Source organism: Diadema antillarum, unplaced genomic scaffold, assembly GCF_040938485.1.
Source record: "Diadema antillarum isolate AM-2024a unplaced genomic scaffold, OU_Dant_1.0 seq00000462_RagTag, whole genome shotgun sequence".
NCBI classification, from domain to species: domain Eukaryota; kingdom Metazoa; phylum Echinodermata; class Echinoidea; order Diadematoida; family Diadematidae; genus Diadema; species Diadema antillarum.
In genome coordinates this window covers 1,713,275-2,001,632 of record NW_027271433.1, presented here as the reverse complement: position 1 = coordinate 2,001,632, position 288,358 = coordinate 1,713,275, and the positions used below count along the sequence as shown (strand labels likewise).

Genomic DNA, 288,358 nt, shown 5'->3' with positions numbered 1-288,358 from the left:
CGGGCTGACCCAGCCTGGTATTTGCTAAGAGAACAAACCGACCCATGGAGAAGAAACTGTATATAACGTTCATGTTTTTTCTCCGATCTCCTTTTCCGTTAATCTTCGACTACACTGTTTGAGGAGTAACGGAACACCCTACCGGGCCTAAAACATCCGAGATGGTCTGCTTGTATTTTATTCCTTGTGATGCCTTGCATCTCAGCGAGAGTCAAGTCTGTGTGGTATTGGCTTTGGTTCGAATTTCTGACATCCCTGTGATTACGTACAGATAACGGAAATTACTTCGGGAGAAATAACCCGCATATCAATCTCCGCCCTCATCAACAGACTGAGGACAGCTCGGCCACCCCTGTCCCGTTCTATCCCCACGATGAAAGACGGAAGCTGACCAAAAAATGTCCCAAAGGTATTGCCATAGGGGTAAAGTAATGATGCCTTTCATATACAAATCTACATCGTGAACTTCTCCGCGGAATAGAGTAGACCTCGCCTGGATGGTAAATACTCAAAATAATCATCTTTTCTATTAGGGTGTCGGGAGGATTGTGTGTTATCTAATGCAGTGAAATTTGACATTACCATTACTCATGAACATAACCATATCTATACGCTGATGTGTGCTTATACCATTCGATTGATATTTTGTCCCTTTTTTTTTATTCATGTCACGAGTAGGGAACCAGGGGACTGGAAATCTCGGAATATTGGAAGCGAAAGCCAGCGAGTGATGTGCCCACCCAGTGATTATCTTGGAAGTCTGTTCAAACTATTCCGAGATGGACAAACAATGATTGACTTGTCAAAACTTCATCGATTAAGCGGGCCATTCGTGTTGTACATAATGATATGTCACCGAGGGGAGAGGGAGAAAAAAAAAAGAAATCGTTCCTGCCTTCTCTTTATTGTTTCTACCTCGCTCTTATGATTGTCGGACAGGCATCTGTCCAAACATGCTGTAACGCTGGTCTGTCTCCGAGCTCGAGACGCGTCTCATTAAAGGCAGACCGCGATATCTCGATAGAAAAAAACGAACCAAACCTGCTGATTCCTTTTGATGTTTTTCAGTCGTGCCATGTCGTTTTGTGCAATATATCCCTTTATTTCTTCCTCATAGACGCCTTGATACAATGTATTTTCCCTTTTAATACATTTCCATGTTAAATAGCGTGTATTACAATGCACGATAACAAGGAAATGTATAAACATATTTTAACATAGAAATGCATTAAAAGGGGAAATCCACCCTGAATGTTACTTTATGTGAATAGAAGTAGAAAAATTCGAGTGACGACAGCCGAAAACAGACAGAGTTTGAGCAAATTCTGACGGAAACTAATGAATTATTAGTTCTTGTATCCGTCATGTCCGTGAGCGATCTAACACAAATTTTCAATTCCGTAATGTAACATGCGAGTTCACCACCTATTTGTTCTGTACTATAGAATAAGAGATTTTCATCTTCCCATTAAAATCTAATCGTTCATACCTCCTTAATACCATGATTGCAAATATGTTTCTATACAATCCCTGCATGCCAAAGATATATATTCTGTCATCAATAATGGAAAAATTAGGCATTTTATGGAGTTTTATGCATTGGATAAATTTCTTATTTTATAGTTCAAATAAACAATGGGTGAGCTCGCGTGTGACATCACGAAGTAACCAATTTGTGCTTGATTGATCACAACTTTATAACTTTCTTCGTTTTTGTCAGAATTTTCTCTTACTTTCACTGTCTTGTTCTTCTCATTTTATTGCTTCAGAGTAGACCTTTCCTTCAAGGGATAGACACACATGGTAACAGAGTCGGCATTGAAGCTATATAGTTCCCCTCCGTGTTCTCCTCGTTAGCTATGGTCCGCAGATGTGAAGAACACGCATAATCTGCATGCGTACAATTCTCCCCCTTGATGAATACCTTAACCCACTGTCTCCTTTATACGGGATATAGTCTTGATAGGTTTGATACATTGGCACGTCTTCCTTTAAGAGAATAACAGGTTAAGTATAAGTATAAAATGATCTTTCTGTATCAACGTTGTCCCCAAAGAGCTCTTAGAGCAGTGGATATAGACGGCGACTTGAAGTCACGTGTTAACGTGCTTCTCCATACCAATTTCATGGAATCTCTCTGAGTGATTCCGAAACTCTTCTTATTTGCTGACCTTTCAAAGTCCCTCAGGTGACATCGGATCCTGCAATGTTGCAAATAAAAAACAACATTAATGTCGCTCTGGCAGACGGTACTTTTACCACTATCACATGATCTGCTCCGTGAAAATATAATAAGAGAATGTTCTTCTGATATATTCTCACAATTTCTTTTGACAGACATACAGCGAGTATAAAAGCAAATTGCATATTATTCAGCTTGTTTAAGACGAGGTTGAAGCGTTAAACTGAGCTTCGATATCCAATGACGCATCGTTTGTATCTTAAGACGCGTCTCACACCTTCAACAAAGCAAACGATAATAAGAAAATGTGAACTTCCCTGTGCAGTAATTATGGTTTAGAACTACATTCGACTCTCCGTCAACACGGATATAGTGTCGACATAATCCTGAACTTACATGGATATTTAGTCCCTGAACGAGAAAACAACGATTCGAGCGAGGGAGATAATTATATCGTTTCCTCTATACATATGCAATGGTCTGAACGGGAGTATACTTCAACTTGTGCATGTGTGTTCATGCGCGCGCATGCGTGCACGTGAATGCCTCTTATATAATATACAGGCAGGTAGAACGAATTGTATAAAATGGGCATTAGAATCCCCGCAGTCTCATTGGTCAATTATTATCATGCATTGATTTTTACTGATCCATGATTGAGCCATGGGTCCGGTAAAATCCGAGCGCATGGCTCAAGTCTTGTAGGTGTACTGGACGCATGATGAGAAAAAAAAAGTTAAATTTCATGAATCTACAGACCTATTTTATAAAACGAATGATGGACAGTCCATTCCGTGGATCAGTGAGAATTGGATGCTCTCGTTTAACTTTGGACGGTGTTGGAACAGTCTAAAACCCACTCGATAAACTCGCCCATCCAATTCTGAGCGATCCACTCTGCCCTTTGCAGTATTTGTGTACATGATTATGTGTTTGTGTTGGTGTGCGTATCATGTAAAAAGTACATGATCTTGAATGCACATACTAAACCATATGCACGACAAATGTATAATTAGCTTTAAGTGCAGTTTTGAAATGGAATTGCACGGGGGTTGATTACGTGTATATTGGCTAGAATTACACAGTGCGTGGAAAAGTATAATTACCAATTATATTAGAAAATATAGTTTATTCGTAGCATTGATTTATCAAGGGTAGATGAAGATTCCCCGTGCAAGAATCATAAAGTGTAGGTGACGATCGTGAACTATAACGAAGTCAATGAATGTCACGTGGTACTTATTCTACCAGTGACAAGTCTTGGTATAATGCAAATACACTATACAGACTGTCTTATGTACGGGTATATAAATCACGCAAACATTTACACATGCACACGTAGATTCTTTCGGAAAGGGCACCCGAGAATGTTATATTGAATTCGACATCTGTTATCGGATTGAACTTTAGGCTTATGACAGCGATATGAGCCAAGGCTTCAAGCCATGTAAGATCGCGACTGCTTTCATGTGCCGAATGGGAATGGGACAATGCCCGAGATTATTTTTACGGCGGTATCAAGACTGAATCGGATTACGCCGACACTCAACGCGCTGATTTGCAGTGCCGGCCGCATACTGAGTATGTGGCAAGCACGCTAGACAAAATTAAATCATAGAGATACCTTATAAATATAGAGCGTAGGTGGTCATAAAACTTTGATCTAAAACTTCAGTCTGATTTCACTTTTCCCGCAGGCTGTATGAATTAAAGAAGGATTACAAACGTCACGTCAGTAATAATAGATTGTTGGATTACGTTTATTTGGTATTCAAGGGGTATCAGAGACGTATCGCAAACACATAGAATAGATGTTTATGTCACAACTGAATTGGCTGAAACAACAGACACTGATGTGGTTTATACAAGGCGCAAAAAAAAAAATCATGTTAGTTTTCTCGAAGTGTAATGATGAATTGCATTACTGAATTGTCCCGATTCCTATTGCTCCAACAAAGGTTTCAGCCTCGTGACATTTTGGCATGATCATAAGCTCTGCCCTAGATTCAATATAATTGATTATCATATCTGAAAATTTCAATTTTAATTTCATCTACTTTTCATTTTTTTTTTATTTGTTGCATGATGGAAATTTTCCATGTAGACATAACAAGCCCGCAAAAATGGGGGGGGGGGGGTAACACTTAGTGGATCTACGGGATCGATATTAACTGTAAAAATAGCAAGGGAAATTAAAGACTTTACAGCAACTTCAAATCCTTAGAGAAAAGAATAAATGTAATGCAAGATGCATACGGTATAATGAACAGGCGTGCGAGGAACTCAACATGTGCTGCTGTATTACACAAAGACCTTATTGGACGAAATAACCATATTAGCTTTAAAACACACGCACACACACACACGTACGCACAAACAGACAAAGAAAGAAACAAATCATAGGAGGTAGCCTCATGGCACTCATTAACACTAATGACGAAGAAAAAAAGCATGGATTGCTTTTAGAGTACCACGTGATTGTCACATTGAATATTGCAATGGAATCACGCTCTGGTGTATACATTTGACGACTTCTTGTATACCATACATCCCACATTAATGTCAGAGCTAATTATGGCGATCGTTGATCCACTTCTTGCGAATGTAAAACGAGTCTCAGTCCTGTCATCGGAGTTGGGATGGGACGGAGGATATCGTCTGTCTGGAGTAGATGCTTCCATGGTTACTGTCTATTAACTAGGGTACAGTCTTCGTCCCTTCGTAGATTCACAGGCACGCTCTATGCATGGCTGCGCCACGCGGTGCTGGCCCCTACACGTGAGCGAGTGGCTGCCCGGTTGCGTCATGCATGATCTCCGCCGGTAGCGGCGCCCTTCCCCGCACGTCTGCGAGCAGTAAGACCAATGGGTCCAGCGGCCCCACGTGGGTTCTGCAATGGGGGAAAGATAACGGAAACGGATGATTGAGTGTAGGGGTGGTGTGATAGAATATGTATGGGCCCCAGGGGTGCAGCGAACAGGATCCTCATTACACTAACAAACACTATACGTAACAATATGGTTGTAATGAAAAACTTTCTCTCTCTCTCTCTCTCTTTAACTTGATGTAAGGCTCTCCTATAAGCACTAAAATTTTCAACGCTTCGTCCGACGATGGTGTATAAATGCGAAGCTCTATAAGCGTAAAACATGACTTCAATAAACTTAGAAACGAGAAAATTTCTGAACTGAAACGATTGAAGTGGCTGATATAGGCGTTTGTCGTTTTACATTGAGAAACTTACACAAAGAGCATTATTTTAATGGTGTGGCATGCGCTATATATTGACCACAAAAACGAACGTCTGTTCGTTAAAAAAACAAAAACAGTGTCCTATAAGTAGGGCCAACTTTAGAGATTATCATTTTGCACGATGTTACAACTTGATGAAAACATTCGTATCTCATGTCGACAATTTGAGTGGTGTGAGAATTCAATGTCCGCCATAAGGATTATTGGCAGGTTTATGGGGTTTTTTGTGTATATATGATATTGTTATTTTTTCCTGCATAGAGAGGTCTTTTAAACTATAGTCACGTAATACCTTTTGACAGCATTGCCTAAATTAGTGATCATCAAGCAGTATACCGGTGCTCAGATGTGTTTAGGCTCCGTGACAGGTTCATCGTAACAGGAACACTGCATATATTTGTGTTATACATTTCATTCTATTTTAACGGTATGAATTTAAAATCAGATTTACCCGATCACCTTTCGCGGAAATGCAAAAATCGCATATGCATTTGCACTTTTTCCTCCCCCTTCCTGTTTATCTCTAGACAAATAATCGTGGATCATACACAGTGATAAGTCTGATGAACTACGTATTCCTTTTTGAGTTGTTTTTTTTTATGGCAGTGAAAGTCTGAAGCGGTCATAGTACTTTCAGACTTATGGCCTCTTCAGAAATGTTGCACTATCCCTTTAATCTGTGATATCACTAGTTTGACAGATGAGCAGACGAAAATGTAGTTATCACAATGGTTTTGGATAATGAGGAATGATATGCCGTGGGAAAATTCATATTTTTATATACATAAGAAGAGATAAACCTCTTCCCTCTCCCTCTTGCGAGTTTCCAAGATAAATCTTGAATTCTATTATTGCCCAGCCAACTACTAGTAAGCTGACTTGAATACGAAATGATAAATGCGTGCAAACCAACAGTCCCGCGTGCAGACTGTGTCTCGCCAAAGGTTACGACTCACGTGTTGATCACAATCACGCAAACCCTATCTAAAATTCCATCTCGGCTAATCCGGCTGCTCGCCGAAATGTAATTCCTACGAACCGCATTTGGGATTATTAGTTCTATAAAGGTAATCCACAGCTAGTGCGGGCTGGGTGGGGCATTAAGTGTGTGGTGTGAGAATCGTGCCGTGTCATCTACAAAAGATATGAAAGTATTATACGCATTCTGATGCCGATTCCATCACATGCGCGCAGCTCATATCCAGACATCCGGGACCATCTCACCATAAGCTCTGCTGGACATCGTATATACAGTATACTCTCTTTAACTCTATTCAACTTGTGCATAATGAAGCAATTATAAACGAGTTATTGTTGATGTTGGATGGTGTTTTTGTTTTTGTTTTTGTTTTTTTGTGTGTGTTTTTTTTATAACTGGGGGAATGGATGGTATTGCATGCCATTATTTCGTGCGTGAAAAGTTGAACTATCACTGACCTTCCTGTGCATTACAGTTACCTTCTCCATAGTGCCATGAAAAAAGAAATTTAGGTTAAGGTATGCAATCCCGTTTTCAAAGAATTTCCCTTATCATGTATTTCATGAATATCATTCATATTTGCTATACAACCTGTTACATCGTGATTATACTATATATTGACACAATTATCTAGAATATGTATAATATAAAATTGTTGATTATTCGAATGATTTTTTTTTTACATTACCTTTTTGGGGGAGGGTGAAAGTGAAAATGAACAAATGAAATTTAATGTGTTCCTTATGCTTGTGTGTGTATAGGGTGCATGTTGAAAAGTATTAGACAATAGTTAGATGTCATAACAAATATTAAAATTGTAGCAATTGGCAAGTATATCAAAGACAGCAGGTGACAACGAAAGAGGTTACAAAGATTACGCAACAATTGATATTTTCGACTACTCAACTGCAGCGTGCCCCCTGAATTCATGACAAACTTCCCTTTCATCGCTAGTTTGTCATCTTTATATGCTCTCAGTAGATCTATTTTAATTTCGGGGTTCTCCTCATGAATTCTATGCCCTGAATTTTCACGCAAACTGAAATAGCTTTACTATAAGACTTGTTATTTTGTGGATCATGTATTTTTGTATTTTTGATCATGTGCGATAAACTTCGTGACTTATTCTTTTTATTTTAAGTGAGACATTTTCGTAATATGATACGCATATACTGTGGATATTAGCAAGAGTGGATGGGGTAGCAAAAGGCAACTGCACCCCCCCCCCCCCCCATCAAGAATGGCGCTGTGATTAAAGAAAAGAAAATAACAACAAGAAAAGAATGGTACTTTTTCACTCGTTCTTCACTCGTCTCTAGAACCTCAGGAGCATGATGTATTGTCTGGGGAGTTTTGCTTTTCGCGAAGAAAATCTCATTTATAACAAATTGCAAGCAAAATAATAAAAAAATACAATCACTCCGACGTAGGCGATATAAAGCACTAAACATATAGTCTCCTTTGACTTTTTTCTTTAAAGTTGTTTACATGTTGATGCTATCTCTTTCCATTGGGCAAACTAAAAGAAATCAATTGCATCAACAGCAACAAAAACAGTCCTCCAACACGCTGTCCAAGATGTTCTTCATCAAATGTAGATTGTAAATCATGGATGTTTTTTACACTGCACGCGTATTGGACATTGTTAATCGCTTTAACCTGATCCCATAAGAGAATGTGTCACCCAGTAAAGAAAAAAAAAACACATAAAAAACAACATACCCCGCGTGTATTTTTTGCGTGTTTGTTCCACTTCCAGGGAGATACCCGCCATCCTGGGGGATGTCTGTAACATATATCATATCTTCGAAATGCGCCGATGTCACACATATTTTGTGAAACGATAATATAAAGATAGTGTTCAATTCACGTTCATAGCCACACTGAAGGGAATGTGTTACCAAGGCAAACTCATTCCAATTATTCTCGCGCGCTCCGATTAATCAGCACTGAGTGCTGGTTATACAAAAGAGCGGATCGCACGAATAGCACATGTAAGGTCATTCGAACACGGGTTGTGTCGAGGGAATATATACCGCGGAGCTCTAATCGTGCTGTAGGCTGTTAAATTACCATAGATACCAAACAGCATTCACAAAGGTTGACAGTATTGACTTTAAAAAAAATGGAGATTTGTTGGGTTTATATTTTTTCCCAGGCAGTTTCTCAAAAACACGGCAATCACATGATGTCAAACGCCATTAAAAAAGTGTTACTGGTGTCTCTTTTGGTTTTCTGTTTGTTGTTGTTATTTTTTTTTTTGCAGATTTCGTCTATTTCTTTTTTTTTAATTCCGGGCAAATTGCGCAGCATGACTCCCGAAATCGAACGCATTTCGATCACGTTACGTTCGTCATGACTTTCACCGGCGACATCCTAACACAATTATACACTGAAGTGCTTGCTGTGGTTTTTAGGGTGAGGCAGAATATCCACGTCCTATGCAAGAAACATATTTCATAGAAGCTTCACGATGTACAAAATGCTGTGCCACATTGGCATCATAATGCATAATCATATTAAGCATCTTTTGTTATATAGTGAAAAGATGTGTGTATTTTGTATCTTGATACAATTCTTTGATAAGTTTAATGATTTGCTATGTTGATGTTATTCTCACAATGAAAATAAAAAACGTCATCAACTTTGACTTCATGATTCAACTTGACTTTTGATAACAAGCTATTTCCATGCTTTTCCCTTCCTCCGTCCTTTACCCACTTCAGTTGGTTTTATTGCTTTCTCTCTTACAATGAGATCAGGCAGACAATAGACTTGTCATCTCGTGAAGGATTAAAAAAGAAGAAGAAGAAATTAATATCTTTGATAGATAAGACCGTAACACCGTGGGCTATTCTGTGTTTGCATATTTACACGCTTAAATGAATGATTTTAGGCGTTGACAATGACTTACTGCTAACTCAGAATGAGAAACTTTCTGTTGTTACCATGTAACATGAACGTTCCGCGGGAGAGGAAGGATAATCATACGTAAATGCTCGCGACAGAAATGTTATTACACGCCCTCACATTGAAACCCAAATGTAACGAATGACATGAAACCACTACGACATTGTCTTGAACACTTTAGCTCAGTGAGTTCGGCATGGGAAAAGAGAGAGAGAGAGGGGGGGGGGGGGGGATATTAACAGTAGAAAATACAAACACGTCTACTTGGCAGTATAAAAGAGGGCAAAACACTGGCTACGGCATGACGGCAAAAATCATAACGTTGGGGGCGCTCTTCAGCTCGTAGACTCAAAGCGGCAATGCTTTGTGACTATTCGACTGTGAAATGACAGGACTCACTTCCGATGGACAATCATTACCACCATAGCTTTAATCGTCCTTGGCGAATTAATGAGTTAAAAAAAATCCACAATTATTCTTTAATGAAGTATTCGACTTTCGTTGCCCTTATTCGTCACTCCAGGAGCGCGCTAGTTAACCCTACTAGTCAACCCTCGTTCACTCGTGTCTTTGTGAACCGTTACTATGGAAATTAACCAGTATATTACACTGCTAACTTCAGAGTAAGTTTCAATGTCAACTTACAATTCGTTCCCACACAAACATGACAAACGCTGTATGCGTACATAGGTAAATTGCAGCACGGTATGTCACAACTAAGATAGGCAAAACTCCGAGGTTATAAACCTTGATGTTCCATACGATGGTGAGCTACTGTGGCAATGCAAAGTCAATCAATCTGCTGTGAAAGCATTATCTAGGTAATGATATCATGTAGGATTTATAACAATGGCTACATACATGATAACATTAGATATGTGAGTGTGCGCGTGCGTACGTGTGTGCGTGCATGCGTGTGTGTTTGTGTGTTTGTGTGTGTGTGTGTGTTTGTGTGTGTGTGAAATAAAAGAAGAGTTTGTTTGCAAAAACCGATAAGTCCATATTTGCCAAATGGAGATATTTGCGATTAAAGGTCAAGAAAAATAGAAAGAATATTAAGAAAGATTTTGCTTCTTTTGACCATAACTTCAAAAATATACCTTTATGTAGTGACCAATATATCATTTAAAAGGTATCATTTTGTACTTTATGAAAGAGGCCGTACTTAAAAATCTTCAAAAATGGGCGTATCGATTTTTGCAAACAAACTCTTAGTATTGGTAAAGCTAATTACTATTTCATATTGTCTTGTGCACAAATTCTCTCTTGCCATGGATTAGCCGCCAATACCTAAAATATTGCGACAGACGTTTGTCTGCAGTTTCCTGTAACGTGCATACGACACTTCTGTGACAGCGGCCTGTAGTACCATCACGCACCAAATGGTTACGAAAGAAACGTCTCACAATGTAAGAGAAACCTAGAATACACACTCTTGGCAAAAATGTTGGCATTGTTAAGCAAATCAGGAAAAAGTCAGTATTTATGTATAGTAAAAGAAGGACGTGGATTTAATCGATCAAGTTCTTTGGGATTTTTGTTCTTAAACTATTATCGTCTTTAATCGTCATTAATTTGGCACCTCGAATTTCAATGCCTAAACGCATGTGTTCCATGTGACAAAAAAGATTATAGAACTGATAAAATTACTTAAATCTATACAAAGTCCGAAAGAAATATACCTAAAAAACAAATGCGCCAATTTGAGAGTGAAAAACATTTCTCAGAAAATTTAGAAATTTAGAAATATGCTGGATTGAAACAAATTTGGAACCAAAATGAATGATCATAATTATACTCTGAAGAACAAAGGTCTCAAGTGAAAGGAATCTTTCAAGACCTTATCTCATTAACAATTACGATGAAAGTAAATGTATACTGTATACTGGGCTTCCTTGAAAAGCAGGTCTGCTGAATATCGCACAGCAGAACTAAACGGAATGTGCCTGTTAAAAAATGTTGTGTGAATTAATAAACAAATGAATGACAGAAATTATAATGACGAGATGTGACATTAAACGATAGAAATGAGGTTTCTGGGCCTCGCTATAGTTTAAATGATAATGATCAAAGATGACTGCATTCAAATGTCGATTAAACCGGGGCGAATCTTTAACCATTTTATTCCTTGGTGTCAAATGTGATTATTTTCACGCTGCTCCCTTCAAAAAAGGTCAGTTTGTTTGCGAGAAGTTTGAATATGACTTCGGCATTACATTATATATATATTTTGTTTTGTTTTACTAGAACCTTGAGCAAAATGTTTCCAAACGGTGTTCTTTATTTCCATATACAAAATTGTGTTTTGCCACCTATGTAATGTGTGAGAGTGTGTTTTCATATCCGTCGTCCGACGCCATACATAATATATCTATTTTCTCCGTCTCAATCCCTAACACCGTCTTATTTCTTTTCTTCCCTTGCTCACTCCCCCCGAACTTGAGTTCAAAGAAAAGAGACGAAGAAAGGCAACATCGTAGCAGCAACTATAGTGCAGAGTGCACATAGTGTGTGATTTCTTATTTATTGAATATGACTATTAATATCATGATATTTCTTTATGTAAGTAATACCACTTTGCCGCTTTTAAGACTGGTGTTTTTTAGCTGACTTGCTAATTCAGCCTTTACATTGGCGTGTAACATTAGCTCTCGATGAAAGGGTGTCGTAATGGAATACGTTTAGAACCTGGCGTATCGATTCCCTCGGGAAAAAAAAAAAAGGTGCTGCAAAAACTGAATTTCTGGATGGAGAGAATGTTTATATATAGGTGAATATATGAGAAAACTATAGAACATTTAAGCGAGTATTGCAAAACCGCGTGCTCTGTTTGTACTCTGAGCGTAACATGTCGATCGCATTGCCTATACGCCAACCCACTTGGCTCGTTTGCGTTCCATAATTCGCTCTGATATCATTTACAACTACCCGTCTAGGTTTATTTAAAAGTCAGTCATTTTCGTATGCAGCTGCTTCCTTAGTGCCAAGGTTGATTTGCCGTCGAGCCCAGCGTTCATTTGAAGTGTGCCAAGTTGTATGAAACGTCAACTCTTCACTTGACACTTGGTACACACGCTCCGATGCGGTGACCGAGTTTCTTGCGGGGAGTTTTCGGCGAGAGACGATGTCATATAATCCCACTCTTCAGAAAAACAGAGATTATAAGATCAAACATTAATAAATTGAAGTTAAATGGTAGCAGCATCCTGGCTTCCCCGATGATGCATAAAAAATTCTCTGTTTTTGTTTCGATCATTTGTGATTTTGTCTGGAGTTTGTGCAATAGTCTCGCTAATTTATGGGACCACCTGGATGCACATTAAGTATGTACGCAGATATAAGTCTATTCTTTGATAGAAACATGCATTTCTTTGTCAAGAAATGGTTCCAAAGAGCAGGAATAGCATTCACTTAATCAGAATAACGCATAATTTGTTTCATTGGCATTCTAGTGTAAATAAATGTATATCTAATTGATAAGATTCTATCTCTGGCCTAAATGTGGGACTGTTAGCGAAATTCAGTAACAGCGAAGTTCTTTAGGCACGGCAGGATATAATGTAGAAAAAATATCCGTTACATCTTTGTTTTTCATTGTTTTTTATTCTTGTTCCATATTCCAAATTTCGTACAAGTTTCATGTTCCATTTGATTTAAAAAGAAAATGTGTTTAATACAACAGTCAATTTGAGATAAAAATTGCACAAATTTTATAAGGATATAATATAAATGATGTGATATTTGAGGAACCTACTAAAAAGCAAAGCTTGGAGGATGCAGGTTCAAAAGTTATATAAGCGTTTGAATGTGAATGCGTGTAATGTCCATGAATTTATACTTTGAGGGGAAAAACTCCCAAAGTCCATTACTACACCTCATTAGGCCCTACTGACCAATTCAGCGGACCGATCACTCGCTACTGGCACATTGAAACAAGATATAAGTTGCATGTGTGAACATGACGCCGTCAATTATGCTGAGTTCTTGATCACTATACTCTCTTTCTCTCAGCAATGCTCAGTATAAACATACGAGATAATATCGCTCAGCTAAGCGACTAATAATGTAGCTCACGGCAACATGGTCGAGAAAATAATGTGTCGTCATCGGTTATTTTTCGTTACGCGTGTTTGATCGCCACGGGGCACTTGTCTTATACTCTAAGTAGCGCTTCAATATGGCATGTTGTTTATATTTAGGAACACGCCAAGTACTCAAGCACATAAAAGACGATGTAGCCGTTTTCTAGGAAATCCCGCTTTTCCCATTCTCGCAAACACACTAGGTACGGTTGACCGAGTGGTTCACCCCCGCTGTGCGTCTCACGAAGAAACCCGATATGGGACGTATTTTGGTCCTCACGCACTTGGACGAGCACACATTCAACCGTTAACATGGTTAGCCGGCTGCACTGTGACGTCAACACTTCGTCAGAGGGGCGTATATTAAAGGAAAATGCGACTGTATTACGCAAAATCACTTGGGTATTTAACACACGTGAATCTCCTGAAATTCGGATCGCGATCTTTAATACGAGTCCGATTACTCGTACCTAGGCTGAGAAGAACGCAAGACACATGAGGGGGGGGGGGGGGTTAAGTCACGATCCTTTAAGGTTTAAAGGGGAGTATTCTGGACAGACTAAAAGTTGTCTGAACAGAAGGAGCAAAATGATATATACACCACAGTGAAAGTTTGATCAAAATGGATAAAAGGTTAGGAAGTTTGAAAGTTAACAATAAAACATTCGTTAATTTTTGCTCAGCAACTCTCGAGCAGTTCATAAGGAATATGCAATGAGTGAGCTGATGATGTCATCGCTTCTCCATATTCCATAAACCGTGTACAAAAACATAACAAAAATTAATTTCCTTGCGATAGAAGTGTAGAAAATGATTTATTCCTTGATGAATAAGTGCGAAAGAATGATCAATCACATTATAGTGATCTGAGATTAGGGTTAAATTCCGTTTGAATTAAAAAAAAAATCGTCAACTCAATATCTGCATAATCATTAATTTTCAAAATTGACTTCGACGAGCTGTTGCTTGAAAATTAATGAAACTTCACAATTTTACAACTTTCTTAAATTTTGCCAGAGTTTGATCAAAAATTTCGCTTTTGTGTTTGCACAATTATCACTCTTTCTTGTCAAACTAACTTTTAATTGGCTAGTAACTGATCAGTGGGAATGTAGGGTGTGGCAACGCAGAAGCGGCAAATCCTTGGACATATTAGAGAGCGTAAAACAGCCAAAATAACTTCGATTTATATACTGGGAAGCTTGGGAGTTGAAGGCGACGAGGAAGGCAGATAACACTAATGAGTTTCATTACGTAACAAACATTAAGGATGATAGAGATACTGTCCTACGTCTCATTAAAGGTAAAACGTAATACCAATATGACTGCATAAACGGACGATTTTTGCCCTAAAATGGAGATGCATAAATATGAAAGAAAAAACATATTTGTCGTTTGTGAAACAACGCTGCGATGACACGAGTTCAGTTGGGTAACGGCAAAAATACGAAATATTACCCAGAAAAGGTACGCCGGAAGTATTGCAGTCTCAGAGCATGCCCGATCGTGGTTGCTAGGTGATGCTGCATACATCGATCACATCGATTACATTTCTTGGGCATAGCAGTATCCATCGCGCAAGTATGACTCGCATACAGTAACTTGTTAGCTGCATGCGATTCAATATTACTGCTAGGCACGATACGATCATGATGTACTACGTAGTATCGTTCTACCTATCCATTACTGAATGGGGAGGGGGGGGGGGGCGTTGTAGGAATAAACTAGAAATGTCGCTATGGCGACTGGTATGCCTCCACCATAATGCACGATTCTTGTAATAGGTTTATAGTACATGTGGACAATGTGTGATTACATTTTCACAAAATTGGCAAAATATTGAAATGACAGGTTTGTCACAAATTGTGTTGAATGTTCACCTTCCTTGACCTACAAGATGTTTAATTGGATGAATAGGAGAGCATGTATTTGGGGATTTAAGACCCTTTCATAAGTTTATTCATTGAGTAATTTTCAAGGTATGGAGAAAAAATGCAATTTCTGTATTGCACAGTAAATTGTTATCATTTTCATCTGGCCTTTGACCCTAAGATTTATTAGAGAATCACTGTCAGGCAGAACATACATAAATACGTACTAAGTTTCAAGATAACTTGAGCCACTTCCGAGATATCAAGAAAGAAGTAAGTTCAACACTTTCACTTGATCTTTGACCTTTTGACCTTTGACCTTCTTGGCCTCCCAGAGAATCTCTATTGGGTTATACATGCATACACCAAGTTTTAAAATAATGATCCTGCTGGCATAGCATACATAAGGGAAATAGTAAAATTTTGAAGTATTGCCTTTGACCTCTGACCCTGACCTTTGACCCCCCATGAACCCCAAATTCCCTAGATAACCACTGCCCGTCAGTACATGCTTATATACTATGTTCCATGAAGATAACTCGAACAATTTCCACGATACGGAGAAAAAAGTGAAATTTCAACATTTTTACTTGACCTTTTGACCTTTAACCTTTGACCTCATGACCCAAACTTTCACCAGAGACTCTTAATTGGGTAATACAGTATACCCTAAGTTTAAAGAAAATATCTTCAGGCATTGCATAGATATGGGGGAAATAGTGAAATTTTAAGCATTTGACCTTGACTTTTGACCTTTGACCTTGAGCATGTGCACCCAAAAGTTGATAGGCACAACTTCACCCCCTAATACACATACATGCCAAGTTAGGATACCTCAAAAGGTTTTTTAGTTACGCTGTCCACAAAATTCATTACGGACGGACGGAAGGACGGACGGACGGACGGACGGACAACCCGAAAACATAATGCCTCCAGCACCACTTCGTGGCGGAGGCATAAAAATGATGTACTCGTAGAATAAATACTCCGAAACAACTCATAACCCTGGTAAATCGCGTCAGCCAGACAAATTTCTTGGTAGAGCTATACTTTCGATATAATTATTGTAAGCACATACCGAATGCTAGAAGACGAATTTTGAGCCCTTCTGTGAACTATGTTTTACCTTTAACCATCGCACTGATAGGGGTATAGTTGGCGCACTGCTGTTAAACTGAACTGAACTGTACTAAACCGAACTGGAGCCACAACATTTCTAACGAATATAATCTATTGCACGATCTGGGCTAATGTCTGATTAGGAATGCTTTTTCTATAATTGCCCTCCTTTCATTCCATTTGTAATGAATTGATATTATGATAAAATGTGTCGTTTTAGGAGCACTTGTACAGCATTACTGTACCTCATCACTGACTAATGAGTTTATAATGCGCATTATCTGTATTTTTGTGCGTGAAAAAAAAAGAAGCTCCACTTTGTTCCACAAAAACGTCTTTGTTTTCTTTTGAAATCCTGGTTTTTACATTTAGTAAAAAGCTCAACGCAGTCTTGGCAAGTGTGCGCATTATATTCGACGCGATTGTTTGCTATATAGGTTATTGTAATCGTAACAGGAAAAATTACATCTGATTTAAATCATGGCGAGAGAGAAAAAAAAAACTTCAGGAGTGAATTGTACATTGCAAAAAGTCCGGTGTTAAATAGTGAACACCGAGCTGGTGTTAAATTTTCGGTGCTCATTTATGGTGTTAAATTAACACCTCCGGGTGTCATTTCCAAATTTTAAACTGTCTTTTGAAGAGTTTCTTAGTATACTGCACTTCTTGTTGATTTTTAATTTAAACAAGACGATCAAAAATTTTACATTAAAATACTAGATTTTTGAAAAAATGGGAAAATAAATTTACACCAAAGTAACACCAGCTGGTGTGGTCTCTTATTGAAGCTGGACGGGTGTTAAACCATTGACATTAACACCAACAAATATCAAATCAACACCATGTGGTGTCGTTTTTTAATTAACACCAGTACAGTGTAAAATTAACACCACGAAGTGTCAGGTGAACACTTTTCAACACCATCACAGTGCATTTTTAACACCTGTGGGTGTGGTCCTTTATTGAAGTTTGATCGGTGTTAGATTTAACACCCGTGGTGTTAAATCTAACACCGATGTTTTTACAGTGTACAGAGTTGTTTTCCTCCCACGTTCAGTGCTATTTCCGCGGAAACTATATACCCGAAATCACAGAAGATCAGGCCTCAACTTTTTTTTTGTCTTGAAGCATTAAATAAGTCCAAAGAAGATAATGACATGAATTTACGTCCACCTGATATGACTTGAAACATGGACATCTTGAAGAGGACAATGTGGTCAACAAGATAGAACACAAGCAGACTTCACTACTGCTGTTCATTTCATTACGTCATCACGACCGAAATACTTGAACCTCTTGTCACACGTCAGCCCACTTAGGATACTTTTTTTCCCCTCCAGAATGCAAATAGTATGTTTGATGTGCAAATAGGAAAGAAGGAAAGGGGTCGTCAAATATGAAGGGGATGTGCAATGTTTTAACTGGACACTTTAAATGCCAAGTGTAAAACTGTCGAAAGTTTATTTCACCCCGCTCTAAAGCGTTTCGGAGCGGACTGTGTCGAAGTCGCTATCAAAGGTGTAGATATAGATACAGTATACAGCGTATGTCATTCTTTTTTCCCATTTGGTTTAATATTGAAACAGCGACAAGTAGCTCTCTGAAATGGTGAACTGATTTTTTTTTCTCTGTATCTGTCTACTTTTGTTGTTTTTGTTTTGATAGAAAAGTTGATTCCATTTGTCTATTAAGTGACATCTTTTGATGGTGTCGAAGGCCTTGGAGAAGTCCAAGAAAATACTAACTAAATGAGAATGATGAATAACAATCATAATCTAAGAAGATGTCGTCAGTGTGTGGCAATCATCATGAACATCGTATGTGTAGCCATAATCTTACAGAGCCAACTTAGCAGTGCGTCTTACCTCGATTACACATTTCGGGGTTGCGCACGAGGAAACACGCGCGGCTCTGCTTCTCCTCCCCTTCACACAGACCCTCGGCGGCGCCTAGCCTCAGCGGCTCACACCGTCTCCATCGGGTTTGGGTTCCGTTACAGGCGAGCGAGCACTCCGACCACTCCTCCCACGCGGCCCACACACCTGGCCCTAGAGAAAACACAGGCGACGAGGAAAAACACCATTATTAAAAAGAGCGCGGTCCCTATCTTTCTCTTTGGATGATACAAGAAAGTTTTAGAGGGTATGACAAGACCATCATGGACAGATATTCTTCAGGATACCATTCTTTACTTCTCCTTCATCTACACTATAACAACAACAACTACTACTACTACGACTGCTACTCCTACTACTACTACTACTACTATTATTGTTTATTAATGATAATAATTACTATCAATTATTATTCTCATTATTATTTTATTATTATTATCATTATTATTATTATTATTTTCATTATTGTCATCACCATTGTCGTCGTCATTCTTTATCATTATTATTATCATTACTATTATCTTTATCATCACTACTACTACTACTACTACTACCACAACCACTACTACTACTACTACTACTACTACTTCTTACTCTTTTTCGTCAATGATTCTGTTGAATAGCATTTCTGTCTATACATATTGATATCCCTAGAGTCCCTTATCGCTCCTTTTTGACGAAACGTAGTTATTGCATGCTTTAACGCCCAGACCGAATGGGAGATGGTTCTTCGGGAGCAAAGACGCATATTGAAATCCTCTCAGCATAATCATACTGTACACAAGTTACATATCATTTCATTATTCTCCGGTATCGCATTTTTTTTTCGAAGATGCTTTTTCTTTTAATCGTGGTGGATCATCCAAGTGGGGATATAGCTTTGCAAATGAAAAGGTTTAATTGATTAAATTCCGTCCTTACGTTGATAAAGACAAGAAAAGTTAAGTATTAACATAAGCAAAGGATAACATTGCAATGGCTTATATTCGACATACTCGTGCAGACTTTATTATTGTGCTGTTGAATATCAGCTCCAGAAGGTAGCTACAGCGCTAGATTCCTTATGTACGTTCATGCACTGAAACTCAATATATCTATCCGTCTAAGTACAATTATGTTCAGTAGTGTATCTACAACACGTTTGATTGGTTGAACATTCTTCATGTTCATGATTACTGGATGTCATTGCTATATATTAGAGCAAAGTCCCGCACTATAACTGAACACACCTAACTTATAATTAGTTGACTACCCTAGCCAGCAAAGATACGATTAACTTTTTGCATAATTAAAATATCACCTTGACCTTTAACCCCTGTAAACATAACTGCACCGAGGTTAATTATTATGCAGTTACCGTGTACACTAAAATAGTATTGTGTATGCGAGAACATGCACTAGCAATAATATATGTGTAACCTTCATGTGTATTGTTATAATTTCATGAAATAAAGACACTGGGACACGCAACCTGGACATGTCAGATCTCCGCACACATCCACGATGTACGTGTCCCCCTCGCAGAATCGTCCCCCGAAAGTGGGCGTGGGGTGATCGCACACTCGAACTCGCTCTCGACGTCCGTCGCATGTTGACGTGCAAGGAGTCCATGGCGACCAGGCTGACCACCCACCGTCAACTGTGTGGGAAATGGGGCAAGGGCTGTAGAGAGTCAGTTTATAGTTCAGACTTTCGGTCTTGCTCATATCATTATTTGTGAAGGCATAATTGGCGGGAGCGATGTATCATGTAAACTGGCTTTTACATCAGTAGCAAGCCATCGTCCATTGAATCTGATCTAAATGACATGGAGAGACGGTCACTACATCCATTATAGTTTATAAGAATCATTGTTTACAGTTAACAATTACAGTCACGTGATAACCGTCACTGATCTTTTTTTTTTTCTTTTTGCCTGTCAACTGTCAATTATTCAGCTTTCAAAATTTAAGGGATAGACAAGGGGGTTATGAAGAGAATAATTTTTTTTTTTTTTGTTAGCTGGATAATGGAATCTATCCCTTTCAACATGTTCACAAACATTGATATCATACTCAATACAAATATAAAAACCATAGGGTTTATTTCTAGCGTACGTATTACTTGGTGTACGGCAAAGCAACCATTCACGAGATTTGGTGCTATCTGGTTAAACAAGAATACGATGATATCTTACATTGGAAATGTGCATTTGTTCTATTGAAAACTTGCATGAATTGTTTTGGTTCACTCAGCCAAATATAGCTGTAATGTTAGAGAGAAACTCCTGCGGTGTTTTGCGAAAAAGATTGATAGGATTATTGCGGTTCGCTCCTTTGCTCTAAATCTATACCACACACGAGGTCAGTCAATACGGACGCCATATATATGCATATACCGGCATGGTGAATATGGTTTTGGATTGACTCTAGATTTTGGCTGTCCCTTTTCAGGTACGATCAACTCTAAATGGACTCCGTGATTTATGGTTTCCGTCCGGCAGGCTTAGTCAATGCGAGGCCAAAAAGTGCAAAGCTGCCGTTTACGGTGCAAGAGCGTTTTCCTCGCAGTGCGCAAGCGTATTAACGCTTTCTGCAGACCTCTCATCGTCTAGCATTTCAACGTTTTCAGAAAATAAGACTGATAAATGAATTAAGACGATATGCGTCATAGTGTGTTCTGTCGCGATAGATTTTATCTTAAAGGTATAAAAGATAGTTCCCATATGCCTGTAGAAACCATCGATTTTCGCTCTTAAATGGAGACCAAAGCAAAAGAAATGTGTAAAATATAGCTGTGATAATGCGATTTCAGTTCGCAAACGATGACAATGCGAAATATTACCCCCCCCCCCCCCCAAAAAAAAAAAGGAAAGGTACGCCAGAAGTATTGCAATCTCGGGGGTTTTCCGATCGTGGTTGGTACGTGATGTTCTATAATCGATTAAATCGATTACAATATATCGGGCTATGATTGCGGACAGCAGCATCCATCGCGCGAGAGTGAATCGCTTTCGCAGCCTGTTAGCTGACATGCGATTCAGTGAGACATTTTAACTTCGAATTCATTCTTTAAATTGTGGGGTCACCAGCTAGGAAGCATCAACAATATCCCCCCTCCCCCCCCCCCCCCAAACAAAAGGAAGAGAGGAAAAGTTGTGTATCAAAGGGATCAAGCATTCATCAAGAATAGCTAATTTGCGTTGTCGATCTTATATCTCTTTTAAATCGTGTCACTTATTTCTAAGAACTGAGATATCTTGAAGAGGAATTGAATTTACTTTTCAGGGTAACTCGAGTTCACATCAAAATGTTTGGAAAACTGATGAATTACTGAATGGAAATTAAAACTTTCTTACTTCAGAGTTACTTTCGCACTAGCTACGTGTTCGTGGAAGGATAGAGACTAGTAGACAAGGAATTCAAAGATGGAGACACGTTCCCTAATGTCTACATCGAGCAGCCTGAAAGTGACCCTTAAACCCCCTAAATATAAAAGGAAAAACAAACAAATAAAATCCACTAGTTGCAAGGTTTGTTTGGAATCTACATAACAAAGACTGATTAGTTATAGAGTAGGCTCACTCGCATCAGCTATAATTCGTAATTTCATCTTTCCAGACACTTCGATAAGGAGTGGACATGACTCTCCACACACCAAAGACCAGCTGGAATTTCAATGATATTTGAGGGCGTAAAGACAGAAGTTTGCTGAAAAGAGTTGGCTATTATATTAAGCACGTCAGATCATTTATCGGGAGCTAGTGAGAGAGCATTTGGATACTTGAGAAGCAGATAAAAACCGGAGCTAGGTTCGTCGTTGGCAAAAATAGTGACCATGATATTCCGTAATGAGTTGATTGTTCATTATCGCGCACATAATCCGATTCTGCCGAGACCTTAACAACTCCCTTTGTTTCATTTAACCAGACGACATTACCAGTCGGCGGGAGAAAGGCTGATGATTGTGGGAGCCTATCATCGGAGGAGGGCCATTATATGGGGAGTGTGTGCGCATGATCTGCCATGAGCAATAGAGAAGGAGGGAAGGAAAGGAAGCGATCGAGAGATGGAGGAGAGATTGAAGGGGAGAGATGGAAAGAGGAGAGAAGGGAAGAAGAAGAAAAAGAAGGAGGAGACGAAGGAGGAGGAGGAGGAGTAGAAATAAGCAAAGAGATGAGGGAGGGAGGGAGGGAGGGAGGGAGGGAGAGAGAGAAAGATGGAGAGGGAAAGGGAGCTCAACATTGCAATGCGTACATCCATGTCCTGTCCGTCTGTTGTGTAAGTTGCTACACATGGGTTTTTTTTTTCTTTTTCTTTTTCTTTTCGAGTCTCCGCTCTCTCCGACCATTCCTGGGTGGTGCCCAATGTTGCAGTATACGGATGCCTCACTCTCCCCTCTGTCAATAACAGAACGTCTTCTGGGATTCTTCGCGGAATAAACAGACACCAAGCCGCCTTCCTAAATTCACTCCTACTATTTCTTTTTTTTTCCCCGAAATGCGGCTATCGGGTCAATTCTGACCCTAAATTGATCATGATTAATCTAACTTTCGAAACGGAGCAATATTTAGTGGGCCATTTCAATTCCATTAGACGTCCGTGGGTCACAAAAATCCATAGTGTACTTCTTTTCTTTGCTCTGTGGCTTCACCTTACTCTGCAAATTTCGTTTTGCTTTTTTTTTAACCCTTCCATATTGTTACATGCTCTCCTTGTTTTCTGTGTTGTTGTTTTTTTTTTCCTTTTGGCTTTCCCTCTAGCGTATTCTTCTGTGCCGCCATAACTTACAAGTTTGGCAGAAAAAAATGCGGAGCTTAGTTTGCAAAACAGTGTTTGCTTCAAGCCCTTTCTCAATATTGCTCTATAAACAAAATTGTATGTATGTCACTCTTTTTTTCTCTCTCTCTTTCTTGACTTATTTACCCAGTCTATTTTAAAGTTTATCTATCAAGTTTAGAGCATTCGTGTCCCCCGTTTACTCAATCTCTCTTCTTTCTTTTTTCAGTCTGCAATTTTAGGGGGCTCTATTGCAACTTAGTCAAGCAATGACCAAGTAAAGAAATGAGAAGGAATCGAGGGGAAAATAAAGTCCAAATGATCAAATTTGCATTTTCTATTAATTCATTATCCCTCTACCAACCTAAGTATCATTCGATGTTTGAAATAACTTTAGTGACTTTAATGTCTCGTTTTGTTCATAACAAACGTATGTGACGATGAATGACAACTCATATTTTTGTCACCATGTTTGTAAGCAGAGCGCTCAGCAGTATTTTTTCGTGAACACAGAAAGCAAGATGATAAAAGTACTGAAACTTCTATCTCAAATATACATATCCCTGATGCATTTTTTTTTTATCACAATGGTTGTACTTGAAGTGGAACAAGATACATAAGCTAACGATTCTCGAAAACAGGAAGAGAGTTTGTACATGTTATATGTAAAGGAGAGTAAGAAAAAGAACGCATAGCGATATTCATCATTCCATAGATACTGCGATATGACATTTACGAATACTTGTTTTACATGTTGCGAATAAAACGATATTCTGAACATTGTTCGTCGAAACCTTGAAAGGCGATGGCTACTGGATAATAATAATTCCTAAAAACTCTACAAGACGTTCCAAAAACCTTTAATTTTTCTCTCTTTACTTTTCGTTTACTCTTGCTCGCAGAAATGAACTTAACTCATGGTGTTTGAATCGTGTGATGTAGACCAAAAGGTTGATTAAACGGTGCAATGTTGTGTTCTGAATCAATTTGCACGTGCTACATATCAAACAAGTGTCACTCTTCTTTAGCTTTGGGAGTCAATTATGCTTTTCAGTTAGTATTGTCATAGATTGATTGAATCGATGATCAATTCGATTCGGCAGCAATTTGAAAATCTCCTTTTACATCACGCAGCTTTGATCTATCGCGACATTCGTAAAAAGATAGATTGATACATTGATGGAGCATTCGTCTCTCATTTATTCTTACACCACTTGATTTAAAGTTCGCGTGTCTCTTTCGCAACCCTACATATTGGATTCCTTTCATACACGGGTATGTTCTAGAGTAAGGCAATCTTAGACCTTTTCTCAGAATAATAAAGCTGGAAACATCTTTATAATAGAGGGGGAAACAATACTATATATTTCCAGTAAATTTATACGGACCCTGCAAAATATCCAACCTTCATTCTCGGTACAAAAAGGGGAGTTCATTCTCGGGTGACATGTGGTGTGTTTTTCATTTCTTTTGGAAAAACTCTGCGATGTATTACCATAAGTTTTCATACACGATGATGGGAGACATGTTTCTTCACACGTGCAAAGTTTGGTGACGTTTGCAAAACGGATATATAGCCTTTAAGCTGCTAAGAACATGACGGCATGATCGCATGTCCTCAGGAAATCGCAGTATGTGACGTTGATGGATACGTGGGATGACTGGAAGTGAGAGATGCGGCACCTACTCGATTAGACTTCGGGCAATGAACTTTAAATCGTTTGGCCAGATGTGAATGATTTGGTGAACATTACGTCACGAGTCATGGTTCCACAGACTCTCGCAGAGTATACGAGCATAAAGTGTTGATAGTCGTGAAAAAAAAAGGCTGCATGCCAGTAATCATCATTATTGGCATGGCCCGTGACGTCATAATGGGGCAACTATATAAGAGCAAACTATCGCCTTACCCGCCGCAAAATCATTTTTGGTTGCTGACAGACTATGAGAGCAAAGGATGTTGTTTTGAAGACGTTTCATGATAGTTCTCACAGCTGTGATTGGACATCATACTCAGTAAAGGCATATATGGACGTACGGAGAGGAACAGGGTATATCCCCCTTCCCCCTCCACCCCCCCCCCCCCCCCCACCCCCATCGTCATGATCATGATGGCGCGTTTAATTTCTGTCTATATGGGTATGGTCCTTCACTTGGCACGGTAACACTGGGGAAAGGGTCCAGCTTATTCTGGCAAGACGATCGATTGAGCCTATTATCAGGGTGTCAATTACAAGATGTTAGAGCATTTGCAATCAGAAACCGCTTTAAGTAACCTAAAAATAATCTTGATAATATTTCAACATCACTGCTGCAATCTGCTACGGATGATAAAACAAGATCAAAACTGGGACGCACAAGATACTAAGAACGTGAACTTTCATTCCAAAGAAATTTGCTACGAAAAGCACCTGTGACAGCGCTCCTATGGCGAGATTATTACAAGAGGAATTTGAACGTGAATTGTTCGCGATATCTATCATCGTGAAAGGATATGACAGAGTGATGTATGTGCCTTATAGTTGATCTTCATGTGTGTTCTCGATATAAACGAACAGAACTTAATATATTCCTAAATGCAACTTCAAAGCGATTTCCCTCAGAGTAATATAATGCATTCACAATATTCGAAACATCGTCATACGGGGCTATTCCCGCTACTCGTTGTCCCACTCCCCTTTAACTCTTTCTCCTTCCAACTAGTTTGATATCTGCATCACTCTTACTTACTCCCACAAGTTCACTCACTCTTTCGCGACCAATTTATACAAAGATTTGTTTTTGCCATAGATATATAATATTCTACATCTGCTTTCGAAAATGAAGGACAAGCGACCACAAGACGAATGGTCTCTTCAACATCTCTGCGGAGACTACGTCACGGATCCGGCGGCTAGATCCCTGCCATGTCTGCTCGCCTGGACATCGGAAACAAGTTATGACAACCAGGCCACTTTGTCCGGAGAGCGGAAGAAAAAGAAAAGTCAGAAATCCAGAAAGTAAACAAATCTGTCCGTAGATGAAGTTGGCCGTTGGAAGGCCTAAAAGGGAAAGTTGTGTGGGGTGCATTCGACTTGAGATGGTTGTGCTTCAGGGCGCCACTGCTAAGTCATTTTCTCTGTTCAAAGACAATGATGACGCAGTACTCATCACCTCGTCTCAAGATAAATGACTGTGTATGGCTGGCAGGCGGAATGTATGACAAGCATTCACTTTATGCCACCATGCCTTATCTGGCAGTGCTACGGAATATGACAGCAGTCAGCACATATTTTAAGGCAGATTTTCAGCACTTTTAAATTGCGATATTCTGGCAATTGACCTTCGTCAATCTCGGGTGTTTTTGTTGTTGTTGTTGTTGTTGTTGTTGTTGTTGTTTGTTTGTTCGTTTTTTGCTTGCCTTCTACAATTTCGTTTTTTCATTTTCAAATGTGGCAACGAACACTTTCAGTTACAGTGTTTGTTTTGCCTTCATGTGGTTCATTTTACCTAAATTCACCGGTCCATCATGGCACCATGATGATTATGGCGAAGAATTTTCAGATAAGCAGAAAGCATTGATACCACGGACCTGTAAATACTCTCACATTGTGACCTTGTTGGCTAGAATCACCATGGAGCTATACGTAGTTCAATGGTGTCACCTTTTTTTAGTGGGACCCTCCATTTCCATTACCATTCGTGTAATATGCATATGTATATACCTTATAAATGCAATTGTATGTCGTTACTCATCATCACATGTATCTTGTTGATGTACGTTTATCGAAATTACTACAAATTTGTTTTGTTTATGCATTGAATATAATTTCTCCTGTTTATTTAATGGAAATGAAAATAAAGTTGAACTTGAACTTGAACTTGAACCTTTGCGTAGACAGACACTGCAAGTACGCGGGAGCACATTTTTATTCCGATCAGAACACTCTCCTTGCAGACGGTATACCATCCTATTTTGTATATACAAACACGCCCACACCTACGATCTCAAAGACATTTGTTGTGGGGTTTTTTTTGGCTGTCTTTTATAGATGTCACTAATGCTCCAATAATTATCGCTTGAGCCGTGCCCAAAATCGCACTGAATCCAATTAGCACGTGCAGGAGAGCAGACTGGCTGAGAAAGCCAATTTTCGCACGTGACAAAGACTGATAATGCTCCCGTTGTATATATTGGCTCATGCATGCGCCAAGGAGGTGCATACTTTTTGGAAGAAAGTCTTTCAAATATGATATACTCTGTCTCGGTGGATTTCAGGAGTGAATAGGGAGAGGTGGATAAACCTTAAAAAAAATGTGAATATGGATCCCAGCTGAAGTGTGATCAATAGGTGCCACCATGCAGCACAGCGGCGGCGATAAACGCGAGAGGGGAGATGGCAGGGAGATCGCTTGATTGCAGAAATGTCTTGGAAAATATGAGTCGGAATCTGACAAATCGCGCTAGCATTTTTTCCCTTTAGATGCCAACATCTACGACAGGCAGTGACTAAAGTGAAGTTTACGAAAGAAATGTGACAACGCATGCTGGAAAGATTTGCTTTTACTCTGAAAGCTTTGGCGAGATTGCATGACCACTCTGTCTAAAGTATAATCTGAATGTTTAATTAATGTGCTGCAGCATTTTCAACCCCCCCACACACACTTTTTTTTTACCCCTTCTCGCTTTAAGTTGGACTAGTTCATCGAAAGAATTAAAAGAGAAGAGTTACCGCGTTACCATGTTGAATTGGCTTCTCAGTCATCGATGGATTTTCTATACTCAGATGTTTTGTAATGTTTTGTTTTTCTTCCTTTAAAAGCATCACTCACAATCCTGCCATCCCTTCCTCTTCTTTTTTTGATATCAATGTAAATCATCGCCGCCCACCCTAAGCTTTCAGTCTCCTTAAACACTGTTAACGGAGAGAATACTTTCGAAGGGAGAGATAGTTTGGTGAAGTATCTCTGTTTATTGATGAAAAAATATAAACATAACAAAGAAGGGAACAAAAACAATATGTAAGCTTAGGTCCGTTTGAGCACTGCAAAAGATGACTTCGGTCTAATCTTATACGAGATCATGATTGAAAATAATCACGGAAGACTTAAATGTTTGTTAGTGTTCTTCAAACAAACAAAAAGTGCCGAAATTAAGTCAAAGATTATCATGTGAAGAACAATGTAATAAATTATGACTTTATGAATGAGATTTCGGAAAACAAACAAAACGACGAGTGTGCTACCATAACGGCTTTTTCGAGAAACCTCCGGACACAGCGCTATATGATTGGACGACGATGAAATAATGATGACGTCGTCAACTATACTTTTCATATATTGCTTTGTAATGATCTTGGTTCCTCAAAAATCAGTCACTTGGTGTGCCAATGAGTTCCACCAGCCTCAAAATTATTGGCATTCCCTGAGTCATACAATTATGAAAATTGCTCCTTCTATAATAAAATCATATTCATTTTAAAGGAAATTGAGGTTTTCTCTTTTAAACTCTAATGATTCCACAGAATCGAACTATAGCCTGTAGGTGTATTTTGTATAACTCACTCGCAGAATCTGCATTGCCATCTCCTACATTATCGCCACTATTGCCCGAATACAGTTAGGAAACGGATTAGAGTCTCTTCAAATTATTTCCGCAACTTCAAAATGTTCTTTTCCTTTTCACGCGTCAAATTATCATTTTTCGACGTACTTCCGGGGGTCGCTGTCCCTTTTATCTTGTTGTCTTGTTGTCTAAATAGTCTTGTCTAATTTGTTTTGTCATGGCAGTATTGTCTCAAGTGATCTTGTTTGTTTTTTAAGTCTCGTTTCATTTTTTTTTAATGTCCAAACTTTCCTCCCCAGAGGGACCCATGCATACTACAAGCATCGTTTGAGTTTATTCTTATAACAACAACATATGTACAGGAAAGTTTGAATGCATGTTTATACATCAATATTAATCCATAGCACATGTAACTGTCTAAACGATCTAAACAAAAATATATTGAATATAATCTATAATATATAATTGATAAATGACTATGTAATCTAAAACAATTAATCTAAAAAAGAGCTACAATATGGCAATGTTGTACACAATGAGGTTGCTAAAAGAACCAAGAGGTAGCACAGGTGCTAGTAGGTGTTCTTGCAGTGGGTCGTCCTTCCAGTTTTTCGCACATTACATATTGTTCACTTTACTTTGATTACTTCAGTATAATTATGCTGTTTACTCTGTTCATTTTACATTGTCTTGTTTACATTATTCTCTGCAACAACCAAAAAAAAAAAGAAAATAAATTCGAATTAGGTTTACTATTACTGAATTGAATTGAATTGCTCTTCCTCTAGAAATATCTCTGTTTTGTGAGTTGATCTCCTTCAATTCTACTTTACTAATTAAGGACACCCCCAGCAAAACAACGACGACAACATCAAAGAAAAACATATATCAGGTTACTAACCTCGATTTCTTCTTCTTTTTTTAAAGCAGTCCGTCACTTGTTTCAATCAAACTTTTCATACTAGTTTGTCCTTGCTCAGCCGCCATGCGTTATAAGAACTCCATCTGCAATGCACTTTTGATAATGTTTATTTGGTGACTATCTGCAGACGCCTACTAGACCAAGTCGGCAATCACTTTGTTATTGTTTGTTCAGTATCCGTCATTGCAATTCTAATAATGAATCTAAAGAGCAGAAACATCCTCGAAAAAAAAAATCGAACTTCCTGAGCTCGGAATTATTTCTCTCAATTTGTTCACAAAAGAACCTTGGTTTTTGTCGCACGCTAAGCTTTTCGGGACAAAATGAACACCTAAATAGAAGGATACTTTCTCATTTTGCTAATTACAAGTTCTCTATTCACCATGGTGTGCTTTTTGAAGGCACTCAAATCAAATCTCATTAATCAAAGTAGTATGTGGTCTGTTCTGTTTTATTTGTTTTTTATCACATTTACAACGACAGCAATACAAAGAGAAAGATACATGGGTAAATCAATGTCAACCTATAGATTCAAAACCTAAATCGATTCAGATTGGAGCTTCATGAATGCGTGAGTACAGCGATTGACAGGGGATCCTATAGGATTTCTACACGTACGTGTAACACAATCGTGAGGCCACTAATACACTTTAGTGTAAATAATTAATATTCATTGATATTCATACGCTGTCCATAAAAGTGACAACCAAGGAAAACTATTAAAGTTTTTGCCAAATGGTAGAAACTAAAAGAAATCCACGTCCTTGGACAAAAGAGAAAAGAGCAAAACTTCCTCTTACTTTTATGACGTGAAAAAAACACTTGTGCGTTGTGTGTATGCAGGCGCGCGCGTGTGTGTGTGTGTGTGTGTGTGTGTGTGTGTTCTAAATTGCCAGTCAATCAAAGTGACGGAAATCAATCCTTTCCCGCCCACTTTGGCTAGCATGCCCAAATTATGTCACGTGGACGATTTGATATGTTGCTTTGTTCAACGCACCTTAAAGAAAAAATCAACTTCGTTCCCTACTTGTGAAGAGAATTGAAGGCCGTGATTACATTTCGCTTGACTGTTTGGAGGAATCAGAGTCTCTGTTTTGGAGTATAACGGAAGAATTCACTGCTCGTGATAGATTTTGATCAGTGAAATAGATACTACCCCATTTTGCGTAAATTCCTAGTGTTTATCAACGTTTCCTCAGTTTTGTTTTTTAAAGCCAATCGAAATTTCTCTGCACGGGAATTCATGGTCATGTAACCAAGATGGGCTTGTTAAATGTCCACGCAGCGCAAAGTTTAGATAACAGTCCGTTACTCGTTGTTTTACCGTTCACTGCTGCATGCCGAAATAAAAAAAGTAAACTTTCTCTGACTCAAAGTCTGTTGCCACACGGCATGCATTGTAGTTTTCAGTCATCTATGCTGAGCCCAGGAAAAAAGAAAGACAATGCAAAACATGACGACCCGGTCCCCCATCCCCCACTTCCCCTCCCCCGTCCCCCGTCCCCAAAAAGGGGCACCTCGAACGCCAGTCCATGTTTAGGAAAAGATTTGAGTAGTGCATATAGTTGTAATATTCCTAGTGATAGTTGGACGCTATCACCTGACGTATTGGTCACGTGAGAGGAAAACTGACAGAAAGAATGGAAGAGAAAAATACTGTGAAGCCAGAAATTTTTCAGAATTTTAACGGAGAGCCAAGATTCACGGAATAAAAATGCACGAGAAAGTTCCCGTCTACACTATGCATGCATTGACTGCCAGTGTCAATGACATTAAAATTCCATGCCGCGAAAAAGGCCGTCGGCTCCGATTTGTGAAAATTTCATGCCGCGAACATTTTCTAGTTTTACAGCAGAAAGGGAGAGAAAGAACGCGCACGTGCGCGCGCCCGCGCCCGTGTGTGTGTGTGTGTGTGTGTGTGTGTGTGTGTATGTGTGTGCACTTGTGCACCCATTACAACCGATGACATGCATATAGATACACACCTTCAAACTGGTGACACACAGACAACTGGTGACGTCATCGGTTGTAACTGAGCATAAATTTACGAAGAGGAACCCCCTATGGAGTCAATTTTCAAATTATACTGTTTTCTGAGCATAGTCATCAATTGGATAGGAACAAGCAAATACCCTGACAGAGGAGAAAAATTGAACAGCGCCATCTCTCACTTACACCCGGGGAATCCCCATAAATTTTCTGTCGGAGATGTCACCAGTTATGTGGAGCTCTACCTACGCGTACGCGTACGCCGCGTGACGTCATCTCGCAAATATCGCTGGGCGACCCGGCGATCGCTGCGTAGCTAACATGACGAAGAAAATTGACTGCTGGGGAGGTGTGAAGCTAGCTAGACGTAGACGTCTCTCTCAACTCGCACGAGACATTGTTCATCTGCTGTGTCTTCGGAAGGAAAAGGTAAGTTAGTGATGACTACTGGATAGGCCTAAATTTTATTTTTTTAAAGGTAAGATATACTCGTGAAATAGGCAACACCACTGCGTGTCCGTATTGTAGCAACGACGGCAAATCTTCAGTCCCATACATAACAAATTGTAGTAGGCCTCTGTGACCACTCCTCAATGGCCCACCTGGCCTCTTCTTGCACGCCGCCTCTCAGCTCACCGCACCAAAAATGTGCGAATCACCAGACACCAGATCACGTAGAAATCCTGCCGTATACTGGTTCTACAGAAGAAAGTGCCTAGCGTAGAGTAGGCTAGAATTCTGACGCATTTTGCAGTGATATGAACGAAGTGTTCTGTTCTGCTATCATGCACAAATTTTTATGAATGAAATAATAACAATAATGATAATACCGTAGTCAGCCATTAACCATTTTCTTCCCCTTCTTCGTGCTATCCTTTTCTAGTTCTAGTTCCATCATCTGTTTCACCATTAATTCTCCTTTGTTCCCTTCCTCCTCTAACAGTTACATCATTGTCATGCTTTTCATGTTCTGTTACCTTAGTCTTCAATTTCTCCCCTGTTCATTCCGACCATCTGTCTTTTCATCAGCTTTCTTTGCACTCGGGTGCTACAGCTACTAAGCCTCCTTCCTGTTCTGGTTTGTTATGGGTATAGTGTACTATTCATTCTCCTTTTTATCCTTCTCCTTATCTTCTTCCACTAACAAAGTACCACACTCCACAGCTGTTTATAAGTACATGTAGGCATAATGGCTTTGAAATGTAAGAGTGCACAAGTGGTTACAATGACAAGAAGATTGCAAAAAGCAAGTGTGTGTGTATTTATACTTGTGATCTGTTAAATAATAATAATAATAATAATAATAATACATAACATTTATAAAGCACTTAATATCATATTTCTAAGCGTTGGGCCGGGAAAAAAACAATGATAGAGAACGAGTGATGCCATTCTAATACATAGAAACTTCATGTACATGTTTGTATGTCTATTAAAGCATATTAAATATGCATACATGTAACTTTGAATTGTAAGAGTGGTGACATTGCATAATTATGCACAACATGTGATTTAATACAGTATGTACCAGTAGGAAGTGGAGAAACTGAGTACTAATACATGTACTATCTAGCCTAACCAGACCGCTGTGCTTCGCACAGCAGTCTGACATATAGTGTTTATTAATGTTGTAAACGATCGTCGCTTTTGACGGCAAAATCACATAAAATGTCTTTTATTTTGTTTGATTTTAACAGTAAGATAATTTTTACCACTCACCTACATCATATTTTGCTGATGATTGAGTTGAATTTGGTGTTTTGTTGGTATCCAGACCTTATTGTTGAATTTTTCGGAGTAGATTGTGCGATGATTCACAAAATGAACGAACTAGCTACCACGAACTCTCAACCAGAAGCACCGTGGTAACATTTTACGTACGCCCTTGCGTTTTGTGTGTTACGTAAAGCTTGTTGTCTGCTACGTACATGTATTTCAGATGTAGATCACCTAATTTGTCAGTGTTGACAAATTCCGGTTCTAGTTTGTTTTGTTGTTGTTGTTTTGCGTAGGCTTAAGCATTGCACATTATGCTAGCTCTCAAAACCAATGATGACCTGTCGAAACTTATAATTTATTCAATTGTCGTACAGCCCATGGATACTGTCACAGAAGAGAGGGACAGGCATCTTCACACATAGACATTGATGACGAGGCACCTGATTAGACGAAAGACACAGTAAGCAATCAGTATTCCTTGTAGATAAGTCAAATTGTATTAGTTTTGTGATTTCTGTAGGAAGTGGAGAAAGTGAGTACAAATACATATGTTCTATACCCTATGTAATAACATACTGTTTACGTAATATGAAATCTTTCTGTACTCAAAGAAGTAAGTTCCCCCCTAGCCTTTATTCATTATCTCTAAAAATATTTCAGTGATTTTTATCTAGCAAAATGTAATAGATGCGCAATTTTCTTATGCACACTCTCAATGGTTATTTCTGCTCGGTTATTTCACTCAACAATTTTTCATTAAAAAGGTATGTCATTTTGATTGGGGGTTACTTTTTTGTGTTTAAAATATAAAGAAGCGACTTCTTTTGCTCTTTGCACAGGAAAATATATTTTTATGTGATGAAAGTGTGATGTTATGGCAACAATTTTACCATTCGCATTGTGCGTAAAAAATGCACATACCTTTGTGCTAGAACAAAATTGTTTGAATGTATATTCTGATCAAAGAAACTTCATCTATATACGTGTATGTATTTGTGCATTTCAGTTTTCTACAATGAATAAAGATATTCATAAAGGAAACGTACACCCACCGCTGAAAATGACAACATCTACAAGAGGGTAGACGTGCGGTTGCGTGTAGTTAGTACTATACCCTATGTAATAATATACTTACTGTTCAAGTAAATGTCAAATCTCTTTGTATTGTGTATACACTCCTCAAAGAAGTAAGTTCTCTCCCCCCAGCCTTTATTTATGATATATCTCTACAAATATCAAATGGTGATTTTTAGCTAGCAATAGCAAAAGGTATACATGCTCAATTTTCTTGTCGGTCCAGTGGGTACTGACATTGTTTGTTTTGTTGTTGTTGTTTTGCGTAGGCTTAAGCATTGCACATTATGCTAGCTCTCAAAACCAATGATGACCTGTCGAAACTTTGTCATATGATTTATCCAATTGTCGTACAGCCCATGGATACTGTCACAGAAGGGAGGGACAGGCATCTTCACACATAGACATTGATGACGAGGCACCTGATTAGACGAAAGACACAGTAAGCAATCAGTATTCCTTCTAGATAAGTCAAATTGTATTAGTTTTGTGATTTCATACAATATGTAGGAAGTGGAGAAAGTGAGTACAAATACATATGTTCTATACCCTATGTAATAACATACTGTTTACGTAATATGAAATCTTTCTGTACTCTCCTCAAAGAAGTAAGTTCCCCCCTAGCCTTTATTCATTATCTCTAAAAATATTTCAGTGATTTTTATCTAGCAAAATGTAATAGATGCGCAATTTTCTTATGCACACTCTCAATGGTAAATGGTTGCCATGGAATACACCCTTGTAACTTTTTCGTCAAGTGCGCAAAACAAAAAACAAAGAATGGTTGCACTTATAAATGGAAGCTACAAGCTGCATAATGTACATTGAAGATGAGCCGGCTCACAAATCTGCCATTATTGTCTCAGGTCTCACAGGATTCCCATTGTTTGTACCATCTGAACAGAATTGTGTGCTCTTTAAAGAAGATGCAATATCAACACAACAAAAAAAAATAATAATAACTCCCGTCAACCCTGAGGAAAATGGCATCAGGTTTTAATGAAACATTGTTGTAAAAAAAAAAATAAATAAACTTGGCAGGATTGTTTCTATACCTACTAGTATTTACTAACTTCTGTGTGAAATTGAGTGTTACATGAATGAGCACACAACTTACACTTGTGCCCTTAAAAACAAAACAAAAAATACTCTTTCGATTTCTGAAATGTGACATTTTTGCATTTAATGTGTTCTAACTCATGCATGACTAAACAGAACAATCTCATTTTAATTAAAAAACTAGTCAAGTATGGAAACACTTCTGCTCGGTTATTTCACTCAACAATTTTTCATTAAAAAGGTATGTCATTTTGATTGGGGGTTACTTTTTTGTGTTTAAAATATAAAGAAGCGACTTCTTTTGCTCTTTGCACAGGAAAATATATTTTTATGTGATGAAAGTGTGATGTTATGGCTACAATTTTACCATTCGCATTGTGCGTAAAAAATGCACATACCTTTTTGCTAGAACAAAATTGTTTGAATGTATATTCTGATGAAAGAAACTTCATCTATATACGTGTATGTATTTGTGCATACATTTTTATGCATGGTTTTGAAATGTGAGAGTGGTGACATTGTACAAGAAGATTGCATCTAATGATGTGTGTATATATTTGTAACTGTGAAAGGGGTGACATTTTTATAGCAAACTGTGAGTGTTTATGTACATTGTTTGCATGGTTTTGAAATGTAAGAGTGGTGACATTGTACAAGAAGATTACATATAAATGGTGTGTGTATATACATGTAAAGTGTTGAAGCGATGACATTCTGATAGAAACTTAATGTTTTTGTGTTTAAGCATATGCATGGTTTTGAAATGTAAGAGTGGTGATGTGCAGATTGGAAATAATGGTGAGTGTTTGTGGTAGTGAATATGTATACTTGCTAACTCGAAATAAGATGATTTTCTTATAAATACAAAGAAGCTCTATAAATGCTTGTTTTGTATGCATGGTTTTGAACAGAAAGAGTGGTGACTTGAAGATTGCAAATAATGGTGTGCATTTGAATATCATATCTTTCTAACTCTTAAAGTGATAACAATACATTCACATTTTACAAATGTTGGTGTTTTTGTATGCATGGTTTTGAAATGTAAGAGTGGTGATATTGTACAAGAAGATATATTGTGTGGGTGAGTGCATATTATATACTTTTAAACTGTGCAAGTGATGACATTCTCAAACAGAGACTATAGATGTTTGTGTGTTTATGTATGCATGGTTTTGGCATACAAGAGTGGTGACATTGTACAAGAAGATAACTTATGGTGTGTGTACGTGTGTGTGTGTGTGTCTATAATATAAAGAATTAAACTGTTAAAGTGGTGAGATTTTATTTCTAAATGCATTAATCTTTATGTTTATGTGTTGATGTATGCATGGTTTTGAAATGTAAGAGTATTTTTAAACTATTTAAGTGGTGACATCTTAATACATAAAAACTTTGTGTGTTTATGATGCATGGTTTTGAAATGGAAGAGTGGTGACAATGTACAAGAAGATTGCATATAATGGTGTGTGTTTGTTAAAGTGTTGAAGTGATGACACTCTGATAGAAACTTCATGTTTTTGTGTTTAAGCATGTGCATGGTGTGTGTGTGTATGTATATATGTTGTTAAGTGGTGACATTGTAATACATTAATCTATATTATAACATTAATCTTTATGTTTATGTGTTCATGTATGCATGGTTTTGACATATAATGAGTGGTGACATTGTACAAGACGATTGCAACTTATGGTGTGTGTTTGTGTGTGTTTGTGTATATATAGAATTAAACTGATAAAATGGGGACATAAGTACATTTATCTTTATACAAATAATCTTTATGTTTATGTGTTTATGTATGCATGGTTTTGAAATGTAAGAGTGGTGACATTGTACAAGGAGATTCCTAACAATGGTGTGTGTATCTGTATATACTTTTAAACTGTTAAAGTGGTGACATCTTAATACATAAAAACTTTGTGTGTTTATGATGCATGGTTTTGAAATGTAAGAGTGGTGACATTGTACAAGAAGATTGCATATAATGGTGTGTGTTTGTTATACATGTAAAGTGTTGAAGTGATGACATTCTGATAGAAACTTCATGTTTTTGTGTTTAAGCATATGCATGGTGTGTGTGTGAATGTATAGAATTAAACTGTTGAAGTGGTGACATTGTAATACTTTAACCTATATTATACATTAATCTTATGTTTATGTGTTCATGTATGCATGGTTTTGACATATGAAGAGTGGTGACATTGTACAAGAAGATTGCAACTTATGGTGTGTGTTTGTGTGTGTGTGTGTGAGTGTATAAATAGAATTAAACTGATGAAGTGGTGACATTGTAATACATTTACAGTGTATCTTTATACATTAATTAATCTTTATGTTTATGTGTTTATGTATGCATGGTTTTGAAATGTAAGAATGGTGATATTGTACAAGGATATTCCTAATAATGGTGTGTGTTTGTGTATATACTTTTAAACTGTTAAAGTGGTGACATTTGATGCATAAAAATTGTATATGTTTAAATGTATGCATGGTCTTGAAATAAGAGTGGTGACATTGTAAAAGGAGATTACAAATAATGGTGTGGATATATATGTGTATTATTATTAATACAATCTAAAACAGAGACTATAGATGTTTGTGTGTTTATGTATGCATGGTTTGGGCATACAAGAGTGGTGACATTGTACAAGAAGATTGCAACTTATGGTGTGTGTGTGTGTGTGTGTGTGTGTCTATTAAACTGTTAAGGAGGTGACATTTAAACATTAATCTAAATGTGTAAAAGCATGCATGGTTTTGAAATGTAAGAGTGGTGACATTGTACGAGAAGATTCCTAGTAATGGTGTGTGTATACTTTTAAACTGTTAAAGTGGTGACATCTTAATACATAAAAACTTTGTGTGTTTATGTATGCATGGTTTTGAAATGGAAGAGTGGTGACATTGTACAAGAAGATCGCACATAATGGTGTGTGTTTGTTATACATGTAAAGTGTTGAAGTGATGACATTCTGATAGAAACTTCATGTTTTTGTGTTTTTTTAAAAGCATATGCACGGTCTGTGTGTATCATGTATAGAATTAAACTGTTCAAGTGGTGACATTGTTACATTAATCTATATCATACATAAAGTGGTGACATTGTAATACATTAATCTATATTATACATTAATCTTTATGTTTATGTGCTTATGTATGCATGGTCTTGAAATATTAAAGAGTGGTGACATTGTAAAAGGAGATTGCAAATAATGGTGTGTGGATGTGCATTATTAATATAATCTAAAACAGAGACTATAGATATTTGTGTGTTTATGTATGCATGGATTTGGCATACAAGAGTGGTGACATTGTACAAGAAGATTCCAACTTATGGTGTGTGTGTGTGTGTGTTTGTGTGTGAGTGTGTCTATAATATAAAGAATTAAACTGTTAAAGTGGTGACATATTCATCTAAATGTGTTTATGCATGCATGGTTTTGAAATGTAAGAGTGGTGACATTGTACAAGGAGATTCCTGATAATGGTGCGTGTAGTGTAAAGTCACCCCTCTTTCCATTCAAAACCATGCATACAAAACAAGAATTTATAAATATAAAGCTTCTATGTATAAGAAAATCATCACATATTTAGAGTTAGCAAGAATACATAAGTATAAATACCACAAACACTCACCATCATTTCCAATCCCCACATTACCACTCTTACATTTCAAAACCATGCATTTGCTTAAAACACAAGTTCACCTTCATAGACATGTGGGTTGAGTGCATGGAGCAATATTAGTAGAACACATCAGTGAGAGTTTGAGGAGAAATGGACAACCCGTTCAAAAGTTATGAATTTTTGAAGTTTCTCCTCACTCAAGACTGGATGAGAAGACTACTTAGTATACAATGTAGCTTGTGATGTCGCATGAGTACAACGATATCAAGAAAGAATAAAGAAAATTCAACATATTTTCACTTTTCTCGCATAACAAAAGAACACTTGACTTCTCTTTTTCAGAAGGCAGGGGGAATAATACTACCCTTAACATATGTCAGTAACATGTCGAAGAAATGTGCACTTTATTCAAAAAGTGAAGTTTTGTGAATTTCTCTTTTTATTTTCTTTATATCGTTGTACACATATGACATCATACACTGTAGTAGTCTTCTCATCCAGCAGTGACTGTGCAGATACTGTAAAAATTCATAACTTTTGAACAGATTGTCCGATTTTCCCCAAACTTTCTCTTATGTGTTCTATTAATATTGTGGCATTCACTCAATCCACATACATATGAAGGTGAACTTGTCCTTTAAACACAAAAACATATGAAGTTTCTATCAGAATGTCATCACTTTGACAATTTACATGTACGTACAAGATGTACACACACACACCATTTATACGCAATCTTCTTGTACAATGTCACCACTCTTACATTTCAAAACCATGCACACGTAAACACACAAAGTTTTTCTGTATTAGAATGTCACCACTTTAACAGTTTAAAGGTAGTTATACACACACCCAAACCATTATTTACATTTTCTTGAACAATGTCACCACTCTTTGTACATGTCAAAACATATAATGCATACATAAATGCACGTGTTAGACATAAATTTATAAAGTTACTTTGTAGTGTCATCACTTTAAGAGATGGAAGGCACATACCACAAACACACACAATTATTTCCAATCTGCATATCACCGCTCTGATAACATATTTCAAAACCATGTGTTAAAGCTGGTATGAGGTTTTTGTGTACCTGGTATTAGAATGTCATAACTTTCACACTTTACAAGTATGTATACACACACAAACAATTATTTGAAATCTTCTTGTACAATGTCACCACTCTTCCATTTCAAAATCATGCATACATCTTTAACACACAAAGATTTTATGTATTAAGATGTCACCATTTTAACATAAATTGTACTCAAAATTTAAATGTGACACATGCGAATGAAAGCGTTTCTCACGATTCCGTTCCTTTTGTCTATAACTTGCATTTAATGCGATGATTGACTAACTAGCAGTGTTTCATACTCAATTTGTGTGCAAATTCTAAGTCTCTGTCACTGCTTTTTGTGCAAAAGTCATGCATTTACAGAAATGTACATTGTAGCTACAGGGCATTTGAAAGAAAAGCAATTATAGATTTGTCATAGAATTTACAATCAAAGCAAAGCTTGGTATTTTCTCGACAATTTGGCTCAGTTTGTATACACTTTAACAGAGATATATAAAGGTTTTATAGATTTGGAAAATAGATTGTTTTCTCAACATATGACCACATTGGTGTCTCAGAACAATGTGGCACACAGGGGGTTTCCACTGTGGCACATAAAGAGTTTATATTTAGATACACACATACACACACACACACCATTAATTGCAATCTCCTTTTACAATGTCACCACTCTTACAATTCCAAACCACGCATACATAAACACACAAAGTTTTTATGTACCAAAATGTCACCACTTTAACCGTTTAAAAGTATATATACACACAAACTCGCCATTATGAGTAATCTCTTTTGTACAATGTCACCACTTTTCAATTGTCAAAACCATGCATACATGTACATGAACACACAAACATAAAGATTAATGTATAATATAGATTAATGTATTACAATGTCACCACTTCAACAGTTTAATTCTATACGTACACGCACACACCATGCATATGCTTAAACACAAAAACATGAAGTTTCTATCAGAATGTCATCACGTCTACACTTTACATACAACAAACACACACCATTATATGCAATCTTCTTGCACATTGTCACCACTCTTCCATTTCAAAACCATGCATACATAAACACACAAAGTTTTTCTGTATTAAGATTTCACCACTTCAACAATTTAAAAGTATATGGTCAGTTTTACGGTAAAGGGTGTAACTTTCAATTTTTAGTCTTTTCGCCCACCCTGAACACATAGATTTATAGATCTCAAAGATTTTTTCCCATGTGAGTCACCTCATGAGTAGCCACGTTGGGTAGCATAGTCAGGTCCAGGTATTGATGCGTTTTGTTTTGACAGTCACATCGTAATGTACCCTAAAAATGACCATTTTGTTGCATTGAAATTTATGTGAAATTTTTGAAATGTTAATAATTTTCTACAGCAACTGCGGAGATCTAATTTTTTTATGTTAAAAGCATAGTTGTATGGTCAATTGAAAAGACCAAATTAGTTTGGTTGGTAGCTGGCCCCATATTTTAGAATACTATGTCTTCAAATTTGAGGTTTCGGAGGTTTCATTTTCCGTTAACAATTGTGAGCAAACTTTGACGGACAGTAATGATCAGTGGATGTGTTTTGGTTACTTTCTTTTATGCTGAAAATATTAAGGTACAGCTAAACTTTAGACTTACATCAAAGTTTACTTGGTTCTAGGGCTATTTGAAATTTTGTGATGATTTTACTTCATCGAGAGAAATTTCCGTTAGCAGTTTTGAAGCCTCCGAAACAAAGTGTTTAATCAAATAATATGAATACAGATGAGAGAAGAGACCCAATCTATATATGTCAAATGTAGGACATGGGGCCCTAACCTAATAAACCAAAAATAGTTAAGATCTGCCAAACTCTCTGAAAATAGGAGACAGTACACATTTTCCGTTAACATGTGAAGCCTCCGAAACACATTGAAGCCTCCGAAACAGCAGAAACATCTAATTTAACATTTCTGATAAATTCTTTGAGTGTCTGCCTCAAATTATGCCATGAAATCATCAACAGCCATGGGCAGACAACAAAAATAATTAAAACATTGTGATACTGCAATAATATTTTGAGCCAATACACTTTATAGAGAAAAAGTGGTTTCGGAGGCTTCAGAAGGATGTTAACACTGCATTTTCGTGATTTTCTCTGGACAAAATTAAATTACATTCATTGTTCACCCACCCAATGATCATTTATGACATATCTAAAAGATATTTTATCACATTCAGTTTTCTGGCTCCTTTGTTTACTCACCAATATAGATTTACTATCAATTTACCTATTTTTCTTTAACAGCGCAGACGTGTCATACATCAACTCACCTTTTCATTCAGTAATGAAATATTGGCAGATGAGGATGTTGCCCCACAAATATGTTTAAACAGTGTATATCAACCAAAAAAGACACAATTTACCCATCACTTTCTACATAACATGATGATTTTCATAAAAACATAAGGCATACCAAATGAATTTTCCAGACGTTTTGGAGGCTTCATTTCATGTTAACAGCATGTTAATGGAATGTTTTGATCCATTCTGAGTCTATTAAATAACTGTTTGGACTGAATGAGAATTGTTGGTTCATCAAACAAGGTTTACACAGTTGTTTAAATGTGTGAAAAGCATTTATTTTGTAGGTTTCCTTTTGAAACAACGGAATAGGCTAGATATTGTGAGAAATGAAAATGACTTCCAGCTAGTGTGCATGCCTACATCATGCAACAGTAGTGCAACAAAGCAAATAGTTGTGGACACATCAATGTTCTTATTAAGTTGGATATCTCATTTTTACTCTTGAGAGAAGATGAAGTTTTGTGTACCATTTTTTATCACTCTTTCGACTGGTCAGGCTTAAAAAATGAAGACCAAATAATTACTTGATTATTTAGTATTAAATATACTTTTTTTCCTTCTTTTTTTTTTAACTGAACATTCTTCCTGGCCTGAAGATTCAAGGATTTTAATAGAGGGTTATTCAAAAGGGAAGCATACACAAAACTAAGAAATATATTACTTTTGAATAGGTTGTACCATTTATGCATGATCAAAAGCAAACTTTCGACTCACTACCATCTGAGTGTAATAGTTTCAAAACACAATCTTCTACATGTCCATTTTAACATATTGACAAATCCATTCCATTGTTACTCACATGGCATTTGTTTTTGCCATACTAAAATCTGACCTTTTTCAGCTTTCCATTTCCTAACAAGTTCTTTGGCTTTCATCTCCAATACTTATTTGGAGGAAAGTAACCAATAAATTTGTGATTGGATAGAAAATAGCTAATATCCTGCAGATTATCATTTCTGTGGTGTGACGTGCATCACAGGGTATTGTTTTGGAATTTTGACATTTGATTACTTCATTCAGACAGGTTTTCATATCAATCTGTACAATTATGTATTGTCAGATCTGATGTATGGTAGGTGCAACACAATCTTGATACTATACTCTATTTTCCATATTTTGTCATGCTGGCAGTAACCACTTGAGTATTTTTGAGTAAACAAAATATAACTTGTGTTACGAAACATCTCTTATCATACATGTGTGACAGCAGTGTGACACTCTATGACATGTTTGCGGATGTAGTTCTCGGTGCAGTATATGGACAGTAATGGTTGGGATAGGATTGTTTAAAATGACATAATATACCTCTACTTATAGACTGTTGCCATGGGGTACATGTAGTTTACATGGGTGGGTGACTGGAGAAGTTATGTTCATGAAGAACAATATTGAAATGATTGAAATCTTCATAGTCTGTTTAGTCCTGGCTTTTCTGGAAAAAAGTTACAACCCCCTAAGTGTATTTTGAAATTCAAAGGGTTAAAACTGTAGTCTGTGGGCTTATATTCTAAAACAAACTCAGATATTTAATCACATTTGCTCCTTTTTAATCTGCTTTTGCTAAAAGGTTGTCATTTTAGAAACAGTAAAAGTTCTGTTTGCAAGTTCTCAATGTTTTACTAGTGTTACCTTAAAAAACAGACCTCCTACCTGTCACAGGAGTCACACAAACTGGAATTTTATACAATAACTATAAAAAAGAAGCCTTTGAAGCGTAAAAAATAAGAGAAAATGATATGAAACAGAGGTGACTTGTATACCACAGAAAAAGAAAGCAAAATTCTACCTATCATAATAGAGGGAACTATACATTTGGTCAACATTTTTTAAATTCAAAATTCATACACAGTCATGGGTATACGATAGGGTATGTATCTTTTCAACAGGTAATTCAAAAAGATGAATGGGATCTTGACCATTTCAACTTTTATCTCCATGATAATATCACCCATATGATTATTTCAACTCCATTTTTTTCAGTTTGATGATAACCTTTACATGGAATGGCTAATCAGCATTTTAGATTGCTGTTCTATGACCATGATCATTGCAATTGATAGCTATACATATGAGGATATTAGGCATGGTCCATATGCAAAAGAATGTTTAAAAGCCTTTACCCATTTTTATATTTTACAAGACTATGTTGTATTCTAACTGTCATGCCATCACATAGTCTATTTTCTATACATCCCATTCTCATCAACAGCTGAAATCGATTTCACATGTGATATACAATTATGATGGGTGGTTGTACATCCCACAAACTGTCCTTATAAAATGCAAATAAAGCAAGCAAACATAATCTTTGCATTAAGTCTAGCTGCAGTTCAAACTCATTGAAAGTAACTCTTTTTGTATTATGGTGAAAAGTTTGACAAATGCATACAGCTGTACATGTGCGTAGCCTACTCATGTTCTGCACTGCCACAGTCATATACATGTACACATGCAAATATACAACTGAGCTTAAAGATTTAAAATGATACTTTTCTTTGTCTCTTAACAAATGATGGAAAGTCTTTTTTCTGCATACATATTATACTATTTCACATGTTACAACATTGTTAGTTATTTGGAAACAATCAGCTGCATTAATGTACTTCATATCACATTAAAATGGACCATTTTTTGCATGTTAACAGTTATGATGAAGCCTCCGAAACATGTGTTGCTGCTAACTTCAAGCCGCCAAAAAAAGATGTTCCTAATCAGTGTTACCTTTATTGCCACTGTTGCAGTTTCCTTTAGAATCATATTGCCACATGTACACGTAATGTCATAAATTCGAACTGAGAATCGCTCAAAGTGTACACAGATTGTTATTCACTTTTGGTGATAAGCACAATCAGGTTATGCAATCATGACTTTCTCACTTTAAAAAATTGTAACTTCTAAAAGAATGCACCAACTGACTTAAAAATTCACATGCAGCATGCTAAGACATCAGTAATCACATGTGGTAAGACAATAGCTAATTTCTTCTCATTTACTGTTAATTATCAAAGATTAATTACCAAAAAGTCCCCCAAATCCACGTATTGCGTCAAAAAAAAAAGCGTTTTACAACTTACGTAAAATCAAGATTTGAGGTCCATATTTTAGGTCTACCCCTATGTGTTTGGTATCAAATTAATGGATTTTTTCCTGGCATTGCTTGCATGCAATAAAAAACAGTGGTTCTTTCAGCTGGAGAAAGTTATAAGGTCTGGAGTCCCATCCTGGTAGGAGTGTAATGTTGGCTTATTTTTGTGACATTGTGACCTTTTAACCCATGCTGTACAGCTATACATGGAGAAACAGCTTATTTTTCTGCCTTTCCTGAAAGTACTGAAGACACACTACAATATGGTGCGCTGTTTGCCAATAAATGTTCGGCCAGTTTTGAGTTTTGAGCCATTTTCAAATGCTGAGTAAAATAAGTGCAGCCGTTTTTCAGTATTTTCAGTGAGGTATATCCTAATTTGACTACTTTAAACAATTTTTTCCCCTTATTGAATATCCTTGTTTTTTTAACCATGAATTGTACATATGTAGAAATCTATTGTGTGAAAATTTGAGCAAATTTGAGCAATAGGAACTTATTTTTCTATATTTTTACAAATTGCTAAGCATAAAAAAGTGCGATACACGCCCATGTTATACTGCATGAAGGTCATATAATAAGTGTTCAGTGTTCATATTTCAATGCTTGTTCAATTTCTAAAGGTATCATAAGCAAAAACATAGTATTTTGGCTTAATATGTCATTGTTTGAGTGTCACAGCTTGGATATCAACTCAAGTCATCATAAATCTCACATTCATTCTTCTATCTCTGTTTACAAATATGAGAATTGATCCAAATACTGTGCGCACATTCAAGGTCAAACTGTACAGATAATTTTTTGATGAAAAATATGATATCTTCCAAAGTACCAGCCCTAATTTCATAAAAATTTGTAATAATGGCCACTATATGTCTGTTACCTATTCCTGAAGTTTCGCCTCTTCACTCTTTGGCAAAAGGGAAATATGATAAAATATGTAAAAGTGGTTTTATTTGAATTCAAAATAATGCCTACAAAATTGATCATCCATTTTGAGAAGTGAAAATATGAAATTCATTCATATTTTGTGATATGTCATAGCTATGTGCTGGTGGTGAATGAAAGGGATATTTATCAGGAATATCTAACAGCAATATCAGATGAAAAAAACATTCTCCTTTTTTTTAAAATGAATTTTTCCAATATATTAGTCATTTCAATGTAATTCGACACCCCTAATTTAAATGCTAATTTATGCGCAGTTTAATGCAAAATGTTGACTCTTTCTTTACATGAAATGAAAATTTGAACACTCAGCTACAACAAACAACAAAAAAAAAAAAACATTTTCACCAAGTTTTTTTCATTTTTGCAATGTTACACAATTGCATAATCCTGATTGTGCTATTGACCTTTTGTGGAAGCCAATTTCCTGATAATAATAAGTATGAAGAGTTGACATTATGTACTGCCATAAAATGTACATCTGTATACTGTTATTCACATTTTATTGATGCCCTGTTGTTATTCTAGCACTGGTGTTGTGATAGTTGCTTACTGTAGTTTTATTATTTTAAGTGAATACAGGACTAGAACTTTGTGTTAACAGTTTTGAAGCCTCCGAAACGCACTACTTTGTTAACCGAAGCCTCCGAAACACAGAAATCTGAAAATTTCAACTTTGTTAAAAATAATTGAATTTCTTTGGGATTTGGATTGATAAATGTTTGTTACCAAGAGATAATTTGGGGCTATGTTTAGAGTGGCTCTTGCTTCTATAACATTCTTTTAACTTAAAAATAGTTTGTCAGGTACCATTTTTACCTTGGAATTTGAAGTTCACATCCAAATAATTGCAAGAGTGAATATCTGTTGGGGGAAAAGTGTTTTGATATTTCAAATATATGTTCACAGCAAATGAAAAGTTGCATTACATCCACCATTTATTTTCATTTGGTTGCTATGGGTGACCAAAACATTCATGTTGTTTTTACCTAAATTTATCTCAAATTCCATAATAGTCACTTCATTTTTCGTATTTAGCCTAAGAATTAAGCTCTGGAATGACAAAATATTGAAAATATAGACATTCCTTTATAAAATAAAGGCAAAGATAAGAATGGAAACACAACTTTAATTTTTGACCCTTGCCACATTAAAGTTACACCCTTTACTGTAAAACTGACCATGAAATATGCTTAAACAAAAAACAAAAAGAAACATATATGAAGTTTCTACGTATCAGAATGTCATCACTTTAACACTTTCCATGTCAACACACAGTATTGTATACCTGTATGTATAGTATGTGTACGTATACATAGGCTTATTGTCTCTTGGTTTAGTGTCTTATTATTTTCTGTGATACTGTTGCAACGTGACACAATTTGTACTCTATTCTATAGCGCCTTGAGTATCTTTTTTAGGTAGATATGAGCACTTTATAAGAGTCTCACTATTATCATTATTATACACACACACACTCTATGCAATCTTCTTGTACAATGTTACCACTAAAACCATGCACACATTAACACACAAAATGTATTAAGATGTCACCACTTTAACAGTTTAAAAGTATCACACACACACCATTATCTGCAATCTTCTTGTACAATGTCATTACTCTTACATTTCAAAACCATATACATAAACACACTTAAACAAAAAGTTTCTATGTACAGTTCGACCTCAATTATCCGGCCATGTCGGGACCGGGGCTCATCCGGATAAGCGAATTGGCTGGATATGGGAGACACAGTGTTAATGTAGCTGCCATCCAAGCTGCTGTCCCAGTGCACTGGCAGCTAGGCAGGTAGGCAGGTAGTGTACCCCACAACGTTGGTGTAATCTATGCTAGCCAGCACAAAATTGTATCGTTAACGTCTTCATAAAAATAAAGTATGTTATATCTTTATGTGAAAATCACACATGTTTTACCTCAGTCATTAGATATTGAGAAACCTATCATTCTTATCTTATGCAATTAGTGAAATAGATCCATGAAAAGATGTTAAAGTCACTGTTTTTTCTCAATTTTTGGATGAAAAAAAAAAGTCCTTCACTGCCTGAATGCGTCCGGATAATAAGAGTTTTCCGAATATAAGGAGGCCGGATAATCAAGGTCGAACTGTATTAGAATGTCATCACTTTAATAGCATAAAATATACCAACATCCACACCATGATTTGCAATCTTCTTGTATAAAGTCACCACTCTTACATTTCAAAACCATGCATACATCAATGCACAAAAAAATTATAAAGTTTCTATGAATTAGAATGCCATTACTTTAGGTGTTAGCATATTTCACCACAAACACACTAGATTATTTCCAATCTACCTATCACCACTCTAATATTTCAAAACCATGCATATGCTTCAACACACAAACATATCACATTTCTATGAATTAGAATACGTCATCACTTTAACACTGTATGTATACACACAGGTATACACACCATTATTTCCAATCTTCTTGTACAATGTCTCCTCTCTTTAGTACATTTCAAAACCATGCATACAAAAATGCACAAATATTTATAAACTTTCTTTGTATTGTCATCACTTTAAGGGATAGAAAGTATCCATATACCACAAACACAGACCATTATTTGAAATCTTCTTGTACAATGTCATCACTCTTCCATTTCAAAACCATGCATACATAAACACACAAAGTTTTTATGTATCAAGATGTCACCACTTTAACAGTTTAAAAGTATTTACCCCGCATACACACACACACCATTATCTGCAATCTATTTGTACAATGTCACCACTCTTACATTTCAAAACCATGCATACATAAACACACAAAGTTTTTACGTATCAAAATGTCACCATTTTAACCGTTTAAAAGTACATACCGGTACACATTTATACACACACCATTATTAGTAGAGGTGGGCTATAGAGGGTGACATTTTCAGAACATGCTCATCACACCTTAGTTTGATGACTTTTTGCCTACTGACACCATTTTTGAAAAAAAGAACGAAAAAAATGCAAAATCCGGGGTGCCCCGGCCGAAATCGTAAAAAATCCAAGATGGCCGCCGTTTCGGCTTTAAAAAGACATTTTTAGCCATAACTCGGCTATTTTTTGGTCTATTGTGATGATTTTGGTGTCTTACCCCATGTTTTAGGGGTCAAGGAAATGGATTATCATGATAATTTTAGTGTAAAACCTAAACTTCTACATGAAACTAACCTTTTCCCCATATTTAGGGTTAAATTTCCTTCTCCTTTACCCCTACCCCAACCGCTATTTTTTGCACTTTTTTCCGTATTTTTTTCAAGTCATATTAACTACCATCATTTTGATAACAAGTTCTAGCTATCAATGTGGTGTTTTCTTGCAACAATACAGCAAGAAATATACAAATAACTTACATTATACATGGTTTACATATGTGTCATGCACTACAGGTCTGAATACCAAATGTTTATCAGCACTACAAAGCAGATACAGTATAAGCACTGGCTTCTGTTACAATGTACCATACATCCTGAATGCACAAGCCACACTATACCGATATGTGCATGACACATGTGTAAACCATGTATAATGTAAGTTATTTGTTATTATTTATTATTATGTTTATTTATTTATATTGTTAAAGGTCTTAGGACCAAAATGTTAATGGACACTATCAAGCAGATACAGTACAATACTGGTTCCACAGTTACCGTGCATTCTGAATGCACCAGCCACATACCAGTTTTGGCATGACACATACATGTATACCGTAAGCTATTTGTATATTATTTGTTGCTGTATTGTCGGTAGAAAACAAAAGACCAGATTGCTAGAACTTGTTATCAAAAGTATGGTAGTTAACATGACTTGAAAAAAATGCGGAAAAAAAGGCAAAAAAATGGCGGTTGGGGTAGGGGTAAAGGAGAAGGAAATTCAACCCTAAATATGGGGAAAAGGTTAGTTTCATGGAGAAGCTTAGGTTTTCCACTAAAATTATTATGATAATCCATTTCCTTGACCCCTAAAACATGGGGTTAGACACCAAAACCATCACAATAGACCAAAAAATAGCCGAGTTATGGCCAAAAATGTCTTTTTAAAGCCGAAACGGCGGCCATCTTGGATTTTTTACGATTTCGGCCGGGGCACCCCGGATTTTGCATTTTTTTCGTTCTTTTTTTCAAAAATGGTGTCAGTAGGCAAAAAGTCATCAAACCAAGGTGTGATGAGTATGTTCTGTAAATATGACCTAAAATTGACCCTCTATAGCCCACCTCTATTATTAGGGTACAATGTACAGGTAAAGGTACAATTATAAGGGTACAATGTACAATGTCACTACTCGTGATATTTCAAAACCATGCTACATAAACACTAATGTATCAAGATAAATGTATTAAAATGTCACCACTTTAACAGTTTAATTCTATATACATACATACAGGTACACCGTTAGTTGCAATCTTCTCGTAAAATGTCACCACTCTTACATGCCAAACCCATGCATACATAAACACACAAATATTTATAGTCTCTGTTTTAGAATCACTTGCAAAGTTTAATGGTATAAGCACACATACAGAGTAAAATATACAAATACACACATGACACACACACATACACACACACACCATTAATTGCAATCTCCTTTTACAATGTCACCACTCTTACATTTCCAAACCATGCATACATAAACACACACAGTTTTTATGAATTAAAATGTTACCACTTAAAGGGATTGCACAGTTTTGATTGAGACATAATTTTTAGGTTTCTAAATTTTTTTGGTGAGATAATGAGAAACCTCTTATGAAATATGAAAGAGCATGTAATTCTATGAGGAATTCAACGTTTATTTGATGAAAATTGGTTTTGAAATGGCTGAGATATTTTTTAAAAAAGTGATTCTGATAAAACCTGTGACCCACACTTTATTACGATCGCGTTGTTTTACTTTGTTTTTGGATGTTTCATTCATTCCAAACCCGATTTTCATCAAATAAACTTTGAATTCAAGGGTATGCTCTGTACTATATCCTGTAAGTGTTTTCTTGGTATCTCGTATTATTAAAGTTAAAAGCCCAAATCTCATCTCCACCAATACTGTACAATTCCTTTAACAGTTTAAAAGTATATATACACACAAACTCACCATTATTAGTAATCTCCTTGTGCAATGTCACCACTCTTACATATCAAAACCATGCATACATGAACACATAAACATACAGATTAATGTAAAGATTAATGTATTACAATGTCACCACTTAAACAGTTTAATTCTATACATACACACACATACACACCATGCATATGCTTAAACACAAAACATGAAGTTTCTATGAGAATGTCATCACTTCAACACTTGTATGGACAAACACAGACCATTATATGCAATCTTCTTGTACAATGTCACTACTCTTCCATTTCAAAACCATGCATACATAAACACACAAAGTTATTGTGTATCAAGCTGTCACCACTTTAACAGATTGTATTATCAATACTGCACATACAATACACACCGTTATTTGCAATCTCCTTTCACAATGTTACCACTCTTACATTTCAAAACCATGCATACATAAACACACAGTTTTTATGTATAAAAATGTCACCCCTTTAACAGTTTAAAAGTATACAAACTGTACATGTACACATACACACACCATTATTAGGAATCTCCTTGTACAATGTCAATACTCTGATATGGTCAGTTTCACAAGGGTGCAACTTTGATGTGGCAAGGGTCAAAAAAATAAAGTTATGTTTCCATATTTATCTTTGCCTTTATTTTATATAGGAATGTCTACATTTTCAAAATTGTTTAATTCCAGAGCTTAATTCTTAGGCTAAATGTGAAACATTAAGTGACTAATATGGAATTTTAGATAAATTTAGGTAAAAACAACATGAATGTTTTGGTCACCCACAGCAACCAAATGAAGATTAATGGTAGGTGACTCCTAAAGTAATGGCATTCTAATACATAGAAACTTTATAAATTTTTGTGCATTGATGTTTGCATGGTTTTGAAATGTAAGAGTGGTGACATTATACATGAAGATTGCAAATCATGGTGTGGATTTGTGTATATTTTACGCTATTAAAGTGATGACATTCTAATACAGTTCGACCTGGATTATCCGGCTTCCTTTTATTGGGAAAACTCTATTATTGGGACGCCTTCAGCCAATTCGCTTATCCGGATGAGCGCTGGTCCCGACATGGCTGGATAATCGAGGTCGAACTGTAAATAGAAACTTTTTGTTTGTGTGTTTATGTATATGGTTTTGAAATGTAAGAGTCATGACCTTGTACAAGAAGATTGCAGATAATGGTGAGTGTGTGTATATTCAATATACTTTTAAACTGTTAAAGTGGTGACATCTTAACATATAAAAAAAACTTTGTGTGTTTATGTGTGCATGGTTTTAGTGGTAACATTGTACATGTACAAGAAGATTGCATATAATAATGATGTGTGTGTGTATATAAATGTAAAATGTTAAAGTGATGACATTCTGATACGTAGAAACTTCATATGTGTGGTTTTTTTTTTTGTCTTAGCATATAATTATGCATAAGAGTGGTGACATACAGATTGGAAATGCAGTAATGATGTGTGTTTGGGGTTTGCTAACTCTAAAAGTGATGATATTCTAATACATACATTACAAAAAGTGTGGTGACATCCTCCATAGGAAACGAGCATTTTTGAATGCAACTTTGTGTGTTTATGATGGTTTCGAAATATAAGAGTGGTGACATTGTACAAGAAGATTACAAACTAGAAAGCACTCTGAGAGTGCAGACCTCCACCAAGCAGCTACTAGTTATTATACTCCCATGGTAGATTATTAAAATGATTTTCTTTCTATGTTAAGGAAATATCTTTACAAGACCTACTGATTCCTTGGTTTTGATTTGAGTATTTTCTGCTTCATTTATGTTGTAGAGTAGTTGCATGTAGATGTCTGACTCCTCGAGTAGGGCTGCTTGCAATGTATTTTAACAAAATTTTCTGTGAAATACTTTCTCTTGCTGAATTTTGGGGGTTTTCCATCAATTTTTTTCAGGTTTGTCTGCTTGCCTACATTATGCTTGTTCATCTGTTTGTCCATTCAAAACTAGTGAATGTCCTAACTTCTGCACCATTTTAAGGAATCAACTTTAAACTGCTGAACTTTAAAGTATTGAATTGAAAAAATTGGATTGAATTTAACTAGCAGCGTTGCGGGGGGGGGGGGGGGCTGTGACACCACCACCCCCATTCAAATATTTTGTCGGCAAATTTTCAATTTTAATAAGCAATCAGCAAAGCTCAAAAAGTTGATGATTTTTTTTTTTTTTTTTTGGGGGGGGGGGTTGTCAGAAAATTGTTATGTTTCTTCATTTGATGTCTTGAAATTTGGTCTAATAACACCCCCCCCCCCCCCCTTCAAAATGGTCTAGTGATGCCCCCGGCATGCATGAATGTAGGACGATGAACTTACTCTGAGTTGGAAAGGACTGTGACTCCTTTTCTTTTTCTACATGTATTTTAGCATTTTTGCCAAAAAAGGAGTAGTAATTACTATCATGTTGGTCTTACTAAATATTAAAAGTGCAGCTTTGTAGTGACGAAGCAACAATAAAAATGTGGAATTTTCTTAACGCTTGTCATCACAATAAGTCTGAAGAGGCCAATTACTTTGAACTAAACAATAGAAGTTCAGCAGTTGATCATGAATTGAACAGATGCTTAATGGCTGCACTAATTATCTTTGGGATGGTATTCTGTACTAGTTCTACTTAGCTACAGTAACAGAAAAGAGTAAGTAATCAGCATTTTAAAAGGGGCGAGGAGTGACAGCGTTTTAAAGATGTTGTGTTCTCTCCTTTTCTTGCTGTATCTAGCACATCTAACTGTTGGATTCAGCTAGATAAAAGGGTGAATGCAACCTGTAAAAATGCTGTCACTCCTCGCCACTTTTGATGTTGATTTACTCTTTTCTTTTTAAGAGTGTATCATGTGGGTAGGCATATACCAATCCTTGACATCAGACTTAATCATAAAATGGCTGTTTTAAATTAATGATTTCTGAATGCTATAAAAGCATCAATATCCTTTAAAGGGACTGTACAGTACTGGTTGAAGTAAGGATTCATGTTTTGAACATTCCTAAGTGAGATAATGAAAAGCCTCTTATGAAATATGAAAGAGCATGTAATTTTAAGAAGGATTCAACGTTTATTTGATGAAAATTGGTTTTCAAATGGCTGAGATATCCAAGAAAGTGCTAATAATAAAAGGCGACATACCCCAACTTTATTAGTATCTCTTTGTTTCACCTTGTTTTTGGATATCTCAGCCATTTCAAAACCGATTTTCATCGAATAAACTTTTGATACCCCTTAGAACTGCATGCTCTTTCACATGTCATAGAGTGGTTTCTGAATATCTCACAAAACGTTAAAAGCTAAATCTTCACCTCGACCAGAACTGTACATACCCTTTAAACATTGAACTGAATCCCAAAATCCTTACTGTTAATGACAACATATATCCTAGCATAATCCATTTCATCTTCCACTATCGACACCCCACGGCTAAAGAAAATGAAGCGGATCAAGTGGTTAGATAGTCATCCTTCTATTCCTCCTCAACCCACTCCTGCTATCTTCCTTTCTTCTTTGCTGTCGGTGTCTTTGCTGTCCTCATCATCCTCATCCTTTTCTGCCCTTAACACTTCACTTCCTCCTTCTTCTCCTTGTTCTCCTTCTGCTTCTGCTTTCTCATACTCTTACTTCTTCTCCTGCCCCTCATATGCCAAATCCTTCTTCTGCTTCTCCTCTTCCTACCTACTCTTCAATAAGGGATTTTCATTTCACTGTCCCTAACTGTAATCCCCTTTGTTCCTACTTGACACTTGTTTCTGTTGTGGTTTTGCCTGTGTTTCTGATTTGTCTTCTTATTATTGTTGTCACATCATATTAGCAAGTTGTTTCACTTTTTCATTTTGACATTCTCCGTGTCTGGATGCAGAGTCTTCGGTGGCTCCAGTGAGAAGTACAAAGAGAAAACACCCACCTAAGACAAGGAATCGGAATATCAGGAAATGGCAGCAGTGGTGTCCAGGTGAAAAAGCAGCAGTACAACGTCACTTCCGTCAACTTATTTTGACCAACACTCTTCCTGGTCAATCACAAATTGAGCAGTGCCTAAAAGAGGAGCCCATCTTGCATGACAGAACCTGGCATAATATCAAAGATTACATTCTCAACAGTTTCAAGCAAAACATAGCCTGCAGGTAAAAAAAAAAACCTGTAGACTTCTCTTTAAACATCTACAATGAAAGACTTGCACACAACATTGTTTATATCATCAAGCAGTATGCATTAAGTGCTTGTTTTTTTTTAATATTCTTTGAGTGTTTATTAGTTAAGTGATAGAAAAATCTTTTTTTAATAGTATTTTCTATACACATTTGGAATTTAACACAAAAATTTCCTGTTCAGCAATGATCTTATGGTATGCAATAGACAGAGAGAGGGACAAATCAAGAACCAAAGTGTAATAAAGAATTGTTTCATAATCTTTGTTTAGAGCTTAGTGTCAATCATGTTTTTGATTCAGGCTAGGATGGGTGTCAGATTTGTCAGAAAGTGTAGGACACTTATTTTCGTAAAATCAAAGACCAAAACAATAAAAGCTAACTTTCTCATACTCTTTGTTTAAAGTGCATAATTGTGCTGGCGAACCCAATGCAGTTGTTGCAGATGTTAATGTTTTCATACCATAGTAGGATGGTTATTGGATATCATTCTGTTCTGTAAAAATGTTAATAGTTCAATAGTTTCCAATCAGGCATTTCATTGTTGCTTATGAAATTTTGGCAAACAAAATGTGCCCCCCCCCCCCCCCATCATGGTGTTGGTGTAAAGAGTTACCCACCTTCTGATTGGTGCTTTCCTATTTGTATTCATGAAAATTAACAAAGAGTGTAGTGTTACTGGATCTTTAAATTGACTTTCTATATAACAGCAACAAATGATTGAAAATAAGGCTGAATATTTTAGCATTATATCAAATCGAATAAGTTGTAGTCGGCATCTAAGTAACACAAACTTTAAATGACAGAGATATGGTAAGTTCAACCCATAGGATCGAATTATCAAAGGAGGTTTAAACCTGGACCTGGTTTAAACCAGGGAGGTGTTAGAAAAGGAGAGACAACTCTTCGTAATTCATGCAAACACATGTTTTGGTTCAAAGCGTTAAATGGGATGTCTGGCATTCCACTATACGCTTTGAAGTTATGCGCTGCACTGCTCTAGTTGCATGGCAAAGTTCGGAGACAAAGAACGCATTTCACCTTTTGTTGAATTACAAGCTTTATTTCCCCGTAAAATTTTAAATGAAATAACTCGAATTGATTAAGAGTAGTTTAGGAAAGAATTCAATATTATAAACATGTATTTCTAGTTTCTTCCTAATGCGCAAATTGAAAAAATCTTAAAAACCTCATATTTTTGATGCGCACATTTCCGCATGTTAGCTTTCTATCCTTATATCTGGGATATTTTGATTTTTCAAATAAAGTACTCCGCTAAAGCGTGCACCAGCGTGCTTTTAAACTATTTGCTGTTAAATTGTCAGTTTTACGCTGCATTTTGATTCGCTGCTCCAATTCAAGGTACACAAGTTCATTGTTGCCATCACATTGAAAGAGAGAGAGCAAAATGCAGTAAGGGCAAGTATTTCTAGAAGTGAGAGCGCTAGTCCCAATTTTTGATGCTCTCTTTTGTCAAAGCACCTGATTTCCACCTGTAGTTAAGCGCGTAACTTCTCAGCGGTGCCGCGCATGGCTTCAAAGGAGAGCAGGAGTTGTCTCTCCTTTTCTAACAACCCTCATACATTTTTTAAGTGTACACGCACACTGAATGTGATATATACTTATGTATTTCTTTAAGCGTGCACATGCCAAAGCAAAAGAAAGGTTGCAGGTAAAAAGATTGTTAAAGACTCTTAAACATTAAGATGATCAAGTTTACCTGGTAAATAATTCTGTTTACCAGTGAAGATTGAATTTCCAAATGATTACCATTGTGTAGTGTGTTGTGTAACAGTAAAATTTCTTTCCACTTTGCCTTTTGTTTGCTCATGCATTAATACCTATTAATACATGATACTATTCTTTTTTGACAAATTTACTTCTTTATTTGAAAGTTTGCAATGGAACTCATTTTTGATAAGTGCCCATCTATGTAATGGTCCTTTAATTTGACAACACAGTGTAAGTAGATAATCTACAATGAAAGACTTGCACTCTGCATTGGTAGGGCCTATATGTCATAAAGCAGTATGCATTAAGTGCTTGTTTTTTTAATATTCATTGAGTGTTTATTAGTTTGCTGATAGAAAAGTGTTTTTGTGATAATGTTTTCTATACATGTTTTGAATTTCAGCACAAAAATCCCAGTTCAGCAAGTATCTTATGTTATGCAATAGAGAGAGAGAGAGAGCGAGAGAGAGACAAATCAAGAACCAAATTAGAACAAGGAAACGTTCAAACCTGTAGGCCCGAATTATCAAAGGAGGTTTAAATCCCCACCTGGTTTAAACACCCTCTTAAGGTTTTTCGAGTGTACGCGCACACTGAATGTGATCCAATTATGTATTTCTTATAAAGCGTGCACATGGGCAATATGCAGTTATTTATTCAGAGTTTAATATGCTTAGAAACCCCAGGAGATTGTTTAAACCTCATTTGTGAATTCCGGCTGTAGTGTTACTCTTGACACGTTCAGGAGAGCATCATAAAATGAAATGAGGCAATTGCAAAGCCATTTCATTGATGCCCTGATTCTGATTTTGTTCACAGATATTAGATTAGGTCCATAAAAGATTATGGCAATTTATCCTCACCTCATATCAATGGTAATTGCATATTAAGGGAGTGAAAAGTATAATGGATGCATTTTACATTGTATTTGCAGTCATTCAGTTTACAGTCATTGATAGATTGAACACAGTTTGAGTCGATAAGAAGGAAAATGTGTAATTGTATCAGTATCAAAATTTCCCTTTAATATGGAAGTTCAAATTTGCAAATACAATTACAGATGACGAAACACTGGTCTCTTTCCTATGCCATGTCAAAATCAGAGTTACCCAAGTTTTGGGTTTGGTGATTATCAGAAGCTTCTGAATGTTCAATTTATTTGGACTCTATGAAGCACCCATTTCTTTTGATCTTGTAAAACATTGCTAATTTGCATTCAAAAGTTTTGTTTTTATTTTAGAACCTCAATATGTTAACTCAACTCCTTTGGCTTTGCCGAGTTATCTGTAAATAAACCTTAATCAACGTGCCAAGTTAAAAAAATATTAAAGGGCTACAAGATCATACTACTGGAGTTGGCCTTTATTGTATGATCTGTAAAGGAACATGGTGTCAAACATGGGTTTTCTTTTCTTTTTACTGACACTGTATAGCATGCTATAGACATCAATACAAGTATAGCTTAATTATTGCATAGAAATGATGAATACAATTTAAATACATTAAACAACTGGGGACTCTATGCAGTTGAGGTTTAAATCATGAACATATTTTTAATTGAAAATGGTACAACATCCACATACTGGACATGATACTGCAATCACAAATTGACTGCAGTTTACGTGTTGACAGCTGATAGGACAGCTGATCTGTTGTACAGTTGATCAATTTGATTGCAGATCTATTCTGCTTCTACGTGTAAGAGGTCAAAACTCGTTTGGTAATTCTTATGGTATGGATTATATAATTGTAAGCATTTCCCTTTGGTACAGTTGCAGTTAATTTATGAGAAAGCTTTACAGTTTGCCACCTTCCAGTTTTTTGTGTGACTAAATGAAAGTTTTATGTTTTCTTTAGATATCCACTGTGAAGGATATATTCTGTTGTGGGAATCACATGCACATGAGACATTTTATTATTCTGATGGACTCAACAAATATGAGACATCCATTACTGTGTGGCTGAATGAGCACAATTTCGAGTCATTTATCAGCATTAACTCTATGTGTACAGAACTGTTATATGTGACCCAGCACCACAAAACAAACAAGAAGTCGCCAGACATGGATTTTTAGTTAAGAGTGGATTCTGAAAGAGCAGACTCTAAGCTTTAAAATGTATAACTCAATTCAAATGGACTCTCCTAACCTATCTAAATATTGGAAAGAAAGGACACACTCTGGAAAGAGTGAACTGAGAAAACAGGCTCTGAAGTACATGGTGTATTCAAGCGTTTAATCTTTACCAAGCTGTGCTAGGTGTGGGATGAAATGAACAAAATACAGGATGTTGACCACTGGAGCAACAACAATGAAGGGATTATCAGATTAAGGTGAAATTGAGCATGCTACATTAGTACATTCTGTACATGATTAATGTTAACTTTCAATGCAGTAGCAGCATTCTCTTCAAAGTTATTGGAGTTGAAAGTGAAGTGTATGGACAGGGTTTTTGAGAAATGGGAAGAGGGTTCTATGAAAAACAACTAATTACACTATTCCATCAAAAAGTGTTCGAGAAACACTGCTGAAAACACAAGTTCCCCGTTTGTTTTATGATCCCAAACTTTGATATTAATATAGAAAAAGACTTGCTCTTTCAGAAAATATGAACAACTCAAGTATTGCTGAAGCATTCAACAATTTTTTCATATCTAATGCAACTAAAATTACAAAAGATCTGCAGAGGAATACTTCTCAAATGATATTAGATGAGGGCAAAGGCTTTGTTCCATCTCATTCTCAATTTAACTTAAATATGATAACGAGAGATTTGTATTGAGACAGATAGAGCTTCTTGGCATAGATAAAGCAACCGGAGAAGATCACATCGGCTGCAAACTTTTAAAGATGACAAAGAATGTTATTGCAGAATCTCTTTGCGATATTATCAACAAATCCCTGTCTACGGGAATTGTTCCACGTGAATGGAAAAAGGCTCGGGTAGTACCAATATTTAAAGCAGGAGATATTTCTTCGTTGAATAACTACCGCCCCATTTCAATCTTACCAACAGTGAGTAAAATTATCGAAAGGACCGTACATCAACAACTGAGCGAATTCATGAATGCGAATGATTTACTACACCCTAATCAATCTGTTTTTTAGACCATTTCATTCCACATCAACTGCTCTTGCAAAACTTTTGAATCAGTGGTCTTTGAATATAGATAATAATCAAATTTCTGGAGTTGCCTTCGTAGATCTTCGGAAGGCATTTGACACTGTAGATCATGACCTACTTTTTATAAAATTAAAGTGTATAGGGTGTAACAAGACGACTGTATACAGATTGGTTCATATCCTATTTAAGTGACAGACAGCAAGTGACGCAATTCAAAGGAGCCAAGTCCCACCCTTCAACTATTAAATTGGGTGTACCTCAAGGGTCAATTCTTGGTCCCCTTTTATTTTCAATTTATGTCAACAGTCTACCCGAGTGTACTTCAGAAGGTGTTATAGATATGTATGATGACGATACGACCCTCACTGTCAGTGCTAATGACGCAACAGTTTTAGAAGAAAAGATAACTGTTGCACTAAATAAAGTAATGGGGTGAATTAAGAAAAATCGGCTCGTCCTTAACACTGACAAAACTTCTGTCATGATTATCGGCTCCCATGCTAATCTCGGGAAAATCGAAAATTTCAGTATTTCATTAGATGGTAGTCGGATTAAAAGAGTTCAGTTCACTAAATGTTTAGGTGTTTTAATAGATGAAGAACTGAATGGTCTAAACAAATCGAAAATGTATGTAAATGTACCCAAAGAAGTGTCTGCATGATAAAGAGAGCAAAGGCCTTTTTGCCCCAACAATCCCTAAAATTACTTTATAATAGTCTAATGTTACCACAATTTGATTACTGTTCTGTTGTTTGGTCAAACAGATTTCAATCCCATACAACTAAACTAGAGAAAATTCAAAAGAGGGCAGCAAGAATAATTTTGGACAAACCATATGACACACCGTCGGCTGATTTATTCAAAAGTCTTAAATGGATGACACTAGACAAACGTTTTGATTTCAGCCGCGTTATGATGATGTATAAATGCGTCCATAACTTAGCACCTTCGTACCTTCAGGTGCACGTAGTTAAGCCTAGTGATGTACATGAACATCATACAAGGCTGATAGACAGTGGAAATCTACGTGTTCCAAGATTTCGCTCTGATTGTCACAAGTGCATTCCAATTGTATCTTCTTTACTTGAATGGAACAGGCTAGATTATTCAATTAGATCAGCTTCTTCCATATATTCATTTAAGAGATTGTTTAAGCAAAGTTGCTATTTGTAAGTAACACACGAAATTCATTCTGGGCTTTATCATTCCTGTATAATAGCGTTTTAGTTGTTATTTTGGCATTCTGGTGAACTCTTGCTGTGGCATGTATTTTTTTATGTTACTTTGCAATGTACAGTATGCTGGTAAGTATCTACACTGTATATGTCATCTTCTGTATATACGTTTTGCTATGTAATGTACATATGTTCATCAATATTATTCAGGGCTCCATGGAAGACCACTATTTATTAGTGAATGGACTACCCTGACAAAAGATTAGACATAAATAAATAAATAAATAAATAAATAAATAAATAAATAAATAAATAAATAAGATTGGTTAGGTTGACCCATTTCAGCTATTTTCAGGCCTCACACAAAATCACTATGTGCGACTTTTTGTTCGTTTTGTGGTGCACGATCACATATGAAGAACCTTTATTTTCTTTTTCAATTCATCCTCTGTCAGCCTAAGACAAGGATTTGTACATAATTTAATGAAGATTGCTAATAATGATGCATGGGTGTGGTTGTGTGTGTGTGTGTATATACTTTAAACTATTAAAGTGATGACTTTGTAATGTGTGTGTGTATACTTTTAAACTATTAAAGTGATGACTTTGTAATGTGTGTATGTGTGTATATATATATACTTTTAAATTATTAAAGGGACTGTACAGTACTGGTTGAGGTAGGGATTCATGTTTTGAACATTCCTAAGTGAGATAATGAAAAGCCTCTTATGAAATATGAAAGAGCATGTAATTTTAAGAAGGATTCAACGTTTATTTGATGAAAATTGTAGTCAAATGGCTGAGATATCCCCAAAAGTGCTAATAATAAAAGGCGTCATGCCCCAACTTTATTAGTATCTCTTTGTTTCACCTTGTTTTTTGGATATCTCAGCCATTTCAAAACCGATTTTCATCGAATAAACTTTTGATACCCCTTAGAACTGCATGTTCTTTGACATCTGATAGAGTGCTTTCTGAATATCTCACAAAACGTTAAAAGCTAAATCTTCACCTCGACCAGAACTGTACACACCCTTTAAAGTGATGACTTTGTAATGTGTGTGTGTGTGTATACTTTTAAACCATTAAAGTGATGACTTTGTAATGTGGGTGTGTATACTTTTAAACTATTAAAGTGATGACATTGTAATGTGTGTGTGTGTATACTTTTAAACCATTAAAGTGATGACTTTGTAATGTGTGTGTGTATACTTTTAAACTATTAAGGTGATGACTTTGTAATGTGTGTGTATACTTTCAAACTATTAAAGTGATGACTTTGTAATGTGTGTGTGTGTGTGTGTATACTTTTAAACTATTAAAGTGATGACTTTGTAATGTGTGTGTATACTTTTAATCTATTAAAGTGATGACTTTGTAATGTGTGTGTGTGTATGTGTATACTTTTAAACCATTAAAGTGATGACTTGGTAATGTGTGTGTGTATACTTTCAAACTATTAAAGTGATGACTTTGTAATGTGTGTATATGTGTATACTTTTAAATTATTAAAGTGATGACTTTGTAATGTGTGTGTATACTTTTAATCTATTAAAGTGATGACTTTGTAATGTGTGTGTGTGTGTATACTTTTAAATTATTGAAGTGATGACTTTGTAATGTGTGTGTGTATACTTTTAAACTATTAAGGTGATGACTTTGTAATGTGTGTGTGTATACTTTCAAACTATTAAAGTGATGACTTTGTAATGTGTGTGTGTGTGTATACTTTTAAACTATTAAAGTGATGACTTTGTAATGTGTGTGTATACTTTTAATCTATTAAAGTGATGACTTTGTAATGTGTGTGTGTATGTGTATACTTTTAAACCATTAAAGTGATGACTTGGTAATGTGTGTGTGTATACTTTCAAACTATTAAAGTGATGACTTTGTAATGTGTGTATATGTGTATACTTTTAAATTATTAAAGTGATGACTGTAATGTGTGTGTATACTTTTAATCTATTAAAGTGATGACTTTGTAATGTGTGTGTGTGTGTATACTTTTAAATTATTGAAGTGATGACTTTGTAATGTGTGTGTGTTTTTGTGTACTTTTAAACCATTAAAGTGATGACTTTGTAATGTGTGTGTGTATACTTTTAAATTATTGAAGTGATGACTTTGTAATGTGTGTGTGTTTTTGTGTACTTTTAAACCATTAAAGTGATGACTTTGTAATGTGTGTGTATACTTTTAAACAATTAAAGTGATGACTTTGTAATGTGTGTGTGTATATACTTTTAAACTATTAAAGTGATGACTTTGTAATGTGTGTGTATACTTTTAAACTATTAAAGTGATGACTTTGTAATGTGTGTGTGTATACTTTCAAACTATTAAAGTGATGACTTTGTAATGTGTGTGTGTATACTTTTAAACTATTAAAGTGATGACTTTGTAATATGTGTGTATACTTTTAATCTATTAAAGTGATGACTTTGTAATGTGTGTGTGTGTATGTGTATACTTTTAAACCATTAAAGTGATGACTTTGTAATGTGTGTGTGTATACTTTTAAACTATTAAAGTGATGACTTTGTAATGTGTGTGTGTATACTTTTAAACTATTAAAGTGATGACTTTGTAATGTGTGTGTATACTTTTAAACTATTAAAGTTATGACTTTGTAATGTGTGTGTGTATATATATATATATACTTTTAAACCATTAAAGTGATGACTTTGTAATGTGTATGTATGTATACTTTTAAACTATTAAAGTGATGACTTTGGAATACATATAAACTTTTTGTTTGTATGTTTATGTACGTGTATGCATGGTTTTGGAATGTAAGAGTGGTGATTTTGTACAAGAAGATTGCAAATGATGGTGTGTGTGAGTGTGTGAGTATATATACATATATGATTGCACATGTTTACAGTCATAATCATGTGCAATTCACCCTTTGATCAATCAAGCAAAGTTTATGTATGACAATGTCACATAAAGGCTTTATGTTTGTGTGTTTATGTATGCATGGTTTTGAAATGTAAGAGTGGTGATATTGTACAAGAAGATTGCAAATAATGGAATGTATGTGTGTGTATACTTTTAAACTGTTAATGTGTTGACATTCTAATACATAGAAACTTTTAAAGGGATTGTATAGTTTTGGTCGTTCTAATACATAGAAACTTTCAAAGGGATTGTATAGTTTTGGTCGAGACCTTATTTCAGGTTTCTAATTTTTCTTTTTTTGTTCTTTGTGAGATAATGAGAAACCTCTTAAAATATTAACATATATTAAAATATGAAAAAGCATGTAATTCCATGAGGAATTCAACGTTTTTTTGATGAAAATTGGTTTTGAAATGGCCGAGATATTTAATACAAAACACTTCTAATAAAGTGTGTGACACACGTTTTTACAATCACTTTGTTTTACTTTGTTTTTTTAATCAAATGAATTGTAAATTCCTCTCAGAATTTTATGTTCCGTACTATTTCATAAGTGGTTTCTTGGTATCTCGCAAAAAGTTTTAAAAAGTCACCATATTTGGTTAGAATTGGGTTAAGGGTGTGGGAGTGGCAATTGAAAATGTGGTAGGGGATAAAATGTGCCCCTCTCCCCTCCCGGGCTTTATAGAGTTCAGCAAATGAAGACATAAACGGGTCCAACGAGTGTGTAATCATTTGTGACATAGCGCGATTGGCACATTCCAACTGAGGACACACAAACCTTACGCGATTGACACATTCCAACTGAGGACACACAAACCTTACGCGATTGGCTCATTCCAACTGAGGACACACAAACCTTACGCGATTGACACATTCCAACTGAGGACACACAAACCTTACGCGATTGACACATTCCAACTGAGGACACACAAACCTTACGCGATTGACACATTCCAACTGAGGACACACAAACCTTACGCGATTGGCTCATTCCAACTGAGGACACACAAACTTTACGCGATTGACACATTCCAACTGAGGACACACAAACCTTACGCGATTGACACATTCCAACTGAGGACACATTCCAACTGAGGACACACAAACCTTACGCGATTGGCTCATTCCAACTGAGGACACACAAACCTTACGCGATTGACACATTCCAACTGAGGACACACAAACCTTACGCGATTGACACATTCCAACTGAGGACACACAAACCTTACGCGATTGACACATTCCAACTGAGGACACACAAACCTTACGCGATTGACACATTCCAACTGAGGACACACAAACCTTACGCGATTGACACATTCCAACTGAGGACACACAAACCTTACGCGATTGGCTCATTCCAACTGAGGACACACAAACTTTACGCGATTGACACATTCCAACTGAGGACACACAAACCTTACGCGATTGACACATTCCAACTGAGCACACACAAACCTTACGCGATTGACACATTCCAACTGAGCACACACATGCCTTACGCACCTTACGCACCAAAATAACGGTCAGTCACCGTTTGTATAGTATATGGGCAGGTTCAATGAAATAAGGAAAATCAAGCCTTTTTTAATTAAAACTTATCTCTTTTTTTAATTGATTGTCAAAAATATCTCATTTCGGATATGTTTTATGGATAAAAACATAATCTGATTCAGTCACCACTTGAATAGTTTTTATGCATTGTCACCACTTGTAATGCGTGCACACGTATGTGTGTTTGCGTGAGTGCGTGTGCGTGTGTGCGTGTGTGTGCGTGTATATGTGAGTGTGTGTGAGTGTGTGTGTGTGTGTGCGTGTGTGTGAGATTAAGAAAGAGTGATAGAAAGGAGAGAAAGCGGGGTGGGGTGGGGAATTGGGGGAAATCTGCGCTAAAAGCACAAACAATTGACGAGCCTGAAAGACAAGATAGGGACTGATCCAAGCGTGAGTCCCTCGTCCGATTGAAAGTGACATCATTTCTGCGGATGTCGGGAAAGCAGAGCGAAACGGTAAATCTTCTCGGAGAAAAAAAAGAAAATGTCTTTTTATTTCTGTCTTCGTCTGCATCTATACCCACAGGTAAAATGATGAAACATACAAAACGTGAATATTTGTAGTAGATCATATTGCCTAAAATTCGATGCTGTTACAGAGGTCCTTGAGAAAATATTGCGAAGGACAAAGTACCAACAAAAGAGGAAATGATGATGATATTTCATTAATGATATGCAAGAAATACAAATTAGTGAATATCAAAGGAGGTCATATTACCTAAAATTCGATGCTGTTATAGAGGTCCTGAAGCAAATATTGTTAAGGACAAATTACCAACAAAAGAGGAAATGATAATGATATTTCGTTAATGATAATCAAATAAGTAAAAGAAGCCGCGTGATGCCACAATGTCTGTTCGATCATAATGATGAAACGGGAGCCAGAGAGTCTAACACAAGGGACAAGTTAGTGTACGACTTCCTCACCTTTGAGTACATAGAGAAAATAACTCACTTCTTCCTCGTTGTCGTTTGTTTTTAAACTTGAACTCGTACAAACGAGCACATGTATAGTAAGTACGTTTGTTTTTCAATACCGTTCTCTTCTTACTGAACATCGATTCTCTTCCTGTGATTTATGATATTGACATACTTGACATTAAACAGCAAGGTCTTCTTTATTATACACCAGTAGGTCCTACCGATGCCAAGATATCTTCTACCTTCTCCTATTAAATGCCATGAGAAAAGATAATCTCTCATTCAGATTGTCTCAACCATTAAATTCTTATTTTGATTTTTAATTGTGCTTATTTTAGCAGTTGTGTTAGAAAAGGGACGTTGTGAACAAGACCAGATCAGGCAACGCATATTAGTACCTTCTGGAGATGGCTATAGTTTGCACAATTCTCCATTGCATAAAATGTCCATTCGTGGACCCTAGACTGCATGAACGATGGTCATCTAGGTGCGACGCATCCCTAGCCTTTCATCGGCTTTCTTCCGGGTGACGTAGCGATCGATTGCTTGGTCGTGGACGGCTCCGGTATTGTCTCAATGTCTGCGTTTTGACGCCTGCATCTGTCATTTCATTCAATCGATAATCTAATTTTTAATGCTCCCTCTCTCTCTCTTCACTGTCACTCTCATCCTACCAGCTTCCCTCCGTCTTTTTTTTTCTCCCGCACTCTCTGAGATGTCTCCAAGTTTGGAGAAAGACACTTCACAAACGCTAATTGATCATGAACTTGAGAAATACTATAACAGTAGTGGGCCAGGGGTTGTCAATATGTCAGGGTCATATCGACCAATAAAGTCAACTCCGTGAGTGAGTGTGCATGCAGAGTGTAATCAGAAGTCGTTGAAATTATGGTCATAAAGCTGTTTGATTGTCCCTCCCCCCCCCCCCCCTCCCTTCAGCCTGGATTTTGCGCGCTTTAGCCGGAAATACGTCATAATGGTCCAGGGTAGACGTGCGTGCTTGCATAAGAAGAGACTGTATTGATTTGCAGGTGTTGCACGTAGCACTTGGATTAAAAAAGGATAAGAAAGAAAGGGGAAGAAAGAGAGAGAGTGTGTGTGTGTATCTCATATTCTGTGGACCGTTTCAACGACCTCTAATCCTAAAACCCTTGTACATTGTATACGTTTAGTGACGTGCACGTAAGTCAAAGTCATACCCTTATGACAACATCAAAACTATTGATTTGATTAATGAGAATCCATCTAAGTTTTTGTTTGAAAACATTATATAGATGATGACTGGCGGGGTAAGGAACATACCGACTGTTCCACCCGAAGGGTTTGAAATGCTATTGAGGGAGGTTAAGTCCCGAGACGAAGTCGAGGGACTTATAGCCTCCCGAAATAGCATTTCAAACCCTGAGGGTGGAACGTTTGGTACATGTTCCCAACAACAAAAGTCATTATCTGTTATATTATATCATGGGTTAGTCAAATACGTCAAATACGTCAACGTCAAGTAAGAACCAGCAGGCTGGGCCAGTGCAGCACAACGCACTCGATCGCTCGCTCGCGCAGAGCCAAATTTACTGTGCGCGCGCGGTCTAGGCTTAATTTCTGTCATTATTTGTTACGTGAAAATGTTTTCCCATGGGAGAACACTACAAGAATGTTCGCCCATGGGCGAACATAACGAATGTACCTCCATCACGTGATTGTGTTTAGCCAATCACTAACCGGTATTTGACTAACCCATTTAATATTGATGTTTAATGCCCCCCCCCAAAAAAAAAACAAAACAAAAACAAAACAAAACAAAACAAAACAAAACAAAAAAACACCAAACATAGTGTTTCACGCTGCTCATGAGCAGTAATTTGGCTCAGTTGGTAGCGCGTCTGCCTCAAGATCCGAAGGACCCGAGTTCGATTCCCGAATCTAAATGAGCGATGTTGTGTGTAATCAGTCCGTCCCCTAGCTCTAGTACACTCAAAACACACTGTTCCCCGGATAGGACATAAAATGGAGGTCCCATGTGTCAGAAAGCCACAACTCATGCACGTAAAAGATCCCGCTTCATTCATTCATTGCACTGAGCAGGGTGCACAACGCGGTGAAGTGGTCCCGCCTCACATCCAACAGGACCCAGCATGGAACACCAGCTAGCGCAGAATTATGGTCTATCTAGCCATCTTCTCAGATGGAGAATGAAACAGACAAACAGACACACAAACCTATCGAGGACACCTAAAGAGGGAACCGAATGCATCAGACAAATGTTGCAAGACATTATGGTGAAAAAAAAAATATTTATGTACGTAAAGAGCAAAGATTTTGTTGAATGAATCAGAAGTCCGTTCTACTCATCCCTAGGCACCAAAGATATTATCATGTTTTTCATTCTGTCAAAACTCTGCAGTCTAGATTGTGCAAAGTCTTTTCCAATTTCAACATATTTAGCATCGTTCAATCTTACAGACATAAATAAAAACTCAATCTATAGTTTCGTGACTTGATATCCGCGCTCTACTTTCCGAGATCTTTTGTGCCTGTCGAGTCATGGAACGCATGGAAATTTTCCCGCTCGAATATCGAGAGCTGTTCGTGATGCGAGGTCTAAGATCTCAATTACACGGAAGGGTGTTCATCAGAGACGAGAAAGGGTTTGGGTTCCCGTTTGTCACGCAACCATGGGTAGAGAGCGAGAGAGTCATATTATCAGGAGCATAAATGATAAAGGAATGAGAAAACGAGAGAACAGACAATATCTATATACTATTATGGATTTGGGGGTCTAGAATATCTTCATTCTAATCAACTGACCTTTCCGAACAAGATAACGGCCATGATATCATTCTACAAATAAATATGTTTTGCTTTTGTCATCCCATTCTACTAAAAAGGGAAGGGGGAGGGGTAAATAGGGTGAGTTGGGAAGGGGATTGACGAGAGAGAAGGGGGTTGAAAGATATCTGGAAGAAGAAGAAGAGGAGGAAAAGGAGTGATAAATCCATATGTTAATACTCATGATAGCTATCATATTTATTCCTTTTGAAAAAAAAAATAGGTTTACTAGCTGGGACCCATCACTCTACTCATACCTAGCGACGCATTGCAGTGTTTTCTTTCGCGTTCATCCTCAGTGGTACCGAGAGCTTGATAGATGAATACTTAGTGAGAACATGAAGAAGTGTCTATAAACACATTATCGTGAGATTGATGCGTGGCTGACAGACAGGTTGCCTGTAAAGAAGGATGACTGAATGTGCCGTATTGTGATGATCAGTCTCGATTTTTCATGCGGAAAGGACGGGCTCAAAGAAAAAATAAAGTCTGGTGTTCTGTTTGTTTTTTGCTTTTTCGTTATTTCTTTAAAAAGATGAGCAGGATTATGAAAAGACATATCGATTGCTACATGTAAACATAAGGTCGTAGATCACGTGATGGTGGCAAACATTATGCTTGCCGGTAGTATGAAAAACTGCTCCATCATAAAATTACTGAGGAATATCAATAAGGAGGAGAGGGGGTTCAGTAAAGCATGGTCGACATTGATCAGGATATTGGTAAAGTTTGCTCATTGCGTAGACCCTCCGTATAAGTGACGACATTATTCGAATCATTACTGTGAGATTGATTCAAATGTGGCGGGAGGAATGACAGAGCGCGATCAGATTAACATCTGTCATTTCTAATGCTACGTCAGAAGTGACGTTCTGTCAACAAACACATCAAATATTATGCATTTCCTGCTACGTAATCAGCTCCTCTATACCTTTCTCAGAACTCACTTCCGAATTCGTAACGTTTTCTCAACTTTGAGAGCTAGACAAAAGCCAGCGCTAGGTGCTATCACTTTGCACGTCCACTGTAAAGGGTCTGTGAGCCAGACTTTCACCAACATCACAGACTTTCCAAAGACCGAATCGAATACAACTCCTAAACCAATTATAGCCCTTGACGTCACCTTCAAGACAATAGCCTTTCATTCATGTCATATTCTACGGTGGACGAGGAGTAGGGTGAGGGCGTTCCAATTATGGGATTTAATCTTATATCATAGCTTAGAATGTCGGATCTGTATGGTTGGTCTGACAGAAAATGTAAAAGTCTATATAGTATCTCTCCTCCCTATTGCAAGTTGTAGACGTCTTAAGCAGCACAAGTAAATACACAAGGAAATAAGGTACGTGTATAATGATAAAAGCAAAATTCTCTTTTCCATCACTTTTAGTTTTTCTTTTATTAATGAAAAATACACCTTCTCTCGACTTGTATACTGACAATGGCAATGCCATTCACCCTGCTTTCTGAAAGATGTATAGTCAAGAGCTCATTCATTATACATGTTATATCAGAAAAATTAAAACATGTTGATTTATCTTTAAAATATCTTTTATACATATCTTTGTCCTGCCATGTGTGTAGTGAGTTCTAGACTATATCTTTTTCGTATCCAGCGATGGCGGCACCGAAACTTGAAAAAAAAAAAATCACAACTTTTCAAGGGATTGTCCGATTTTGCTCAAACTTCACTGATGTGTTCTACTGATATTGCTGCATTCACTCAATCCGCATATTGAGTGTCATTCCTCTTAAAGCAATTAACTGTCAAGTCCTTGAACCGTAATGGGGTAAGATACGCCTCCATTTGCACCAAGTGATATCATACTATTACAAGTACAAATCAGTTTACAGTCTGCCGGGACTTTTCCCCCAAACAAGATTGATTTTGTTAATTTGCGGAGAGGTTTTTCTGACAACTGCCAAGGGCGGGGCAGAATTCGCTGAGAGTTGTACTATCATCTGTCCCTTTATTCTCTCCTGAAAACGGAGCAGGTCTCTTGCCATGAGTCCCACAGATCACTTTCCAGACAGCCTTTTGGTTTAGTTGTGTCCATCGCTCGGAGACAGGTTGTTGGTGGCTTGTATACCCGCTAGAGTGTCTCGTCGACACGCCTTCCCTCAACCTCCATCAGTCCGGAGCAGCTTAGTGCTTGTATAGTTATAAAGGATTGCATGTTTATACGATTACCGAGATTTCGGCAAGGTCGTGACGTGACTCCGATGGCGACAGTTGCCCGTGATGATGACATGAGCTGTCATGCTCACTTTCGTCATGCCTCAAATACCGTATCTACTTCCGATATCACCTGGAGGCGTTTCACGAAGAATCTCAGTCGATCTTAAAAATGAAGATTAACTTAGAATTACGGTACGCTGATGTGTGTGTCTTCAATCATGTGCTAACGTTAACTCCTACATGTTCTACATGAAAATGAACAGTTGGAGACTTTTACCCGCACTTGCTGATATACAACATAAAATAGGTCACGAAAAAATTTATGTTAACTTTGATAACAATTTGATATGGATTCTGATGAAAGTCGGATGAAACTGCACAGGGAAGCAAGTGGCATACCATTAAAGTCGATCTTAACTTATAAGATTGACATAGAACCTTCGTGAAACATTTCCTAAGAACTTGCCCACCAATGCAACTCTAGTTGGAAGATCTGAGAAAATCTGCAAGCCAAAACTTTACACACATTATTTGTTCCCTCCAACACGTCCAATTCCAAAGTTTCTTCTTCGGTTCGATTCCACTCGAAATATTCCGCATTACAGCGTTGTATTCTCGCTTTTAATTTCAGATTGTACTTAAAGGTCACCTGAAGACTGCCCTTCAAAGCAGCAGCTGATGAAGGCAAAAAGGTATATCACCTATCTATGAAGATGGACGTTAAAAGAAAGACAAACCGAGCAGTATAAGTAGGCCTACCTCCTTAAGGAGAAAAATAGCAATAAAGGCAACTAAAACAAACCTTTGATTTAAGATAAAAAGTCGACAAGCTATTAGTGAGCTGGTGTAATGATAGACGATCCATAGATGTGATTGTATCATCGGACCAGCCTATAGCAGAGATTTTTTTTTCCACAGAGCTATAACACTATCCAGCCTTGAAGACAAAACAGTACCTCAACCTGTGAAGGTGACGATTTTCGACTTGCTCCAGAAATTACCGCCCTAGATATCTTCACACTCGAGTCATGATCGTTCTTTTACAGCTCATTAAAGAAACGCCGGCGTTCTAATTTGCACGCAGAGGTTTTAACAGACGCCCGATTCCGCACCCTAATTCGTGTCTCGGAGGGCCCGTAGGCGCACGTTGCACCTGGCGTAAATACCTTGTTCTCGTTCTTGCATTCTTAACTCTGAGGCAACCTTTCCGCTCCCTCCCTTTCTCCTCTATCTCTTTATCCGTCTCTCCCTCTCTAACCCCTCCCCTTGCTTTTCGCATCTCTCTATCCCGTCCCTCACTCCCTCCCTCCCTTTTGCAGCCACCGGTGTTTGTTTGGCTTACCTGGGCAGGGCGGGTTCCCCCGGCAGCTTTCCGCCTGGGAGGACGGCCCGTAGCAAATCATGCCGCTCTCGGGGTGAGTGAGGGGTGAGAGGAAGGGTGAGAAGTGTCTCTATCATAAACTTCGCAGGGCACACAAGAAAACGATTTCGTGTATCGATATTTCGGGTAGGTTGTTGGGGATTTGGGGGTTTTCCCGCTTTGAAATGGGCATGAACTTAACCATATTCCCAAGAGAACTTATAAGAGCTTATCTGCCTCTTGTAAAACAGAGCCTGAACCGCATTCGAATAACTTAATAAATAATGATAGCCCCAAGTAATGTCAGTTTTTCCGCCATTTATGAATATCATTTCATCATGGTTATCATTATACGTGTTCTCAGTGGGTGTCACATCTATATCTCTCGAATCTTTCTCCCGCAATACATGGGCGACAAGGCTGCACACCCCCGCTTTAAGTGACATGAATATTATGACGTCATAGTATGGACATCGCAGAGTGAGAAATGGCTTATTACGCATATGGAAAACAGAAGTATGCACAGTCAGCTAGCAACCGACTCACTTTCAACTCGTTATTATTGCATTCAACTTTTATAACTCATTATTAGTAATAACACCCACTTCTCGGCAAACACTTTAAAATGGTCCGGAATAGTCAATGTATAATCTCAAATGAACAGATGAAAATCCACAGACAAAGACAAAGGCAAAAGCAAGTTTAAACCTGGCATCTGACATTACCATGAATGTAGTTCACTATATCTATATCAGTATTTCATTGACATTTCCATGTATCTGCAGAAAAGCCTTATATGAATATTTCTAGGGGTTTGGATATAAGAAGAATATGCCAATAAATGCGCTTTATCCCTTCAATGCGGTATGCCAAGTTTGAGAGACGAGAGGAATATTTTCGACAGAAAATTAACTTGGCTATTCTTGGAATCAATCCCTATACATGTATACCTCAACACGAAGATACGAAATTATGGGTGCAAAAGTTTCTGTTCAGTAACTATTCATGACTGCAAGACAGGAAACGCTATGAATCAAATGGGTGTACATCACAGTATAAAATCAAATAAGATTTGCATGCGCCATCATGTGTCCCGACAAATTCTCCACTGTAATCACTGGTAATGACAAGATCGCAAGGACTTGAGGGAAAGTTAGAGACGCAGTTGGCGCCAAAAAGATGTCATTTTACGCGGAGGATTAACCTGCCAAAGTCAGCTTTTCCCCTTTTTTCCTGTTTTTTCTTTCTTTTCTCAGTCCAAACTTCGGTCTTTTCAGGATCCTATTTCTAACCGACACAGTTCGTCCAATTGGGAATCATGTTGGCGCTCAATTTCTTGATTACATTACGAAAGCCATTGTCAATTCGTTTGGAGAAACTGCAAAAGGGGAAAAAAACTAAAGATCTCACACGTGGGAGATCAAAATCGAAAGAAGGAAAACAACTGTCATGTGTCAAGTTAGGAAGAAAAAAAAATGCGTAGAATAGAGCAAAATGCTACGAGTATCCCAGGTGGGATTTTATGTAAAATTATCGCAGAAAGGCGTGAAAGACGTTAGGGAGAAAGTGGTGCAGACTCGACGAAAGGGGGTAAGTATGCCATGCTGATTCTTTGGATGATATACATTTTGTTTCTTTTTGCCTCGATACAGTGAATTCTACCCTAAGTGCCACTGCAGTTGCCATGCGTGACGTCAAGCAGAGTTTGAAAAGGTGTGAAATGTTCATTGCAGTCACGCTGAATAAGAGCATTCATTTGCATCGTACTTGCTATTTTGATTTATCCCCTCTACTTGAGAAATATGAAATGAACTCAAATGTACAGACAAACAGTAAGACCAACAGATGAACGGAAGAAATTACGGATGAGTGATTACAAAGATGCATCGACCTAGAGAATGGAGTCAAAAGGGGCCTGAGCTTTCGATCCTAAACATAGCAGAGTCTTTGTCAGAAGCAAAATGACAAACATGCAGGGTAAGAAGACACGTATGGGCTAAACTCTACATGCACTGGCTGGGAGGGGGCAGGGACGCAGAACAAAGAAAAGAAAAAGGGTACGTAAGGTGTCAAAGGCAGGGAGTGGTATCTAAGAGAAAACCCATAGATAGGTAGATATGAAGACATACATTGAGGAAGGAAAACATACAAAAAGAAAGGGAGATAGATGGAAAGTTTAAAGGGATGGTATAGTTTTGGTTAAGATTGGGCTTCAGGATTCAAATTTTCTTTATAAGATAATGAGAAACTTCTTATGAAATATCAAAAGCATGTGATTCTAAGAGGGGTCCAAAGTTTGTTTGATAAAAATTGGTCATGAAATGGCTGTTATATATCCCAAACAAAAGGATCCAAATAAAAGGTGGGACACACCTTTTATTAGGATTGCATTGTTTCACTTTGTTTTTGGATGTCTCGGCCATTTCAAAACCGATTTTCATGAAACAAACTTGGAATTCCTCTTAGAATTGTATGCTCTGTAACATTTCATAAGTGATTTCTTAGTATCTCGCAAAAAGTTAGAAGCTCAATCCTCATCTCAACAGATACTATACCATTCCTTTATGGGACAGATCCGTATGTCTTGATCAAACTGGGCAAACAGATGAAAAGATTGACATTTGTGTAGGCAGACAGAAAGAGAGAGAGAGAGAGAGAGAGAGAGAAGGGGAGATGAATTGATGTATCGATATGGGAATGGCTATATAGGTCTCAGACAGATAGTCACTCTCTGATATGCTTTTGACTTTCTGTTTGATGAAGCTTTTGTTTGCAAATCGTCAAAGGGGGTCCTTGAAAAGAACTCCATCTTACTGTCCTCTAAATCCCTGCAGGTGTGTGTAGGCCGCCTTGAATGGCCGAGCAAACGGATATTAGAAATTGGATGAGAATTCCTTCTTCTTTATTCGTTAAGTTCTAAGATGAGGTCATTTTTTATACAAAATTGCAGCGGTCCTTTGCGATTATGCCCTTTCATGAATATCAAATGAAATAGGAAGACATTGGAAACCCGAACGTTAAACATGTTAATGCGGTGCCCGCAAAAGTTCTTGTAAATTCATATCAAATTTGGAATAGTGTTTTGAAGATGCGCAAACATGAGAACGCCTACTGAAAAATTTTACCGTAGGTCCAATAAAATGTCTGGAGTGTCAAATTATTACAGAAGGGAGTTTATCGATCCCCATCTCTCGATGTATCGATCATATTTCCCGTTTCAATCACAGGTATGAGAGTCCAAATTAGCCGCTAGTTGCATGGGAGACCAACTCACCTGTACAATGGAACCCGTCGCCGATGTACCCGTCTGCGCATGAGCAAGAGAAGGAACCGTGAGAGTTTATACAGAGCCCTGATGGATGACACGGGTTCTCCACGGTGCACTCGTCAACATCTGAAAGATAATCCGAAAACTCTTTACCGGACACCAGTCCAAATACCTGTGCGTGTGTGCACGTCCTTAAAACTGTGGCGGTATCCATAGAAACGGGAGAAATGAGTAAATAGTAATAACCAGCCAAAATGGTAACGCTAATGTGGGGGAGGGTGACAACGAAGATGTTTACGACATGACTTGACATGACATGATAATCTGAGATGCTGTAGATATCAAGCAGGAGAACTCAAAGAGGGGTAGAGGAAAAAATGATCGATGTAAGAGTAAAGATACAAAATGGTGATGACGAGGATGGCAGTGACAATGGTTAGAATAGTGAGAACAAGATGGGTGCGTACTATGTGAACAAACTTGTAAAATCATGACTTTGGCTAACAGAGAGTAGGAAAAGGAGGAGCACTAGGAAAAAATACAAACATAAACGAGACGTAGAAATATGAATGACCACGAAGATACGGCAAAATCTGAACTTTTCTTCAGTGCTGTACGTATAACTGCCTGTCACGAAACGATACTACTAAGTGCTTCAAAGTTGGACGGAAAAAAAATCAAACCTTTGGGAGGTAAGGTCAATAACTTTTCTGGAAAATCAGATCAGCCTTAAAAAAAAAGAAAAAAAAAAGGTTGATCAACCTGTCACTGCCATTTGGACATGCAGAAATCTCCTTGGAGTATTAAAGCAGATCTAGGAAGGCAAAAAACTACGGTAGATATGAAATCACTGTAGAGTTCAACGGCCTCAAGATCCCCCAACGCCTCTTTTCAGCTTTTATCCCATAAACCCTTGCTTGAGTAAACAGAGGATTCGTTCCCCCCTCCCTTCTGAGCACTAAATCCCCTATCCTCCGTCAGCAGACATGTCTTCTTCATCATCACCTTCTTATTCCTCTCTTCCCTCCTTTTTTTTCCTTGTACTTGTTCCACTTTATCCTCTTTATCATATTTCTGTTGTCGTTGTTGTTGTCGGTCTTTGCATTGCACACGGTACTTTATGTGTGTTGTTGATGGCAGTGTGGCATGACGTGTGATCAATCTGGGCTGCTATAAACCCATTTTAGCTTTAGCTCCCTGTGATAGCAGAGACAGTGAATCATGAACGAGAACCCTTGTCTGCTTCTGTTGGGGTTTTTTATATACTTTCTATTGTGTTTAGAGACGAGTCAAACCCATGGCGTCAACGCTATGACGCTTAGCCTACATAATATAAAACATACACCTCGCCGATTTTTGCAACATAATATAGTTCTCGCCTCCTTCACCCATGCTGCCTGAGCCGCATCATCCGATGACAGACAAATGTGATAGGACACATTGACAGGGCAAGGCCTGGATATTTTTAATTTTTTTTTTTCCATTCTTGTCTTCACTTCTTTCCCTCAAGGCACGAGTGCGTACACATATCAAGCGATTCCCTCGAGTGCAGATCCAGTTCCGTTTCCTTTTTTCATTGAGAAGAAAAGCCTTGTGAATTTGCATATCGATATAATATCATGACGGTAAAGATAGAGCTCAATTGTATCTCGCCCCATTATTCTTAATAGGCTGTCATTCTGTCACTTGAAATTCGTCTTCCCAAAGTTTTCGATAGCTCAGCCAAATTAGAACTCCTTCGTCTGATCTCTGACATACTAGTGATATGATGTTGTGGTTGTTTTGATATCTAGCCTCAGAAATTGATTCCAATATACCCATATATTCCATTTCTATCTTCTTCTTCTCCTTCTTCTTCTTCTTCTTCCTCTTCTTTTTTTTCTGCGTTTCTTCGGGCGAAGAGGCGTTCGAATCGTTTGAAAGTTCACCAAAGTATCAATCACTGCTGCATAATCATATTCCTCTTCCCCCCCCCCTCTCTCTCTCTCTCTCTCTCTTTGTGTGTTTGTGCGTCTGTCTGTCTGTCTGTCTTACTTTCTTTCTTTCTTTTCTCTTTCTTGTGTGATGTATTGTATTTAAATCTTTATGCACATTGTCTGTTGCAATCCTATCATTGTATTTAAGTCATTGCAATACAACTACATATTTTAAGCGATGTAGAACCTATATTACGTAGCAGCCAGTTCTGCAATAATGCGTAGAAATGATGAGAATAAAGCCCGTTTTAGATTATTGGCAATTATCCAATCTCTTCCACTACGCATAAAAAAACAACAACACACACATACGGGTTTCGTGGATGCGAATAGGACAAAATCGACTCTTGATACACTTCCCGAAAAGACGCTCAGAACTCAATGTAAAATAATTATTAGTTTGTATGTTTGTTTGTGTGTTTGTGTATTCATTTTGATACATCGACTCCGTTGTGATATAAACAGATTTGATGAGACACATCTCTCTTTTAAGTGTCTTTGAGTGAAATCCCGGTACACGAGACACAGTATCTTATAGGGGAAAAAAATGTAATTTACATGCGATGGTTTGGGTTGTTGTTCTGCTCTCTTACCACTCATAGATGAAGGTAGACACGATTTTATTTGTAATGATAAATCGGTGAGGTTAAAACTGTACACTCTGATTTCAAGGTTATTTCACGAACGTGACCACAAAGTTGAATTAGTACCCGATCTGACATGTGGGGGCGGGAGAACCCCCTTAATTGATCGTGCCCATTGTCCACTTTCCCTTATCAACATCTTCGGGTGGATTGGGGGGGGGGGTGGGAGGGATGGTTAAAAAGGAATACAAGGAGAAGGTGGAGGAGGCGGAGAAGATTGTGAAGAGAACAAGGAAATATGTCTTGACGCCAGGGTATCAATTCTTAGTTTGGGACGTCAAATATTTGTACATCCGCTATACATACATATAAAATGACGTGCCTTTGGTGATTACTTGCAACGCTGTAATCCCGGGAAAGGGGAGGGGGATGCAAGCGGATGCGGTCTGTGATAAATGAGTCATTTTAGATGTTTCTCATAACTCGCTCTCACCCGCACAGGCGGTGATGCCGTCTCCGGCGAAGCCCCGCGAACACTCGCAGCGGAAGGAACCCTCCGTGTTGACGCACACCGCCTCGGGTGCACACATAGTGCTGGCCGACAGACACTCGTTGATGTCTGCACAAATGGAGAAGTTAATAGTCAGAAATGATTATCTGTGCTGATGATTATTTGTTGTTGTGCACAACAGCTGAAAGCAATGATAGCTACAGACAATAATAACCTCGAGAAGTATGTAAAAAAGTCCAACAATAAGCAACGGCTCGCCTGCTGCGATCCGCATTACGACAACCTGAACATGCCAAAAGGCTTTCCATAACAAAATACATCCAAAGGGACACTTCATTACCTACGCCAGAGTACTTCTGCCTGTGTATATCGTAGGGTCTTCAGTCATAATGCGATCAAAGTAACAAGACAGTGTTGTTATTTTTCAGGTGCTTTTTTAAATACTTCATCAAGTGTTATTAAGTATCACTTCCATAATTTCTTCAGCTGATGTTGATGTTTCAATAATAGTCCAGAATGCGTTCATACAAGCAGACACAAGAGAAATGCATTGACCGTAGCTGCGCGTGGCTGCTCAAACTGACAAGCTTTCACAGTTACGCAGCAATTTCCAATAGCAGAAATAAAATAATCTGCCATAAGCAAGCTATACTGCTATTATGACTATATTAAAAAGCTATGTACACCTTACATGTAGTAATCACAAAAATATGAAACCCATCTTCAAATTATAGATTTCATTCTCGAATATAAAATCAGAAATTACATTCTTACGCTATACAGTATAAATGGTATGTATACAACTGATAAAATGAAAGCTCAAGAAATACCTAATGAATAAAGCGTATCACATTTCCTAGTTATCATCATACAGTAGTTAACATGTCTATGATGTTGGCATACTGTATGGCAAGATGGTTTATTGTTGCTCACGTTGAAATACCTTGATGTTTGCTCTAAAGCATTTGCTTTCACTGAGTTTGCAATGCAATAAGTTCGTCTTTCCACGTAATAATTTGCCATGCCACATTAGCTAAATATCATGTCGTCATGTACAGCTCTTAGTGAATACAAATCATGGAGTCTGGTTTGGTTTATTATTTCTTGGTTTCTTCCACAAAGTTCGGTAACATGTACATACAGAGTGTGTCAAAACAGATACACACACACATACACACACACACGCACACACACACACATACACACACACACAAAAGAAGTGCTCACACATTTTAAAGCTTAAAACACTTTGCTATAGGGCACATAATATCCGAAAAGGCAGTTAACTGGCGATGATGATTTCTTGTTCATGTGTGTGAGCAGATAATGAAATTGTTTGGGTGTAGGCTTGTGAATTACAGTATAACCTGACATATAGTTATATAGAATTGCCGTCATGATATTGACTATCAACAGCGCCCGCGTTGTTTGGAGATTCATAATTTTGGCGTCTGTCAGCGTCGTCAAAATCTCTTCTATTTTGATTCATCGCATAGCTACATTACTGACAACTTTTATTTGGGACTCTAGATCTATAACAGAGTAGGAATTTGATGAACTCCATGATCAATCACATTAACCGCAGTCACAATGCATATATATATACCAAACCGCCTACTGGTCTTGCATTAAAGTCATTTAGGCATGGGTCGATTTTGATTAACTCTGATACTAATTATTTGACTTCTCGATTGTACCTTCCGGGTAAGTTACATCCAGTAAGCTATGTTAGTCCCTTGTTTCCGTTACCCCATTTTCCCTTTCATGTGTTTCATAGTAATCATCTTTAGTGCTTGTCAATGCCACTGCTATTGCAGCTTCTTTAGCCCCCTCCCTACCCCACCCCATCAAGGTCATTCGACGCTGTGCCATTGTGCTGTATACCAAGTTCTATCATTATTTTGTTGCCGCCAAGTGGCAAGGATTTGCTGGTAAATGCAGAATCGCATAAAATGTTCATGTATTCCAGTATAAATCAACGTGGTACTTTGGGGTGAGATGATTTGATGTCCTAATCATTTCAAAAAATATATACACATAATAGGTCAAGGTAACACCGATGATTTTTTTTCCTTGCTGGATATTTTATGTTTATTTGCTTACAAGTGTGTTATAAGACGTGTATTGAATACAGAATAGATGAAAACTTGCCCACTTGTAATGAACAAAACTGGTGTCTTTCCGCCCTTTCTTCATACATCACTATTCAAATGACTTGTAAAAAAAAAAGAAATGGAGAAGTTTGTTAAAGGGGAATTTCAGGCGAGTTACTACTTAGTCTGAGAAGAAAGAGTAAATTAGTGCAGGACTATAGTGACAATTTCTTCAAAATCGGACTTAAAGTAAGGAAGCTATAAAATCTATTCGCTAATTCTTATAAAACGGTTCTTATGAATATGTAACTATTGTAAAACGGTTCTCGAACAGTAGATATGAATATGCAAATGAGTGATCTGATGATGTCATCACCTCACCATTTTCCATTTACCGTGTAAAAAAATGGCAGTTTCTTCAAATCAGATTTAAAGTGAGGAAGCTATAAGATTTATTCGCTAATTCTTATAAAACGGTTCTTATAAATATACAACTCTTATAACACGGTTCTCAAACAGTAGATATGAATATGAAAATGAGTGAGCTGCATGATGACATTACCTCACTATTTTCCATTTATCGTGTCCAAAAAAAAAGTACAATAACAAAATGAAATTTTCTGCCATAAAAGTGTAGAACATTATGTTGTACCTGGCTGACTTCCAAATAAAGGTCAGTTAGACACAGTAAGATTTGAGACTGTGGCATAATCGCGCTGGGACAAAAGAGCTGAAAATTTCAAGATTTATGTACAAAATACTGAGTATTATATGGCATATTGTGAGGCGATGGCTACATCAACTCACTATTTTTGTATTGGTATTGACTGCTCAAGAACTGCTGTTGTGGAGACAAGTGAAACCTCACAATTTCATAACTTCCCTCTAACTTCTCTAATTTGATCACGTTTTCGATGTGGTGCTTGTAAAATTTTGCTCTTTCTTTTCAGACGAACCGGACTTCCACTTTAAAATCACGTATAGACAATGCGATACACGATCCAGGTCATGGGCAGTCGTAGATGGGGTACTTCTTCTTCAGACCATATGCAAGTATGATTTGAATTCTGTGAACGTCAGAAAAAGTAGTAACCGTATTTTCGGCATTTTTGATGTATTACCAAGTATGCAGGATTTTCAAACAGCTGTATAACTTTATATCTGCTGGGTATACAATCAAGACGTAGGTAATGTTGTGACAGCTTCAACTTTCACTTCAACTTTCACTTCAACTTTCACTTCAACTTACCAATGCAGTTTGTTCCATCCAGCGTGTATCCAGAGCGACACGTACACACTCGATCGGCGAAGGGCCCGTTGCAAACTTGGTTTTTTCCTATAGAAAGACCAATGAATACTGTTTGCAAAAATTAATGAATAAACAAACAAATAAATAAATAAACAGATAGATGAATAAACAAACAAATAAATACATGAATAAATATAATGAATGAATAAAAATCAAACAAATAAAAATCAAAGGAGTGAAGCAGAGGCTCACAATCACGCCAAGATGGCCAACACTATGTGGTTTGATAACATGCAAACATGCGTATGATGTTTGCTGATGTGCAAATCCTGCCAAAATCAAAGCGGCTCTTTTTCTCCTTTCACTAAACGAACGAGTGCCACCCCTTACATAAACGTCTCAATCTTATGGTTTATAGATTGGGTTACAGACCGTCATTAAGAAAGTTCGTTATTCGGAAGGTTCGTCAATCCGAAGACGAAAAAGGGTTCGTTATTCCGAATGTTCGTTTATCCGGAAACTGTATTAGGCTCGTAATTCCGAAGGTCTTTTGTACATGCCTTCTTTTCATATTCGGATCTACGAACTTTCCGAATAACGAACTGCAACTCAACTATGCTCAATGATGCGGAATAACGTACCTTCGAAATGAAGGCACAAATGTTCGGATTAACGAACCCATTTTCATTTTCGGATTAACGAACCTCTAAGTACGGGGAATTTGTGTATTTCGGAATATCGAACCTTCGGAATAACGAATGTTATTTCATTTTCGGATTAACGCACTTTCGGACTAACGAATATCACCAAGTAGATTGTCTGGAAAAAATATCCACATGGGCTTCATGGAAACCTTCAAGCAGCACGCAACATACATTAAAGTAGCACTCCGGATGATTTTCAGACTTTTATATTTAAACAGCTATAAATTGGTATTAGGGCCTACTGGGTACACAGTTTAAGGATGCATAGCGATTAGGATGAGGAATAAGAATGCTTTCAATATTCATAGCAAATCACTATGAACAAGGATGATTGCCTGGCAGCTTCGTCATAGGAATGCATGAGTGGGGGCTCAAGGAAGCAGAAAAAAGAAGAAGAAAAAAAGAAGGCATACAAAAATTCTGCACAGGTGAACTTGTTAGCATATTAAGCAAGCGGTATTGTGATGGGAATTACATTGCTACATTCCTGAAATTAGTGAGCCTCTACCTCATCATCCTTGTTCAGTGTAACCTGTTTTAGGCTTTTTCAGAGTATTGGTTTCTCTGCTTACGGACCACAATAAACTTCACAAATCTATACATGGAGCTGTCGATTTATGTACTACATATGATGTGAAATTTTGAAAATCGTCTGGACTTAACGAGTGAATGTATTTTACATGTTTGTCACCATTTACTGATTCAATGCAGACAACTGTGACGCTCGTTTAGGGAATTTTTCGGCTCCTTGTCCAATAAAACGGATTACAGTGCTTTGAACACAGCATGTTCAACTTAATCTGCAAACTTTGCCCTCTTACTTTATAATGTGACTCGACGAACCTGCGGCACACACTCACATTAGTTTTTCACTGCACCTTTACGTCATTACGGAGTTCAAACATCGAACATGTATGTTCTCTTCTAATCTCCCCCCCCCCCCCACCATTTTCCCGGCATTTTCTAACCTTCTTGCATTTTAAATCGGCGGGAGGCAACCAGGACCCTGCCAGGAACTCGCCCGTTCCTCCCGTAAGCCATCCCCCTGATCACACCGTCGAGCTGCTCCTCCCCCAGACGATACAGGTTCAACGTGGAGTCATGCTCCTCCAACAGAATGTGGTCTCGTCGACCAAGAATATCGATAGCTCCCTCACTTGCCCATCTGAAGTGAAGCGGTCTGGGTTGGTCTGAACTGATGTATTGATTTAAATCCAGCGTCGCCGCATTGCCAGTAACGGGAGGTGCAATTTCTATGGAATCGTTAAAGAAAAAAAAAAGATATTTATGATGTCTGTATCATTATTACCATAAATGATAATAACAACTGCAACGAAAATAAAAGCAAGATAACTAATGCAGAGGGTTTAAGATGTGCTCTGACAAATTTTTTGTATCAATAGATTTGTCACTCTCCGTTCAAATACATTAAATTTTGTAAGATCGCAAATGCTCATCTACATTTTAACAAACATTTCGGATAAAGGAACCAGTGGAAATCGAACCTGTCATCTACTTCTTTCCGGGTACATTGACAATACAACCAAGCTCGTCCCGGTTGCCGTCAGTGACTTGATGAATTTGGAACAAATACCCAGGCTTCAAAATTGCGACATTTTTATGTTAATAGCCCAAGGCGGACAAAGTTTATTGAATAAAAGCAAGAGAATATTAATGCAGAAGGGTGAAAAAGTACTTTAACCGCTTTTATCAGTTGTATTCCTCTGTACAAATGCCGACACACAGCAGTAGATAACAGGTTGGATTCCCACTGACACTTTCTTCCGACATATTTGCTAAAAATAATGTATACGTATATCAAGATCAGCAGTTGCAATCTTAAAAATACATTCGCACAACAGAGGGTGACAATTGATACGATTTATGTCATAGTACCATCAAAATGACAATAATAATGCTAATGCGATGCGATGGGTGATTCTATTTTAATATTCATCATTTTAATGACATACATGCTTTCAAGATGCACTTACCAACCGGTATGGATTCAATAACAAAGTAGACTCTGGTTATAGATGGATTCCGCCATTCGGCCTGGGTGAGGTCAAACACTGCGATTGGATCTCGGTCACCGGCGGACGCGTGTCCACCATTGTCGTGATCGTCGACCACGTAGATTTCGGCTATATATCGGTTTGGGTAGAAACTATCTTCGCCGAGGCTTGTTATAGTAATGGCCTCCCTTTGAGAATCTTCGTCTGGATAGTTTAATCTGGGGCTGTCTAGGATTTCTCGAAAGCTGATTGCAACCCAAACAAGGAAGTTAATATAACTACTAACAATCAAGAAAAGAAAAAGAGAGCTTTAAAGATCACTCTGGAACAAAGAGTGGAAAGATCATTTTAGTTGCATTATGGGAAAAGCAACAACAGTGAATGTAAGACGATAGCCTTGATTGCCCGACTGTACTGAAGAATTGAGCTTTCTCTTAAGCCTATTATAACCAAGACAATAGCCTGTTTAAAATTTTATGGCTGTTTCTTTTCCTATAACAGCATAATATAGTACAGTAACGAATTATCATTCACATATTCCCTCCCATTAAGTTCCATATAGACCCAGGCAGGAATTTCCTTAGTTGTTGCTAGGTAGGGCAAGCCTCCGGCAAGCTCTGGGGATGTTAAGGGCAACTTTTTGTGAACAAAGCATGCATAAAGTCTGCATACATTATAAAACTGTTCTATTGACCTGTGAAGCTTAAGTACAGAAACTTGGAGTTCACTATATATTAAACCATTGTCTTGCAGGCTTTTGGATAAATTACGTTATCCCAACGTAATCTTTTTAACCACGCTACTGGGGAGTCTCCGGTTCACTAAAAGATTTTTAGAGACGTTTCTGTTTCTTTCTTTACATGTATAATGCTTGTTGGTAATACATGAAATATAGACTTCACAGGCTTAGACATAAATTTTATTGTCGGTATATAGACAGTTTGTTGCCTTTTTTCTACAACCACATAAACGGAAAGAAGATAAAAAGAACTCACTTATAAGTGTCAATTAATGATGGACATAACAGAGAGATTTCTATAAAATCTCTTTGGGTCACACACACAGACGCGGAACACATTTGTTAAGACTTATTTGTGTGTGTCTGTGTTTGTCTGTCTGTGTCTCTGTATACCCTACTATATAGTATTTACCGTAATAAGAAAATACACCTGCTCACCTGTGAAATACTGGCAACAGCCCGCTGTAGAACCGATACCACTCAATCCTCCAACGGACCTCGGAGAGGGCGCCGTGAGGCTGAACGTGCAAACGGATTGATTCTCCGACCTCTGACTCCAAGAAACACGTGTTGAGATGCGTTTGGTTGCAAGACATGTCCGATGAAACGACAAGATACACAGGCGGGGCTGAAAGATTGTAAAACAATATATTATTCAACAGAAGAGAATTTCAGAACGAAATCTTTTGATATCATGTTTCCACTCATCAATGGAGACCTCCAGGTGATTTTCAGACTTTTACATTTCAACAACTATATTAGTTATATTGAGTACAGAGTTCAGAATTTATAATGATTTGGATGAACAATAAGAATGTTTTCAAATTTTATAACAAATTGCAATGAACAAAGATGATGGCATGGCAGCCTCACCATAGAATGCATGAGTTGGGGCTCAAGGAAGCATAAACAAAACAAGTCATGCATAGATTACACTCAGGTGAACTTGTATGGAAGCAAAAGGTGTTGTGGAATTACACTGCTACATTTCAGAAATATGTGAGCCTCCTATGTCATCATCATTGTTCAGTGTAATTTGTTTAAGATTTGTCAAAGTATTGGTTTCTCAGCTCAAGGACCACAATAAATTCCACAAATCTATACATGAAGCTGTCGATTTATGTACTACATGGTGTGAAATTATTAAAATTGTCTGGCATGTCCCTTTAACCACTGGTAGCTATATTCGGACTCGGCTTTTGATAACGCTTAGTGTTTCTCAAACAGGGTCCTGTTGCATGGAAGAGCTGAGATCAAACAAAGTCAAAAAGTCAAACATAAGTCTCTGAATTGATTTGCTAATTCCTGACTAATGTTTGATTTTCTGATTTATGCTTGATTGCATCTTTTTATGCAGCAGAGCCCTTGAGAGTTTATGTTCTCTACAACATTAAGTTCATTAGTGATAGTGATTATTATGACAATACAATCTAGCCTGTTTCAGGATTTGTACGCGTTTCCATAGTATTTTTAACCATAATTATGTTTAAACCAATTATTTTCGAATTCTCCGTTTCCAAAGGTCTCTAATCTGTCATGACGGTCATGACAGTGCGGATCCTTGCCTCAGGTATCGCCCTTCTGATATAGTATCCAAATTATGATAAATGGGAAACATATATTTCTTCAAAGATATATATATATATACAAAATAAACGCAGGAACAGCAAAAACAAAAAAAAATAAAAGAAAGAAAAATAAACAATGCAAACAACATCAAACATCTATAAGTAGACAAAAAACAAACAAACAAACACACACACAAACACACACACACATGGGAAAATAAATCAACAGTAGAGAGGGCTCACGTTCACAACTCGTAATTCCGTCTCCGACCCATCCTCCAATACACTGGCAGTGGAATCCCCCGGGACTGAAATCATCGGGAACGCATGCTGCCCCCTCGCAGCAAGACTCATCCCGGCACTGGCCAAGGTATGGATCTAGAAGAAGTCAATTGTATAATATTGTGCGACATTTATTCCTCCTTCAAAATACATTACAATAATGTTAAATTTCAGGCATTATGCCTCGAAATCTTTAGTTTGTATTCATGAAATAAACAACGAGTCATTTCGAGGAAAAAAAGGGGGGAAGACAATAGTCATTCAATGACCGATAAGATGAAGAGGTAAGTAGAGTCCTAGACAGACTATGCATGAAATGCCTTTCATGTAAAATTTGAATAAAAAATACAAGGTCTTAGCCTAAACTTAGCTACCTCATGTGTAAACAAAATGACTTTCTGAAATTAAAACAATTTAGACCATCCTTTAAAGCTGTGGCCAAGAAATAAAGGAGTTGAGCTAGATACGACGAGGCGTCGTGACTGCACGGCAAATCCTAACTTTAGAAGAAAAAAATGTATACCGTGCCGCATTTCTTTCAATGCGGGCAGACAGTGCCAAAAGACTTTACAGCTGGGCAAGTATACACAATCAGAATACAATTCTCGGGACTTGAAATATCGCTTATAAAAAAGTGAATTATCACAAACTTACCATCTATTTCCACGTGTGAATCTTGGCTGCCGTTAAAGTGGATGATTGTTACAAGAAGCAGGTAGGAAATTGACCTCATGATTAGCAAAATAAGACATTTTGAGCCAACACAATCAGGTTCTGAGTTGAGGCATCCCTGATTTTGTCAACAAACACCACGTATGCTATGCATGTGTCATCATAGCAACGAGTCACATTGCAAGATCATTGCGCGAAGGCGCGCGCACATTGCACACGCAGTCATTATCAGCGCGCATCCTTACAACCACCGAAGTGGCTAAATAAGTTAGCTCTGCTTCAGTTTAATGCTTTTGATAGTCAACCTACTAATCATGCAGTTTCAATCTGTTATGCTTATTAAAGGGAATAATGATTCACGCAGCTGATGTGTTAATGTTATCGAAATCCAGCAAAATAAAGCGAAATCAGATGATAAATTGCGTGGACAATTAAAGACAGTGATTTTACTCAATGTGAGGAGTGTACCTAGCTCCCTGAGCAAGAGAGGTCCAGCTGCGCGTATTGCGCGCACCATCAAGGGGCAACAACGCGTTAACTACGCTGACGTGTATAGAGAAATACAGGCAACATAATAACGAGCGATTGCAAACGCCAACAGACACATCCAATGGCCCCAATATCTGCAATCATCATCTTTGTCTGATATTTGCAGAGGGGAAGAAATGTTTAAATCGACTTCGACATGGCTGATCGCGTTGTTTTTAGCCTGGACAAGCACACAAGGTAAGTGACTATGGTTTTGGTGTGTTAGAATAGACCGGTTGGGTCTGTAATCTATGCAGATTTTATGCATGTTTTCTTCACAAAAGTTGCTCTTGACAACCACAAAGCTTGCCCTACCTAGCAACAACTAAGTGAATCTTTGGTTTTGAAACTAACTGGGAGGGAGCAGGTGAATGAAATAGGCTGTAGGAAATAAATGAGGGGGTCGGTGCAATAGTCATTTTGAGATAATCGCTGTTGAATGTTTGGAAAGTCCATACATGAATGAATGCATGCATTTTTTACCATCTTACTGCTTGAATTCAATAATATTAGAGTGATGGATAAGGATTATGAAAATGCATGTAACTCAATTTTAACAAAAGTGTGGGTTAGTACTACATGTATATTGCACCGACCCCTTAAAATATTGTAATGAATTACAGAAACGGTCACTTTACTCTAGGCTTGTTTTTAGACTAAAAAAAGGCAATGATTCAGGTGTGCTTTCTTCTCGAGATTAAGAACCCTAGATAACAAGGATTTGTTTTACTTTTGATTTTGAAAAATCAGAAAGTAAACAGTTCTCTTTAACTCTGATCCCTTCCTGGGGACCCCTCATTCTCCTTTTCGTCTGCATAGCTAAAAGTTAATAATTCTCTGATAAATACTATGTGATATAATTAAGCTTGTGGGGTTCCTATGAGTCGTAATGTTGTAACGTGGATGCTCCCGAATACATCATACATCATGAAAAACAGGACGAATTTGAGAAATTCTGGACTTTCTAGTGTCTCACAGTTTTCAGTCTCTGGTATGCCTTGGATGAATGATGGTATTATTAAACCAAATTATTAAATTTAAAAAAAAAATACCAACACAGAAATCGCAGATCAAATCCTTCCTTTTAACTTGAATTAGACCTAGATCATAATGATAATAATAATAATGATAATAATAACAATAATGATAGTGGCTACTTGTACAGCGCACATGTCGACCTTTTTAGTTCTTTTAGTGCTCATGATCAGCTTCACTTCTTTCCGGAATGATAACAATAAAGCAACAGAATAAGATGGACAGACATTTTCTCATATACAGAAATTTTTTCCTAAAGAGCAGAAGGAAATACCCAAAAGCCAGTCTAAGAAGGTCTGCCCAAAAGCCAGTTTAAGGGGGGAAAAGCAATAGAATGTTTAGAGACTCAGATAGGCCTATATTATACGTGATATGCAAATTTGTTTACATTTGGTAAACAATGTTGTTATTATTGTTTTGTTGTAGTTTCTTAATTTTTTATTCAAAGTAAAAAAAATTGTTCAGTTGTGGCAGTACACAACTGCAATGTCATCTTGCTTTTGCCTTATAACCTCTACTCTAAATAGTGAGCCTCGTCTACTCAGCGGATGGGGCTGGGGAGTGGACGGAGTGGATGCCTTGTCAACAGGAGAAGGGTCAGGAGGAGGAGGGGGAGTTGCTGCTTCGCTACATACTTTGCGACGATAACCACGGTTCAGGGCGTCATCATCGCTCTGCCAATAAAGCGCGAAAGACATCCAAGGACTGTCCTGCGACACTGATGGAAGTGGCGTCACAGGGTTGTCGCGACTGTCCGACAAAGATTGTCCAGCGAGTTCTCTCGGAGCATGACAGCTGGGTGGCAGCGCACGGAGAAGATGCGGAAAGCATCAACATTTGCTTCGGAGCTCTTGCCAAGCAGATACGAGACGGGAATCCGCCGACACCATCGCCAGCGCCATCGCCAGCTCCAGATGCGTCATCCGAGAAGAATGATACGGAAACGAGCGGCAATTGGACGATGATTTATAGGAGCTTCGTCAAAGGTGTCGTTTCACTGGCCCAGAATATCAGCGAGTTGAACACTTCCCGCATCTTTGACGAAGAAACGATGGATGACGTCGAAGAATTGTTGTCATCGATGCTCCGATTACGCAACCGGCAGAGTGAACGAAAGCTTAGCAAACGCATCAGGGAGACGATATTGAACATACTCGACGCGGCTGACGGCCACGCTCCAAAGCATTCGAAGACTTCTTCCTTGGACAGAGCCGTTAAGGCTGGTGTTTCAGAGGGGGGCTCCCCCAACGATGAGGAGGAAAACTCCCCCAACTATCAGGAGACACTGGATTACCCGCCATCTCTATTACCGACATCCTCATCCTCCTCCTCCTCATCATCTCCTCCATTATCCATCATGCGATCCCTTGCCCCTTCGTTACAAACTGACGATGACGAGGAATCAATCGAACAGAGTTTGATAAACTCGCGACTCTTGGGCGGCAATTGGACGATGGTTTATAGGAGTTTCGTCAGAGGTGTCGTTTCACTGGCCAAGAATATCAGCGAGTTGAACACTTCCAGCAACTTTGACGTAGAAACGATGGATGACGTCGAAGAATTTTTGTCATCGATGCTCCTATTACGCAACCGGCAGAGTGAACGAAAGCTTAGCAAACGCATCAAGGACATGATATTGAACATACTCGACGCGGCTGACGGCCACGCTCCAAAGCATTCGAAGATTTCTTCCTTTGACAGAGCCGTTAAGGCTGATGTTTCAGAAGGGGGCTCCCCCAACGATGAGGAGGAAAACTCCCCCAACGATCAGGAGACACTGGATTACCCGCCATCTCCATTACCGACATCCTCATCCTCCTCCTCATTATCTCCTCCATTATCCATTATGCGATCCCTTGCCCCTTCGTTACAAACTGACGATGACGAGGAATCAATCGAACAGAGTTTAATAAACTCGCAACTCTTGGGCGGCAATTGGACGATGGTTTATCGGAGTTTCGTCAGAGGTGTCGTTTCACTGGCCAAGAATATCAGCGAGTTAAACACTTCCAGCAACTTTGACGTAGAAACGATGGATGACGTCGAAGAATTTTTGTCATCGATGCTCCGATTACGCAACCGGCAGAGTGAACGAAAGCTTAGCAAACGCATCAAGGAGACGATATTGAACATACTCGACGCGGCTGACGGCCACGCTCCAAAGCATTCGAAGACTTCTTCTTTGGACAGTGCGGTTAAGGCTGATGTTTTAGAGCTGAACTCCCCCAACGATCAGGAGATACTGGATTACCTGTCACCTCCATTACCGACATCTTCATCCTCCTCCTCTTCATCATCATCTCCATTATCCATCATGCGGTCCCTTGCGCCTTCGTCACGAACTGAAGAAGACGAAGAATCAATCGAACAGTTTCTCATAAACCTGCGACTCTTCTTTAATTCGCAGTATGAGGAGGAGGATGAGGAAAAGAAGGAGGAAGATGTGGCCCAGACGGGGTCCGGCCACGTTCCTTCTGATACGCAGCATCATCGCCATAAGCGGGACGAGACCAGCGATACAGCAATCGTGAGTTTCTGATCACACTACTCATAGACTGATGTTGTACAACTCCAACAAAACGATTGGAGATATATTATGTCTCTTCTTTGAAGAGGTCAGACAAGTTATCATGTGTTTTCTGATATAACGCAAAGTTTCAAAATTTAAAGCCACTATTTATCATTTTGTAGATGACAAAAAACCCAAGCTGCAGTGTTTCAAATAGTTCTAAATATCAGCTGGGGATAGAAGCGACCAACGTTTTATTCACTGCGCTGTCAATGGTTAACAGTGGCTTTGAAATCGAATGAATCATCTACATCTTGATCTATGCTTAATTAAAGACAGTAGCAATTACTTTGCATGTATTGACGGTTGATGTATGTCTCTTGCTGTTTTGTTCAGTATACGTCTTAGTTTCCTCTTTCGTTTGTAATATGTGTTTGTTTGTCTATGTGTGTGATTGTGTGTGCTCCTGTATACTCCCATTACAATAATTTATACCTTTTTCCTTTTGAACTTCCAGTTAAGAGTGGTCCATATCTCTACAGTACAAGATCGTCTTTTACACAGGCCTCTCTTTTCCAATTTCGATAAGATTTTGCTCAATTTGATAGCTTTTTATGCCTCCGCCACGAAGTGGTGCCGGAGGTATTATGTTTTCGGGTTGTCCGTCCGTCCGTCCGTCCGTCCTTTCGTCCGTCCTTCCGTCCGTCCGTCCTTCCGTCCGTCCGTCCTTCCGTCCGTAATGAATTTTGTGGACAGCGTAACAAAAAAAAAAAACCCTTTTGAGGTATCCTAATGAAACTTGGCATGTGTGTGTATTAGGGGGTGAAGTTGTGCCTATCAACTTTTCGGTGCACATGCTCAAGGTAAAAGGTCAAAAGGTCAAGGTCAAATACGTAAAATTTCACTATTTCCTCCATATCCATGCAATGCCGGAAGATATTTTCTTAAAACTTAGTGTATATATGTATTACCCAATTAAGATTCTCTGGTGAAAGTTTGGGGTCATGAGGTCAGAGGTCAAAAGGTCCAGTAACAATATCAAAATTTCACTTTTTCTCCATAACTTGAAAATTGTTCAAGGTATCTTCATGGAACATAGTACATTTGTATATTTACATGTACTGACTAGCAGTGATTATCTAGAGAATTTAGGGTTCATGGGGTCAAAGCAAAGGTCAAAAGGTCAAAGATCAAGGGAACGTGCTGAACAACTTTTTCCTCCATATCTCAGAAGAAGCTCAAGTTATCTTGAAACTTTCTACATATTTATGCATGTTCTGCCTGACAGTGATTATCCTATGAATATAGGGTCAAAGGCAAGATGAAAATGGTAACAATGTACTTTTCAATACAGAAATTGCACCTTTTCTCCATACCCTGAAAATTACTCAATGCATAAACTTATGAATGGGCAAAGTCAAGTTAAAGTCCTTAAATCCCCAAATGCATGCTCTCCTATTCATCCAATTAAACCTAGGTCAAGGAAGGTGAAAATTCAACACATTTGTGACAAACTTGTCATTTTAACATTTTACCAATTTTGTGAAAATGTAATCACACATTGTCCATATGTACTATAGACCTATTAGGAGAATCATGCATTATGGCGGAGGCATACCAGTCGCGTTAGCGACATTTCTAGTTTCCGCTTGTGTTTTGTATTACATTTGGTTTGGTAGACGATGTTTTGAGCTAATTCATTCTGTCCGGTCTTCTTGATCCACGAGGTTGAATAGACTACCGGAGAATTCGCAAGTTCGCTGAAGGAAGCGTTGAATACAAATTTTACGGAACAACTTGGAAACATTGCGCACAGTGTCCATCGACTTTTCGCGGGAGCCTGGACATTTTTGAAGAGCGCCCCCACCGACTGCAGGAAACGTTTTGGACATGTCTACCATGCTGTCAAAGACAGGGTGACTGCTTTATGGGTATGCTATCAAATTTGACATTTTATTGGTTGAAATCCTATTAAAGGGAAAATCCAGTCCAAATACACATGTAAGTTAGTCTGATAAAAAAGAGTAAAATCTTCCGAGTTCAACGGTAAAAAAAAAAATGACTGAAATCGGATGATAAATAAGGAAGGTATGACATTTTGAAGTTTGTTTCTGCAAAACAGTTCTTGTACAGTGGATATGAATACGCAAATGAGTGAGCTAACCATGTCATAAACTCACATTTTTTCATTGATCGTGTACAATAAAAAATGACGAAAATTCAATGTTTCTGTCATTGATGTCTAAAACTGTCTGTGAAAATATTACTATGTTTTGGGGATTGATAGTAATGATCGGTGTCGCCAGCTTATTCCTTGGATGCTTCTTTGTGTAGTTGTTTGATGCAGTTGTCTGGGAGAAAACTCAAGCAGGAGCCCCAGCATCAAACTTAAAATCCGTCGTTGTTCACGTTGCTCTCAAAGATTATCAATATTTTAGATTACTTTACAACATTTGCAATATAGTTTGTAGTAAAATAAAAGAATAGCAGCGAGGCAATATTGAAATGTTGCTTTGGTTGGCGTCACAATCTAAGAAGTAAAGATAAAATGACTACTATTTTTTGCATCCATTTGCGTATCCATCAACAGCAATAGTAATGCGAATAGGTGCCTATATCATTCATACCAATTATACGTACATATACCGGGTGTCCCCAAAAAAAAGCGGAACGGTGGATTTTCAGTACCTTGCGTTCTAAAGGTGATATATTTTTTGACATCATCAGAAAGAGCATCTTCTGCAGAAGACCATGATACCAAAATCATTAAATTTGGTTCAGTACTTTTTATTCTACGCCAATTTTTGTAAATGCAGTCATTTTCAATTTTTTGCGACTTATGAGATAATAATTTGGGTGCGACACGCGTTCCATACGGTGAATATTGTGTAAGCTCGTTGATCCATGTCAACAGAAGATAACGCTTTCATATTGGGAGCGCACACACATACACACACACACACACACACTGTTTTTTTCCTGGCCCGTGCCCAATGTGAAAGCTGGATCTTTTGTTGACATGGATCACCGAGCTTACACAATATTCACCGTATGGATCGCGTGTCGCACTCAAATTATTATCTCATGAGTCGCAAAAATCCGGCGAAATTTGACAATGACTGCATTTTCAGAAATTGGTGTAGAATAAAAAGTACTGAACCAAATTTAATGATTTTGGTATCATAGTCTTTTGCGGAAGATGCTCTTTCTAATGATGTCAAAAGATATATAACTTTTAGACCGCAAGGTACTGAAAATCCACCGTTCCGCTTTTTTTGGGACACCCGGTATATGTGTGTACTTGTAAGTATGTAAAATAAATTGCATACTAGGCGTATATATAGATTATCTAATGAATTATATGGTATATACCTACTATGATAAATAATAACAATATAAAATACTACATAGCCATTTCCTAAAAGCTAGGTCTCAAAAGGCTGATCGTGCTATCCATAAGTATTTTCAATTCTTTAAATCATAAATGATGTGAATTGACTATGATTTTGATTGCAGGAAAATAAGGGAGCATCTCATAGTGCCGTACCTGCAGTAGGACTCAACTCCACTTCTGTTGCACCTGTTCATCGTCTTCCTGAATCCACGTCGGAATCCATGGATCGCCCTTCGATAAACGTTGGTGCAGATTTAAATTCATCGTCCCGCAGGAACGAAACACGAATTATCTACGATGTTTCACCTCGAGATCTGACGGAAGTGAAAGCACAAACGGACCGTTTCATGACCAAAATATCGTACATTCGAAAGAAAAGGGAAGGTCAACTTTTGCAGGAAGGTGGTGTGGAGATAAATCCCAATATCTCGAAGGACAGCGAAAATGAAGAACTTAATTTCCGTCGATTGCTTACGGCAAAGAATGGTTCAACTGTCAGAACCTCAAATGATACAATAGATAGAGAGGTGCTCAAATCCCGAAGAGAGAGGCACAGGCAGGCACGAGCACATGGTGCAGCTGATAACACCTTTGTGGATTTGATGGAAACCGCAGCTTTCAACAGCTCGTCACTGAGTGCCAACTCAGCGTTGAGAAAACTGCATTGGATCGCGTCACATGTTCACTGGACAAACGGTTCCTGGCAACTTGATTCTTCAACTCCAAGTAATTACTTCAGAGTTCAAGATTTCGTCGACCTAATGCAATCACTGTCAAGTCGCCATTTTCACGCTAATGATGGAAGCGGAAATTTCGTCGCATTATTGAGAAGGAATTTAACCAATGGCACGCCGAGTTCTCAAATGCTGTCGCTGGTAGATGTTCTGACCGATACTTTCAAGACAATCCCGCCCGAGGATGTTGAGAATTTACTGAACAATGTCATGGAATTCACTTCGTCGGGGGCCACTGATGGTTTGAGATCATTGTCCTTTTTGATGGATAATTACGCGAGTGAACTGAATGACACCGATCTCAACAACGTGGCAAGGTTGCTTAGCAGCATCAAAGAGTCGGACGAAAATTCCCGAAACTTTTTTGTCTCCCATCAGCTAGTGGAAAGTGACCGAGGAAGAAGTCGAACAAGCCTACATCAAGCGTCTCCTCTTCTGGACTTCTTCGGGAGTGACGACGTGGATACGCGCGAATTTACACAGCACCAGATGACAAAGTTGCAAAAGTTCCACGATGATTTAAAGCTTGCCGATCTCTTCACTGAATCCAATACATCTGCCATTGGTAGGCTTCTACAGGTCATAGGATCCATGCAGCCAGACCAAATGTCCTCTAAAGTGACGAAGGAACTCTTGCGATTAGCAACTGAAACGGAAGAAAATGATGAAGCACGTCTACCAAAAGGCAATCACTCAAGACAAGACATCCTCACATTTTTGGCTTTATTACGGAATGACGACATAGGACGCATTCAAGCGCGATTGCGAGAATTTGACAGATTGGTTAAACTGCTCGTTCCATCACTTGAGAAGTATTCTGTCGACGCCATTATGAATGATCTCGGAGACCTTTTAACGAATGACGTGACAGGTGATACAGCGCGCGACTTTATCAATTTCTTTAATTCTTTGCCTCCTGATACTCTAGCGACGTTATGGCAGAGAGTTCAGCCGATCTTCGCCGCAGACATTTTACATGATAATGACTTCAATGTTTCCTCCATGATTGCTGACATGGAGCGCCTATTCGCCTCCCGGGAGAAACTAGAGCAATCTCAGTATGACACTTTCGCGAACGTTTTGCAAGAACTGTTGGAATCACAATCTTCACAAGATGTACAATCAACGAGAAAGGGTTTTAAGTCATTAATGAATACAATACTTGATGAAGGAAGACAAGGAAATGTAAGCGGCAATCATCTTGCGTCCATGCTAGACGAACTGCGGCAGATGTTCATCCCCCGGATTTCTAATGCTGATCTGGAATCATTGCTGACTACGTTACAGCGCATCGACAAAACAGATTTACACTCATTTGATGACGGGACCATGGACATTGCGAAAAAGATTTGGAATTCAAGCAAAAGCGAATCGAGTATTTTTAAATATCCAGGAAATGGCATTTCCTTTTTCGATGACTTGCGGCAACTATTGGGCCTTCAGCAAGATGAGGAACCACGGTATTTGATGGAGAATTTCTTAGAGAACCTACGACAATCAAGACATCTGAACTTAACCCGTGACCGGCAGATGTTTTCAAACTTTTTAGATGCATTGTGGAAGCAAGGAGATTTCATCGAAGGAATTCGGAATGAGCAAAATACAAGTTTGTATTTGAAAGAAGTGCAACAACTTTTCAGTCCTGCGCCAAGACATAAGCCAAAGTTCGGCATCATCAACTTCATTACTAGTTCATTGCCACTGTTGCATGATATAAACATCACCAAAGCGCGGGAATTGTATGCAAGACTTTTGAAGTCACAGGAAAAATCACAAGATGATACGAACTCCTCCTTGATATTAAGCAATCTACAAAAATTGTGGACATCTTCCGAAGACTCAAAACCAGCCTATGATATCGATGACTTTCTGCTCGCGCTGACGGCATCACGTCCTTCCAATCTCACCCGTGACCGTTATTTGTTAAACAAATTTCTGCAAGCTCTTCAGAAATACCATGTGGTCAATTACGCGAAGAGACGCGAGATGAACGCTTCGTTGATTCTGGATGAATTGGGTCAAGTGATTGACGCTGCTGGAAGGAAGAATGAACTGTCCCCCTTTGAGAAATTTATGAAGGATTTGGTTCAAATCAGTCACTTTAATTTGACTGATAGCAAGCAAGAATTCAACAAGTTATGGAGTTTGCAAAGGTCCGGTTTCTGGAGTCTTGGTAACTCAAAGGAGCGACAGTCAAATGCCTCGTCCATTCTCAACGCACTTGAGGGATTGCTCATCTCAAATATGGATAGTAAGGATACTTCACACAATGAGGACTTGTTAGAAATTGTCAAGCAACTACGTTATCTGAAGCACATTAATGACCGACAAGTGTTTGTGAAGTACCTGAACGCTTTGAGTAAGGCAAACCGCTTTCCTTTTCGCTTCCGAAAACCGGATTGGAATGTGACATCAATTTTTAATGATTTGCAAAGAATACTCCACCCTGACTTGAGCAACGAAGAATCCACATCGCTCTCTGACTTTCTGGTAGATCTTAAGGGCCTGAAGTCCGTTGATACAACGCTAAACAGGCACCTATTCATTAATTTACTAAACATATGGCAAAGTGGACATGAAAATGATCAGACAAGGGATGACTTCAATTTGACATCAACATTGAATGCCATCCAGCAGATGATCGACTTTGAGGCCGGCAAAGCGCCTGCATTCTCTTTCGCAGACCTCCTAGACCAGTTAGCACAATCCACTCAAACAAACTACACCAGTAATCGTCAGCTGTTTATAAGCTTTATGCATGCCTTAAGAAATCAGGGAAATACGGCGCCTGTCACGGCGGGAGTCGAGTCAAATGCGACATCGATTTTAGATGAGATACGACATATCTTTGGCACAGTCGAGGACGATAAAATGCAACGTCTAATCGAAACAACAACAAAAAGTTCCCCGACAACTACGCCATATTCTGACAACGAAAGTACACAGACAGGTTTCGTTCAAAACCTAGGTGATTTGCTGTCAGCTGTTGCAGATAATCTGCAAGCGAACAAATCTCAAGCGGAGAGGATATTCTCAGCTTTTGAAAGAAGGATAAATGATTCGTTTGGAGAGAGCCAATACACCAAGTATCTACAAAATGTCCTTGACGTACTTACCCTTCACCGGCAATCCAGCAAAGAACTGCCAATTTCCGAGTCGGCATTACTTGACATGATCGCCGATCTCAGCGAGATGTCAAACCTGACGCTTCTTCACACTTTAGCTGTTGCCTACCAGGATCTAGTTGCAGATGATGGGAGATATCTTTGGCGTTTCCTGGATGACTTTCATAAGCTTTATCAAGGTATTTAGAAATAAACAATATCTTATGATTATCCTATGTAACGTCAACCGTAAGGGCTTGACAAAACTTCTCCTTGGAAAATAGCATGAAGTTATGTTCATCAATATAACCCCCCCCCCCCATATGTCTATTATCTATCGATTATGTGTCATTGATAAACGATAGAATCAACATCCAGTGATGAACATCCCACCCCGTATAACTATCTATGATAGTAATTTGACATTAACATCGCAACGAAAAAGAAATAAAGAATTGAGAGGGTTTTCGTTTGATCGAATTAATTGTCATTACAAAATTTCAGCAAAGTATGTCAACATTTTTTAGTGTCCTAGATATATTTTTTTTTCCGTCACGTGGTAAAATCGGAATTCTTTTCTTCAATTTCAGATTCACAGCAAACCTCCCACACACCGGCCGATGGCGATGCCGTCCTGCAATTCTTCCAAAACCTGCCCCATTCGAAGGTGCAATTGTCACATCTTCTGGACGTTGTTGCAAATGTGGCGAGTCCGAACAATCAGACAACTGCGGGTCTCTTGAGTGATTTTGAAAAAATGCTTCGCGAGTCTCATGAAGTAGAGGATGACGAAACACGACTGACAACAATGCAGCACTTGCTTCAATTACTCTCTAACATTCAAACCAACTCCTCGAAAGATAATGAACTTTTCCGGTTCATTATATCGCGTGCAAATATGACTTCGCCTTGGAATATGACAAGAGAACAGTTTTCTGAATTCTTGCAATCTCTCGAAGGGCTTAATGTGAACCCAGTGGATGAGGATCGATCAAAGCAGATGCAACCCGAAGGACTTGCATTACTTCATCTCATTAATAACTTAACCGATATCCCGTCCGATAGATATCAACTGTTTCGTCGGGTCTTCAACAATTTCGATTTTCATCGAGATCCTTCAGCTGTGGGTTGGCTTCATAATATTACGTCGGTACTTGAAAGGCACTATGACCGTAACAATGTTAGCAGCAGTGAGCGTGATGAATTTCTGAACCTCTTATTCAATGCGATTGACACCCTTGGATCCTCTGCAAATCAGATGAATGTATCTCATCTTCGCGGTAAATTTCAAAAGATGGAAGGAGTTGCTGCCCTTAGTACCAATGATACCATTTCTAACATCCTAGATGAACTGTCAGATGTCTTCGAAGGTGATACAAAGACAGTGATCCCTGAAAGCATCGTTTCCTTAATCCGCTTTCTTTCCCATATAAGACGTGACCACGGAGATAGAGTTGGGAATTATAAAATGTTCAGGGAGATAATGAGCCGTCTGCAAAGGATGGAAGGAGCTGCTGCATTTAATATCAATTATACCATTACAAACATCTTACATGAACTGTCGACTGTCTTCGAAGATGAGAAAAACACAGTGCTCCCTGAAAGCATCGTTTCTTTAACCCGCTTTCTTTCTCATATAAGAAGTGACCACGGAGATATAGTTGGGAATAATGAAATGTTTAAGAAGATAATGAGTCGTCTGCAAAAGATGGAAGGTGCTGCTGCACTTAGTACTAATGATACTATTACAAAAATCCTAGACGAACTCTCGCCTGTCTTCGAAGATGATAAAAACAAACTGCTCCCTGAAAGCATTGTTTCCTTAATCCGCTTTCTTTCCCATATAAGAAGCGACTACGGAGATAGATTTGGGAATAATGAAATGTTTAGGGAGATAATGGGCCGTCTGAAAAAGATGGAAGGAGCTGCTGCATTTAGTACCAATGATACCATTCCAAACATCCTAGATGATCTGTCGACTGTCTTCGAAGATGACAAAAACACAGTGCTCCCTGAAAGTATCGTTTCTTTCATCCGCTTTCTTTCCCATATAAGAAGTCACTACGGAGATAGTGTTGGGAATAATAAAATGTTTAGGGAGATAATGAACCATCTGCAAAACATGGAAGGAGCTGCTGCATTTAATACCAATGATACCATTACAAACATCCTAGATGAACTGTCGGCTGTCTTCAAAGGTGATAAAAACACAGTGCTCCCTGAAAGCATCGTTTCGTTAACCCGCTTTCTTTCCCATATAAGAAGTGACTATGGGGATAGAGTTGGGAATATTGAAATGTTTAGGGGGATAATGAGCCGTCTGCAGAACATCACGTCCGACAGTGACATCATTTTGAAAGACAATCCGAACCTCGCACAGTATCTACAAGAGATATCGTCCATCTTTGATCAGGACCCGTCCTTGGTACAAACGGATTCTCTTCTGCTTGATTTGCTTAAAAACGTAACGATTATGAAATCGTTCGAGGAAGATCGAGAGCAGTGGAATGACCTGATAGGTTTGATTTCAAACTCATCGAACGAGGACGCCCATCGTAGATTGTTAGGTACAATCCTCTCCTTGTATGGTGTCTCCGAACTGCACAATGTCAAACCACTGTCTGATTCGGCTCGGATATTAGATTTTCTGGCGTTTGTATCAAAGCGTCCATTTCTTCATGACGACATAACATGGCGTAGTTTCTTTGATACTTTCTTGAACGAGTCGACAGAATCGGACATCAGAACACTGTCGTCACTGCTTGAGCAAATGTTTCCGGCGGACAATCATATCGATAACCTGAGAACGAAGGAACTTTTTTCGTTTATATCGACCCTTAAGAATGACACCAGAGAATTCATATTAGAAAATACACCCACTTGGGTACAAATCATTAAAACTGTGAACACGTCTTCCAGCAATTTGAGAGGTGTTTTGCGTCCGTTGTTGGAACTGCTTGCCTCTCAGTGGGATACGACACAATCACAAGCTCGCATTGTTCCTGAATCGTCACAATCAGATGACTCCAAACAGGTGTTAGATTCTATTTGGGCAATGCTAAATCGAAGTGTAGGTGTGACTGCCGTGGGAAGAATGCTTACGGACGTGGCTGCGAACATTTACAAGGAGCTCTGGGGCAGCGAAACATCTGATGAATTCACGGTAAAAGGAAACAGAAGACTCCTTCTCCAGCTTGGCGGTCTGTATAACCCCGAGGAATTTGAGAAGCAGAAACGTGAACGTCTGTTGCTGAAGTTCCTGCTGAAGCTCCCCCGGCTTCTTAACGCATCGGATCTTAACAGTGGTGACCTCCAGGCCATCCAGATGGTCAACGATTTCGACTACCTTGATTACAGTTTCTTCGAAGAGAATCCACATAGTGACGACGGCAATCCTGTGGGCCATTTGGAGGGTGTCTTGGAAAAGTTTGCGGACATTCATCTACGGAAATGGAATGACTCGTTTCGCGAATTTGTCGGTGAAACTGCAAGTACTCATGGACTATCGATTGAGGACCTGCGACAAATGTATTTGTTATTCGCGAAAGGAGTGAGGTTGATGTCAAAGGCATTCCATGGGATGTTAAAAGTCGTGCAAAATGAATCCCTCGCAGGCGATGATTTCATGATTCATACCACGACCCCATCTGCGCCCGTGAGAAGCAACTTCGACAGCCTCTGGAGCTTCTTCAACTTGACAAATCGTTTTCAGGAAAATTCTGCAAATCGAGGAGATTCACAAAGTGCCGTGGAAATTTTTGCTGCTCTGTTTGGAGACTCTGCCACACGCAGGAGAGGCAGGCTGCGAACGCCGCCTGAGCTGACTTCCAGCCTGGCACCAAGTACTACATCGAGAGATGACGAATGGCGGTGGTGGAATGAACAAAGAAGTAGCACAGTGAGCCAGGAAACTGTCGGTGGTGCAACTACATCTCCTCCTCCTCCATCCACTCCCTCACCCCTGGATTCCAACCAAGGTAAAAACAAATGGTGAATAATAACTGTACTAGGACGATCAGCAATGCTGAATAAAATGAATGGCTCACCATTAACAAGAAACCAATTGCACATTGCCTTTAGTGTGGAACAGTAACTCACTGACAGTTTGACACAATTCAGTTCATTGCGATTAATTTCTTGAAAGCTTGTGACTCTATGAAACGAGCGCAAGTGGAATGAGAAAGCTTTAAGGCTAAACTGATTCATCAATTCCTAACTTCCTTAGCAGACTCCATATAATGAGTATGACACATTACTCGTAGCGATTTATGTATTATACATATAAAAATACTCCTTATCATTTCATGTCATGTCGTTGCGAGTGTGCTTTTTAGAGTCGGGGAGAATGAGACACTCGTTTTTATCGTCATGAAACCATGTGGAAGGCGTTTCTCCATTTTCTACCCATGTAAAGATTTGATACAGCAATGGTCAGAATGGTCGTCATGGAACTCGTGTTCGGTCTCGTGTGATTTGGGCGTACAGACCAGACATCGACACTGCGTCATCACCATCGAAGGACTCCTGATCATTTCCGATAGCTGCTCGGGGCCCGACGAAGACACGATGTCGTGCGTGTTGGACGTTTGTCATGGTATGTGTATTATGACAACACAAACCTCCGCTTATGTGACGAAAATGTGTCTAACTTGACGGTCTAAACATCAGCCAAAAAGACTAAATCATCCCTAATATTCAAATGTATCCGCTCCTTTCGTCTTATATTTTGTGTGGTTGTTATTCATGCTTTTCTTTATCACACCATCACTTTTTCTCGACGTCTTTTGAGATGCGCTTGTATCGCTCAAGATACACACTGATACTCGACGATGTACATGATCGGTATATTGCTTTTACTCTCATGTTTGGCGTTAAGAAGCATGCTCTAGCATTGTAAGGTCGTATTTAGTGATACGTAAAAATAGAATGCACTCTTGCTAAAATGTTTGTGTGTATGTGTGTGTGTGTGAGTTGTTTTCTCTTGTTCCTCTGCTTCTTATTTGTTGCTTTTTTTTTCTCTATAATTGACATACAACTTGTGTATTTAATATATTTGACAGTTTTTGAGGAATTTAGGTCTCAAAGTAGGAGTCTTTTGAATCAGACTTTATTCAGGGTTTCCATGTGGTGTTGTTGTTGTTGTTTTTTTTTTTAAGTTTTCTGGTCTGAGTGGTCGCCATGGTCGCCATGCAGCAACAGGTGCGGAGTCGGCAATTACACAAGGGTTCGAGAATGCATGTCCAACTCGACAGCGATTGCGCCCACGAACCAGCATTGCGAGGGACCGTCTGAAGAAAAGACTAGCTGCCGTCAGTATGACTTCGACGAGTGCTCGCTTCACGAGGTGTTCCTTCCGGGTATGAGTATTGACCGAACGTATAGTTCTCAAAATCATATACTTGGTCAGGAATCTGCACAAACTATGATTACAAGCTATCCACAGGACAAAACAAAAGTACTACTGATTAAAAATGAAATCAAATGAAAAGGAATTTACTTCCAAAACAATGTCATCGATGAAAAAAAAGATGATTAACTTATAAAGTAATCAAAAGAAGAAGAACATTATTAATTGGTACACAAAAACAAGAACCAGAGATAGCAAGCAGCTAGTCTAGTCATGGCCATGACTCTCGTACTCCATCACAACTTGAGCGACTGGTGAAATTTCACATCATAAGCAATCATATCCTTACATTTGTTCTTGTATTTTATACCATACAAAATAATGCAGGTATTACTAAACATCGTTGCAAGAGTCTTGCTTGTCAGATCACGTATTGTGAAAAAAAAAAACACACACACACACACACAACAGTAACGCATAATTCGTTCTGCATTCAGGGGTGTGGACGGAGTGGGACCATTGGTCTCCGTGCTCATCGAACTGCAGCGGTTACAGTTTGAGGCATCGGTCTTGCCAACATCGGAACGCGTCCGCAGCAACATCACCTGAGACCCGGATGCGGAAGCGAGATGAAGGTCTTCTCTGCGAGGGAGATTCCCAGCAAAACATCTCTTGTTCGGTTCTCCACGTATGCAGTGAAGACACGTTGACAAGAGGTAAAATAAAGGGATCGTATAGTTTTGGTTGAGACCTAACTTCAGGTTTCTAACATTTTTTTTTTTTTTTTTGGTTAGATAATGAGAAACTTCATATGAAATATGAAAGAGCATATAATTCAACAGGGATTCAACATTTTTTCATGAAAATTGGTTATGAAATGGCTGAGATATCCAAAACAGAGCAATCCTTATGAAAGGTGGGACCCAACTTTTATTAGGATTGCTTTGTTTTACTTTGTTTTTGGATGTCTCAGCCATTCCAAATCCAATTTTCTTATGATAAATTTAAATCCCTCTCAGAATGGTGTGCTCTGTATTATTTCATAAATGGTTTCTTGGTATCTCGCTAAAAGTTAAAAGCCTGATCCTCGTCTCCACCGATACTATACCATTCCTTTAAACCTAAAAAAAAAGTACTACTCTAAACAAGCGCATTATACGTACAGTATATAAGCTCCATACGAAGACATAGAAAAATCAATGCATGTAAAATATTATTATCATCACTACTACTACTACTACTACTACAGTAATAATATTGAGTGACAAGACATGTCATATCGGTAATTTATACGTCTGTGTGTGTGTGTGTGTGTGTGTGTGTATGTCTGCGTGTGTATGATATCTTTAACTGTATTATGCATGAGGGTACGATATCTATAAACTTAAATCATCTAAGATCGTCGGAGGATCCTTATTTTAGGTGTATATTGCGTAAATGTCTGAACCTATGAAATGAATATGATACCGATTTTTACAAAAGCAACGACGTGTCTCCTTTCTATCAAAACTACATTAAAACATTTTTTTACATTTTGCATGTCGGAGGAAGTCAAACACAAATAGCGTGGCAGTATACGTGTGCACTATAATGTCGGATGCAATAGATCTGTCAGATAGCGGTGGTTGTGTAAATAGATCACACCGAGTACATTACCTTTCTGATTTTACAGTGCTCATTAGATCATTTTCTTTTTTTTTTCTTTTGCCAACTGTTCTCCAATAAGTTAAGTTTGCCTCGCTGTTTACGAAACCTGGTGGATCATGCGCAAAGTCTACGGAAATGTATGTACTTAGGTCTAACTGAGTTAAAGATTTATCATATGGATCGTGCCTTATACGGATCAAGTATGTTCTCTTTTAAAGCTTTATTCGCCTTTTTCAACGTGAATCGGGAAATTCTCAACGAATGAGATCCTTTCTTCCTCTCGGAAAAACCAAAGCCCAAAGACATGAGCAATTTCATAACTACTCGACACAAAGCAATCATCATCATTATGATTTGCATGTATCTTTCTCTTTCTACTTTCATAATAGGACCAACATCTATTCATCATCATCATCACTATCACTATGGACGAGAAGAATTTTTCATCAGTGCTGTCACAACAATGCTGTCGTCCCTCCTCGTTGTGGTCCTTCTGGTCTTTTTAGTCAGTTACTGCTACAAAGTCAGAAAGGAACGCGGTAGGCAGCCGTACAGAACCAAGAGTGGCAACAGCATCGGGTCCGTCTTCAAAGGCGCCAAAAAGCCGAGCGTGCAATCGTTTGCTCGTAAGCCCTCGTTGCAGGGCAGCATCGGTCGGAAGAAGAGCGGGGAGTCCGCTCTATATCCCGTCCGCTCGCCCGAGGAGACGGCGGAGTTACTGGCCGAGGATGAACCTAGAGCGAGGCCTCACTGTCCGTACACGGAGCCAACGAAGTCCACGACATCGCCCGGAGTGTGGTTGTGGGCGTGGGAGACGGAAGGCGATGACTGGGCGATACCCGAACACTCGGGGACTCCGCCCTGCTCTGAGGAAGAAGTCTTCGTCGATGTGGATGCACTCTTGGGAAGGACAGCGTCAAGTAATCCTCGACAAGGAGAAAGAATAGAGATAGCAGGGCAAGGAAGAATCGTCGAAGAACGGGGACGACATGATCAGCAAGCGTATGAGCCGATGAGAAACATATTTGAGGCTACGAGTAGCGAGTCAGACCATGCGTGGTTTAGCTGACACTAAAGGTACTGTAGTTCAGGTGAAGTACATATACTTCGATCATGAGCTATATCTTCTTTGTAGGATTGATCTCTGCTTGCTTAGATTATTTAAAAGTCATGATAATGAGATCAGCAACATCCTATATGATCGTACTTTCAAATGGTGAAAGGTTGCTTTAGCTACGAACAATTTTAAAATGGACTCATTATGACCCTGATTCCTTCTCTTATGTGTGAAGAATGAATTAAAAATGTAAACTGTCGTGTGGTGTGCAGCTGCTAATTCTTATCAACCAAGTAATGGTTGTACAGTCAGTTGCACAAAGAGTTGCACTTTAAAATCAAAACATGAAAATCATTCATGTAATCTAAACTTTAGGCAGTCATATGCAGCTGCCGGTTCCATATACTGACATATTGCTTTTTGTTGCATAACCAAAAGAAATGAAATCCCTTGGTGTCGATTTTGATTTTCTACTCATGACTTAAAGTCAGGATTGTAAGTGAAATAGTTTATGATAAAGATTCATATATGTTTTTGTTTCCTCTCTGCTCTATCTACTTTGCCCATTCACTTTTACATATCTTCACTATACATACCGACATGTAGTAGTTTCTGTGTTGTCCAATGTGATTTTTTTTCTTCTCATCCGTTGCTCTTGTGTAAGCTTATGAATATCCACTTTTATTGAATGCACTATCAATATTGTGACCCTTTAATATTGATTACATTAAAACTCATGTTGATATTCAATCTCTTGTCCAGTAAGATTTGCTGACAATTCTTATACTGTTTGCCAAACTCATACTGTGATGTAGAAGTATCATTTGGGAAAGCAAAGAAGAGTATTGTTATAAAATGCTCCTTTCAACATTTGGGTGTCTTCTGAACAATCACCCTAATATAAGTTCAAAGAGTAAAAATTGATCATTATATATATATATATATATATATATATATATATATATACATATATATATAATATAATATAATTCTATATTACATATATTTGAAGCAGTGATAATGGTTACAATCACATTTGTATGCAAATTAGATATGTCATCGGCTGGCAAGTTTCCCATTGACTTGCGCACAAATCATCTCTGAATACCCCTTTTGGAATTAAAATAATTAAAAAAGAATGTATGTTGTCCTGAGCATCTGATTCTTACAGAGTTACAGCAACTAAAGTTAGCAGTGGGAGAGGATATTCTAGTTTTCACATTATCACCCAAAACATGGCATACTTTGATGCCAGACAGTGATGTCATTAACTCATCTAATTTACCAATGCGGTCGCATCTATTATGCATTTTGCGTTTTTATCTATTATTATCCATTTTATCTATTGTGCATTTCTTTTCTTATTTGGAGTGGATGAAGGGCATACATGTCCACTTTAATAAAATTTCTACTGATCTGGTTTAATTTAGCCAAATTTCTTTTCCCAACATTCATATATAAGCTACAAAGCGCTTATTCCTTTTTAAGATGCCAATCCTTGCGATTTGTCATGGTCAAGGGGTACTACCATAATATGATAGTCCACCTTGACTTTGATAAATTGTAAGGAGCATCATTTGTATAATAACGAATGTAAATACATGAAACTGAAGTACTTCATCAACTACTACAACACCTGGCATTTCAATTTTCCACTATTGACAGATCACCACATGACATTAAGCACCACAGCATTTTACAACATGAAATAGAATCTTAAAAATACAGATTTATTCATTGCTTTATAGTCATATATTACAGAATATTTCAATATATTCTCAGTATTAATAATATATACCAATGTAAAGACAAAAAATTACATTGGTATGTACACATGAACAATTAGGTTTTCACACAAAGACTGCTGGATTCAAAACATGTATCACACCACAGAAATGACAATAACATCTGCAATAACCACTTTCTGCAAAACCCAACTCTACACAGGAAGTGTATTGAAACAATAACTTCCACTGGTAAAATTGTAACCCAGAAAGGTTCGCTTGCCATGTATCAAGTTCAAATTCATACTGTGTAATGCATTAAAGCTTTATGAAGATGTGGAGAATATGTATGATTTTCTATCATGAAGTTCTATCATATTCTGAGGAAGAAGAAATACTTATATTTGTAGGAATATTAAATTTTGTGTGTTAAAAGATGTACTTAAGTAATTCCAGTATAGAAAGGGAATGATATTATCCATATGATATACACTGTATCTCCATTTGTTACCATGTTTGAAAAGGAATGTACCGTATAGTAGTAAGATAGCACTATAGTAGAACCGCCTATGTTTCATTGGTAAATGAAGGAGTTATACTCCATGGGCCTATGACAAATCAACCCCTCTTTCTCAGGCCAGCGCACCACACATGAATACACTACAATGAAATTTCAAACCATATCCCAATTAAATAAAATAAATTGGATGAAAAGACTAGTGGAAGTTTCATCAAAGTCTGACAAAAATCAGAAAGTTAAGAAATTTCACGTGTTTTCACAAAAACAGAAGTGATCTTGGATGTTGGTTGTAACCACACATGAAAATATCACTTCAAAATTCTCCCATCAGCTTAACTCTTTATGTGCCATGGTGGAAACCCCCTGTCTGCCACGTTATTCTGAGACACGAAGGTAGTCATGCTTTGAGAAAGAATTGTGTTATTCCGATTTGTATAACTTCTACAAATTTCTGTTAAGATGGGCATAATAGTACGCAAAGTCAAAGAGGAATGCCAAGCTTTGTTACGATATAATTTGTATGACGAATCTATTTACAAATTTTCTTTTGAATGACCAGTTGCTACATTACTGTAAAGGCATGATTTTTGCACATAAAACCATGACAGAAACTTAGAATGTACGAGCAAATCTAGTTGGGAACATTGCTTGATAGTCGACCACCACATAGAATGCAAGTCGTATACGAGAGGAACAAAAGCACAAGAAACGCTTTCATTGTGCTGCGGGATTAGCAGTAATTAGCGGTTTATCGATCGGTCTTGGCGGCTTTGTTTGTTGAGCAGAATATGCGAAGTTGGCAAGCCGTCTACTTAGTCGGACGTGCGAACGTGGCACATAAAGAGTTAACAATAGAATGAAGAAAATCTTCTGGTAATTTCAATAGCAAATACAATCTGATACCTCTCAAACCATCACCATGTTATTACAAGATTATGATAATTTCGAGGCATTTCAGACATGTCCTTACTTATTTCATCTTAAATAAACAATATTCACAGAATATTTCCGAGCATGTCCATGGGAGACTTGAGAAAAGATACTACATGTATCACCTATTGCAACTAATGACACTGTTTTGTGAAGACAATGAAACTTCAAAATTCTACACCTTCCATTTGAATTTGGATTTGGCTGAAATCTTATCCACTCAGTTCATCTGATTTTACTCTATTTATTACAGCCAACATAAATATGGTGTTGGATTTCACTTTTGACAGTCCCGAAATCATATGTGCATACCAGCATAGTATGCCTGAGAGTTACCCTGGACCAAATACCCAGTAGTTACTTGCGCAAAGATGGAGTGATATTGAATTTAGTTCATAACACAGCACCTGTTCTGAATGAGCACGATATAAAATGACATCCATGCAACAAAATATCTCTGATTTACTCACATCTGTCTATACACTCATAACTTATCACTTTTTAAAAAGATCCAAGCATCAGCTACAAATCATGAAATGTGAATATTTTACCAGGTATGTTTGCTGCAATGAACAACTAGTGTAGAATGGGTTCATACATAATGAACGTAGATATATAGAGCTTTGATATTACAAATTATTTGTACAGCAAGTGGAATTTCTATACATGTACTTCCTATGACATAAACCATAACATTGTGGTATTATGCAAGCCTTGATTAACACGTATTTGTCTAACTTACACACAAAAAGGATCATCTCCATGCAAGTACTGTCATAGCAGACGAAAGTTGATGACATAATATGAAACACATCAATTTGTGTTTAACTAGTTTCAAAGAATAGTGTCACAGTCGACATACATGCATTACACTGTGCTGGACTTATACATGGGAATTTCCTCGGGTGTTTACATGTGACATGATACACTGCAAAGTCCTTTAAAAAACAAAGATATACCAGAGAACAGAGAACAAGCAGCCATTACAGAATCTGCAGAGCCTTGAAAATTCTGTTCTAATAACATATGTTTACAGAAGATGTGTTAAACCCTGGTTCAGAATACCACTGAGTATCATGTTTACCTAGAAGCTACACTGAGGTAAGGTGTACAAGCAAAGCACTCAGACTTTCATGTATAAAGTGAGTTGGAGCCAATTGTTTGATGAAATAACTGCCTTTGAGGAGGAAACACAATAATTGTCACAGCCCAAATGTATTAAGGGCAGGGCGTAACTGCTGTGGACATACAGATATTCTACTCACGATTAATAATTCACAACTATTTTATTTTTGAAGGCTTCCATGGCGGCAGAACGTTGGGCGGTAGAACATTGGGTGGTAGAAGGCTTAAAAGGTGCACCATGTATTCTTTCTAGGGTATGTATTTGGCTTTAAAAAGGGCCTACGCAGTCCCGACGTTGCGGCAAGCATGTACATTGAGAACGGCGAGAACATGCTTGCCGAAACGTCAGGACTGGGTAGGCCCTTTTCAGGGCCAAATACATACCCTAGAAAGAATATGTGGTGCACCATTAAGCCTTCTACCACCAAATTCAAAACTATATTATAGCACAGACATATATTAACAAACATACACACACACAGCTTCAAATTCAGATAGACCTAATTAATACTTCTCATGGCAAGACGAATACACTAAAATGTCTCTGGAAGTATACTTTAAGAGAATGTCTCCTTTTAAGAACTTACAATGTAATAGTGTCCCTGGGGTAAAAAGCCCTCATATCATATTATGGCATAGTGAAATATATAATCTAAAAAACCTCCAAACTCAATATTGAGCGTCAAAATACTGATTTCAGTTTTAAAATATCACAGTTATTAATGAAACCCCAAACAATGTTTCTACATTGTTTGACATCAACATCAATGTTATTTAGCACAATTGATATCAATACGAAAAGGTTTTTTGTTTTTGTTTTTGTTGGTTTGGTTGTTTTGTTTTATTTTGTTTTTTGTTCAAGACAAGTCATTATTTTGTCAGATACCAGGTATTGTCAACCAGGGATTACATATATTTTTGAAGTTTAAAGTGCATTAAGTGCATGTGGTCGATTGAACTTGCCAAATTAGCAATACATCATGTGTCAAAATATAAAGCCAATTTTGGACACCCCATCCACCCAACCTCTTTTAACTCCAAGGTAGAATAACTAAACTCTAGGTCTATCTAACTGCTCTACATTGTTCTCGATATAAAAGACAAATAATGATGCAAACAAGACTTTGGGTTGCAAGCAAAGCACCAAGGAAAAATAATATCTATCCCTGCATAATTGTAATGAGCCTTTCATCCTATTCTTAGGATTCCCTATGGTACTGCAAGTAAAATGAATTCATGGTTTACTCACATTCCATGATGTACTGCGCATTAAAGAAGCAAACAACAAAAATATACTGGATTATGCATAAATAGCCTGCTCCAATTCTAAATCATGAGAGTTACCAGGCATGCCAATATTGTGTTCGCTTTTGTTTGTCAGTTTACAGACATTTCATTATACATTTATTATGCATTAAAAGAATAAATTGCTTGCTCCTATTCTAAATCATAACAGTTTCCAGACATGTCAATGTTTGCTTGTTTGTTTGTATGTTTGTTTGTTTATTTGTTTTTTATTTGGTAAAGATCATACAATCAAATATCATCAGGTAAGCCAAAACAAGTAAAAATAAGAATGGCAAACTCTCAGCAAGCAGATTTTAACAAGTCATCAACCTGTTGAAGACCAGTCCCGAGTATTCTTGGGAAGGTGTCTGTGGGAAATGTGCGTTAGCAAAATCAGCTTGTCCTCACCAGGTTAATGAATAAGTTCACACTTATTCTCCTGATGTCATTTGCTATGTTGGTTACATGCAAGATAAACATGATTAGCCGTACTGCAGTGAGGATATGTAAATGGATTTGAGGGCGACATTTGATTGCACAATAATACCACTACCCTGCTATAACTGTTGTTATCCCAAAACATCTACTTAGAGATTGTAGGCAGTGTATTTGCTAATATAAGATATCAGATATAAGTCTAGTACAGAATTTTACCATTAAAACTCAGGAGTCATAGTAAATAGGGTGGTTAAAAAGTCTGATAGTCATCAAAATGCTTCCAATGACTAAAAAGCAATAAAAATCAGATTTTACTATTCCTCTCTCTCTCTCTCTCCTTCTCTCTCTCCATCTAACTCTCTTTCTCTCTCCAACTTTTTCATTAACTTCCTCAGCATCAGTCTTTTGAATCTTTTTCATATTCACTTAAGAAATGTCATCAAATCCAATGGTATTTTTCATAGCAAATTATAATGGGAGAGTATCCCCCCCCCCCCCCAAGAAAAAAGAAGAAGAAGAAAAAAGAGGCCCCAGTATGCTAAATCACACACAAATGACAAAGTTAAGCTCTAATAGCAGGTACCAAAGAATGTGCAGGTATGTCATTAGTCTCAATGGCTGGTTCACACTCAGGACACATTTCTCACATTGATGTAAATTTGCCAAAAGCAATAAAACATGGCAGCAATAAGCCAGTACACAGTTAGCACCAGTCTGCAATGACCTCTTGAACCACAGACTTTACAAAAAGTGGAATTATCTTTAAGAAGAGCAGTTGAGCACAGCCAAGCAGAAAGTGGTAATTTAGGCCCTCTACATGCAAGTGCTACATGAAAGTCTTTTATTGATTTGGTTGAAAAGAAGACACATTATCAAGTACATTCCAATATGCACCTGATTCATACATGAATATTTAGAACACAGTCTTAATGAAGGCTATCCAGTTTTTTTAACATCTCAGTGACTCTCCACTCAAGAGAATGTCTGCAATGACCTTTATCTGCACATGCTCAGATTGTAACTGTGAACTGGCTTATTTGAGCACTCAGACTGAGTGGTAAAGGTCATTATGAATACCCGCCTATCATTATTTCATTATTGATACCTATAGAAAATCATGGACTCGGATCATATAAGATCTGTGTGAGAAACCAGCATAGTGCCAACAGACATCAATGACGTCACATGTATTCCAATTTCCAAAGAACTTTGATCATGAAAAATGGGAAGGAAACATACATTTTACATTTCAAAATAATAAACAAGTAGATTTGAATAAAACATGCGACTCATGAACCCTGAATCCAGATAAAAGGATGGCTAAAAGATGCATTGATTATATCACAAGGAGAGCAATGTTGCTAATACTGCTATTTGATACCCTAAAGTTAATAAAAAACGACACTATACTGCATTGCTTGGTAAATAGTTGCACTTAAACAGCAAGAGAGCGATAAAGAGTAATGTGTACTCACTTTAAACTGCCTGGAATTAGAGAAACAGCCTTGAAAAATGAAAGAACACTGTAAGCCATGGCCAAAGCACAATGATATAAAAGTTCACAGCAACCTTTTTTTTTTTTTTTTTTTTTAGAATGGCTTGTAATGTATACAGTGCACAAAATCACCCACTTTATGAAAGTGGCTACACTGTGGAGACTTGTTTTGTCTTCAGTATCTCTCACCTTTTCGGTACTTACCGGGTTAAAAGGCAGTTTGCACTCATGTCTACACAATTTCTGTCATGATAATACCAGGTTTGAGTTGGTAGTGTACCCCTGTTTCAATCGATTTTTTTTGTAGACTTTTTTGTTTTTTGTTTTTGCTTTAAATAAAGCACAATTTAGCAGATGTAAACTGCAGACTGAAGCAATTCTCTCTCATCTTTTCACAATGATGTTACTGACACATAGAAAAAGTAATGGTTCCACTGCAGAGGCCATAAATTCCCTGCTATCATTTCCAGCATTGGTTTTTACTGCTGAAAGAAGGACTGCAATTCCAACACACACACACACAAACTGTTTCCCGTCGTCGTGGTAACGTCCTACAAGGTGCCATGGAGCAATCGTCTCTTGTCTTCCTCTATCTCTTGTTCAGTCCTGATCGGCTTCGTCCGAAAGTACCGGAAGGTAGCAAATTGACACAGCATCTGAGTGGTGTCAGGGGAGGATGAGTTAAGGAAAATCAAGGGTAAGGAATTCCTGGCCATTCGTTTAACCCTGTCTGTACCAATCAGCAACAAGCATCAGTGCCATCTGTAAGTGGTGGTCCACAGAGGCTTAATTAAAGGAGCTGTGTCGTTGCTACTTAGAAGGGATTGACATTAACCCATTATGTGTCACTGGACTAGCCACAACTCGCCAAGCTGTTATATCATCAGACGATTAACCCCAAACCTGGCTACAATTTGTGTTATACTTTCCTATTGGGTAAAACAATATGAGAATCCCCGAGGCACAGGGAGGTCATCATGAAAACATACAAATCAGGATTTTGAAACTGTATGCAATCATTCACGGGCACTTCATGACTGCTGTGCAGCATACACAACTAAGAACAGCTCAGGATAAAGAGCAACTTGGTGAACATAGTCAATTTTTAGGTGTTTTTTTCCTTCTATTTTCTGAAAGAACAATACTTCTATGAAATTCTAAAGTTTGGATTTATAAAACAAATGGGAAAGGTATTTTTGGCAGTTTTAACTGAACACTACTCTTTAGAGAATAGTGTGATTTAGTATGTCTTACAGGTCTCTTCAGATTTCATTAAAAAACTTTAAACAATGTTAACTTTAAACTCTGATAGCTTCTGAAAAGATATTGCTACTGCATTTAAAGTTGGTACCAGTCATAAGTAGAATGTGCTTAATGAGTGTGTAAAATTTTAGGTTAATCTGATAATCCCTTCACTGTGGTTATCAGAGTTTTACATCCTGTTTTGTTTTTTTTGTTTTTTTCGGCCTTATTCATCACACAGAGTGCAGGTTGACGAGATTAAGCACTTGAATAGACCCTAAACTTCAAAGCCTCTTTTTTCAGTAAACACATTTCCAGAGTGTGAACTTTCTTTCCAATATCTAGAGAGGTTTGGAGGTCCATCTAAATTAAGTTATAAATCATTAAAAGTTTGCTCTTTCAGAATCTGCCCGTAACTAAAAATCAATGCCTGGTGACTTCTTGTCAGTTTTGTGATGCAGGGTCACATCTGTATTATAAAGCAAATATTATTTCATACATGAGAGCAGTCTGACATGATACTGTAAACACAAATATTTTCGCGGTATTCATTTCGTGTATTTCAAGCCACTTTGGGCTCGCATAGATTCTAAAACCCACAAAAATATCTTCACAATTGTATAGTGTTTTTTTATGTCTTGAAGTTTGATAAGGATTATGGAGTTAAGGGGTGGGGATCAGGGGTTGAGTGATAATTTTTTAATGATTGTTAAATGTTTCTTAGGGGCAACATGTGTGGGTTCACATGCCTATGGGCAATAGTAAAATGTATTTACTTTTGTGTGCCCTGACCCTCATGTAGTCTCCATTCATTTCATTTTCATTTTGTGTAATGTGTACAGTACAGTGTATCCTTTGTAATGTTCATTCTGGTTTTTGTTTCATGTTTGTGATTTTAATGATATGTATCCTATATTCTTTACCTGGTCGAATTAATAAAAATAATAATAATAATAATCTTCTCTGCACATTGTGAATGGATTGACAATTGTGCAGCACGAGTTCAAAAACCTGCAAACACGTTTTTGAGCCGCTCAGCATGAAAAATCAATCCCGGGATAATACTGATATTTACAATATTTGTAATTTCATAGAGGGGAATGGTGGCAAGCATTTGTAATGCCTCGTAAGTATTACAAAACTCCATAAAGAGGGTTCCAACAGCTAGCACACACAAATCCTATGCAGAGCAAGTTTCTTTGGCAAGAGAGAATGTGCAAAGACGAAACAAATTGGAAATTGGAGATTGGAAAGGATACGATGCAGTCGAAGAAGAGGGTTCCCAGACTGCCCACAAGCCAGGGAAGATGTCTGAGGACGAAGACCACAGATGTGTCCTCCATGAGAATTGATGCTCCATAGAAGATGTTGCCCATGACTGTCAAGATGAACATCAGCATGGACACGCCCTCCACTGACCTTCTCTTAAACTTGAGAATAACAAGAAGACATTATGATAATAGGTTGGGGAACAGTATCACGCCACAGCTGACTGAAAAAGTGACTAAAATTGTGCGAGCAAATGATCATGACAATAGCAATAATGATACTGAGTAATGTAAGAACAATGACAGAAGATCATGATAACAATGATGACAATGATAATCATTATCATAATCACAGAATGATAACAAAGAGAGAAAAGAAAGTGCAAAAGTAAAGACCTGACATATTCATCCATGAATATATAGATCATCAAAGGATGAAAACATTCACATTTCATATGTGTGGCTCAAACACTGCAAGGGATTTTAGACCATTCTCAAATTGAACTAATACATGTATTATACAAATGATGCAAAGGGCAAAGAGGATCAGTGAGAATTGGAGGCATGAGTTTAACTTTGGAACTGTTTAACCCTAACTTACCTGGGCTATTTAGCGAGCTTGAATTCCTGGGGGGGGGGGGGGGGGGCCATTATGGCCCCCCCTTCAGATCTCGGCCGTTGATCGCGCGATCGCCGCAAAATTTTGCATGAACATAAAGCCGGATGTAATCTACAAGACTGCTAAGTTAGATTTTCAAAAAATTTGCATTTTCTATTTTAAATCAATTAATTATGCAAATATATGCAAAAGACCTCATTTTCATCTGTAATTGGCTTATAAAAGCTTATGGAATGCTGATTTTTGGTGTAAATTTCCTATTGACATTCCAAACATTTGCGTGTAAAAAAAAATTCAGTATCAAAACTAATTTCTTATGTTTTTTATTGTTTTATCAATTTTTTATGTATTTCTTTGTTTTTTCGAACTTTTGTTTTTGTTGTTTTTTTCAACAGAATTTGTCATACACATTTTTTGAAGCATAATTATACTAAAATGAATTGATTTCAGCCATTAAAATGAAAAATATGAATCTTTATATGAATTAATTGAAAAAACACAATTTGTATTGACTTTGTACACAAAATCACGTTTTTGAGCGATTTTGGGGTTGACGAAAATTTTTTGAAGGGGCGTGGCTTCGGAACGGTATGCCCGGGCGCGACAAATTTGGTCTCAAAAGTTGCGTGAGACTTGAAAGTAAAAAGTCAGCGAGCGGCGCGGTCAAAAAATTTTGCGCGCCGGAATGGTCGCTGAATTTGTCGAGGGGGGGGGCCATTATGGCCCCCCCCCCCCCCCCCAGGTAAGTTAGGGTTAAGCCCATGAGTGCAGTGAGTGGGTTTTAGACTGTTTCCAAAGTTAAATGGGAGCATCCAATTCTCATTGATCAACGAAATAGGCCTGTGCATTATTTGTTTTATAAAATGGCCCCATAAATTCATGAAAATTCAACCTTTTTCCTCATCACGCTTCCAGTACACCTACAAGGCTTGAGCCATGCCTTCGGACTTTACCAGACCCATGGCCATGCGTTTGGATTTTACAGGACGCATGGCTTAGTGTGGATCAGTAAAAGATCAATGCATGATAACTGACCAATCAGATTGCAGAGATTCTAAAGCCCATTTATAATTCCTGCTAACAAACGCAGTAGAGGAGATGCACTGACAATTAATCTCCACAGTGATTCATACTCACATTCTTGATGAGCTGCGGAACCCTTGATCCTACATAGAAAATTCCTGAGAAGCAGCCACATACATAGCCAATGATGTCTAGTGTAGTCTGTTGGTGGAAGAAGAGATGGATAAAACATAAAAGAAGCAGGTGATGAAAGTGGCTAAATATTACATGTTAATTACATAAATTAATTCAGCACTCACTCTGTAAGAAAAAGAGATATTTTCTCAAGTCACCTATTAAATTTCAAATCAAAGTTGATGACAGCTATGTGATCTGTGTGAAGCAAACTATGAAATGATTCTTCCACAGTGTACATCTGAATTCCCAAGTTTGAAAATTGGCACATTTTTGTTTATGGTCTCAAAAGAAAAGTCACATCTTGCATAGCCAGGTCCACATGTGAACATGTATGTGTGCATTCTATAATCATGCTGTCTATAAGAGCTCTCCTACAGCACTAAACAGTATACTATTTTAACCCGTTGAAGACGGACGGGTTTTGCGACAACACACATTTCCCGTAGACACCTGCCCGAGCACACTCGGGGACTCGTCCTCAACGGGTTAACAACTTCTACACTTTTGTGTTCATATGAAATACTGATGTGTATATCAGACTGATTTCTTTGGCAGCACAATGGCATTTCGAAACTGAAACACTACTGCATGAAGTACTCAACTTTCTAGCACACTACTACTGAGTTTACAAAAAGGAGAACATTAACTCTTTATGTGCCACGTTCGCACGTCCGGCTCAGTCAACGGCGTGCCAACTTCGCATATTCTGCTCAACAAACAAAGCTGCCAAAACGGATCGATAAATCGCTAATCACTGCTAATCCCGCGGCACAATGAAAGTGTTTTTCGTGCTTTTGTTCCTCTCATATACGGCTTGCATTCTATGTGGTGATCTACTATCAAGCGGTGTTCCCAACTAGATTAGCTCGTACATTCTAAGTTCCTGTCACGGTTTTATGTGCAAAAGTCATGCCTTCACAGTAATGTAGCAACTGGTCATTTGAAAGAGAAATTGAAAATAGATTCATCATATAATTTATATCGACACAAAGCTTGGCATTCCTCTTTAACTTTGCCTACTATTATGCCCATCCTAACAGAAATTTGTAGAGGTTATACAAGTTAGAAAAACAGAATTCTTTCTCAAAGCATGACTACCTTCATGTCTCGGAATAACGTGGCACACAAGGGGTTTCCACCATGGCACATAAAGAGTTAAAGCTGTAGTCTCAACATCGGTAACTTTTTCTACTGCAGTAAAAAAAAAAAATACATTGTATCAAAACTAATACACACTTGTAAGAACTGCTGTCCAGGATTTTCATATCATCCTTCATGCTGGTTTATTTGTGATTTCATTCTTACAACACTGGTTCATAATCCAGACTATAAACCAGTTATGGGAATAAGTGTAATCAGTGATTCAGACCATGAGTCCTGAATGACCTCCTTTCTCAGTCTTTACAGGAAGTGACATACATGTACATATGTCACTTGCCAATCATGATGTCTTATTCAATTAACACATTTAAGGATTGCTTAACACAGTGTGGCAAATACAGTTGCGTGTTTCTATGTTTGCTGACATATGTGACTCTACAGCAAAAGTTCTTTGCCAGCGTGTCATAAATTTCAGGCACAGTGCATAAAATGTTACTTTTTTTTTTTTAAAGATGTTGTGCAAAAATGCTTTTATGTTGCTGTGGCATGCTAAAACATCCAATGGACCACCAAATTTGTTGATTGTCTTCTTCATAAGACTGAAAAATTGACAGGAATCTTGCTTTTACTTTGGTGGTTACAATGAGAGAAACAACCAAATTAGAAAATAATTTTCAATCTTTAAGAGCTGTCTATCACCAATGTAAACACAAATTGTCACTATTGACAGTGTATTCACATTTGCAGGAGTGTGAGAGTACTTGCAGAAAAAAACTAGAAATGTCGCTACGGCGACTGATGCCTCCGCCATAATGCACGATTCTCCCAATAGGTGTATAGTACAATGTCTTCACAATGTGTGATGACAGTTTCACATAACTGGCAAAATATCGAAATAACAGGTTTATCAGAAATATCTTGAATGTTCACTTTCCACGAACTGTAATTGTCTATTAAAGAGTGCAGGTACACATATTTGGGGAATTGAACATTTTTACTTGACTTCTGACCGACCTTATTATAAGTTTATGCATTGAGTATAATTTTCAAGGTATGAAGAAAGAGTGTAATTACAGTACAAAATACATCTCTTTTTTTTTTTCATTTAAACCTAAGCTTTGACCCTTAACCTTTGACCTTTGACCTTCTGGCTGGAAATTTCCAAGAGAATCTCCATTAAGTAATACATGTACATATATTAAATTTTAAAACTAATAATGCAATCATTGCATATACTAGTATATGAGGGAAATAGTAACATTTTGAGGAGTTGACCTTGACCTTTGACCCCCTGACTATTGACCCATGACCCCTAAATTCCCTAGATAATCCCTGCCAGTCAGTACATGCATATGGGCAATTCCGCAGTTAGGTGGACATGACATGGATAAAAGAAATGTGCCTCTTATCTTACTCTTTAATCTAGGTATCAACTAATGTCATGGATGTTCACCAATCATTAAGGTCTTTCAAATTCAGTAGATTTTATCTTTCGTGTTGTTTGATTTCGCGAGATCTAAAACCATCATTTAAAATGTACATGTGGGACTGGGGATGCTGAAATTCACTTAAATGCAAATTACAGTGGGTTCCTTTGAAATTTTTTCCTCAAAGTTTTGCTAAAGGGTAAAAGATAAATACATTTAAATACTCTAGAAGTCATGTGACATTTTGTCAATTACAAAAGGGTGAAATGACCTGCAGAATTACTCCGGACAAATGTAACGTTACTAACCGTAACGTTACTAACCATGCATTTGGGGGTCTAGCTTAGAAATTATTGGTCGAACTGCTAAAAAACATTGTGTGAACATTTGTCATGATGCAATAATTGAAATTAATGCAACACTTTGTTTGAAGTAACTTGAATTTTTGCACACTTTTTGTTGCAAGACATTGATTTTTTTGTCGTGTCCTTTTTTCGTAACGTTACTAACCAGCCCTTTAAGTTGCCATAGCAATGCTATTATTTCTCAGATTGTATTCATTCTTTTCTGTATCATAAACCTGGGAATGATGAATATGTTTTTGACATAATTTTGGCTTGAAATGAATAAATGGTAATTTAGTAGTAAAAACAAATATCTAAATTTGTTCAAATGTAACGTTACTAACCGCGGAATTGCCCATATGTACCAAATTCCATGAAGATACATTGAACCATTTGTGAGAAAAGTGATATTGCAACATTTTCACCTAACCTTTGACCTTTTGACCTTTGACCTTATGACATGAAACTCTCTCTGGAGAATCTTTATGCAGTAGTACATGTCTACACTAAGTTTCAAGAAAATAACTGCGGGCATTGCATAGATATGGGGGAAATAGCAACATTTTTAGCATTTGACCTTGACCTTTTGACCTTTCACCTCTTGTCAATGTCACTAAAATCTACTCAACTAATTGTCCCATCATACATCATCCTTGGACCAAGTTTGGTGAAAGCTGCTTCATCCAGTTTTGAGTTATCACGTAAACAGATAAATTTTAGGATTTGACCTTGATCTTTGACCTTTGACCTCTGTCCGATTTCACTGAAAAACTAATCAAGTAATTGTCCCATCATACATCATCCTCCAACAAAGTTTGGTGAAATTTGCTCCATACAGTCTTGAGTTATCGCGTAAACGGATAAATTTCATGATTTGACCTTGACCTTTGACCTTTAGCCAATTTCACCTAAAATCTAATCAAATCATTGCCCCATCATACTTCATACTTGGACCAAGTTTGGTAAAATTCCAGTAAATATTACTCAAGTTATCGCGTAAACGAAAGCGGACGGACGTACGTACGGACGTACGTACAGACGTACGTACGGACGTACGGACGGACGGACGAACAACCCGAAAACATAATGTCTCCGGCACCACTACGTGGCGGAGGCATAAAAAGTCTGAAAGAAATCTGAAACTTATCGATCAAAAAAAAGTCTGAAGTGCCTTAAATTCTTAATATTTCAATGCATTTGAACTGCAAAAGGTCTGTAAAGTGGGTTTTGGGCAGAGTAAAAAAAGTACGAAATCAGATTAATCTCTGAATTCTCACGACCCTGCAATACTACAAAACAGAAAAGGAGGTTAATCTGATACATCATTAGAGCCATGCTGACACCCTTGAGGCCCTCCTCAGACTAAAGTGCATGAAGGAAATATCAGAGGTATGCCCAATTACAGGGTGATAAGTTGACATACTTGCAAACATGTCATGTACCTTCACCTTTGGTCTCATTCTATTCACAACACATTCACTTCACTATCATACATGTGCACTCAAGAAGAATGTGCATACTCATTAGCCTTTCTCACCCACACTTGATACATTTAAAAACTGATTAGATAGCACTAACAAAGCCTTCAGCCGCTCAGACCTCGACCACTGGTAATGTATCCCTGAAAGGAGGCTGCACTGTCATAGATCTGATAAATTTATCTCAATTAAAAAGAGGAAACAACAAGCAGGATGCCCTTGGGTCATACTTGGTATCTATCTCACATCCTCTCGATATCACAGCATGTGACTGAGCTGCTACCACGCGGTGTGTCTGCTAAATGTAAAGAAGTCACGTGGTATACTGCAATTGTACTTGAGTAGTTGGTAGCTACCATATGAAGCATGTGAGAGGTGAAATCAGAGAAATCGGTGCAGTTTGCTTGAGGCTATTGGAGAGAGTCAGGCACTACAATATAATACATTAAAATTGGTATTCAGTATACTCTTCCCATAAGGTTCAGAGTGCTTGCAAAATTGACAAAATGGAACATTTTTAAGTTCGCACTATTCAGAATTCAAGCACAGTGGATTTGTTGACTCCATGTACACAGAGACGGAGTGGTGTGTGAACTGACACATACTATATATGCACCTTATGTTCACTTAAACAACTGACTTAAGAGGACTACAAGAAGAAATCACTGGAAAATTTGAAAGGGATATAAAAATTAAACACAGTGCTTTGCATGCACTTGCCACTATGTTTCCAAATTGACATTTAAAACAGAGAAAGGGTGGAATCCAAACTGTGAAAGTTTTATTTAAAAAGGAGAAAAATGGATGTTCATTTTATGTACAAACAAGGATATTTACTGCCAGAGTGTAGTGTCTTTGTACCTCCCATTGATGTTTGTTTGTTTGTTTTTTGTTAATTTTGTTTGTTTCATTTCCATCTGAGAAGACAGCTCCATAGCCCAATAGCTTCAATAGTTGGTCTTCCATGGGGTCCAGTTGGATGTAAGGTGGGACTACTTTACCTGGTTAGACACCATGCTCTCTGCGATGAAAAAATGAAGCGAGATCTGGATACAATATGCATAAGTTGTGACTCTCACACACAAGACCTCCATTTTACATCCTATCTGAGGGACAGAGTGTTTTGCCACTTACTAGAAGGGACAGCATGATTACACACAACATTACTCAGTGGGACCCCACCTGGTATCGAACCAAGATCCTTTGGATCACGAGGCAGACATGCTGACTGAACTAACTCACTGCCCAAATGTTGATATCTGTTACGTAGACATTTTGTATTGGAGATAAGATGAGCTTTTGATGATCAGTGGAACGGGGGTAACAGTGAAACGCAAGGCCTTTAGAATTACTTACAGTGAATATACAATCCTGCGTGTGGCGGTAATACTGTATACAACCGTCGTCGCTGCCGACTGAGAGCAGCGACCGCCCTGCGGCATGATGGGATTGTATGTGATGGGAGGAGGCCTGGCCCTGTTGCCATGGTAATGACATGAGAAGACTGGTTGAGAAGAGGAAGCCACAACAGTAGATGACATGCGAGGGATTTGACAGCGACTGAATTGACGGGTGTTCATGTGAAGCCTCTGTAAATGGAATCAGAGAATGAAGCCAACTTGCGAGATAGTGACATGAGTTTACATGCAAAATCACAAATCAATTCTATTATTTTCTCTCATTACACTCTTATCAATAATATATTTATTAAACTTTTTGTGATACTCAGGTATTGTTAAGTACATGTATGTTGAACCATAGATTCTCCCTGATATTCTAAATAAAATTGAAACCTTGCTTACACCTAAACACTGAACCATTCTGTTGCTTCATGGATTACTCTAGCAGTAAACTTAGAGTAAATGGATGTAAATGGCTAGAGTAAGCACTAGCCTTGATTTGATACAACATGATGACTTAAATTTACAAACAGTAAACATCACAAAGGAATGATATTCTAAACTCTCTTAATGAAGGTGAGTGATTATCATTAGTAAAAAAATTATGTTCATCACTGTCAGAAAAGAGAATGTCATTGCAATCAGAGTATTCCAGGTTTCAGTAAAATGTGGTAACTATGTCAGGCAAGGCTCCTATCTACTTCACAGATAATTCAGTGGTTTGCCCATTTCTCCTTGTCTAGATTTGTTTCATAAGACCATTTGAATTTGATAGAAATATTGCTTACAAATAACCAGAAATACATTTCTTCAAATAGCAAAAGTAAAGTGAAATGACCTTCACACTTGTTCTCCAATCATTTCAACGACTGAAACTCATTACTAATGCTGTTGGAAAATATAAATTGAAGACTGTTTCATTTCTAATTTTGCATGGGATATGTGTACTCTTGTAATGTTGTAAAGACAATATAAATATTACAGACAACTACACATTATGTACAATATCAAGTATATTTTGTTTTGATATATTTACATGGTTAAAGTATACGTTACAAACAAATATCTTTGAAAACATGACAGACCAGAACTTGACATCACACAATTCACTCAGCAGCTCCATAAGATCCTGATATTTCCCTACAAAATGATGAATAATTATCCTTCTACTTTCATGACTGGGCTTACTGCTCTTCAAAATCATTACAACATATGTACTAATGGCTTCTGTCTCATCAGGCATGTTTTATGTTATCCCATAATCACTGATCACCAGAGACAAGTTTCACACATCATATGTATCAAATAAACATCTGTATAAGAGTACAAGGAAAGGAAAGCAAACTAACACTTATTATCCTTCCCTGACCGGGGTACAATGTACTATTGGTCGTGGAAGTCATTAAGGAACGAAATCTGTTTGACCCTGTTGCAAGAAAACTATTAAATACAAAATGCAGGTCTAAATGTTGAGTGGTTAAACATATAACAGGATACAGTGAAAGGTTAGTTCATTGTATATGCCCGGGTCGATTAATAATGATCTCTTTATTGTGAAAGTAATGAGAATTTCATGATTTTTTCTTCACATTATTCTTTGAAAACTCGAACGAATTTGTCCTTCTTTTCATGCATATACAAACAACCCAGCTATGAAAAAAAAAAGCGTCTGGTCAGAGAATTTGGCTTAACTCTAACAAAGCATGTTCTTTTACTGAGCAATGCAATCATAAACTAAATGGTATGATATATGATATGAACAATATGCCCCTTTTCTATGCATGAAAATATAATTGAAAGTAATTAATGTCCCATTCCCACAATTTTTCTTGAGAAAGGATTTTAATTATGGCAAATGAGACTTCCAAATAGACTTTGGAAGTAGACTCTTCACAGGGTTTCCCCTTATTTTTTTGCCATTAAACGTTGTTAGGAAAGCCTTCCATTTTTAGCCACTCTTGAAAACTGGATACCACAAGACCAACTGGGTTGCCAAATTTTTAGTTAAAATGCTATAAAAAAGAGGAGAGTTGTTTGTCCTGCAAGATTCCCTTTGCTACCTCACCATAGTATGTAGTTACAATGGTAAAAGCATCTTTTACCTCTCTTCAAAAATGTACAAATTGAAATGCATGCATTGTTACGATAGACACTCACTTTACGTCACTCTTAAAGTGTGGCTGGCACAGCAATACATCAAGACAAACTGGTGGGCCAAATTTCATTTGAATTGCCTTCAAACTCAATAAACTCTTGCTTTTCAGCATGCTGCATAGTGTTGATCGCACTGAATTCTAAAATGAGCATACTGTTTGTTTGTGTTTTTTTATCTTCCACTTCATTGGAGACACTTCAATTAGTCTTGTCCCTCTCTTGGTAAAAACAAGAAGATTGGTCAAAACCAAATGTACAAGCATGCAAACTACACAAAATTCTCTTTTGTTGTTGTTGTTGTTTTGTTGGTTGTTACTGTTGGCTTTTTTATCTTTAAAAAAAAAAATCTATTTAGTATCTTTGTTTTTGTTGAGAAGTGGGGTTCTTGCAGTCTCCAAAGTCCCTACCACCCCATCCCCTTGGTCCCTGCCCTAATGTGAACACTTACTTTCTTAAACTATGTTTTATACGTTTGATATACATAATGTACACACAGGTTTATCTCCACTGCAACAAAACATACATGCAACTGGTTGACCCAAGACTCATCAGTATGTATCAGGCCTCGAATTAACCGACGGCCACCGACGGCCATGGCCGTCGGTGCCCCTCTCGTTGGCCGCAATGCCCTTTCTTCCGTGATCAAAGTTACGGCCAAAAAAAAAATGTGCCCTTTTTCTTGTGGCCGTGGTGCCCTTTTAGAATGAAAGTTATTGTATATGACGTATAATATGCCCTTTCTCAAAGTCTACACTTCAATAAGCTTGAACAAATTTCCTCATCTCAAATATCATACCTTCTGTTCAGTTCACTCGCGTCCCACTATTCTTATCTGATTCAAACTCAACGAGACGACGTGTACGTACACTTGTACTTATGTACGTACGGTACGGCCGACCGGCTTTGACCGTTCCGACTGCCTCCGCAGCGCAGCGGCCATAGAGTTACTAGCTAGGTAGTAGTCCACTTCTTGGACTGTATTCATAGTGTGCCCGCGCGTACGTACGGAAGTAAGTTGATGGTGTCTGTACGTCGAGTGTCGCAATCAGCGGTTGAGCGCGTTGGGTGGGTGCAGTATGTGCATGCGTGTGTTAGTGTGGGGAATGCGGCTATTAAATCGTCTGGAGCATGTCGGACGGCTGCGAGAATTGCCATCTCTCTCGCTCTGCATTCATGCCCGCATGCTCACAGTAAATGTGATCGAGGGCACGCATGCGAAAAAAAAGTGAGATAAAATGTTAAAAAAAAATTGTGCAGATCCCCCACCCCCGTAACACTGTATGTGAACACGGGTTGGCTGGTTAGTTGAAAGTGTTCCTCAAAGTGCCCTTTTTGTTCCTCAAAGTGCCCTTTTTGATTTTTGTTCCTCAAAGTGCCCTTTTTGTTCCTCAAAGTGCCCTTTTTGTTCCTCAAAGTGCCCTTGTAGTTCCTCAAAGTGCCCTTTTCGTTCCTCAAAGTGCCCTTTTCGTTCCTCAAAGTGCCCTTTTCGTTCCTCAAAGTGCCCTTTTCGTTCCTCAAAGTGCCCTTTTCGTTCCTCAAAGTGCCCTTTTTGTTCCTCAAAGTGCCCTTTTTGTTCTTAAAACTGCCCCTTAGGAAGAAGTGTGTCCCCCTTTACAGGAAAAAGGGGGCACCTTCAAAGAAAAAAGGGCACATTTAGTTGATCCTCCAAAAGGTGGAGGGGCACTGTGTACCCCTGCCCCCCCCCCCCCCCCCCCCCCCCGAGAGCTGCCCCTGTGCTCCTTCCAGGCCCTTTTTGTACTTTCAGTTGCCCTGGTGCAAAATCGGTCCCATTCTCCTAAAAAGGGGCATATTCCAGAAAGGGGGGCACATTTGATATGGTGCCCCAAAAAGTATAGGGGGGGGGGGTATGTGCCCCCTGCCCCTGTTTTTGTAAATCCGAATATTCTAACGTTGATTATTCCGAAGCGGTATTAAAACCAGGGCCCTTTCTAAAAAGATTTATTACAATGCAACTCAAAAAATCAAATGCAGGTGATATCAAATCACACGCAACTTTTGCATTTAAACGCAATTGCGTTGCTGAAAAGACTTGCGTTTGATAATCATATGAAACTAGAAAATAATTGTTACGAACCTGAAACTCAATTGCGTTTAAACGCAACTCTAAAAATCAAATGCAAGTCCATCAAATCACACGCAACGATGTATTTAAATGCAAGAGCGTTGCAGAGAAGACTTGCGGTTTTTGTACGAAACTAGAAACTGCGTTTAAATAAATCTCTATACATCTACGGAAATGACGGAAGTGCGTTATTGTTGAAAAGACTTGCATTATTTTTTTCATTTAGTATAAGCAAAATTAAAAATTAAACGCAACTCTGAAAATCAAATGCAAGTCCATCAAAACACATGGCACGCTGAAAAGACTTGCGTTTGATAATCACACGAAACTAGAAAATTGTAGGAAACTTCAACTCAATTGCGTTTAAACGCAACACTAAAAATCAAATGCAAGTCCATCAAATCGCACGGAACGCTGAAAGACTTGCGTTTGATAATCATACGAAACTAGAAAATTGTAGGGAACTTTTTTTAACTCAATTGCGTTTAAACGCAACTCTAAAAATCAAATGCAAGTCCATCAAATCGCACGGAACGCTGAAAGACTTGCGTTTGATAATCATACGAAACTAGAAAATTGTAGGGAACTTTTTTTTAACTCAATTGCGTTTAAACGCAACTCTAAAAATCAAATGCAAGTCCATCATATCACACGTAACGCTGTATTTAAACGCAAGTGCGTTGCAGAGAAGACTTGCGGTTTTTGTACGAAACTATAAGAAACTGTGTTTAAACGCATCTCTAAACATCTACGGAAGTGTGTTATTGTTTAAAAGACTTGCATTAATTTTTATTTCGTAAACAAAATTACAAATTAAATGCAACTGTATGCAAATTGTAGGGAACTTTTTTTTTTTAACTCGCGTTTAAACGCAACTCTGAAAATCAAATGCAAGTCCATCAAAACACATGGCACGCTGAAAAGACTTGCGTTTGATAATCACACGAAACTAGAAAATTGTAGGAAACTTCAACTCAATTGCGTTTAAACGCAACACTAAAAATCAAATGCAAGTCCATCAAATCGCACGGAACGCTGAAAGACTTGCGTTTGATAATCATACGAAACTAGAAAATTGTAGGGAACTTTTTTTAACTCAATTGCGTTTAAACGCAACTCTAAAAATCAAATGCAAGTCCATCAAATCGCACGGAACGCTGAAAGACTTGCGTTTGATAATCATACGAAACTAGAAAATTGTAGGGAACTTTTTTTAACTCAATTGCGTTTAAACGCAACTCTAAAAATCAAATGCAAGTCCATCATATCACACGTAACGCTGTATTTAAACGCAAGTGCGTTGCAGAGAAGACTTGCGGTTTTTGTACGAAACTATAAGAAACTGTGTTTAAACGCATCTCTAAACATCTACGGAAGTGTGTTATTGTTTAAAAGACTTGCATTAATTTTTATTTCGTAAACAAAATTACAAATTAAATGCAACTGTATGCAAATTGTAGGGAACTTTTTTTTTTTTAACTCGCGTTTAAACGCAACTCTGAAAATCAAATGCAAGTCCATCAAAACACATGGCACGCTGAAAAGACTTGCGTTTGATAATCACACGAAACTAGAAAATTGTAGGAAACTTAAACTCAATTGCGTTTAAACGCAACACTAAAAATCAAATGCAAGTCCATCAAATCACACGGAACGCTGAAAGACTTGCGTTTGATAATCACACGATACTAGAAAATTGAAGGGAACTTTTTTTTAAACTCAAGTGCGTTTAAACGCAACTCTAAAAATCAAATGCAAGTCCATCAAATCACGTAACGGTGTATTCAAACGTAAGAGCGTTGCAGAGAAGACTTGCGGTTTTTGTAAGAAACTATAAGAAATTGCGTTTAAACGCATCTCTAAACATCTACGGAAGTGTGTTATTGTTTAAAAGACTTATCGTAAGCAAAATTAAAAATTAAACACAATTCTGAAAATCAAATACAAGCCCATCAAATCACACGGAACGCTGAAAAGACTTGCGTTTGATAATAACACAAAACTAGAAAATTGTATGAAATTTAAACTCAATTGCGTTTAAACGCAACTCTAAAAATCAAATGCAAATCTGTTTTTAAAACGCAAGAGCGTTGCAGAAAAGACTTGCGGTTCTTGTCCGAAACTAGAAACTGCGTTTAAACGCATAAAAATGTACGGAAGTGCGTTATTGTTGAAAAGGCTCGCATTATTTCTTATTTCGTAACGGAACTTTCGCCGTAACCGAACTTAGTCTGCACTTGCAGAGGAAAGACATCGCAACATTTACACGTTTCAAACTACCGAAACGCATGCTGCTTCACAAAGTGTCAATGAAAAAAATGATAACGAATTATTGTTTAAGTTCGCTATGCCGAAGTTTTAAATCTCAGTCCAAAGTTAAATTAGTCCGACAATGGTAAGAGGTTTGTTTTTACGGAGGTTATAGTAGTCCGAAAGATGTCGTTTTCGGATGAACAAACTTTTCTTCTTCTTATTTCAGACAGGCCCGCGCCGTACAGAGCGGTAGTTATAATGTTGCGAATCGGAGCAGAACGAATATGGCGACTTAGGGAAGGAAAATCACACATATTTCAACTCAGTCGGCACTGAAAAATAATCTCGACAGAATCATGCGAAATCACACGCATATCTTCCCAGCAACGCACTTGAATTTAAATCGCAAAGTTTAATTCAATTTTGGGGAATTTGCCTTTGATATTTCAAATCAAGTTTAAAACGTTAAGTGTCTAGAAACGGGCCTAGGTTTCCGATCCCGCTCTCTCAAAATCTCTCTAGAGATTTGGGAATTGTGCGTTGTCGTCGTTACTAACCCGCGCAAGATTTATGCATGAACTAAAACATCATTGTTGCTCATGTCAGTAGGCATGTTTTGGCGGCAAAAGGAGTAAGATATATGGGTAGCGATCTGCATCGTGATCCAAATCTTACTCTGTACAGAGGAAATTAATTTTCATTTATAAGTCGACAAAATGTCGACTTACGCGTAAGTCGACGTGTTTTGCTCAGTCCCGATTATGTCGACTTACGCGAGGTTGACTGTATATATATTATGTATTTGGGGGGGGGGGGGGTTTGTTGTTAGAATATGAAAAAAAAAAACATAAAATTCTTGCAACGTCGCAAAAATCACCCTTTAAAAAAAACACCCAACATGCCCTTTTCAATGTGGCCTTGGTGCCCCTCTGACTGACCTAAGTGCCCTTTCATGGCTGGCCTCTTGGAAAAAGTGCCCTTTTCTAAATGGCCTTGCCCCTCCAAAATCCTATTTCAAGGCCTGATGTATACATGTATTGAAAGCTAAAACCATGGCTTGATGTATGTATTGAAAGCTAACACCATGGCTTGAAAGCTTAAGGCAAAGAATGCAGGCTTACAGATAGAGGACTATTATCACACTGGTAGAGGAGTTCATTCTTAACTGATCTCTCTTTAGAACTCATTGAGGAGGAGGGCTCAAAGAGAGAACTTGTGTTTTGTTCTCAGCAACTTGAACCCATACTGGGCATTCAACTTTAAGCAGGATTAGAGGTCGAGAAGGGATTAGGGGTCAAGATGGGATTTGGGGTCAAGATACCATCACCATGCATGAGGGCGGATCAATGCCAGGCAGGGGTGAAAGGGCTTGTGCTGGCCATCTCACTGTCCAGTGTGTATCCTGTAATCCCTTCATTGTTTGACCTGTTGCCTGAGTCTGCTGGTACCCTTTAATAGCAGTCTCAATTGACTACTTTGATCACTGACAATGATGTTGGGTTCTGAGTTTGGCAATGGCTTCCTTGCATCTTACAATTACAAGTGTATGCAGGATGGAGAGATTAACCCTTTATGTGCCAATGAGTCAAATAGGCACAAATTTCACACACAAACCAACAGTCAGGTGATTAATGTGACAAACATATTACGATAAAGGTAAAACTGATGTTTTGTCCCCAGGAACTTGATAAACATGTATCCATACAAATGCTTATGCTCTAGCAGTTTTTCAAACATAACAATATATGCACAGATACAAGGGTTTGTTTTCTTGCAAAATCATGATAAATGTTCTCAAGATGACACAAATATACGAATGAGTCGAACATCACCTTTTTCCTAAATATTACTTCAATAAACAAATCATTAGCAAGCCCCAAACACAAATCAACAAATCACACAAGTACAAGAAAGATTACTTCCAAACATTTCAATTTTCAACAACGACATTTTTTTTTTTTTACTTCTTACCTGCAATTGGAACTCTTTTCCTTTTGTTCTTGATGTAATAGTAGACAAACTGGGAAATGATGATTACATCCATGAGAATGTAATAGGCAGCTGTGGCAAGCTATGGAGTCAGAAAACAAAGCAAAATCAAGACTTGTTATCGACATGAAAACATCAAACTACTGTAAAATACAACAAAATCATGAATTACTTCTACAAAGTGTGTACAAGACACATCTCAGCAGGAAATGCATTTTTTTTCTACCTCAGATGAGTTTCAGTGAATTGTTCCAGGGAGGTGAAACGAGGTGTCATAATATGTGTGAAAAAATGTTACATGTGAAGTTTCTATAATGGCCGTAAAACATTACAGATTCCAGCACATGATTTAAAGTTCTATCGATGAATACAGCTATGTGATATGACTAAGCTTTTCTGACACAATGTATAATAGTTATTTTGATATATATGATGTCATAAAGAGTAACATCCATTTTTAACGAAAGCAAGAGCTCAAAATCATATACAATTACTACGTCAGGAACATAAATATGAAGAGGATATGCTACTCGTGGATACCTAAAGATCCTTCTTGGGATGAGGTTTGGTCATTAAACAGAATCTAATGGTTTAGAGATTGGATATATCTTTGTGAAACTAAAAATAAATCACTTTTAAACGAGTCATTGATAATCACTGGCACTCTGATTAATCCTACAAGGTATTTGGACTGTAAAACAATTGCCTCTTGTTTCAAAATATTTGAGATTTCAGTCTATTTTCCTGCAACAGTAAACTGTTGTGATATTCAAGATCTATTTCCCCATGATGTAGATTCAGAGCCAATATTTCATAACCTGGATGCCTAGATCATTTTTGTCAAATATTTTCCTCTCCTCATGAAATACATGACATTTACATGCCTTTCAGAGTCAGTGATATGCCTGACATATAACTTAAGATATCTTTATTGCATTTATCCGTACAAAACAAATTTTGAATATTTTGAGTCCTTGGCTTGTCTGCATGGATCTCATATGAAAGCATCAAATCTATTCATTAAAAGCACCATTTTTAAATCAACCAGTGAAATTTATTACCCACAATAAGAGCATATGTGAGCCGCCACAACAAAAAAAGGTCCGAAATTCGCTGAAGGATGAGCCGAGGAAATCGAGTTTGAAGTCAGATTATCAAAATCAGTCAAAACCATCAAATTTCTGTTTTGGCCTAATTTTGTAGTCTAATTGTATTGTCTATCATCTGCCAAAATTTTGAAGCAAGATGACCAAAGAAGAAGCAAGAAATTAGCATTTCCTGAGCCATGATTGTCCGACTTTTAACGAACAGTAATGTGTCCGAAGATTTGGATTAAGCGCCGCAAAACTGTCTTACCTCCCCTTGATCACAATTGCGTCGGAAGGAAAACTTTGAAGGTGGTTTTATACTCAAAATGCTGATTTCTTAGACCACTCAACATAATCTCATAAAATCGTTGGTATCTCCGAAACTGACTACTTTTATGAGTCGTGTTATGTATGAAATTAAAGCAGAAGAGTAAGGGAATAATGTCATGTCATTTTTAGAAATTCGACCTCCCCCGACTTTTGTATCCTTTTGTTATAGCGGGTCACGTATTTTCATTGTCTCAAGAGCACAAGCGCAGAAGTTTCTCAGAGACTTTTTTTCATATTCGCAATCAACATAACATTACATCTCACCTGAGTGGCAAGCTGTTTGGCTAGAATACACCCCAACATATTGGACATATCGCCCATCATCCACAGTATGAGGAACGAGGGCGCTATGGCCTCGTCCATCTTGCCCCGCTTGTAGTTCTCGTAGAATTGCCTTGAGGTGAGTAAAGTAAAGTGAACAGGCAGATACTGGTATGTGAGTAAAGTAGAATGCAAACAGGCAGATATTGCAGACAGGTGGCATAGAAACTGATTACAATCAATGAAAGAAAAAGAGCACATTAGAGCAAAATCTGCATAATGTTTCTTTCATATTAAACTCATATAACACATAAATAAGACCCTCTGTAACTGCTGGAAATGAAGAGCCCCTGACATTGAGTTTCTTTTCTTTCTTTCTTTTTTTTTTTGGGGGGGGGTTGATTTTTTATTCAACAAATATCAATCTAATGATATGAACTGTTCTTCACACAAGAATTTTGGCTACTTGTTTATAATTTTTCAAACATGATTATCATCAAAAGGTATCTGTGAGTTGCAACCACACTCAAGAAGCCCACTCCAATTACTAGGGGTTAATCCGCTAATTTCTTTTCCCGTAACTGGTGATTGTGGTGGTGGCAACAAAGATGACAATAGAGCAACTGCAAGAATTTCATACAGTCGCTGTTTCATATTTGTTTTTTTTTTCATATAGCGTACATCAATGATTATGTTGTTATTCATGTTATTGCATTTGATCACCCCTCTCCCCCCCCCCCCTAAAAAAAAACCAACACTACAAATGGTGAAAGGTGGGTGCATACTTACGGAAAGAAAACCACAATCCAGCATAAAATTTGCGCAAGGCCAAGAATGAAGCCAGCATACTCCATGGAGTCCGTCACGCACTCCCTGAAAATGTTCCACACCCACGGCACATGGTCAGGTTCTGCTGAGCAGTTCTCGTGCTTCACACCGGAGCCGTAGAAATTTGTCCCATACCCCAGGTCTACTGACAGCAGCTTCAGTGGTGTTATATCATCCATTATGGTGCTGGAGAAAGGTAAATTATATGCCACAATCTTCTCCAAATTATAAATATTTACATGAGAATGTGATTTCATGTTTATGTTTAAATATTTACCATCTGATGTCTTCACTCATCTGTGCAGTGCATGCACACAAGAAGCATTTCAAAAATGTTGCGTAAATATATCAACATCTCTACCCCTAATACAGTACCAGGCATCTGGATACGCAGCAGCTTGACACATACTGTGTATCATTTTTCACATATAACATTGCACATCTATTTCAAACCTATTGAAGACGAGTTCCGAGTATACTCGGGCAAGTGTCTATGGGAAATGCGTGTTGTAGCAAAATCAGCCCATCCTCAACGGGTTAACATGAACCTATGTCCTTGATGTCTCCTGAGGGCTAAAATGCTGAGCAGCACTACAACCATCTCAAAAAAAATCTCTTTTCCATTCATTTAGAGCAAGGGTTACAAGGGATTTTGCTCACAAGACAATATTAGTACTGTACATACACAAACATGAAATTGATGAAAATCTGAGCAAGGTCAGGCCATTACAAAACATTTGTAACGATCGACAGCATAACCCCCTAACATGGCATCTGGCAAACTGGAATAACTGTATTTTTTATCAAATGGTGACAGCCTTACTATCATTCATTTACAGGAATAGCCTTACTATCTGGCTGAGTATCAATCATTGGTACAGGAAATAGAATAAGTTAGCCTGTCATGATGCAACATGTTTGCACACATTTGTATTAAAATTCCTCAGTATCAACAAGAAACTGTTTCTATCTGGGACATGAAATGAAATATGAAATATTAAGTTATTAGCATGAAAACTAGGCTTGAGCAACGTCTGGTACATGACAATGACATCATGTATGGGGTGAAATTCATCTGTAGTGTTGGTGGATGCTACATGATCGAAAACTCACTGGTACAAAAATTGTCATGCTGTGTTTACTGTCTGCCCAACAAATCTTCAAAATACAAGGAAAAATCTTCACTAATCTTTGCTTTGGCCTTTGCATCAAAATTCTGTACAAGCAGTCAATTAGGTAAATATTTTACTGTAAGAACACATTTTATTTCTTTGAAATGCATTGATATCATCTGAAATTAGTTTAGTCATCAAGTCAATGCTATATCATTATTGGCAACAGAGAGCTCTCAAATAGGCAAGGGCATTTCTTCTTTTTTTTTTTAATTGTTAAAGCAATCCACATTGTCATTGAATATCATTAATCACTAATAAACATTATCTTTTTTTTAAAAGAAAGTGCAACAATACTAAATCAGTAAATGTTTGATGTGGACCTGTAGGCCGAATGAATAGAAACAACTCTGAATACTGTATAACACATCATAAGCCTGTGACTATTGAGCCTACTAGAGGGTCTAGATACTCCACTACGGGTACGCACTACACCAAAAGATCAGTCAGTCTGTAATTATCGGCAGGGATAATGTTCCTTGGAGATGACTGGTTTCATGGAATCTCTCTCTGGAGGAGAACTGTCAATTTCTTTTAAATGTTTATAAAACTCCTCCAAACAGAGAGATTCTGTCTAGGCACTTAGAAGAAGTGCTAGTAGTAGGACCAACTTGTCATTTTAAAATGTGGACAAGTGCTCAAGGCCATTCAACTCCACAATGATATTTAACTGTTTAAATTTACACTTGTTGAAGATGTGACAAAGTGGAACCTTCATCTTCTTTGGCATTTGTGAGTAGATTGGGTGTCTAATGCTATTTATGGCTATGTAGCTGAAAAGATCCAGAGCAGTATCGAAACAGCAACAAAACAAATGGGAAGAAATAAACATAACCACTAACGTTAGTCCTACCATTAGTCCAGTTAAAGTACATCCTACACTTTTAGATTCTAACAAGAATAACATTGTTAACAAGACTCGAGTAGATATCTTCATGTAATCATAACAATGATTTATTTATAATGAATTATTATAAGCACACTACTGTAGTGAAACTAGATCTCGAGGTAGTTCTACTCTCTCTTAAGAAGTGATGTAAACTTAAAACTGGTACGGTACTGTACTACGCGTTTTTGCAGTTTACATTTAAAGAGTAACACTTCTAGCAGAAACCTACAGACTACTGACCTACTGGTACTGCATTGTACTGAACGTAAACATGGTAAACTTACTGGCACTGTAACTGGCCCGCCACCACTCTAGTCCGTCGAGTCCTTGCTTTCTTCTCTCACTCTCTCTGTCTTTACTCATATTGATTCAAAGCAATAATTACTTCAATTCAAACATTAATTCAATCCGTAATAAGCCGATGATATATTTACCTTTCCTGGAATCTGCCACTGAGATGAACTTCGACGACAAGTTCCACGCTACAGCAATAAAACTAGTTTACACTGGCAATGTCTACGTGCTTCAGCGGCCCTAACGAGATATAGCTAGCTGTCTGTTGGTTCTCTACGTAATTTCGCGGCCGATACCCGACTGCCAGTCAACGAAAGACAAGTCCCGCGACGTTCGGACTACTGCCGCGGCCGCACCGTTTCGTACTGCGGTCATGCACCTCGCACCAAAATCGCGTACGAAGGGAGTGTTTATGGTTTCCTGACTTTGTTCATCATGTGACCTCTGAAGTGGTCACGAGACCCTTTCACAATAACGTACGTAGTCTTACCTCCGGTCCGGTACCTCCTTGGTTAGACCAGACCCTCCCACTGTGGATACAACAAAAATACTTACTGGTAAACTGACTGCAGAGACTCCAACTCTCCCGTTTTCGACGGGAGATCTCCCACCGAAAACCCATTTTTGCAAAATCTCCCGTTCTCCCGCTTAAGATTTAATTTCTCCCGCCCTTCCTCTTTGTCTCCCGTTGGAAAGGATTTCTTACTTATTTCTATCGTATGTTGAAAAAATAAGCCTTAGATAGCACCAGAGAGCATCTAGAACCCTAGGAACTTCGTGCTTCGCACACATCAACTTTGAGTCTCCCGTTTGCTAGGGGTTTCAGGCGGGAGAATCTCCAGATCAGATGGTGCTTTGGGTTGGAGTCTCTGTGACAGTGACATGTATACATATCAAGAGAATGACAGACTGCATTCGAGTCACATTATATAAGTGTATTATACAGTGCAGTTTGTTCACTAATGAATAAACGAAACAATTAAACAATCAATAAACAATATTGGACAATAAGTCATCCATCATCATTCAGTGTTCTCGCCGGACGTCATCCTTCCTTTCAAGCATCACACCAAGTCCTCACTCAAATGGGCAATAACCATTCCACACATTATGCTTAAATTGCCAGTTTCGATTTAAAAAAAGTATGCTATGACAAACAGAATAAATCAAAATCGACAAACATTAATTAAATCTTAACCGAATAATAACCGAACATTTTTTAAAGCAAACTCCCATGAAAATTAGACCACATTAGATCACCTCACAACTTTCCTATATATTGCTTTCACACAAAAACATTAACAATCTACTTTTTAGTTTTCTTGCATCGACTTTAATCCCTTCCCCCATCTAATGCCGGTGATACTAGCTATAGATACAAGACTGCATTGATTTGATGTGAAAAATAAAGCTTAGATTGTTCTGATATTTACATCACCTCTATAATCATTATGACTAATAATATCAATGATTTATCTCTTTGTATTTCGTTTATTCATTTTCATTTTCAACACAAAAGCATACGTATGATTATTATAATATTAAACACTGAGTGCTTTGAAAAAGTAATATACATAATTATTCTCAATATCAAAATATAATCACGCAATAGGTTGTGAAGCCATGTCAAAATGCAGGTTCATCGTAATTATCAATAAGACACAAAAATAAAAGATAAGAAATCGTTTAAATACATCAATCGTGTCATGATAATAATTACTACAAACAAGATTTGCAAGTGAATACTTGATGTATCTAACTAATTAATGATGCAACCACCCTCAGTAGGGTACAAGTACATGTGTATATAGAAAGGGGATGTGACACAAAGAGTACATAGAGAGGAGGTATTCCATAAAAGAAATGAATTATAAAAGAGAGGAGAGACATGTACATGTATAAAATTATCGTACAGTAGAAAAATTCAATCTGGTTTGATTTATCACTCCAGTCAGATGGACAGATGGGGCAAACTAGCTTTAAAAAAATAGATTGATAGAAAGAGGGATAGAGAGAGAGAGAAACAGAAAGAGGAGAGGAGAAGATAGTCATGGCTCAGAAAGAATGATTTCAAAGCACGTAAGAACGAAGAAAGAGAGCAGAGCATGCTAGAGCCTCGTCTTTAACATTGTGTCATTATACATTGGTACGTATGAAGGGTTTGTTTGCAAAAACCGATAAGTCCATTTTTGAAGATATTGAAGTTGATCTCTGTCATAATACCTTTCAAATGATATATTGGTCACTGCATGTAAAGGTATATTTTTGAAGTTATGGTCAAAAGAAACAAAATTTTTCTTATTATTCTCTTTATTTTTCTTGACCTTTAATCGCAAATATCTCCATATGGCAAATATGGACTTATCGGTTTTTGCAAACAAACTCTTCGTATATACTCTTTGTCGACTTCGTTGATTTATTCGTAGTAAATGTTTCATTAGGAATAATTTTTCCGCTCTTAAAGGGAAAAATCAGGAAAGACGGAGAAGAACAAAAATGAATGGAATGATGTACCCTTGAAAGACACAAATAATGTTACTCTCTATAAAAAAAAAAGATCGAGTGAAAATATTCACTCTTGAAGGAGTGAATACAAAAAAGAGTGAATTTAGAGTGAAATTGGAGTAAATCTTGAGTGAAATTGGAGTTAATTTTTCCTGAAAATGTTCATTTTTACTTATTTTGGAGTGATCTTTATAGGATCACTCGAAGATTTTGGAGTGATCCTGCCCTGAGGTCACTATAAAACGAGTGAAAATGAACATTTTCACTCAAAATTCACTCCAGTTTCACTCTAAATTCACTCTTTTCTGTTATTCATCCCTTCAGGAGTGAACATTTTCACTCGATTTTTTTTTTACAGAGTATAGACGAAGAGAGAGAGGGAGAGAGAGAGAGAGAGAGGGACAGAAAGTTAAACGTCTATATCTTCAATCAATGCAGCTTATTTTTCCATCCAACAAAGAGTGAAACAAAATGATATAATGACGTTATATCCCGATGATCCTGATGATAATGTAAGATGACATTAAAATCCTATCCAACTGGAAAAGGGTGTCAGAAAATTCGTGTGTAAGTCCTACATGCTACACTATTACAGTGATCCTGTAAACATCTTCCATGCGGTTCTTTGTTTATATTCCTTAATGACACAAATGGAATACTCAAACTTTATTCTTCCATTTATATTACCATGTAAGTATTACAGATAAAATATCGTTTGATGATACACACCGTCAGTGCCTAAGAAGACCGAATTCAAGCATCTCAATCAAAATAAAACTATTATTACGTGATTATTATATCAAAAACTATTGCCTATCGATCGGTGTGGTTTTTTTTTTTTCAAGCGTTTATCGTATTATACCTCAAAAGTACCGTGGCTATGATGTAAGAGGGCGCTATAACAGAGCTCATTATATGGAAAGTTTGTTGTTGGTGTTTTTGTTCATCTTCACACATAGGGCCTATACCTATGCAGACTTCAGACTCATTCATTTCATTTTTTCTGTAATCGCACAAACTGTGGTGAATCTTACGCATACCTGTACATCTTTGTATCGAGCTAGTGGCTGACTATGTAGGCCTATCTTGGCCTAGCTATGTAGATCTCTATAATTAGTTTTTTTTTGTGTCGTTGTTACTAGTACCTGAATTCAAACTGGGTACAAGCACGTCCAGACCTCAAAGTCCTTACACCTCGTTATGCTTGTTAAACTTTGTTTGGGATACGAACAATTTCGTTCCCTTAAAATTACGCAAAAATTATTATCACTTTAAAAAAAGAAAATTGAAGTCATTTTCTATCTTTACTATAAAACCAGCACAAAGTATACTAACTCAAGAAGGCACAAATGATATCTCATAACTGTTGGTTGATGCAATTCTCAGTAGCAAAAACTGGTTAAGGGAATTAACAATATGCGTTGTATTTAATAAACAGATGAATAATATTTCTTGTAATTTTCTTCATCTATCAGGACTATTGCTTTACTAAAGATAGCTGACGTGCTTGCTCATCTCCTAGAGGGCATCATGTCAACTGAAAACTCAAAATAATTATTTTATGGGGTGAAATTTTTGTCTGATATTGTCCGATTTTCCTTAAAATTAGCCTGTAGGAGTTTGTCAATCATTTTGCACTCACACAAGTTATGTTTGGTATTTTGCCCAACCCAAATAAAAAAGAAAAGAAAAACAGAAGTAAAGGAAGATATTGGAAAGAAACAGAGGAAAAGAACAAAACAAATTAAGATCAAACGAACGATCGTGTTTATTTATGCAATCGCCAAAAATGATGGTTGTTAAAACTCTGAATTGGAAATTAGAATTACTTTCCGATAAAACTCACTGACCAAGGATAGAGACCAAAGAAAGATACCTTTTCCTAAATTATTCTACAGTGGTTGAAAAGAATGATGTCTCGAACGTGCAACGACAATGTATCTGATTTGTGATCGACCACAAGCATAATAAGAGAATATGACATGGAATCCTATAGGATGTTAGTACAATAAATGAAGATTAGAGCGCTGAGCATGGTAATTATCAGTTATGAGGGGGAAAAAAAGAAAAGTTACATTAAAAGTTAGCATCTGTTGTGCCTCTCTGTCAGTCAGAAGCTAAGAAAATAAGAAGCTGTCCCACGCAGTCAAACAATGCTCTACACCAGCAGTATGTGCAGTGTGGGCACAACACGTTTTACTGGCAAACGATAAAACTAGATCAAACATTTCCTTTCTTGTCAACACCGTGTAAACCCATGCGGTGACTTCCATTTCCACCCAGACATCACAGACGAAACGAATGCAGACGATGACGTCACCAGTGCTGAGCAGTACTCTCCGATCATATCCCGAGACCGTACGAACACTCCTTTCGGGAGAAATGAATTACCCGATCGAGGGGCTCGGCTCTCGGGTTTTGTCTCCTTCGAAATACCCGTGACAAGGTAATGGAAATTACGTATCTCATAGAAAATCGAGCTTCATCTCGTTTGCTGGTGTATCTATCATCTTGTTGTGGCATTGTATTGATTTGTGTATTTTTAGGCTTAGTATTTTGATTGATATTATCTTTAATTACGCAGGAGATCTCTACCAAAAACGGTAAACAACGGCTGGTCCTGGACGGACTACCGTACGATTTGCAAGTTGCCATGAGCTATCCCACTCCTAAGGGGAAAGGTGTGTATTACCAGCAACAACACCCACAACAGTATCCTTTTTCCAATGAAATTGCTGTTTATAAGCTATGTTACTCCTTATATTTGTAAATTACATTTGATGTTCTTGAAAATCGTGTGAAATGACTGATTCTAAGGTATTTATCATGAACGATACAGCTAACCATACGTGTCCGTATTATGGAAACTAACATACGCAGGACACGTAGCGCAGCGTCGTGCTTTGCAATGATTGAAGTGAAAATGCCGGTATGGGAATCCCACTCGGCTCCCATTATCAGTGAAAACATTTACCGAAAATATATACATGATTTATGAAGTGATGAGTATGATTATGGTTGGGATGATCTTTTCAGTGGATAAACAGATGATCACGTGAGATATTTGACATGTTTACAGCTTTTGAAGTCATTCCTTTTTGAGCAGACATGTGTGCCACATGCTCGTTACTGCGCTGAGCTGAGCTGTGCCACATGAAGAGGTTGACCTGTGCACTGTGCAAATGGCTCAATAGGGATAGGCATGGCATGCCCACTCGTCGCAAAGATGCAATATGGTGGCATGACAAGTCTCAAGTAAGCCCAAGCTTATGTGTTTGGTCCATGACTTTTTTTTTTCTGTTTGTTGATGATGTTTATTGGTTTGGAATGTTTTCCAGGCCATTATTCTCCCATTTACCCAACATTATCCAGGTTGTTGTCTATTTTCATGATAACTTTAATGATTAGGGCTCTAACGTAACACTCTGAAGTTGGGTGTGGGCTTGACATTTTAATGATTTATCAATTTGGGCGTGAGCATGTTTAGATCAAGGGGCTTGGAGTATTGCATAGACCACATGTATCTATTTACAGTATGTAATTGTGACATACCAACAATGATGCCTGATACAATAGCAATATTGGGGGTGGGGGGGGGGGGGGGGAATTGATTCAAACGTGATTGCGTGATGATGTGCACGTTCATCATGACTGCCGTCAGGCCTCATTGTGCAGACTTGGCATAGATGTATAAAAGAAGCCCTATGTAAAACTCGGCACAGGTACAGTAGGATTAAAGAACGCTGCGGACATGTACCAGTAAGTATTTCCTCACACACCTTCACTAGTTCAGGATCACTGAGATTGAGAATTTGTGTTGGTTTACATTTCACTTGCTGTTTTGTTTTCACCTCTTCCGTGGTTTCATGTCAAATCTGAAAATGTAAATTGTTACTTTTGTTTTTTGCAAATAAATATTATTAGATATTATTATTATTATTATTGTTATTATTATTATTATTATTATTATTATTATTATTATTATCATCACCATCATTATTGTTATTATTATAATTATTACTACCACTACTATTATTGTCATTGTTATTTAATTATTTTTATTGTCATTTCCAACGCTGTTTATGCTTGCTCTAATAGCTATTTTTGCGCAACTGCCAAACTCAAGAGAGGTCATTTTATTACTGTGTATACTCTTTGTTTGAGTCTAATCAGTGCATATGACCTTGTTGAGTGCTCAAAGCGAACTGTATCGGAATGCGTGTTGTACACATGATGTGAATACTGTTCCTGACTGCTTCGCGTTGGGAGCGTTTGAGGGCTCTGTGGAGATGTGTCCATGTACAACTTTGTACATTCATACTTGTACCTCTCAAGTTTGTTTGGGCTCTTGATACACAAAGGTCACATGTGTAGCAACGGGTCAATCGCATAGTGCACTTACAAATATACGCTATATCAGGTATAGCATACATTCTGCATGTACGGACCTACAGATTTTAAAGGGACTGTACAGTTCTGGTTGAGGTGAGGATTTAGCTTTTTTAACGTTTTGTGAGATATTCAGAAACCACTCGATGAGATGTCAAAGAGCATGCAATTCTAAGGGGTATCAAAAGTTTATTTGATGAAAATCGGTTTTGAAATGGCCAAGATATCCAAAAACAAGGTGAAACAAAGAGATCCTAATAAAAGGCGTGGCCTGTCGCCTTTATTATTATGATTTTGTTTTTGGATATCTCAGCCATTTGAAAGCCAATTTTCATCAAATAGACGTTGAATCCTTCTTAAAATTACATGCTTTTTCATATTTCATAAGAGGTTTCTCATTATCTTACTTAGGAATGTTATAAACCTAAATCCCCACCTCAAACCAGTACTGTACAGTCCCTTTAAGCAATCTTTTGTACTCAACAGTAAAAAAAACAACACCAAGGTTCGACCTCCCGTGCCAAAATTCGAGCGCATGCAAAAGCATAGGTTTTACATGTGCTGTAGCTGGCAGTCAAATCTTGGACAGCATTATGGTCAAATTATGGGTGGCTTGTTTCAACATGTATCAATTTTAGATGGAGATGGCTGGAAATCAAAGCTCTCAAGATCATATCAGTGAATTTGCTGAGCTTTCGACATACGATATAGTACTACTACTAGTAGTACTACATGTACCTCATTTGTTAAGGTTCGGGAAATGTACGATAGGTATCCATCACCCATGAAAGTGTGAGCTATATGTTGTTGCCTGGGAGAATTGTCTTGTTTCACTCGGGTTAGGTCATACTGTACAACCGTATACGCCATATATTTAGCGAGTCTGAATTTTTGTGAATTGGAATCTTCCGACGATTTCGTGAGTGGTTAAATTCGCGATCATGGAGTCCTGTACCGAATGGACGAATGTACATGTGTGTATGTACGCGTACCTCACATTCATAGCTTGATCAGAGTCAATATTTTCGTGTGTCTTTAATTTCGCGAATAGCACCCGACTTGTGTGAAATTCGCGAAAATAAAAACCTCGCGAGATATTCAGCGTATATAACACTAATACTGTTCATAGCTCATCAAACTGCATGTATGAAATTCCCACCTTGCATAGGGTTGGGTCAGGGTTGCTAATTGCCTCACAGAGGCAGTTCACCCATTCATGCGCAATATTGCAATCGTGCATTATACTCGCATTTGAACAAAGCATGAATTTAAAAGTTTAGTTTTTAAAAAACTCTGAATTAAAGGCTTTCTTATGGTGCCATTAGGCCAAGTAAAAAAAGAAACCAGTTTCTCGTCCTCGCGCGCATCGATTTTGGCCGCCGCATCGATTTTTTTACTATTTACTATTTTCAAAATGGCGCTGAAAATACCAAGAAATTCATAATTCTCGTCCCAACCCGCTCCCCGCCCGCATCGATTTTCAGTTGCCGCATCGACTTTTTTGATATTTACTATTTTTTCGGCCGCCGAAAAAAAAAAAGATCGACAATTCACCTACCAATCGTGACGTCTCATTTCTAATTTTTATGCCTTGCGTCCTCTACTTAGCTGTAGACTGTAGTACAGCTGTAGCTTCTGTGTGTAGTGTGTATGTAATAACGCATGCATTTCACACTGCGAGCTCGGCCGATCGGCAAGAAGGAATGACCCACAAAGCGTCGAACTGCACTGTAGTTGGAAGGGTGGCGCGGCGGGCCGGCCTACTGGGCTGTGATGTACAGCGCACTCGGTACGTCGTGAACGCGATAGCGGCAACATTTTTGCGAACAATCGCTGATATTCCACGCATATTTCGCGCGTTGTTCGTATTTTTCCCCGTTTCTGATATTTTAAGCGGATGAATTGTACTGTACAAATGCTTGTGAGGATTGTACGGTATCGAGTTTGTATACATTTTCATGTCATTGTGACTATGTGCATGTGTGTGCAGTGTCAGAAGGTACGGTGCCAGCAGGGAGGTCCACACCTCCCTGGTGCCAGTGAAGTGGCCGTGCCGCACCGTATATCGGCAAAGTGTGCGTGTTTTGTAGCTGACCAGGGTCCCCATCCCCTGGTCTGTCACGGCGATACATTCTATTTTGAAGAGAAAATGAATGCGCTTTTCCAACAAATGTAGAATTATTAAATGGGTGTATCTACAAAATAAATAACTTTTCCACGGATTCTGGTTTGTCTCGTATTTCTGCGGGATACTTTTCTTCACGATGTAAATTCACGGACACAGCCGTGAGTGGTATCATCTGTATAGTGTACTGTTATACAATCATTCATCATCCAAATAATGAGTGATTATCAAATGCCTTTTTAGAACATGAAGAAACATCTTTAAACGTTTAATGCTAGAATGCCATATCAGTATCATTTTGACATCCATCTGCAATTGTACAAGCCAGTTTCCAGTTGAATGTGCTACAATTGTACTGTGAAGAACTGCAGATATACATACCAGCTGTGTGGACACAAAAAGTCACAATCGCCAATAAATAAAGCAGTGTTTTGAATATCATGGAATTTATTTCAGTCGTACATTTGTTGAATGACATGTTTTATACCTGTTTCAATTAATAGCACAATACATCAGAATTGCAAGTACACTGGTATCAGAAAAGCCATTACAACACCAAATACCAGTATTAAGAATAAGATGGTCATGTTCCCTTGACATCTGTAGTGGAAAGAAAAAGCAAATGTTTTCTGCATGCATGAAATTTCATTTCAAGTATGGCACATATCTATTTGTTTGAAAATGCACAGAGTGCAGGCAAGACGTACACTTGGGACCTGGTCTCATAACACAGCTACCAGAGTGATATTTCATTTCATAAATTGAATATAGACAATTGTAAAGCCCTCTCTCGTTACCTTTCTCAGAATTACCGGACGAGAAACACATATTACTTTCATTTTGACGATCCTTGAAAAAATAGTAAGATATCAAATAGTAAGGACCTCCCTCATCGCCTTGCTCAAAAAACCCGGACGAGAAACTACTTTCTTTTTTTACTTGGCCTTACATGTACTAGGTAAATCTTGACATCTATGAGAACACATGGCCTATTCTTTCAACATTTCTGAAGTTGCTTTGTTTTAACCAGCCATGAAACACAACAAGCACTTCTTTAGTTAAAAAAACAAAACAAAAGAAAACAAAATCTACAAGGTAAACACAACACAAATTTGCATGTTTGGGCACTAACATTTTCCACTGCTAGATTAGTTTCATAAACATGGTGAATGAAAAAAAAATTTTTTTTTCTGTCTCTACATGTACAGGTGTAGTTTGAAAATAATAAACTGCACAAAGTATGTTAGTGAATACAGGTACTTATTTCTTTAGATATTTCTTTGGTGCTTTTTGCCGCATTTGGTATTTCAATTTATGCATGCTTGTGTCACACAGGCATGCCAATGTCACTAGTGCACAGAATCAAATCTGAGCTATATTGTGCCTGCTATAGGCACTCTTGTCAACTTCCGCTACAGTATGCTTTTGGATCAGTATATTGTGTTCTTCTAAAAATGCTCTGTGGGTGCGCTTTTAGACCACATAAATATCCAACATGGCAAGTTGCATGGGAATAAATGGAAATAAAATCAATGGTTAGTAAAGTAGTTACTTGCCTCCATATCATTTAGATAGCCAAATGACACTTTGTTGTGGAGTTGTTGTGTATATCAGTAATACTATTTTCAGTTCTTCCTACTCAATTCTTATATTGCATAGTGCATTCATGTCCGTTGGCTTCTGAACTCCAGGTAGACATACATTTTGTAAAGCTAATATGTATGAGTGGGCTTATTTACCAGCTCCTGCAAACATGCTCAGTGGTGGTGACAGTTGCCCGCTACGCTGGATGGACATCCCTTGATTTAACCTTTGTCAATTGCCCTTTCACTGTAGTAATTGCTAGAGAAACTTGTGAACAGAGGGTCATCACATGAGGCAAGAGTCAAGCCACTGGCAAGGGGCAAGCCCAGTTGAGAGGGCCTGGCGAGACCCATCTGAATGTCTAAGCACTTTCATTTTCACTTCCATTGTTGGGTAGCAAAATTTTAAGCTGATCAGCAGAGCTCTTTGCAAAGAAGCTCGTGTGTGGTACAACTGTAGCATGCTTCGCACGTTCGTTTCTTCCATTTAGTAGTTTTGCAGTATGCTAAAAAGTTCTGGAAAAAATCTGAGCTAAGAATGATTCAAAATAAATCTGCAGAAGGACCTATCGGTCTGCAATTTCAGACGGCATAGAGTACCAAAGTGTGATGTCATAGCCATTCATCGCCATGGAAACTTGTTCTTCACAATCTCACCTGGCCCAAATATCTGTCAACACTGTAGGAATGATTGTAGACTGTATGATGATGAACCACAGATAATGTTGTGTTGCTATATGAAACGAGTGCGTGTATTTGTATTGTTGTTTGGTGGTGTGATTTTGCTTTTCTGTTTGTTTGTTTGTTTGTTTTTTGAGGGGGCAAATATTGTATCTGAGCAAAGTTTAGAGTATGGTGTGGATGAACAGTTTGATGGTACCCAAGAATGTACTGCTAAGGTAGGTCTCCTTGGTGATATTTGTTGTAAGCAACATTGAGTTAACATCTTATCTAGAGGATGACACCCCCCCCACCCCCCCCCCCCAAAAAAAAGAAGAAGAAATGATAATAAATAATAATAATAATGATTAAAGATAAAAATATTATATTGCATATTCAGGGATGTCTAAGCAAGTCTAGATGTCTTGTGAAGTGTTTGGGAAAGGGAATATTTCCAAGTACAGTCAAACCTGCCTTAGCGGCCACCTGTCTATAGCGGCCACCTGTCTATAGCGGCCACTGAAAAATCCCCCCGAGATAAAAACCCTGTTAAAGACCCTGTGTATAGCGGCCACCTGTCTAACGCGGCCAGCGGCCACAAATTTTGTTTCCCGCGGTAGAATTTAACCTGTCTATAGCGGCCAAAAACCCAAATGAGCCTTAGCCGAGCCGATAATTCAGTGTCTTTTTCTGCTTTGCAGCCATGCGGGCAACGATCAGTGATCGCCTCTGCTGCATTCATCCCTCGTTCAATCATAACTATGCACTACCGTTAAGCTTTCTTCACGACAATACACATACTACTGTGCAACAATTTCATGTACACCGGCATGATTTCATGCATGAAACACGGTGTGTGCATACGCTCACACATACATGTACATGTAAGGATACAACGATGATACATGTACATGTAAGCAATGCACACAAAGTTGGATTACCTGTCTATAGCGGCCACCTGTCTGTAACGGCCACATTTTCCGTTTCCCTTGGGTGGCCGCTATAGACAGGTTTGACTGTATATGTATTTCCAGTATTCTATGAAATCCCACAGAGCAATAACATTGTCCTTAAACACCCAAGTGTCAATTTGTATGCTGCTGCATGTTTTCATAGCAAGGGTTACTGGTTACTCTATTAAAGGTGATGCAAAAGCATCTGCCTGTCATTGGATCCTGTGGCTGGACTCATTATGCCATTTCAAAGAAAATTATGTAATCCACAGGAAAGCAATACAAGGCAGAGCATGATGTGCTAAGTAATATTGCACATGCACTATGCATGGTAAAGTACATGTCCTGGACTCCTGGTCTGTACCATAAAATCCCCCTCAAAACAATGGAGGTGTTGCGACACCTCATTTCAATGTAGAAACGCTACCTGGAGCCATTGCAGCTATAATATGAGTAATTGCACTATGTGGCACAAAGGTCGTGCTGAATTCGTTCCAAAACAAGATGCTACATATTTCATTTTTGAGGGTGTTAGAAACCAGGGGGAAATGATTTCACTCAAAACACAATATTGCAGCAAGTGCACATTTTTTTTTTTTTTAGTTTTGCATATGTTTACAATGTATAGTGATACTGATTGATAGAGGGATTTGTTTAATTTCAAATCTAGAGGAATTACAGTGAGACATACACTAGATAATGCTATCATTTTTTTTTTTTTGAGCGCAGTCATCTTGATTTGTGAATGGTAGTTTAATGAAAGCTGATAAGTGAAAGTTAAACAAGATTAACTGTGACACTCACTCCTTTGTGTGAGTTCTGCCACTTTTCTGCCACTTGTCAAGTTCTACTATTATGCATTCATTTTACTCATTCCAAAGTGTGCCGATTCACTGCAAGTGCAATGATGCATTCCATACTGATGATACAGGTTGTACGTAGAATAGAAGGCATGAAGTTCCAAGGTGGTAAAAAAGGTAGATTAATTCCTATTTCTGTTACCCACTGGTTTGGATTTAGGAGCAAATATACAAATTGTACCAACGGAGGAAGCTGGACTCGCTAAAAATCTGGTGCAATAAATGTTTTTTAATTATCTATCCGTGTATTGTAGCAATATGGCACATAAAAAAGCAAGACACGTGGCAGTGTGATGCTCTGGTGAGCACTGCTCGATTCATGCAGTCACCCCCCCCCCCCCTTTCCTATCTCTTTCTCTCCTCACCCTCTGGTCAATTTTGGACTTGTGAATTAAAATGCCATCAAAAACCCAGTGGTGCATTCTTGCATACAGACTTATCCCAGAGGTACAGTAATTGTCACTCCTACATTGCAACTCCCCTCCTGCCTTCAGAGTGATATCCTAATAGTCATGGTAAGAAATGGGTTTCTGTAGCATGAATAAAGTGTGTGCAGCCATCCTTGTGCATCATGAATATGATGGCCAGGGTAAGCAAGCATTTAAAGTGGAAAAGGGGAATCGACCACCCCCCCCCCCCCCCCCGAAAAGAGTAAAAATAACTCTTAAATAGAATCGAATAGATCAAAGCAAACCAACTGGCAATATTTTTGTTTCAAAGAAAGTAAGCTGCTCTCGAACGAGAGTAATTCATCTGAAACCCCATCTACATTGTGTACACAAAGTCGACCTAGGAACGCTCCTGAATCTCTTCGACTTTCCCTCCTCTTAGTCTGTTCATACAGAGAATCACTGCTTGCTGAGACCACATGCATGGCTTAGTGAGGGGTTTTAAATGTTGTGATGACCTTCGAGTGCACAGGAACTTCTAACATACAAACTGTATGCACGATGTGCAGCGCATTGAACTTCTGGAGCACTCACTAAACATAGGTGACCATTTATATAGAATTTCAGGGAGCGCTCCTGACCCCAGCCTAGAGAGGGGCGCCCAAGGGCCTGAAGGTCTGTTCATGTAGATTTTTTTATTTTTTATTTATTTATTTTTTTTTTTTGGGGGGGGGGGGGTGTCCAGGAGTGCTCCTTGGGTGCTTTAACTGCCCTGTGTAAATGGGGTATCACATAGTCTCCCAAAGAGGCTTTGAAATATCCAGACCTCCCAACCATACTGCATTTGGAGGAAAGAATCTGAATTTTGACCATTCCCAACTCTTGTTTCAACAGGAGTTTCCTATTTTTCTGGATAATTTTACTACACACTCCTATGGGAACTGCTCTTTCTTTCCTACTTTTGAGTCAAATCATCCCCATTTTTCAGTCAGAACGGTTGGGAGGTCTGAATATGTGTTACAGTTACATGTATGTGACGATTTCCTCTACTCTTTGTGAGTTGCCTATTGTGTGCCATGCACCAAAGAAGACACAAAATGTGATTCATGAATCTGTCTCACGGATTCAGTATCTTATGTGACTATTGAATCTGTTTCAAGGATTTTATATCTTTGGTCTTGAATCGATATCTTTAATATGTCTAGAATAGAGTACTGGTAATCTTTATTAGAAAGGGGCACCACCCTTTGGGGATTGTGTACCTAGTTCATAAGAAAGAGCAAGAAGAACAGAGCCTATTGTGTGCTTTTTAAGGTGTAATTTTAAGCTGAAGTGATTGAGAGTTGTTATAAGATGTTATGAATGCCATAGTAATAGCTTCAGTGCCAGTGTATGGCCATGTAACATTCTGTAATGTGATTTTTCAATGCAGAAATATGGCTTTTGTTCAATGCATTCATAGATCCTAGTAAAGTTCTTCTAACTGAACTTGCTGTAGAGGATTTGATACCCCTTTCAGTACCATAAAGTTCCGTGTATAAGACGCACCCGTGTATAAGACGCACCCCTGCTTTCGGACCTAAAATTTAAAAAAAAAAAATAACACGAAAATTTCCACGCAAATACTGCAAGTGTCATACATATTATTTCAGCTCAAAATTTCCCTAGAATGCAGCATGAATTTGCTCTATTTTTTGTTTCCTTTTATATTTTCTTTTAACGGTATTCATCGGACATCGGCAAAATATGGAAGACGCAAAATGCAAGACTTGTCTCGGTATTCACTTGCTATTGTTTCGCCTTTCAATCGTGGTACATGTGTCATGCATATCGTACTCATGAGTGTACAGTACGATCTTTGCTGTCATACATAGCAGAGGGTGTCTCGCATATTCACGCATGTCAGACTGGAAGGTTCATTACGAAAAATAAGAAAAAACATCAACAAGTGTAGCAGAGGGATCATACAGCAAGACGTACGGTGCGTACGGTAATTACACTCATGCACTGTTACCAGTAACAATGTACATGCTTGTATCATATGCACAGTGCTAGCCTTTTGCAAAAGGCAGCTCGCTATAATTTCAGCACACGCACACAGAGAGCAATGGACTTGCACACACAGCGCGCAACGGGCAAGCGCGCTTCGATCCTATCGCTGTGTGCACGCGAGTCCATAGCAAAAGCCTCTCTGCAGCTGCTGCCTTTGCCAAAGACTTGCTAGCTAGCTAGCTAGCTACTGTGTAGCTATGCTATCCTAGCTGGCCTCGTGAAATGAAGAGCAAACGAACGACATGGATATGCATGCATGCTTCACACATCGTTCATATTTATGGTGACATAGTGTCGATCCTACTCCGTATTTTACAGCTTTTGTCTATGGCCATATTGATACTAGTACATTGATAAGTTTTACGGTATCGGTAATTTAGTAATGATACCTGTACATCGCGTATTCCAGCTACTAGGTTGGCTGTTGGTAGCTTGGTAGACTGACATCGGTAGCATACAGCAGTGCTGTTACAGCTGTTGTCTATGGCCAGATTGATACATCGTTACTGCACAAGGCCGATGTAAGTTTATCTCGTATTTGCAGCTTTTGTGTGTGTCCAGATTGAAAGATCGCTCATTTATCCGTAAGTTTTAGTGATTGCTTACCGTTACCTTCCAAACGTCGTTGGGCGTACATGCCCCAAGTTGGCCTTATAAAATTGGGTGTACATGACAGATTTTTTTCCGTGATTCGACTGTACCCGTGTATACGACGCACCCCCGATTTTCAACGTTTTCCGACGAAAAAATAGTGCGTCTTATACACGGAACTTTACGGTAACTCTCTGGCTCGGGCCAGGCCGGAGCTAGGTCGTAAAATTTTGAGTTTTGAATGGGTCGGGCCAAAGTGGCCCGCCCCAGGCTCGGGCTATTTTAGCGCTGCCCTAAGCTAGTGCCAGGCATGGGCCAGGCTTGGGCCTGGCGCCAATCAAAGAGTTTATGAATGTCAGCAGCGCCAGGCTCGGGCCAAAATTCCTTGCACAGCCAAACGTCTCAATTACCTGTTCGTGCCTCCGCCGAAGCACGCGTTCACTTACCATGGTACAAACTGTAGTTATCCCTTATGTGGCCGAGTTTGTGAATGGGTCATGGTAAAAGTAGCGTGGCTCTGATATAGTTGCTGAACACAATTTTTACTGCTTGGCGCAGGCCAATTTAGCTCTGGCCAGGAGCTGACCAAATATGTGTGAGTTACTGAAAGGGGTATGAAATTCAATAGACTGAAGTACAATGAGTTTACATTGCTAAATGTAATGCTGTCACAGAAAGGGCAAGGTCTTGACTTGAAATGGCATTTAGGATGCCAGTAAGTGTACAATGTAAGCCACAGTTTTGCATTGAAAGTTGTTCTTGACTTCATTGATTCCCCCCCCCCCCCCCCAAAAAAAAAAAAAAAAAAAGAATGATATTGCTGCTTCTTAGTATGAGGCTTATTAATACACATTTAAAAAACACATGAATTTTCTGGTTTTGCGGTAGATTATAAAGCCAGCTGTAAAGATTTCGTGTTTTTTTAATTTGAACTACCATGCAATGTGACTATGAGTTGAAAAGATGGCATTTCAATGTGCTGTGTGGCAGTGCTTACTATCGTTCATATGCACAGTTTTAACTTATGTGACTTTGCTGCAAAAAAAGAAAGAAAATAGTTTGGTTGAAATAAGTGTGGTGAACACTTTCATTATGAGTATGAATTCATATAATACTCCTAGAGCCTGTACATAGCAAGATTATATTCAAATGACCTGTTGACTCACCATTTGTCCATTGTATAAGTACGTTACACCAGCATATACACGTACTGTTTATATCATCAGCTGGCTTGCCTTCAAACACAGTAATGCATTAATCACTCCTTTCACCTTGAACGATGAGAGTAGGGGCCTACCAAGGCAGTAAAGGATTTTGTTATTAGCAGGGAACCTGGCATTTAGTCAAAAGTTCCTTCAACATCTTGGGCAGGGGTCTTGAACAGAGTGGAAAAGAGGTAGTACATCAAAAATGTGTAGCGGAAGTTGCCTGCATTGTAAGCAGGTGCAAGGAGTGTGTTATGCCAGTCTGCTTCCGTTTCAAATGTTTTGAAGGTAATGTAATCTTGAAGGGGAGTGTACAAGGCCTTTTCTCAGCAAGAGTTCAAGAACATTTCTGAACTGTCGGTTTAGTGTCGCCATGCATGCATGAATTGTATATAGACAGCTTTTCTAATGTCTGAACAGCGTAGAAAATCAACTCTTCAAGCTACAAAGTGTGTAGTAGTGTGAAAGCAGATGATTTTGATAGTTACATTGCATCATTTATCAAAAGCAGAGATGTGATTCCTTTTAAAAAAAGAGGGGGAGGGAGATTGATGAAACCTAATGCCGTGTTCACAATTGGGATGGTCTGCCCCTTAGAGTAAACAACCCCAGTCATTGGACATACAGAATACAGTAATGCAGCTCATGCAAAAGGACTGATGTGTAAACCTTTTCTTTTTGTGTGCTGGCATATGACGGTGTCATGCAATGCTACAAATGTACATTGTACAACACCAATGTTTACATTTGTACTTTATACATATTATTTCTCCCATGATGATGCATGCTTTAATTTCTTCGGAGCAACTGCCCCTTTTGGCCTTTGATGCATATGGCTAGATGAGGTATGACACTTCAGGAAAAAGAATCACCAAACAAACAAATAAGTACTGGCAAGCAAAAATATTCGCATGCTTCTATTTTCGTGCTAGTTTCTGGTTGCGCGAAATACGCGAAAATTTGAACACTGCGAAAATTTCCACCTTCACAGTAAGTGAATACACAGGAAGACTGCAAAAATTGTAGGGGCACCCACTTTCCATTTTCATGCAAAATCTATTTTATGGAGGTATTGAAATCAGTGGGTATGGGGTGCGCAAGAGGTGGTGCAGCTGCCCATGTTTGTGGAACGTGGTGCTTTTGCTCACTTTATACTGAAATGGATGGAATTTGGTTTACTCTTAGAGATGAAACATAGTATGAAGACAGCTGAAAAGCATTTTGAAAAGAAAAAAGTTATCTAATATTTTTTCTACGCTGAGATTGGGTTTCACCTGAACACTGCACTATTAATATTCTGAGCAAATAGCAAAGTGCCGTACATTTAGCAGGATGATTAAAATGTGTCAATAAACGTGCCAGTACTGATTGGTTTACATCGTACTTTCAAAATGAAATCTCAGTGCTCGTCCTACTGTTATGATCAACAATGCAGACTTTAAGTTACAGCAAGATTGTGCAGGGAATACAAGTGACATACGGTTGTATAGTATGGACTGTACATGTCAGATGCGACATACAATGCATCATATGGGAGGTGCTTGTGCATAATGCATGATACAAAAGTGACATAGCATTACAAGTTGTATGAATACATGTAGGCGCAAGTGACAAAGCACATGGAGTAGTACATGTGATATGCACTTACACTTGTACAAATTGTACATGCATGGACCTTTGGCACAGGTGCATATGATGGAATATTAACCATGACAAGTTGACAAGTTGATAATAATAAAGGCCCAGTGATGTAGAACTTGGAGCTAAAATTCCCTATGCTGGACATACACCGATATCATACGATTGTTGCACTATGTGTTTGCTCTCATATTAGAATGCACACAATGACTTTGCAAATCAGAGAGCGTGTATAACATGTGTGTGTGTGTCCTGTATTACTCAGCAGATGGGACACAATACGCTGGTATTCCCCTTGACCCCCTCTGGTACAGGATGACACGGGAGAACCACCGCATTCTTTGGAGGTTATTCATTCCTGTGATCAAGGACCAGCGTATACCTTGAGAGTGGGATTGTTGCAATGTAGCCGGGTTGTGATTAATGGGCACGTCAATTATTGTTCTCTTCTCATGAAAAGGAACTCTTCAGAAAAGTGCACAAATTACATGTACAATGTCTAATAGAAGAGACTCCTGAACTACTTTACAACTCTTTGTATTAATTTTATACAATTGTATTTCCTGTATATGTGTAATGTACCAATAGTCACTCCTTTCTCTGATAACTATACCTCTATGGGGGGGATCTCCGGCATACACACACACACACACCCACACACAAAAAAAAAAACAAAAAACAAAAAAAACATGTCGGTATAAGCTAGTACATGTATGTATGTAATTAGCTTTGTAACTTGGAGGTTACAGAACTTCCACATGTATCCCATACATCTGTACATGCCTGTATCATAGAGTACTACAATTGTACACCACATTCATGTTGAATTCAAGATTTCAGATTATGCGGATTGCATTCTCATTCTATTTCTAGACATGCACCTAGAGCTTTAGAGCAGAAGTTTCCCATCTTTTGTTAACAGTATTTAACTCTTTACATTTCCTTTTCTCTCTTTCTTTCTTTCTTTCTTTTTTTTGTGCAACTTGCCTTCCTGCACAATGAACAAATAAATGCTGTGAATTAAGTGCCTTAGGGTACAAGCAAATGATAATGGAGTTCATTGACATGGACATATCTTAACAGAATGTGCACAGATAGGCTGCTTTGAGGAAGTGTTGGTACAAGATATATTTTGTGAACCCTGATATCAATACTGGCTCTATTTCCTGTCATACAGCAGAAGTGTTGATTACACATACAAATTAAAAATTCATAAATGAACTTTATGAAATTCCATGGAATTTATGGAACGATAAGTACAATACTTCAAGTTGTTTACTTGACAGTAGACAGGATGCCTTCCGTAAACTTCTGATGCCATAAAACGGCCATGAAATCCATACGAGATGTATAGATAGTGGTCTTAAATATAATTATTTAGACCTATCCTACCAAATTCTACATACAGCTGTATCCTCTTAATTTTTTCTTGATCAGACAGTTCATACTGGAGAATAGCATGACACTTTGATGGATCATACTGCTTGATTAGTATGCTGTGTGCAAGCAAGTACATTGTATTGTTTTCTCCTTTTTTTTTCATTCACATTCTAGTTGTAAAGTTCATTGTCTTTGCCGGGCTTGTGCCATTCTTTCACTGAAGAGTTATCCAAGTCCCATTCTTCATTAGAATTACGGCGAGATACAATCATGTATGTACAATGTAGAACCAGAGTGCAGAGAAATATTCTATGATTAGGAGATCATTTTCATCCAGAAGAGATACTCTTGAGTGCTAGATGTCAGAACCACAACTTTCTTTTGGATTTAGAATATTTGAAAGAAACAATACAAGACGTGAACATCTGTTTAGCTCCCATGTGAATACTGTGAGTTTGGGTGTGTTTTTTTTATGCCTCCTGCCCTGAAGTGTTGCTAGAGGCATTATCTTTTTGGGTTATCCATCTGTCTACAGGTCCATAATCAAAATTGTGGATCGCATAACTCAAGAAATATTTGAGGTATCCTAATGAAACTTGGCATTGTGTGTATGAATCAGTGGACGACCCTGTTCCTGTCAACTTTGGGTGCACACGCTCAGGGTCAAGGATCAAGGATCAAGGTCTACAAAGTTTTGCAATTCTGACAATTTACCATTTTCCTAGATCTCCACAATGCCCGAAGGTATTTTCATGAAAATAAAGTATATACATGTATTACCGGATAAATATTCTGTAGGAAAGGTTTTGGACCGTGGGATCGAGGTTACAGGTCAAGTGAAAAATGCTAAATGTTTTTTTCCATGTGTTAAAAATGGCTCTAGGTGTGCATGTACTGCCAGACAGTGATTCACCTGCGACATTTTTTATTCTCTCACTCTTTGGACATCAGAAACTGATGTCATATCCTTATCAATAGATCAGTTCTGTAATGTATTCAGAATTTATGCATGCTTCGTCCACAAAAGTTGCCCTTAACAACCACAAAGCTTGCAGGAGGCTTGCCCTACCTAGCAACAACTGAGTGAACTCCTTTCTATGGCAGCTAATGGGAGGGAGCAAGTGAATGAAATACTTTGTTAATCATGTTACTGTGCTGTAAGAAAAGAAGCATCAATGAATTCTCGGTATCGCCAATACCTATGTAGGTGCTGTGCACAGAGCAGCATTTTAGATGCATTATGGGATAGCTCACGGGACAAACTTGCCCCGGTTTTGACTGCTCAGATCACGCTCTGTCTTTATCCAGAGGTATTTTATGTTGAAGATTTCTTCGCTTTCCATCATGTGACCAGCACATTGAAGCCTTACAGTAGTGAACCATGACTCTAGTGGCTGCAAATCAGTCAAACTTAGAAACTTTCAGCTCTTTTAAGCTGAATTATAGCCAAAAAAAAAAAGGGGGTAACAACGGAAAAGCAGACAAATAAGTCCATTGAATTGTATGGGAACTGCGACTGGCGTGAGACAACCGGAAGCGAACAAGGGCACCGAGGAATCCCACAGTGCGTCTGTGACAGAGCTCTTCAGCGTGCGCAGAAATTTTCTGCGCATTGGCGATACCGAGAATTGTAATGACAAAAACAGTCTACAGGTGTATTCAAGAAAGCCTTTCCTTTTATGACAAGAGGCTACGATGTACATCAAGTGTTGGTGTTTTGTAGTATGGGAACTGAGTTTGCCTGGGAAGTTTGATATGATGGAGAGCTATAAAAGAAGCCTGACAAATTTCCTTGACTTGCCGGTGCACCAGCAGGATCCGCTACAGTGGACATCAGAGGCCTGAAGAGATAAGTCCTCGTCAGCCACGCTACAATCCACAACAGGTGCAGTATATTCCAAGAACCTATAAAGAAATTGATTAGTGGGGACATTGGATTTTTTTTTTTGGATACTTTGCTCAAACAGTCAACAGTCAATTCAATTCTTAACGCACAGTTCATCTGTTTTGCTAGAGTTCAAATGTTCAATCATGCAAAAACTTCCTCATCTACAGTAGTTTATTATGTTGTATGACATGTTCAATCACTGTCATATTACTGTAGTTGGAAAAAAAAAAATCATGTTTCTCTTGTTCATTTCATGTTGTATGATAGAGATCTGAACAGGCAAATTTTAAAAAATAACAGCGTACAAAACACTTGTAGTTGAGTTATTACAAGATTGAGTGACAGATCCTGAGCAGTCAGTTGAATTTCGGTCCTTATATGACACAAATTTATTATCTGTCATTTTGCCACTGTGGCCACTTTTTTTGTATTTCACAGCCACCACGGCCCCAACATCCTGTGCCATCACAGAGCCCTCGCATTCCGTCTCCTTCCGTCAGCCCGGTGGCTGTCAACGCACTCCCCCATGACATGAATAGCAAAGGGGCACCCAACCGGCCTGGCATGGCCGCGTCACCGCAGCAGGGCATCCTGCCCAACCAGCCCCAGCCGGGTGCGCCCATGATGGGCATGAATATGCGCTACCCGAACCCGCGTGGCCCTCAAGTTTCACAGAGATACCAGCAAGTGAGTGCCTCTAGGCTACATGTAGTCTGCTTTGCAGGGAATTACCCACTTCAGGGTGACAGCATTGGTGTAAAGACAGGAAGCTTTAACACCCTGAATTATGTAAGCAGTTCAATTTGTAGCCTTCACTTTCACAAACTGTGTATGACATTGTATTAAATGCCCCCAAGTTCTGGTCAATTTAACTAAAAAATGGAAGTAGATGTGGTTGTATCATGTGAAACCTGCAGTTATGTCTGAAATCCTCATTTTCTCTATGCTCGTAGTTCATTGTTAATTTGTGTTTTAATTCTTCTCCTATAATTTGACTCTGTTTATTGAAATCAAGATAAACTTAACATGGTGTAGCATTTTGAGTTTACATGTCAATAGTTTTTGTGGGAGCCACTAGGGAATTCTGCAGGCAAGATATGGGTGGGGTGACCGCAAAGAATGCACAGTTGCTCACTGCTAAGTAGATAACGTCCCAATGCCAAATGTAATCCTGAGAGAAACACTGGAAATACTGGAGGCCTATTATTATTTTTTTTTTGGGGGGGGGGAAGGAAGGGGGGCTATGACTTTTAATGGTCCTTGATCGATGAAGTATCTCTAATAGAAAGTTGATGCCCCCCCCCCCCCAAAAAAAAAAAAAGAAAGAAAGAAAGAAAGAAAAAAAAAAGGGTTTGTGTATTAGATTACATGATATTAGCACTATGGACAGGGTTTAAGTTTTTGAAGTAATGAATAATTCTAAGGAGAAGAAAATTCATCTGCATTATCTACTGCTGGGTTATAATTTTCACTTAAGGTTAAGTCATGTCCTGTACCATCTGTCGTGATGTTTATGTTAGCAATCACATGTTCATTTCCACTTGCTTTCCCCTTCCCTCTCCTGCCATTCTAGCCCCAGATACCGCCTCAGAACATTTACCCCATGCGCCACCAGAATACCACCCACATGCAGGGTATCCAGCACCACCACCAGGCGGGAGGCCCCACCCCCCAGCAGGGGGGCAACACACCTCAGCTAATGGCCCCCAACACGGCTGCATCTGGCCAGTACATCACAACGCCGGGAGGCCCTCCATATGCTCTCATGGCGGGGCCGCCCATTACAGGCCCCATGCCCATTGTGCAACCGGTACGAGTCGAGTCTGCACCTTTCTTAATAATTTAAATTATGACTTATATCTCTACTCTGTGCTGTTTGTTCACATATGCTTGTAATTGCTGAAAAGTTTCTTTAATGATGATGTTGCACCTGTACTGCCCATGACTGCCCGTTGTTGGTAAGTCGTGTAAAATGTGTGTTTCTTGTCTGAATCACACCATCCCTGTAGTACTCAAAACTCTGCCCGTAATTAAATCAAAACATGGATCAATTCATCAGAATCTTTGCAAAATGGGGAATAAAATCATATACTTCAGTGAGTGGAGGATTTCTTTGAAAGAGACCTTGGTGCTGAAGGGTCAAATAAGGAGGGGAAAGCATATATTTTCTGTGTAACATTGACATTATACTGTATATCATATAACATTTATCTGTCCCTTTTCATTTGCTCAAGAGGATTTCTTGTTTTGGAAAGACACTTGTGTATAGGTTACATTTGTTTCCCTGCATTGACAGATTACCTTTCAGATTTTTATGCCTCCGCCACGAAGTGGTGCCGGAGGCATTATGTTTTCAGGTTGTCCGTCCGTCCTTCCGTCTGTCCGTCCTTCCTTCGGTCCGTCCTTCCTTCCGTCCGTCCTTCCGTATGTGCGTAATGAATTTTGTGGACAGCGTAACTAAAAAACCTTTTGAGGTATCCTAATGAAACTTGGCATGTATGTGTATTAGGGGGTGAAGTTGTGCCTATCAACTTTTGGGTGCACATGCTCAAGGTGAAAGGTCAAAAGGTCAAGGTCAAAGACTTAAAATTTCACTATTTCCACCATATCTATTCAATGCCTGAAGATATTTTCTTGAAACATAGTGTATACATTAATTACCCAATGAAGATTCTCTGGTGAAAGTTTGGGGTCATGAGGTCAAAGGTCAAGAGGTCAAGTAAAAATATTAAAACTTCACTTTTTTCTCCGTACCTTAGAAATTGTTCAAGGTATCTTCATGGAACATAGTATGTACTGGCTGGCAGTGATTACCTAGAGAATTTAGGGTTCATGGGGTCAAAGGTCAAGGGCAACACTTCAAAATTTTACTCTTTCCCTCATATTTATGCAATGCCAGCAGGATTATTTTTTTTTTACACTTGGTGTATGCATGTGTAACCTGATGAAAATGGTAACAATGTACTTTTCAATACAGAAATTGCACTTTTTCTCCATACCTTGAAAATTACTTAATGCATAAACTTATGAATGGGTCAAAGTCAAGTTAAAGTCCTTAAATCCCCAAATACATGCTCTCCTATTCATCCAATTAAACTTAGGTCAAGGAAGGTGAACATTCAACACATTCGTGACAAACTTGTCATTTTAATATTTTGCCAATTTTGTGAAAATGTTATCACACATTGTCCACAATGTTGTTGGCTCAGTGAGTAGAGCGCCTGCCCTCACAATCGGCAGGTCGTGGGTTCGAACCCCGGCCGCGTCATACCAAAAGACGTTAAAAGATGAGAGTTGCTGCTACCTTGTTTGCTGTTCAACAGTTGAAAAGGTTAGAGCAACGTCGATCTGGCGCTGCTCAGTGGCTGCCGGGCCCACGATCAATTGGGCAAAATGAATTTCCATTCTTGGACAATAAAATTTGGAGTTTATATCCAAAAAACAATTATTATTATATGTACTATAGACCTATTAGGAGAATCATGCATTATGGCGGGGGCATGCCAGTCGCCTTAGCGACATTTCTAGTTAAAAATTCTATTATGATTTTATGCCAAATCACCTATAGGAGTAACTAACAAAAGAAATGGCTGTTTACAGAATTATCCTGTCGTAGGTTTCACATTCGTGTGAGGATGAAAAGAAGATGTTTTGCTAGTGAATATAGCATGGACTTCCATTGTCCTTTATGGCTGTATTTAGCCGGTGTAAAAGCAGTGTTCAAAATGAGTATCTAGCCTCCGTCTTTCATATGACAGATTCAGCAACACCCCAGACCGTTCCAGCAGTCCTATTCTCAACAAGTATTCCAGCCACAGCAACCCTTCTACAGCTCTCCTCCTGCAGGAAGTAAGTAATGCGAAAGCAGAGTGAAATACCCCAGGCTCGTAGCGCTTAAATTTGCAACTCATGCACCTGTAAACTCAAAAATGGTATCCACAAATTAAAATTTGAGTGTTTCTCGGGTAGAATGAAAATTGAATTTTGCTTGTTTTCAATTCCGCAAAATCAAAGAGATGAAATAATATTTCAAATTTCAAACCAAAAATAGTTGCATGCTTTTTTTTTGTTCTGGTTTTATGTCGCACAAAATTTTTCCTCTTGGATAGTTGGACAATGCATAGAAGAGCAAAAGGAATAAAACTGCCAAACAAAAATTTGCTAGCAGATGCCACGGATTTGAAGAAGGGGGGGGGGATGTGGGAAGCTAACAGAGCCATGTAGCTAGTCTGAATGTCAGTCATACCACCTTTTACGGACTGCTGCTCTGATACTGTTTACACTGAATTCTTCGTAAGAACTTTATTTTCGCGAATTTCGCAAATCAGGTGCTATTCACGAATTTGAAGACGCGCAAAACTATCCACCCTAATCCCAATATGAATGTTACATGCATGTATACATTTCTCTGTTCAGTACTGTACTCCAAGATCGCACATTTTAACACTCGCGAAATTGTTTCAAGTCCCAATTCGTGAAATTTAAGACTCGCTAAATATATGGCGTATACAGTAAGTAGACCCATCCTTTCACCCCTTGTGAAAAATCTAGATGAGAGATAAAACTAATCGAGAGCACGAGGACAATATGTACTGGCCAGTTAGATGAGTAATTTTATATTTACAAGGGGGGGGGGGTGATATTGTATTCCTATTGGAAAGATATACTCATCCCAGTTTTCCCCAAGTTGGTCGTGGATTATGCACTATCTGAAGTGGTGATTGCACTCTTTTGTCTTGCCCTCACAGCTCCAGTGTGGCTGGCCACACAGCCAACCCAGCCAGCACAGAGAACATATCAGCAGCCAGTGCAGAGTAGCCGGCCGGAAAATCAGAGGAATAAGAAACTGATTCGCATCGTAGATCCGACAACAAATCAAGATGTGACAGATACACTGATGCGGGACGCATCGGGTTCAAACTCACCGCACTCCGGAAGGTCCAGCGCTAATGTCACTCCCCCTGCAGTAAGTTCGGTAACTGAGAAAAAGGCTTTGCATGATTTCACCAGACATGGGCTCATGACCCATCAAGATCAATCAACTTTCCAGGCGCAAAATATGAACTTTTTGGTGCGATAATTATGTAAAATTTATTGTTATGTTGGTTTATCTCAGCTGTCTGAGTGTAGTATGTAATCATTTCTGTCAGATGGCATTCTTGTATTAAAATATGCAAATGAAGCTGAAGAGTTTTTCTCATAATTGAAAAGAGGGTATGTAATCACTGCGGTTTGCATTAACCCTATTCTAACTGGGGGGGGAGGTCAATTTGAATTTGACCCCCCCTCGACATTTCGCGCCGCGATTCCGCGACGCGCAAAGCTTTTGCCGCGTCATTTCATGACTTTTTTCTTTGAAGTCTCCCGCATATTTTGAGACCAAATTTGCGATGTCCGGGTACACCGTTCTGAAGTTACGTAATGTTTTGCGTATGCATGTCAACCCGAAAATAGCTCAAATTCATGATATCGTGTGCAAATCCAATGCAAATTGTGGTTTTTTGGTTAAATTGATATAAAATAGATTATTTAAAACTTTCAACCACTGAAATTAATCAATTTTAATGTAGATAAGCTTGAAAAAGTGCCTGCAACAAATTTTGGCCAAACAATGAAATACATCAGAAATTAACAAAACAATAAAAAGCAAATGAAACTGATTTTGATTGTGCAATTTTTTACAAGAAAATTGTTCAATGTGTCTTGAGGAACTCTTACACAAATATTTAGCAATCATGTAAAAACTTGGTCTCAAATAGCCCAGTTAGAATAGGGTTAAAATTAATGCAAGTCCTGAGTAGGCATATCTCCATACGTTGCCTGTAGCTAAAGAAAATGAGTTATATTGCCAGTTATTTTAACAGTAATTTTGATTATTTCCATATATGTCAGATGATACAAGAAGTATTGTTTAGCATATCTTAAAAACACTTTATTTGCCATGTTCTTTCATCTCTCAGCAATCTACAAACAATGAAGATGCAAAGAGAATACAAGCCCAGTTTGCAGCGAGTGTGGCCATGGCTGCCAGTGAAGACATCAAGGAAGCACACAGGCCTGCCCCTGCCCCTGCCCATGTGCAGCAGCCACCGATGATGCAACAGCAACAGCAGGTTCCACAGCAGGTTCCTCAGCAGGTTCCTCAGCAGGTTCCTCAGCAGGTTCCTCAGCAGGTTCCTCAGCAGGTTCCTCAGCAGGTTCCTCAGCAGCCACCACCCTCACACATGCACCAGGGCATGGCCGCGGTGCCCCTGCAGCAGAAGCCTGTAGTCCAAGGCGTTGTTCCCGGCGGCCAGTCGGTCATACCTGCTGCGCCCGTCATGAAGCCTGGTGCTGCGCCCGTGGCCATGGTGCAGCCAGGCCAGTTTCCCAGCCAGCCGGTGGAACCTGTACCGCCCGAGGCAGCACAGGTACATGCGTTGGCTGCTACACCGGCAGCGGAGGAAGGTGCCCAGTCACAGCAAAGATCTCCGGCACCACAAGCGGTTCAACAAGGAGTGCCACCTGTTGCGGAACCCGCCAAGCAGCCCAGAATGCCAGCTGCGCCTGTTCACCAGGTCATAGCTCAAGCACAGCCTGTACCGGTAGCCGCCCAGCCACCACATGCTGCACCTGCAGCCAAGGCCTCCCCACCTGCCGGCCCAGCTGTGGCACCATCAAATCAACAGACTGTTCCTCCCCCTCAGGAAGCCACAGTGAAAAGCGAACCACCCGCACCAGCAGCCAGCCAGGACGCTGCACCAGCCGTTGTTGCAACGCCGAGTGCCCCAGTAGTAGAGCAGGTGGAACCTGTGGGGCAACCAGTCACGGAAACAAAGCCCGAGGCATCCCAAGATTCACAGGTGGATGGTGATGTCCAGGTCGCCGTATCAAGTGCAAATACACCACCTGTGCAACCACAGGAGCCTCCCCAATCAGTACCTCAAGCAGAAAAACAGGAGACAGCTGCTCATATAGAAGGTAATGTTGAAAGTACTGTTGTATTCATTTCTTTTTTTGGGGGGGGGGAGGGTGGGCAAATGCATTTTAGATCGAAGTGTGATAAACCAAATATTATTGTTAAACTGTGTCTTGGTTGATAGAGTAAAAAAATGTTTACTGATTTTAAGTTTATGTGTGTTCCATGCTCAAGTGCCTTTAAACTTCAATGGAACAAGGGACATTGTATGGATGAAGCAAATAAGTTTGATTATATTGTGCTTATTTTTGGTACATAAGAGTGGCATTACGTAGGACCAAATCATGTTCTGCAACCAATTAAACTTCAAAGATAAGTTACTAGCACAGGATTGAGTTTTGCTTGTTTGTGAGTTTGTTTTGAAGTATTAAAAATATAGTAAACCACTTAAGAAAAAATCATCATTTATGCTAAATTATGCTAATTTATGCATGATGATGCATAAAATCAGACTATTTGGTATAAATCACAAAAAAAAGCTCAAAACAGGCACATTTTTTTGTGTAAATATTCTTTTTAGTGTCCTTAGCAAATGTAATTAAAAAAAATTGTGAAATCAGAAAAAATTCTTAAGTATTTTATTGTTTTTTGAATTTCTTATGTACTTCTTTGTTTTTTCGACTTTATGTTTTTCATTGTTTTTTCGATGAAATTTGTCCGCGACATCGCTCCGAACAAGAAAATATGCTATTCATTGATTTTAATCAATAAAACACCAAAATAATCATGCTTTTATGAAATTTGCCAGTAAGCACAGTTTGCATTGAAATTGTACACGAATTAACGTTTTTGAGCAATTTTTGGTCTGACATGCATGTACATATTTATGCGTAACTTCGAAACCGCGCGCCCGGGCGTCGCAAATTTGGTGTCAAAAGATGCGGGAGACTGAAGGTTCTTCAGTATCCCTGAAAGGACTTTATAGTTTGAAATTGTATAGTTTAGCCATAATGTACTTTCTGCTAAAAAAAGAAAAGAAAAATAAGATTAAATTGCTAGGCAATTCCTTTTTTCCCTATTTTTGCTGAACATGTCTTCAGTTTACTTTTCCTTTTAATGACTAGAATATCTTTTTCTAAAGAATATTTGCCTCTTGATTCACTGTATCACAATTTCATTTGCACACCTCTCTGATTTGTGTTCTTTTAAAAATTGAAATAAAGTTTCAAAAGAAGTGAATAAATAGAATTTGGTAAGAGGTATTTGGAATTCTCTCCTATCTTTGACCATACAGGGAAAGACAATAAGAAGAAAAGCCAAAAGAAGCGGATGCAAGAACTTGACAAGAAACCTGTCAAAGACTCAGATGATTTTTCTGCATTCAGGACAGATGATACACCGGTGAGTCCGTAATTATTTAAAGGGATGGTACAGTATTGGTGGAGATAAGAATTGAGCTTTTAACTTTTGCGAGATACCAAGAAAACACTTAGCATAACATTTTAAGAGGAATTCAAAGTTTATTTGATGAAAATCGGGTTTGGGATGACTGAAACATCCAAAAACAAAGTAAAACAAAGCGACCGTAATAAAGTGTGGGTCCCACACTTTGTTACAATCGCTCTTTTTTTAATATCTCAGCCATTTCAAGACCAATTTTCATCAAATAAACGTTGACTTCCTCATAGAATTACATGCTCTTTCATATTTTATAAGAGGTTTCTCGTTATCTCACCAAAAAATGTTAGAAACCTGAAATTAGTTCTCAACCAAAACTATACAATCCCTTTAAAATTCTTTGAATCAACAAATGTAATATGATATGCTATAGTTGTCAAGATCTGGGCCCTTTTACAAATGGTAACCGTGCAATCAGTGGTAACTGTACCGTAGTAACATTGTTCCATTGCCAATCACTTAAAAGCCAAGAAATTTCTGATGGTTACCGCTGATGGCAGGGTAAACATAATTGTAAAGTTACCTTAGCTTTATGCTATGGGGCCCTAGCATCAATGTATTCGTTTCAAATGTTTGTGTGATTTGATCCAGCACAGAAGTTTTCTGTATTCCTCAAAAGCAGTGGAACACCTGCAGAAACTATTTTGTTAACTTTTGTGTTAGGCTGTATATGCCTTGTATATTGGGAATCTGGGGGGCATTTCATGAAGCATTTTGGTCGGATATTTTTCTGACTAACTGTGACAAGCTACGGAAATCCTTGCATCTGATTGACTGAGAACAAATTTGTTCGACAACTTTGCTGGACAAAATGCGTCATGAAATGCCCCCCAGGACTCTTTTTGCCGATGTTTGAGTTCCTGATAAAGAATCATGGTGATGAAACGAGTATCATCCCTAAAGAGAAGAGCTGGCGATTTTCCACCTTAGGTAATGGAAATGGTAAACATTTGTAGTTCTGCTAGTATATTGATATTGCATCAGTATTTTTTACAAGTTGCTAATCTCACTAATATCAGTCAACTCATGACGTTTTGTGAAAGATATCAATTCTGTGAAAGTGTATGCCGTTACAGTGTGGGGCTGCACATTAGCTTTCATTCAGAGGTTCGATGCTGTAATGCATCTTGTTCTGTCAATTCTAACGTGTCTCTTCATGTGACAGCTTTCAGTTGTGTTTTACATTTCTAGAACTATCATGAATGTTCTCTTCAATCTCCATTGAATTGTGTGACATGCAGAAGGAGCCTGTTGCTTGATTTAAAGGAACAAGTCAGTTTCTGAAGTATCTGCTGATTATGGTAACCTTTGTCTTCCCCATGTCCCTTTTTCGCAGGCTGCCGCCAACCCAGCAAGTCAAGAGAACCCAGCAAAGCAGAGAGAAGCTGCAGCTGTGGAGGAAACGCCCAAACCCAAGGAAGCAGCGGAGAAGGTTGAGGAGAGGCCGGTGGAGAAACTGCAAACAACTCAGCCTCCAAAGCAGGAGGAGGCAAAGGAAGAGGAGAAGGAGAAGGAGGAGGAAGTTGTGCAAAGTGAAAAGACTGATGAGGTGCAAAGTGATGTTGCCAAGAGGAAAGCTGTGGAGAACACTAGCGAGAAAGCGAAGGAGGTGGTGCCGGAAACCACGCCAGCCAAAGTGGAGAAGGAGGAGCCGTCGGATCGCAACGAGGCCGAGGAGTGGGAGAAGAAAAATGAGGTGGACACTGTGGAGTCTGAGAACTCAAAGAATAAGGAAGGGAAGCCCATCCCCACGGACAATAAGATTCAATTGAAGTACACCTACAGGAAAGGTAATTGAGCGCAGTGTGGGAAAGGAGCGGCCGACGATGCGTTGGCGGAGCAGGGATTGCAATATGCGTTTCCCTTGATCAGCAGGTCTCATGCAACGGAATGATTGCAGTGCTGACACGGTTGTTGATTCTTTTGCTGTTAGGTTACATAGATTTCCTTGGAATGCAGTCGGGGGTCCTGGTTCATAGAACATGTTATCAGTAAACAAGTGCCACTTTTCTATGACAAATTTACTCTCAGCCAATCAGATGCAAGGATTTCAGTAGCTTTTAACAACTATCGTAACTTGTTTTCGATAACAAGTTTTATGAAACGGGGCCGTGAAAGGAGTGTTGTGATTCCTATTGAAGATCCTGGTTGCTCTTCCCCTGTTGTGTGTGTTTACTCAAACTTGTCATAGAAAGATCCAGTATACATATCATTCTTTTTGCATTATTTTTTCCTTTCGTTCAGTTGTTTGATAGTTAATTGTGTGGATGATTTAGTTTGTTACCAGCAATAATCACTATTTGCGTAGCTGAAAACTGATCGTCCTCGATAATTTTTCGATCCATCAGAAGCTGTCTTAACTTTTCACTTATGGGCAAAAGGCACTGATGAAAGCTATCTCTACCAGAGTGTAGCTCTGTATTATTTGCTGGACTTTTTGAGTGTGCACAGCAGTGGGAGAGTATGCACAAGCTCATATCAAGCACAATGCTTTCAGATTGTGTTCATTGGTGTAATTCAAGTGACACTAACCTGGAGACTTCCAGTGTATAAGCACACTTGGACCCAGCTGTGCCATATTTGTTTGGTACACTTTACTTCTAGAAAGTAATGCCTGTTGCACATGTACCACTACATTCCAAAGATGCTAATATATATGAGGTTTTAGATTCTGTGCAATTTAATGATGTCTCTGCTATATTTTGACCCAGCTTGTAAGAAAAAAAGGTCATCTGCCAAGAATATGCCAGATTAGGAAATATACAGTAGTTAACATTAGACATCGTTCACTGTGTAAGTCTTTTTTCACAGTCATTCTTTGTTTTAATGCCTCCACTTCAAAGGGTGTCAAAGGCAAATGTATTCAGGTTGTCCATCTGTCTGTCCATCCCACAGATCATTGATTGTAATTTAAGGAAATATGCTTAATATGTTCCATGGAACCTGGTCCTGGTATGCTAATTTGGTGAAGCTATGCAGATTAGATTTTGGTCGAACTTAGTGTAGGTCAGTAGTCAAAGGCCTCTACACTTTGGCTCAAAATGACAATTTTCAGCTGTAACTTTATCTAGTAATGGTGATATGAGTTGGTAGGAAGGGTAGAAATGAAGAGACACTTAATTCTATGAGATGACAGTTGAAAGATCAAAGTCAAAGGTTACTGTACTTTAACAGCAACTAGAAAATGTGATGTCTAGTCTTAATTTCAGCTGGGAATATCCAAAGTAATGTTAATTGGTGTGTCGTATGAAAATACATTGACATCGTCGGGTAGAAATGAATTGATGATTATTTTCCTGGACACTATGGTGATAACAAGGCGAAGATCTCTGTATTTTGGGTTATATGCTGTTTTCCTCGACATTACTTCAGCCAGGAATCTCCAGAGGTAACAATATCTGTTAAGAACATAAGAAATGATCAATCAGGTGCCAGAATTGACAGAGGTAAAAGCTCAAGGTCAAAGCCAAGGCCAGCAAGTTGATATGATTGACCATTCTCTGGCCTCGAATTCCATTATGTATGTCCTGCAACAATGTTATTTTGCTGAATAGATTAGAAGAGGTTGGAATATTTCCTTCATGGTCAAGATCAGAAAATTTACAAAATGAAAATGAAGTGCCATGTACCTGGACAGCACAGTTAGTAATTGCTAGAGAAGCAGAGGCATCCTAATCGACCTGTGCAGCAGTCAAAGTTGCCATCATCCATTTTTGATCGGGGTTCGCCCCCAATATCGGGGATGACCAGATCTTGCTGTCACAGCAACTTCTCTCGCACCTTCTTTGGTCGTCCTCGCTTTTCTGGCTTATTCACTTTAAACTAGCACTTTTCTCAGAACACGATCATTACCCCTTCTCAAGACATCCTAATACCACTGCAATCCATGTGGCATTCGTGCCAGCTGTTCCATAGATTCCTTTAACCCAAGCATTTCCATCGTATCCTGGGGTCTCCTTTTTTAGCCATTAAAAAAGTATGTTGTTCCTTTTGAACTTTGCAGATCAGTGGAGCCCCGTCAATCCGGATGGCAAGAAACAGTATGATCGCGACTTCCTTCTGCAATTCCAGAAAGGGTGCACCGACAAACCAGACGGGCTTCCTAACATTCCTGACATTGTGCTTGAGAAAGTGAGTACAGATACTGGTTTAGATACAGCAGTTATTCCAAACGTCGATTTTGGCATTTTCTCTTCGCCAATAGTTGTGGTCAAGAAACTGTTTGTGATTCTCCTGTTTTGAAAATGTATGATTATAGAACACATATTTTTTTTGCCGTTACATGGTTGTGAAGGAGTAAGTTCTTAACAAAATGAACAGAAAGGGAGATTCCATTCAATATCTCTGCATGCTATTCCTCTATCACAAAGTGCCACTGGAGGCAGTCTGCTTTCAGGTTGTCCACCTGTTTGTCCGTCCATCCGTAACCGATTTTGTGGACAACATATCTTGAGAACAGTTGAGGCTTGTATATTATTGTCAATGAATTGTTACATCCCTGCATGAATTTTTGATTTGGTGCAGAACAGCATAGGGATAGTATATTGCCCACTACTAATCTATGATCAATAGAAAAATCACAAAAGGGAGTTAATCTTGATTTCTTGGGGCTTGCTCTTGATTTAGTGTTTGGATTAATCCATTCAAGTTTGCTCTTAGAGTAGTAGGAAAAGTAGCACTCGGTATTCCATGACTTTCAACTGTGTCTTCTCCTCATTTGACTCCTTGAAGGCGGATGTTCGTCCCATCGGCCTCAGCGTTAACACGGGCATCAGCTCCAAGGGTACAGACTTCATGCCTCACTTCATGAAGTCCCCTCGGACACAGGTGAGGCAGGCCAAGGTCAAAGACATGGCTCCTTGGCCATCACTTGATTTGAAAGTCATCATGTGGATGGGTGATTGGTGAAAAAGATACATCGAAAGGGCAATGCCCATGACACATATAATATATAAAGCTTTGTGTCAGCATTACATGGATCTGTCTTCATATTCGTTGATAGACATATAGTGAGATTAGAGGAGGGGAGTTTCTTCTTAACCTTGCATTTAGGTATTGAAATTGACCAGTTTGTCAGAAATGGGTCATTTTGATGTTTTATCTAACCCATCGAGGATGGACTTATTTTGCTACAACACACATTTCCCATAGACATCTGCCCGAGTATACTCAGGACTCGTCCTTAACGGGTTAATGCCACTGTCATGACATCTTGACAGAACTTGGAAATATGTTTTTAGAATAAAAGAAGATTGTCATACAGTGAATTAAAAGTCAGTTGAATTGATGCTTATTTTCTGTAGGATATTTCCTCTCTGCAAAGTTATCTACACCACAATGCTGAAAGCTACCATCATTCTGAGAGCTGTAGGTGTTGGATATCGAATCTGATGATGTATCTTTTTACAATGATGAGCATAGAATGCACGGGAAGAAGTCAGGTTTACTCTCTAGCTGTCTATCTTTATATATGCACATCAAGTAGGTGATAGAATCATCTTCATCCTTTGCAGAATAGTGATAATGAAAATGAAGATGTGAAATACTAGTTTAGATTTGATCTCTGATTCAACATGTCACTCTTCCCTTCATCCTGATTGTCCATGTGGCTGCTCAGGGAAAGGCACCCAACTACCAACAAGGCCCGGGCAAGAGGGCATCCAGGGAACACATCAAGGTCATACAGAGGGCCTCGCCAGCCGTGGAGACCAAGCTCAACACAACGGAGAAGGCCTGGAAGCCCGTCCACAAGCGTGAAGAGGCGAAGGGTGGGGAGGAAGACAAGACTGATGTGAGTATTGTTCCATTTTATTCAGGGCGTTTTAAGAGTGCTCCAGGAGTGCACCTGAGCTCCTCTGAACTCTCTGTGAACAGACATTCATGCCGTGGGGTGCTCTAAAGTCATGCCCCCCCCCCCCCCTCGAGGCTAAGCTTAGGAGTGCTCTTGAAGCACTTGGAATTCTGAATAATCGGTCATCAACCTTCAGAGCTCTCCGATAGTGGAATGCGGTGCAAACTGTGAAAGTTTTTTTGTTTTGATTTCCTGCTGTTGGTGCCAAGACCAAAATTGGGGCCAGTTTTCACATTTTGATCTTCTTTTTAGAAATGGGATTTTGAATCTCCTCCAAAACCTGGCAGGTATTATCCCAGTGTGATTGAATATATGATTGAACATCATGTCCATTTTGTGTCCTTTGCAGGAATTGTTCCGCAACTTCAAAAGTATACTCAACAAACTCACGCCCCAGAGGTTCCAGAAGCTGGTGGAGCAGGCTCAGAAGCTTCCCATCAACACGGAGGAGAGGCTGAACGGCGTCATCTCGCTAGTCTTTGAAAAGGTAATGCACCTGTAGGGTGCCTGCTGTAGACCCAGATCCTGAATTCACGGGGCTGTGCCTTCTTTGGGAACTGCTCAACACTCTAAAGTTTCCATGGTACACCTGCCATGTATCACAACAAACATTGCATGATAGTTACGTGCAAAATGATGTGACCCTGCAGTTTTACTGCCTGTTCTTGTGTCCACCAGTTATTATTTATGGATCTAAAGTCTTCATATGTGTACATTATATTTCTAGTTGTTTTGTGGCGAAATGACTTGAATTTTTTCTTTTAATTATGAAACAATCGAACCTGTGTACAGGAAAAAAATTCCAAGTGTATCTTTTCCACCAGTCCCCGACTAACATCGTGCACTTAGAAAAGCACTCGAAACAACTGTATGAAGATATTCACATGCTGACATGTAATTCAGCAAAACGAGATATCAAGGGTGAAGAAGGAGAAATGAAATCAGTGTCGATTACTGTAAAACCAGAAATATATATATGCAGAATACAATTTTTGTGAATTGGGGCCAGTGGCGTTTTTCACAATGTTAAATTTTCGCGAATTGCCATTGGCATTCAATACGTGCAGTGTAGACAAGAATTTTTGCGTGCATTTCAATTTCGCGAAATTTGCGAAATCAAAATGCATGCAAAAATTTCTGGTTTTGCTGTACTATTCCTGACGTTCTATGTGTAGGTACATGTAGTCTTTTCCGGAAATACTACATGTTTAGTTGCCACTCCTGCCAGTAATGAAATTGAACCATTTTCACCATGGTAGTGATGAACAGGAACAGTGAAGTCTGTTGATTTCATAATTGTCCTCATTTCCTCCTTTTCCTCCCTCAGGCTATCAGCGAGCCCAGCTTCAGCACGGCCTATGCCCACATGTGCCACCGGCTGTCCCAACTCAAGGTGCCGTCCACGCAGAAGCCGAACACCTTCGTCCAGTTCCGTCCCATCCTGCTGCACAACTGCCAACAGGAGTTCCAGAAGGAGTCTCAGACGGAGGAGATCGAGAGGGAGAGGAGGAAGGAGATCGAGCAGCTTCCCGTGAGTGAATCGTCATCAGCTGCATTGCTACCGTATACGCCATATGTTTCACGAGGGTTATTTTCGCGTATTTCGAGAGTCGGGTGCCAGTCATGAAATAATGTGAAATTATTAACTCTGATTACGACATGAATGCAACCTGCACGTATACTTTTTTCCCAATCATTATCGCACTCCACAATCGCAAATCTGACCCACGAAATTGTCTGGAAGTCCCGATTCGCGATTGAATTTCTGGTGCCTTATCCCGAACTAGGGAATATCCCTTAGATTGGCAGATATGGGTTAGAGTTGTGACGGAGAAGTCGGTGATGGAATGAGAAATATATTATCCCATTTCCAAAAGCAAATCCTAACCCATCGACTTTATCCATTGCATGTGTACTGTGTGCAATGTTTCATATGTCCAAATGCTTTAGCATAGCGTTGATTTTGTGAATTGGGTCATTTTGTAAAGATTTTCTGACAATAAAACCGCCTGAAAAAGTATTGAGTATTTGGAAGCTGATCTTTGAGTGTTCCTACATTTTTGCCCCTCCCCAACAAAACCTTTTTACCACTCTTCTACTCTCCAGGTGGAGCAGCGTGGGTCCAAGTTGGAAGAACTGGAAGAGCAGCTGTTCAAGGCCAAGAGGAGAACGATGGGTAACATCCGCTTCATCGGCGAGCTCTTCAAGCTGCGCATCCTGACGGAGAACATCATGCACGACTGCATCCTGCGATTGATGAAGGCCAAGGACGACGAGTCCCTGGAGTGCCTGTGCAATCTCATGTCCACCATTGGCAAGGACTTGGACCATGATCGTGCCAAGGTAGGGCGACTTTTTAAGGCCCCTGTGCACTAGACCACTTTGCAATGATTCAGCGGTTTTACGACCTAGCAACCGGAGGTGTGACGTCACCAGCCTTGCCAGTTTCCAGTGGTGTGACTGGGTCACAATACCAGTTGGAAGATTTGGCATGTCAAATTTTTATGACTGGTCCTGAACTTTCAGCTACTCGCACTACAGTATTTGTACTGATGCTGGTACAGTAATATGCAAGCTATGTGGCGTAATGGCACAGTGTACAGCGTCGAGTCACGCAAATGGTCATGCAGCTAGTCAGATCATGTATTATGTGACAGGTTTTAACAGTGTCGAGTCACGCAAATGGTCATGCAGTCAGTTAGATCATGTATTATGTGACTGGTTTTAGACTTCGGGGGGATGTGTCCTCACTCTTTCTTAAACTCACTGTAGTGACTTGTCCTCCTAAAAAGCTCAAATTTGTTGTGCAGTATTTGGGCCATGAATATTGCCGAGATTGATCAACTGTAAAATAGCATTTGAAGACCGAGCATTTGCATGTCTTATTGTAGGACTTAGAAAAGGTACTTGGTCCACTTTCTTAATGTGTATGGTGTTGCTGTTCAGGGCAACCTAAAATTTTTGTATTCAAAACCAGGAACATGGACGGCAATTTGCATAGGTGTGATGATGCATGAAAGCTGTTGGGATTTGTTTCCATGGCTGCCAGTGATGATTAGGAACAACGATAGTTTAACATCTGCATCAGTAGGTAACTTGAAAACTGCAACTGCAGTTATGAATGATGACAGTGATGGAACCAATGATTTCTTGACAGACAGGAGAGAGAGAGAGGGGAGAGAGAGAAATCATTCTGGTTTGTTTGTTAACATGCAAAGTTATGTTATGATAAATGCTTCAAGTTTCTCTCTGAAGGATGCATACAACAGCGAAAGATATCTTGTGTATAGTACTGAGTGTCAGGGCATTTTCCTCGAGTTCGAATTTAGTGACATGTGTTGTATTTGTATGAGTGGTATAGCCCTAATTCTTGCACTTTTTCTGTCATTTGTAGAATCGTATGGACCAGTACTTTGTCCAAATTGACAAGATTATCCAGTCGAAGAAGAATTCGCCGAGGATACGATTTCTCATGTGTGACCTGGTTGATCTAAGAAAGGTAAGCTCAATAGTGTATCTGCATAAATATATTCAACCCCACTTAAGCTGTATCTTCCAAGTTCTTGATGTGTTTGAAATTCATTGACGGAAAAATTTCATTCAAGAGCTCTTTTTCAATGAATTCTAATTGTGCAAAGTCTTGTATCATCACTAGGGTGGCAAGACCTTGTATCTCAAATTTGCATGTATGTTCCTTCTTTTCTCAGAATAACTGGGTACCGCGGCGGCAAGAAGCCAAGCCGACGACAATCGATGCAATCCACCGGGAATTCAATGCGCAGGAGGCTAAGAAGGCTGAAGAGGCCAAGCAGCTAAGCAAGGTGAGCACCCGCAGCCGGGAGCAGCCCCCGCCGCCGACCAGGACAGGCCCCCCGCAGGCTGACGACGGCTGGAACACGGTCCCCAGCTCCAAGAGCAGACCCAACTATGACCCGTCAAAGCTGAAACTCACTCGGGTAAGGAGGAATTTTGGTATTAGTTCCGAATGTCGCTTATATAGAGAGTCGCATAGCAAGTGCTGGGATATCTGGTGTGGTCGCAGGGGTGAAATAATATTCCACATGAAATGTGTCTATATGTTGTATTGTGTGCTTTAGGCATAATTAAAAAAAAAAAAAACCTTCTAGGCCCTCTTTTATGAAGAGTTAAAATTGATTATATAGTTGATTTCAACTGTAAGTCTATGGCAGCCTGTGTGGTAAGGAAATTTAAAATCGATTTTGTCTTTTAATAAAATGGGGCCCTAGCCTTCGTACTCAGACTACCATCAGCAATGGATTTGAGTGACTGAAACCTTTTTTCATGAATTCACTCTTGCCAGATACTATCACAATATTATTTTTTCTCCCTGAAAGAAAAAGATTGTCCAGGATTGAGGTGTTGATTTTCTGTCATGGTCACAACTGTATGTACATGCTCATGACCCTATCACATTAGTTTGACCTTTTGGTAAAATGCACCAGCGTCTGATGAGATGCTTCACCTATGTAAACAGAGCTGCCAAGTCTCCCCGATTCTGCAGGAGTCTCCCTGAAAATGTCAAAATCTGTTCATGTCTGAATAAGAGAATATTAAAATCTCCCTGATTCCGGAATTATTTTCGCCCATTGAAATGCATGTAACACACAGAATATCTCTGTGATTGCCGTGTGGAATCTCCCTGATTGGGATGTGGGAATGTTGGCAGACCAATGTAAAGCGACCTTTCCTTGTGTGTCTAAGATGAGCATGGACAATTTTGACAGACTGGACTTACCTGTCTTTGAGTGTCACATATTCTGCAAGACTCCTTCTCAGATCATTTTCAGAATCACGTAGGTTTTCATTGTGCTTGTAACATGAATATGTGTGGTATGTGCATATTTCAACATTGATAGATTGATGATTTATACCAGTTGTGTATGTTTGTGTATATCTCGTGTACAGATGCAGGCCGATGACAATGTGCAGCTGGGCCCTGGTGGGCGGGGCTTCAACATGTGGACCCGGGGCAGCAGCGGTGGCAGCAGCAAGAACCAGTCCAAGGAGTCGGCTTCTTCCTCATCCTCTGCATCTCAGGACGAGTCGGGAACTTCGAGAACCAACCGCTTCTCGGTCTTCAACGAGGACAACAAGAGACCTGCCAGGTGAGGCTCAATCATCCAAATAAACACTAAAACAAAACAAATAGAAACCAAATTATTTATCAATTTCGTGAGATTTCCTTCCTTGGTCTTTTTACTAGGCAAGAGGCAGTTTTGAACCACATTTCACCTCTCTTGACAGCTGCTTACATTTGAAATGATATAAATAATTCATTCCAGGTTTAGCTATTTTTATGTCTGTTCGTATGCCTTAAGGGTCATTGCTGTTAAAGGAACACCTGTTGTCTTGGTATACTTGTTAGTAATTAATATGTTTAATCCTCTGTAAATTCAGCTCACACTCGCATGTGCTTCCTCTTCCGTTCTTGAACAGGGGTGGTGGATATGGGTCGAGGGACTCGCGAGGTCGCGGTCAGTCTCCGTCCATGGGCAAGCACTCGTCCAGGGAGAGGGAGCGGGAGCGAGACAAGGAGGCGGCTATCGCCGAGGTCCAGAAGCTGACCCGAGGCAGGAGGTCAGATTCACTGGAGAAGAGGCAGGAGCCCAAGGGTGAGTCTTAGCCAATTGACGAATTCTGTGGTTGAGAGTACTGTGGCCTAGAGACATAGTCCTTTCAACAACTGATGAAGCAAGACTTTGCAATTTTGTGGACTGCTAATGTTCAATTTGCCCTCCTTTTTTCCTCTCTACTTTGCCAGCTGTCAGCCTTTAATCCTCCTCCATCTGGAAGAAGTGGTGGAAAAGTTCAGAATGAATTTACGTAAACTTCACAATTGTCTTTCTCGTATTGTGTCCTAATCTGTGTTATTCAGAGTAAAATTTGGTAGTTCTCCATTACAGCATAATGTTCACATATGAATGTGGCTTTTTGTGTCAATGATAGCCTAACTGTTGTGATTGCCCCCACCACAGGATCAAGGGAGAAGCCACCTGCAAAGCCAGCAGAAGAAGTTCTCCTACCGGCTGACAAGGTGGAGCAGAAGGCTAAGGCAATTGTGGATGAATTCCTCAATCTGCGAGACTTCGCTGTGAGTAAAGATGCATTTTTATGCCTCCGCCAAAGAAGTGGCCGGAGGCATTATGATTTTTCTCCAAATGAGACTAGATACTTTGTATGAGTCAACATATTGTCAGGGCCAAAAGTCCTTTAGGAGCCAGTGATTTTTTTGTCTTTGTCATTTTATTGTGTTATAAGCCAAAAATAAAGTAGCAGTATCTTCTGCCACCTATTCATGTCGGAGCAGTTGAGCCGAGCATGGCATATATGTGATGTTACTTGTGATAACATATTATTGAGTGATGCCTAAAACATGATGTTATCTTTGCACTGTAAGTTTCTATCTCTACTGTAATCTGTATCATAGCCATCTAACCTTGTCTCAGCCAGTGTTGATATTTGCATTCTGGTGTATCATGTCCTTGATCCCTCACAGGTGCCCATATCCTTGATGCCTCACACATGCCTTCGTGAATGTTGATATGAATATGTTTGTAATCATGTAATCATGCAGTGAACCTTCTCAAGTCTGGTGCCCCATTAAGTCATTCCAATGCATGCATCTGCAGTAATTATTGAAAAGGCAGAATCAAGCTTTGTGATAAAACTGTTGGTCTTTGCTATGGAGAGCTACAGACAACTTGCAGATGAGACATTCATGGCAATTGCCCATTTCTCGCCCCATTGCAGGAAGCAACCAACTGTGTGTCAGAGTTGCCAAGCAGCCAGAGAAATCTCTTTGTTGAGGCCACGCTAGACCATATTATCGAGAAGAAACGAGAGATGCGAGAAAATGTCGGTGTTTTATTCCAAACTCTCATTGTCCAAAATCTCCTAACCAACGAGCAATATTTAGCAGGGTAAGTGAAGCATGGCTTTGTATCTCTATTTTTCCTTACTTTTCTTTTTTGAACTTTCTATGAAACTACTCAGCTTAATTTCTCTATCAAAAGGGCCGGAATACTTCAGTGTCATCTCAGTAAGGGGTTTATTTTTTTCTCGCTTAATTTGAAATGGCCAAGGGTCTCAGTTGCAGTGACTGTATATGCCATATATTCAGCAAGGCTATTTCATGAATTGGGCCTTCCTGACAATTTCATGAGTGCTTAAATTCATCAGAGCAAAGCAGTGGATGGGGATATGTATGCGAGCATGTCACATTAATTTTTGGATCAGAGTTGATATTACGTGTGTTCTAAAATTCCCAGATAGTACCCTGCAAAATATATGGTGTATGCATTGCATTATTGGTTCTCTGTGAATTGCTCTTCTGCCGTTTCCTCTGAGCCTGTCATCAAAATTTGTCACTTCCAAGGTATTGGCTAACTGAAGCTTCTTTGCCAGTGCTATGATACCTGAAGCTGGTATACAAGGAATTGAGTGTAAGTCTGGTGCGAGACAAGTGCCTCATACCGACACAGCACCCTGCATCTGCTCTTTTGTTACCATAAACACAGAAGCTGTGTCATGTTGGCTCTCATAAAAGTTGCACCAGTACATCACTTGCAAGTGTGAATGATAGCATGGTTAGGAAGCTTAGTATTACAGATATATCATGATACTAAATGTGTGAAGGTGGAAGAGTATAGTGAAATGAAAGAATGGAAATACCAAGGGGAGAAAAAAAAATGAAAAAAGGTCTATTCTGTCTTTACAGCAGAAATATGGTAATGTGAAGTTGTTTTTATATTTTATTTCTTTGAGGAAGGAGCAGTCTGCAAGTAGGAATCATTACCCCTTGGCTAAGAGGACAAATAAAGATATTAAAAAAAGTATTGTAATGATTTTGAATTGCTTATTTAACTCCCCTCAACACACACACGCACTTGATATAAATACAAAACTCCTGCAGACTGAAGAACACCATCGAGTATGCAGAAGACATGGCAATAGACATCCCCAAGATCTGGGAGTATCTGGGCGAGATCCAAGGTGCTATGCTGGTGGGTGGAGCTGACTTCCTCAAGCTACAGGCCACGGCCATCAAGCCACTGTGTGAAATCAACAAGGCAGGCATTCTACTGGCTGAGATCCTCAAGACGGCAGTGAGAAGAAATGTGAGTCCCTGTCATCCTTATCTCTATCCTAAGCTCTATCTCCGCCTTAGCTCTACCTACTGTAGAAGTGGACGTTTTCATGTGACGTGCAACTAGCGCAAAGATAAAGCGCACAAAAAAATTTGCTTCCCATTATGTAGTATTTGTACATATTTTGATACCACGAAATTTTGATTCCACAGAAAAACATGCGAAATTCACCTTACCCGGACAAGAGCAACAAATTATTCACACAAAGATGCCCACTTTTACAGTATTCAGTCTGAAAACACTGTAACTTATGTTGGCAACAACTGGGAGTTTCCAAAACTTAAAGAGAAGATGATTCAATGGGTTATGCAATGAATGAGGTGCAAATCTCCTACATCAGTGCATAAACTTAATTTTTGTTCAACATCCTGAATCTCCCCAGTTATGACTAAAGTAGACATTAGCACAAAAAACAGCGTCTGAACCAAATAGGTGTATAGAGTACCGAAGTGATGATGTCACAGTCTTTTGTGAGGCTTGGATCAGAACCAGATGCAGGCATAGTTCACAATAATTGTGTTCCCAGATACTCAGGCAGAGCAAACCACTGGTGTTTGCGAGATTTGTGAGTACGTGGTGACGTAATGTAAGTGACGATCCTATAGGAACAGAAGATGTTCCATACTGCATTGGTTGGTATTGTGATATAAATCTTAAAGTGTAGAGAGGATACTATATTTGCTGCTATGTGATGAGGAATCTGTAAGGGATGATGCTGATTGAATGGGAGAGCATCAATTTCTTTAGTCTCGGCCCAACCTCTCACAAAAGTTGTATGATATTTGCATGATTGCGTATTTTCAGGGTGCTAGCAAAGCTGCTCAATGGTGGCAAGAATCCGGTCTTCAGTGGGAGAACTTTCTACCTCCAGGCGAGAATGTGCAACAGTTTGTGCAGCAGATGGTAAGTTTTCTTTTCCCAAACCGAAAAATGCTTCACCAAATAAAGTGCTGTGGATTGGCGAAAATGCATCTTTAATGTTTTGTGCATGCCTCCACGTTAACAAGAGCTAGAGGCATTGTTTTCAGGCTGCCTTTTTAGGTCAATTGAGCCATAGGCTGAAAAGAACTATTGCAATCACTCATTGTGTGTTCTTCTTGCGTAAGCATTTGACATTGTCAGCTCCTTCTTGAAATTCGCACAACAGATTTTCACCAAAGTTCAAGCACCATGCCCCCCCCCCCCCCCCCCATGGCATGTCTGTGTAATAGAATTAAAATTGATAGCACAGCAGTAGCTTCCTCTGTTAGCAATCATTCAGCCAGCAGTGGACAGGTGGCTGCTCTTTCAATTCCATTACCCTATTATTTTCACAATGATAATATGATGATGTCATAATCAGCCCCTTCTTATGTACAGTGTATTATGTCTGTATAATGTCTGTTACTGTAGAACACCATAAAGAATGAAGAAGTTTGTACTTATCATGCTCACATAGATGGGGAGCCATTGGAAATGGTTTTGAGTAGATGCTACAGACAGGATGTTGTGCTTGTTCCCATGCAGGATGTGCAGTTCACACTAGAAGGTCCAGCAACGGCTGACAATGGCCTCAATTCTGCTGACTGGCTTCAAGTCCTGCAACAGGAGCTACCCAAACTACTTAAATCAAAGCCTGACAACAATAATGAAGTTTTCGACTGGTTAGAGGTAGGTTTCGCGCCATGTGCTATGTAAAACGTCATTGCTTAAAACAGGTTGCTTTCTGGTGAGGGACTTTGGTTGTTTTTGTTTTTTTGTTTTTTACAAAGAATAGTATGCAAGAATTTCGAACTAATTTGTTGAGTATTACATACAGCTCTATATCTCCCTATTGCTGTAAAAGTAGATATTTTCACACAAGTAATTTTTCGAACTCCTTCGGATGAGTTGAATTTCACATATTAATTTTGCAGAATCAAAACATTGATTACTGATACATGTAGCAAGCAAAAATGTTTGCAGCTGTTATTTTCGTGGCAATTTCTGGTCCCGCAATATGTGCAAAAATTCCACTTTTACAGTACAGTAGACCTCGCTTAAGTCGACATCGCATAAGTCGACAACTCGCTTAAGTCGACATCGCATAAGTCGACAACTCGCTTAAGTCGACACAATAAAAAAGTCCCAATTTTTGCCTTTGTTATTCCTTGAAAATTTCTTCGTCTAAGTCGACATTTATAAGCCGACAACTCGCGTAAGTCGACCTGATTTTTGAGTGCCAACTGAGCTAAAATACGTGTTAATTCCCTCGTCTAAGTCGACATAATTTTTTCGCTCAAAATATTATCGCCATTCTCTGAAAAAGAATTGTTTTCCCGCTCCGATTCGCAGCATTTCTACTCGGTAATTCGCTAGTGTACGGCGCGGTAGCGTTCGCGCCATGCGTCCATTGTCTTGTACGCCAAAATAGAAAGGGCATACACTCATTTACTAGTATATCGGAGAATTACATTTGGTACCAAAAGTAGTTCACTCTCCCCCTTTTCTCCTTCTCGTTCTCAAAACGCACAAATTTTTTAAACCTGTAGGTCCTAGTAGAGAATCATTATCAGAACGTAAAATAGGTGTTTCCATTTATCCGAATATTCTTACGTTGATTATTCCGAAGCGGTGTTAGAAACCTTGGCCCATTTTTATGCCTCCGCAACGAAGTGGCCGGAGGCATTATGTTTTCGGGTCGTCTGTCCATCCGTCCGTCCGTCCGTACGTCCGTCCGTACGTCCGTCCGTACGTCCGTACGTCCGTCCGTCCCGTTTTGTTTTTGTCGATATCTCAAGAACCGTGTGGTGGTTTTACATCAAACTTGGTATGAGGGTATATCCTTGGGGGATAATACTTTGTGTGGATTTTAGGGTCACAGGGTCAAAGGTCAAAGGTCAGAGGTTATTTTGTGAAAAAAATTGAAATTTCATGTTTTTCTCCATATCTCGCAAATGGTTCAAGGTATCTTCATGAAACTTAGTATATATGCTTGTACCGATGGGCAGTGATTATCTAGGGAAGTTGGGGGTCATGGGTCAAAGGTCAGGGGGTCAAAGGTCAAGGTCAACTCAAAATATCACTACTTTCCTTAAAATGCAGTATGCCTGAAGGTTTTTTTTTTTTAAACTTGATGTATGGCATGTATTACCCAATATATATTTTTGGGAAAGTTTCTTGCCAAAAGGTCAAAGGTCAAAAGGTCAAAGGTCAAGTGAAAGTGCTAAATAGCACTTTTTCCTCCATATCTCGAAAGTAACTCGAGGTATCATCATGAAACTTACATATTTATGCATGTTCAACCTAATAGTGATTCTCTTTGGAACTGTGAGGTCAAAGGTCAAAGGCCAGGTTTAGATAATGTCATTTAATATTTTGCCAATTGTGTGAAACTGTCATCACACATTGTCAAGACATTGTACTATAGACCTATTAGGAGAACCATGCATTATGGCGGAGGCATATCAGTAGCCGTAGCGATATATCTAGTTAGAAAATTAATTACAATGCAACTACATGTAACTAAATCAAACTAAAAATCAAACGCAGGTGTATCAAATCACGTGCAACATTGCACATAAACGCAAGTGCGTTGCTGAAAAGGCTTGCATTTGATAATCATAAATATGAAAGTAGAAAATAGTTGTACGAACCTCAAACTCAATTGCGTTTAAACGCAACATTAAAAATCAAATGAAGTCCATCAAATCAAGCGCAACGCTGTATTCAAACGCAAGAGCATTGCAGAGAAGACTTGCGGTTTTCGTAAGACTGAACTAGAAACTGCGTCTAAAAGCTTCTCTTAACATCTAAGGAGATGCGTTATTGTTGAAAAGTTTTGCATTATTTTTTATTTCGTACGCAAAATTAAAAATTAAACGCAACTCTGAAAATCAAATACAATTGCAAGTCCATCATATCACACGGAACGCTGAAAAGACTTGCGTTTGATAATCATACGAAACTAGAAAATTTTAGGGAACTTTTTTCTAAAACTCAATAGCGTTTAAATGCGATTCTAAAAATCAAATGCAAGTCCATCAGATCACGCGCAACGCTGTGTTTAAATGCAAGAGCGTTGCAGAGAAGACTTGCAGTTTTTGTACGAAACTATAAGAAACTGTGTTTAAACGCATCTCTAAACATCTACGGAAGTGCGTTATTGTTGAAAAGACTTGCATCATTTATTTCGTACGCAAAATTAAAAATTGACGCAACCCCGGAAATCAAATGCAAGTCCATCAAATCACACGGAACGCTGAAAAGACTTGCGTTTGATAATCATCCGAAACTAGAAAATTGTAAGAAACTTAAACTCAATTGCGTTTCAACGCAGTTCTAAAAATCAAATGCAAGTCCATCAAATCACAAGCAACGCTGTATTCAAAACGGAAGAGGGTTGCAGAAAATACTTGCGGTTTTTGGACGAAACTAGAAACTGCGTTTAAACGCATAAGAATCTATACGGAAGTGCGTTATTGTTGAAAAGACTTGCATTATTTTTTATTTCATAACGGAACTTTCGCCATGACTGAACTTAGTCTGCACTAGCAGGGGAAAGACATCACAACATTTACACGTTCAAACTACCGAAACGCATGCTGCTTCACGAAATGTCAATGAAAATATAGTAGCAAATTATTGTTACAATTCGCTGTGCCGAAGGTTTATATCTCAGACCAAAGTTTAATTAGTCCGACGTTGGGAAGAGACTTGTTTTTACGAAGGTTAGTAATCCGAAAGATGTCGTTTTTTGTCAAACTTTTTCTTCTTCTTTTTATTTCAGACTGGCCTGCGCCGTACAGAGCGGTAATGTTGCGAATCGGAGCGCGAGAACAATTCATTTTCAGAGTATGGCAAGAGAAATATAAGCAAAACAAATATGGCGACTTAGGGAAGGAAAAACACACATCATATTTCGACTCAGTCGGCACTGAAAAGTCATCTGAACAGAATCATACGAATTCACACGCATATCTTTGCAGCAACGCATTTGAATTTAAATCGCAAAGTTGCATGCAATTCGGGGGATATGCGTTTGATTTTTTAAATCAAATTCAAAACGTGCAGTGTCTAGAAACGGGCCCAGGTTTCCGATCCCGCTCTCTCAAAATCTCTCTAGAGATTTGGGAATTGTGCGTTGCCGTTACTAACCCACGCGAGATTTATGCATGAACTAAAACATAATTGTTGTTAATGTCAGTAGGTATGTTTTGGCGGCAAACGGAGTAAGATTTGGGTAGCGATCCGCATCGTAGTCTCACTCTGTATAGGGGAAATTAGTGTTCATTTATAAGTCGACAAAATGTCGACTTACGCATAAGTCGACTTTCGCGTAAGTCGACGTGTTTTTCTAAGTCCCGATAATGTCAACTTACGCGAGGTTGACTGTATTTCATAGTGGTATACGTCTATAATCAGCATGATGTTTTGTGCAGACAACAAGTGACAGGAGTTATGCTACCCAAGTGTGAACTTGCCTATATGCGCAACAGATTAACATGTGAGTTATGGCAGTTGGAAGCTGTCCTTCATGATATTGCCTCACCCTCTGGTCTTTGGTTTCTCCATGCAGCGCATGATTCCACCCAGTAAGAAGGAGTCAGACGAATTCATTCGTGCCTTAGTCACCATCATCTGTGGAAGCACAGTAGAAGGTAAGGAGTTTTGTCTGTTCCCATGGCCTTTGCATTCTGTGATGAAATTTGAATGATGGTTGTTCTTGGCCCAACTTGTACACTTATTTGCGGACATCGAGATGTGCTGTATGTCATAGGTTATCACTTCAGTGATCCCTCGCATTTATCCCCAAGTGGAATTATCCTTTGGGTTTATGTCGGGTTCAAGTGTGTGCGTGTGTGTCACACACATACACACTGCTATATCTTCTGAACATTCGAGCAGTGAGAATTACGGGTTTCTTTTCTTACTTTGAAAAATAAAAGAAATGGAGCACAGAAAGTCTTTTCATCAACTCCTGTACTGAATTATGAATTTAAGTATTTAAGTTACACATTTATTTAGATACGTCATGCAATCATCTTCAGCAGATATTAAAAAATTAAAGTAGAATTATGCTAAGCATGCCTCTACTGGTCTGATGATTTATGTATTGAATATACAGTCATTGTCTCAGTGTAGAATGTGCACAATCTTTTTTTTAACCCTTCCACCAGATTCTTTTAGTAAACATGAATATGAAAAGAAGATAGATTTAATACGCAGTCATGTTATCATACAAAAAGGCAGGGTATCTTATGATTTCAGGCTGCATGGTGTTACTACATGGTATTTAGCCATGTATAGATAATATGCACTTTGCACACATAGGAGCTTGCAAAGAGAAGCTGCCATTTTTTTGAGACCCTCCTAGAAGTTCTTATTTGGATCTGAAGTGTATAGCAGAAAGGAATAATGCATAACTGACCATACTCTGTGGTTCTGTCCCTCCTCCCCAGGCGACGGACAAGCTTGCCACATTGTGTGCGATGACCTGAAGCGACGCTGCACGTTATTACAACGATACGTCGACAACAACCGCCAACGCGAGTTGCAGGCTTTGTATGCTGTTCAGGCCCTCAACCAGTCACTAATGAACCCTCCAGGTAAGGGAGTATGCTTTACACATGTGGAGTGAACTATCATTCATTTCAAATTATGCTTGGCAAACATGCTAGCCTTAATTTGCATATGTGCTAGATACACTTTTTTCTTTTCCTGAGTGGGAGAAAATGCATTGACAAGGTTTGGGCATATAGTCAGGAAAATCTAGGAAAAACTTATTGAAGCAAACAACATCCAGTAACTTCACAGTGCAAACACCCATTGGTCTCCAGGGGGGCGTTTCATGAAGTGTTTTGGTCGGATATTTTTCTGACAAACTGTTACAAGCTATTGAAATCCTTGCATCTGATTGGCTGAGAGCAAATTTGTCCAACAACTTTGTCGGACAAAATGCTTCAGAAATGCCCTCCAGGTGTTGACATGGAAGACACATTTCTGAGAGTTGCAGACGGGTATTGTTATAGTAACATCATGTTGTGACAAAAACAAAAGAGGGTCAAGAAAACGCACAATTTGGTATGGTAGGAGTTGGTGTGAATCAATGTCATTGATATATCTTTGTTGGTTTATATTGTCATCAAGTTTGATATCTTGACTAAGTTGTGTTGTGTTGAACTGCCTGGCTCTGCCTGCTTAATGGCAACTGAACTTCAAACCAGAATTTCTGCAAGCTGCTGATGGTGATTTTATTTATTCATTCTTTTAAAACCATTTCTTTGGCATATATTATGGATTTGAGGATTAAGTAATTCACAAATCTAAGACTCAAAAATCTTTGGAGACTTATCTGGTTTTTATGGTATTGGGTTCTCACGGTGGAAGGTCACATATAAAGGGAGACTACTGTAAAAGGGGATATTTTTTGTGGGGGTAATTTTTTGCACTCGGCTGGGAAAGATGAATTTCATGTTAATAATTCCACTTATCAATACATAAAATGGTGTCCACACAAGACAAGCAAAAAAAAAAATTACTTTGCGCTTATTTTCACGCTGATTTCTAATTCAAAATGGAGAGAAATGTCCACTTTTAGACTACTTGAGACAATATGTGATACCTGTCATTTATTAATATCTCCCCTCCTCCCAGGTCTACTAGGCATTGCATTTGATGTGCTGTACGACGAAGATGTGATATCGGAGGAGGCATTTTATGACTGGAGGCGAAGTGATGACCCACGTGAGCAGCAGGGCAAGGGGGTGGCGCTCAAGTCTGTTACAAGTTTCTTCACGTGGTTAGCCGAGGCGGATTAAACCGGTCGTCGACACCGCCCCAACTCAACTGCCAAGCAGCTGTTTGTGGTTTCGAGTCGTCAAAGAATGGACTGACAGTCTCGCGATCCGAGACGGAACTTTTCTCCCTTTTGAATTCAACGAATAACGGCGGAATATTGTTGCAAAATGGAGGACACGACAACGGACTTCTTTCTTGTATACCACGTATTATATATATGATATATAGTTAAGATATATTATGAGATTTAACCTTTTTTTTTGTTTCTTTCATACTTGAGAGTGTAGACACAAGCATGCTGGACTTCAGTAAAGGAAGTGTGCTCGATTGGGGAATGCTCATGAAAAGAGTCATTCCCTGGGGACGTAGGCAGTGCTCCATTACCTTAGCAATCCTAAGTAGCTGACAATGAAATTGCCAGCATTTCTCTCTCCTCTTCGTTGTTTTTTGTTTGTTTCATGGAGCCGAAATGAGCGACAATGGGATTTCTCTTTCCTCCCTCGTCCTCTCCGTGCATTCACAAGTAGAAAGTTGCCGCAGGTATTCTTCTCAACCTCACGGCTCCTTTTTCACACTTTGGTGAACTCGCAGTTCAGTGTACATGTTAGTTGCCAGTCAAGACATTCTCACGTAAACGACGCACATGATCAGTGGAATGAATAATCCTTGCCTTTCAATTCATGCCTTTTTCCGTTCCGATTTTCTTTTCTTTTTTCTTCTCTTTTTAATTCAAGAAACAAAACGTGCTTCCATTTTAGACTTGTATCTCTGTAGCTTGAGGCATCCAGGCCAGATGGGCTGAGATCACTTTGTTTTTATAAATCGTCATATCACCATTTGCACATTGTTACGAAATGTGTGTGTTCCAGTTGCCAAAAAAAAAAAGAAAGAAAGAAAGAAAGAAAACAAAACAAGGGGAGACCCAGAAGAGCAAGCAAAGATGTTGGAAGTTGCGATTTGTCACTCAATTTTCTCCTGTTTACATTTCTCACACGGATCAATTGTCCAGCACTTGTTCACATTTTCTACTGAGCCAGACATTACTGTAGAATTTTGAACCTTTTTTTTTTTTCATTCTGTTCTGTGTCTGGTTATATTTCCATATGATTTTTTTTTTTTTGTCTTTTTTTTTTTACTTATCTCCTTTTCCTGCCAATCTTTCATGGGAAAAGGCAGTCAATAATATATGTTGCAATTTAATTTATGATCAAATATTTTCTGTGTAAATAAGGTGATTACATTGCCACCCCGAACATTTATTTTCTGTATGTTAAAAGTGCAGCGATAAGTATGCTCATATTGCTCTATGCATCAATGGCGTCTTTATTTTGGTGAATACAAGTCTACACCGCCATTGAGATGTGCCCTCCGTGTGCAGACATAGTGGATGCATTGTGTATGGACTGGCACCGACTGTTGTCTCGGTAATAGTGGGGCACGGTGCTGTATTACCTCCATTGTGATTGAGTATCAGGCAATATCCTAGAAGGAAACGGTTAAAGTAGGGGAAATTAAACAGAAAGACTGAATAATATTTGAATTTCTCCGTCAGCAGAGAGAGCGAAGTGACAATGTATTTTAGATGTTCGTTCTAATTAAGTATTCGGAGGAGACTTTTGTACGCATATTAAGGACAAGTAGTCATGCATTCTGTCTCGTGATAAATAACTGACACGCTTATTTTGCAATAACGATTGTTTTCATGAAGCAAATGACATACGGATGATGTCGGGTTTAAAGCAAGGGGATGAAATATCTGGAGAGGAAATGAGGTTTTGACTGTGAGACTAGAGAAAGGGGAAAAAAGGAAAAAGAAAATCAGGCGCCTTGTCCTTTTTAACTTACTCATTAGTGAGATGTTTTGGTAATACATTTATGCATTTGTACCAACACATATGAAGTAGAATCATGAGTCGGCATTGGAATTGAAAGTTGGCACAAAACATTTCAGTGTGCATCCCTTACTGAGAAGCGTATACTGGTAGACCGTAGCCATGCCCAAGGAATTGGTCATACAGCATCAAACTGGTGTATTTGAGTGACTGGGGAAACTGCAAACCAGAAATTACCCAGGGGCATATTACCATTCATCATTCATTGCATGCTAAAAGCTATTTTGTCATGACGAAGCAACTTTGCAATACATATCATATACCACTGAGACTCAATGTATCTTCTTTCTTTTTTTGTTCTATTGCTACTTTTGGTTGCTTTTCATAGCAGAAGCGACACAATGTATCCATTGTACCAGGTCAGATTTTGGCATGGTTCATGTGGTGGAGTCAAGAATGGCATTGCACCATTCAAAACAGGAACATATCTGCTGGATTTGCATGAATTGTTAACATAAAATGATAGCTGCTTTGTTTGTTTTGTATTTCTCTCTCTTGCACCTGGGAGATTATTGTTCCTCCTGTGCAAAGCAGTCATGTGGAGATCTATACTGCGCAGTACACCCCGGTAATATAATCCCGTAACTCCCGTCGAAAAATGTGGAATACAGCTGGCGAGCTGTGACCGACGTTTATTGAAGCAATGGACTGCATATGCTCTGTAGTGTACATTTGAACACTTATATGTAGTGTGCAAATGGATGCAGTGGCAAGTTAACTTGTGAGCCTGACGAGGTATTGTAATAGAGTAAAAAATATTAAGTTTATTTGAGATATATATTGACAAATTATGGAGCAAGCTAAGAAGAAAAAAAAAAGGAAAAATGTTGACAAACTATATCAAAATGGAAACACGTGTATTTGTGAATTTAAGATTGAAATATTACCAATATTAACGAAGAGCCATTTTACCGTCACGGGGTCAGGACTCTTCAAGACAAACTAAGAAACTTTGAATATTTGTGAAGTCGGTCGTGTGCCTAGCCTGTGTACATACTAATAAGTTCTATAGGCGGGCGTGATTTTTTGAGTACGCAAAGATGAAGTTTTGCGCAAACTGTCAGTGACATGATGATAAAAAAAAAGAAAAATATGAAGATGATGATAGAAGTGATGCCATAGGAGTGAGTGACTGAACAGACAATTACTGTTTCCTTGATTACCAATGAGAGAGAAAGACGATTACAATTGGGAGAAACGAATATGTACCATCCATCTGTCTATGTGTCCCTTTATTGTCGTCTGTCTTGACTGGGGATGATAGGGAAAGATGTGGAGGATATGCACAAGTTAGAACCAGTTTCTATTATCATAAAACAAGACATATACACGTGTGTGGGTGTGTGTGTGTGTGTGTGTGTGTGTGTGTGTGTGTGCATGTATATATATATATATATATATATATATATATATATATATATATATATATATATATATATATTATATGTATATATTAAATTAAGAAATAAACTGGTAATGCATTTTTTGCCAATAAAGAATGAGTTTATTCCACTCAAATTTTCAGCGGCTTCCGCCTTCTTCAGGAGTCTTGACAAACTTGTCAAGACTCCTGAAGAAGGCGGAGGCTGCTGAAAATTTGAGTCGAATAAACTCGTTCTTTATTGGCAAAAAAATGCATTACCAGTTAATTTCTTCATATCTTCGTGGAGCCAATACGTGAATTCTCAACATATATATATATATATATATATATATATATATATATATATATATATATATATATATATATATATATATATAAACTGGACAGCAAAAGAAAGTACTCACTTCTGTCAAAGGCCGCGCACAAAAGTTCACCCCTTAAAAATAAACAATTTTTGTACACAGGTGTGCGACAATGCTCCTTACTAATCTCATGCACATAAGCAAGTGAATGTCTTCATAACAAAGAAGAAATTGACATGCACAGCATCTTGGTCACTGAATCAAAAGTCACACACAAAAGCACTTTCCACCATGCAAAAATGGCCACTGAATGGACAACATTTTCAAACAACCAACATTGATCCAAGCTTTGCAGGAGGAATGGTCAGAACTTCCCCAAGACTAGGCCAGACAGCTTGTCCGCAGCATACGTCAGAGGCGCCTGGAATGTGTCCAGGCACGAGGAGGACATACACATTATTGAAAATTGATGTTTGTGACTGCATTTTTTTTTCGTCCTGTGACAATGATTTTTGCATAAAACTTGTAAGGCTCATTCTGTTACATTTTGTGACTTGTGATTCAGTAACCAATATGCTGTGCATGTCATTTTTTCCTGTGTAATAATTGATAATCACTTGCTATTGGGTATGTGATTACTAATGGATATTGCAGCATACCTTTGCACAAAAATTGTTTATTTCGAGGAGGTGAATTTTTGTGTGCGGCCTTTGACAGAAGTGGGTACTTTCTTTTGCTGTCCAGTATATATATATATATACATATATATATATATATATATATATATATATATATATATATATATATATATATATACATAAATATATATATATATATATATATATATATATATATATATATATATATATGTATATAATGTTCACAAACTCCGTGAAAGACATTGTTTTAAACGAATTTTCGCCATAGGGCTTTGTCAAGTCGGTGCCTGATTTTATTTGGTAATGAAATTTGCCATGCAGTTTAATTGCTAACTGCTTTACAACGGCGCCCTGTATGCACACAGATAAAATGACAGACAGTGTAATATGAACCATACAATGCAAAACAGTGACATGAACAAGAGAAACTAACACCTACTGATTATATATATTTGACGGTAGAGCAGAATTGGGAAAGGAGGAAGTGGCTAAACATGCTTCTAAGGAATGTCTAAGGAGTATGACAATGAAATCGTTCATGTGAAAAAGAATTAAAGCATGCAGATAAATCTTACACAATAATATGCTTTCATTTTATTTTGAGGCAGTCAGCTCCGCTGCAATAGAGAGTTTGTTGAAAAAGAAAGCCCGTGAAAAGAAACTGTTTTTTTTTTTTTTTTTTTGGTGGGGGGGGGGGGGTAATTCGGTTTTCGGTTTAGGGTTTGATAAAGCTCTATTTTGAGAATATTATATTTTGTAGATGGCCGAAAAAGAAGTAAAGAAGTAATCAAATAAGCAGGTACCAGCTTATGAAGGACTTAGAAGGTGAGTGTGCATACTGTTACTTGATTCTTTTTTTCGATAGAGAGCCAATTTAATGTCGTAAATAAAGAACACTGGGTGTATAACAACATCCGGCATTGATCGCCCATACTTATTCTTTTGCACGTCGATTTTTGAACAGCTTCCCAATGACGTACATCAATAATCAATGTGGGGTAGTATAAGAGCACAAAACAAATTGATACGAATTAATTCTCGGTAGTAAATGTTTTATATGGCGCATGCATCCGATTGCTAGAGAGACATGTTTCCAAGAATTTTTATACCAAATATGATTATTCCTCAGTAGTTGTGAATCTATTATTACCCACAAATATCTTCAACAGTATCAATAACAATTCACTCGATATAGCGAACTAATTTCGAAAACATGCCGTTGCGAGATTTCGTTTCAAATAGAGACTTCTGTAACGGTAAGGTTGTCATTATGCCCTCATCTACTTTTCGCTAGTCCAGTAAATTGGAAGATTCGAGCAGTGCCCGATAACTCAATACTCTGAAGATCCGTAAACAGACGGACAACTAATTTACACATTACACGCATGCATACCGGTACATGGGTGCTCGGCGCACCTCATCACGTATGAGGTAGAAAGGTAACACTCACTTTTTTATTTGCAAACACAAAAACAAGTATCACTTTACTAGACCTAAGACAAAGTCTCGGGGGAGGGGGAGGGGTGCTGGCGTGCTCGCTTTCATTTCGTCGTCTTTCGTGAATGCCAAAACAGATATCCATTGGTATACCAATTTGAGGTAAAAGTTGCTGAAAGACGAAGAAAGTAATAATAATATAGGTTTTCCTGGTCAATTTCATACTTTTGTCACTCAAATTCATTAATGTGCATTCAAATTCACGCAGCGCACGCACGAGAAAATATTCGGGCATTCAAATTCAGAATCCGAGCGACCAACTTCATTTATGGTCGCTCTATTTCGTTTTAGTGAAATCAAATTCACGATTGGGCATTCAATTTCAAAATGCGAGCACCGACTTTCCTACTCGTGCATTCAAATTCATGCGATAGTCACGTGATAGTCCCAATGAGCTTGTTTGGAGCGTTCAAATTAATTTTTAGGCGATCAAGTTCCTACTTCGTGCAATCAATTTAACGAGGAAAATGGAGTAGACTTTTAAGAAATGGAAAATGGCCAACACAAACAATAAAGGCTTGCTTATAGTGTAATTATGGTTGTTTACAGGTTCTACATTGTTCTCTGTTCATGTATTCTTTGTTTTTCATCTCAATAAATTTCAAATTGCAATGTCCAATCAGCAGTGCATCCAAACAACACAACGACTAGTAATCATAATTTCTTGGTGATACTGCATGATGACAACGCCCCATCACCAACCACATAATCATGATAATGACAATTCAACAATACATTTAAAGACAAACTGACACAGAATGATCTCACAAAGTCCCGCAAAAGTAAATCAATAAGACAGCAATACACAACAAACAACACGTATAAAATGTTGAAGTATCAGTTTCAATATAGTCGAAATTGTTTGTTGTTTTTCCTCGAAAGTGTCAACCAACCCTCCGTATTATGCTCGTCTCCATAGGCCTATACAGTGCCTTATTTTTGTTTGTTTGTTTCATTTTCCATCAAAGAAGATGGCTGGATAACCCATATTCAGCTGCAAAAGCTGGTCTTCCATAATATGGGGTCCAGTTTGATGTTCTGCTCTTTGCGATGAATAAATGAAGTGGGATCTTTTACGTGCATGAGTTGTGACTCTCTTACACGTGGGACCTCCATTTTATGTCCAATCCGAGGGACATGTGCCTGTATATTCCTATTTGCTACACTATAAGCGCGAGTTCAAAATTGTCAATGAACAGGTGGACCTCTACTGCAATATAAATAATCATCATAAATCCCAATATTCAAAGCCAAATGAGAAACACATGCATACACGACCCCAAACTAACTAAATTCAGGACTTCTTTTAAATTGAATGCAGTTATTTGGAACATGGTTGCCTATTCACGAATTTGAATGACCGACGAGATTCCGTCGCCAGCTTGACATGAATTTGACTGCTCATTGATGAAATGCGTGCTCCTCTCGTAAATTTGAATGCTCCGATAGTGAAATTGAATGTTCCGATAGTGAATTTGAATGCTCCGATAGTGAATTCAAATGCTCCGACAGTGAATTTGAATGCTCGGAATAGGAACTTGAATGACAAAAGTATGAAATTGACCGGGAAAACCTATAATAAACAAAAACGTATGTGGTAATTTCTCATGATAAAGGTTTGCCCAGTCAATTTCATACTTTTGTTATTCAAGTTCCTATTCCGAGCATTCGATTTCACGCATTCCACGCTCGCAGCACTGAATCAGCAATCAAATTCAAAATCCGGTCATTCGAATTCACTATCCGAACATTCAAATTCACTCTCGGAGCATTCAAATTCACTAACGGAGCATTCAAATTCACTATCGGAACATTCAAATTCACTATCGGAGCATTCAAATTTAAGAGAGGAGCACGCATTTCATCAAAGAGCATTCAAATTCATGTCAAGCTGGCGACGGAATCTCGTCGGTCATTCAAATTCGTGAATAGGCAACCATGTTCCAAATAACTGCATTCAATTTAAAAGAAGTCCTGAATTTAGTTACTTTGGGGCCGTGTATGCATGTGTTTCTCACTTGGCTTTGAATATATTGGGATTTATGATGATTATTCATTTTGCAGTAGAGGTCCATGCACCTGTTAATTGACAATTTTGAACTCGCGCTTAGCAAATAGGAATATACAGGCACATTTCCCTGGGATTGGACATAAAATGGAGGTCCCACGTGTAAAACAGTCACAACTCATGCACGTAAAAGATCCCACTTCATTTATTCATCGCAAAGAGCAAAACATCTAACTGGACCCCATATGGAAGACCAGCTTTTGCAGCTGAATATGGGTTATCCAGCCATCTTCTTTGATGGAAAATTAAAAAACAAACAGACACTGTATAGGCCTACAGACGAGCATAATACGGAGGGTTGAGTGACACTTTCGAGAAAAAGAAAACAATTTCGACTATATTGAAACTGATACATGAGCATTTTTACATGTTGTCTGTTGTGTATTGCTGTCTTATTGATTTAATTTTGCGGGACTATGTGAGATCATTGTGTGTCAGTTTGTCTTAAATTGATGAATTGTCATTATATGGTTGGTGTTGGGGCGTTGTCAGCATGCAGTATCATCAAGAAATATGATTACATGTACTAGTCGTTGTGTTGTTTGGATGCAGTGCTGATTGGGCACTGCAATTTGAAATTTATTGAGATGAAAAACAAATAATACACGAACAGAGAACAATGTAGAACATGTAAACAATCCTAATTACACTATATGCAATTTAGCATTCATTGTTTGTGTTGGCCCTTTTTCCTTTCTTAAAAGTCTCCTCCATTTTCCTCGTTAAATTGATTGCACGAAGTAGGAACTTGATCGCCTAAAAATTGATTTGAACGCTCCAAACAAGCTCATTGAGACTATCACGTGACTATCGTATGAATTTGAATGCACGAGTAGGAAAGTCGGTGCTCGCATTTTGAAATTGAATGCCCAATCGTGAATTTGATTTCACGAAACAGAAATAGAACGCTCATAAATGAAATTGATCGCTCGGATTCTGAATTTGAATGCCCCAATATTTTCACGGGCGTGCGCTGCGTGAATTTGAATGCACATTAATGAATTTGAGTGACAAAAGTATGAAATTGACCGGGAAAATCTATATTTTGCAAAATATTACTTGTTACATAACGCCGAGTACAACATCTTTGAAATAAATTCTATTTTCTCTCTTTGATGATGACTTCACTTTATAAAAATAAAAAAATCTATTTTTGTATTGAAACTCTTCATAAAATAGCGAGTGCTACCTTTCCACTTCGTGTGATATGTATTTTTCCACTTCGTGTGTATGTATTTTCCGAGGGTCCCATACCCTACAAGCTTTGCTTTCACTTCGTGTGTATGTATTTTCCGAGGGTCCCATACCCTACAAGCTTTGCTTTTTAGTGGGACCCTCCATTTCCATTCCAATCCTTGTATTATGCATATGTAAATACCTTAGAAAATGAATTTATGTTGTTACTCGTGATCACATGTACGTTTTCTTTGAAATTGTTACAAATATGTTCTGTTAATGCATTGTATGATTTACCCTGTTTATTCAATGGAAATGAAAATAAAGTTGAAAGTTTAAAGTTGATATATAAGCTTCCATCATGTACGTGTGCACATGTGTACAAATTTAACTCCGGCTCCAGAAAAAACCCTAAGTATTTGGTTTTGATACGCTTCTTCGATGAGAACATAAAACAGTGTTCGTCTTTCATGGGGTTAAAGGGTGTGTAAAGTTCTGGTCGAGGTGAAGATTTAGCTTTTAACGTTTTGTGAGATATTCAGAAACCACTCTATGAGATGTCAAAGATCTTGCAATTCTAAGGGGTATCAAAAGTTTATTCGATGAAAATCGGTTTTGAAATGGCTGAGATATCCAAAAACAAGGTGAAACAAAGAGGTACTAATAAAGTTGGGGCATGTCGCCTTTTATTATTAACACTTTTTTGGATATCTCAGCCATTTGAAAACCAATTTTCATCAAATAAACATTGAATCCTTCTTAAAATTACATGCTCTTTCATATTTCATAAGAGGCTTTTCAATGTCTCACTTTGGAATGTTCAAAACATGAATCCCTACCTCAACCAGTACTGTACAGTCCCTTTAACCCTAAAAAGACTGGGGGGGGGGCCTAAAAGGCCCCCCCCCCCTCGACATTTCGCGCGATTACTCTGCAACGCGCAATGCTCTCGCCGCGATGCTCTATGACTTTTTTCTTTCGAGTTTCCCGCACATTTTGACACCAAATTTGTGACGCCCGGGGGTACGGTTCTGAAGTTACATAACTTTTTGTACATGCACGTGAGGCCGAAAATGGCTCAAAAATGTGATTTTGTGTACAAAGTCAATGCAAATTGAGTTTTTTCACATGGTTCATATAAATATGCTTATTTTTACTCTCAATGGCTAAAATTTTTTTTGTTTTAGGAGTATTATGCTTCAAAAAGTGTCTGCCACAAATTTTGTTAAAAAAACAAGAAAAACAAAAGGTCGAAAAAACAAAGAAATACATAAGAAATTCATAAAACAATAAAATACATAAGAAATTAATTTTGATACCGAATTTTTTTTCAAGTGCATTTGCTAAGAATGCCACAAAGAATAATTAGACCAAAAATTAGCACTTTTCGAGCTTTATTTACTGATTTAGATCAAAGAGTCTGATTTCTTACATAAATTAGCATAATTAATCAAAATAAAATAAAAGAAGACTATTTTTTAAAAATTTAAATATACGATCTTGTAGATTACATCCCACACTACCATTGTGCAAATTTCCGCGGCGATCGCGCGATCCACGGCCGAGATCTTAAGGGGGGCCCTTTAGGCCCCCCCCCCCAGTCTTTCGAGCTACCAAAATAGCCCAGTCTTTTTAGGGTTAAGGCTTTGCAAATGTGAAAATTTTTCGTACCTTCGATGTCAGAAAGAGCACAGAACTGAAAACACAGAAGAGGATAAGGATAGTGGTGGTTTATGCATGATGTTGGTTAGCGTTTATCTCATGTTGCTCTTCGAACCTCTTGGACTGTATTTTGTAAGACAGCTAAAAATAACATAACCTTCACTTCAGAAATGGTATTCAGTAACTTGAGCTTCAGTTTGTCTCAGAAGCATCTCCAATGATAATTAGCGGATCTCAATTTTATGAAGAAAAAACAATACGATTATATGAACTTCATATCTTAACCTTGTGAGTCTTAACCTTGTGAGTGCATAATTATATTCTCCACAAAAACTTGTTAGAGATACCTTTATCCAATGTGCCTGTGGTGACCTGATTTATATTTCTAAACTGTGATATCATTTCCTAATATACAGGGAGCTCTAGATTTGCCACGTTTAGACGACAATTGCGTTTGCCGTTCTCTCTGTCTGCGTAGTTTTGCAAATAGCTTTAGATTTCGCGAAGACGCAACCTATTCAAAGTACAATGGCAACCCCATATGATCATTGCATCAATTCTCTCTCTGCGTCGTGAATTTGAGCGGACGCAAAAATGGCCCAGGCGGCGTTGTGAAAACTCAGACGACGCAAGATCGGTTTTTGATAAGCGATATTGCGCATGCGCAGAAGAGGTTTTTCTCCTCTGAATGTCGGCGTCGAGAAAATTTAAAGGTGGCCTCACAGATGCGGTTTTTTCTTGCGACTGCTTGCGGTTTCGAGAAGTCGCACGCGGTTCTCGACCGCATGCGACTTCTCGCGATTTGGAGGCGTCCGCAAGAATTGCGAACCTCCTTGCGGCTGCTGTCAAATTTTGAACATGTTCAAAATCTTGCGATCGTCTGCGGTTGCCTCTGCGAACCCTTGCGACCGGCTGAGCGTTGCGCTCACACTATGCGACTCGATTGCGATCTGGCAACCGCAACAGATCGCAAGCAATGCGATGAAAAAAAAAAAACCGCATAGTGTGAGGCCACCTTAAAGCTCCCTCAGTTATTCTACTAAGTTATCACTAGAATCTTATTCCGAAATAGTTCCCTTCTTTTGTTCCTCAATATCAGACGTATCTATTTGCCAGGAGAATATTATATTTTATGTCGAAGAACGTTTATTTCGTATTCATAAGAAAATACTGACCAGTGCCGAGGAGTTTCGTCAACACATGAGTGTCATATGGCCACTGCCTTTTAGAATAAAACTCTCTTGTCTGTATCCCCTTGAAATATATATATATCGTGAAAAAAGTGCTGCGTCATGTCCATTTTTGCCAAGATAATTGACTTCAGAGTTGTACGTACATCGCCTCGCGAAAAAAAAAAAAAAAAAAACTTCTAGAGAATTATTCAACCGAGCTCTACAGTAAATGCAGGTAGTTGTTGACATCAGAGTTCTTCTTAAGTAGCGCGATATAATAGAGCAAGGAAAGAAGTATGCTAGCTTCGAGGGTTCTTTTTTTTTATAAATTTAATTTCATCTTCAATACTTAGGGCCTACCTATAAAAAAATATATATCATGGGCCAACCTAAACTTTATTTGTTGTTTGCAGTGCATCCGTGTTACTGGCGTCACCAATGTAACGATCAAAGAGGATTTCAGCATCTTACTTTGAGCTTCTAATTATACCTATAGTTTGAAACATCCCATGGGTATTCAGCAATAAAGTCTCTTCTGTAAATTTGAATCGCGACCTTCTGTCTGCAAGACGGTGCAACAAAAAACTCGTACTTTCACCATTTTTACGTCGCTTTCATGACAGTGCGGTGTACTCATGCAGGTTAATACTTTTTCAGCAGTGAACACCATACATCCTCTTATCATGAATGAGCGAATGAACACTGTACATCCTGTTATCAAAAATGAATGCTTATTTCACGATCAGACAATTACTTAAACTTACTAGACATGTTGTCACAAAACGTTTATAGAACGGTGCGGATAGTCAATAGCAAACTTCCCATTGCTGACGTCTATGGCAAAGCGTTTTCTGCCTGCGAGCGCTTGTCGCATGTTCAAGAAAATGTAACAAAGCAACGACAATCAACCATATCGGCTTACGGGGAATTAATTGAATATACTCCCTATCAACGTAGAAAAAGAGTAAGTAAAAGTCTTAGCACAAAATGTATCACGTGAAGGTCATGTGGGACTTGCGCTCCTTACAGCATGATTCGTATATTGTACAATTATGTCTGTATGTAGAAGAGTCAACTTGTTCAGTCTTTGAGGCGCGTGCGCACTACCCTTGTATAGGCTTATATCAAGGATGGTTTAAAAAAAAAAGAAGAATAGCGTGAAGATATAATGTAGAGTGGCACTTTAAAGAATTGATCCAAGTTCCAACATTCCACTTCCGTATCTCTCAGCCAAGAGGTATACATGTATGAAGCTGCGTCTCTTAATATCTGGTAAGTTTCCATAATATTTGGTTGTGTATAGTCCTAATGACCTGTTCTAGTTGAGCACTCTCTTTTAAACCGTTTCATTTTCCACGATCATAATATAATCACCCGTAAGTGATAATGTGTACCTTCATTACCTCTGTCAAATTTGAGATTGATCCATTTGCCCTCTCCACCTCCTCGATTTATCATTCAAGAAACTTTCCTAAATATATCATGTTTGATTTGAAAGCAATATCTTCCTCCATAAACTCTAAGAACAAAAACGTTAAGTACCACTGATGTTATTTATATGATCATTATTAGAAGGTTGTTGTTTTTTTCTGTTTGTACCAAGACGTAGTTAAGTGAAACGTCAAGTAATACGATTGCCCCCAACTACTGCTTGAAATTTGAAGACGTGTCGAACAAAACTAGCTAAATCTAAACGATGAACCAAGCATCTCATCATATTTTCTTGAATGTGTTTCTTTGTACTTTGATTTTGTTATGAAAATGCCTGCTAGTAATTGTCTAAATAATTTGCCGAAATTCATGGGAAATGAGATTTGGGTCATTCACTTTTCCTCACGTGTACAGCTTCCCTGAAACTAGAAATATGGTTTCGCTAATTCGATATCAATACTTTATGTCATGATATGTGAAAGAGTTCCCAATACATACATAGCTTATGTCTAAGTTTGACATTTGATGATATCGAATCGTAATGTACCCGGTACATTTTTATTGTCTTCTGGAAAAAAAAAAACAAACAAATAAACTTTAACTGGCCTTAAAAGGTCTTTCCCAGGGAGGTGTTAGAATAGAAGAGGAAACAAGAATCTCTATGATCCGTGCCCCCGAGAAGTTACGTGCGTTATCGCATGTGTTGATAAATTGCTTCGACAAAAGACAGCACTTCTATTTAAATAATTATGCATCATTCCTGAAATACAACATACCTAGCCAGCAGCAATTTGCTGTTCCCTTTAATATTTTCGACAACAATTGTTTAGTGTGCATAGTAACTGCAAAATGCTACTAAACACGCAATAACACGCATTAGACAATTACCTAATTCAAAAGATTTAACATCGATGTACTAAACCTGGCGAGCAATATTATGCACAAATGGGCGAAAGATGGTAATATTTCAACTCTTTTATGAGATACCAATACTCATTTTTTCAGTTCGAGGTAGTAATGACTAGGAGATTTGAAGAAAAACTTAGATAAGTAGTAGATAAGTAGTCTTTGGATAAGTAGTTGTTCCGTACAAGAATACCACCAAGTTTGATGCAGGATTTCAAAATTTCATCTAAAATACAGCCTAAAAAAGATTGAAATCAAGAACGACTTCTTTGGTCTCCTTGTCCAAACTCACTGGAAGAGCGGCGTGGAGCATGGAACATCAAAGCCAGTGAAATGCATGAACATAGTATGAAGCATTCAATTGTCATGCTATTGAACCCAAGCCTAAGTTTGCGCATGTTGCGAGGAGATTCCACTCCTTCTCTAACACCTCTCTGATCTTTCCACGGAGCTTCCAAAAAAGCTGACAACTTCAAAATATTCGGTCACATTTCTGTTGATGGGCAGTGTAGAATGACTTTCATTACGACCTGGTCAAATCATTCAGAATCTCTGAGAGTCTTTACGGAACTTAAAATAGCAACGAACACACGGGGATATCAAAAAGATATCCGGAATGCAGGTGCAATTTTCAACATGAAAATAGTCCAGCAACAGATGCGATCCCAGAGTCTTATTTTGCAAAGCGCATTTGAAACAACGCCTAACATGAATGCAATTCTTATGCGCATCATAATCTTGATCACAATGATAGATAGCACTGATGGTAACACTGACATTGATACGATAAGATCCTGATAGCACATGAAGTAGCTGTATAGATAGAAGACGTGACGAAGGAAAGCGACAACGATTCTGTGCCACTAACACTTCGTGTGTCACCTTTATTTCCTGCCCGTTGATTCGTGTGAGAAATTTGTGCTTATTTGGCTCAATGGCATAGAGAGGGTTGAATAATGAAACTCATGTTCGTGTTATCTTAAATCAATCCGTAGCAGAATGTCTGACATTACTGACGTTGACATGGTGAACGCCACTGCTGGAACGAGCTTGATGTGGACATTACCCAATGTGGATAACACCAGCGTTGTCGAGACCCAACTCACCCCAGATCAGTCCCCATGGGACTGGTACCCCCTTTCCTGGACGTGGTGGACCGTTCTTCAAGTCCTGTCCTTGATCCTTGGTGTGACAGGAAATGGTCTCGTGATCGTGGTCATTTACCAGCGCTTCGACGCGATTCGTTCGACCGATGTCCTCATCGGTGCTCTCGCCATCGCCGACTTGATCACATCGATCTTCGTTTTCCCGATTCCATGGGCAAGTCGGGTTCCCGGGACAGTCCTTGGACACGCCTACTGCAAACTGCTGTATCCCTCGTTTATCCTATGGCTTTGTATCACTGCATCCACATACATCCTGATGGCTATCTGCATCGAGCGCTACCTGGCCGTCGTGCATCCGCTTCTCTTCAACCGGATCATCAGCAAGAGGAGGGTATCACTGGTCGTGGTATTGATCTGGGTCTTTACGTTCGCACAGGTCTCATTCACTTTGTTTATCTTTGACTATGACTACAACATTAACTACTGCGGTAACTTGATCAAGACCGAAGCTGGTAAGATCACTCAAGCCTACTACGCCTTCATCATTCGCCTGGTGATCCCCGTCGCTACCATGTTGATCACCCAGCTGCTCATCGCCCGGTCACTGCGCCAGCAGTCGAAGCAGTTCCGGCAGATGACCAGCGAAAGCAAGGGAGAGACCTTCCACATGCTGGCCAGGAATCGCATCATCAAGATGATGCTTATTGTGGTCCTGGTCTACATTGTGGCTTGGACCCCGAATCAGATCGCGTACCTATGCTTCAATCTCGGCTACATCTCATCATCCTACGGGGGAAGTCCCCTCCATCAACTTCTGACCTTGCTCGGTTTCTACAACTCATGTGCCAACCCCATCATCTACACGTGGCAGAATCCGAAATTCCGTACAGCCATCAAAGGCCTCTTTACCTCCGTCAGAGCAAGCCAGAGAGATGCCCTCTTTGAACACGAAGAAGCTGCACACACGAGGTCGACTAATGCCGATCAGGTAGAGTTATCACATCCCTCCTAATCCATCCGGACTCATGTATTTATTGTAGTTTAAACGAGCAACCCCCCCCCCCTTTGATGATATATCAAACTCAGAGATGATATCTTGTTTTTCAAAATGTCGTAGGCCCTAAATAGTAGAGTCCGAGCTTAAAAGGCATAATTTACCTTTTGCAGATGAAAAAAAAAACAGTATTAGTGTTCAATATAGTTTTGTAATATGAGTTACGGATAGAAACAACCACTGTAAAAGTTTGAACGAGTATAATCGAGGTTAAAAGTATTGGTAATTGTGCAAAATGTGAACAATAGTTATAATGAGAATGTCTCCAGACTAAACCGTCTATACAGTTACTGTTAAATGAGAAAAATAGTGATATCTTCTTATATTCTAGGCTTTATTGCAGAACTTGTATATGGTAGGATGTTTTGTGATACAACTGACCTACACATATGAATCGAAAGTGATATTTTGATTTTTTTTTAATCACTGCTCCCAATGGTAAATAGGACCGTTAAACTGGTGATAAACCTCCCCAGTATTACATCTGTAGAGGAGAAGAACGAATCAAAACATGTCTTTGAATTCGTACTCTCACATAGAAACCGACCACTAATAAAAAGGGAGAATAAGGTCTAAAAAATGCAGATCCACTCCCATTTATAGGATATTTGATATATAATGACATCAGTTAAATTCAATCAAATTCAGTTGTGCTTTATTTCCATCTAACAAATGACAATACAAATACAAAGTATACATCTAATAAGTCATATTGTTGACAATTTGTAAGGAATAGAAATCATAAAGTTTGATACACAAAATGAATAAACGAATTAATAGACACAATGTGTGAAATTTTGCATGGTGACAAACATCAAAGCCATGGAAAGATAGGAATGTTATCAAAGCGGACATAAGATGAAACATTATGATTCGGGTGAAGTCAGGTCATGGGCCAAATGCTCCCTCACCGGGGCGCCCCCCCCCCCCCCTCCCCCTCAAAACAAAACAGAATAACACAAAACACCTGAAGCTGCAGTAGCGAGCAGATCCCTCGTCCAACCAAGGCGTTTCTGTGTGAATTCATTTTTTGATGTTCCTCCTTCCGTTGCTCAACATGTTTTCCTACCCCGGTACTTTCGCAACTTCGACTCCTAATTCCTCAAATGTCATCGCTGTATGGCTGTTGCAAGTCTAGAAATTATTTGATGTGAAGAACAACATTTATTCCTTTTTGTACGCCTTGAAAAGGATAAGATTTAGAGAAGACTTACGGCTGTGCATGTGAATCCTACAGGAAGTGTTCTCGGGGATTCCCTTCATCAGGAATGTCTTTAGCGTAAACTTTTCATCTTTTAAACATAATCTGTTCTCTCAGTTGGCAAAATTGGAATGCCTATCTCATCAATCATAAAATCAAACAAAGTATCGTTTTTGAGTGTGGAGTAAGGATCAGGATAATCTCTCCCAACCCCTTGTGAGTGAAAGTAGGTAGAACTGTAGAACATCAGATATCTCATTCGATAGGGTTGTTCAAATGACTTACTTCTGCTCAACCGTAACCCATAAAATTCCATCGTGGTGGGTTTTAGATTCTATCATACGGTTCAAGAAATACCGGAACAGAATATGCAGAAAGCAAAGTGTGTTATTATGTTTATTTGCTTGTATTTACTTTCGCTATTCGAGTGCAATCATACTGTGCGAGAAAACTTACAAACGTGACAAACAAAAGAAGATATTGCAACTGCAATGCGACTATCAAAATGTGGATGTTTCTATGTTACCAGCCATGCATTATTGCATCGTGATCTTCAGAGTTATTTAGTTGATTGTTGGCTGAAAGTTATGCACTGACGATATTCATGACCTGCATAAACAACACATATAAGCAAAAACGTTCATGGACATCCTCATTAATACTATGTGTCGAACTGCTGCGGTTTGTTTTCAATTTTATACGATGTATCTCAAACTAATTGTACTTTTACTTCATGATGCTAATGAGTTGCACAGTCCAAAGCATACTAGGAAATTTCAACCTTTAGCATCTCACACCCTGTTCACGTATGGACTGGGATCCCTTTCTAGATCTGGGAATACAGTGGTGGCGAGTTAGAACAAATAATTCGAAACGTACGTCCCTGTGGAGTCTGTTTTACTCTCCATGTTCATTTTCATCCAGGTTTGAGAACAGGAGATACAGTTCGTATTCCGAGGGTCCTTTATTCAGAAAATGAAAAAAAAAGAAGATTTTTTTTTAAATTCTGAATGTTCGTTTAAAACTAGCAACGAAATAAGGTTCATAATTCCGAAGGTTCGATATTACACACTACACACCTCCTTTTTATTTTCGGATTGACGAACCTGTTTTCATTTTCGGATTACTGAAAATTAGGCATTTTTGGAATTACAAACCTTTGGAATAACGAACCTTTGGAATAACCCCACAAAATGTTAGGATAAACGAACCCTTTGTCATTTTCGGATTAACAAACATTCTAATAGAGAATTTGTGTAATTCGGAATAACGAAACTTATTTTGATGTCAAATAAACGAACCTTCGGAGCAACGAATGTCAATCGCAGGTGACGTTCTAACAATGGTTACGGAAGAGCAGTGTATAGTGCTTGTGCAGAGGAGTGTGCAGTGTAAACACACATTGGCTCAGTGAAATCAAATGAAATATCGTTCTGGCTCAGCAAAATGTCGTTTTGTGGTATATCCTAGAATCTTTGTTGATAACATAGATAGGTGGATGAGAGATGAAAAATACGAGAGGGATTACATTTTCTGTCAAAATGATACTGCTGAAAAATGCTTTGATCTCATAAATGCCGTACGTATTGCAGCGCGAGGTTGAAAAAGAATAATATTCTCCTTGCATGAATATTCACTTGTTTACAATAAATTGCAGAACAAAAAAAAAATGTGTGAATTTGTATTCCGTTTTGTACCATATTAATGGGGTTTTGGTCAGGAATTTCCCAGATAAGTCACACTTGATATTGATATAGATCGCATAAAAAAGTGTCACATAAGTTGCAGTTTTCAATTTGACTTGACTGCTTCACATGTGAAATACATTGTGTATCTCACTTTTTTGTTTGTTTGGTGACTGCGCACTTGACATACCACAGACTGGTTTTACATATTACATTATTTATTACATATATTCATTACATATTACATACAGTCATGGACAGGGTAAGAGTGTTTCTTCCTGCTTATACATGTTATATAGGTGAATAAAGAATCAATGTCTGTACACAATGTGTTTCATCACAATGGTCGTTGTCAGTCATGTCAGTAGTATATTACAGAAACCACATTGAATTACCAAATTAACATTGAAAGGACAGGACTGTACTTCACTGTGTTGCCTATTGGTATGAGATACTCAGAGTGGACCCACTTATCATTTTTATATTTCTTTAATTCAACCCGGAAATCGAAATGACGTACACTTGCTATGTCTATCCTTCAGAGTTGAAATTATCTAACTTAGTATAATCTAGTACTGGGGACGATACGAGCAGCTGTGCTTGCAAAACTGTTTGAGATCCGTATAGCCATTATACAAATCCCATCCCCAAGACGAGAAAAAAAAAATCGTGTAATTTTCACTTTTTTTTTTGCATCATAACAGAGTACTTGACTTACCTCTTCCAGAATACAGGGTAATGATAGTACCCTTAACATTATGTCGATGTAAAGTTGATGGAATATGTATTTTTCATTTAAATACATTTCGTGGAATTCTCTCTATATCCTCTTTATATCGCTTTCCATAAATGACGCCACGAACTGTAGCAGACTTCTCATCCAGTAATGGCTGCGCCGAAATTTAAAGAATTCATAACATTTCAACGAATTGTTCGACGTACCGCAGACTTCAACTGAAGGGTAGGCCTACGTTCTTCTGATGTTGCTGCATTTACCCAAGCCACATGTATATTTGAGTTTCATTCCCCTTTAACAGAGGAACTTAAGATCCGTTTGAAAAGTCCCTCTGAAATAATTGATGAAATATGTAGAGAGTATGTTAAAGTGCCAAACGTTACCGGGGGAAAGATAAGGACCTTGGACTTTGTAGTTGTATGTTTCGCTTTGAAGTTGTTCGTGTATTTTAATTTGCCTCAATCATAGCACTGCTTTGAAACCCCTCTAACAATCAGTCTGCGACCGTTTGACACTATTTGGTCATACGGCAGGCTGTAGCAGGCTTCAGTCGCCATCAATCTCTTCAGGTCGCAGAGAGGCATTCATAAATGCAACAGATGTTGTACATGTAGTACAACAGATACGACTAGAGGGGACCGTTTCACAAATAAGTCGCATTTGCTTGTAGGGCCTACATGTATGATCGTGCGAGTAGGCGGACGTTCCCGTGCGAGCGTTGCACGATGATCTGTGGCGTGCGAAAACTCGCATCAAGTCTCGCAAACGCAGGCTGTGCAACTCGTATACGACATTCGTACAACTGGTCACATCAATAATTCTGGTCGCATCTAGAAATTGAGCATGTTCAAAATTCAATGTCACGGCAGTCTCAAGTTCGTGCAACCACCTGCAACGACTGCGATTGGTCACAGACGGTCGCAGACGAATTTTGAAAGCAACTCTATCATTGCAAACCTGTACTTGAAAAAATATCTCATTTACCCTCTACCTATACAAGAAAAGACGATCGATGCGTGGGTATCAACCGGTAGGTGGACATAAATTGGCGGAACGTTTAATACTATCATTTTTCATAGATGTTTGGGTGGATTTCTCTTCTTCTATAAGTTGAGTAATTACTGAGTCGTGGATGTCATATTCTCCTACACATAGTGCTGTCTGTAGGATCAATGCCATTAGGTTAATGATTTTCTTTCACAGCACATCTTTAACTGCTATTATCTTAGTTCTGTGAGATACATTATCGTCATCTGTCTCCACGGTAACTCCCTGCGTGTTTTCAATTTCCCATTCAATTTGATGCGTATGTACAATGATTTCTTCTTTTTTTTTTCCATTTTCATGCCGGGAACTGTGTTGCAGTATTTTTAGTTATTTTTTATCATTTTGTTTTTGTTGTTGTTGTTGTTGTTGGAGGTGGTGGTTGGTGGTTGGTTTTGTTCCCGTACGTCCATCACATTAAATAAAAAATCACGGCATTTGTTTGTTTTGTTTTGTTTATAGGTTTCAGCAGTGACTTTCACTCAGGGGAGAGAAAGAAAAACATAAGATTGATAGAAATTTATATAAATAGATGGATAGATAGATAGATAGATAGATAGATAGATAGATAGATAGAAATCTAAGGATATGAGAGATTGAAAGAGAGGGAGAGAGAGAGACGATGTGCTGATGGTGAGTAGCAGAAGGATGTATCACACAAAAATAGAAAAGCCGAAAACTGGCTAGAGGACAGCTAGGGAATACCAATTTGATTCCAAAAGAGAACAAGGAAAATGTTAATGACAAATAAAATAAACACATAAAATATATATTTAAAAAACCCACCATGATTCCCATACAATAGAAATTCCGCTTAAACCGCTCAGAGCTACCACCATCTCAAAGTGCCCTTGACATAGTGTACGAGCAGGTCGTCATGGTAATGGAAGAGTTAAACAACTTAAAGAGACACAAAAATGTGTGTGTATTTCAAATACGATGAATGATATAAAAAGAGAATCTATATAGGTCGGACGTCTGGATGGCACAAAGAGGTTTTGAATGATGTTCTTCACACCTCTTAGAGAGGAATGTAAAAGCAAATATAGAGAAAATCTGCGTGGAATGAAGGATGCACGTTACGAGCTCGACACCCACTAGTCATACAGCCCACGAGTCACACAGCCCACGAGTCATACAGCCCACGAGTCATACGGCCACACGAGTCACAGCCCACGAGTCACATAGCCCACGAGTCACACAGCCCACGAGTCATACAGCCCACGAGTCACACAGCCCACGAGTTATACAGCTCACGAGACATACAACCTACCATGAAAACACTAAGTGAAGAGTTTCTACGAGCTCGACACTAAGTAAAACTCGGCAAATAAGGTCTACGAGCTCGGCAGTATGCAAAAAAAAAGGGCCCACGAGGTCGACATTTCACAACAGGGCTTAATCTAAGTAGTAGTGATCTAGTATCTATTATCTAGTAGTGACTACAGTAGTGTTATTATTATCAATTTTTTTTTTTTTTTTTTGCCCAGTGTCGTGTTCGTGTGCGTTGTTTGCCTATAGTGTCTCGCTCGTGGACCTTATTTGGTTATGCTGTTTAGCTCGTAGACCTGTCTTATTTGGAGTCTTGTGTGACTCATGGGTGTATGACTCATGGACCTTTTTTTTCAATGCCTAATTCGTGGTGCGTATGACGTGTATGACTCGTCGCTGTCTAGCTCGCAGGATGACACCGAGATGAAAGGGGACCTGCCCTCCACAAAGACTTGCCATTTCGTCCTTCCCAATCATGCCAGTATAGATCAGGTTGTGTTGCACTTAATCTTTGAATAAGAATTACAATTATCCACATGAATGAATAGAACCTCCTGAACTCACCTTCCCTCAGGGAGAGAAGCACAACTTTTAAAGTGAGACTATAGTGCTCATCAGCCTCGGTATGAAACTCAGACGAAACGATGCAAATCTACTTGTACCGAAGGAGAGACAAAAAAGAGGGAATGAGAAAAACTCGATGCGACTCCTACTCAATCTTTATAGAGGTCAGCAGAAAAAAAAAGCAAAGGTAAAGAAAGGAAAAGAAAAGGAAAAAAGCACCAGCCCCAAGGGGAAAAAAACGTTTACAATATAAGCATGAGGTTTTAAACAATTTATTTAGCGTGAATAATCGACGGATGAGAAAAGATGCATGCCCCCGGTCAATTGTGCTATTATATGCTGAACGTCAGTCAATTTATATTTAAAAGGGAAATAAGTCACTTCTCCAAAACTATGAGAAAGCATCCTTTTTGCTACTGTAATCGTCTTATAGTAAATGTCAAGGTATTCCTTTCAGCTTTGTATTACTTTTATCTCTTATAATGATGCAATATTTTCCCCAGTTGACGTCTTTTTAATGCCATGAAAACCAAACATCCGTGAGTCTTATTATTCTTGCTCTATATTAAAATATCATACACCTACAGAAACAAAGGAACTGAAGACGGATTCTGCAATATGAGTGACGTGCACCCTATAACTTACAAGCCCTTCAGTCGATCGTTGTGATACTCTTTTTGAAGGCTTTTTAACTTTGAGGTTATCACACAAATATACATAATTATGATCCTTTACTGAACATACACGGAGAGAATGTGAAGATAATGTGAACGAGAGGTGTGTAAGTAATTCCAGATCACAAATCGTGTTTTGCCGTGAGATGTTTCTCGATCCCACGCACGATTCCATGCAGTCGATCAAATCTCTTCAGTGTGTATAATGACGTAACGTGAACTGAATGAATAATGACTGTAAGCATGTACATACCTACTGATTAACATGTGCTCATTTCATGCTCATTGATGTGTTAATGTAAAAATTATACACGCATTAAAACATTAATATTGTATACGTATAATCCTATATATATATATATATATATATATATATATCTTTCTCTCTCTCTCTTTCTATATATATATATATATATATATATATATATATATATATGTATATATATATGTATATATATATATATATATATATATATATGTATATATATATATAAACCCTGCTGGAAAGTACACAGTGTTCCACAGTGTGAAAAACACAGTGTGAAATCTCTTGAAACTGTTAAATTCGAGCGTTTTAACAGTGTGAACACATTGTGAATCATCAATTCACAGTGTGAAACGTCATTACCATGTGAACACTCTGTGAAAACCAAATCACAGTATGAAATCATCTCCACACTGTTAAATCTGATCGTTTTCACACAGTCGACTATGTGACCACATTGTGGGACACTGCTTCTTTCCAGCAGGCATAGAAAAAATATCTATTTATATATAGAATATATATATATATATATATGTATATATATATATATATGTGTGTGTGTGTGTGTGTGTGTGTGTGTGTGTGTGTGTGTGTTCAAGTATATAATGTTAAATTTGAAGAAAAATATAGTATCAATACCTATACGGACAGACGGGCTCCGAGGGATGAGTATAATAGGCTTTGGAGTCATTTAAAACAGACCCCTTACTGGTAAAACAGCTAGGATGTTATATATATACTCGACTTTTCTTTCCGGAGCTCGTCCACTTTTTGTTCGACATAATCTTCTTACCTACCTGTCTGTGGTCATTGATAATTACCTGCAAGATATAGCGTGCTCTCTTGAGGTTAAAGGCATTACACTGATCATTTTTTCTTTGTCCTTGTCCTTCCTGACAATGTCAGCTCCTTCAACCCCAGAGGTATTTTTTTTGTATCATCCTTTATCCACGTACAGCAACAAGTATAAATAGATATCATATTGAATATTTAAATAGAAAATTGAAGGTTTCAATAAAGCAAACGACGCGGATCGAATAAGAACGGTTGATTCCATAATTTCAGTGATTGTGGTCGCAATTTCCTTTATGACATTTTAACAATTCGAAGCTATGATAGAAATACTGAAGAGTAGGAGGGAGAGAATTGAAGAAGAGAAAGCAATAGGCCTACGTCACACTAGGCAAAGTTCAACACCCTTTACTGGAAGGAAGAAATCATTACATAAGCAAATGACCAGCCACGCATACATTTAAAACACAATAATCTACTGTTGATATCTTTAAGAGAATTATTTTCTTTCCTAGCATTTATTGTTCCATAATCATCATAAAAGATAGACAAACAAAACAACAACACGAAAGCATTAAGAGATAATTGAGCAGGGGGTTAAGATATGGGGTATGGGTTCTCTGCAATTTGTCTGCCCTCTGTACAAATGGAATTTGTAAGCTTGCAACTGCTAATCTACATATTCAACAAACGGTTTATTATCACGGCGCAAAAAAGGAACCACCTTGTCCGACATGTTTGCTAAAAATGCAGATCAGCAGTTTCGATCTTACAAATTTCATAAATACAGATCGGGGAGACAATATTGAAGAAATTTCTTACCTCAAATAAAAGAACATTATAAAACATTAACAAAAATATATAAAGAATACATATCACTTCTTCCTGAACTGTTAAAAATGGTACAATAAACGGTCATGGAGGGAAACCTAAAATAAACCTGTAACTCATAAGTTTCCCATATGCGATGTATTGGTCAGAGGCAAGAGAAATGTACGTAATAATAATTACTACAATGTTTTAACTTCTTATGTTATAGTAGCTACATAACTTTACATACAATGAAATTTAAAAACAAAAACTTTTGTCAGAGATTACTACAACTACCACAAGATATATGGACAGTAAATATATATATATATATATATATATATATATATATATATATATACAGTATTACATAATATCAAGATATTGTGTGCTATGATTTACAATAGAACGCTGACATGCAAAATAGCCAGAGAGAGGAGGAAGGAGGAAGGGGAAGAGAGAGAGAGAGAGAGAGAGAGAGAGCAGAAGGAAGAGAGGAAGGGAGAGCTACACGTGTAATGATCAGATGTTGGGTTAATTTCCGTGATGGCGGATTAGTTTAATGCATTCCAGAGTCCGACGCCTTTCCACGTACCCACACTCCGTCCCCCATTACCGGCTTGACAGTCACTTTTCAATCAACCCTCGTACATCGAACTACTTCTACGAAGTGTAATCACCTTCCAATTTAAAGAGAAGTTCTCTAACGATTCCCATCACTTTGATCCGTGAAATGGCATATTCAACGACTAGTTGAACCATTTTGATGCATACGGACGCTTAGGACGAGGATAAAAGTATTCGAATATTCTACGTCAATTGCCCGAAGTAAAGTGGACACAGTCATCCCTGTAAGATATGAACTCAGTTTGGTATATAATATAAATCCTTCCCTTCAGGATTAGATATCTCAGAGCCATAATCATGATAATCTTATGGTCATGATTGCACTGTAAGTTTACCTGTTTTCCCTCACCTCGCAAATTGGGACCTCTGAATATCACTGTTGCATATCATGAAAAAAATGCATGATCAAAACACTATTGTCATTGTGGGGGCGCTGTGGCATAGTGGATAAGACTCCCGACTCCCAATCGGAGGACCCAAGTTCGATTCCAGCCCGGTGCTGACGTCCTTGCACAAGATATTTCTACCCACCAGGTCCCTCTCGACCCAGGCGTATAGATGGGTACCTGGCAACGCTAGGTTAATAATAAAAGCAGGGCCCTGTGCAGTGGCAACAACGAAGAGGTTACCCTAGGTAAAGAAAACCTTGAATACGTAGAGATCAGCGATAAAGCTGTACACGGTTTGTTTAATCCACGTTTAACACAGGGATTCTCGAACATACCCGACCCTTCCTACTCCATGGGATTTCAACGCTATTGGGACTTTAAGACCTACTCAGTAGTCATATTATGTTTCAAAGTGTGTTGATTTTCACTGTTCACGCAGTAACCAAGATGTTAACGTGTGTGTGTGTGTTTTTTTTTTTTACACTATCATGTGTGTACGAGGTTGCGTAGTTTGTAATCATAGAGGTTCAGTTAAATACAACCACAAACACACACACACACACACACACACACACACACACACACACACATTTTATTGCGGATACGTAATATGCAAGGAGGTTCAAGAGCTGGAGTTCCAATTGGCTTTAATTATTCAAAAAGCTTTCAGTATTCTATGCCAACACAAAAGAATCTCACAGGTGTCTGCGTCCCTTTGACGATGAGGTTTGATGCCGCCGTCTTTCTGAGCAATCTGAAGATTTATTTTGAACTCGTTCATAATGTCGGAGAAATCTCGCTTGTTTGTTCATCAAATGACATAAAAATCCCCTCCAGAAATGTGTGAAAAAGCGTAAATCAGAGCTGTATCATGTGAAAGCATTAAAAACTGCACTCTCCCGGAAAGCCGATTTCATCACTTTTTTTTCCCCGCTCAATTCCGACAAATAAATCTGATTTGAGTATTATCTTCAAGTATATAGTTCTTTACCAATTGATATGTTAGATTAGTGCCCGGGCATGCCCAGTAGAGTAATTTTTTTTTCATCATTTTCTACGCAATTTTTATTCGCGCATTCCCGTGTCTTTACCATTGCATATCTCTCATCTTGTATAAGCAAGGATGGCGAAAAGTAATTACCATCACAAAAACATATCCTCCTTAGAAAGTGGCTATATAGTGCAATAAGACACGAATCAACAGACCAGTTCTGTAATGTATTCGGATTTTATGCATGCTTTGTTCACAAAATTTGCCCTAACAACAATAAAGCTTGCTGGAAGCTTGCCGGATCTTGCTATAACTAGGCGAATTCTTTCCTATGGAACTTAATGGAAGTGAGCAGGTGAAAGAAGTGCATATATCACTATAGGCAGTTGGAAAAGAAACATCCAGAAACTGTTATACATTACAGAAACGATCTGTTGGCTTCCTATCTGCGAGGCAATCCAGTTTGGCACGTACTTATATATTATATATAATATAATATTTTTGAATGGCCGCTTCGAACATGGGGTCCAAAGCAAAAAAGGCAGTTGTTCTCCGTTTTCTTGAACCTCCTTTGTTATTATGTGGGTGTGTATGCATGTGAGCATGAAAACATGTTATTATTGTTGTTTAGCATTATTATATTTTCCTCTGTTTGACTTTGTGGTGTTTCTTTTGTAGATACGTCTACATACATGTACAAATATTTTAAAAACAGTTGCCAATATATTGAGTAGTATTGCAGTCTGGTTTAATTTGATTCAATATGATGCGATTCGATTTGAATATTGATTTCTTTCTATGTAAAAGAGATTAGTGTGTACCTAGATGATATTGTTGATACTGTACATTAACATTAACAATTTATGATGCGTCAACCTTTTAAGAATCAAACTGAAGAGCTGCAAGAAATTTTCCCGAGTAAACTTGAAAACATAGAACACGAACAAAGAAAACACGAATCTGCACAAAGGCAAAACTGATCTTGGTTTGTATTCAGCCAAATCTAAAAGTTCGTAAAAGTGAAATTGTCGGAGAAGTTCGTTCTCTTTTTGAACATAATTTTCAAGTATACACCTTGAAATGTTTCTCACTTTCTTGTTCTTCAAGTAAACAAGTGCTCCAGGATCGAAGAGACCATGCTGGATTGTGAAGCAAAAGATGGTGATATTCGTTATTCCAATGGTTTGTTTAACCAAAACACACAAGTTTTCTATACCTACCATGCCTACATGTTCGTTAATCCAAAAATCAAATAAAAGCTCTTTATTCCGAAGGTTCCGTGTTGATCTGAATATGAAATAAGGTTCGGTGTTAATGTGAAAGTCAAATAAGTTTCGTTATTCTTAATGTGCGTTAATCGAAAATTGAAAAAAAAAGGTTTGTTATTCCATCGGAAAACTTAGGGGGAAAAGTGGTTTTTAATGAACCTTCGGAATTACGAATCTTATTTCGTTTCTGGATTAACGAATCTTCGGAATTACGAACATTTTTTTTTTTCATATTTGGATGATTGAAACTTCGGAATAACGAACCTTATTTCATTTTTGGAGTAACAAACCTTCAAAATAATGAACCTTATTTAATTTCGGAATAACGCACCTTCGTAATAATAAACCTTCGGCATAAAGAATTGCAACCCTAAAGAAATTTGATACCAAGGTGAAGCATGACACACTGAAATGAAAGCAGCGCAAAATGAACTGTAGAACGAAATTCAAAGTGGAACAACTGATGAGACTGAATATCTAAACGACTTCTGGTGAAAACAATGAGAGTTTGACTATACATCCAATCATGTGATGCCGGTCAGGTGACTTTATTTTGTCTCGTTTTGACCTATATGTTATGTTCTTTGTTCAACTTTTGATACTACATAAGCTTTATGGAGTTGATGATTGTTTTTCACAATATAGGCTTTAATCAAATGAAGATAAAGATGTATGCTTAGCAGCTGATTGACAAATTGCCCTACATCGACGTAAATAAGCACTGAATTGATCAGTGTGTTTTAGTAGTATATAGCCATGATAAAAAATCATGGGCATACATACTCGAGCAGGATTCGAACCTACGACCTCCTGATCTCCGGACAGGCGTCATCTCCACTAGACCACCGAGCTTCCGCCCGACAGCAAATGTTGGTTCTAATCCTCATGGCATGACGGAAGAATTTCATGAATTTGAAGATGTATGCTTTTTAAGTCTATCAATGAACATATTGTGTAGTTGATTTATGCATTGTAAAATCCCTTTTGCCAAATCAATGAATTGTGTGTGTGTGTGTTTTGTGATCGATGAAATGTTAACATAGAAGGAATATATTGATACTATGTTTGAAAATAAGCAAGACAATTTGTGTTACGAGTAAGCTGAAACAAATTTAACTTTTCCACTAAAAACCTTGTTAGACTTTGATCAAGATTTGATTATATCATAACTCGCTTTAAATACTGAATTAATATCATTTGGAGTAAATGTGCATGGTGACATTTGAATAGAATTTCAGTTATTCAGAATCGTGCAGTGACAATGTTAACATATTCAAGACCACATTACTCATAAATGTCTAAAGAACTTAATATTTTGAAAGTATACGATATTAACAAAAGTCAAACATCCTTTTAAATTGTTTGTTAAAGTAATCATTATGATAGCATGTTCCCTTGATCTCTATTTTGTTAAAACAAAACAAAACAATATAACACAAAACAATGAAGTAAACTGTGCAAGACAAGAGTTGTAAGTTACCCAACTTTAACGGTAAATTTCGAGTTTTTGTGATGCAGTATAAGATATTTGGTCCCAAAATCTAGATGAGTCTAACAAAGTCTATCAAACAATTTGTTACTCTGTCTGTATTCAAGAAGAAATAAAAACTAACGAATGCACTGCTAAATCATGAAATGTAATCCTATACCTTCCTGTCACAGATACATGTATCATTAATACAAGTTTATATTTACAGGGCTTTTTATACTTTTTTACTACTTCACTTTTGTCTCACTTCAAGATATAGCTGTTACATTCTTTTTTTTAATCATTAGTTTTACCGAGGAGCAGCCTTAACAGGTCAATGGCCTGTGATTCTTCCTCCACACTTTGATCTTATGAGTAAGTTTTTTGTACGTATGCATGTGCGTATAATGCAGAAATGATGTTCTAATGGTGCAATGTCTTGTGTATTAATTGGATGCATTTCATGCTGTTTTATTTATTCTTATACTCAAGTTGTGGAAATAGATTAAAAGAAATGTGACAAGACGCTTAGTTGACAGGTAACAACTCCCTAGTCCGCTGCGGTTGACCTGGTCGGCACTGGTTCCTTCGGCTCGAAGAGTGCCACGCCGTCCGACTTGACACATGTGCAGAGATCCTTGACGGCCGCGCGGAAACGTGGGTGCTTCCAGGTGTAGATAAACGGGTTGGCACATGAGTTGAAGAAGCCGAGCACAGTAAGAATGCGGTGAAGGGGGCTTCCTCTATAAGATGAAGAGATATAGCCGAGGTTGAAGCAGAGATACGCGATCTGATTCGGGGTCCAAGCCACAATGTAGACCAGGACCACAATAAGCATCATCTTAATGATGCGATTCCTGGCCAGCATGTGGAAGGTCTCTCCCTTGCTTTCGCTGGTCATCTGCCGGAACTGCTTCGACTGCTGGCGCAGTGATCGGGCGATGAGTAGCTGGGTGATCAACATGGTAGCGACGGGGATCACCAGTCGAATGATGAAGGCGTAGTAGGCTTGAGCGATCTTACCAGCTTCGGTCTTGATCATGTTACCGCAGTAGTTGATGTTGTGATCATATCCATAGGTGAACAAAGTGTACGAGACCTGTGCGAACGTAAAGACCCAGATCAAAACCACGACCAGTGATACCCTCCTCTTGCTGACGATCCGGTTGAAGGGAAGCGGATGCACGACGGCCAGGTAGCGCTCGATGCAGATAGCCATCAGGATGTATGTCGATGCAGTGATACAAAGCCACAGGATGAACGAGGGGTACAGCAGTTTGCAGTAGGCGTGTCCAAGGATTGTCCCGGGAACCCGCCTTGCCCACGGAATCGGAAAAACGAAGATCGACGTGATCAAGTCAGCGATGGCGAGAGCACCGATGAGGACATCAGTCGACCGGATTACGGAGAAGCGCTCGTAGATGATCACAACGACGAGACCATTCCCTGTGACGCCGAGAATTGCCGAAGCAGCTTGGAGTCCAATCCACCAGCTCCACTGGAACGGATACCACGCCCATTCCGAAGGGCCAGCATCTATTTCAAATGCGACAGTGGTCACGTCTTCAAATTCTGATGATGTCCAGAGCTGGTCCCTTTGCTCTGTACCATTCGCCACTCCCACTTCACCGTCACTGGACTTCGCAGATATAGATGTTGATAGCACAAAGAAGAATGCGAAGATGAGACACGACCGAGTAGCCATCACCATGGATGTAATCGAGGTGTTTTCTGCGTGTGACGATGAAAAATATCAGCAACACATGACACTGTACATTTGAGTATTCACAAATCTTGAAGACTTGGGATAAACATGCCTTTATTTGAACGCAAACAATACAATCCCTATAAGGAATGTCGGTATAATATCATACTCTGTCGCAGAATATGTAAGAGACAAGCGACGGTGTGATATTCTTAAGGTGATTTCTTTACGCCATCAAGATGAGTCAATGACATCAAGAAAGAACGTTTCCTTTGCAATTTGTGTAGAAACGACGGAAAATACTGAGACAACTTTGTTCCATGGATCTTTAGAGTGTGAGATTTCTATAGCGATATTTACAAATAATTAACTTTCCACTGGAATTCTCTTGAAAATCGCACCTTTTTGTAATATGAAGGAAAACTTGACAATGTGAAAATGATCTTATGAACAAGAAAATCTGATCCACGAAGTTTGGTAGACAACATATATATATAGTACTGTTTGATATACATTATTAGTACCGTTGTAATTCTATGAATTTCCCCATGACATACCCCCCCCCCCCTCCATGATTGCAAGTATGTAATGATTATCACATACTTTATTTATTTCTTGGTTTATCTATTTATCTGTCTATCCATCTGGCCTGATGGGATCATGTCGAGCATATAATATTTACAGCTATACGTCTACCACGAATACGCGAGTATTTTGTTCAGTTTATTAAATGGAACATTCTAGACTAAAAGCCTCATCTACAAGTATATAAGATAATATCACTAGATATGACTATCAAGGGCTTTAGAACACATGCTGATGACGTGCATAAGTTAACTTTGTTGTAACCAGAAATACAAAGTACAAAGAATGTGAATAATCACTTAATAAAAAGAGAGGAAGGTGAAAGAAGACCAAAAAGTGATCGAATCATAGAAAGAATTATCCAGGTGCTTTCCTTTTGGAACAAAAAATGCTGCTGCGCATCTCAACTCACCAAGGTTAGAAGGGTGACTTTCTCCAGGGAAGAGAGCTGGACGATCTTTGCACATGTCAGGAGCAAACTCGCCGCCAAGTGAGAGAGAGTCAAAAGTCGATCTAACATCGGGAAATTCAAACTGTAACAACATCCATCCGTCAGAGCTGCATTTTTACTACATTGCATTTAAATTGTCGTCTTCGAGAGTGGCTGAGCTTTACTGCGCCTGCGCGATAACTGACTCTCCTGCTAAAGGGCTTGTGTGTGTGTGTGTGTGTGTGTGTGCGCGCGCGCTTGTGTGTATGTGTGTGTGTGTGGCGTATGTGTATCGGACAAAGTTCGACCGGATAGATTTTTTCCCTTTTTGATCAAGGATACAACTTGCTATGATTTCATAATTTCTCGCCAAACTCATTCAGTTATATATTTCTCAAGATTTAGCATTATATAAGCACTGAATCAAAACAGCGACACTTCAGGCGCTGAGTAGGTGTGAAGCATATGATATAGATTTATTTAGTCAGTTTGACTCCGAGATTTATCATAAATCCTTATACTGTAGATAGAGGTAAGTTATTAGTATCTCACAGCCTTTGGTAAAAAGAGGAGTGCCGTGAGCCAAAATTTCGAGCTCAAACATTTAGACAGTTCTCTTATTTGATGTTTTGAATTGTATTTTGAGAAGTTGTAAGGTATTTCACATTCATTTAATATCTTTCTTGAACATTCAAATAGAGCAAAGGAAAAGAATATGCATTTACAAGAAACATTGGAAGTTTGGTTTCGTTTGGTTTTGTTTCATTTCGTTTGGTTCAATTTATTTCTGTATTCAAGCAAATGCAAATTCAACACAAATTCCAAAGATACAAAGAACGACAAATGGAATGATTGATAGTATAAGGAAATATTACACAACTAGATAAGAAAGTCCTAGATACGTAACTGAGGAACAATAAACTCAGGACGAGTATATACAGAAAAAAAAATGATACATTCACAAGGCAGCAGTGAAAGTATTGCAACAAGAATAAAAGCTTGCGCGTTTGGATAGCTTAAATCTTGAGTCGTCATTTTACAACAAGCTTCTCTAAGATATCATGTGGATGTTTTCATAACAAGCACCGGTGGCATTACCGTAATTATGTTACTTTTAAATAATGCGCGACAGGAAATTGAAATTCGCTTTGTTACGTTTGTTATAGAAAAACGTCGTCCTCAAAACAATTCGTGTTTATGCAGCTGAAGAACAAGAGAGAGAGAGAGAGAGAGAGAGAGAGAGAGGGAGATCCGGAGAGACAAAAGGTTAATAGGACTTAATAGTTCCTGGATGTCTAAGTATAGGTGTATAGGCAGCTGTGACCGAGTAGCCTGGCTTAGTAATTATTATGATTTGAGCGTAATTCTCAGTATTGCTATAACCTTAATTCCGTGGAGAAAAGTATCATACCAAATACTAGTATTGGGATAATCCTCCTCTGCTCATTGAAAAGTCGGTATCAGTCAAGGATCTGATGAAAATGTTTTCGATGAATAACGTGCGGGTAGATTTCGTTTGTATAATTTCACTTCATTCTTTCTTTTATTTCCAAGAATTTTTTTTTTCCAGAATCACAAACGCAACGTAGCTGCGTGAACATAAGTATTTGAAATATGTACACCAGTTCTTGAATTGCTATAAAATAAGGCCAAAAAAAAAAATGAACAAAGTCATAATATCAGGGTAAAATGGGGTAAGTGAGACCCTGCATGGGGCAAGTGGGAGACTTGCAGGATTATGTGTTGTTATATCGTTTTGGAGAAGGCATTAGTGGAGTAAAAGTTTTGCACGAACAAACAAATATGTAGAAACAAAATGGATGCCTCCTTATTGGAAACAATGAGAATATTATCATGGTAAGCACTATCTGGACACCCGTCCCGCTTCATCATGAATATTCATCATCTACATGTATCCGTAATACCGTTGAAATACATATTTTTTTCATTTCCCGGCAGCGTTTTTACATTTCTCGGCAAAACTGAACATTTTTCCATCTCCCGGCGAGACGTTTTAACATTCCCCGTTGATGCAATTTTCAAGATTTTTACATTTCTCGGCCATACGTTTTGCACGTATCCAGCGTTCTGCCATTTACTAGTACAGTATCTTACTGCCAGATGAATATTCATGATGAAGCGGGACGGGTGCCCAAATAGTGCTTACCGAGAATCATCAGAGCTAAAATCGTCAAAAATCATGAACATCAATTCAATTCAATCATAGTTTATTTCCAATCATCGAAAATCAAAAAAAAAAACATAGTACAAAGTATACATGTGATGAAATAATATTGTTCAAACGTTTGCATCTCACAGCCTGACTCTAAAAATATACATCGTAGCTATTTCATGAATAACAGTGAATAAGACGTGGGGGTGTTTAATGTTTTATTTGTTTCAAAAAAATGTAGGTCGGGTCCCACTTTCTGTTAGGATTGCTTTAATTTAAATATGTCAGCCATTTCAAAGCCAATTCTTCAAATAAACTCTGAAGTCCTCTTAGAATTATATACTCTTTCCTATTTCATAAGAGTGTTCTCATCTAAAGCAAACAAACAAACAAAACATCATTAAAAAACGTTGGAAACCTGAAGCCCCATCTCAACCGAAACTCTACCATCCCTTTATACTACGAAAGTGGCTAAAGACAGAGGAAATAAGCAGTACTAATTATTCAATCAATATGTAATTCTTGTTTCTGTTATTTGCTGCTTGTCCATTCTTTGCTTCCACCATTTTCTTTCTCCTAAGATGTGGTCTTCTTATTTGCCCGTTACTCTGGTATTGGTTTGCCAGACCACAAAAACCATCAAGCTAAATCGCATGAGCACACACCCGCACACACCCACACACACACACACACACACACACACACACACACACACACACAATGCTCACACACAAATATATTGCATAATATATAAATACGTATATGTGTGTCTGTGTGATTTATCTGTATATAAATATGTCTTGTATAAATATAATGTATATGTTTGCGTGTGTGTTGCGTGCGTGCGCGCGCGCACGTATGTGTGTGTGTGTGTGTAATAGTAGTAGTAGTAGTAGTATATGAGGAGGAGGAGGAATATTAGAATGATTAATAGTCTATATTCATGGATTACTTCTTCAAAGTGCACTTGAATAAGATGAAACGAAATATACAACTGTCGGTAATATCATTATTGTCAAAACAATAATAACACGGTCATACTCCACCCCCCCCCCCCCCCCCGCAATGAGCCTTCGGTGCAGTCCCCCGGAGACTTCCAACTAAATGGCTGCTAAACGGTCCACCTCCCCAGAGAGGTGGCGTTATGGGTATCTCTTTGGAACGCTCTCGTGTCGATCGATTAATGCGCAGGAAGAGAGGGAGAGAGACGGATAATGCTGGCGAGCAAACAAGGTCAGCTAAATGGAATTTCTTAACCTATTTCACGGTATGTTCTAATTCATGAACATTGCTCTCGTAATTACACGATACCTGGGGAGTTGTAAGATGCACCTGATGTTGAGGGAGTTCGAGGTCGTAACTTTAAATATCACGAAATGGAACATCATGTGTTTGAGATTGCGATACTCTTTCTAGATAGTTATCGCTGCATTCAAAGTTAGGATGAGTTCGCCTTCGGAATGCCCTTTCGTTATAAACCATTTCATGCAACGATATGAAATACCTTAAGAAACGGTTAAGTTATAGTTGGTGTTGTTTCGATGTAAAAAAAAATGTTTGCAGAACTGTTATATTTCTGAGGCTGATGCGAAAGAAGCGCGATGAATTGGACCCATGTTTCCACAATTCGGTGTTGTTTAGTGGTTATTGTTGTCGTTGTTGTTGTTGTTTTGGGTGGTTTTGATGGCGTTTGTTACTCAGAGTTGAGTATTCATGTTATTTGGGGCAACATACTAGCCTGCATGCATTTCGATAAATTGATATAGCGACTTTAATGGGTCAGTTTTAATTGCCATGCAAGACAAGTTTCATGTGTCAAGAAAAAAACACAAGGAGTGTTTGCATAGGAATGTACAGACAAACAATTATGACCGAAACATTTTATGTATCTTGTTAGGTTTCTCTCCTCACATGACGGTTTTTTCTCCTTCTCCTCCCGTCTCTCTCCCTCTCTCTCTCTCTCGCTCCCTTTCTTTCTCTCTCTCTCTCTCTCTCTCTCTCCCTCTCTGTCACTACATTTTTCCTTTCCAGTCAAGCGTAACTGCCCCCTTTAATTCGCCCTCGCCCCCATTCTTGTCATGAACTGAATTTAAGCAGTAAATATGAATTCCCATGTATGTTTAAGGTAACATTAATAGATAGAGTCAAATAAAGGAAAACAAACAATCAAACAATGAATGGAAGAGTTTCAATTAAATCGCATTAACGAAGAGAAAGTTATTGAGATTTTAAAGTCTTTTGGGATGTAATGAATAAGTCCTACCAAACTCTGGGGTATTTACATTTAAAGGACAAGTTGACCTTCCTGTACATGTGGATTAAGTAAATGCAGTAATGTCAGTAAAACACATCAGTGAAATTTTTACGTAGATCAGAAAATGCGTTCAAAAGTTGTGGAATTCTACAGTTTCTGCTCATTCACTGCTGGATGAGAAGATTACCACAGTTTACGATGTCACATGCGTAGAATGATATGAGGAAAATATAAAGAGCATTTCACAGAATTTCATTTGCCATTTTACCTCTGACGAAGATTCTGCAAAGAACGAAAGCTCAGGCCTCTTGACTCCAGATTTCATTTCTTCAAAAAAAAAAAAAAAAAGGCCTACACATTCCCTTGACTTATCAGTGACATACGTTTACGGTATTATTTTTCCCTTCCTTCTAAAAGAGGCAAGTCAAGTGCTCTTTTGATATGTTACGAGAAAAGTGAATATGTTACAATTTCTATATATTTTCTTTATATCGTTCTACATCATTATTTTTTTTTGGTGACATCACAAGATGTACTAATCTTCTCATCCATCGAGTGGTGGTACTGAAACTTCAAGAATTCTTGATTTTTGAACGGATTGTCCAAGTTTTCTCAAACTTACAATGATGAGTTTTATTTAAATTGCTGCATTTTCTCAATTCACATGTATATAAAGGTGAACTTGTCCATTAATGCAGTAAATTGTCAAATCTTTCAATTGCAATGAACAATTCTCCTATTAATTTACACAGAAACAATAACGTGAAAGGGTATATTTTGAGTTGACAATTTTAACCGCTGCAACTCCGGCCGCTTCTGTAAAAGTCATCAGATCAAGTTATATTGATGTCTACAAGTATAATATTGTGATGCGAGGGATGCAATTTAGCATATTTCGATTCATCTAAAAATGGAACTAAATTCAGAGAAAATGTGTCTGCAGGTCAAAGCGAGATTTTCAGTGGGCAAAAACATTACCTTATGTGGTAATGGATGCTGTTTCGGAAACTTGTATGAAGCGTTGCAATTCATAATGTATTTTATATGCGATTCTCATGTAATGTTTATCTTTTTTTCCCCTTCCAATGTCAACCTTAACTCGAAGGGGATGTGTCACATGCAATGAATAATCGAGAAAAGAAATATTAGAAATATTATCAAGTGAACACTGTAAGCATTTATTGCAACTAGGGAATGATGGTATGCCCCATACAAAATATAATGTGTTATAGAGTCATGATACAAAATCGCCAAATGACAAAGATTGATGATTTAACATATTGAGCCTTGTACCCAACACCACCGTTGATAATGAAGCTTAAACTGTAACCATCAGACCCAAATTTACTTTTCTAAATTGATTTCAAACAAATTAGTCTCAGTCTGTTTGTTTATATTGACATTTAGATGTCCGATATTACGTACATTATGATAATCAACGTTAAAGTAGAATTACGACATTGTCCACATTTAACATATTCATAATTCAGCTCAGCGTCAACATGAAAGATATTTACATTTAATTTTATATAACAATAAACTCTATGCTCATGAGACGACGGAAAAAAAAACTACTTCACTTTAAAAGAGTGATATGTCCTTTATTACTGATGATCCCGCTGGTATTTCTGATTGAACTTATGCCCGACACAAACTGTACATGTAACAATCACCGATAATCTGTTCATTCTGTAAAGGAATTTTATTATGCAAAATTTGGCACAGGGAAAGAGGCTCGAATGAGTGCAAATAAAATTTACTTCTGTCAAGCAGAGCTGAACAGATTATCTTTTATCTTATTTGTAATTGTGGCATCATTACATGGCAGAAAGATTTAGTTGAACAAAAAACATCAACAACAAACAAACATAAACAAAACAAACTGTTGATTGGAAAACGGATGTAGCCTGTTTTCAGACCCTTGAGAGTTACGAAACGATTCAAGGTGGTCTTTGTACAATCATCCCCGAGATCATTATCGTATGCAGCATCACTTCAAGAGCAACTCTGTGTTGATTCGCTGATTCATTTCATATCTCAGATCATGTGACCAACTCTGACCAATTGGATGCGTTCCTCTTCTCTTCCTTCGCTTTTCTTCTCCTTTCCATCCTTTCTCCTTCTCCTTCTACTACTACTACTACCACTACCACTACTGCTACATCCATGTCTCTTTTTTCTTTCCTTTTTGACCAATGTGGTATTCGGCAGGATTCCATGGGCAGGGTTCCAAACTTTCTCTTTTCCTTAACGATACTTCAATTCATCTTTCCATTGATGTTCTCTACCAGAGGGGCCCACATTCTACAAGCTCTGTCTTTTTAGAGAGTCCCTCCATTTTGCGCAATGTCATACTTTTTTTTCGACCACTTAAGTTTTTCTCACAGTGTATAATTACTATAAGGTTCCTCAATTATTGTATAGTCTTTTCATTCTACAATGTTCTGTTTACCTTATTCTCTGTTATCAAAGGAATTGAAATGCATGTGTTTGGTCGAAAAATGAAATAAACTTTGAAACTGAAATTGAAATATTCCCCTGAGTGCCGACCGGAACGACAACAAAGGAGAGAGTTACTCAGACAGCAACAACAAAAACAACAACAAAAACAACAAATTCATTTGTTTATGTTATTTTGTTGTTCTCTAACTGGGTTAGTTGGAGAAAATTCCAGGTGCCTCTAGAGGATTTGAAGAAAAACCATTATATACAAAAGTAGTTTCATCACAAATTTCGTAGACTCAAAGCCTCTTCTCACATTATGTTCGACGATCGGACTGCGGTCAGGGGTCGGCACTATCAATACGTCCAATAGCAAAGCGACAGAACTCTGAATTTCCCAATACCGTGTTCATGTGTTTATCGAAATACAACACTTCAGTATCTAGCTGTTTTAATAGACATCGAACATGATTTCACTCTTAGTTACAGTGCGAGAACAGAGAAAGAATCTGGGATATCAGGTTCAGCAGTTCAACATCGTTTTAGCTTGTGATCCTGCGCTTGTCATGAAATACCGAGAAGGATTCTAATTCATCATGTGGAAGCACACCCTGAACGTGAGATGACAAATTTTAAGGACCCGCGCCCTGTTTCTTTTCCTCATCGGCTTCCTTTCCCTTTTCCACGTCTGCACCATCGGTCTTCTTCTCGGAGGGTTCTTCGTCAGACTTCGGGGAATTCCCGGTACCATCTTCGGCAGCATCCTCGTTTTCCTCTGGTTTCTCAGGTCGGAAGTGTCTGTGAAAAAAAAAGGAAAAAACAAAAAAAAAAATCATTTCAAGCTGTTCATTGTAAAACAACAACAATCTAGCACCTTATTACCGTTTTCTGGAAATAACAGCATATACTGGTCATTGAATTTGTCGGGATTTGTCGACTTCGTTCGTTGAAAACACGTGCATTGCAAAGCAAGAACTTGGAGAAGCCTCCCTCACTTCCACATAACATGCCAAATGCAGAAACAATTCGATATTCCATGAATACGCAGTGCAGAAATTCTTTGTTACACCTATAGCCTTACAGATTTGTGAAGCTGCGGTCATACACTGTACAGGATGTCCAATTCTCGTACTAGATTATTTGCTAACATCCATGGTAAGGGGTGGGTACACCATTGTACTTAAAGTTCACATGCACTCATTTCGACATCGGTAAATTTGGATTATAACCTCGCTTTGGCAATAGCAGATTCCGAATAGCGAACCAGTAATGAGCAGGTAGTGAGTTCTTGTGTAAAGCTATTCACAAGACCCGGTTATCCTCACACATGTCAAAGTTCGTTACTGGAATTTGCGAGTTGACGATATAAAATTCATCATCTGCGATCAAACTTCGAAAGGATCGATAATTTGACGGACTTTTTTTTTTTTACATCGCGCGTCCTGTGTGAACATTCCTTCAAATTCGTGGCACTGATCTAATGGTACTACCGATTATGTAATATACACATAAAACTTGAATAGCAGTTATGGAAAAGTTTATACTGTTGTGTATGTGAATACAGCATGCAAGACAACTAAAGGAGAATTCCGTGTCACCTGTACACCCTAAAGGCCACTGTCCAGCTAGTGAAGAAGATGATACTGAAAGGACCGAATATCATGGGGTAGATGATCATACGAAGGAACAGCGGGAAGTTGTCCTCGTAGGAAAAGGCAATCAGGGCCAGAGCGAGCCCGACGTGCTGGGCGCCCGTCTCGAAGGCGATGGTGCGGCTCTGCTTGTGCGGCTGCTTGCACATGCGCGCGATTCCATAGCCGAGACCCCAGCCGATCCAGAGGTGGGCGAAGGCGGCGAGGTAGAGCTTGGGCGACGACGACCAGATGCGGGGGTTGATGTAGCTGATGATGAAGATACTGACGATGATACCGAGCATGCCGATCAGGCCAAATGGCTGAGATGATGGGGAAAAAGAAAACGAAAGGAAAAAAATGTAATACAAGTTTCAAAATTCGTTCCTAAAGAGACCCGCAAAGACAAAAAAGCAAGCAAACCAACAAAACAAATAAACTTTAATGAAAACAAAAAGCAGGGTAGTGGAATATCAGTGTCACACAGTTAATATCGCCAAAAAGTGTACATTCAATAAAAAGGGGAAATAACCAAAATGACAAATAGGAGGAAAAGAGAAGAAAGAAACGGAAAGACAAAGCACTGTCCTAGTAGTACTAGAAGATCATAACATCACCGAAAAAGGAAGGAAACGGAAGGAAGGAAGAAAGTAGAAAATGAACGAAAGGAAAAGGAAGAAGAAAAGGATGGCGCAGAGGAATAGTGGTAAGAGGAGTGAGGTGGTGTTTGCAGTGGTGTGAGTGGCAGTCGTGGTAGAAAGAAGAAGATGGAGAAACAAACGAAGCCATAGAAGAAGAAGAAAAAGAGAAGAAACAGAAGGGGAGAAGAAAATAATAATGATAATAATAATGATAATAATAATGATAATAATGATAATGATAATAATGATAATAATAATAATAATAATAGTATAATGATTATACTACTACTACTAATAATAATATCTATAATAATGATAATCATAATGATAATCATAATTATAATCATAATCATAATAATAATAATTACAAGAAGAAGAACAAGAACGAGAAAAAGATGAAGAAAAAGAAGAAGAAGAAGAAGAAGAAGAAGAAGAAGAAATAGTAGGGGACGGAGAAGAATGTCAAAGGTTACAAGATCTGGCAGCCCTTATCGTTACCCTACCTTGCCGATGAGCGTGGCCCACTTCTTCGACTTCCATCTCACCAGCATCCCGATGGCGACGGGGCCGATGATGCAAATGAGGGCGACGACGATGTCCGTGTACGGAATGACGGCAGCCCCGTCCGTCCAGCGTCGACTGTAGATGAAGAGGTTGAGCGGCATCGAGACCATCGCAAAGAGCGTCGAGATCGTCGTCATGATCACACTGGGTGAGAAACAATAAGAATTGATTGAATTATTTATCGTACAAAAACCTGTATTAACAGAGTTCTACAGTTTAGAGGTTAACAGGAAGTATGATGTTGAGACTGTTGAGACAGGAAATGTATATTGCTAGTCCGAACTTGACTCGTGTGCATCAAAAATTAGTTCTTGTCATCTGGTAATAAGACTGTTATGGCAATGTTATCATTATGATCTGGGGTAAAATAATCTGACCTACGACATTCTGCACCGATAAAAGAAAATAAACTCCGTGTTAATGCTTAGCCTTCTAGTGGTAGTCAATCATTTGCGAACCTTGGGGATTAGGCCCTACTTAAAAAGCACAAAGAGCAAATAGCACTGGACAAACCAATATTTCCATCGTTTCAGACTCTCTTTAAGGTTCCATATCGTTTTTGAGGGACTGGGTTGCTCATGTGTTATTTCACTTACACGTACTTCATAAGAAAATGTAGTAATTCCTGTGGGCCTGACAAATTAAGGGTGAATTTTTTGAAAAAAATAATCTACCCCTTAGCAGCCCCTCTCACCCATATATTTAATTTATCCTTACTTAACGGTGAGTTTCCAGACTCTTTTAAAATCGCCAAAGTTATCCCCATTTATAAAAGAGAAGATCCATCACTGGTGAAAAATTATAGACCCATCTCATTGTTACCTGCAATATCGAAAATTTTAGAAAAATTAGTTTATAAGCGTCTCTCCTCGTTTATGATTGAAAATGAAATATTAAATGTGAATCAGTTTGGCTTTAGGAAAGGATTTTCTACCGATTATGCTATAATTAAATCTGTTGATAATATTATTGATGCGCTTATTAAAAAGGAGCACATAATTGGAGTTTTTATGGATCTTAGTAAAGCATTCGACACTATTGATCATGACATTTTATTTGAAAAATTACATAATTATGGCGTGAGAGGGATTACTTTGTCATGGTTTAGAAGTTATCTAAGTCATCGAAAACAATATGTTGCATTTAAATCCAGTCATTCGTTCCATTTGAACGTGTCATGTGGTGTCCCTCAGGGATCTATCCTCGGGCCCCTACTTTTTTTGATTTATATTAATGATATCATTAATTCCTCTCCTCGTTTAAACTTCATTTTATTTGCAGACGACACCAATGTTTTTTATTCCCACAAGGATACTGTAACATTGGTGGATACATTTAACATGGAATTAAGTAATATTTCGAAATGGTTTAGAAGTAATAAGCTTTCATTGAATATTGATAAAACATCTTTTATACATTTTCATACGCTTCAATCTCAACCCACCCTTCCTCAAAGTATTTCTATTGATGATATAAACATTGCTGAGAAACATTCAACCAAGTTCCTAGGAGTGAACCTAGATAACAATCTAACTTGGAATACTCATGTCCAGAATATTATAACAGCAATATCTAAGGCAACTGGTGTGTTAAGGAGAATAAAATACTTAATTAATGATCAAACTTTAATGATGTTATACAACACCTTATCTCTACCATATGTAATGTACTGTAATATTGTATGGGGCAACTGTAGCAAAACCAAATTGAACACAATTTTTCTTCTTCAGAAAAAGGCTCTTCGTATATGCACACATTCAAATTTTTTGGCTCACACTGATCCCATATTTTATCGCCTAAAAACCCTAAAGGCCCATGATATACATTCATATTTAACTGCTATATTTATGTACAAACACATTCGAAATTTATTACCATTTTTCCATAATGCCCTAGTTACTAATGATCATATTCACTCATACCCTACCCGTCGTTCCCATGATTTTCATTTAAGTAATCCAAAGCTTTTACTTGCTCAAAAGTCGATTAGACATCACGGTCCGCATACATGGAACACTCTTCCTGAAGAGTTGAAACAGTGTGCCTCCTTGTTTTCATTCAAAGCAAACTTAAAGAAGCATATTTTATCACAGTATACTTCAAATACGAATTAAGCCCGAATAATTTATATGACTTATGTTGGTCTCCCGATAGTAGCAACATCGTAAGTCATTCCCTCTTCCAGCAAACCAATTTTATCATTCCAAATCCCAGCCTATCTGCCCCTGTGCACTCTCAAGCACTCGCACGCACATTCACCACCTTCACACATCAGAGTTTATTTTCCCCTGCTATCCTCGCAGCAGAATTTGTATTGTTTACCAATTTACCTACCTACCTTTTCCTCGGGCCGGCCATCTTTTCAAGCAATGCTTACAATGGCGGCCCTCTGCATTATCATTTCCTAAATATAATATTGTTATTGTAATCCCAGCTGCATAGACATGCATACTGTAATATCATTAATTTCCTTTTATATCATTGTTTATGCAAGTCAAACGACTCTGTTTCAAATATACTTTGTATATTTCCCATGTTCACGATTATTCAGTTTATGTACAATGTATATTGATTTGCAGAAAATAAAGTATCTATCAAACAAACAAACAAGATTTAGAGAAAGATGAGATCGAGTCCTACCATGTACCATGTCTTTAGACGATATAAATGTTTACCGAACATGTCAGTGCCTCCTCATGGTAAAGACAGCTGCTGCTGCCTGGTTTGAGCAACCTGAGTAAGTAGACCCACATTTAAAGCCACTATTAGACTATCGCTACCACTAGCCACCAACGCACCTGAGGCAAATATCGCCGTCCGTCCAGAAGGTGTAAATATTGGACGTCGTCCCCCCGGGGCACGAGGCCGTGATCAGGTTGCCGATGGCGAACGGCATCTCCATGTCGAGTATCAGGGCCATGATGAAGCCGATCAGAGGCATGAGCACGACTTGGCACAAGAGACCGACCCCGATGCCGATAGGTCGCCTCATCTGAAAGGAGAGGAAGAGGTCGAGTATGAGACTGATGTCGTCAATACAACAAAATCACGGTTCCCAAATATGGTAACTGGTGACTAACTGGTAATACCTTTTACACTCCTTTGAGGCATATCCCATTTTCTACCAAACGGTAGGAAAAACCATAAGCACCCCAACAAGGTGATTGAAGAGTAATTCGACCTCGAAGCAATACGGGTGGGTACAATGTGCTCTATAAATTTTCGGTTAAGACCAAAGATCCCGGGGACCGGAACTTTGTCAACTTTAATTCTTTCTAGAATGTCTTCTTCGAGTTCGAGTTCGAGTTCTTAAGTGGTCGTCATCATAAGTTTATGCCATTATTTCTGAGCGTTATCATTACTAGCGTAACTGTCGAAATTAATTCATTATCATCATCATCATCATCATCATCTATTCTATCGGCATTATCATTATCGTCATCATAGTTATATTATCTTTAACATTTTCATTGATATTATTTTTTTCTATCATTGCGATTATCATAATCAACATCATAAGCGTCTCATCATTGATTGCCAGCACCATGCTAACATCATTTATCTTTCACATTTTTGTACAGTAATTGCAATACAAAATTAGTTTCCGTTCTATTCAGTTAAATCGAGCTTTAACAGGAAAAAATGAGGGGAACTGAGCGGAAACAAGCAGGGAAAGAGGCAGGTGAGAATATATCGGCAGTTATGCAGCGTCAAGACTAATTACATTGGTAGATCATAATCTAGCTAGTGCTACCAGATATATGGTTCGAGTGCTAAAATCAGTCCGGCGTACGAGAAGTGTGAGGGCCCGACCGGGGGCGTGCTCGAAGATTCTCTGATCGCGTGCAGAGAGAATGTTCCTGTGTTCCTGTGTGGTTTACCACAGTTTGTCATTAAAAGTGCAATCAACTGTGATGTCTCCGAGGTGTTGGTGCTTTGGTGCTATATTTATCATAATCTACTCAACATCAGGGTCCCCGTGACCTTGTAAGCCGCTATAACAAATAAGATGTTCGGGCTGTAAGTTTTTAGCATTATCTTAAAACCTTGTCACACGACTAAATCTGCGAAGACATCAAGGTAAGTCTGCCGTTGTTGGACGACGTGACTCGATGAAGCAGGATTAATGGTAATTTCTATACTATGTTTAATGCAAGAAAACAAGAAGAAGAATGAAGATTAAAACGGGGAGGCGACTAGAAAGGAGATGGAGAAAAGAATGAAGAAATTGCATCATATGTTACTGACTGGTATCGGACAATAAAAAGCTATTGAATTCGCCTGTACGGTACTTTGTCGCTAGCACGTAAGTTTGGGTTTATTAATTTGCTTTGTTTATAGTTTGTTGGTCAGTCTATTTGTGATATCATTTGCAGGCAAGCACATCGAAACTTTACAGGCCCTCCACGAGGCCTCTACAAAATGTCATCTCAAGAACGCAAAATCCCATAGAAGACAAGATTTCAAGAACTGCCACAAGCTGCGTGCATAGAATCTAATACATCTATTCCGTGGTTAAAGGGGATGGCTAGTAACTGATCAGTGGGAATCAGTGGGAATGCTGAGGGATGATTGTTCCAATCCTTGTGGGATTCATTTAAGAGTACATTATATATCTATTCTTGTGTGAAAATTATTTGCTTCAGAATGGTCTCATATTCAAGTAATGTGCAGTTTAATGCTTCCAGGTAAGCGTCCCTGGTCAGTGACGGGGCATTAATCTGCACATTACTTGAATATGAGACCGTTCTGAAGCAAATAATCTTCACACAACAGTAGATATATAATGTACTCTTAAATTAATCCCACAAGGATTGGAACAATCATCCCTCAGCATTCCCACTGATTCCCACTGATCGGTTACTAGCCATCCCCTTTAACCAGCGTCGCTTCCGTTAACCCTTCAAAGTCTAGATTAGTCATTATTGTTAAGGTGTCCTTCGTGGCCCAATATTGTTTAGCGTGGTATTCGTTTTTGTATTCCTTCCTCAGCCACCGACTGCCCTAGATGACCGTTTTACCAGTTGGTGCGTACCTGGTGGTAATTCTACGTGGCATCCAAAGTGAGTGACATATTGTCCTAGTAAGTATATGATATTATGTGCCATTCCCACGAGGACGGAAGTGTTTATCCGAAACAAGGTTATACGTGTGCTTCCCGGAAAGAATGAATGAATCTCCCTCATATATATATATATATATACAAAAGAAATTAATAATAACAATTCCCATTGAAGTTTGGCTGCCAGATGGGGCCACAAAAAGATAGCCTTCTTGGAAGTTTGGTGGCCCGACATCAATTTCTAGTGGACCCGGGCCACCAGGCCACCGCTAATGTCGAACTTTGCATATCATTTGTACAAAGGGCCCTTAATGGATGAAGAGTCATTACCACTTCATTATACTCACGATGACTTTAAAGTCCTTCAGCTCAATGGCCGCTCCCATGGCCACCATGGTTAGCCCCAGCGTGATACCAAGGATGCACTTGTTAGCCAGTTTCAGCTCCTCGATGTTCTTGTGCCCTCCTCCTCCTCCTCCTCCGTGATCGGAGTCGTTCCTTCCCGCTGCGTCGCCATGGTGATCTTCTTCGGGACTGTGGGTGTGGCAGTTGCTGGGATGCGATCCGGCTCCGGCCGCGTCCGTCGCCATCTGTTTCGTGGCCATCATCAAGGTGGTGGCGGCCAGCTCTGTAGCCGCAGCTACCGCGGTTGCTAACGTCGCGTTCGGCATTGTCCTCTCGATTGGTCAGTAAACCTGAAGATTTTGATCACGTAATTTGCCTGATGCGACAAGGAGATATTTACAAAGAAAATTCTTAGATGATACTAGAGTTTTTACTTGTTCAAAATACTCGATAAAAGATATTTTATTAGATAGCACAATATTCCTTGATCAACAGAATGAAGCCTCGTGGCATGAGACGTAATTATCATACTCCCCTTTTGGAAGGAACCGATTCAATTTGATTACAATTCATATTCTGTCAAATTGAACACAAAGTGAATTTGTTTTGATAGCATCCAGGTATCGAGTGTTAAAGGGATGGTATAGTATTGGTGCAGATGAGGATTGGGCTTTTAACTGTTTTGCAAGATGCCAAGAAACCCATTATGAAATAGTACAGAGCATTCCATTCTAAAAGGAATTCAAAGTTTATTTGACGAAAAATCGGTCTTGGAATGGCTGAGACATCCAAAAACAAAGTAAAACAAAGCGACCGTAAAAAAAGTGGATCCCACCTTGTAATTGGATCTCTCTTTTTTGGATATCTCACACATTTCAAAACCAGTTTGCACCAAAGAAACGTTGAATTCCTCTTGCAATTACATCTTCTTTCACAATTCACGAGAGGTTTCTCATTATCTCACCAAAAAAATGTTAGAAACCTGAAGTTAGATCGTAACCAAAACTATACAATCCCTTTAAGTCACAAGGTCCCGGAAAAAAAGGGGAGATATTGAAATGATCTATCTCGACATTCAATCTGCATGAACAGCAAGAATAAAAGGTTTGTGTTCTACCCTGGTACATGACAAAATTGCAATGAAAATACCATGAGTGACGTCATAAAGGTAGATAGAATGTTGCGTATAAATCTATCTAACTCGTAAGCATATATAAACCCAATCCAACCCGCTCTCCTGTCTCTTTTTCCTTAAGCCCTTCGTCTCCAAGATAGGGTACTTACAGTATTTATATGTAGTCTGACTACATAGCAAACCGATTCCAGTAACTTGTTGGTTAATCCCTTTCCCCTCAAAAATCCAAAAATCACATCCTCTAGCTGTTAAACAGATGCGAGTTAAACGAGGCGACAGTCAATCACGTTTTCAGCTCTAAATCTGCATGACAGGGAGTTAGGTTGACCGTACTAATTTTTCCCGGGCAACTTCGCTGCAGATGTTGTTTTAACAACCTTATGTTTTCCATTGTCTATAAAGACGATGCAGATGGAATCAACTGTAAAGGCTATCTGATTATCGCCACAGAAGGAAGTTCATGTCAGATCCTAAACGTATCATACTGACGACAGGACCCTGGGGTGTTGAGCTGTACATACAGGGTTAAGTGTCACTAACCCTTTCTGCGCCGGTGAGTCAAATGTGCACAAATTTCCTGTCATTATGCACAAACCTATATGGACAGGAATTAATATGGCACGCAGATGGTTAATGGGGTACTGGTACATTTAAAACTTTTACATTGTTTCCTTTGTTTTTGTTATTTCTTCCAGCCAAACTAAGCAAACACATGTATATACATATGTGTGTGTGAGGGTGTGTGTGTGTGTGTGTGTGTGTGTTTTATCATCTACAGATGATAGATAATCAAACTTTAAGTTGATTTCTCCAGGCGTGTTGCAAGAAGGCGCAAACCTAATGTATTTGATTGTGCAGTTCCATGCTAAAAGGGGGCTCTGGACACTAATCAGCTAATCGTGTCAATTCATGCATGTACGTATATAACATCTATCTACGAAAGTATCAAGAAAATACAACTGCGCGGTCAGCGCACCCTGGCAGTTATCGTATTCGTAGGTCACTTGCCCCAGACAATAATTATTGCTAGATGGGATGTTCCTTAATGATCTTACGTTTGGGAGTTTGTCATCGTCCTACGTTTACCTTGTGGACTGTTGCGTGTTTGGTCACAGATTGCTGTTATAGTTTACTTAGTCTAAGGCCAAAAAAAAAAAAAAAATTGTTGCATTGGCGTAACCCGCCCGACCCTAAAAATTCCGCCGACCCCATGTTTTTTTATTATTTTTTTTTTGCTATCGATATCAAATATCTTGTTGATTGCGATCGCGATCGCACAAACCCGGAAGTGGAAACGGCTCTGGGGATATCGGATGTACGAGGGAGAGATCTAGCGCCTCGCATAAGCCTTCCTTGATCAGTACGTCATCTGTTTCCAACACGGACACGTACTCTAACAAGATTTATTCAGTGTATACGTAGCATTCAGACTGCGATGTATTGTGCACAGTTTTGCCATAGGTTTCTTGTGTGGAGAACTTACACGAATCTGTATATGTGGGACTGTAATAGAGATCGCCGTGTGCGATGAAAAGATCGCACATATGGGTCAATTTGCATCTATCTTATCTAAGTCAAAATAGTAAAATATGAAGTGAAAACATTCAGGATAGGGATTTCAACATCTTTTAATTCTGTGAAGGGGTATAATTCCAGTAATATCGGCCTCATAAATGATTTGTAGAATAGATGAACACAGCACATTCGGTTCAGCAGTTGTAACTGTTTACTGAGCTGAGCATGTAGCACGAGTTTTACACGTAAAATGAAGGTAGCAAAAAAAAAAAAAAAAAAAAAATCCGCCCGACCGACCCTATTTGAAAATCTCATGTTACTCCAATGCAACAATTTTTTTTTTGGCCTAATGGCAAGTGGGACTAAAAAGAAAGAAAGAAAAAAGAGCTATGAAAATATTATCTTATCGAATTCCCCGTTCCTCGCGTGACCGGAAAGTTTCCGTGCCGTGAATACGTATGAATGACTTTCACTCTCTGTAGAAAACGAGTTTCCATGTGGCGCCTCTGACCCATATCACCAGAACAGAGGCCTGTTTTCATAAAGAGTTGCGATTGATCTTACGCTAGGTTTATTGAGCGTAACTCGTTGAATCGAGCGCAAGTTCAATATTGAGCGCAAGTCCCGTCACTTATGATTTCAAGAAAAATTGTCACTAGAATTAAGCGACGTTACTTGCGATCAATTAATCTCCTCAACTGTTTATGAAAGACAATTTTATCCAAGCATGCATTCACCATACATAATATGCGCGCATGGGACACAGTATAGATGGCGGATTTCAATGTCAGGTTGGATCGTTCTATTAGAAGACGATCTAAATTGAGAGTTCCCCGACTGGTCAAAGGTTCCTTGTTGGCTACGAACCATAAGAGGTCATCTTTGGGGTAGAATTAATTCAAGGAATAAAGATTCAGGGCGCCGCATCGAAAACATTTCGATATCACACGCAGAGTCTTGAATTTCAAATTGGCACATACCAGCAGCCGTTCTAGTTGCCTAAAGAGTAGATAATCCAATATTGTTAAAAAAAGAAAGAAATGCACGGTGTTAATGTAGATCCGGAGTGTACTTATACAGGTAGTTCTCTGCACATACGATGAAATTGAAGTCGCTGAATATAAACCATTTTAGCATGCTAAAAAGTATTGATTACAGTTGTTTACCCATTTCTTTTTTTCGTGAAGATCAGGTCAATCCAGTCTATTTTATCATTGTTATTATTATTGCTCACAGGTTTCATACTTTTCCTATCATGATGCCATACGACACCAAATTCTATCCATGTCTCCGAAGTGTCTTTTCCACAATGATTATTTTCGAAACGCCTTTCCACAGAAATTGTGTCCTATATCCAAAGAAACAAGTAGTCTAAATAACGAAAGCAGATTGGTTCTTATTTTTATGTAGAGTTACACTAAGATAGAAGAAAATAATCAGACAGATCAAAATGTAAAAGACGAAGGGAAAAGGAAAGAAAGTAAACAAAAACGGACAAGTGGAACATGTCTTTGAGAGAAAAAGAGAGAGGGGCAGTCAATGGAATGGTGTATTTTAAATTAAAAGAATTCTTTTTTTCGACGTACTAATTGATCGGTTCTAATAATACGATATTTATCACAAGGTCTCATTTATCCAGGGTAGCCTCTTTAGCGCTGGTCTTCCGCAGATGATCATTATGAGTAGACGTTTAACGGCAATGTAAAAAAATTGATCACCGTCGTCTGGCTGAGTGGTAGAGATTAGTATAAAGCTTCCGTTGTAATTCAGAAGGTGCATATTCGTCATTATAAGAAATAGGTTCAATTACAAAGCCAAATTATGTGTATTTGTATTTGTATTTGCATTTGTTTATTCACCATTCATGAGATGGATAGACCTTTCAGCAAATTGCAGTTTTTCGAAGGGATCCAACCAAAGTAAAACCAAAGCAAAAACAAAACACAGACATAATTCAGTAGGGATTAAAAAGCAAAACCAAATAATACATTTGTTTCGCAGATTAAATCATAATTCTAATAAAAATACACACTCAACGAAAAAAAAGAAAGGAAACACTTTTTCGAGTTCAAAATTTTCATAGAAGATTTTAATGAAAATCAGTGTATTGTATATTACAGGTAATCTAATCAACCTAGTTAGTCAATATAAAGGGAAACATCACGCATGAATGAACACATTCGTTTGTGTCCTCCAAGGCACAAAAGTAGAAATTGCAAAAATTGACATATTGTCTTTTCATTTGCAAATGTCATTTAAGATAACAATTATAACAAAAGACCATTTCAACACAATGAGAGACATGAATGAAATAGCAAAAATAAGTTTACGTTCTCTTATCTCTTTATAACTTCAAACAAAATCAGAGTGAGAAACTTAGGGGCGGAAAATAAGAATTTTCTCTCAACTCAAACTTCAAATGACATAGGGGGTAAGGGCACAAAGATGATTAAATGAACAGAATATCTTTAGTTCATTCATTCATTCAATTTTTGTAATTTAAGAATTCATGAGACAAGTTCAGGAACCAAATATAATTTACAATTTTCCTAATTTGAGAAATCAATTCAAAATTCTACCATTTTTTGTTGATATTGCTTCTTCCGTCATTTCATTTGAATTTAGATTTTACAGAATATTCTTCATTTACCTCCTTTGTTTCTAGCCTTTATTGATATCTTGGGCTTCAAAGATCATTATAGAGATCATAGGTTAATTTTTACAACTTAATCCATGTTATTTGCTGTGTTACATATGTCCTTTGTTCTTACTGTTACATTGAAGAGCATTTACGCATGAATGACAACTTGGTCATTTCTGCAATTTTTACTTTTGTGCTTTGGAAGAGAAAAACAAAGGTGTTCACTCATGCGAAAAGTTTCCCTTTTTATTGACTTACTAAGTTGATAGCCAATTAGATTAACTTTCGTTAATACGTTAACATTTCGCCAAAAATTCTATGAGAAATATAAACTTGAAAAAGTGTTTACTTTCTTTTTTTGTTGAGTGTATTTCATGCAATCATTGTTGCAAAATATTGAGTTCAAAGTTGTTGAGTTTGTAACATGTAACCATATATTAAGATAATGCTAACGACAGTCACTGTGGCGATGACAAAAACACCAATAATGACAATGTAGATACAGGGTAATAATAACTTCAAGTGAGTAATCCTAATACAAAAATCTTAAGTAGAAGCTATTAGGCAACAACAAAATTATCATGGCATGTTTTCTGGGCTCACCGAGGTATTCGGCTCATGACTTTGCTCTTTGGCAATGTTTAGAAGAACATCGCTCTTATACTAAAAGGTTCCACAGAAAGTTCATCTTCTCATAACTTTAAAAAGTAATGAATGACATTCACTCAAGCTTCATGACATACTCCATTTACCATCCTATAGTTTGAAATGAGGATTGATACCCTTGTTCATTCTTTTTGCACCACGCAGTACAATTATTACACCTTTTTAAAAGAAATAGAAGAAGAAAGAAAGATAACTTCGCCTCATCAATCATGGAAATTCATGATATTGCAAGTATACCCAAATGCTAAGTTAAGGTAAAATCTTAAACTACTTACCTCAACTGCAAAAACTTCGTCCACTCTTTTCTGGAACAAATCCTCGAAAGATATTCAGCCAGATCGACACGAAGTCATCCGGACTCCCAGGGAGGCTAATTGCGAGTGCGATGAATTAGAAGAACTTCACCTCATCGCAAAAGTTTGCCGAGGGTTTGTGTGTCATTAGCATAACCTTCCAAGGTCAGCCGCGCGGTCTGTACCCACAACCCGACCAAACTACGCACAATGGAGTTAAACTTGAACCCACTGCGCATGACTAGATTGGAAAATGGGCTGGTGGGATGACTAAAGAAAACAACATTTTACATATTACGGAAATACCCAAAACAAAAACAGCTTGCTGCCGACGGAACTCTGCTTTGTTGCCACGGCTTCTACGTCTATAAAATAAGACATTAACGAAATAAGATTGTAAGGCAACGTGTTGTTAACATTTCGCTGGTTGTTACTGTTTCTTACGAGAAAAATAATTATTGAAAACTAGCTTACTCTCTTTTGTAAGCCCTCGCCCCCACACCCACCACAAACATTTCGACAATGTTTCATCGGAAATTGCAAGGATACATACAGCTCCAGCGGTATTTCATGTTCACGTCCTGTCTGACATAATAGCAGTACGAAACATACGTGTGGAACATGCGGAATTGATACCTTCTCTATACCTCGTTTGATTAAAAGCGTTTGGCCTTCGTTAAAATAGATGAGGTAAAATGATCGATTGCCTTCGTTTAGCACGGTGATTTTTTGTTTTTGTTTCAAACAATATTTTATTTCGATTCCATCATCCATCGTTGATTACAATTCAACATTTAGTTGTGTTGCTTGCTGCGTGACATTTCAAACGTATATCATAATACACTGTATTACAAAATAATTCTTAGGACTGTCATTGTGTCAATTTCTGATTATTCTACTATATAATACACAGTAACTGCTTCACAAATATAATCATCCCGCAATAATTGTAAGATCAATTTTTAATAATGCTTAATGGGTCAGCAAAACCAATATGTATGTACAATACACATTACAAAATATATCCATTGACTGCGTCCGTATACTCATCACAGCAGTAATTATTAGATAATGAAATCAAATATTGTTAAGGGGTCAAACAAAAGGCCTGCATACCTATGTATCAGGGGTCAACAAAAAGCCTGCATACCTATGTACACACATACATACAAAAGCTCTACAAATCTACATGATCAATGTCTGTACATAATCCATACCTATAAAACATTACCCCTTCATCGCTCACCCGTATAACCTCATTAACACTTCCCCCTCTATAGATCATACCGGTTATGCGGATATTGCGTGAGACGCAACGATCTAATGTTTGTTCTGCAGCCTTCCAATTTTTTCAAAATAAAGACTAGGAAATATGACGACTTTTGGGATAAGAGATCGGACAGATCATTCCAAGAAAAGGACCCCTTTCCAAGCCTTCCTCCACAAAGTGAGCTTGTAAGGACTCTATAGGAGTAGAATATATGGACCCAATAGGTCGACCGCGTTCAAGATCATTGATATTTCGCACTAATATAGTAACGAGCTGTCCAGTCCGTGTATATCCATCCATTAAATGCGTGGAAGTTGCGGTGCTCAGGCCAAGGTTGGAATTAATAAATCTGAATAGATTGCTAAGTTTCAATCCAAATGATGCTGTTGTCAAGAACTATCTTTGTTGTGAGGGTTTATATGCATTCAGTAAATAGGTCTATTAGGCGTCGTGCGCCTATGCATTACGCAAGAATGCAAGTGCCAATGAGAAGACAAGATTCAGTTCCTCGCCCTTCTCGGGCACTTTCGGGTGCCGAAAAGGCGAGATCGTGTGAGATCGGAGATCTCTTCTTTTCAACTTCTCGGGTCCTAGTAGGCGAGGAGGCGGGTCGTGAGATCTCGCCTTCTCGACATTTTGGCCTCGAGAAAGCGAAAAAGAGAGATGTGAGATTTCGTCTTCTCTTACTCGAGAATCCGAGAAGACGAAATCTTACGACCCGCCTCGATCGTGATGGCAGATGTGTTCTTCTCGACTCTAAGACCAGAAAAGTTGAGAAGACTTCAGTCGAGAATTTTGTTAATTACTTGCATATATTATCATGTTATGCTGGTATATTCACTTTTGAGCTGTCATGTGCGTACTCCGCATCCTTGCTGTAAAATAATAGCTGCTCAGCTGCAGAGAGCCTGCTTTTTACCGTGGATAGATAAAAACACAAAAACGAACAAACAAACAAATGAGATCTCACCTTCCCGGGCCCAAAAAGGTGAGGATTTTTTTTTTCATCTTCTCGATGGCACTTATGAGCTTCCGTACTCGTCACACTATATTGTGGTTTCCCAGTCATTCCTGCTCACTGTATAATGAATGATGTGGACACCTACTCGACTCATCAATGTCATTTCCTGCCCGATTTTTACGATATTCTGTGAGTTGACTCATAGACAGGTATTCTCTCATTTTTTATGGGTGACATTACTCTGCTCCTTCCTGCCTTCACTCGGTGTATCCTGCTATCTCTGTATCTATGAATTTTACTTCCCATCTATCTACAGTTTTATTTCATTTCATTTCATTTCATTTATTAGGTTTCCACACAAATCATACAGTGTTGTGTTTACTACATCCGTCAATGACAATGTAAAGTGACACACAAATTATAAGTTATAAGTTCAGTATAATCGCATTTACATTAAAATTACACTTCTTTACCAGTTATCAAACCATTTACTTACATACTGTCTTTATGTTGATATTTCCCCTTTATCTGTGGGTACACCAATATACTTGGATGTTTTTTTTTAATCTATGATGTGTTGCAATAAATCCATATTTTATTTGCCTAAACCAATCCACGCATCTGTGTATCTTTTCATCTATGTCTGTCCGTATATCTATTCATTCATTCAAGATGTTTTCATTTAATTATCTATAAGTTAACACAAACAACTACTGCAATAAACAAACAAAGCACCCCCTAATATACACATTTGATTAACTTCCTGTATCGCATACACTTTGCGGTGTATAAGCAATTCTCGCAGGACTTATAAAAGCGCCATAAATGATCAACCAAGTCAACCGCTCCCGTGATGCCCAACGCCCAGTTTAACTCGGACAGCAGTGATTTTGATATCATGATAACCATCCGAGGTATCCCCCTCCCCCCCCCCCCCCCCCGCTAATATACATTGGCACAATTCTCCCGCAGAAATTTCAAACTGTGTATGATTTTCGTATATGGCCAGTGCTCCTTGAACGGAAGGACAGGAAAAGGGCCGAAGGAATAATTATAATCACTATGTCGCTTTGACTCCTTCAAGATGTTTTTTGTTTTTGTTTTTTTTTTTTGGGGGGGGGGGGGAGGGGATTATGATGATCCTAGCTGGGCGTTAACATCTTAAGCAGCCGCATGCAAATTCATGACGGCGTGGTTTGTTTGTTTCAATTGAAGTTATTGTATTTCATCAATCTTTTTCAGAGTTGACCCTCGCTGTCTTGAAGGTAGGTCTATATTAAAGGCATCATACAGTGAAACACTTGTCTTCTCTCTGTGTGTGTTGTAGCTTGACACGAGTGTTCATGCAATGAATAATGACAACACGCCTAGTTCGGGAGCACAGTGTTTTAGTCGATTGATGAATCACACCGTTAGCAACTGATGGAACATTGTTTGACTTTGCCTGAAATTGTATTTTCTCTACTTCCAAATAATAATGTTTATAATGATGGTGTACTGTATATTTATTTATTATGCTTTGAGTGATCCATGTATTACAAGCCTTGCTTTTTAGTGGACCAATCTATTTTCATACCTATTTTTTTTTTGTTATCCTTCAAAGCATGCACAGGTGTTCTTAGTTATTCTACTTATATCATATCTTATTATAGACTTTGCGATTCACATTATGTTATGTATTCTTTCCTTGATTGAAATTAATCAAGCAATGTGATTGCTTTACGCATGCTTTATGTTATGTTTTGTTTAACTCCTTGTTGGATGGAAAATAAAAAGCTGAATTGTACTGAATTGAGTTTAATTGAATTAAGTTGAATGGAATTGAATTGAATTAGTCTACTGACAAACACCACATAATTACGAGTTCACAGAAATGAAAAAAAAAAACCCGTAACACCAAGGAAGTATTATATCTTCTTGACCACAGATTTCTTCTTTGAGCTATCGAAATCTTTGGTGTATTGGAATCCGAAACGTGACTTAAAAAAAAAACACACACACACACACAAAACAAAACAAAACAAAACAAAACAAAACAAAACAGAAAAATCCACGTGCATATGGACCTAAGTGCAAAATCAGACAGCTTATAAAAGAGGGGCATGCACTGTCTCGAAGTGCCTGAAACATTGCTAAAGTTTGGGCTACTTCCAGAAGCAAGAGCAACGATCGACGAAAAATTGTAAAGAAAACATGATCTTTCAATAATATGCAAATTATTTAACATTAACTTAACGCTTTGATTGAGCAAAACTGACACCACTCGTGATGTATTCTATTCATTCTGTTCTATTCATCTATTCAATGCAAGATCATGATTTTTCTCTCTATTAACAAGAAAGTCCTATACCATGCTAATCTCTTCCTTCCTTTGATTAAATCATGAAATTGAAAAAAAAAATCACCTTTCAGAGGCTGTAATGCTCCATCTTTTCATGTGATTCTTATCATTCAAGTTATTTCATAAGGTAGAATACAAACCTCTCTATTTGAGCCCGGTTTGGGGCAACAGAATGTGCAAAATACAAAGGAATAAGAAAAGAAAAAGAAAAGGTAGGACGATACAGTTGTAAATGTTGAATTCTTTGTAGTTATTAAGTTGAGGCAAAATCTGTTTGTGAGAAATTTACAAAATGATGTGCCAGTATTAATACTATTCAGAGGTTATGCATAGTCTGCATGAAGAAGGAGAAGCAAAAGAAGAATAACCAGATGAAAGAGATGGAAGAGGAGAGGAAAGATCAGAAGAAGAAAAAAAAGAAGAAAGAGGAAAAGAAGAAAAAAAAAGAGGAGGAGGAGGAGGAAGAGGAGGAGTCAAGGTTCAATTATTTGTTGCCATGGTTGCCGAAGACCTTCCCTTTTTCTGTGGCCTGGGAAGACCACGAATCTAGCTGATAATTATGACTCTGAACACTCATCACTGCCAGCAAACGCCGGGCATTAAACCGCGGATTAGAAGCATCGCGGGTGAGTCAGTGAATCTACTGGAGGAATAATACCCTGGGGACATGATTTGTTCCTGACCATCTAGTTGTATTCCGACAGTAAAAAACGTCTCTTGAGAAATAAGAATCGGACAAAGAGAAATCGAGCAGACTTGACCGTGTCCCCGTCTCCTGATAAGCCAAGTGGACAATAAGCCAAACGAGTGTATAGTCACGCACGTCCGAATGCTACACAGAAAAGACAGGCGGTAAAGGTGTGGGCATGAAGCTATTACTCCATGGTATGGAGATAAAACCCAGAACAGAGAGAAAAAAGAGGAATATTTAAAGAGATAGTACGATAATAATTGGCTGAGATGAGAATTCAGCTTTTAACTTTTTGCAAGATACTTAAAAACCACTTTATGAAATGTTAGGGCATACAAGTTTGAGAGAAATTCAAAGTTTATTTGATGAGAATCGGTTTTGAAATGGCTGAGATATCTAAAAACAAAGTGAAAAAGGTAAAGGGTGGGTCTCACCTTTTCTTGATAGAATAGCCTTGGTTTGATTTTCATCAAATAAACGTTGAATTCCTCTTAGAATCATAATTATGTTTTTTTCATATTTCATAAGAGGTTTCTCATTATAAAAAAAGTCATTATCAAAAAACGCTGGAAACCTGAAGCTCCATCTAAACCGAAACTACACCATCCCTTTAAAGGTGATATAAGTATACGGAGAGGAGGAATAGGACAATAACTCTATGCAAGAGAAAGTGGTTAGCACGAGGTAGTGAGGATTTGAAGAACAAAAACTTTGGAGTAAATGAAAGAAATATAATACAAGACGAAAAAAAATGATGATACAGTAGAAGGCATCAGTGAAATCCATTTGTCAAAGAATGTCATCTACAAAGCATTTCTCTTTCACAAAATGAAGGTGTGTATGTTGTTTACTTCGGGAGTATCTTTGTCTTCTTTCTTTTTTATAATTTTCCTCCTGTCGCTTCCACTAAGTGGCGATTCTCCGTTAACATTGATGTCAATACATGACTCACTCAAATAAATGATTACTCAAAGTAAGTTACATGATAAATGTTGAATAAACCTGTAACCCCCTTTCGATTTAAATAGAATGATTACTTAAAGTTATTAGAGACATTAAATCAGAAGATAAATGTGCGGGAATTAGCAGAAGAAAAAAATGGAAAAGAACACGAGAGAAAAATACGAAATGTTTCCATCCATATGTCACAATTTCAGGGCTGGGAAGATTAACATACCAACATTCCTGTCTAACCACATCTTAACCCCTAAAACAGTCATTTAAAAAGATCCATGACAAAGACAGGAACAACAACAGCGGAAGAGGGCAAAGTTCGTCATGAATGGTGTATGTAGAAGGACCGACTCATCCTTACTCCCCTACTTACTCGCGTTTCCTGCCGACGAATAACTGTCAGAACCAATATCATATCCTGCCCATGATGCGTCGGAGCTCAATTTCAGCCCGAGGTAAGTTCTACAACTATGGTTCCCCCTGGCGAACGGAAATGGTAAGGCGACCAATTTCACACCAGTGGAAACATCAGTTTGTTTCGTCAGTTAACAAAAAAAAAAAGGCATCATAAAGCAGGACGGGGTCTCAAAGTTCTGGCATAGAAGAGTTACAAAGTTAATTTTGCTCAATATGACCTCCTTTGAGTATGACAGATGCAAAACTTCACCCTAAATATAGAGATAAAAAATATAAAAGTACAACTTAGAAAAAAAAAACAACAACACGTGATGATATTGAATTGGTGATCTAGAGTTCGTATGTGTGTTATAAGAGCTGTATTGCCGTAAATCATCTTCAGCAAAATCATTGCAATTCTGGGAAATGGAAAAGAACTATTTCGTGGTATCACAAAGAGTCATGTAGGAGGCGTAACTGGCATCTACAGGGGTAAAAGACATTTACATGGAAACTTTAACTTTTGTGGTGTTTTGGTAATTGTAATTGAAACTAGTTGATCTTCATGTAATTCAATAATTATCTTTATTTTCAAGTAACTGTATTTTCGATTCGCTAGAGTTGTCCTGTATGCCATTTCAAAAGGAACATTTCAAAAGACACAGTATACAGTGGACTCCCGTTATAACGAAGTCCTCATGACTGGCAGTTTCCTTTCGTTATATGGAAATTTCATTAAAACCAAACAAATAAACAATAAAGACACATAGAGTGGACAATGTTGCGGCCTGAATTTTGACTTCGTTGTAACCGGAATTTTGTTATAATCGTGTTCATTATAACGGCACTGCACTGTACAAGAAGAAGCAGAAGACAAAGAAGAAGAAGATGATGATAATGATGATGATGATGAAGAAGAAAAAGAAATAAGAAAGAAAGATAGATAGAAAGAAAGAAGAAGAAGAAGAAGAAAAAAGAACCCTTGAATTACTTGACTTTTATGATGTGACTCTTCGTCTTTCTTTCTGGCATTGTTTCGTTTGGCTCGTCTATCACACATGTTTGCAATTCAATCATGTCAATCCCTGTCAACTCCATTCTCAAAAAAAAAAAAAAAAAAAAAAAAAGAATGGCACTGAGGGCGAAAATTGACTGTTCCGGTCTCAGGAACCCCCGAAATAGCAGTGGATTATATGCATCATTCAAGCACACTATGCTTCTCCGGCCATTAACATTGGTCTGCAACTAAAAAAAAATGTCCACTAGAACTGTATCGTCAACGTCTCTGCCCATGGCTAAATAGCCGTCATCGTTCTTAACCTTGGGACTGGCGACTCAATTTTATCATAATTATCATTACTGTTAATATGATTATATATATCATTGCTTTAATTCTGAGTGACTCCAGCTTACATCAAGGTCTGGACCGGCGTGAGAGATGCATAAACTCAGACACGCTTTGATCAATTTAAACGCAGAAAGTAGATTATTAAAGGGACATTCCAGACGATTTTTATAATTTCACATCACGTAGTACATAAATCGACAGCTCCATGTATAGATTTGTGGAATTCATTGTGGTCCTTGCGCAGAGAAACAATAATCTGAAAAATCTTAAATTACACTGAACAGTGCTGATGACATAGAACCTCACATATTTCAGAAATGTAGCAGTGTAATTCCATTATAATACCACTTGATTAAAAAGTTCATCTGTGTAGAATGTATGCATGCCATCTTCTTTTGTTCTGCTTCCTTGAGCCCCAACTCATGCATTCTTATGGTGAGGCTGCTATGTCACCATCCTTGTTCATTGCAATTTGTTGTACATTCTGAAAACATTCTCATTCCTCAACCCAGTCACTGTAAATCTGAAACTCTGTACTCAGTATAACTTATTTACAGTTGTTCAAATCTAAAAGTCTGAAACTCATCCGGAAGTCTCCTTATAGCATTGTGTCATGAGCTAGGAAAATCAGTTACCGCTACCTGTCTTTTCATCGATTTCATTACTTCATGCAGGACGCCATCGAAACATCAAGTCCAGCAGATTCTTGCAAGTTATCAGAAATCATTAGAATGGCCCTGACCTACAGAATGTCACCTGTTGATGCTAATCGACGGTCCCTGAGGGCGGTTCGGGATCATCATCGCTATCTGGAGGATTGGGTAGCAACTGCCACAGCGATGGTCTAAATGCCACATCAGGTGTCATCTGCCGTGTCTAACCAGGTGACATCCAGACCCAAAACTGGGAAAAATCAAGGGGTTCACTTCCTACCCCTTTCTTTTCCCCCTTTTCACCAACCACTCCTTTATTGTTGACTAATGTAATTGTCCTTCAGAACCTTGAAGTATTTCCCCCTTCTGTTTCGACTCTGAAAGGTGTTGGTCGAACACAGATTTGGTAAAACGGCTGGTAGGTATACATCACGACGTTCAATGATAATTTCTCTAGTGGCTGGTAGAGATAGTGTTTAGACGAAACTTTTTTTTGGGTCGTTACTAACTTCGAATAAGGGGAGAAGGAAGAGAGAGGGGAGAGACAGTGAGAGGCGAAGAAAGAAACACAACACGTAAGGTACATTATAAAACTAAAGTGAAAAAAAGAACCAAACAACTATGGAAGCATTCCCATATCTTGATTTCTGTTGAAGTCAGTTCGGGCATGATGCTGGCGAATTGAAAGTTTGTGCAATTAAAGTACGGATATTTGAGAAGCATATGACTCAAAAGCTACCATAAATCTTCGAAATCGGAAGAAGAAGAAGAAGGAATATAAAGCAGCTTTGTGATAGTGAGAGAGACCCTGTCATTTTGCGGTTGGTCGATACCATACGTGACATCTGGCCGTATTGTGATGTCTCATTAGTCTGATGTAAGTGTGTGTCATTGGCCGTGACTTTTACGACATTGCTAGTCGATTTGACCTTACGTGACCGGAATTTGTGAATTTGTGAATCATGCACTTTCAAATTTGAAATGCAAATGAATAGATGAATCAAAATGACTTTGGAGTCTGGCGGACACCATTAAATGAAGAAAAAGACAAACTGAAGAAAATTCACAGCTGAACCTTCACCCCTCTGCTTAATATTTCCTTGCTTTCATGATGCTTTGTCCGTCTTGGACTACTTAACAAAACAATGTCGGAATTTTGGAGCTAGGGTATATTGTTCCAAGTTCATTGTGTCACTGCCAGCAACCGGGGATAGCCTGGTGGTAGTGTCGCTGCCCGGAAAGCAGTAGATGACAGGCTCGAGTCCCATGGTTCCTTTCTTCTGACATGTTTGTTGAATTATAAATCAGCACTTGCAATCTTACAAATTTCGTTTGTTAGGGGGAGACAAATTGCAGAAAATTCACAGCTGAACCTTCACCCCTCTGCTTAACATTTCCTTGCTACCATCAAATGAAGTCAAAAATATGGCATTGTACAACCGCCAGCAGAGGCAACGTAATATTGAGCCATATGGCATGTACGAAGGTATGAAAAAAAGTCTTTGTCCCATATGCGCCATTAAGATCGGCCCCTAAAATCGACCACTGGAAATATCATCACGGATCGTGGAGGCCAAATGAAGAGGTTGCAAGAACATAACAAAGGAGACTTTCGTTACAGAGTCAGTTGTGGAAAACACGAGCCCCTTGCCAGCAAGGAAGATCTCGATGACCAATCCATCATCCATCATGAAGGAGCTCGGAAAACTCCTGGAAACGGGATAACCCCCCCCCCCCCCCCCCCCCCCACACACACACACACACACACTCACACACACACCGTCATCAAAGCAGGTGCAAAGGAATGAACTGTACCTCAGGAAATACGTGATGCCAACATCACCACGCTCTACAAGACCAATTGAAAGGCGATTGCAGTGAATGTAGTCCTATGTAACTATACTATTGTGAATATCCCCCCCCCCCCCCCCAAGCATTTCGGGAAGACATTCACCCGCGTCTTTCTGAACAAATTGCAGTCACTTGCAGGACGGGTCTACCTAGTAGCGCAGTACGGCTTTGGAACAAAGAGATGAACGATTCGCGGTAGCCCCTACATGTATATTCAACAAAAGGCAGCTGCAAGTTGGAAGTGCAGCTAGCGGAGATTCCCACTGTACAGCGCCTTCATAGACCTGACCGAAGAGTTCTACTTGGTCAGCAGGACAAATCTGTTCACAATCCTGCAAGGAATTGGACGTCCCCTCCCCCACCCCAACAATGAGGCTCCTGGGGATGATCACATTCTTTCATTGTGCATGTGAAATGAGCCATTCAGTACGGTGGTCAAATAGGGTTGTGTCGGTCCTGGTCCTGAGAGCTTCACTTTTCGGTATCCTGCTCCTTCCTATTGCAGACATGGGCTACGCTTTCGAACAATCCGAAGAGGGTGCCTGCCTCCACACCAGGAGTATACTTACGGCTTCCTTCTCAACCTCGGATGCCACCTGCAAAGACGAAGATGCGAAAGTCCTCATTTGAGAAATGCTGTGAGTTGACGCGCCGCTCTGTGCACATGGTGCACGCCGAAGCCGGTCTTCAAGCTCTCAGCTGTTTCGCTCAACCCTGCAAAGAGCTTTGCCTCACGATCAGCGTCAAAAAGACCAACGTCCTGGGCCAGGATGTAAGCTCGGCCTCCTGCGACTCTATCGGTAAGTGCAACCCTTGACGTTGTAGAAGACTTCACATACTTTGGCTACACCATCCCAAGTAGTCTCATCCTGGACACTGAACTGATCTCATGAATCGGCAGGACACCTGTCAAAGAGAGCGCGGGGAAAATCACACGCTGACCATCGAGACAAAGACCAGAGTGTTCCACTTCTGCGTATTGTGTGGAAATAAGACCAGGACTCCTTACTCATGTCAAGAACGCAGACTCAACACCTTTCACCCACGTTGCCTCAGAAGGATTCTTGACACTTTATGGCACCACGTAATCAACAAGGACATCCTAGCACTAATGAGTACATGTACGGGCACATACTCTCAGCATGTTTGCATTGCTTACAAAGAGACGCTTGGGCTGCTTGGCCACATTACCTGCATGCAAGATGGCCGGATCTTACCTAAAGTCATTTTGAATGGCGAGCTTACCACTGGCCCCATACCAACAGAAAGGCCCAAAACCCGCGGAGAGATGTGGTTAAGTGGTTCCTCAAGGCGGATGGCATTGCATCAGGGGGCTTTGAAGCGGTAGCAACATACCTCAGTGCCTCAGCTTGCAACTTACCGTCGAATCAAGACATCAGAGCAGGCAGAGGAGGGAGGAACAGTGGGAAGAAAAAGAAGCACTAAGACTAGGGAGACCGTGGTCAACGCCTTCGGACGGCACTGGGCGTCTTCGTTGGCATCAAGACATGCCGTTCGAGGATCTGGCTCCACAGCCACAGTAGACGCCGCAGTATCACCACAGACTGACTTCCACAGCACAATCTTCTTTTTTCCCGTGACAGAGTGATGCCAGCAGTAACAACAACAATATGTGTAGCAGCAGCTAGCAGCAGCAGCAGCAGCATGAGTTTCATTTTGAAGAGACCATGATATTTGTAACAACTTTGTTGTTAGGAATTTACTTAGACCTATAAAATCCTAATCCTCCTATCAACATATTTCCCTCCTCAATCAACAAACAAACAAACAGACAACAAACACACGTACACACAATAACATGAATAAGGAAATCACAATTGGAACTTGCATAGAAGAACAAGGGAAATTGTATTTTTTTTTTGCTCTAGAGGCGTCAACTTCGAAATTAAACAATCGAAAGCATTATCACTTTGTTTTAATCAATTTTTCTCACACGTCCAAATGTAACGCCCCCTGCAAATTCATAATCATCACTCGACTTCTTAACCTTTAACCCAGACATTTTAAGTTGCTGTGGTTTTTACACTCTTAATAATCAATCTATAGCGAATGTACAACCTCTCTCTCTCCCTCTCTCTCTCTCTCTCTCTCTCTTTCTCTCTCTCTCTCTCCCTCTTCCTGAGGCTCCACTATCTATTCGTCTCCCTGACATCTAATCAACCATCCTTTTACCTTCATTCTACCTTTATATATTTCAACCAAGCTTTGAAACCTTCCCTGTGTATGACTTTCCCTTTATCTGTTTTCGCATCTTTTCTTTTTCCCAGTCTCTGTATCAAGCAATCTCTCCAAGCGATTCCTTTGCTAAGTTTGGTGCAGCTATAATAGCCCCTCCATCTTTATCGCAAGAAACACACAGCGTGACGCACGTGGGTGAGTAACGACCATTGGTATAGGAGAGCCTTGTTGAATTTGTGACTAAATCTCGACAGGCGCAACCTGAAGGATGCTTCCTATGCCGCATTGCCACTGGTGTCATACGTGACAGGGCCTTTAAGAATACAGTGTGAGCAGGGAGGTGGGAAGAGACCTCTTCCCAACTCCCTGGTGTGAGGAACCCTTTGAACCTCGGCAAGAATCTCAGGCCGTACAGGAGGTTTTTGGATGAGAAATGTGGAAAGAGAAAGGCAAAGGATTTAAACTGATACCCCTTTTACGCTTCATAAGGGATGGGTATAGTTTTGATTGAGATGGAGATTCAAGCTTTAACTTTTTGCGAGATAATTAGAAACCACTTATATGAAATATTAAAGAGCATAGAATTATAAGTGGAATTCAAAGTTTCCTTGATGAAAATCACTTTTGAAATGGCTGGGATATCCAAAAACAAAGCAAAAAAAAAAAAATGGTCCCAATAAGCGCTGGGTCCACCTTTTAGAAATACCTTTTTGTTTTTGGATATCTCAGCCATTTCAAAGTAATCTAGAACTAAGGTGGAGTTTTATAGATGACAGCAACGAACGTAAGATTTGCTAGAAAGTGGTGCCAACTTTATATTGGATTTGGCGTATCAGCCGTAGGTGAATGTTGGTACATTAATCTTTTGAGTGTGAGAACTAGAGCTATGTAAATATAATATGACTACCAACGTTTATCTAAAGTCTGCTATTGTATATTCCTGACACCTCACCATGTCGTCTGTGAATAATGATAATAATAATAACAACAACAACAAAAATGACAAAATTTCCTTAAAGGAGAAATTTCTCCACATATACATATGGATAGAGTGAGTGCAAAAATATCAGTAAAACATATCAGCGAAGTTTGAGAAAAATCGGACAATCCATTCAAATTATTTTTATGACGTCACTGTATAAGAACGGTATACTAAAGAAAATATAAAGAGACTTCGACAAAACTTCATTTCTTATGAAAAGTACACATTCCTTTGATGTGTTACTGACATATTTTGAAGGCAATATCATTCTCTCTGCTTTCTAAATGAGGCAAGTCAATCGTTCTTTCGTTTTAAATACATGTAACAGAAAATTTGAATTTTGCTAAATTTTCCTTCTGTTTTCGTTATATTGTTGTTTTGTCGTGATGTCACGAACTGCCGTAGTCTTCTCATCCAGGGCTGGCGGCACCGAAACTTTACAAATTCTTGACATATGAACAAATTATCCGATTTTCCTACAAACTTTACTGATGTGCTCTACTATTACTGCATTTACTCAATCCACGTTACATATTTTGGGAAACTTCCGATTTGATATCTTAACGGGTGCATGGACTTTCTTCTTTGACACTTTCCTATGTATTAAATATTGTATATATCATGTTCCTATATATTATCGATTCCAGACTGAACTTGGTCCACGAGGCCGAAGAACGTGTACTTCAAGCAAGAGAAACAAAACATAACAACAACAACCACAAAAAAAATCGTACGAGGGGATGGTTTGATCACACTGGCGTGTTCGTAACAGTGGCGTGACTTTGAACTCGGTTGACACAGAGTTTGCTTATTCATCGAACGCTTGTTCCTTCGCATCGGCAGGAAGAAAAAAACAATTTTGAGGGGAAACAGAAACGCAAGTGACAACAGCAACAACGGCAATTATCATGATTTCTGAGCGGTTTGTTGAAGAGCGGAGCAGCTGGCTTTGATAGACAGGAGATAAATGGAAGACATGAACATTGTCACGTGACCGCTTTGTTTAAAACAAAAACTATATCAGTTGACATTTTTTGTTGTTGTTAAGTAAAAGTTCATGGGCGAAGATATTGTGGTATTGTGGTCTTATCTGGGCACGACGTTAATTCGTTAAAGGGGAATTCCGGACAAGTCAGAAATTAGTCTGAAAACAAGGAGCACAACGGTGAAAATTTGATCAGAATTGGATAAAAAAGAAGGAAGTTATGAGATTGTGAAGTTTCACCAATTTTCACAATATATTTCTTGAAAAGTCAACGTTATATGCAAATGAGTGAGTTGATGATGTCATCGCCTCACAACTTGTCATACAGTTTGTACACAAAAACTTGAAATTCCCAGCTTTTTTTTTCGAATGCAAATATGTGTCAGTCTCAAATCTTATAAACATTTGACTTATCATCATTTTAATAGTTAGTCATCCAGGAATAACATGTTTTACACAGTACAACTGTAATAGAACGGTTTTGCAGAAATTAGCGAAACTTCATAATGTCATATAGCTTTCCTAATTTCTATTCGATTTTGACCAAACTTTACTCTTTCTTATTAGACTAACTCATAACTTGCCTGACATTCAGTTTTGAAATATCTAGTCTATTCTATCTGAAAGTAACCCTATGCGCGACGTTAAGTCTGTGAGAGTGGATAACAAAGAGATTGTAAAATACATCCTGTATTAAATAAGATATTGTTTCTCTGAAAACAAAGACTAGACTGATGTGTGTATCCCTACGCTGAGATGGAATTAAAGGAGAGATATTGTATTCATAGCTAAATGTTGACTTTCATAACGTAGTCCTAGACAGATTGTGTCCATCACAGAAAATGGAAACACGTACACGCATGCGCACACGTATTAAATTACGACTGTACCAATTACTCCACCGTTAACGTCTGCCCATTATGAGTATCTTTCTTGCAGAAAACTTGACACAGTATAGATAAAGGTAAAGACATAAATAGACCCACCTAAGAGTTTTTCAAAAAAAAAGGTTTCAAAATATGTATTATAGTATCTGGACTGAAGATGCAGAGGTACATTTTGTACATTCACCAAACGGTATTACTCAGGACGTGTTCTCAATCGAGATGGCTGCACACGATGGAAGTGACTTCAGAACCAATGATTGCATTATCACAGGACAAAAAAAAAAACACCAGCAGGCATGAATACATTTGTCACTGTTCGTTAGAAGAGGAAACAGCCACATGAATGAATGCACTCTTCACACAGCATTGGATCAACGTCTGCACACGTTAATTTACACCCAGACACATACATTATATACACAAGGATACAAAAGAAACCGAGATTCTACAACTCTCTCCTGTTTTTAAACCATTTTCTTCAAAATAACCCGCTCTCCCGCTTGAGTTTGAATTTTTCCCGCTCCAGCTGTGTGTCTCCAACTTTATATTTATTTTGAATATTATTCATTTCATATTCAAGCTTGCGGAATCACATTCTCTAGCTTGCTATTGATTCCAAGAGGAAGAGTCTTATGCTATAAGGAGATGCTTAGGGTTGGAGTGTCTGAAGGAATGCAAACATTCGTCTGGGAGAATCGACTCAAGATGTATCAACAGAAATAGAATGTATTTGCAAGGGATTAATTAATTTGTCTTTGTTATTAAGTAGAAGAAAATGTACCATTTTATCCTTTTTTAGAATTGTTGAGCAAGACGTATTTGTGTTGTTCTGTTCGTCTATTTTTTCTTTACTTCTTCTTCCATTATTTTTTTTCGGGGGGGGGGGGGAGTGAATGCTTATGACTAGACGATACCTTTCAAAGATGTCCATAACACCTGCTATCTATAGGGTAGGTGTCACACAACAGCATGCGGTATTGATCACGTGTCATATTCGTTTAGTTGATTGTCCATGATGGTTCCCTTGACACCCCGGGTGAAAGTGTTCCATGGAGCGGCGCTTACTATGCCTTCTTCTTTCGCTTTGTGTGCGCTTAGTAGTCCACTACTCATTGCTGAGTCATTACGATGAAGACAAATTTGAGAACATACGAAAACAAAGCACTTCATTATTAGATTTTATTTGAATGGATTTTGAAGTATTTTACATTTATGTCCTCACTCTCTTTCCGTCTTTTATTATTCCCTTTCTTTACGTTTTTATTATAGACTATTTCTTTATACGTTTTGTTCGTTATAAGTGACAAAACATCATAAGTTATATCAAACCATAGTTAGTGAGGTGAATATTTTCTGTAATAGTAATGTCTGCTATTTTCATGTTGAACTCCGTGTATACATATATATATATATATATATATATATATATATATATATAAGTAACAAAACTGCAACAAAGTTGAGAAAGGGCGGCGAGGCGCTCGAAAATTTGTGTGAAGAAATAAACCGTTGGTGAATACAGCATGAACTTTGTGGCAGTTTTGTTACTTATCTTTTTATCTTGCTAACACGTGGACTACCTTATCAACATATATATATATATATATATATATATATATATACATATATATGTATACAAATATATATATATATGTATACAAATATATTTATATGAATATATATATATATATATATATATATATATATATATATATATACATATATCAATATATGAAGAGCTTGCTTCCAAAAGGACCTAAATCCATTGAAAAATGAGGGATTTAGTGCCTTTTGGGGGCAGGAATATATATATATACACACACACACACACACACATATATATATATATATATATATATATATATATATATATATATATGTATATATATATATATAGAGAGAGAGAGAGAGATACATAATATTTGTTTGTATATCCCACGAAAGTAAATGTATACTTCTTTCACACACATCTGCAACCCGATGTTCCCGTAATTGATATCACACTGAGTCTTCATTCTTTACTTACAGTTTGCCATGTCATTACATTATAATAAAACAAATCAAAGATGATCAATATAGTACTATCAGAGCTTACGATGCATTAAATAGTCTTATTCATATTGTCTCGTTGGCAAACATCGTCCGTTGTTCTGTTTCGAGTTTTTCCACGGAAAATCTCTTTCTGACGACTAAACATAGACTTATAGTCTATTTCAATTGTCCTTATCACTGATTCTAATGATATCACCCTATAACTAACTTTATTTCGCAACTCTGCATTGCTGATATTGAATTACACTTGTGGTTGCAATAAAGAACATTTGTCAAACGAGTATCGGACTACAATATTTTCGATGCAATTGAAATACTCTCTTGGTATTCACCGAATGAAGAAATCTAGGCAAGTCTTCTCCAAAATACTACATCAGGCAAAAAAAAAAAAAAAAATTCCTTAAGAGTAATAAAAGTAAAAGTACATGTAAAAGGAAAATGATGATCCTTGAAGAGAAGAAGAAGAAGAAGAAGAAGAAGAAGAAGAAGAAGAAGGAGAAGAAGAAGAAAAAGAAGACGATAATGAATACGAATTATTATGTAGGCATATATAACCTTGTTTTGATACATAGATATTACGCTATATATACGTACTGTGATATTAAATATCGTCGTACGGTATCTAGTACATTACAGTAAACAGAAACCCGTTACTCGACCTGTGGTCATGACCGTTGATGGCAGCATTGAAGAATCACTGGGCAGTGCCATTAATCGCTCTCCAGCATATGCAAAAAGAAAGACTTTAGCCGATCCTACAGGCGACAACCGCTTCGGAAACACATGCACAACCGGCGCTTTAATAGACAATGAAAAAAAAAAAAACGTTAAGCTGTTTCCCAGACAGTAGTCATTCCTGTCTTGGAGTACATTATTGAACACTTCACGAACCGTCGTAATACCTAAAAGTGTAGTTGGGAGTTTGGCTTATCTAATTTAACATTAATGATACGCTTTGCAGCATCTGAGAGTTTGGAACAACATCGTGGCAACCCTGACCTATTCCTTGCACCGCCAAGACTGCTCACCTCGAAGATAAGCGACGATTTAACCAGCTTTCCATCATCTTCCAAGTTCAAACTCAAATTTTGTCTCTTCGAGACAGTTTTACCATGTTTTCAAATTTATTAGAGTGGTTTTTTTTTCTCTCTGTTTTTTTTTTAATCCAGTTAAGAGAAGCAAATGCTTCCCACTGGAGAAGTTAGAATGCACTTCAGATGTTTTAAGAGATGGGACAAATGACATATTGTTGTCTTTTCTCTCTATCTTTTTTCCGATCGTTGCCACACAAACTTACACCAAAGTTTATCGAGAACGTGTACCAGAGGTTGTGACGGGAGGTGTTTGTAAAGTTGGTTCATGTTCAAAATTTGAATACACTATAATAGGAAAACGTCACTAATGTCTCTGTGGATATCAGCAGTGATGTTTAGGCCAAGGTTATAACAATGTTTCAGATGATTATTGTATTCGAAATGTCAGGATAAAAATTACTCCGGTAAACAATATTTACGGTTGTTTCGGAACACGTAAACGTAGACTGTGTAGACAGGAAAGTCGAAACATTCATGTATGTACATTAAGGAATCAATTCACACAGAACCCACGCACAATCACACTTTGGGACAAACAAGGTTTTACATCATTTGATAGGCCAAAGGTACGATAATGCGAAGTTTCATTTATCCTAAGATTTATGAACGCCTTCCCTCATACAAAGTCACATATACAGTATCAATGGCAAGTAATCCTAACTGGGTTAACAGGTGGTTTTTTTTTTTCGTCTTTTTTTAAATTCATCTTAATCATCCTCTCTACATTAGATGACCCGGAAATATTCATGTGCTATAAAAAGAGGAAGATGCAAAGAGCAATAAAGAAGGAAACCGGAAATAGCGCAACGGTCCTTTCCAATGTACTGTATCTACACGGCTTCTTCATCGGATGCAATTTTCTCGTCCTTCTCCTCCTTTTCGTTGTCATGGGGATGACAGCGCTCGTACAACTTGTAGATGGCCGTGATGCCGAATCCCATGAAGATGCTGAGCGGACCGAACAGGGCGGGAAAAGTTAGCATGCGGATGAAAAGAGGCGTGCCCTTGAAAGCAAATGAGATGATGGCGTAGCAGAGTCCGACGTTCTGGACGCCGGTCTCGAAGCCGACAGTGCGGCACTGCGAGTGGCTCTGGCGGCACAGGAGGCTGAGGAGGTAGCCGGCAGCGAAGCCGCACCACGAGAGGGCCATCGCGCCGATCCAGATGGTCCAGTGGGAGCTGTAGAGGCGCGGGTTCATCACGCTGATGATCGCGATGCTGCAGATAATGCCGATGAACCCCACCAGACTGCACGGCTGTCGGGAATCAGAGCAGTGGGAGTACAGTAAAATAACTAGCTTTGATTTTTATTTTGATTTGACTCGATTTTATTTTTCCACATCTCAAACACAAATAACATGATACAATCGATTGAACATAAGACTAGACATAGCGTCGTAATTAAAAAGAAGACAAGAGAAGACAATTTTACGAACATGAAATGTGGGGGACCCACTAAAAGGCAGAGCTTATAATGTATAGGTCCCTTGGTGAAAATGTTGGCCTTGTTAAACAAGTCTTGTTAAACAAGTCTTGTTAGCTGTGATGAGAAATGACGTCGTGTTAACTGACTTACCATTCTTCAAGTGGTCGAAAACTATTTTTTCTTTGTACATACCTTTTCCTTCTTTCATTCTGTAGTTAAATATCATTATGTACAATTTCCTTCGGTCTGTTTATTTTATTCATTTGCAATAAGTGTCAATTTGAAGGGTTTAATTATAATGCTTTTTGTTCGTTCGTTTGTTTGTTTGTTTGTTTGTTTGTTTCCTTATTAAAAAAACTTCCTTTATTCTCCATATTATGCGTCCTTCCTTTTTCAACGAACTTTCTGTATCTGTCCCATTAGTTTGCAATATGACGACATTGAGAATGAAATAAAACAACATGAAAGGGCATTTTGGATGTAGTTTGAACAGGCAAGAATAATAAGGTAAAATATTCAATAGCTCAGCACAGAATGTACATGAAACATGGCGTCAGGAGCATGATGTCGGGGGTTTGATATTTAGCATCGTGTCATAAACTAGTTCGGTGTTAGCTTATGTGTACAATGGTACAATTTACCTTTCTTTTTTTTCTCAGTTGGTTAGGCACTTCACCCGTTTTTAAAGCTACAAAATGCATAACCTTGCCCAACGTAGCATGGAATTCATTAATACTGTTTAAACAAAGAATGATCGAGCCTGCGTAGACCAGGTGACTAGAATGGTCCGTCAATTAATTCTTGGGGGAGCACTCATTGTATTATTTTGCATTAAATGTTTAACATCCCGGTACTCTTTCTATTAATATTGCCAAATGCAGAATTGCCGTACCATCTATAAGAATACCAGGCACAGTCATTATGATCATGTGATATAATGAAGTTAAAATCCAACATGCCCTTTTGGTACAAATAACCTTCTATCTGCTCATGCGCAAAGTGGAACTCCGAACTGGTTTATTGTTGGACCCTAAGTGTAGGCCTGCCATCCTTATGGATCTCGTATGATTGAACATTGCATCTATTTGTATCCATTAATTCTTTACTTTCATTCATTAAATCATTCGCATATTCATTTATCCATTAATATTATGTATTCATATCGAGACTTGTCTCGCAATCGCCTATAAGTTCTAATGACTGATTACCGCAAAGTATGTAAGTGAAAATCTTTGTTGCTGGTATCAAAATGTATACGCCTTTCAGATTAATGTACTCGTCCTTGTGTGTATCATTATAATTACAAGAGTTCATGTCCAGCTATTTCCTGCCCCCCCCCCTCTCTCTCTCTCTCTCTCTCTCTTTGGCAACCCCTCTTCTTCTCCGTATGTTTGTCTGTCTGTATCTACCATGTCTTTGTCAATGTCCTTGACATCTATAATTCTTTTTTTTTTTTAAGATACGTGCTGTCATGTCTCCCTCTCGTGTCTAGATATCTTTCTATTCATTTTCCTCTTAAAATCATCTTCTGCAAACCTACCCTGTCAGCACTATCGTTTCCCATTTCAAACTAGGAATTATAACCACAGCTAAGGCACTGTCAAAGTTCGACGTCAACTCAGCGTTTGGTATGTTCATTCATTTCACTCCACGTATCTCCATCTTCACACGACCTTTGGCTGTTTGGCAGGACATGCAGAGGGAATGATGATTTTATGTTTTGTTACTAAAGCCACAAGAAATGCTCCGGAAATCGACGATCAGTTAGATCCTTTTAGAATCTACATTTTATTTTCAACTAAAGTTGAATGGGGGGGGGGGGGGGGGGGGGGAGGTGATCGCACGGATAGTGACTTTGTCTAAACTTACAACGTCTTGAAGTAACCTCCCTGCATGGTGATTCTTTTTATTTCTTTCTCTTTTTACCGTTTTGATTCAAAAAGTCAGTTTATCTCATAAATTTTGATTTTGGTTTATTGTTCATTACCAAAGATCACGCGATGGGTGGGAGAGACTATAGCAAGACAACAAAATGACAGAAGGCAAAACAGGAAGGAAAAATAAAGAGCCAGAAAATGTGCTGGTATTAGCTCTTGCTGGTAGTGAAGACACGCTTTAGACATATCGACAATCAACGATGTTGAGAGTGGCGGCAATATCAAGCGTATAGGCTGCATCTTCTACAGTGTGCATGTGCTCCGCATGATGATCCGCGTTATTGACTTGAATAAGAATTATGAGTACACCAGTATTACAGCAACACTTGTATATAGTTCTTAAGACAGTGCTAAATACCGCGCCCAAAACAGTGTTACAAAAATGGTATAGTAGTGGTGCCCGACAGTGCCTGATGGTTGCACGCACACGACCAAGAATAAACTCCAGTTAGGCCTCGGTATATATAGGTGATATATCATTAAACAGTGCAGAAAAAGGAAATAAAAAAAAAATGAGAAAATACGAAGAGAAGAAGGGGAAAAAAACCCCAATGAATAACAACATCATATTCAACAACAACAGCAGCAACAACAACAACAACGACGGCGACGACGACAACAACAACAAGAAAACAAGAGCAAGAAGAAAGAAGTGAGAGGAGGAAGATGACAAGGACATTATAGTATTTCATAATTCGAAGCATTCAATACATAGTGCTAGAATGAAGAGTAGCATTTCTTGAAAGTTGTCACCACAATCTGGCACTTTATCTGCAAGTGCTTGTTCGTTCTTCGGTTTCTACATAGAAAGAATTGTCTATGAGTTACGCTAGGAATTTCGACAGCATAGAAAGCGTGGTTCACAAAAGGGACAGCTATTACCAATGATTAAGGAGAGAAGATGTTATTTTTCGCAATCGGAATATGGTTTTGTGGGTTCAGCTCCTTCAGACCATGCAGTTTGTGAGAAATTATGCAGATTTGCACTTAGGACTTGAAGTGGAATGCCACCCTAGATCTTATGTAACGTTTGACAGTAAGTGATAGTGTAACACGAGTCACTATAAACTTATACAAGTCAGACAAGGTGATTAGTTAGCAATGATTCTTGAAGGGAAACGTAGCTACATTGAAGCATCAACCAAAAACATCCTTTTCCTAATTGATAATGTCATTTCGAATGGCATTGTAAAATTTTCGGACTGTCGTCTCTTTAAGCTGTATTTTTTTAATTCATGACAGCCTTCTGCATTTCTATCCCACCTCTAAATTCTACCATGATTAAGTCAGATCACCATTTATTTATCCTTCCTGGATAGCTCAAAACTAACGTGTATTTCCATTTTGTTATCAGACTATTGTACTATATTGTATTATAATAGTTATTTACATGTACCGATTATATGTCTTGTTGTTTTGTGCTTTTTTAAATTTGAAAAAAAAAACTATTTTATTTGTGATAAGTTCAATGCAGAAAACTCTAAATAAATCTGACTTTGAATTTGGATTTAAATGATTTGTTGGGGGAGTCGTGAAGCAACCCCGCCGTCGCCTCATTGATTTTGCAGAGAGTGGTTATCACGCATATCTCATTTCGTGAATAAAATATGTGAAAACTTAAAATTCCCTGTCTGTAGCATTTTCATGTAGGAGTTTAATCAGGTTTCTACCATTCTGTTTAATATTGTACCGTGATCATCAAACTGAAAATTGAACATGGAATGACATCTACATTTCATGGTGGCATCAATGCGTTAGAAAGTGACAACGTCTGAAGGGGCCTTGTCCGAATAAATCTACTTATCGTCATTGCAATGTCAAAAACATGAACATGAACAAAATGATTGCACATCAACGAACTAAGCAATGAACATTACAATTATAACAAGGCGTGCATTGTTATCATAATACGGGGAACGTTTTACCCCTATCGATGTGCCATGATAATGTACTTTACAAGCGAGAGGGGGGGGGGGGCTGTCATTCAAAGCGTATTAGTCGCCAGCTTGGACAACACATTAGGCCTATGCTCTGTTCGGAGCACACCAGTAATTATCACAAAATCTCTGCGTCATCTTTACCTTGATGATGACCATGGCCCAGCGCTCCTTCAGTCGTCGAAGAACCATCCCGATGCCGACGGGGACGACGATCAGCACGAGGGAGATGAAGATGTCGAGGTAAGGGATGGGTGTTCCAGCGGCCGTCCACCGGCGCGAGTAGATGAGCAGGTTAAGCGGCATCATCCCAATGGCGAGAAGAGTGGACAGCGTTGTCATGGTAATACTAAAAGTAGTAAAAGGTAGAGTTAACAAGAACGGAGATGTAAACTTTGTTGTGCGTTGAATTCCTAGGTGAAATTGACTTGTATTATACAGTCATGTAAGTATAACTATGTTATGTTTTTTATTAAAAGTTATAGCGATTATTTACGTGATTTATATAAATTATCAAAATGATACTGATAGGCTTAACAACGATAACAACACATTACTTTTGCAGTATGTTAAATATGCCGCTTACAAGTCGCAAATTAAGATTACGTATGAATAGCAATCATATAATGTGTAGGTGCCCCCTAGAAATAGATAAGCTACTTATTGCCTATATTCTGAGAATTTGTTGGGGATCAGGATGAAAATATTTGTACAATTAGTTTGGCCGAGATGGACTCGGTTTAGTGTTTAATATTCAAATTCATAATGCAATTGATGTCGTTACTGCTTTTTTTTTTTTTGGGGGGGGGGGGGAGATTAGAAGGAAACTTGGATTTGGATTGAAGAATTCACGTCGTAAATTGTCCAGGACAGTCAAAGCCTTTGAAATGTTTGCGATAAAATTTAAATTTTCAACGTCATTTTAATTTACCTTTACTTCGTCTTGGTTGAGTATCAGAATCAAGATCCAGTATTCGTAGGTATACTGCCATGTTCAGAACACAACGCAGCAATGCAAGGAAACTTTCATTCATTTTCCCTAGGAAAAATGGCAAAGTGTTTTGCTTGCTCGATACTAGATCCTTCGAAAAAAAAAACTGTTCGGGACGGGAATTTGAATATGTCCATTAGCAACCTGCCATATCAAATAAAGTTGAATTGAATTAAACTTTACTGAAATGTATTTACTTGAACTAACCCTTTTGATTTATAGATTTGTATTGATCTGGGTTGATTTATGATTCTTTCTACTTGGAGCTGGATTTACTTGAATTGTTCCAGCCTTCGAATAAGATCTGGATTGAACAGAGCTGATTTCAAATGAATTATTTTACCCTCCAGCCGACCTGTGGAATAAAAATCAAACTGAATTGATTTTACTTGATTTTTTTTGCTGCCCTCCTTGATGGAACTGAAATGATTTGAATCAAATTCGTGCTTAACCCTTGTTTGCTAACTTTAGCCGCCTGACCTGAGGCACACGTCTCCGTTCGTCCAGAAGGTGTAGAGGTTGGACAGACTGCCCCCAGGGCTACAGGCAAGGATGAGACAGCCCAGAGCGATCGGGCCATCGAGGTTAGTTACCCTGGCGTAGCCGTAGGCGAGGAGGGGTAGGATGACAAATTGTGAGATGAACCCGACAACTACCCCGACGGGACGGCGGAGCTAGGCGAAAGGGTTATCGATGAAGTCTCAGTCACATATACGATATACATATACCTTATTTTAAGTTCTAACGAGAAATTGAAAACGTTAACTAAATTATTGTACATGGAAAACCATTCTTCAATATTTGTAAATTGTACATTTCAAATAACAGCAGTATATTATTATGAATGGTGCTCTCTCTTTTAAAGAATCTGTTTGAAATGGACGGGACTATATACAGTGATTCTGAAATCGCAAAGCTATGTGGTGGACATTTTATGTTCAAGTTTCTATGGCCATGATGGCCTTTTAGCCCTTTAATTCCCCCTCCTTTTTCTCTTTCATTGTTTTTAATCCTGGTTGTTTTGTATAGTTCAATTGCATCATATTCATAATCTTTCTGTACAAACATTGTGATCACTCTGTAAAAAGGTAATGAATAAAGAAAGGTATTTATCGATTAGGTTGACCAGTACTTGACAATGAAAAATCTGTAAAGAGTTCGTACAACACCTTTCGCTTATTCAAGTTTGCTGTTCTTTGGCATTGCTTCCTTTTGTCTAAATGACGGATTGTCTCTTTTGTTGTAAAAGAAAATCTACACCAATGTACTTTTTCATCTGAAAATCAAACGAATAACCAGCAAATGTAGACTTGAAATAAGTTAATGTTTGCTATTTTAGAACTATATCTGAAGGCAGATGAGTAACATTTGTAGATTTTTGCGGCGTAATAACATCAAGAGCTTTTTGATCAAACAAGAAATAATTGGAAAGAATATGAATAATAATAAAAAATAAATCCGAAGGATGTGAGTCAGAAGATCAGTACATATCTTAAAGTTCATAAACTTACCACAATCTTGAAGTCCTTCAGCACGACCGACGCTCCCATGGCAATCAGCACGATGAAGAAGGTGATGCCGAGAACGACCTGGTTGGCCAGCTTCAGTCGCTGTACGTACGCCGATGGTTTCGGCGGGCCTCTGGCCGCCTCTGTGGTGGCGTTCATGAAGTCCGTCACCATATCCATGTATGGCGAAGGTTCGTATTCCGTAGTTTCCATTGTGTATTGTCTCTTACCTCCCCTCCCTAGAAATGAAACTCAGAGGATGTTATTCATGCCGTGACTGTCGGCCTTTATATTGTTTCAAAATCATCCCTGTGACGTTATACGTAGAAATATGACTTCCGCTTTCGATTTGACAAGTGTCTTTCACTTTCTTTCTTTCTTTCCTTTTTTTTTTTGGGGGGGGGGGGATATTGTTACCACTCATGATAGAGGTGTTGTACTTTGCCCCGATGAGTTTAGAAAATATCATATGGAATTGCGACACTTGATATTTGGCATATAAGTACAAGTAGCATATTCTTTTCCTTATGAGGTCCTACAGATGCGAGCAATCAGAATAATTCATCAAGGTGTGTATATAATTTCTTTGCGTCTCTAATGCTAGAATTTGAAAAGTCTGTACTTATTGTTACAGTGAGCGATTATGAAGGATGTAAGAGAGCGGTATAAGTATAAATCGATAGATCAATCAATCAATCAAAAATCAATCAACCAATCAATCAATCGACCAATCAATCAACCAATCAGCCAATCAATCAATCAATCAATCAATCAATCAATCAATCAATCAATCCTTCAACCAATTAACAATCAATCAATCAACCAATTAATCAACAATCAATCAATCAAACAACCAATTAATCAACAATCAGTCAATCAATCAATAGTATATCTATATCATTCTTTAACCGCCCAAATGTTTCACAGACTAATAAACCACGTCATGTCCTGACGAAATCCTATGCAATGTAGAAAAACGCGGGGAAACCCAAGCTAGTCGCGCTACCGAGAAGCTAAACCGTTAACCAGAATGTTCGACACGCCAACCACAAGTGGGATTGACCCACAATTCAACCAAACAAGCATCGACAAATGACGATAATGAAAATAACACGAGTAAGAATTTAAAAGATACATAATGAAAACAGAAGGCAGAGAAGAGAAAGGGAAGGAATAATCAACGGAAGGAATAATAATGAAGAGAAGAGTGGTTACAACCAGAGCAAGGGAAAGAAGGGTCATCAAGGAAAGGTAGAACATGAATCACAATAGCCAGAATTGTATGAAGAATAGAAGCCATTTACATCAACATTTTTATATGTTTTTGTAAGTATAAAACCTTATTTTTCAGGGTCGATATCGTGGAAAAATCCGAGTAGATCAGTCTTTGATTGGATGAACAATTGAAATGTGGTAATAAATAGAAAATCAGCACTAAGAACAAACATCATACGGATAGGTAAAAATGATAATCAATTAAGGATTGAATGATGATTTCAAAGAAATAGAGAGGTAATCTTCTAAATAAATGTATAAACATAATCATAAATGGATGTGAAGATTCGATCTTCACAGTAAAGTCACGTTGACGTTACTTACGCCGACGGGAAAGGCAAGACGGCTATAGAAGCCAGTGCGTGTATCAGACAGAGCAGTCGCCGTTACTTTTATTATTCAATCGAGTTTGCCAACGAAGAGTTGCATGGAAGAATTCGGCGCCGGCCAGCCAGGGAGAGAGAGGGGCATCGAGTGCGGCGAAACAAACTGATGGCCAAGCTCAACAATGAGGAAATTCGTTAGGATGTGATATGCTTCCGATTGCCACTGAATTTGACCGGGACGTAACAGTATGCGAAAAATCGATGAAATCATGCACCAGCTAGCCTATATGGAGAGCTCCAAACCCGGTGGTGGGTATAGACAAATAATGCCTGTTTTTTTCAGCACCCTATACCTACCCTTATTTTGACCCTGAGTAGATCATTAAAACAGTCTTTCTAATGCGTTCCCTGTATGTCGTTACTTTCATTTTTAACCCGCATAATATCCAGCAGTATAATTCGTGCAGCAAGCACACATAACCTTCATGGCACTCAGAATAACCTCTATAGATACCATAAATCGAGACATTCCTAAATCTGACTTATAGATAAGGGTATAAAAGGTTTCACTTGCATCATAGATATTTCGATTAAAGCAGTAAAGTAAAAGCGTGAACGTTTCATCGGAACAGGCAACTCCCTTTTGCTTTCTTTCTGTCTTTCTTTCTTATTTGATTTTAAAGATATCAGACATGCCTTCCTTCTTCAATCAAAGGTCATTATCTGGCCATGTGACTTTGCTTTGATCGCAACCCATGCAGATGAACGATGATACTTCCATAAAACACTTAATAGATTTTTGTTGGGTGTTAATTTATTCATTTACATCAGCGCTTCTCAACCTTTGTTCTAATCCTAGGCCCCTTTGGCTCTCACGAAGTTTTTAGAGGCCCAGTTACGTTTGCAGATCGAATCTTTTCTTATTTCCATCATGGGAAGACTTGAAGACTGAGAGATCTTCGCGGCCCACTGATTGAGAAGCACTAATAATTTCACATGATCTTATATAGTTTATATGCTTATTTACTGCTATCTGCCTTGTATATATTTTAGTAGGCCTAAATACAACTTTGCAACATCATGACGGATAATGTTGGGTGCGATAGGACAAAGTCGATAAGATATAATCAGGGGCGGATCCAGGGAGGACCGCAACCGGCGCACGCCCCCCCCCTTTATTTTTTGTTGAAACAAAAGAAATAAAAAGAAAAAAATGGGGGAGGGGTGCGTGCGCCCCCCGTTTAATTTTGTAAACACGCCCCCTCTTTACGGAATTCCTGGATCCGCCCCTGTATAATGACATTTCAACCATTTAGGGTATGGTACAAACGAAAATCAGGCCTGAATATCATTTAGTGCCCAACAGGAGTTCGACAGCGTGATTCTAGGTAAAAGGCCCTATTTTCTTTTTTTATATTGTCCCTATAACTCGCAATGTGTCATTCAAGGTTGTTGTTTCTGCTGTTGTAATCGATATCGAAAAAGATGGAAGATGTCAGGGTAATGATGATTGTAGAAGATTAATTGAAGTCAAGGAAACTATAATCAAACATGTATCTGCGGTTTGTTTTCACATAACCTTGAATGTCTGAACCTTGTAATTGTCTACAACGAGTGATGTGCAATCAGGAGTAAATTCCGTTGTTTTTCCCGCCTGTATTTCTGGATGTTTGTTTGTTGTAATTGTTTTAAAACACATCATGTAGGGACTTTTTACTATGACGTACCTTCAAAGCACTTGAACTCTGTTCAGTGCAGACTGCAATGTGATATCATGACGTGCATATTGATTTAACTAAAGTAATAGCAGATGTGATGAATTGTATCATTAAAAAAATATATATCATCACAAAAATATATTTCTCGGATGTTATACTCCCTTGAAGAAACATTATACGATATCTTAAACACATCATCATGTGACTCTGTATCATATTACGAACAATGAATTTTATATGATAATATAGTATATTACGTTTTTATTCGTTTTTGACTGCATGGGTCAATGTTTTAATGGGACCAAGAAAAGGGGTAATTTGAAAAACAAAATATATTACTTTCTTCAGAAAATCGCCTGAATTTCTGTCATAGTTGAGTAGAATGCATTCATAAATCTTCCTTCTGATGTGTGTAAGTATGATTACCGCCAGCAACCCGCATGCAACACAATCAAAGCAGCACTGGATCTAGTCCGAATTGAAATGGCAAAGGTGTGCTATAGCTATACACAAACAATGACATAGGGTCTAGGCCGTGTTCCCTCCATCTAATACGACAGAACGGCATCATAGTACGATATTTGTCATCATGTAATAAGACACCATGTTTATTCATGCGTATCAACACATTCAACAGATGGTGACTCTTATTTTGTTTTTCATCTGTGAAGAAAATAATTTGTAAGCCATGCTTACAATGACTCTTGTGAAAGCAAGAAAAGCGAAACAAGTACGACAAAACTTGGGTTGTTTTTTTTTTTTTTTGGATTTGGAAATTCTGTTTCTGGATTCACGGGGACATCTGTACATTTCCTACCGGACAAGTTATATCTTAACCATTGCGATGCGATGTCCCTTGCTCTGTATGTTTTTTAGTTGATGTACAAAATGCACAAGACACGTTTGAATGTAATAAGAAAGTTATACAATCTCAAACATTTGCAAGTTATCCAGAATGAGCATTTGATAATAACTTACAAAAAAAAAACACACATCATGTCAAGTTATCAAATTATAACTTGCTGTTAAGAATATACAGTAATTGTTGTTTACATTGGGTAAATTTCAACAAATTTCTGGTGAGGGTCAAAAGAGGTTTGTGAGCTCATAACTGCACAAACTCTTCATCTATAGTTTGCTCATTTTGTACTGCTTTGTTCTGTAAACACAAACAGAACCTCAAAACCCTATACACAACTTACTTTAATCTCAAGTTTAATGAGACTTCCGAGACTGTTCCAAGAGGAATGAAAATAACCTCGCACTCTGATATATGATGACAAATCATAAGACAGTAATGAAATTCTACATTCAGATATTTTATTTTTCTTGGCGAAACTTTAACAATGGTTGCATTCGCGTAGGGTGAGGCATGATTATGAGAAGCTACGTCTCTCACATTGGTATACGATACATCTAAGCATATCAAGAAAAAAAAATCAATCATTTAAGGCTCTATGATCTCCTAAAACTTGTGGTATCAACATTTCAAAATCGTTGCTGCTCGAAAGATATTATTTCTATCTATTGAATTCATGTAAAAATGGGACTTCCTGAAAGAAGTTTTGTTACAACTTTTGTTACAACTTTCGTTTGGTGAAAATTGAATTAAATTTGGAGGAAAAAAAGATTTGTGCGTAAGCCCGTCTTGAACTGACGTGACCTATGATCTTCTCCTCGTAATCATGTAGAAAAAATGATATGATTAATCTAACATGACTATGAATCTCCATAACGTCATGATATTTAGTCTGATGTTGAAGAAAATTTCACTGTTCTATTTATTTGACTGTATTCTACTCGTCAAACGTGAAGTGAAGTTTCGTTTTAACCCCCTTTGAAGCACGATTGGTAGGGGAGGGGGAGGAGAGGTTCACTTTTTACCCCATAAGGCTTTCCAGACTGGAAGGAAGGCTAGAGAGACACGTGATATTCAGCCATCATAGGAAGCGGGAGTGACACTCCACAGGTATGGAGAGCGTGTTACCTGATCGAAATGTGATATACCAGACGAAGGGACACAAGTTTTTTTGCCTTGTTTTGTTTCTTAATATGAACTGTATTATCGGTAGATTAATCTCACTTGTGGATGGCCTGACTAGGGTCTAAATTAATGAAATCCTTCCGCTCCAGAGGGGGGGGGGGGTGGATTTATTTCACATTTAATTCTAAACTCGGTCATTTTATTTCGAGATGTTTGAGTGGCTTTTTAGTACCGCCTAGTTCTGAGCTTGTTCTTCCCTTCCTTAAAAATACAAGCCCCCCCCCCCACCCCCCCCCCCCAAAAAAAAAAAAAAAATTGCGTGAAGAGGGGGAGGAAAGGTTTTATTTTGTCGCTTTATTCGAGATAGCAATCACCAGGCCAGTCGTTCACCTGCAGAACTTTGGCGACATCCTTCCAATCTCGACAGCACGATTCGAAATAAATTCGTCACGGGCGTCTAGTGTTCCTCCTGTCGCTTCCGCGGTCGGATGCTGCTGAGAGCTGTGACGTCACATCCGGCAGTTTCTAGGTTTCCTGGGAAGGATGATGAAGATAAGCTCAATAACTCCACCCTAGACATTAAGAATGCAAGCAAAAATAAAAAAACAAATCTTCCTAATATTGCTCCTAATCAACAATCAGGTGAGATGTCTTATTAAAAGAGGAAGATTTCAAATACACATTCAATTCAAATTCAGATCAAATCGTATTTCCAATGTAACAATTTCTTTCCAATGCCAGAATTACAACAAATCAGCTTCTACAAATAGCTCTATGCAAACATACATCTTAAAGCGAAAAAGAAAAAAATATAAGTGCATAAACCTATACAAACTATTGGTGCAAAATTGTATTATTGAAAAGGGAGGCCCGCGTGAAAGACAAGCTTGTAGAGATGTAGGTCATTCAAGAGGAGGTACAAAAGAAAAGAAAAAGAAGTAAAGTAATGCGTGCACACAGAAGCACACACACACACACACACATACACACACATACACGAGCACAAGTGTACAAACAATCGAGGAAACAGAAGAGGAGGAGGAGGAGGAGATAAAAGGACGAAGAGGAGGAGGAGGAGGAAGAAGAGGAGGAGGAGGAGGAGAAGGAGGAGGAAGAAGAGGAAAAGCATAAGCAACTAGAATATTGAATATAACATTTATTTATGTGTTCAAGTTCAGTTCATTTTCAGCTTCAGTTTGTTTTTTGTCCACTTGTACAAATATTAGAAAACCACGTCATAGATCAAAGACCAAGTTAGTCTGATATGTCAAAACAGTGATAACTTGATCTACTCGTAACATATCTATATGATACATGAAAAATAATAACATATAAGGTCTACGTGAATTATAACTATTATTTGTATATTTTGAGGCACCAGTGGAGGAAACCGTCATCAATGAGCAGTTTGCTTGACTGGGATGATGGCCTCCGCGTATTTTTCCTTTCCTGTGGATATATCCAAAAGAAAGGAAATTCGTCAGCTTGAAAGCTGTTTGAGAGATATTAAGAAACGATTTTCAATGAGGAAGTTGAATTTAGGTAAATATGAGGTTGTGAATATTAAGTCTAGTTTTAAGGGTGTGTCTCTGACATACCCGAAATTGGCGTAGCTTGTTATCCAGTTCCATTTCTTTTTTTCTTTTTTTTTCGCAGAGTGTATGAATACGATTGTACATGTTGAATGCCTCTTTCTTGTACTGGTCACATAGACATGAATATGAATATGTTGTTATCTCTGGCGGGTTATGTATATTTTCAACAACACGCATATTAAATTTCACATAATATTATTTCTTTCTACATTCTGTTGAAAAAATTGAAAATAAAGTTTGAATTGAATTTGAATTTGAATTAATTCTTCTTTAGTTGTTGAGAGTAGATTTTACGTGACCCTGTCATGCCAATCTCCCCTTTTTTCTTTTAGTCGGAAATGATTATGCTTTCACAATATTTTTCTGATGTGATAAAAACCTACAATGGCATTAAAACGCTTTATCCTTTTAATGCATATTATATATATATATATATATATATATATATATATTTGTGTGTGTGTGTGTGTGCGTGTGTGTGTGTGTTGTGTGTGTTTAATGAAATCCACGACATTTTGCTTTGCTTACTGGGGACCCTCCATGCACGATAATTTGATTTCCTTTATATTTCTCTGTATTATGTCGCAATGATTTATAATTCTTTCCTGCGCAAAGAGCCGCCGATGAAAGATGAATTACTTTGTACGTTTTCTCAAGTGATTTGTTAAATATTACCATGCAGAAACGATAAATTAAATGACATGAAAATATATACATACATACATCTTTTTTATAGACAAACAACTGATTTCTTTCTTGTTTTCATACCAGTTGTTTGCATACAAATAATGTTTTGCTATTTGGATTAATGTATAGTCACCGATTTATAGATTACAACATACAAACTTCAGCTGTATATAGGGCTCGTAAATGTTCACACGTCTTTCCCATCTTGCTTGACCTCCGCTGGTTACCAGTTTGGTCCCATCTGAACTTGAACATACTTATGTCGATGTATTTTAGTGTCTAAAAAGTTATCATATGGCATTACTCTCCTTTCAACGACTGTATAATTATACCATCATGCAACAAATGGGAACCTTACGTGCAATTAATTAAACGAATTTGTCGGCTCAAGTGCGTGTTATTGTCGAAACTCGTAGAGAGGGAATATTGAAAAAAAGTGGCATTGCAACTAGTGGAATCCCCATATCACGGGCCTTCAGGAACGTGGTGATCAGCCCAGTTTAAAGTCAATGTCAAAGACTTATCTGTTTGTAGTATGTGCTTAAAAAGTGCTTCATCATTTCCTGCTGCCGTGCATTCAGGAGATTTTTGTTTGGCATGAATTGAAGTTCATGGGCAACATGCAAAGAGACTGCACGGTGCAATACGCATCGACATATTAACATCACATTCATTGTAATCATTATCATTAACACATTTAGTGAAGTGCCACCTTGTGGTCATGATAGATTTAACAAATGAATACAGTAGAATTGCTGTTATTGATTTACAAAATTTCATGTGTGTGTGTGTTTTTTTTAAACAATGATATTTTGCTTTCTAAGTTACATCATTTTGCTTTTTTGCTTTCTAAGTTACATCATTATGGTTTTCGAGGTACTGCCCATAGTTGGTTTTCTAGTTACTTAAAAGATCGTTATCAATGTACTAAATATAATTCTGTTGTCTCACAGCTCAGTAAAGTTCAGTGTGGCGTTCCTCAGGGTACACTACTTGGCCCCCTTCTTTTTAATGGCATTCAGCTGGACGGGTGTTAAACCATTGATATTAACACCAACAAATATCAAATCAACACCATGTGGTGTCATTTTTGAATTAACACCAGTACAGTGTCAAAATATCACCAGGTACAGTGTCAAATTAACACCACGAAGTGTCAGGTGAACACTTTTCAACACCATCACAGTGCATTTTCTACACCTGTGGGTGTGGTCCTCTATTAACACTTGATCGGTGTTAAATTTAACACCCATACTTGGAATCCACTTTGCATACACTAGTTGTTGCTGTGTCGGACAGGCCTCGTGCGAGCTTTCAGGTTGCCAGGAACAACTTTTGTTAAGATGACATGTAAAACTTGAATATATCGGTAAAGGGGTCTATTCACGATCCAGTTGGAAACAGTGCATTTCATTCTTTGTCTTGTTTACATCTGTGCAGAGGTTTCACATTACTAGCACTTATAAATATGTAACGTTTAACTTTGATATATGCAACTTTTGTTCGGCTGTAGCTCGTCACATATTTTCATACTTACTGTAGCCCCCTCTGTTAGACTGCAATATTTCTCTTTGAGGAATATCTCATCTTAATACTGCCATGGGAACTATTAAATCGTGTTTTTGTTGTTTCTTGTGTTTGTGATGTAATGTATTTTTGTTAGGCAGCTCACCACAAGTTCTGCTTTTTTGAGGTTCTGCCTTCCTTGTACAACCTTATGTATGTGATTTACAACATGAAAAAGATGTAAAATAAATGTTTTACAAACTTGAACTTGAACTTGATATAATCACATTACGAAGACAAAATTACAGTATCAGTATAAGAAGGGGTAATGATACCACCTCACAGGTGTCCTATCCATCTGTATTAAAATTTTCTCCAAAAATCGTTTTAAGGTTAAGAATTTGTCACTGCTCACTCTGTGATCAAAACATTTTAGTAGATACATTGTATTTTCAATACTTTTATTTGCTCATTCCTTCATCTATCTATTCATTCACTCATTTATTTTTACAAGCCGATATCCAGAAATGTTAGTCCACAAACCGTGGTCTCGTCAAAATTTGCCTCCGAAACGTAAAATTTAACGCAAATATTGAGGTAAAACGCAAATTTTGATATTCCATGACTGCAATACTCAAAGTATGATTTCATTCTAACTTCCATGATTTTGTTTGTTAAATTTTACCCTGTTTACGAAGGTTAACTTAATCATGGAGCATACCATTTCACTTTAATTCTGCAGCTATATACCGCGACTACATGATGAACTACTTTTCAGGTAAACTTCCCATCCTTGCGGGCTGTCATCCGGTATGCGATGTTTCCCTGTATGTCTATACTCGTGTCTGAAAGAAATAACAACAAGAAATTCCGCTTTGTATTTTGTTGACTGTGTTTATCGTAGGGACTTTCACTTTTGTTTTAATAGGTAAACGGTTAACTGGAACGATGTAGAATCCAAGAGAAGAGAGTTATGGAGACTTGTATTATAGGATTATAATACACGAAATTCTTTTCCCTAAAACAATGCTCCACACCAGATTCTGTTCAAATAATTTATTCTAGGGTTATAATCTATGACGGGCTGATTATAACCTTCTGCATATTTTAAAATTGATCATCTAAACATGAAGGGAAGAGGAATGAAAGAAAACTGTATTAATTGTTTTTTTGTTTTCAGTATCTTTGTGAATGCCTGAGCCAGGCAATATGAACAATTCCAATTCCGTTCTAATAACTGATTTTACCGTTTAATATATATGTATAGATAGATAGATAGATAGATAGGTAGGTAGATAGATAGATAGATAGATAAATAAATAAATAGAAATATAGATAGATAGATAGATAAATAGATAGAGATAGGTAGATAGATAGATAAATAGATAGAGATAGGTAGATAGATAGATAGATGGATAGATAGATAGATAGATAGATAGATAGATAGAGATATATAAACTCTGCTCCGTCATAAACTTTACAGAAAAGTGCCCGATATGAATTACAAGTATATAGGATAAGATAGCAAGAGAGGAGGTATTCTGGTAGTACTTGAGTGTACTGGGTCACTTTTCGTTGTTTTGGGAACGCAAGGGGGAATTAAAGCTATATATTGCAACAGCAGTGACAAAGATATCATCATATTTGTTATAAAAGCCGCTTTTGACTGCTTTGAAACTTTTACTTAAGTTTTTCATGCACACTTTCATATAGTTCGTGTGGAAAATGAAGAACCAACTTGAGGCAGATGTAAAAAGGGTCTAAAATACTCTTACTTCATTTTATGCTTCCAACTTTGGATTTAAATCGGAAATGCCGTGTTTCTGTCAGGAATTAGACAGTTCAAGGGTCAAAATGAGCTGTCATGAGATAATTTCATATGTTTTTGTCTTCATCTTGCCCATTTACAACGATTAATCATGTCCAAAAGTCGTCAGCAACTATACTTATGATTGTACTGTAAACAAGTTGTGATGACCGCTAATGTTATCTGCCGCCCTCTGTCGTATAAGACCATACATCGCCTCAGCGTTTTATCATGACACCACTTCTTATCTCCGATACTCCGTCTCCGGCGAACCCCGGGGACGTCTACAAAGATTCCTATCCTTTCCTCCATTCCGCCTTTTTGCTGAATTTTATCTTTTAATCACCATTACGAGGCATTTTTCAGCATTGCATTCGTTCGACAATTATTAGAATTTGCCTTGTCTGAATTCAATGTGAAAAAGACAAAAATAATGACAGCTGATTAATATGCGGAACAACTGTGTGTGTACCTGCTCTACAAAGCTACAGACATGATGTACAAAGTTTGTTAGATGGCGGAAGGAACAGAAAAAAAAAAGAGAGACTGAAACAAGCTTTTTTAGATTAAAGAAATTAGGATATGACTGTCTCTCTTTAAGGGTTGAAGCAAACCGCCAATCGTGTGTAATTACATTTCTTTATAATGCATCTTTGACGTTTCTTGTATATAAAGAGTTTGAATGGAAAAACAGATAAACGCTATTTTTCATTTTTGTAAGACCATCACCAAACAGAGAAATATTTAGTCTTTTCAATGATAATGCATTTGGTACACAAGAAAAAGATAACTTTAAAATTACCATCTATTATGTTCATTTTTTCCTTGTTTTTCAGCAGCTTTTTGTTTAAAAAATATCAAATTGATAGAAATGGATATATGTCTTTGCATTTGAACATAAAATTTTCATATACATGTACTGAATTATACATTTGTTGCATCCGCAATCAAAATGAGAAATAAAAAAAATACAAATAAAAAATTGACGATTAATAATAGACAATGATTAGACCCAATTGTGAAGGCTAAGAATTGAAGAGCGGTTACAAAAATATCTTTGCTTATCAGTGCTCCGTGTTCTATCCATTAATCAAAAATGAAAAATAAGATAGAGGCGAGGAGGGTCGACTTTAAGCCTGAAATGCTGAAGTGTAGTAGTTCTCTTTGTCTTTCAGTGTTGTTTCAGTCACAATCTTGAGTGTAATGCTCTTGCTAGAGTCACACACGGCCGGATTTCGTACCGGGTCCATAAGGAATTAAAACCGTATCGAGCCGGTTCGAGCCGTAGAGACCCGCATTGACCCGCATCGCAACCCGTGTCAATTCCTGATGGATTCCGGGGGGCTACGATACGGCGGTGAAAATTTTTTGGTCATGTTCAAAATTTTCTCACGGATTTCAATTCCGTATTGATATCCGAATTGACCCGGTTCGAACCGCATTGACTCCCATCGACCCGCTGCAACCCGCAGCGTAAAAACGTATACATCTATGGACCCTTGCCGTATACCGCATTGCCTTCATGCAACGGATGATGACAAGGTTTACATCCGGGTCGGTACGGGTCGAAGCGGGTTGACACGGGTCGATAGGGGTCGAAAAGGATTCAGTTAAGGATTTTAAAGCGGATTTTAATACGGTTCGATACGGGTCAATACGGGTTAATACGGTTTATACGAAATCCGGCCGTGTGTGACTGTAACATAAATTGCCCTCCTTTCCGGGACTAATCCGGCTCATTTTCACCCGGATCAAATCCGTTTTGTGACCCGGCCGTGTGTGACTCTAGCATTAGTAATGTGTTCACATATTGTACTGCATATGACGTAATAGACTGCTTATATATGTATATTAGGAAAAAAAAAAGATTGTACACAAAAATCAATGTTAAGATTTTACTCCCTTTGGTCCAATGTCCAAACATAAGCCTTCCGCCAAGAGGTTGTCCATTATATAAACTCTTGACAACACACACACACGCATGCACGCACACACAAACACACATACACACACACACACACACACACACACACACACACACACACATATAATATTAATAGTGAACCATCTTCTGTGGGTTAACATCATTATCAAAGTCAGTGGACACCATTTCTGCCCTATCTTTAAACTTTCTCCCGCAAATAAAAAAAAAAAACGCGGTCTCACCCGCCCTCTCAAGGAGTGGTCGCAAGGTACTGTAACTAAAGGGACAGGGAAGAACAAGGAAAAAAAGGAAAGCCCCCCCCCCCCCAAAGAAAAAAACAACAAAAAACAAAAACAAAAACAAAACAAAAAACAAAACAAAACGAAACAAAACAACCCCCCCCCCAAAAAAAAACAAACGCGAAGTTTCTTTTGTGTGTCTATATTTGTGTACGTGTACTACGTAAAACACAGAAGACACACACACACACACACACACACACACACACACACACCTTTTTTTTTCAATGGTACAATGTAATCATTCATTACCGTTCAAGCAATACAAAGTATACTGCTGCATGCGCGAGCGGAATCTCTCTCGGAGAGATATGTAATAAAATAACATTATTTGGGCACAAGTAACAAACTAAATCAACAGACACACACAAACACACACACACACACACACATGTCAAAGAAGGAATACAAAAGGCATGACACAGGGTAATAAGAGGAAGATGGAGAGTGACAATCTGACAGAAAAAGTGAGAGAGAGAAATAAATAGACAGAGGAGGACAGAGAGTTAAAGGGCTGGTGAAGTTATGGTTGAGATGGGGAATTCATATTTTAACTTTTTGCAATAATTAGAAACCCGAGATGTGAATTTTTTTCAATTTGTCTCACTATAAGAAATGAAATTTGCCCGGAAAGCATTAGATGACAGGCTCGAGTTCCGTGGTTCCTTTTACCGACATGTTTGTTAAATTACAGATCAGCAGTTGCGATCGTACAAATTTCATTTGTTAGAGGGAGACAAATTGAAAAAAAATCACACCTCAACCTTCACCCCTTGACTTAAACATTCCCTTGCTTTAATTAGAAACCTCTAATGGATATGAAAGAGCATACAATTCAGTTTTATTTTATGAAAAACGGTTTTAAAATGGTCGGACATAAAAAAAAACCCAAACATAACAAATAAAGCAAAACAAAGTGGTCCTAATAAAATGGGACTCACAATTTATTAGGACCTCTTTGATTTTGGATATCTAAGCCATTTCAAAACCATTTTACATCAAGTAAAGTTTCAATTCCTCTTAGAATCGTATGCTTATTAATATTTCATGTAAATGGTTTCTAATCATCTCGCAAAAAGTTAAAACCTGAACCCCTATCTCAACCACAACTATATCATTCCTTTAACATGAGAGAGAGGGAGATAGAAAGAGAGAGAAAGAGAGGGAAGGTGAGAGATAATGCGTTACGAAGAGATTGAGAGTGACGAAGAATATAAGAAAATATTCCGCGCGAGAGGTGTCAGCGGAATAAAATAGAGAGTGACATGTGACACATACAAACATCTCTAAAATCGCTCTCATCGTTTGATCACGCTCACAGAACAACACGAGAAAGAAATTTCTTTACGGAACTTTGAAAGGCGAAAAGAAATTCGTGTGTCGCCCGGGAAAAGAATGGCAAAATCCTCGTGAGGACTGAATCTTTGTGGAAGGCGAAAGAAAAGCATCGTGAAATAAGATTGGGGAAGCGTGGCGAGGAAATCGGGAGAGAATAGCCAGAGAGACACATAGGATGAAAGAGAAAAGGAGCTAGAGATGCCTCGCGCCAGCGATTACAATAATAATATTAATAACTATGGGCAGAATAATGATAGAACGTGTTAGTGGAGACGGCGGAGTGATAAACGCGCCATTCAAATGACGCTCACGATTTACCGCCTGCCGACATTCAAACTTACGCACGCATCACACTTCACGGCGAAATCTGCGATTGTTCACTTTCAACGACACATGAAAAATATCACTGACGGCTCGGCAATCTATAAAGAAAGAAAAAAAAAGATTGAAGAAAAAAAAAAATAAAAGCATCAGCCTACAATATTCGTAAAGTTAGGTATAGTCATTTCCCAGGTGATATTTACGTGGTTTTCTCCCTCATTCACATCAAATTTTCATTGCTGATAGTTATACTCATAGTAAACACAGTGGGGACAATTTTTCTTCTTTCTACCATCAGACTTTTAATCGAATGATTGTCAGAACGCTCTCTTTCACAATACATAAGATCGTGTTTGGAGCAGGATCGTGGCATGACAACTGGACATTATAGGACATAACATAATCAGGCAGAGAACATTATGATAAATGTAACTTTACGACATCACTTGGCAGCAAGAATTTCGTGCTTGATTACGATACACATGCTAAGATACGTGTGATGATAGTGTGGATCTATTCGTATATACTACGGATGCTAGTTCATCAGCCATTCATCTGGCGATGAAAACGTCACCTCTTCTCTTTGTTTTTGCTCTCTTCCCACCTCATCTGGGAAACAACTAAGCAGTGTAATGTCACATGATTGTGTCATCCCACATGAATGGAGCATTTTTGTGGCATACTTTTTTGGGGCGAGGGGGTGGAGATGGGTCTATTTGTCCAAAATACTGACAAAATAGCTGCACGGAGAAGTGTGGATAATGTGCGAAGGTATCAACCACATTTCAGATTTCATCTTCTTAGGGTAACGTACAATTCGCATTTCATCACCACGTCAGAGACGGGCTTTAAGTTCCGGAACCAAAAATTTAAGTGCGTGTATAAAAACAACCAATAACAACTACATTTACTGAGTTGTTCTATGTTAAAAAACAACAACAACAAACAAACCACAAAACAAAAACAAAAAAAAAAAAACCTTTGAAATATGCGTCTATATGTTTTCACGGTCAACTTGGTCACAATGAATCAATGGCAAGCAGACTGCCTGGAATAATGGAAATGTCAAAATGACAAAACCGGATAAACTGATGCCTCCTTGTATTTTTTTTTTTAGAA

At 38.3% G+C, this 288,358-nt stretch overlaps 7 protein-coding genes, 1 long non-coding RNA gene and 1 other non-coding gene across 11 annotated transcripts; 3 read left to right on the top strand and 6 right to left on the bottom strand.

The window, feature by feature from the left end:
• Positions 1-4,875: 4,875 nt before the first annotated feature.
• On the bottom strand, positions 4,876-20,673 carry LOC139733189 (thrombospondin-1-like). The gene is made up of 4 exons (XM_071644032.1): positions 20,668-20,673; positions 19,800-19,929; positions 18,261-18,443; positions 4,876-5,072 (listed from the first exon to the last, which is right to left on the bottom strand). The coding sequence occupies exons 1-4, from the start codon at positions 20,671-20,673 to the stop codon at positions 4,876-4,878; spliced, it is 516 nt and encodes a 171-aa protein (XP_071500133.1).
• An 11,153-nt stretch (positions 20,674-31,826) lies between these two features.
• LOC139733169 (uncharacterized) lies at positions 31,827-55,711 on the top strand. The gene is made up of 4 exons (XR_011711067.1): positions 31,827-31,932; positions 33,597-33,682; positions 34,653-34,738; positions 55,450-55,711. It is a non-coding gene; the product is annotated as an uncharacterized lncRNA (long non-coding RNA).
• A 60,888-nt stretch (positions 55,712-116,599) lies between these two features.
• LOC139733188 (lysosomal amino acid transporter 1 homolog) lies at positions 116,600-139,761 on the bottom strand. Its single transcript, XM_071644031.1, has 8 exons — positions 139,609-139,761; positions 137,075-137,328; positions 136,289-136,418; positions 134,589-134,688; positions 126,084-126,316; positions 120,315-120,401; positions 118,466-118,720; positions 116,600-116,704 (listed from the first exon to the last, which is right to left on the bottom strand). Exons 2-8 carry the CDS (start codon positions 137,290-137,292, stop codon positions 116,600-116,602), a joined length of 1,128 nt encoding a protein of 375 aa, XP_071500132.1. The 5' UTR covers positions 137,293-137,328; positions 139,609-139,761.
• Positions 139,762-144,406: 4,645 nt separating this feature from the next.
• Positions 144,407-192,297, top strand: LOC139733167 (eukaryotic translation initiation factor 4 gamma 1-like). 3 transcript variants are annotated; one of them, XM_071644009.1, is made up of 28 exons: positions 144,407-144,419; positions 144,558-144,685; positions 161,614-161,683; positions 162,125-162,373; positions 163,260-163,496; positions 165,445-165,535; positions 166,435-166,661; positions 167,647-168,646; positions 169,879-169,985; positions 171,379-171,832; positions 174,046-174,173; positions 174,774-174,869; positions 175,660-175,833; positions 176,243-176,380; positions 177,221-177,424; positions 178,000-178,236; positions 179,288-179,392; positions 179,601-179,849; positions 180,820-181,019; positions 181,351-181,526; positions 181,890-182,005; positions 182,665-182,834; positions 183,827-184,031; positions 184,866-184,964; positions 185,568-185,711; positions 189,598-189,679; positions 190,481-190,627; positions 191,676-192,297. In XM_071644009.1, the coding sequence occupies exons 2-28, from the start codon at positions 144,627-144,629 to the stop codon at positions 191,837-191,839; spliced, it is 5,328 nt and encodes a 1,775-aa protein (XP_071500110.1). In that variant the 5' UTR covers positions 144,407-144,419; positions 144,558-144,626; the 3' UTR covers positions 191,840-192,297. The 3 variants fall into 3 exon arrangements, with proteins under 3 accessions (XP_071500110.1, XP_071500111.1, XP_071500109.1); XM_071644010.1 differs by having other exon boundaries at positions 161,611-161,683; positions 166,435-166,652; XM_071644008.1 differs by having other exon boundaries at positions 161,611-161,683.
• Positions 192,298-206,967: 14,670 nt separating this feature from the next.
• Positions 206,968-208,086, top strand: LOC139733187 (apelin receptor B-like). Its single transcript, XM_071644029.1, has one exon. It carries the CDS (start codon positions 206,968-206,970, stop codon positions 208,084-208,086), a length of 1,119 nt encoding a protein of 372 aa, XP_071500130.1.
• Positions 208,087-212,773: 4,687 nt separating this feature from the next.
• LOC139733186 (allatostatin-A receptor-like) lies at positions 212,774-223,625 on the bottom strand. The gene is made up of 3 exons (XM_071644028.1): positions 222,495-223,625; positions 214,457-214,466; positions 212,774-212,847 (listed from the first exon to the last, which is right to left on the bottom strand). The coding sequence occupies exons 1-3, from the start codon at positions 223,623-223,625 to the stop codon at positions 212,774-212,776; spliced, it is 1,215 nt and encodes a 404-aa protein (XP_071500129.1).
• Trnas-gga (transfer RNA serine (anticodon GGA)) lies at positions 221,226-221,298 on the bottom strand. Its single transcript has one exon. It is a non-coding gene; the product is annotated as a tRNA-Ser (tRNA).
• Positions 223,626-232,135: 8,510 nt separating the features above from the next.
• LOC139733185 (ileal sodium/bile acid cotransporter-like) lies at positions 232,136-240,072 on the bottom strand. Its single transcript, XM_071644027.1, has 5 exons — positions 239,749-240,072; positions 237,138-237,331; positions 234,279-234,483; positions 233,102-233,457; positions 232,136-232,301 (listed from the first exon to the last, which is right to left on the bottom strand). Exons 1-5 carry the CDS (start codon positions 240,070-240,072, stop codon positions 232,136-232,138), a joined length of 1,245 nt encoding a protein of 414 aa, XP_071500128.1.
• Positions 240,073-265,276: 25,204 nt separating this feature from the next.
• Positions 265,277-272,639, bottom strand: LOC139733152 (ileal sodium/bile acid cotransporter-like). Its single transcript, XM_071643993.1, has 4 exons — positions 272,463-272,639; positions 271,432-271,625; positions 270,105-270,309; positions 265,277-265,916 (listed from the first exon to the last, which is right to left on the bottom strand). Exons 1-4 carry the CDS (start codon positions 272,637-272,639, stop codon positions 265,491-265,493), a joined length of 1,002 nt encoding a protein of 333 aa, XP_071500094.1. The 3' UTR covers positions 265,277-265,490.
• Positions 272,640-288,358: the final 15,719 nt, after the last annotated feature.

Excerpts from the sequence above, each read along its gene's own strand:
- LOC139733189 (XM_071644032.1), bottom strand. Across the intron at positions 18,444-19,799 it reads CGATTCTGCGAGGGGGACAC|GGCCAGGTGTGTGGGCCGCG; the intron begins GTACATCGTGGA and ends TGTTTTCTCTAG. Across the intron at positions 5,073-18,260 it reads CCCCGAAATGTGTAATCGAG|AACCCACGTGGGGCCGCTGG; the intron begins GTAAGACGCACT and ends CCCCCATTGCAG.
- LOC139733188 (XM_071644031.1), bottom strand. The coding sequence starts at position 137,292 with ATGGATGATATAACACCACTGAAGCTGCTGTCAGTAGACCTGGGGTAT. Across the intron at positions 126,317-134,588 it reads GAAAAGAGTTCCAATTGCAG|AGGCTTCACATGAACACCCG; the intron begins GTAAGAAGTAAA and ends TTCCATTTACAG. Across the intron at positions 120,402-126,083 it reads CGCAGGATTGTATATTCACT|ACTACACTAGACATCATTGG; the intron begins GTAAGTAATTCT and ends TTCCACCAACAG.
- LOC139733167 (XM_071644008.1), top strand. The coding sequence starts at position 144,627 with ATGAGCTATCCCACTCCTAAGGGGAAAGGTGTGTATTACCAGCAACAA. Across the intron at positions 179,850-180,819 it reads CAAAGCTGAAACTCACTCGG|ATGCAGGCCGATGACAATGT; the intron begins GTAAGGAGGAAT and ends TCTCGTGTACAG. Across the intron at positions 182,835-183,826 it reads AACGAGCAATATTTAGCAGG|ACTGAAGAACACCATCGAGT; the intron begins GTAAGTGAAGCA and ends AAACTCCTGCAG.
- LOC139733187 (XM_071644029.1), top strand. The coding sequence starts at position 206,968 with ATGTCTGACATTACTGACGTTGACATGGTGAACGCCACTGCTGGAACG.
- LOC139733186 (XM_071644028.1), bottom strand. The coding sequence starts at position 223,625 with ATGGTGATGGCTACTCGGTCGTGTCTCATCTTCGCATTCTTCTTTGTG.
- LOC139733185 (XM_071644027.1), bottom strand. The coding sequence starts at position 240,072 with ATGCCGAACGCGACGTTAGCAACCGCGGTAGCTGCGGCTACAGAGCTG. Across the intron at positions 234,484-237,137 it reads GACGGCGATATTTGCCTCAG|TGTGATCATGACGACGATCT; the intron begins GTGCGTTGGTGG and ends TTTCTCACCCAG. Across the intron at positions 232,302-233,101 it reads GTGGCCTTTAGGGTGTACAG|ACACTTCCGACCTGAGAAAC; the intron begins GTGACACGGAAT and ends TTTTTTTCACAG.
- LOC139733152 (XM_071643993.1), bottom strand. The coding sequence starts at position 272,639 with ATGGATATGGTGACGGACTTCATGAACGCCACCACAGAGGCGGCCAGA. Across the intron at positions 271,626-272,462 it reads TGAAGGACTTCAAGATTGTG|CTCCGCCGTCCCGTCGGGGT; the intron begins GTAAGTTTATGA and ends CCTTTCGCCTAG. Across the intron at positions 270,310-271,431 it reads AACGGAGACGTGTGCCTCAG|TATTACCATGACAACGCTGT; the intron begins GTCAGGCGGCTA and ends TACTACTTTTAG.